The sequence below is a fragment of the Epinephelus lanceolatus genome, chromosome 7 (assembly GCF_041903045.1).
Source record: "Epinephelus lanceolatus isolate andai-2023 chromosome 7, ASM4190304v1, whole genome shotgun sequence".
Lineage (NCBI taxonomy): Eukaryota > Metazoa > Chordata > Actinopteri > Perciformes > Serranidae > Epinephelus > Epinephelus lanceolatus.
The window spans coordinates 41,891,763-42,180,120 of NC_135740.1; the positions used below are offsets into that span (position 1 = coordinate 41,891,763).

At 41.9% G+C, this 288,358-nt stretch overlaps 1 protein-coding gene across 4 annotated transcripts; it reads right to left on the bottom strand.

The window, feature by feature from the left end:
- Positions 1–24,842: 24,842 nt before the first annotated feature.
- On the bottom strand, positions 24,843–125,717 carry cplx2b (complexin 2b). 4 transcript variants are annotated; one of them, XM_033633200.2, is made up of 4 exons: positions 124,150–125,717; positions 123,021–123,139; positions 44,122–44,297; positions 24,843–29,150 (listed from the first exon to the last, which is right to left on the bottom strand). In XM_033633200.2, the coding sequence occupies exons 2-4, from the start codon at positions 123,049–123,051 to the stop codon at positions 28,956–28,958; spliced, it is 402 nt and encodes a 133-aa protein (XP_033489091.1). In that variant the 5' UTR covers positions 123,052–123,139; positions 124,150–125,717; the 3' UTR covers positions 24,843–28,955. The 4 variants fall into 4 exon arrangements, with proteins under 4 accessions (XP_033489091.1, XP_033489092.1, XP_078025694.1 ...); XM_033633201.2 differs by lacking the exon at positions 124,150–125,717 and adding an exon at positions 123,568–123,724; XM_078169568.1 differs by lacking the exon at positions 124,150–125,717 and adding an exon at positions 123,690–123,710.
- Between the last annotated feature and the right edge of the window lie 162,641 nt (positions 125,718–288,358).

The window sequence follows — 288,358 nt, forward strand, 5'->3', positions numbered from 1 at the left end:
TACATACAGTGTCTTTCAAAATAAAAGCACTATGTCAGTACAACAAATTGAAGTTTTTTTCCCTCCAACAACAAGCGCGCATGTTTGGGTTTAGGCACCGAGAACAAAGCGAACAGGGTTTGGCTTTAGAACCTTATGGGATGCAAACACTAGCCTCCCGGGTGAAAGTTGGTTTGTTGGACCCATCCGCCAGCCCGCCTGCCCACCCTACTTGGACTTTCGCCACCTTAACCTTTGTTCTTGTCCCGCTAATGGCAAGCGGCTGCGTATCATGCTGACATTAGAGGACAGCTTTTTCATCACCAAGTCACCAAGCGCTGGATTTCAACAACTACAAAATGAAACCGGGTTATCACAGCAGGCTGAAGGCCTGGTGGCAGTGCCAGGTCTAACCAGCAGGTTGCTGTGGCTGTTGACTCAGGGTCAGAGGTGGCAGCAGGGTTGTGAGGCAGAGGACACAATGTGATTCGAGGCTCTAGCTATTATTTTATATATATAATTATAACAACTTTTTTTTCTCTATTTCCGAAACACTTGGCCCATACTTGAAGTGTTTTATTTTGTTTATTGTCAGACTCTCTTTGATAAGTCTGTCTTCCTTTTTTGGGTTGTGTCTTAGTGTAGGCAGTAGTTGCCAGTGCTGGAATAACAACTTTTCTGCAGGATTCTCCCCCACTGAATCAGGCTTTCACCATCTGAAGGGACATGCATGCACATATGCAGTTCCAATAGGAACACCCTCTCTCTGAAATGACCTGTGATTGGCCAAAGTCTCCGTCACGGGCTAGATTTTCTTAAGACTGGAAACAAAGTGAAGAGGAGGTGCAGAAGTTTAATTTTCTCTCGGATTACTTGCATTACAATATGCTGAAAGGTTATTATGCTTTTTTACCCAATGACAACAAAATAAACCTGCCTACCCAAACTTTAATTTGTCTTTTCATGGGATTTGTTCATAATGCAAAAAGAGCTTAATTCTTCAAATATCTTTGTGTCTTATTGTATTTGGGTAATAAAGATTCTGCAAACTGCTTTTTTAATTTCCAAACTCAAAGGCCACAAAAAGAAAAGAAAAACAGCTCTCCCTCAGTCCTGAAATATAATGTATAGACTACTTTTTTTAAGCATGTGGGTTTCATTCAATATGTGTAATATGGGGATTATCCTAATGGTGTCGACACCCACTAATGCCATTATGGTTGCTATACGCTTGTGATTTTAGTCAAGAATGACCCAACATGGTGTGAAGCACATTTCTGAAGCAACTAATGAACATATTGTTGGGAATAGAATGTTATGTGTTTTACTATAAGTTGTGTTTCACTATATAAGTTTTAGATGTGTGAACAATGAGAATACTGAGATGATTTCAGCTGATCTGAATGTGTTTGCTTTGCAGAAGTGGAGAAGTACAGGAGAGGAAGAGACATGAAGTCTGAGGAGCACATACCGCAATGCTTAGATAATTAGTTTCATATATGGTAAAAAGAATAGAAAGTGATATACAGATAGTAAGGTACAGCACGTGTAGGGAGTTGTGTTGTTCTCTTGTCTTTCAAAACAGGAACCACGCCCCCACCGCCAGCGGGAAGGAGTCAGATTAACACGAGGCAGGGGCGTGGTGTGGTGAAGGAGGAAGTGGAACTGCCAATGAGAAGAGGACAACGCCTTGTGTGCACAATGACACTCTGTTACGCTCAAATATACTGGGTCAGGGAAAGGACAGGAGGTCAGACTTCGTGAACTGACACACCTTTGTTGTTCGTCAGGGACGTGAAGTTGAGACCCAGAGCTCTGTAATTTTATTCCTTTACTGCTTAATAAACTACATTAACTGAGACCGAATATCTTCTCCTATTGCTTCATTAAAGAACACGCAGGACTGAGCTCACACATAGCACATTAGAGAGTAGGATGAGACTCTTAGTCCAACAATATGATCTTTCAAATGTGGTGTTTAAAATGTACAAGCTTTATCTGCTGAACTCTGGATATCTACAGGCTGCTAACATTATGATTTATGAGTCAGAGGATTCACAGTATTTGGGTCGTTAGAGAATCAAACAATCGATACCTAAAACTGTCAAATGAACAGAGGGCGACCTTTGTGTTACCCCAGAGACCATTTTCAATACCTACACTAATTTTTACCACCTACCACAACATTGTGACGGTAACTATTGTTTTCACTCTTTGAGTCTGTGTGTGTGTGTCATCATGACAAATGTTCTTGGTCACACACATCGTAATGGGAACTACCACAGAAGCCATTTTGAATATTTTGCCAGGTGTTTATGTATCTGTCTGTCTGTTGACAGATTTTGTCAACGCAATTGCATCACAACCATGCAGGATACTGTCATGAAACTTTTCAGACCTGTAGTTGACATCACAATGATGGCTGAGTATAAAGAGGGGTGTAGTCCGAGCAAGGGGGCCAGAAGTAGGAAAGGGGTCATTGGCCCTCACACTTTATGCCCCTGACCCGCAGTCATTTTAAGTCACAGGATGTTGTATCACAGGTGGATGATCCCATCAGAAGATGGTCTCTAGTATCAATGTATTATTTCTGTGTATAATCAAATCAAATAACTTAATATAATTTGAAATTTCTATATTACTACCATTAATACCGGTACTTAGTAAACAACACACAAACCCACGGAACGGTTTGTATGATATGCTACGAAAAATGCATGTATAACAGTTCTTATCATATCCTACGAATTTGTGCCCCATGAATGACAGCACAGTTATGAAATTAACATAGAGTTATGGACGTTAGGTTTAGGAAAAGATACATAGTGAGGATATACCTTTAAATGACTCAAAATACACTCAGTTTACACGGATCTGAATATGCGACTCCAGGGGATACTCAGAGCCGAAAGGCGACTTGCCCTGCATGGGACTGCTTTCTTGTTGACTGCTGTTAGATCATTGGCCACTTGATCACAGCCTTTCAAAATACATTAGATATGTACAAATTTGGGTGCACTGCTTTTTGTAGGAAAACATACAAAAAATTGTGAGGACAGCCTGAGCGAAAAACAGGTTTACATATTTTCACCCAACAGTTATTCTTGATTTAGTAAAATTTAATCCTACGGATTAATTTACAGACAAAAACGATTAACAAAAAGAGATTGACTTTTTTCAGTGTCGACATCTCACGCTGCATTAAGTTTGAGAAATCAGACGAATATTTATCCTAATATGAGACACTGAAACACTGAAACCTGACCAGTGAAATCCGCTCACACACACACACACTGAGTAAACCCTGATCACTGAAATCAGAGCAGGAATTTGTTTCAGCTGAGAATAAAGAATTAATTTCTGGCCTTCCACACTGTATTTGAACAGTAGTTAAAGGAGACATTTAATAAAAGACCAACCTAATTCTTCTGGATATATTTTAGAAAATTGGATTATAAAATATCTCAGCGCTGTTGCAGGTTGAGCCAAAATGATGCCCTGCTGGACATCTTGCCAAGTTCCCTTTTTGGAACCAAACAGTCACTTTTCCATTTGGATCAAAGTGTCAGCTCCCTCCGTCTCTTGCACAGTAATTATTCTTCAATCAGTGTGTGACAAGATAAAGAAAAAAATAAAAAACATCCTGGCAGCTGTCACACATCATGAGGGAGGGGGAACCAGACATGGAAAGAGACCATGATGGAAAATTAATGAGATCTTCCCGGAATGCCGTCACAGTTTTGTCACAGCTGGACTCTGAGTGGTTCAGTGCCCTCGTTGGGGATGTTTCACTATAAATCTTGTTATTGTGCATTTATGGCTAACTATGGCACACCACATGACGACAGTTAACCACATGCTTCGGTTGGCTGAAGGGAACTGCAGGAAAAACACAGTGAAACAGTAACAGAAGCTGCTACTGTAATCTTATTCCAGAACATCCACCTCCTCTTTCCATTATAACAGGATAAACAGTAAATATATACGATGCTATGACTTATTCAGCATGACTGTGTCCCACTCCAACAGATTCTACTGTAGTAGGATTTGCTGGAGGTGACTGAGAAATCTTGTAGCACCAGGGGACAAGTACATGTGTGCCTTCCACATCAATGTTTCAGGATCTGTTCACTCCACTGGTCCCCTCAGAGACCAGGGCACTGCTCTCTGCTGCCTCTTTGCTCCAGGCAGTCAGGACACGCACTGTGCTGTGTAAAGATCCAAAGCTGGTGTGAAGCAGAGGCTGCGTACTCTGCTGCATGTTCTGCACACAGACAAGGAAATCAATGATATTATGGAGAATTTAAAAAAGAGCTACCACAACAATAAGAAAATAATCTGACGTACCAAACGATTAAAAGAAAAGACGATTTATTTGCATGAAGTGCCAAAGCTGGCGTAAATGATTTGATCAGTAGATCTACATCAGCGCCTCCTTCTGCCGAAAAATCTGCCGAATCTTCTAAATAACAACCAAGGAGCTGTACGGCAAAACAGGATGCAGAGATGTGGTCCTTGAAATAAAACACCAGCGATTCAGAAGGCTAGGCCGCATCCTAAGAATGGACAAGGAGAGGATACCGAAGGCAGCATTATGATGGACACCACCTGGAAAACGTAAGCCTGGGCAGCCAAAGAACACCTGGCGGAAAACAGCTGAAGGGGAGCTGAAAGAAATGAAGCTTACATGGGGAGAGGCACAGAAAGTAGCACAACACCGAGATGAATGGTGTCGAGTCGTCTAAGCCTTATCTCCTTCGTCGTTTTTGTTGTGTTGTAATTTTTGAAATGAGACAAACCTTCTTCCATCCCAACCAGTCACCGGAAAAAATGCCAGCATTGTACTTTCTGTAATCCATGGATACCTCACATTTGCACGTTATTTTTTAGTGGATTTCTTGAAACTTTACATGTCAACAACACTGTGGTTAATGTGTGCTTAGGTTTGGGCATGAAAACCACATTGTTATAGTTGGGAAAAGATCATGTTTTGGCCTAAAATACCCTGTTTTCGGGGCACAGTCCTCACCGTACATGCAGTGATGTCTCTGTAAACAACTGCTCTCTGTGGCATTATCCCTGCTCAGCAAAGGCTCCCTAAAGAAAACACCGCTGGAAAAAGGTACAGGTCGTTAAACAACATTTACCTTTGTGAGTAAAAAAGCCACCAGAAAAAAAAAGGCATGGGTTGCCAAAAAATAACTGTGTTTGGGCTGTAAAGCTGCTGAACAAACATAACAGCTTGCTCAAAATTAGGGTGCTAAAAAGGCTGCTGGAAAGGAGACATGGGTTGCCAAAAAACATCTACATTTCTGGGCTAAAATCCTACTAGAAAAACATGACAACTTGCTAAAAAAACACCCACATCAGGGCGCAAAAAAAAGCTACTAGAAATGGAGACATGGGTCACTAAGACACATGCATTTTGGAGCTTGAAAGCAGCTGGAAAAGAGGCATGGGTCAGTTAAAAAGCACCCACGATTGGGCAGCTAGAAAAACATGACAACTTGCTAAAAAAACCCACCCACATCAGGGCACAAAAACAGCTACTAAGAAACATGCATTTTGGGGCTAAAAAGCAGCTGGAAAAAGAAGCATGGGTCGCCAAAAAACACCTACATTTGGGGGCTAAAAAGCCACTAGAGAGACAGTGACAGCTTGCTAAAAACACCCGTTTCGGCGCTAAAAGCTGCTAGCAAAGAAGACACGGGTCACTAAAAAAAACACCCATGTTTGGGGCCTCAAAGAAGTCACCGGAAAAAAAAAGTGACAAGTCGCTGGAAACCACCCATGCATTTGGAAAAAGAACCACAAATAGCTAAAAAAAAAAAAACACGTTTTGGGGCTTGAAATGCAGCAATGACTCGCTAAAAAACAACCAGTCTCTGCGTTTGTTGGTCTTAAACAGTGGTCTGCAGCTCGGAAGGCATCTTAGTGTCACGTCATCCACCGTTCCCTCCACCTCCTGATGACAGAGTCAGCTTATATACTTCTTCATTTTAGAGATGTTGAAAATGTACATATGAAACATTTAAATGTAACATATTTGTGGTCTGCAGAAACATACACATTTTCTTCTGGTGACTGTGCTGCCCATTTATTGGACCTTTAACAGGTTAGGTTGTTTTCTCAGTTTGCAAAAATCGGGCTAAGTGAAAACAGAGAGTCAACTTACATATTACATTTGAACCATATGACCAATATAAAAAATACAGCAGAGAAAGAATCTGTGATTTGATCAAAAGCTCTACAGCAGCCACTAAATGGACCCTGTGGTTAGATTTTTTTATTAGTTATTATTATTATTAGCTTGTTATTAGGACAAAATGGACAAGAGGTCCTAAAAATGCTTGAAAGTTTTTAAACATGAACATTTAAATTCCATGACAGCTGGACAAACTGCTGAGGAAGCTCATGTGATACAACTGAAAGCTGTAGAAGAGCTGCTTAATAGATGTTGTGGGTTTGTTTTGTCACCTAAAACATTTCATATCTTATGTCAATAAATTCATTGATTTATTCTTTAACTTTCTAAAAGTCTGGTAGGGAACTGTAAATACATTATAAGGAGGGATGGATTCCATGACCCCTGCAGCATTTAATTACACATGATTGTTAAACACTTGATTATAATCAAGATAATTATGGATGAACTGAATATTTATAAGGCCTAAGAATAGGCCACCACGGAAAGATACTGGTGTTAAGCAAGTAGCAAATGAGATTTAAATGAGCAGGCTAATTAAATATCTAAGAGGACTGTCTTCATGAGGGCGCAGAGCGCTTAAAAACTGCCACACTTGTCTTATTTAATTTTAATTAAAATGCATATATGTGCCTGGTGCTGTAAGGTCTGCTGCACCAAAATTAAACACAACAAAATGAGTGAGGGGATTTTCTAAGAAAGTTCTTTGAAATTTAGAAACTATGTGTCTCCAGATTTGGATCTGTGGGGGATAAAAAAGAAAGCCGGTGTGTTTAGAACACAGCAGCAGCTCTTCATTCATGCTGGAAAACAATGTTTTTGGATCATGAATTTGCAGCTTTGCATAACGATATTTTTAGTGCATGATGAAATGCACGTGTGTGCAGATCCCCTGTGACATGCAACGCTCCACTTTGGGAAACAAAAATCAATCACAAGCAAGTCTAGACGTAATGAATAGCAGCCCCGAGAAACACGTAGCGATTTAATCAGCCTCACAGAGAGGCAGGTTGAAACTTGGTGTCAGGCCACAACCAGAGACAGAGGCCCCCTCGAGGTTAATCTGAACTTTCAAAGAAATCCAATTAAAACAGCTGCACTAAAGAGACAAACACTTGCGGGGCATCTTTTGTGTAACACGGTTTCTGTACAAGGAAAAAATAAGGTCTTTTCTCACCGTGACACTTGAGAAATACGGCCCGGCTTCAGCGCCTATTATAAAAGTCAGCGTTTGGAAACATGGAGCCTGCACTGACACCAAGCCTCATTGTTTATCTGCTCAGTTTGTTTTTTAAGGGGTCACATTGCCATTTTTCTCTTGAGGAAAAGAAACAGCCACAGTGGTAGTATCCACCAATGAACTATAACACAATAGAAGCTGTGTTGTACTAATTTTAACTCAGATACCAAACCTCTCGTCACTGCCTCCCATTGTGAAAAGAGGAAATTGTAAACCTTCCAATATGTTTTCTTTCATGAACTCAAACACTTTCCATGCAGAGCAGACATCCTGTGCGTATTCAACAGCACGTGTGAAGAGCTTAGTTACAAAATGACACATCCGTGTTCTGACAAAAATAGTACACTGGTTGTTGAAATGTGCTCCTGAGGTGTATGAAGTTGTTATCACCTGTTCTGTCTTTCAGATGCATTACAGAGAAGTGAAATACAAATGTGTTGATGAGCGTAGTTTCTGTTCTTTCTTTTGAAACTTTATGAAGGTACATTAAGAAAGAACATATAAGGTAAAGAAAGTCAGCTTTTGGCTTTTTTAACACATCTATTTGTAGAGGCTGTGGCTGTAGAGGTGCATGACAAAACATTTAATTACTCACCTGCTGTCAACAGGTGTTCTTAAAGGCTCTGCCTGCCCACACAGGTGTTTTCAGTTATCAGGACTGATTAACCCTCCGCTAATGCCTACCACACACCAGAACACTTTGAGTAGTCTTTTAAAAGACTAAAATCTGACAACTTATAACATCGAAAGACAAAAGAGTTTTGTAGTCACACTCTAAGATTTGCAAAGACTGGGGATCTTGCAGGGTCAGTATTTGCAAGACTGTAACTAGATTCCTTTTGGGATTATTTCCCATCCTGTTCCTGGTGGAAAAAATGACACCAAACCTCCTGTAAGAAATATGACATATTAAGAATGCCCTCTGTTTCTGCAACAACACATCATTTCTACAAAGACAAGATAAAAGGCATTATATGTAAACAGTATACTCGTCAGTTTGGCATCAATATAATCCATACAGATAAACTGTAGTGCGTGCAAACTTCACATTTTGGATTTTGTTGCCTCAACTCACCACCAGCTTCCATTGATTAGCTATGCTTTTTTAGTGGGAAGAGACTGTAGCGATGAGGTGAACTGTTTCAAAAACTGAGATTTCATGCTAACATTTGGTGGATCTGTTACACACCGACTTAAACGCAAGCTCTTGTTCTACACACAACTCCACCAGTTTCTCCTCCTTTGCCACAGCACAGGAGAACTGAGACATGTTCTTATGCACAGTGCAGCTATGGGTTGGAACAATTGTTTAACTTCACTATTTGCATGAGCCAAGACAAAAATCTGACAGTAATATCAAACATGTTTGATTGTGTCAGAACGTCAAGATGAGAAAAAGACTGAATTTAGCTCACACTTGAGTTTAATGACCAACTTATACCACACGATTGAGATCACAGGAGCCACACATCAGCTGAGGTAAAATTCTCATGATTTTATGCTGGAAATTTGTCTGCAACAGTCAAACTGCTTGAAAAGTCGTTTGTGTCGGGTGAGGCCGGCATTAAATTGGGCTTCTCAGCTGACACTGGGTGAGAGGCGGAATATCCTGGACATATATGGTACAGCCATTCACACTCACATTGACATAGGCAGTTTAGAGTCAACATTTAACCTAGACACAAAAAGACACAAAACGACTACAAGGAGACACAAACAGAACACAGAGACACAGAACTACGACAAAGAGACGCAAACAGACTACATGCAAGAAACAAAGCGACTACAAGAGATGCAAAAAGACCACAAATATACACAAAACTACAAAAAAAACCCAAATAGGCCACAGGGACACAAAGAGACCACAAAGAAACACAGAACAACTACAAAGAGACATAAAAAGACTACAAAGAGACACAAACAAAACACAGAGACACAAAACAAATACAAAGTCACAAAAAGACGACAAAGAAACAGAACGACTACAAAGAGACATGAAATGACTACGGAGAAACAAAAATCCCCCACAAAGAAACACAAAAGGTCAACAAAGAGAAACAAAATGACCTCAAAGAGATACAGAACAACTACAGAGAGACACAAAAAGATTACAAAGATACACAAAATAACTATAAGAAGACACAAACAGACTACATGCGAGACACAAAGCCACTACAAAGAGATGCAAAATGACCACAAAGATACACAGAACTCCAAAAAAACACAAACAGGCAACAGAGGCACAAGAGGACCCCAAAGAGACACAGAACGACTACAGAGAGACAGAAAAAAGACCACAAAGGGACACAGAATGACTACAAAAAGACACAAAAAGATTACAAAGATACACAAAGCTAAAAAAAAAAACACAAAAAGGCAACAGAAGCACAAAATGACCACAAAGAGACACAAAAGGACCACAAAGAGACACAAAAGGTCAACAGAGGCACAAAAGGTCAACAGAGGCACAAAATGACCACAGAGACACAAAAAGACACAAAAGGACCACAAAGAGACACAAAAGGACCACAAAGAGACACAAAAGGTCAACAGAGACACAAAAGGACCACAAAAAGACACAAAAGGACCACAGACACAGAACGACTACAGAGAGACAAAAAAAGATTACAAAGATACACAAAACTAAAAAAAAAAAAACACAAACAGGCCACAGAGGCATAAAACGACTCCAAAGAGACACAAAAAACAGAGAGACACAAAACGACTACAAAGAGGTACAAAAGAGCTGCAAAGAGACACAAAATAACTTCAGAGAGGGGCAAAAAACAGACACATAACAACCAACAGAGACACAACATTATATCAAAATGACAAAATGATGGCGAAGAGACAGATAATGACTATAAAGAACACAAGAAGACACAAAAATGACCTCAGAGAGAAACAAAACATCTATAAAGGGACACACAAACAGACCACAGAGACACAAAATGACTACAAGGAGAAACAAAATGTCCACAAAATGCAAAGAGGCGAGAGGCGGGGTGCACCCTGGATACACCCTGGACAGGTCAACACCTCCACATACAGACATTCACGCCTGTAATTTAGAGCAAACAATTAATCTAAGCTGCATGTGTTTATACTGTGGGAGGAAGTCAGAGAACTCGGAGAGAAGAACATACAAACTCAAATCACTCTTGCTGTGAGACGACAGTGCCAGCCACTGGTCCACCCGCCCCTCAGCAATGATATTACCTTTATTATCTAAGTGAGAGCTCAATCCCAGCTGTTTGTACAGCCTTGTGATTTCGCAGGTCAAAGTTTTATCTGCTTGAACTCTGCATGAAATAACGGAGGTGGGTTTAACTCCTGGTGTGAATGTGTCTTCCACTCTGTCTTAATGACATGAGTGAGGAGCAAATTAGAAAACAGTGGAACAATAGGAGAGTGAGGGACGTGTCAGTCAAACACAGTCTGTGCTTCCCACACAGTCCTGACATGAGGGCTAATCAGGAAAAATAAGTGACAACACCTGTGTGGGTGGATCATGGCTGTGTGGGGCCGCTTAACGATGAAGGAACTGAATATGAAAAGCTCATCTTCAAACACATAAAACACATTTAATTAATAAACCATGTCCTCTCACTACTGTCGTTACGGACCGATTCAACATGCAGAAATGTGCTGTTGTGCAGCAGCTGTGAAACCCTCAACAAAGCTGCTGCAATGGTGGCAACACCAGGGGGTGAGTAATTGATACATAAATGGTGTTTGGATGAAGTCTTCCTTTAAGCTATTAAAAAATATTGAGGGCTGAATTTGCTGAATTTGTGTGACCCATTTCCTGGAATGTAAGTGTGACACAAATTACATTTTCTGTATGCTAATTGATCCTCCCCAAGGTTTTATGGGGACTGTAAGTGTTAAAGTGCCATGTCTTTCCCTTTTCCATATTCCAATTATAACCCCTCTCACCACTCCCACCCAGTACTCGGTGGACAGTTTAGCAAGTGGACCATAGGTGTTTTTACCTCCCCCTGCCCCACGCGTACTCCGCTCACACGTTGCAGTGCTCACTCGGTCTACCTCAACCTCTCTCTTTCTATTTTTAGGTCCAATTTGAACTGTTTCCATTGTTGCACTATCTGGTGAGAATATTGCATGTGTTTCAGGTGCAGTAACCATAACTGAATGCATTCAAGCGACCCCATGCAGTTACTGATTCACTGGTTTAATGAGGAGTCTTATTGGCACCTCATAATAACACTTGCATATTTGAATGTGTTTAATGAAAGGGCATAACGCCAGCACTACCTAAAGCAAAGTCTGTTTTATTGGGTCCTAATAAAGCGCCTACTTAAGAAGTGGCGCTACCAGCATGCTGTAGCTCTGTGAACAGTGACTGCTGAGACTTAACACGCATAGTATCTCCATTTCATCTGCTCTATCATTTCTGGGTCAGGAAATCCATCCCAATCCCCGGAAAATCCTCCTGAATATCAGCACAGCCATTTTCCCACCTTTGTCAGTTGAGTCTTGCCAGAGAGCTAAACATCCATATGGTGCCACAGATAAGGAGGGAGGCAAAATAAAAAAAAATCCTGCTGTCCTATTTTCATCTCCAACTGGAAAAGTTAAGAGTTTTTGTTAATTGTTGGTGGACTGTCCGCTGTCCTAGTTTATAATGAGATATCTGTCTGCGTTCAGTCTGTAGAAAGTAGCACATTGGTAAAATCAGGTTTTTTTTAGATTTGAGTTATTAGAAAAAAACCTTTCCTGTGTTTAAACCTTTTTTAATGATTTGATTAATGATTTTCTTTCAATAGATGTCGACCCAATATGGATTACTGGACAGGCCCACTGGGCACAGACCCAGGGGAACAAAGTGTCAGGGCCTGGCCTTCACCAGCAAAATGTCACTCACATTAATACATATTGAATAACTACAAAGAGACACAAAACGACTACAAAGAGACACAGAATGACAACAAAGAGACACAAAATGGCTACAAAAACACTCAAACAGACCACAAAGACACACAAAAAGTCAACAGACAGACATAAAATGACTACCGAGACACAAAAAGACCTCAGAGAGACACAAGACGACCACAAAAGGGACAGGGAATGGCCACAAAGAGACACAAAAGACCACAAAGACACACAAAACGACTTCCGAGAGACACAGAACGACCACAAAGAGACTCAAACAGACCACAAAGAGACACAAAATGGCTACAAAGAGACACAGAAAGGCTACAAAGAGACACAAAATGACTACAGAGAGACACAGAACGACCACAAAGAGACACAAAATGGCCACAAAGAGACACAAAATGACTACAAAGAGACACAAGATGACTACAAAGAGACACATAATGGCTACAAAAACACTCAAACAGACCACAAAGACACACAAAAAGTCAACAGACAGACATAAAATGACTACCGAGACACAAAAAGACCTCAGAGAGACACAAGACGACCACAAAAGGGACAGGGAATGGCCACAAAGAGACACAAAAGACCACAAAGACACACAAAACGACTTCCGAGAGACACAGAACGACCACAAAGAGACTCAAACAGACCACAAAGAGACACAAAATGGCTACAAAGAGACACAGAAAGGCTACAAAGAGACACAAAATGACTACAGAGAGACACAGAACGACTACAAAGAGACTCAGACCACAAAGAGACACAAAATGGCCACAAAGAGACACAAAACGGCCACAAAGAGGCACAAAACGGCTACAGAGAGACACGGAACGACCACAAAGAGACTCAGACCACAAGGAGACACAAAATGGCCACAAAGAGACACAAAATGGCTACAAAAACACTCAAACAGACCACAAAGACACACAAAAAGTCAACAGACAGACATAAAATGACTACCGAGACACAAAAAGACCTCAGAGAGACACAAAATGACCACAGAGACACAAAATAAAACAAAGACACACAAAACGACTTCCGAGAGACACAGAACGACCACAAAGAGACTCAAACAGACCACACAGAGACACAAAATGGCTACAAAGAGACACAGAAAGGCTACAAAGAGACACAAAATGACTACAGAGAGACACAGAACAGCTACAGAGAAACACAAAAAGAACAGCCAACAACCAACAGAGACACATAATTACATCACAAGAAGCAGAGGACACAAAATTACTAAAAAAAAGATAAAGTTACCCCAAAAATCATAAAAAAAAGACTCATAACAGCTACAAAGAGACACAGACAGACCACAGAGAGACACTAAATGACTACAAATAGAAACAAAAAAATCACAAAGAGCTGCAAAGAGACACAAAACAGCAAAAGAAACAAAAAACCCAGCAAAATTATTAAACAAAATCATGTCAAAGACACACTATGGCGACTAAGAACACAAAACAACCACAAGAAGACACAAAATTACCTCAAAGAATCACAAAATAACCAATAAGACAAAATTACCTTGAAGAGATGTGAAATAATTGTCTACAAAATCGAAATTACTATAAAGAGACACAAAACCAGCACAAAGTCTGTGTGTCTCACTCCTGTGTAGGAGAGCTGGTGAGGCCTACTTCATGTCTGCGCCCAGGGATCCATTATCTCATAATACGACCATGAGACAGAGCTTTCTGGAGCTGCATATCGAAAAGGAGACCATGGACTTTGAAAATGTTCATTAACACTGAGCTGCCCCACAGCATACAAATGAAGTATTTGAATGTTAGAATTTGGTATTGTTAACTGTTTCAGGCAGAGCGATGTCACATTATGCTGAAAGTAATGTGGAATCTGCATTTTAAGCACACAGATCTCTGAGAATATCATCGACAAGGATCTCAAATTAAATGACCTTCTCTTGAAGCCACTGACTTCTGATTAAACATCAGGAGTTGTCTCACGCTTCTCACACAAAAGCCAGCATTTCAGTTTCAAAGCTGCCCATTTGCTTGAAGCAGCAGAGGGCCTCTCTGCATAAATCTTGGCCCATCTCTTGACTGTGGAACAAATGAGTGTCTTAAATTAAATTTGAGACAATTAGGCTGCCTGCTATATGTAATTGGTTTTCTGGATGGATCAAACGGTCACAACTCAGACCCGGATGAGAGGAAATGTGGGCGGATTAAGGGGGGACTTGGGCTGAAGAGTCACATATGTTTCATCAAACAGTTTGGTAATAAGATATTACAGTGTTTCCACTGGGACCCAGAACAATCTGTATCTCACACTTGCATTTCCTCCTTTTCTCTTCGCCCCTGCTCACCACGGGCCTTGATCGCCATAGAGAGCGTGATTTACTTTACACAACTCTCTGCCACAGCTGCTTCAGAGTCAAAATTCAGATGTCAGGCTCAGAGCATTACCCTCTGTTATCAAATTTCCATAGACGACTGGCAGTTCAATTTTGCAGCTCAGCAGAGCTTAATCCAAAGGAGCACTTTCTGGGAAGTAAGGCTGCAGATTTAGCCCCGCGAAATGTGCTGTAATATTTAGTGTGTCGTGTTTGAAAGTAATAACACCATGCTGAGGAAAAGACCCAAAACCAAGCCTGTGACGCCATGCTACAAATAGGCCTGTTTATGAACATATCATGTAAAGTACAGTTGAAGGAGGGGCAGTAACCCAGAGCTGAGAGAGAGACGAGGAGTGAACAAGATAGGAAAATGTAGGAGGCGAACATTTTCTGTTCCCTGTGGAGGGCGGCAGCTCGGCCCATTTCTGCTTACAAACTGCAGGGTTGGGTCAAGACTCAAGTATTTTTAATAAACAGACGGGACTTTGCATAAAACCTTAAAATCTCTGACAGTGGGACGCAGCTAAGGATGTCTACAACCAATGAATGGCTGTTCACTCTTCTTCTATCCTAATGCTAAGCCTCCTCACCATTTTCACTTCCACCAATCAGGTTTTGCCACGTCTGTGAGCAAACTGTGTCACTGCTTTGTCTTCTTTGCTCTACAGTTGTCATTTCAGCGTCCAATCAATGTCTCCACTTCAAAAAGAAAAGCACACCTCAATAACTGTCCCTGGATACATGAAGACAGAAACCACCAAAAAACCAATAAAGCAAATCAGGCTCCAACAATATTGCATTTAATGGTCCGTGCTCTGGATCGAATCACCCTAAACAACACAATCTGAGGCACATTGGTGAATCTGCACCACTCCTGGTTTGATGGAGTGTAAGATGATGTCTTGTTTTGCAGACAGGAAAAGCAGCACATCAGAACAGTATGGCAGTGACAGCTCCTCTGAATAAAAAGTTATTGAAGCACAGGGGTATTTATAGACAGAGCAAAACATCCTGTTTACTGCCTGCAAATCCTTGAGGAGGAACCAATACGTCCTCGTACCTAAATGACAAACCGTCAGAGCTTTGTTAGGTTTACCCACCAGAACGACTTAATTAGGTGTAGGAAGAGCTCGTGTTGTGGATTAAAATAAGTATTTTTGTTAAGTAACTTAAAAGAAGCTATGTGCAACATTCAGAGCATTAGAGCAGAATATATAGTGGAGTGATGCCGTCCTGTTTAGAGAGTAAAGTCATGCTCCCGCTATGTGTGTTGTAATCTGAGCTTCTCTGTTCTTTGTTGGGGTCGATGGTCCGACCCAAGTGACAGCCTTAAGGACTGAAAATGAGGCCAACGTGGAGTGCCAAAACTGCAGTTCTTTGAATGCCACTTGAGGCTGGCTCAAAAAGTGAGTCAGTCCTAGGCTCCCAGTAAAGCAGCTCAGCCTTGTAGCAAATTTCTTTAAGTAGCCACTCATAGTATTGCGGCCCAAAAAGCATCTTCCCCAAAGGCAACCACTGTAAAAGAAACATCTCTAAAACTGTTGACAAGACACCTCAAAGTCAATGACACAAGTCAAGGCAAGGCAAGGCAATTTTATTTATATAGCACCATTTATACACAAGGCAATTCAATGTGCTTTACAAGAGAAATACATTAAAATAAAACATTAAAGGAACAATAGATCATTAAAAACAAAATCTAAAAGAAAGACAATAAATAGTTAAAAACAGTGCAGAAAATGCATTTAAAAAGCAAACCAACCAAAAGCAACAGCAGACAAATATAAAAACAATAGCTACAGATTATCCTAACAATAAGTTACATATCTAGTTCACTGGTAAGCTGCGGTAAATAGTAATGTTTTAAGCCCTGATTTAAATGAGTTGACAGTTTCAGCCGACCTCAAATATTCTGGAAGTTTGTTCCACAGGCGGGGAGCATAGAAACTAAAGGCTGCTTCACCTTGTTTGGTTTTGATCCTGGGAACACTGAGTAAACCTGTTCCAGATGATCTGAGGGGTCTGGATGCTTCATAACGTACAAGTATATCAGAGATGTATTTAGGCCCGAGACCATTTAGTGCTTTATAGACAAGTAACAAGATTTTAAAGTCTATCCTTTGACACACAGAAAGCCAGTGCAGTGACTTAAGCACTGGTGTGATGTGCTCCACTCTCTTGGTGTTGGTGAGGACTCTGGCAGCAGCGTTCTGGATGAGCTGCAGTTGTCTGATTGATTTTTTTACTCAGGCCTGTGAAGACACCGTTACAATAGTCCAGCCTGCTGAAAATGAAAGCATGAACAAGTTTTTCTGTATCTTGTTTAGAAAGAAATTCTTTTATTCTTGCTATGTTTTTAAGGTGTTAGTAGGCTGATTTAGTAATTGTCTTAATGTGACTATTGAAATTTAGGTCTGAGTCCAGAACTACACCAAGATTTCTGGCTTGATTTGTAGGTTTTAGTGTCATGGCGTCAAGGTGAGCACTGACTATTGATCTTTGTTCTTTGGGGCCAAAAACAACTATCTCAGTTTTGTCTGTGTTTAGTTGTAGAAAATTCTGGCACATCCACGTATTGATTTCGTCAATGCACTTATTTAGCAGATGTAGGGGACTGTAGTCATCTGGTGACACTGTTATGTAAAGTTGTGTGTCATCTGCACAAGTATGGTAGGAGATGTTATGATATTCCATAATCTGAGCAAGAGGGAGCATATAGATGTTGAACAGAAGAGGCCCAAGAATGGACCCTTGAGGAACTCCAAGTCATTTTTGTTCGCACAGATTCATAATTGCCAAGTGACACAAAGAAGTCCCTGTCTTGTAAATAAGATTTAAACCAATTTAGCACAGTGCCAGAAAGTCCCACAAACTTTTCTAGTCTGTCGAGCAGTATGTTATGGTCAACTGTGTCGAATGCAGCACTGAGGTCCAGTAATACCAGAACCGAAATCTTTGATGCATCACAGCTCAGATGAATGTCATTTAAAACTTTTACAAGTGCAGTCTCAGTGCTGTGATGTGCTCAAAATCCAGACTGAAAGGCGTCAAAGGAATTGTTTTGCTCCAAGAAGGTTTTCAATGGTCTTTCCTAAAAATGGAAGGTTTGATATGGACACAAGCCAAACCTGTGACCCCATCATCACTTTTGTCGCCAACATGGTGGACTCCAGCCATGAAACTTTGTAGCCTGAGGATGATAGCCAAGGAGGATCCTTTTAAGGTTTCATGGTGGTGGAGCCAGCGTCTTAAAATGCTTTCTAACCTGGCAGTGATTACGTCTAATGTTTTTGCCATCCCGGCATCGAGCACAGTAAAAGGAGTCTCTTCCTCTGCTGGATTTGTAATTCAAGAACGGAAACTCCAGCTTAATGTGAGTGACTGTAGCCTGTGTGTGTTTAATCATGGGTACAGGTTGGGTCGCGGGACTTTTATTAACAGGTGCGGGCAGGTGCAGCTTTGACTTAGGCATAATGATGGGTAATGGGTCTGTTCTGGTGCTGAACTTTACGGGTATGGGTGGGTGTGGGTTTTTTCTTTAAAAAGGGACCTGTGAAGGACTGACACACATGATGTAAGTTAAGTATGTCAAGTAATTTAACTTGTGTATGTAGTTAACGCAGAAAACGAACAGCAGTATCCTGGGTGAAAGTCCTGTGGTTGTTTGACCCATTCAACATCTTCTCTATGTGTAATTACTTTGTTGCTTTTTATACTACTTATAATTAATACTGCGACCTCTAGTTGGTGCCAAACAAAACCAACTGATTGTACTGAACTGCTTGTACAAACAACCTCTGGGGTTGAATTTGGGGAAGGACCGTCTTGGTGAAACACAGTATTTATGATCACAGTCTCCATCCTCTATTTGTGGAGTAAATGGTATATATTTAGCAGGCCTCTACACAGGATTAGACGGTTTAGAGGTTGTGTGGCAAAGACTTAATATCATCATATGCCAGCTAGCACTTCAGACTCAGAGGAGAAAAGCTCACTAATTGAGGTCAGGAGTGCTCTTTAACCGAACTTTTTTTAATCCTTTCCAGCCCATTTGTCCGCCCCTCTTAACACAGTGAAATGGAGGAATGTCCCCTTGGAGTCCTGTGCTGAAATTAAATGCCTTATAATACGTCAGACCTCTTGTCAGTGAGGTGGATGGAGGAGCAGCTCCCACGAACGTGGCTGATACGGGTGGGGAAGGTCCCTGGGTTACTTTATTCATTAAACGGCCCTATTATAGCTTCATCTGAGCTGCTGTGGCTGCTGCGATCTCACGTCAATGGACTTGTCAATCAGAGGCTTCCCAGGATGCTGTGATACTTATCGAGGTCCCCTGGACTTAAAGCTAAAAGGTGGAGAAGAGACTTTGAAATGGCAGTCTGATGGATTCGAAATGAATCACATTTCTCAATAGTAATTTGCATATTCAAATTATACAAAACAGAATCTGTGCGCATATCTGCTCGGAGCATATGGTGTGTCCATTGGACGTAGTTTGATGAGAAAATAAACAAAGCTCTCTCAGGCTGGTTGCCTGTCTCTGAGTATTAGTCTTGCAAAATGGAAATTCAGCTCTGCTGGTCATGCACTGTTGGTCACACTGTACATTTCCATCTACAGAGAGACCCAGTTGTGTTTCACACTGCTCTCACACACAAAGCTTTATGTCGTATGTAAACACTCTGCATGTGTGGTGCTGATTTTGTTGCATTTATGTGCAGTCTGTTGTCTCGATGTAGACTGGCTATAAACCACTGGCTGTATATATGAACAGTTTCTCTACCTCCTCCCATTTAACTCAAATGTTGCCTAAATATTCCAGCTCCATCTTGAAGCCAGAGTCTGTGCACTCGTGATGTCGGGGGTATCATGAGCAGCAACATGAACTGGCCGGTCTGAGTACGACTCAAGCCAGCTGATGGTGTCACCTGCATTCAGCTCGTCAAATCGCTGGCGGCTGGTTTTGGAACGTAAAGTACATCACCTGTTTCTACAGCCAGTCTGCTTGTAGTGAAGTCTGCTGGTCAAGTCGAAATGGTCGAAGACAGCGTGCTCGCTTGCTGAGTCAGGTGCTCCGTCCCCCTGAGCCCCTGTTTCCGTCCTCACGGTGTGCTTGTGTCAGATGTTAGGTCACTGCTGCTGCTTGCTGTATGTGCTTATGCCCCCCAGCCCCTGAATGCATCGATGATCAAATTATGATGTTCTTTTTTATCAGTAAAAGTTGAATCATCTGTGGCATTTTGGTTTGTGAAAAATTAGCCATTTTAATGATGGTGCTCGGCTCCCCACATGAAAATTTTCCACCAAATGAGTCCTCTCCTCCAACGCTATCTTGCTGCATCCTGGGTTTAGCGCCACCAAAGACGGGTGTGATTGGTTTAAAGAAATACAAACAACCCTGAGTATTTTTATCCCCTTTAGCAGAAAGACAACATGTGCTTTCAGACCCTTCTCTAACACTGACACTTACTGGCTACGTGGGACTAGTTATCGAGTCTGAAATGATCTGATCAATATTTGGTGTGTTCAGAAATGTGTCTTAATGTTGCTTGTTGTGCTTTGTGATGGTGATTTCAAAATGCCTGATGAAGGTCTCTGTTAGATCGAAATGTTTTTACTACAGTGTGTGGATCTCCTGTCTGGTTCTTGTGTTCACAAATGCAACATGATGTCTGATATAGTTACTCATGTAACTGTGTGGGTATGCCCACTGACTTTTAGTTCAACCAATGGGGTCATTTCTGCCTCCAGAGCAGTTATAAAAAAATACTTTAACCAGAATTCAGATCAGAACTGCAGTCTACATGACACAGTAGGCATGAAGCAAATTAATATAGCAGTCAAAACAGCCAGATGGTCACTGATAAGAGTAATTCTGTCCATATTCTCATGACGGACAAATCTTCATCCGCCCACAAGAAATAAAACAAACAAACCTTTTCCGTATTACAGTTCCACACTGCTGGTGTATGGGTCTGGAGCCAAGTGGAGAGCAGTTAATTGACATTGACTGTTGCATGTCTACAGGACACCAATAGAGCTAAGGCTTCCCTGCAGCCTGAGTGCTGCTCAGAGAGCACAAAGGCAGCTCGTTCTGAAAAGGCTACCTCAGAGCATGAATACTAATGGAATTGATTTATACCTCCATTTCCTGCAGGGAGAATTGTGGACTTTTATTGCAAAGGAGGAGCCAAGACCCTTGTGTGTGCTCAACAGCCTGAAGTGGTGGAAAAGCAGCTGCACAGTGCAACCCAAGCCATTAACAAGGCTACTACCCACCAGTATATAAGCTAGTGTGCACATTAAACTGAGGATAGAGATGGTTAGCCAACACAGTCAAAGAGCTCACATTATATGAATCTAGTGTCTCTTGGGATGACTCTGGACGGTTCTGCAGGACAGAGTTTACATGAAATGGCAAAAGACACTATTGAGTTGCATAATGGGAAGTGCAGGACGTTTGACTTTTAGTGACCAGATATTTTCCAGATACCCTCGCTCTCCTGTTTTCTTCCTTTTTCAAAACTGTCTTTTATAAGTTGACCAACACAATTAAAAGAATACTGTGCAGGAATTGTGTGTTAACAGTAGTTTTCATGATAACATGTCCACAGTTGTAGCTTCCTCTTGGATGCTTGCTGCTTATGGTCTGGGCACAGGTTGCTACCTTTTATTGAGTCCTGGCCTCACCTGTGCACTGTGCCCTGGACACGTCCAGAAAAAAAATAACAGGAGAATAAGTAAATACAGGCAGAGAGGTGGGTCTCTGCAGATGATACACCGCCACACTCTGTAGTGGGTCATGAGTGATGACTGAGAAGGAATATTCAAGTGTGAGTGTTTGAGGAAAATCCTGCACAGTATACCTTCAAGAATGAACAGCTCAGGGTTGCGGATGAGCTTTAAACATTTTTGACTCTATCAGACCAACAACTGGCTACAATGTTTAATGTTTCCTTTATTAACCGAGTGTTAAGTTTCCTACCATATCCTAATTATACTCAGAAGGCGATTTGAGGGGGGACGCCACCCCCGTTGTTGGGAAAATGACCAAATGCATCCCCCTCCTTCAACTGCCATTCATCTCCAAACCCAGACCCATAACCAATATCTGACAAACGCTGTCATTTCAGTTACATTAACCCTGAAACACATGATTTTAGGTGTTCCAAATATTAAGCAAATACATCACATGACATAATGACTGTCTCCGAAAAGACAGGGATCGCTTTTGTTTTGTAGCGAGAAAACAAACCTACCCAACAACACTGTGCAGGAAGATGAGAAAATGTTGTTTATGTTGGAACAACTTTGGTCCGTTTGTTGCATTAAGTAAAATACATATTTAGCAATGGACTTAACAACAATATTTACATCTTGGATTAATTCTTTCAATCAATGGACCCTTACGAACTAAAGGAATATAAATAATCAAGGAATGGACACATACTCAGACTTCAGGACTGGGTTGAATGAAATGAACCAGGTTGTCTCCCCTGTTAAAATTTAACAAATCGCCTACTGATTATATTGGAGAAGCTATATGCACATATATATCATATAACTAATTCAAAAAGTGTTGGTGCTCAAGGTTAAAAAACTGACAAGCGTATTTATTTGGATAACAGTGGAACTATAAAAAAGCTCTAAAGCATGTTTCTTAGCATCCAAAATGATAGACTCACAAGTCAGTTAGACGCTTTGCTTAACTAAAGACTGATGACTTTCTCCCTGATTTTGTGTTTAGATGGGCGGATACAATTTCAGAGTTTAAAAAAACTCCCTACGTTGCAGAACCAATAGTAAATCTGCAGGGCGGTCCTTCGGTGGCTCGCTGAACTCTTGTGCTCGTAAACGTAGTCTGACTGCGTTAAAAGTTTTAAACAAAGTCGCTGTAGGTCCTTCATTTCCACAATCTTGTGGACTGAGCACGTTTGATAAAACGGAGTTCTATCTCTCAGCATTCATTTTCAAGCTCTCTGTGTGTTTGTTTCCTTGCGGACGAGAAAAGGAGGAGCGCACATTTCCGGGAGGGCGTGTCCTTTTAAAAAATGCAAGAGGCGTTGCTTTGTTGCCGGCCGTTTTCTCCGGTGTGTTAAACACACTTTAGAGAGGAGTGTCCCCAGACTATCAGAAGGCGGAGATCTCTGATTGTCTGGTGGCGAGACTACCAAAATGAGTGTGACTCCTCTGTAATTGACTTGGATCTGAGAAAACTGTCATGAAATCTTGGTGATAGCTTTATTTGGCGTTGTGGACTATTAAAATGAGGAGACTGTATTCAGTGTTGGGAGTAACTTGTTATATAAATTAATATCCAAATAAATTTGATTATAATCTCTTAGTTACTATGAAAATATTAAATTTAGTTACAGTTACTAAACAAAATGTTGGTGATTACAACAGGGTTACATCAAAAAATATTCTTTTCGGTAAAAAGCTTATATTGTATGTAGAATACAACATTCATCCTGTTGCTTTCGTCATGCAGGAATGACTTTCTTTTGGAACAACACAGGTAAGCGAAGCCACTTGGGACAAATTTGAGTGCAACACCATCAAAGGTCAAATGGCTTTCCAACAGTTTTCCCTTTGAGCGCTGTTTTTGATTGGTTCTCTTGTTTGATTTTGCACCGTCTCTCCTCTGCTAATGAAATCAATATGCATCACTTTGAGCAACCTGAGACTGCCATGGCTACGACCAGCCGGCCACTCCAAAGCAAGTGGTCATGTTGTCACATAAGAACTGGAAATCATCGAACAATTTTCTCTCTGAAATCAGAAAAGGGTTCGAACATCACTGCACAGTGTGAAGTTTACCACCATATGCTGTCAACATCGAAGTGCATGACGTCAAACCTTTGGCTTTTTTGCCGAGTTTAAAACATTTGTAAGAGAAGTAAACAATAAGTAACTAAATGTAATAAGTTAGATCACTTTGATGAAGTAACTTAAAAAAGTTACATTGTTTATTATATTTTGAGCAGTGTAACTAGTAATCTGTAACCTAACCCACTACTGCTTTTTGCCTCCACTGCTGGTACCATGCCAACACTAACATGGGTTGGGCGTATCTCTGTTGAGAAACTAGCGGTGCATAAATCACTCAACATCTGTTCCAACAGACAGTAAGAAAGAGTTTGTTCCCCCCTGCTCTGCAAACCACATGTGCTTATCGAAGCACGACAGCCAACCACCAAGTTGTCTGATGTATCAGGCAAATGAAAATACTCATTCATATACTGACTGAACCTCGAAATAAATGAATGTGTTTAAATATATAAGGTGTGCCTTTTTGTAAAAACACAGCCGCACTGCCAGTAAGGTTGACGTGGCAGCTAACCTTTCAAAGTGAAACATACTGATGTATGAGCGGAGGCTAAATAAATGACAGGCTCTGCACTGCTGAGAAGTGACGCCAGCAACCTTGTGCAAGAACCTCATTTAAAAAAACAAATCTCTGACAAGCAATAAACCTGAAAATGTCAAAGCATCATAATCAATTAATTTGGTTTAATGTCGGCCTCCTTTTTTGTGCTGGAATTAAACCCAACTCTGAAGTCGATGCCTTCCCTAATCTTCTCTTGGCGTTCCTCCATTATCTTTTTAGTGGATTTGTTTGATTTAAAAGGTCTGCAGACATCACAGTTCCACTTATGACAAACAAACTGCTGTGAGAGAGATGCTATTTGCATCGCTTTGAAGTCCCTGCGGTGTACTCACTGTGACACGATCACAAGTCTGTGTTTTTTAAAACCCTCCAATCACGATTTGAACAAGACAGTGCATTCGGTTTACAGCCCTTTTCGCTTTTATTGAATAGATGTTAAAATTCCCTCTGAGAAAAAAGAAAACGTAAAAAAAAACAGCCATGTTGAGATGAAAACAGGGTTGACTGACAGAAACAGTAACATGTGATATACATTGAAGGTCTTTGCACATATACTTCCTTAACGAATGCCATGCAATGGGATATGATCCATGACTCACGTCTCAGTCTCACAAGTCAGGGACGATGTTGCCTCCCGAACCAGAAATACACCGTATTTCACCACCACTGCTCCCATATATTTTTATTTTACACAGACGGAGCAGCGCTCAAAGGCCTGCTGCAGTACTGTTTGAATGTAGAAACACAAGACGATGAAAAATTATATGAAATCACTTTATTCTCAGAGTGTGCGGTGATTCCATTTTTGCAGGAAAGTTACAGACTGAAATATCTGTCTAAAATGGCATGCAGTGAGGCTAACAGGTGGAGCTTTGAAACACAGAGAAGACACGAAACGATTATCAACAACCTTGCCTACATCGCACACCATAAGCATGCATACATTTCGTCAACAAATAGGGAGATAGAGAGAGAGAGGAGGGAGAAGGGTGAGAAGATTTCGCAGTACAAAAGAATGCAATTTTTTTTTTTCAAAATACCAACCACCAGAGGACAGAAACAGGACCAGCTACAAACAAGAAAGAAAAATACTGCACGAGAGTAAGCATCTTCTCAACACGTACAGAACAGAGAAAGACAGATGCAAGGAGAGAGAAACATCAGACAGTTACATTCAAGTCACATCAAAGGAGTATTTTTTTTTTTTAAGTGTTAAATTTTTCAGGCAGTTTTTTAATCATATTAATGGCTGTATGAGCGGCACAAATGAGCGACTGAACACTGGAATGGATTTCAGACACGGAGTCTACTGGACGACTAAATATTGATTACGCATGACTTGGGCAGTTGGTTTGGGCAGTGGTCAATAAGCCATTTAGAGCGCAATCAATCAGCATATACAAGATATTGATAAATGGTTTATGATGGTGCTGGTGGATGAGATGCATGAGGTGATGTGATTTCAGAACACCAGTTTGGAGACTGGTGCTCTGAAGAACTTCACACATTGACAATGTTTACTAAGGTTTTGTCGCTGGGAAAGTCCTCTACTTGGGTTGACTGGGCAGTAATCATAGCTTTCTGGAATATTCTTAGGCCAAACAAGAGATATGTCATTCATAAATAAAAGTTGGAGTAGGCTGGCTAGGCCCTTAGCAATGGAATTGTTCAATTTTTAGCAGAGAAGGCTAATTACGCTAAGAGAAGGCTAGTTATGGTTCAAACCTCTAGTAAAACTCAAAGTTAAAATACCTGAGAATTTCAAAATAAGTACGATGCACTAAATAAATAGAATGAAAACTCTTGACTAAACCTACTACTACCAGCACTATTCTTTGGTTTGATTGGATAACTGCTCTGTTAATGGATGGGAGTGTTGTGGATACTAACTGTAAACAACAATCAGTTGCTAACAATTTGCTAACACATGAACGGCTAGCAAAGGCAGTTTACAAGTACAATAAAATCACAGAAAGCTCAATAAATGTGCTCTACAGGAGGCCACACTGTGCCGTTGTATGTTTTTTTAATATATATATGTTCAACATGATTACAGAGCTCACAAAGCCAAAAAAGCTAAATTTCCCTCATCTATGCCACAGGAATGCACGAGTTCGGAATTAGCCTTATTTCATGTTCAGCTAGCTCAATAAAAACAGTGGCAACGTGGCGAAAAAGCTGGTTTTAGAAACCTTAATCACGCCTACAGCTACTGTGCTCATGTGAATCACAAAAATGTTTTCTAACAAAATTGTATCACAAGATTCAACTGATTTCTGCTAAAAGCACATTTATGCTTTCCCGTAAACTTCATGTGGGATTTTTTTTTTCTGTACATGGCAGCTAATGTAACTTTTAGCCTACTTGTTCAAGTCACTAATCTTCATATGTATATTCAATTCATTCTAGTCTCTATTTTCAGGTTATAACAACATCAAATTGAAGTTTCACCATGGTGTAATTGTAGGCTAACGAAGGCATCGGCTGAGGCCGGCTGTAAATATCTAAGTTTGTGTGTTACCAGCACAAGTCTGGTGGAATGTCTGAAATATCTGGAATGTTTTAACAAGACACTGTGGAATGACGGAGAAATAAAAAAACAAGGCATATGGAGAAAAATGTGATTTTATCCTCATATGACCCCCTTTATGTTTGTGCCATTACATTTACCAGCAGGACAGACTGGACTCTAGAGCAGGTAAACATTTTCTGTTGTATTGGTCATGGAGATTTCACTCTGGGCTTTGTAGGTCCTCTTTACACATATATGGATATTTTTGAAAATGGAAATTTTCTTTGAGTTTTAGGTCACTAAGGTTTTGGAAAATGCCTTCTAAGGTGCAGATTTTCAAAACTCCATCACTTTGGATTCGTGTGGGTGTGTAAAATGGATGTCATTTTATTTTGTTGATTTTGTGGTCTGCAGCATGTAGAGCCAGCATAATTTCACATCTAAGTCCATGAATAATTAGAATTTTCCATCAAAACCAAATTGGTGATTGTTGGAACAACAGAAACACAGAGTTTTACAATGAGTCAACAAGGTAATTAACATTAATTCAGTAAAAAAGAGAAACTTGAATTTAGAAGGTGTATAGTTGTATTTTTCTGTTTAATAAAGGTATAATAAAATTTCCTTTTATATTTTGCCAGTTTATTAGATTAAAAAGGTAGGAGAGCTTGTGGAATGGACTTGGCGAGCGACTGAGGTTGTTTCAGTGTGGACAGAGAAATTTTGTAAACACAGAAAGGTGCAAGAAAATCATCTGTTTTCAAAAATATCCAAACACGTGTGGACCTTTTTCTTCATGTATTGTTAAAGTCTGCCTTTTAAAACCTGCAGTTTGATTTGCCTTTTAGTTTTGTCATTTCAAACACAAATCCTGCAAGTGCTCATGATTATGTATCATGTGACTGAACATTTTTTACGACACAAAACAAATCGTCCCACCGTCCCCCCTTTTCTCTTTTTTTGATGAAACATGTCTGACCTACAAAGGCTTTACTGTCACTATGCAGACACATCCGTGCCTTTAATGTCGACTAACACATTAAGGAGTAAATTTAAACACACAACAATGAAGATTGTCTGTTATTGCTGATTTGGGACTTCACTCCCATCAGTTTAACCAACGGACACAGGACAACTTCATTTCGAACAATATATTGCACTATTGTCACTGTCTGTTCACATATAGTGTGTTCACAACATAGTTGCGTTTGTGAAGTTTCTTTTTTTCTACAAAAAATTTGATGGAGATGTCAACATAAAAATAACTAGCCTGGTCTAAGATTTACACGTCCTACTGCAGAAGCAGAGCGAGCGACACCTGCCACAGGACATTAAAACTGAATGTTCAAACCACAAACATGTAGAGCAAGTAAATTTAGAGTAAGAATTTCACCTAACTGCTTTGAGACAAACTTCATGTATGGAGAACGTTTATAGTTTTCCCCATGGAAGAACATTTCAGACACAAAGTCAATTGTCGCCTAATGCACATGGTGGACGAGATGTCAATCAAATAAAAATGGAAAACCAGTTATTGCCTCAAATATCAATGTATTTCGCTTCATCGTAACAAATGAAATGGTTTCCATGTGTGTACTTTACTTCACAAAAGTTTACTGCATGCTTTAAAAAAGGAAACCAGACAAAACAAAACAAAGAAAATTCTCATTTCAAATGAATTTCCTTCACTTTCTGGTCTTACAGGAGTTGTTTCCACTGTACCAGTGCTCATATTACACATTCACGATAAACCAATGAGAACATGAAAGACAGGGTGAACAGGGGTGAATCCTCACAGCGGAGAACTAATAAAAATGTAAGTATTTATATACACTGTATGTATCAAATATTAGCAAGAACAGAACAGGAAAATTTAATCAAATTTTGATATGATTTGGATAATTTCTTAAAAGTTAAAAATATGGCTTATACTCTTAGTCATCTTGTTATATGTCATATTTCACTCATATATAGTTCTCTTTTTTATAACCCGAGGCTATTTACAAACAAAAAGGGTGGATGATGGGTGATATCTGATCTTATTCTAAGTGCCTGACATTTTGAAAACATGGCATAAGACTTGCCTTGAAGTAAAGATCTGTGTAGGTGTTACATACTTTGAAAATAGAGATAGATATCAAGGAAGATGCTCTGTATGAGAGATTAAGAAGTACGTATCACCATCAGATATTTTAAACCAAGGGCAAAGTCATGGCACATTGCTCAACTCCAGGACACTTAGAAGTTGTGTTGAAGGAGTGGGAGGGTGGAGAAAAGTGTGACTGCAGGTTTGGGCAGGGCAGGGCGGTACGGCAGTAGTCTTGGTTAGATGAAGTTAATCATATTTCACCCAAAACACTGTTACTTTTTATTGAACATATCCATGAGCGGGGTCGGGATGAATTTCATGACCGTATCCACGATGCTCTCCTCTTCTTCCTCGTCGCCGCAGCCGGTGGGAACCGCCTTCTTTGGACGGGTGAGGCTGCCCTCGGAGGCCTGCTCCATAGCAGCCGCTGCCTCGGCCTCTTTCTCCTCCTTCTTCTTGATGCCATACTACACAGGAAAGAGAAAAACAGGAGACAGTGTTAAGCCCCATGTGGATGTGATTTATTTCTGTAGTGGTGACTGGTTTAGACTTAATTTTTTGGGCATTCTTTTGAAGATCAGCGCTGATAATGTTCTCAACTAGTACATTTCTGAGCTTGTGAGTTAGGGTTAGCATTTTACGCCTAGATCAATCTAAAGATAAACAATGAGACGAGTTGAAACAGGGGACTACTTGCAATGCGCCATTCTGCAACGTTCTACTGTTTCACAGCAATGCAACTACATGAGACAGTGTATCATCTCTATGCAACAACTCTCTGCTTTTCAGATTTATTTAGTGGCTGAATACCGTAAGGCACCGTGAAGACGGAAACAGGGGGCTTGGCGGGAACGGAGCACCGACCATTTTGACTCGACCAGCAGACTTCACTACAAGACGATTGGCTGTTGAAACAGGTGATGCACCTTACGTTGTAATGGTGCGTTCGCTTTGTACTCAGAGGTCGGAAATTACCAGTTCCCAGTTGGAAGTTTAAACTCGAACGCACCCTGAGATCAGATTTCCAACTCGGAAACTCGGAGCAACGGCATCAACCCCGACTTACGAATTCAATTCACATTAGGTCAGCCTCATCTGCGGCGTTCATCAGTTGGAGTGCATGATGGTTTTGAAGCTGTCTATACTCTGAAAGTGCAAGGGCAACAAAGGCTTTCTTGCGGGAGTCCATGTTTTTTTCCGGCTTGTCCACTGCTGTCAACTAGAATGCAAAAACTGTTGTCAACTCGCAGGTGACGTCATTCCCACTTCCAACTTCCGACTTCCAACCTCCGAGTACAAAACGAATGCACCATAAAACCAGTTGCCGGTGATTTCACCAGCTGGGTTGCAGGTGACACCATCAGCTGGCTTGAGTCAACCTCAGTTACACCACTGTAACTTATCCCTGCAATGTTCTAAAACGGTTTCATCATGTTGCAAATTATTGGTCTGTACTGGGCTTTAAACAAACCCTTAAAGGAGTGATTTGAAATTTTAGGGAAGGCGCTTAGCTGCTTTCTTGCTAAGATTTATATCACATGATTAAGGCCTATCCTATCTCTTTTCACTTCTGTTACAGCAATGCTTTCCAGCTCCTCCTGGAGGACCCCAAGGTGTTCCCAGGCCAGAAGAGATACGTATTCCCTCCAGTGTGTTCTGGGTCTGCCCCGGGGCCTCCTACCAGTGGGACAGGCCTGGAACACCTCTAACAAGAGGCGCCCAGGAGGATCCTGATCAGATGCCCGAACCACCTCAATTGACCCCTTTCGACGTGAAGGAACAGCTGCTCTACTCTGAGCTCCCTCCGGATGTCTGTGCTCCTCACCCTATCTCTAAGGCTGAGCCCAGACACCCCATGGAGGAAACTCATCTCGTCCGCTTGTATCCACAATCTCATTCTTTCGGTCACTACCCAAAGTTCATGACCATAGGTGAGGGTTGGGATGTAGATGGACCAGTAAATCGAAAGCCTCACCTTCTGGCTCAGCTCCCTCCTCTATCCTCAAACCTGCAAACTGTACTGTAGAAACAACTTTGCTCAGTTCAGTCAGAGACTTTGGAAACTCAAGAGGGAAGGGGAAAAAAGAAGTGATATCCTTGTACTCTGAGCACGATATGATGTCTATGTTTAGAATAAAGTTTGGAACAACTTTTCCCTTCATTTCAGCAGTAGGCAGGAAGCCTAGCGCTCACTCACTGCTGTGCGTACAGCCACTAACTTCAAAATGTGGCACTTTTTACTCTAAAAATAGAGACGCATGAGGCGTGACATGATCATTTCATGCATTTGAGGTAAATTGGCTGAAAATCATTGGTACTCTCGCAAAGTAATTCATATTTCTTCATTTGCATGAATTAGCTTCAGGCTGCTTCCTCATTAAGTTTAAGCGCAGTGCACTGTAGCTTTTTGAGTCCTGCATGAACAGCAGCTACAATCGATTTCTGCAATTAGATGCAGAGTAGGAGCTGATGAGAAGTCTGAGTTTTGTGTTTGTGCTGGTGTGTGTTTGGGAGTGCACGTGGGGCTTTTAACTACTGCTTGGTCTAATTTAACCTTCCAGTATATTTTATGTACCAATTACAGGCAGAGGCACACAGTCAGTGTAATGGACAATGCTAACGATTACCTTACAAAACCCGGAGCCCCAACAGGCTTCAATTAAATCAAGAGTGTGTTTAGGGGAGAAAGAGCACAAAATTGCAATTTAAGACATTAGAAAGAACAACGGCAGCTGGGAAATCTGTTTCACCAGCGCCTTAGAACTTTCTTGTGCAATCTGAGTCATCGTTCTGTAATTCTCAGTAAATGTTTAACATATAAACAAAAACAAAATTATCTTTGTTTGTTGACGACTAGTTCTAACTTCGAGAATCAGCGTTGCCAGACGTATGATAATTATTGTATTTGTGTGACGATTTTGCCCTCTGTATGATGTATGATCAGTAATGCCAAAAGTGCCGTAAAGCGTGATAATTCTACCATTTTGTGACCCTTACAATAAGTACTTTGTTTTATCCTTAAGCTTGAGACAACCAAAGTTATTACTACACTTTCGGAAAGATCTGTACCTCTTCTACCTCTGCAGCTTTAAATCATGTGTGCACAGCCCCTAATTACACTTCATTTCTCACCTGAAGTGCCGATCTCCAGACCTATGACTCACCAGGTAATATTTTTTTGGCCATTGTCTTTACAATGATGGGATTGTGGGCTTTTAGCTCGAGATATTTCTCAACCTCAACAACAAGTCTCTTGTCATCCATTCTTTCGCACACATGAGACAGCAACAACTACAGAGTTGTCTTCATGCATCCATGGTGAGGAGAGGAGTCGAGCTGCCAGAGGAGCAGAGAAAAGGAGCTGGTACGGGAGCTGGTATGTACAAGCAGAGAGCAAGTGGGGGGAAAATGCATCTAATACCTGGGGCGGCGAGGCTGGATATAGTACATCCAGGAGCGCCAATGCATGTCTTGACACCACAGGTGTCGGGTTGTATACTGAAAATACTAGGGGCGTATTTTTTGATGCATGGTGTTCATTGCCGGTGTGTTTTTGCCTTTACTGTCTAATTTCCTGACATGATCAGGATAGCAAGTTACGGGTCCATGTCTGTTTTTACACATCTCCTCTTACGTGACCTCTTTTCAGCCAGTCGTGCTTGAGATATGCCATAGTCAACTTGACGGGATTTATGGACTCATATCCCCTTTCATACAACATAGCTTTGCACATTAGCCAGGTAAGACCATCCTGATGACGTGAGCTCAACATTCTGTTTCTATCTCTGATCAGAATTACATAACTGTCCATTAAAGATTTACCATCATTAGTGCGGCATTGCGCATCAGGGCTTGACGCTAACTTTTTTCCCAAGGAGCACATGTGCTCCTAAGTTGAAAAAGTAAGAAGCACACAAAGAACTTTAGGGGCACAATGTAAATTGATCAAATAATGTGTTTTCCGTAATAAACGTGATGCAAATAGACATTTACATGCAAAATTATTTAATGAATTTGTATACAAAATGTACGGAAAGGTAAAATCATCAAGTTTTGAAAAAGTATTGCAATTTAATTTTGTCTTTAATGTTATTATCTTATATATATATTATCTTTGCAATATGATTATCGTATATAATGTTATTACTATCCTAAAACATTCTCCAGGTCCTCTGAAACTCTGCAGGACTTATTTCCACGCTGCCCAGCAGCAGTAGCTTGGAGAACAGTCCCTCACTGCGGGGAGAGGGGAGAGGGCTTCCCCGGAGGTCTGCCGCTTAACCCAGTCCGTCTCCTCCGCCACACTTTGACTTATTTCCACCCAGCCGACAGTGGGACTTATATTCATTGTGCCGACAGTGGCTTGGAAAACCGCCCATAACCGTGTCACACAGGGAAGAGGGAAGAGGGAAGGCAGCTGGAGTTCCTCCAACATTTGCGGTTAGATTATCATATTTTTTTATTGACAAAAAATATAGGCTGCTTCGGCTGATTTTTTTTGCGCTCGTGCCCCTAAATATTTTTTACAGTTCGCACACACCTATTTTTAGTCGCAAATGCGAGTGAAACGCTCACACTGTCGAGCGCTGCACATGCATTTTTAGTAGGATATCATATGAACCGTTCTGTAGGAATATGTTGAATAGCAACAATTGAACAAGAAGAGAGTTTGCACTCACGGAGTTTCTCAAAGGAAAGACATTTTGTCCATTCTTTCAACTGGATTTGGCAAAAGCTTGATTTATCACCTGGCTCCGTTGGTGATAAAGATGATATCGTCTAGTGTTTTGTGGCAAAGATTGGCTGAAGATGTTTGTCTGTCAAGGCGAGTACCCCCGCCCACTGAAAGGGTTAGGGGAAGCATTGACCTCCGACTCATACAGAGACCAAAACTGAATGTTAAGCTCATGTCATCAGGATGGTCTTACCAGGCTAATGTCACCTTGCTCTTAAAAAAAATTGATGTGGGTAGATTTGTAGACGTGTCAAAATCATTTCAATACATGTTTTTTTAAATTGACGCCTATTTGTTCACATGCTTATGATTCGTGTACGATAATTGTACGACAGTTTTAAGCCTCTGCTACAATAATTTAACATTTCCCGCCTTCAATGCTGTCAAGGTTATTTGAAACAAGTACCTTGTTAGCTTCTGATTTAATTAATACTTCTGGATCTGTGTAAACCACTACCTTTACCTTTTCACTGCCTTTCATGCACGTGTGGTCTTGCTTTGAGTAAAACCAATACAGCCGGACTGCAAGGACAAAGGTTGCAGAGCACCAGAAGGTTAACAAGCTGAGTGATGGCTGATCTTGAGGCAGAGATGCAGAAAATGAGCTGGAAGACTTCATGACCTTTTTTCTCTGCTCCCTGGTGCACGTTAATGTGATTCTGGAGCAATAAATATCTTTAAGGAAGACTACTAGTGTCCATTTCCGCTGTGAGGATGTGCACGGGGGGCAGCATGAGCATCTGTGTGTTTTAAAAGTGGAGGGGAAACAAAAAGGTATGCAAACACTAAGGCTTTTCAATCTTCTGCACGCCATTATTCAAATTTTGTCTGCCATTTATTGAAGTCTGCATCCACATCAATAAAATCTGCTGTCAAGACAGGAGCATCTTTTTGTTGAGATATTTCTAAGAGATGCCTCCAAGGGAAAATGGGAGTCATTCTTTAATGTGTGAGTGATGGGCTAAAGCCTTGAGAATCATTTGTAAAAGAAAACACAATAAATAGATGGATATTTGTAATGGAAGACTCTCAAGGCCAAAGCACACTGACAAATAAAAGCAGCTGGCTGGTGGTTTGACAGCTGCTTTAATTCTGCTCTAATATTTTGCTCAGCACTGAATTTGATGGATTCATTCTCCTCAGCTAGCGAGACCCTTTGGGCTCTTTCTACTCTAAGCTCTTCTTCTCCTGTCAGCTAATAAGACGCTGCTTTGTGATCCTTGGTCTTATAGCCTGAATCTTTTTCCTCAAGAAAAATTCAGGTCCTGCTATGATGCTTGAGTCTCATCTTCACCTCTTCATCCTTTGCATGTTTTTGGCTACAATAACTGTATACCAGTTAAAAGCGTTTGTGATGAGAGCTCAGTCATCTTTTTTTGTAGGGAATATTTACAGTATGACTGTACGTGCCTCTCAGGTTCATATTTTAATATATACAGCAGTTAAAGAAGACTTATTTTGCTTATTTTGCGGGTCATACTTGTATTTTGCCTTTCCACTACAAAATGTTTACCTGCTTTAATGACCAAAAAACACTTTATTTTCCACATAGTCTGTGCATGAATATCTGTATTCACTCTCTGTCTGAAATGCTCTGTTTAAGTGCCCGTTTCTTCATTTCAGACCAAAGATTCACAATAAGATGAGTTGAAACATGCAACCACTTGCAATGTGCTGTTCTGCAACATTTTAAAAACCTGCTGATTCTCACCAATGCAACTAGATGAGACGGCGTATCATCTCTATTTAACAACTCTCTGTACTTCTGTTCTGATTTGCAGCTTTTCAGGTTTATTTTGTGGCTGAATCTAATTTGTAGCTCCTTAAAAGCACACACAGCAAGCACTATCACACTATGAGGACAGAAACATGGTGCTCGACAGGGGCAGGTCACCTGCTGCAGAATGCAAACATGCCATTTGCTGTCATTCTGACTTAACCACTGGACTTCACTACAGGCTGATTGGCCCCTAAAATTTCATAGAAGAAATGGTCAAATATGCACTATTGAATTTACAGTTCAGGGGCCTCATGTACAAAGGGTGCGTACGCACAAAAACGTGGCGTACGTCCTTTTCCACGGCAAAGTTCAGATGTATCAAGAGTGAAATGACCGTGGAAATGTGCGGTGCCTCACGCCAACTTCATGGCTGGTGTACGCATGTTTCTACAGCTGTTGATCCTTTGGTGACACTTAGAGGTGATGCTGGGAAACTGTTATAATAAATAACTATGAAAACAATTAGTCCTCAAGAGTGATGTGCACATCAGAGACACATGAACAATTAACACTGATGAACAATTTACACACCCATGTGTTTGCAGTTAGATGAGTGGATATAAAAGCATGCGCAAAGTGGTGCCAAAAATACCGTTAACAACGTTTTAGCAGTATTTGCCGCATTGGTTCCCGAGGGCAATCCTCCTGGAACTGTGCGCAGAGCTGCGGCCGACCTTGGAGCGTGATACAGCGAGGAGCCATGCGCTGCCTGTATCCATACAGGTGCTGACCACACCGGGACTCCTAGCAACACAGGCATTCCGGAGGGAGCTGGCCGACCGATCGGGACTGTGCCAGTCGACCCTGAGCCGAGTCATGCCAGCTGTGCCGATCAATGTACAGACCATATGTGATGCGCAAATGCAATTAACCAACATTGTGGCGAGGTGGCCTGGTTCAACGCACGATTCATACATTCTGAGTAACAGCATGGTTGGGAACAGACTACAAGCTGGCACTGTGCGCGATGGGTGGCTTCTTGGTGAGTAAATAATTTATTCGTTTAATTGTCCTAATATCAATCCCCATGATGCGCACTGAATATGTGCGCCCCCAAATATTATCCTGCCTTCATAGCATCAGTACTAGTCAGTGATTAAAGTTAGTGACTTGTTGTTTTTTAAACTACAGCTTCAGAGCTTTCGAACAAGCCCCTGATTGTCTCTGTGTGTAAAGTACTCATGTCAATAAACCCATGCGTAAAGTGCGACATTTCCTAATCAGCCTCACCTTTTCCCCGGCGCACTTCTGCATTCATTTACAACAATAGTGTGTGATCCGTGTAAGTGGTGAATAAAATTAACAAATATAAACTGTAAATCCAGTTCACATAATTATTGTCTGCTTTCAACTGACCCCAGGCAACTCTCTGTTCAAACGGGTGAGCTCCTCCTCTCCTGTCCCCCCGCCTGTTTTGGCCACACTTTGGCGGTGGGCAGCCCTCCTCTGCTCCACGTCCACCTTAATGTCGGACCACGTCATTTTTAATTCTGCGTGTGTACGCTTTTTTGACCCCACTGCATTGACAGCCTCACACACACTCTCCCACTCACTCCTCTTGCATTTTGTATTGATGCCGGAGGACTGTGTGCCAAAAAGTACATCTTTGCGCGCCTCCACTTAAATGAGTAGCGTTTCCAATTCGCATTCTGTGAAGATTTTCTTTTTTGCCGTCTTATTCATTCTTTTGTTTTAGTTTTCTGATCGTGCAGAGAGGGGAATCTCAGGTGCATGGCTCATTTAAATATGATTTGCATATTTAAATCGGGGCGTGGACAGGGAGGGGCCGGGTTCTCCAACGTGCGCTCAATTCCACGTTGATTGGGATGTACAAAGGAAATGTGCTTGGATTCATGTGTACGCACAGATTCATACATATGGATATTTTTGTGCGTACGACATTTTCTGGATTCAAGCGTACGCCATGTTTCAGTGGGAAATCCACGCAAGTCTTTGTACATGAGGCCCCAGGTGTTTAAACCCATCTGAAAATCTTTGAGGTGTGTGTTGCTGTGGTTCTATGACATGAGTGTGGTTGAAAAACTGCTTCAATTAAAGGAAAATTTCGGTTTATTTCAACCCGTCTCCTATCGTCCTAAATTTGTTTCAAGTGACATAGAAATAATAGTTAGCATGTTAGCCGTTAGCCTAGATACAGCCGGGGCGCATAGTAGCGTCAGACCTGTTAAAACGTAAGTGAACGGGCAACCTTCAAGTGCAAAGTTAGTCCACTAAACAAGCTTTTTTTCCACAAAGACCGCCTCATATCATTAGGATAAATGTCAGAGAACATATAGAAAACGACATGTAAACGTGTTGTCTTACCTTACCGGTGTGCTGCCATGTTTGTTTACCATCTAGCTCTGCTTTCCAAAGCGCGGCCAAAATATATCTCCCCAGCTCTAGATAAAGCCCAGCTGGATACTACTCCAGGTGGAGGTGTCTTGTCCTCGGTCACATCCAGACCTTGAAAATAAGGCTGCAACCGGTCCCATTCCTTGCAACAGAGGCATTCCTCTTCTGTGGGCACTGGGGCACAGCATTCACAGGTACACCACCAATCTCCAGAGCTACGCAGCCTTGCAGCAGCCATTCCTCCTCTCTCGTCCTCTACCTGTTGCGCCTCTCTCTCTCTCTCTCCTCCTCCGTTCATCAATTTCACGAAGCTCTTCGTCAGTGTATTCTGGCTCAAATAAATAAGGGCGGCCATCAAACTCTGCAAAATCAAATTTCTCCTCCACAAAGTCGAAGTCTGGCAAAAAGTCAGCCATTATTCTATAAATCTTTCATAAAATAAATGAATGAACTTTTCAGGCTACTGTCCGGTTCTGCCTTCCAGCTGTTGCTGCTTGTTCAGGCACGCTATGAGATCGCTGCTTGTTCTCGTGATATTTTGGCCGTGCTTTGGAAAGCAGAGCTAAATGGTAAACAAACATGGCAGCACACCGGTAAGGTAAGACGGCTAACATGCTAACTATTATTTTTATGTCACTAGTCACTTGAAACAAATTTAGGACGATAGGAGACAGGTTGAAATAAACCGAAATTTCCCTTTAAATGTTCCTTTTATAAGTTACTGCCTCGCTACAATATGACAAATTTTATGATGTAAACTTAAAGTGAGCTTCCCCTGTTTGAAAGACCAGCAGCCACCACTGCTACGCATAGTGAATGCACCACAAACTGAATTTAACATCATACTTAACATGAAGAGTATTAAACATTAAACACAGTTAACATGAATAATCCCAGACAGTTTCTATAATGTGAGGAACATCACGTATGAGCTATCCAAATCTAAATAGCCAATGTAAAAGCACTTTCATATAAACTTAATGGGTAGGGGTTAGGGTTGCTTCACTGTATGTTTAATTCAGAAAAAAGATGTTTGATTAGATCATTCTTCTGTCTCATATATTTAGTTTGCTTTCAGCCGTTGCAGTCTGGTCAGGGTCGTGAACACAGGTGTGTTGTTTGCAGTTCACTGAACACATACAGGATTCCTTGGTGATGACTTGAGGTTTCAAAGCTTCAAAGAGAATTTCCATGTCTTACTGACCCCTTTTTGTCAAGTCTATCTTGTCTTTGATAAATTCATGCTTACTATTTAATTCATCTGTAATAAAATGTTAATCGATGGTATCAAAGACTCCGCAGCTTCGCGGTCAAACATCCATCTTGACATTACTCATATTTCATTGAATAGTTCACTTGAACAACCTTTGAGAGCATTGAGTTCAAGTTTAAAACTTTTCCCTGCGTCTCCGTGTAAAGCTATCTTTGGAACGTAGAGCTGATGCCCAGTGATTCTTTAGTTTAGTTTTGGAGGGAGGCCGAGCGATATGACAGCATATCTCGGGAAAGTGTTTGATTACAGTGAGTGGAGAGGGGCTGACTAAGCGTGACTGTCTTCCCTTCAACTGTCGCAGGCCTTTGTTACTGTGGAACAAGTCTGAGAGGGAGAGAGAGACCGACTCAGACAGATTGCAAGAGAACAAAACAGAGCGGCGTCAAAGGAGAGCAGAGAACAAACAAGGCAGCAGGAGGAGATACAGAGGAGATATCCATCAACCAATCACGCCTGTGCTTTTTTATGTCGTAAAGTCAGACAGAAACATTTCTGAGACTTATGATTCACTCAGGTCTTACGTAAAGGTGGATAAATGAAAACTTTATCCATGTTGAATATCAAATAATAAAGTCAACAGTTTACAGACAGGAGCAGTGCATGTTTACAGGGGACCTATTATGCTTTGCCTTATTTTCTCTCATATATATATATATATATATATATTTCAGTCAGGAACACTTTAGTCAAAGGAAACTTTGCTGTATTATATTTGGCGGTATGGCTCTGTTCTGGGGCCTCTGCATTACTACATGTAGCTTCATTCTAATGCCTGGGAAACATAATTTTGGTTGCTGATGTTGTTAATTTCTCCCTAATTTCGGATCATATTCCTGCTGGAATATGCTTGTTGGTTAGAAAGTGTTTATTGGTGATTTTTCCTGGTATAAAGTGCCACAATACTCCGTTACATTAGACTTAGAAACACTGACCAATCAGAGGAGACTTGGCTTTTTAGGGAGGAGGTCCAAAGCCCAGCTCAGATCAATGATTCACAATGAGATGAAACCATCTTAGAATGTTGCAGAGACAAGTTGCAGCGGTGTAAAGTGGCAGTCTGAGCTCGACTCAAGATGGCTGATGGTGTCACCTGCAAGTCAGCTGGTCAAATTGGCAGAGACTGATTTAAGACCGTAAAGCACGTCACCTGTTTCAATAGCCAATCGACGTTCGAAGTTCAGCCTCCCTTGTTGTCTCAGAGCAATCGCCCCTGATGCGTAGTATGTAGATTTAATGTACGTGACAAATGCCTGGATGTATATTACATTAGCAAGAATTTCTGAGTATGAGACTTGAGCTCATTACACATACTTAACTCCCCAACAATTCACTGTCTCTTCAGACTGTCCATATGCACAAGGGTGAAGGTTCTGGGCCAGGCTGAAAGCTGTTAATGTCACATTTTTACATTTTTATTTTGTTTTCAAAGGCAAGAAAGTAACTATTTGGATTACCATGTGTGCCAAGTTTATCTCAATAAAGTGTTTGTAAATTTGCAGCTACATTTTCTGAGATGTGTAAGTCACTGGCCAGATCAGATCGGCCATCAGTCACGTTATACCAACCCATTCTCGTTCCAAAGTCGTCTCACACCGTCGCTTTCTTTGTGATTTTGGTGGCAGAAACCAATGCCAAAAGCCACCTTTCCCAGACATGCCACTGGACAGCATCAGTTTGTAATGTGGCCAGACAGAACCTTTTGCAATGTTATAATACGCTGCTAGTCGCCTTGATGGCACCTGTGGTGGCAGTACGATATGTGGACAGGTGGCGTCAGTTCATAACACAGCCAGACAGCATCTGTTGCCGCGGTACTAAGGGTGGCGTCAGTTTCAAACACTGCCAGTAACAATGTAATATAAGCAGCTGGAAAGTCCCTGTAGGGTGGGACGAGTTGTGGTGGATGGGTCCAACAAACCGTGGACTTACACCTGTGAGCCAGCTGTTCACTTCCTGTATGAATGTAGAGCCAAACCATGATATTTTTTGTCTAAATCTAACCATGTGCTTGTGTTGCCAAAAAACCTAACTATGGTCTTTTGTTGCCGTCCTGAAGTTAGTTGCCATGTGCTTTAGTTGCCTACACCTAACCACGTGCTTTTGTCGATGTTCTGTTGTCGATAGCAGCATCCCAGAACATCGACAACACACGCAGGAAAGTATGTAGCATGTAATATGTTGACGTCAAAGCCCACTGACAAAGTGGCCACCGATTTGGGATGAAAACGTGTTGGCTATATGTGAGTAGACTTCGGTGTGACCACTCTGCTGGTAATGGCATACTTAATCATTCATTAAGCAGGCAGTGTGCAGTACGTATAGTTCAGTATGTGGTAGGCAGGGTTGTAATCACGTTAAATTTCTCAGTTATGCTGTGATGTAATGCGTAACTGTTCTAAATTCAGTAATGACATTACAGTTTTCTTATCACATGCCATCAACCAATTACGTCATTAATTTGCATTAAATGCGTTCTTTAATGATCTGTTTAATGGGTGGATAGAAAAAAATAAATCAAACATGCTGACAACGGCAACATCCACCGTGACTGTGGAGATGCTCCTCAGCCTGTGCAGTCTGTGCCGACTCTGATGAAGAGGAACAGGTGGTCTGACGGAAACACAGAATAAGCTGGACTAGTCTTCAATAAAGCCGTAGTTTGGTGAGTGAGTATCTCGGGTAAGTTCGTAAAAGGTTTTATTTAGGCCTTAATATACTTTATATATTATTCTGAGGCAATTAACATTTGTACTTAGTGGTGTTAGGAAGGCCAACCTCTTTTCTATATTGATTTAGATTTATGTTGAGGTGGTTACACTGCAGCGTGCTGCATCTTGATTCTCCTGCTCTTGTTTTCTTCTTTACTTTTTTTTTTTTTTAGTAACGACCCCAAACCTTGTAGGCAATTCCGATTCCCTCTCTGGATAGACATGTTGCTGTCTTTGAAATGAAATTGAAATGTAATCCCTTGCCATTGCACTGCGGTGCTGGCAAAAATCTCAGAGGTAAAAACTCAACCTTTGTGCAAAAACATGTCTTGTAATTTGGACGGACTGATCCTTCAATCAGTTACAGTTGGATATTGTAGAGAGAAATATCAAAAATGGATGTTTTGCAGAAAAGTTTAATATAAACGTATCTGCAAAATGTTGATAAGGTAATCCAGGCAACATTAATGGTTCAGCATGCTTCAAACTAATATAGCAGTTTGTACAAAATGTCAAACTGTGATGTTTGGATGCAAAAATTGTGTCTTGAAAAGTCAAACTCAACAGTGGAGCAAAAAGCCTACCATTAAAGAGAGGGAGGCCAGGCACAATCAATCATACAAATGGAGATAATGGTGCCTACTTTCAGAATGCTTCTCCTTAAATGCATTTGTGGTGTTACACTCTGTTTTAACATGGAGAGTGATGGACGTATGTGTGTGAAGAATGAAAGAAGAGCTTGAGAGACAAGTTCTAATTCTGCCAATCACTGCGTGAAGTGGGTATACTGGTTGGATTGACAGTTTCGTCGGAGAGAGTTTTTCAGCAAGCCTGTCTCCTAGAAATTAGGTTTATAGTTGAAACAACAAATAGAGAGAACTGAAGAAGCTTCTTGGATGAGAGGCGAAACGTCTTCAAGAAACTCAAGCAAGTCCAGTTGCCTACGATACTCACTTACGATTACCATGACCTGGATGACTGAGAATCTTCACTGACAACAACAAATACTATTTCTAGCATCCTAAATTTAACATGATCATGTGGCAATCTGAACATCGAGAAGAGAAACAAGCTGCAGAGAGGGATGAACTTGGCCTCCAGAATTAGAGGGAAGCCACAAAGACATGCATGTATGAAGAAATCTCAATGAGTAAAGCAAACAGGACTATTAAATACCCTTCTCACACAGTGAATTTATATTTTTACCCTCAGGGAGGTGTTATAGATTGCTGATGGCTAATAGAAATATCTACAAGAAATAATTTGTTCCAAGTGCTGTTAATGTAATAAAGGAAAAAAGGATCAGTATGTAGGACTATGACGCAGCGTGATGCTCCCGATACTTTGCTGCAGCTCTTTGCAGAGTTGGTCCATCTGATTTCATGAATGCTTGTATATTGTGTAACTTACTAACTTGTATGTTGTGAGTTTTATTTTGTTATGGGTTGAGTTTTTTTATACATGTTTTGTGGCTGCTCCTGTGTTGTGTTTCCTTTTTTTTTGTTCTCCTGTCCTTCCATGACCTGCAGGGCTGGTGTGTGGCGGAGGTGGGGCTGACCTGCTTTTCTACCACGGGCGGTGAGGCACACCTGGTTTCCATTTCACTTCATCTACCTCACTATAAAGCTGGCTCTGACTTCACTTCGGTGCCAGATAATTCCGTCTCGTTCGGTAGCGCTTCGCTTACTTGAGTTTTGTCGCCTCGTGAGTGTTTTGCCTGCTTCTCTTTTTGACCAGCTCCACTGACTCGTGTTTTTTGTCTCTGTCATTCACAGTTTGGTGCCTCGCCGCCTTTGTTCTGCAGAGCTCTCGCCTCCTGCCACCACCAGGCAGCTCACTTCTCCGTGCAGCCGTTTTTGTGTTTTTTGCTGCTGTTTTTGTAATAAATTATTGTGATATTTACTCCGCCTGTCTCCTGCTACTTGGGTTCCTTCGGGTTCTCACCAGTCCTTAACATATTTTTCATGAATGAATATTGCCAAGATTTCTTGTAGCGTTGTTGTATGGCATGTATGTCAGGAATCAGTTCAGGATGGACCCAAATGCAGAGCAGGAGGTTGAATGTTAAACAAAATGAGCTTTAATGCTGATTTAAAAAAACAAAAGCCCTGAAAAAGGCAGGCAACAAAACACAAACTCCAAAAGAAAGGAGGCCTAAAACTAAACTGAAACTAACTGGGGAAGCACGATAAACACAGGGATGAACTCAGGGAAGAAATCCAAAACTGAACATAACAGACCAGCAGGAAATGACACCATGAGGACTGGGATTAACAAAGATGAACTGACAGGAACAAAAGGAAACACACAGGTGTATATTTACACAGAAAGCTAATCAAAAGAACGGGACACAGCTGGAGTAGGAGGACACAGACAAAAGGAGGGAAATTTGGATTGGCTAACAGCAAGGGTGTGGTGGGGAACACAAGACTAATACAGAACAGGTGTGTAGGGAAGACTTTGGGAACAGGGAAGGACTAACGAGACACGAGACGACACATGAAGAGAGAATCTAAAAAATGAAACAGGAAACAAATTAAACATGCCTCAATAACATGAAACAAAGAATGCAATGCAGTATTTTTACCTTATCTCTGATGCCCTGTCGGATGTTTTCTCTCTCTGCTTCCATTTTTGCATATTTGGCCTTCCTCTCCTCCTCCTGTTGCCTCAGCGCCTCTTGTCTTTCTTCCTCTTTTTTCGCAGCATCGGGATCCTTCTCCTCCTCCCCACCAAGCATCTTGCCCATGTCTTTGGTGGCCCCTGTTGTCAGCGGAGACAGAAAGAGAGAGGAGAGTGAGAAATAAAACAAATGTCAAGCAGAAATCTTTTAACCAGTGACACTGGCAATTGACAGTAATTGCACATAATAGATCCCAGCAATCTGCTGTTGCTAAGCATTTGCTGTGCACAGTGGCACATCTAAGATTTGGATAATTCAATAGACATTGCCTTGTGTTTCAATCCTCTTTCAGGCCAGTGCAAGAGCAGCACAATCTGCCCTCTACTGAACCAAAGACAAGAGTGTCTTTGTGTCAAGTGTGACAATAGCTGGAACAAGAGGTGAGCGCCACGAACAAGAGCCTGAGATAAAAGACACTGCGATAAATTATTAGCAATTCTCTTGATTGCCTCTGTGCCGCTCGCTTTGGCCTTTGCTATCTCCAACAGGAATTTACATCCGCATGCAAAGCGTCCACTCAGACTGTGGGTCAAGACCTGAGAACAAAGGCTTCAAGTGCTGTTCAAAGGACCATGATAAACAGACACTGGGGCTCAGTCTGCCACTGATCACATCTCCTCTTTGTACTTGTTAGATATGCTGAACAAGAGATCAAGCAAAAATATACATGATATTATGTCCTGACTTCTGTGCTGCTTACTCGATTACTTCTAATGCTAGTGACTTTGATATTTCCTACCAATGCACTGACTCTTACTTGCTCTGGGTCAGAATTCATGTAAATAGGATTTTGTCGAGGATGGTCAAAGAGTCTAGAAAGATGCAAAAAAGTAATTTTTGCTACTAGATGAAGACTGGTTTATGAAAACGCCCGCAGGCACTGGCAAAGCTGTCTCAGACGCTGACATCATACTGTATCTTGACTTCTTCTTCTGTCTGTGTAGAGCATCTGGTGTGTGCTCTGGGCATGAAATAACACGCTTCATTAGCCTCATTTTCCACAAAGCAGCCTGGTTCAGTTCGGTTCAGTTCTTTACACAAGAGAACTGTTGCTTTTGATGGTACCAATAGAACCATTCTATCCCTCTGTTGAGGTACCTCGCACACTGATCTGATATTAAACACTGGAGACACTGCAGTCAGGTGATTGCTTGAGAGACAATCGTCACTCGTGCTCTACAAAGACTCAATGCAGAAACCTGCTATTTTTGAATGTCCCTTGGATTGTGACAGACTCTAAGCAATCTAGCCTGTTTGTTCTTCCATCTGAAATCGTGGGTTCACTGATCATCTGCGGATGATCAGTGAAATGCAAATCTTCCTTTACATCGCCAGTGAAGAGGAGATACAGTGAGATGACGCAGCTGTTACAATCCACACACACGTCTACATTAAAAGTATTGTCCATGTTAGAAATCCTAAACAGATCTGTGGTTTAGGTACAAGCCTGTAGGGGTTATGTACCAGTTCAAAGGGTGCTTTACAGAAAGTGTTTGGTGGAAATATTTATTATAATACAATATTTTTTTCTTATTCTCCTAATATTGAGCAACACATCTCCAGAGTTAATGTGCCTATTATGTGCCTGATTAAACGGCTCTCATATTCCAGGTGGCACAGAAATACTGACCCATTGTCGTTCCCATGTCATCAAATTCAGATGCTTTGTCATGCCCCTTGACAATGGGCTGGACACAAAGAAGCTGACACAAAAAGTCAGCAGTCAAAGGAACAGAACGTTAACACCAGGGATCCGACCTTTGCTGTGGGTCGCAAGTGATTCATGACTCTGCCTTATCCGCACATACTCTGCCACAGTCAATCCATAACATGAACCATCAACCATGTGCAGATGAGGTAGACAAGAGAGAATTTCAAAATGAGTAAGCGTTAAAAACTAAATGAAAACCTCTGCTGGTGCATGCACAGCGTTGATACTGTTGGAGCTGTCAGCGCCCAGATGAAGCCATTTGCTGCCATTCATTCTTGTACAACGTGAAAACAACAACATCTACAGAGAGAGATGGATCGTCCTTCACAGTAAACATTTTGTTTTGTCAGTTCCTGTCACACACTCAAGAAAAGATTCACGTCTTCGGAAAACAGTCCTTCGAAACACAGACTCTCTTATTACCTCTATTGTGACCTTGATGCTTTATTTAAATGGTTGAACAATATTATAAGGCATTCTTTTGTAAATGATAATGGGAAAAGTCAATCAGACATGGACAAACAGAAACACCCAGGTGTGCTCATATCTTTGTTAAACAATAGATCTTAACTGCATTGCTCCATTTTGCTTTTACTGTTACATGGCAGAGCTGTTACCAGAACACGTTCTCGTTACACCCTGAGCAGCGAGAACATCGTCAGTTTAACACCAGTAAAGCCTTTAAACAAGTCCTGTTATTATCCTGTAAATCTTCATAACTGGAAAGGCCGTAGTTCAAATCAGGAAGTTGCACAGATTAATCTTCAGCGTCATCCTGCGTGTTGAGCTGCCCCCACTGTGCTTTTGAACATTACCTTTACATGACGTTCTGGCTGTGTGTTCTCACTCCAGAGGAATTAACTCTTCTTTCCAGCTCAGTGGCTGGAAACAAGCCAGCGCTCTAACAGTGGCCTGACAAAACCTGAACCCACCACTCTCTGCTCATTTCCACCTCGCAGGAAAGGAAATTGATTTTAATGAGAACTGGACCTTCTGGATTACTCCGGGCAGATCTGAAATACGCCTGGCTCTCTATCTCTCTCTCGCTCTCTCCCAAAGTCCAGCACACTTCCTGCCACTATTAGCGCCCCGGTCTGCTATGCTAAGCCTCGCAGGCTCTCCGCAGGAACCACTCAAAGACACAGCCATCTGCTTCAGCCGTGAAATTGATGAGACAGCAATGACCTTGAGGTTCTTGGCTGCAGTTGGAACTTGCTGTGTTGACAGACCAGGACAAGCCCCGGTCCTTAGTCATACAGAGCTGGGTGACTGTTAATTAATGAACAGAAATGTTGATGTTTCCTATTTTTTCATTAAATCCTGTGAGCGCTGAGCACACGACATGTTGGCATGTTAAGCACGCATAATGCTCATTATCTCAAGGCTTTTTCATGTCAGTGTAACGTGTAGAATATAAGAAACATACAGATACATGAAGGGGTCATTAGTCTGGAGTTACAAGTTCATCCGGTCTAAATGAAATGCAGCCAGTGAATTTACTGTCTAACCAATCAGTAGAATATGTGTAATACTTTTTCTCACAAATCTCAATCTCAACCACTGAATGTATAAAGTCATCAAATATCTTGAACATCAAATTTCATTCTTGACATTGGAAAAAAAACAAACAAAAAACTTTCCATATAGTATCATGACCAAACACCATCCCGGCCTGGTCTAATAGACAGACGGCACATTTACACAGCCTGTTTAAGGCGAGAATATCGCACCATTATGCCACCTTACAGCTCTGTATAAAAGGTGCAATTCCTGAATGTGGGGAAAGAGTTGTCTCACATCCGGGCCAGGAACAGAGGTATTACAGCACTTCAACAATGTCTGTATAAACGGGACACCTGGCAAGATGGGATCATGGGTGGCACCAGGTGTGATGTTTTGATGACGTGTTATGCGTGCAACCCACCGAGATTTAAAAAAGTAGCTGGTAGCAGCTAGCAGCTAACTCAAAGAAGAAGAAGAACAGCTGAAGATGTCCTTAAACTGGGAAAACAATGAGATTTGGGAGCTCCTTACCCTCCAAGCAGAGGATGGCATCAGCCGCAACGTCATAGGGTGATGGCATATGCTATTACGTACCAGCACTGTGGAAACAGTACGAATGCAAAGTCAATTGTCATTGTGGGCACACAAAGTCTCAGGTTCAACAACGTCACGTAATGGACAGTGGTTAAGACCCCACAGGTAGGATGAAGAGCGAGAAAGTCTGCACAGGAAAAAGGTGGGAGTGGTGGACGAATCAAACAAACACTGGACTTTCACCTGGGAGACCACAGTTCATATCACAAGTGAAACTAAAAGTCAGTTATTTCAACTTAACATAGGCTACTTAAGATCTTTACATATTTACCTCTTGTTACTTGACACATTTCGTCACTTAACGCTTATGTCCTGTATGTAAGAAAGGTAGTTATTGTAACCGAAAACATGACCTTTTTCTATACCTTATCTAGTAGTTTTTGGTGACTAAACCAAACTGTGCTGCCACCACAAAATGGAGTATTCGAGGTCGTGGTCATTTTGAGTATTTCTGTGAGATCGCATTGCTCCATCCAGAGATAAAGACTGTGAGGTGACTTTAAAAGGCGTGATTGATTCCTTGTGAGTTTCTTCATTTTTCTTTCATAGTGAAAGAAAAACAGAAGCCATTGCCAAGGCCAAGGATTCAGATGTTCTGAGGGCAAGTTAAGAGCTTCCTTTCAGGGACCATAAACACTGGGGTTTCACTGTTAATTAGTTTGTTCACATTCATTAAGCAGAACCTTGTGGAGTTGCCTTCTTGCAGTAACACCCATAAGAATATTTCCTGCTGTCTTTCTGTGCTGTAATTGCCCGGAGGCCAAACCAAACTGAATCGGTCCATAAACTTTCCCTCAGCTTTCTTTCTTTCTTCTTAGCTTGAGGAGGTTTTCCAGCTCTTAACAGAGGCTGAGTAGACTCTGATGGAGAATATCCCTCATCACTTCAGGGTTAATAAATTCTCCTTTGGCCGAGCTGAACAGAGAAACTTTCGAAATTAAAACTTGTTAAACTTTAGAGTCTGCAGATTGAATATAAAAATAGCACCACACGAGAAGAAGAGACAAGAGAGTAGGAAGATGTACCTCATAAAGCCTAAGCTCACACAAGGTTTAAGCATCATCTATTCTTACCTCCTAATTAAAACTGACGCTGATACTGGGATATTAATTTGTCCTGTGACTGCTTTAGAATAAAGATATACTGTACTACTTTTAACATTAGGAGCAACTTAATCTGTTAATCTTGCTTTGTTACAATTATATAACATATCGGATACACCTTTTATCTCGAGTCCACTGCCAATGACTTTAACTTCTTTGCAACTGATGCCACTTTATCTCTTGTATTTCACATGTTGCTGCGCCTCTCCCAAGCCTCCTCCACATGACTAATCTCGATGCTCAAGGCTAATTAGCTCGTCTGATTGTGACAAAGTTGCTGTGTAGGAGCCTGAGACAGTTGTCGTTCCCATAAGCCTTAGTGTCATCAAACGCTGCCAGCTGTGGAGTCTGGGAACGGTGAGCAAAGCGAGAAAGCTCCAGAGGAAGAGCTGAGAGCCTCAGCTACTTTAGAAAAACACAGAAACATGGCCCAAAGTACTTAATTAGAAAGCACAATGAATAACTCATCCTTCACCACTGTGAGAACAGAACAGGGCAACTTGTTGATTGCTTACGGTAGCAAAAGGCAACCGCAAATTGAAGATTATACTAGGTTTTTAAAATTTCTCCGATGAGACATGATGAATCTGAACCCAGCAAGCCGAAATACAGTTTACTTTCTGATATGATCTGTGATGTTTGAGGGCAAAGAGACTTTCCTGAGCTATTAACAAGTCTTCAAAGTACAAAAACCTACCAAACTGACAATAAAACCATTCAGCACCTTAAGATCTGTGCTGGTACACCTCAAATTTACGACCCTATGGGAAGACAGCTGTGCTCAATAAGCCTTAAACAAGACCTTCAACAAGAGACTGAATGAACATCACCTGTCTGTGAAGACCAGATCAAAACTGTCTTTGGCATGAGCTGGAAGAGGGTGAAAAATCAACCAGGCGACAAGAGATCGTCAGAGACAGATCAGGGAAGGTAATTATCTTTAATGGAAAAGACCAGCTTTGATTTGAGATTTGATCTACGATCTTCCCTGCTTAAGACCACTTGTTATCATGTGACTGAAGTGTCATAGCTGTTTATCGCAACTGAAATCCCCCAGAACCTAACATGTGGACCTTTGACCTCGGATCATTTTTACTAGAAAGAAACCTCTCTGTTGGTATACATTAGGAGTGGCACAATTTAGTCAAAATGTAATCAGTAATCTCGGGTTTAAATCTTCTTGTCAGCTGGTTAATATGTTCTTGACCCAATTCTCATTGTTTGGACAGTTACGTGTGCTATTGTCATAAGGCCATGTGTCCACCAAAGTGCTCCCCCTCAGCTGAAAACACCAGGCACTCTTCTGAAAACAAACAGGGATTGCTAGAGCACTTTTTTCAGCTGAGATGCTTTGGTTGTGTCTGGTTACTATGACACAGAATATCTGCAAGATTGAAATGTCAGCACAAAGTAGAGTACTTGCTCTGGATAAAGGGAAGGCTAAAGCATATAAGGATCAAGCGACAACCTCCAGGGCTTAAAAATGATGCTAACATGAAGTGCCAACAATTGCATTGGCTCCTCACAGACCCAAGACCAAAGCATATTTCCAATGCTGTCATGTCACGTGTCATGTCTCTGTAGCCTAATACAGATGAGTAGTAGCCAAGCAGCAGCCTCTGGGGCTGAAAAATGAAGCCAGTGTGAAGCTGCGAGGCTGGCTCAGTCAGATCCACCTCTTGCTCCTCCACAGCGCCAGCCTGTCGCCCAAATATGGGTTACTTTTGGCTTCAAAAAACGAAGATGACCACAGTCACATTGCTCAATCACCAAAGTCATGGTGGCTACATCCATTATTTTTACAGTCTAAGGTAAGGATAGAGGATGTACCTGGCGATCTATGTGGCTGCCAGTATTAATTTCTCCTTCAGCATTTGTACACGTAACACATGACAGATGATCGTTGTGGTATTTGTCTTGCCCCTCCTCCACTGTGATTGGATAGCTGGATAAAAAGTGACAATGACGAGCACAATGTTTTACCTAAAGTTCAATATTTTTCAATTCTTGGTGACAAAAATAAAAAAAAACAACCACCACCTGTATAAAATCTCATGGCAATTATCCAGTAGATCTTGATATATTTCAGTCTGGATAAAAGTGGCAACTGACTGACCGACAACCTGACAGAGAGTTTCCCAGAAGCACACTAGTAGCCATGTTTTAAGTCACTCCATTACTACACAGTTCAAACCTAACATCAGTGACATCACAGCTACAAGCGTGGAGAGCTAGTTAACTGTAGTAACTCATTACAGCTTTAAAGGGACTTTTTAGGTCAGCTGAGGCCTGAGGGCTAATTTTGGAAGTGGGAGACGGCTCTCTTCGCTTAGTTTGAAGAAGAGTGGAAATTGAAAAGGGATCAGGGAGAAGTGTGGAAGTTATGGATGGTCGGGTCACGCTGTGGATTAGACTAGGCAGAGTTACATAAAATGCTGGCTTTATATTTGGAGAGCGTGAGAAAACATGAGGAGAGAGTGTCTGGAAGTATGTGTGGTGCCATGTGTGCGTGTGGCCGAGGCTCTGCTGGGTGTTAAAAAATGAGGACAAAATGTACAGCTCTTTATTCCCACTATGCATCTGTGCATGTGTGATGTGTGTGTCACACTCGGTGTGCATGGTCGCTGTGCGCCGTCAGAGCTGAGAGTATAAATCGAGTGTGTCCTCCAGGTGCATTTGGGCTCTGAGTCGGCTTTTTATTCATGCTGGCAGACGAGTGAGACCACATGAGAAGTGTCCCCTGTGGAGCCCAAAGGCACACGATGAAGGACGGAGAGAGAAAAAAAGAGGGAGAGGGCTGAAATTGAAGACGGAGAGAAACAAGGACAGAAGAATAAGGTCAACTGGAATGAAAGTGAGTGAGATTATTTCCACTCCACAACAGCAAATTAGAGCAATCGATGGGGTGCTGGTGGGAGTGAGTGTGCATAAATAAGGAAAGAGAGAGTGATGAACTTAAAGTAGAGAATCTGTGACAAGGACAGATGAAAGAGCATCAAATTTAGAAGAAGAAGTGGTATTTAAGAAAGAGACAAGAGGAATAATGGACAGAGAGAAAGAACAGTGAAGGGGAACAAAGTAAAGAAGGTGAGAATGGTGATCTGTATCAAGGAAAAGTTAAGAGGAAGAGAGAAGACACAAAGATACTGACAGATTATGAGAGGGTGAGAAAAAGAGAAACAGATTGAGAGAAATAAGCAAGAAAGATGAAATATAAGGGTGTTGTGGGGACCACAGGGAAGAACTGATAGCTGCAGAAAAAAAACGATAGAGCAAGAGAGAGGAAACAGCGGGACCTGCTCAAGGACTCTGTGTTCCTGCTCTCCCATCTGTCACCGGCCCTCAGCAGTCCCACAGCTACCGACTGGCGGGTCCCTGCTTCAGTCCCCAGGGCCCACACCAGCCGTCCAGACCATCATCATCAGCGTCCTGCCCCGGGCTGGGAGGAAGGTGGTCTCAAAACACAGTGGAAAGACCACCAAGGGAGCCTCACCGTAAGGTAGAAAACAATGTGAGTGGGTACAGAGAGAGCTATTAGCTGTGTTCCTCTGGCTCTCAGCGTCCTTTGTAAGTGTCAAAAAAGCTCTGCAAAGCTTTTTAACCACTTTTGGTGCTTTGTTTTAGTTATACAGCATTTTTACTGTTTATTCTAATCAGTCTCAATAGTGATTGGCGGACAGATTCTTCTCACAGTATCGGTTTCTTTGAGCTGATAGGTGTAGATGTATTAAACCTTTCAAACCTTTAAGTTCTGATACTTTTCACAAAATATGGTGTAAGCCTCTCAAGGGACTGCCCATTGTTCCGATGGCCCAAATCTACGAAGCCACATCAGTCCAAAAAAGTCCCAATGGACTGAAAGCTTTTTATCTCCCCCAAAAACACGCCCATTGCTCTGAATTCTTGTTTCTCCGAAAATACACGCCCCTTGTGGTTAGACTAACCAATCGCCAGAAAATAATGTTTGCATTGTATGTTTCTAAAAACAACGGATATGTTACATGTGTCAGAATATGTAGTTAAGTTTAGGCACAAAAAACACTTTGTTAGGTTAGGAAAAGATCATGTTTTGGCTTAAACCGGCACGTTTGGTTGCACAAAAGTTGCTTGAAAAGCAGCGACCAGTTGGTGAAAAACACGTGGGTTGAGTGGGTCAAATGCCACAAAGGGTGACTGAAAACATCCCAGATCAGTGGCTCAAATACTGCTGGAAAATGGGTCTAGTGTCTGATTCGCCGCCAACAAACACCTCAAAGGATCAATAAAACTTGGGATCTGTGGCTAAAACACAACTGTGAAACAGAAACTAATTGCAGGGAGTGTGGACATCGGAGAAATGAGTGCTTGTTTTTAGGGATAACAGGCTGTCAGAGAAATGCGCTTTTGCATGACTCAATTCAAGATTGATTCAAACAGCGAGTGCAAAAAGTCGTGGGTTTATGAGCACCGGGATGTTTGACTGGCTGATCCGATGCAACACTGACATCTATGACCCATCAGATTCTGTGACCCTGTACCAAACTCCCCTAAAAGATTTTTGAAAGAGTTTTGTGAGCTGTTCAGTGGGTAGCGTCAGTGTTTAGGGGCTGGGTCACAGATTCTGATGGGTCAGACACTAAAAAGACAATAGGAAGAGTCCACTGCCAAGCACCAAAACACAAGCTGGTGAGGAAGCGGGAACAAATAGCAAACAGATATTTTTTGGTCTCCACGAGCTGGTGGAGACCAAAACAGAGCTAAACAGGATTTATGTTTAGGTTAAAGATGCAGATAGAAACGCAACTCTGACATTTCAGCAGTTAGTTTAGCCTCCATCAGAGTTGTTGTAGGGTGTCTTCAATGCTCATGGTTTTACATCTCTCTTTTGTGCATACGAGAAAGTGTTTTTGGGCCAGTGTGCCTCAGTGGCTTCATTTTGGGTCAATGAATGTCCTGATAAACACCAGATGAGGCTCTACAGTATGTGGCCTGACACATGCTCACGTGAGTTTGTTTTTGATGTAACACTTAAATAAAGATGCCTGAAGTTTCTTGCCAACTGGGGAATGCTGGTGACTTGGCCAAAGACGACTCGGAAGTTATTACATTCACCGTCAGATGTAACAAGGATGCTATGAATAGTTTCTTACTCTTAATCATCACACACAATCACATCTGATCACCTCGTGTGCAGCTTATTGCTTTTGAATTTGCCTTGACTGCATGGAAAGATGTTGCTAAGGTAGAGGAAGCTGTTCAGGTATCAGCGTGGGTGTTTATAAAGCGACAAAAACACGTTCACATCCACATCTCGCCAACTTCTTAAAGGTCACGCAGATGTCATGGTTGCATCGTGATGCTGTAAAGATCTGTGGCTGTGTTTCAACTCCTACACAAAGTTTTCTCTATGTCAGACCTTGAAAAGATGAGAAAAAAAAACTCTTCTGAAAAGTAACACTGAGTCACTTTTCACACTGAGCTGTCTGTGCCGCTCCTTGACAAGTATTGACTCAATCAGGGAGACTGGTTTGGTTTTTGGAACACAGTTGTCCTTTGAGAGCTGGAACAACACTTTAGGTAAGAGATGAGGAGAAAGCCCTGTTCAGTACTGAAAATTGCTTTTATATCGCCAAGAGTGACAGGCTGACCAGGGAAAGATTATTTAATAGCCAAATGGTGCCAAGTTCAATCTGCTCTAAAGTGTCCTTGAGCCCTTCCCTTTCATTCGTTGTACGCTTGTGTTGTTAAGAGGGTGTCTTCAGTGGCTCAAGTGTCGCTGTGTTTGTTTTAAAAATGTCCTGATTGGTGAACTGAGCTGCTGCCAGTGTCGTGACCTAAGCTGTCCATGTGGCTAACATGACAAAATAACAATAGAACACTACAAAAGGCAGCATACATTTACTCTTAGTAAATGTCTCTCCTTGCATGTTGCCTCAGCAGCAATAGCTCATAGGGACTTGGCCTGGGAACCGCAGGAGCCTCAGTTCAAGTCTCCGTACGGAACAAGTACGGCGCATGGACTGGTAGCTGGAGAGGTGCCAGTTCACCTCCTGGGCACTGCTGAAGTGCACTTGAGCAGAGCACTGAACCCCTAACTGCTGTGGGCACCTGTCCAAGGCAGCCCCCTCGCTCTGACGTCTCTTCATCTGATGCATGTATAGGTCCCGTTTGTGCATGTGTGTGTATTTCAGACCTGTGTGTAAGTATATCTTCTTCTTGTCAAAACAATTGTTTATCTTTGAAATGATGTTACATTATTTTGAAAAATATGAGCCGCAGTCAACCCAATCGCCAGAAAAAAAATGATGTCATTGTGCGTTTCTGCAAAGCACGGATACTTTTTCATGTAGCAGATAATTTGAAACTTTACATTTCAACAACGCTGTGTTGAACATGGGGTTAAGTTGAGGCACAAAAACTACTTGGTTATGGTTAGGCAACCCAGTCTCACTCCGAAGCCGTCGAAATCCAGCACTTGGACAGTGACTTCCAGCGTCAAACACCGACAAAAAAACATGTCGTTATAGTTTAACGGCAGCCAGCGGCATCAGGGGGAACGTGGTGGGACAAGAACAAAACTTAGGGTGACAAAATTTTAAACATATTTTAAATTCCTTTTATCAGGCTTTTAACCGATTTATCTATTTATTTATTTTTAAATGCTCTTACCCTTTCTCTTTTTATGTTCTTATCTCATTTAATCTTTATCTTTTGTTATTTTAGTTATAGGTTTTAGTTTTGATGCATTTTATGTCTCTGTTTTAGATCATTCTTACCTAGCTATTAACTTAATTTTATGAGCTAAATAGCTTTTTGTTTATTTGGTTCATGTCATACCTTTTATCCTATCTTACTATTTTAGTCTGTTTTTAGCTCCAGTGTTTCCTCATGGGGGCCTACCACACTGAGTTGTTCCTGGTCTACTGATGGGGGTGCTGTCCCGTGGACAGCTCTGACCTGGGTGGCTGAAGGGCACTGCACCTCGGTGCGGAGCCTCCTGTCTGCCCGGGTCGGGGTGGTCTCTGCAGCGGCGCTCCCTGTGGCCGTGGGCCCTCTCAGTGTGGACGGCCCCCAGAGGTGGCTTTTTCCACCTTTTTTTGTGTATGCTTATGTATCTCTACGTGGGGTGGGATCTTTTTTGTTTCTGTTTTGGTTCTTTGTTGTTTTTAACCTCTGTGAGGCACTTCGTATTACTGTCGTATGAAAAGTGCCATATAAATAAAGTTGATTTGATTTGACAAAAGTCCGAATAGGGTGGACGAGAGGGGTGGTGCATGGGCCCAACAAACACTGACTTTCACCCAGGAGAGATTAGTAAGATTAGTTTCTCTATTAGTTTTTTTTTTCTTTCTCTCTTTTCTCATTATTTTATTATTATTATTATTTCTATATTTTATTTATTTAATATTAGTATTATTATTATAATTATATATATTTTTCTTTCTTTTTTTTTTTCCTCTCATCTTCATCATTCTTAGGGGGAGTGTTTTCTGTTTATGGATTGCTGATTCTTTACACCCTGTTTTTGATGAGTGCCTCAACAGGATTGGTTAATTTCTCCCTCATCCTCATTTACCAATGAGATACTGTTTGAGTTTCAGGATGTGGGTATTTAACTGCCACTTTTCTACCAATACCTGTTTGACTCTGAAGAAGACGCAGTAGCGTCGAAACGTCAGTCTCTTTGCACCTTATTAAAAGCTCTGCAATTTTATCGAGTGCTCCAGCCTCCTTTCATTTGGGTTCAGTCATTTTTTGAAGTGTCCCACTTGATGTACTGTCTCCTGTTCTTTCTTCCTAAACCCAATCACGTGCTTTTGTCGTTGACGGAAAAAAAAGTCAATGGATGGCGTTGTATCTACATAGTGCGCTTATTCTGAAAGAGACTGTATGTAAACGGTAAATTTCCTGTGAAAACAGAAGTGTATTTTGAGAGAAGAAAATACATATAACAGGCAGGACTTGACACAGTGTCCCAGAACGTCAACAACGAACACACCCAGGGTACCTTGCATGTCATATCTGGACGTCGAAAGTCCATGACCAAATGTCGATATTTGTCGAGGTCGGAGTGAGAATGTGTTGGGTTAGGTAAAGATCATATTTTTGCTTGAAATACCTGATTGCTGGGGCACAATCCAACAGGAAATGTAGTGATGTCTCCATAAACAACAATCACTTTCCGTGGCACTGTCCTGGCAGATAAAAAACAGCTATGGTTTGGGGCCAAAAAGCTGTACGAAACACAGCACCAGGTCACTTTACACCCATGTTCGGTGGTTAGAAAACCACTGGAAATGCAACAATGACTCACTAGAAAATAACTGGTTTTGCTATTTGTCTAAAACAGTGGTCTTTTTTGACACAATTCCAGACTCAGTCTCAAATATAATTTCCTAGTTCCTTCATGTAAATGGAAATGGAAATATACTGCCTGTATCATCTTCTTTGGATCAAGACAAATATTGGAAACAGTATTAAAGGCACCAATTGTCCACTGGATGTGTAGGTGCAAAACTGAGTGAGAACATCAGCAGCAGGGAAAATTGAAATACAGGAAGCATGTCAGTAGTTGAAGTATTTGGCGAGGCGGACAGGGATGCAGAATGATTTTTCATGTGCTGGAAGTAAAATTTAAAGAGGACACTGAAGAGATGTGCCAGCCTCCGTATCATACCCCAGTAAATCTCTGGGGTACATGGGAAATGGAGGCTTGAGGTACATCATTCTTGTGCTTTATCACCCGTTTGCAACCATTATCATTGGGAGACAGCCCCACAGAGTCTGGCCTTGGCGATGAGCGAGCAGGGACAGGACACATTTATCACCTCTGAAGTATGCATCAAGGCCGAGGCAAACCATCCATCCACACACAGTGCAGTGTGGGTGCAGGTCACCACAACACACTTTTACTTGTGTGCAGACGAAGCACATTTGACGAGATGAATGACACTATCAATCATTAAAATGAGTAAATAAATCACAATGTACATTACATTGTAAAATAAAAGACAATATATGATCAGATCACTCAAAATAAGACAACCAATGTATCAAAGAATGACGTCTGATGAAGTTAAAATCCCAGAATAATCCTTCTTCATAAATCATGCCCTGACAGACTTCATTAAATACTACAATACTTCACGGCAAAAATACAACAAAATGCAATCATTTCCTGTCCGCTGGAATACGATTTCGACAGGATAATATCACTTAAGCAGTCACTTTCATCATGATGATCATTAGCTCATTATATGATAACTGGCTTTGCATGGAAAGGAGGTCTGATGGCTTCTTCTGGCCCTTCAGATAAGCACCACTGTATCTGGAGCATGCTCTAACAACCCACGACAGCTCGGGGTGGCACGTTTGGTCGCGTGCCAGAGATCAAAGACAGCAATCGCAGAACTTCATAAGCAATTACTCTGGAGTCACTGCAGTAATGAGTCATGGAGGTGACACTGCGGCAGGATAACCCTCCACCGGCGACACAAAGGACTCAACCCACCACAGAGTCAGGGGGAGGGAACACAGCAAATATGATATTTAAAGTACAGTTTTCAGGAAAGGTGCAAAACTGGGACTGCTTTTGCTTTTTATTCAATCAGTCTTGGTGAAATAAACATCAAGTAACATGTTAATCACATCCTTTTTTTGGCATTAGGCCATGATGTTCCATTGTCACTTTACAGTCACTGATCTAAAATCACTAGAAGTGTTGTTTTGCTGGTTTAAAGGAGCAATTAAACAACACAAAGGTCAAGGGGTGTTTCTTGTATTCAAACTGTACTTTGAAAATCAACGTATGGGCTCATACAGAAGTAATCCCTCTCAATCATCACTTTTGACCACTTTGATGTCACCAAGTGGTTTGTACCAATGGAGAGTTCGGCAAAGGCTGTTGGCATCTTGGCTTTATGGAGCCAGAAGCGACCATAATTTAGGCCAGAGGCTGGAGCCATGGCAGTCCAAGGGGTGGATCTGACTGACCCCCAAATTCTACCAGATGTGTGTGGGTTGCATCTGTGCTCCGATACGTTTCAATTCTAGTCAATGTGCGTGCGTCCAGCTGCGGCTGTGCTGCGTTCCGGCTCCGCCACAGCTGCGGCACTCTGGAGCCCTCCGCAACAGATACGCAGGACTTCTTTTTTTGCCGGACGCCGAAGCACAACGCAGCAATTCAGCACAGAGCAGATCGTGCGGGGCAGGAAGACGTGCACAGAAACAAAATAAAACATCTGATTAATTTTCAAAATAAAATACACAGTGTTGACAGTGGATAATATTTCCCTGCACTACACCTTGAAAACGTCATAATGGGTGGAGGCAGGCCTGAAGTCAACAGGTTTTCAGATGTCATTTCACCCCGTTGACACCATGGACGAGGAGATGTTAATCATGGAGGTGCACCCAGATGTCTTCCTACACTCCTCTGGTTTTGTGGTTCTGTTTATAGAAACTACATCTTGTTATATCGCGCGATTATGTGTGAATTCGCAAGATATCGTGGGTCCTCGTGACTCCCGCTGTCCGGCGGAGCTGCACCGCTCCGCACAGCAAACGCAGCCGGTGGATGTTGACGGACGGTGGAGCACGCAGCGGATAACCAGCGCAGCCGTTCCGCAACAGACACGCATCCAGTGGAATTCTGGCATGAGAAGTCAAGGACACTCTCCACAGTTTGTCACTCAAAGTGGCCCACCCTCAATTATGCGTAACTATGAGCCTTAATAAAATTTAAATGGGTGAGTTATCAAACATTTGATAACATGACAGTTGTCATGAATGTTGAAATCAGCTATAAAAAATAATACTGTTTTAATACCAGATTGTAAACATGTTTATTTCTGCTGTAAAGTTTGGCGTTTTAAGATGGGAGTCTTTTGGGGATTGACTCGCTTCTGCAGCCAGCCTCAAGTGGCCATGAGAGGAACTGCAGTTTTTGGCACTTCTGCATTGATTTCATTTTTCAGCCCTGTAGGTTGTCGCTTACTTATGATCCGCTAGAAGTTTCGGACACTGTATTTATCTGCAGAGACCCATCCTCTGCCTGTATTTTCCTATTGTCTTCTTGTTTTGCTTTGTTCATTTGTTTCTGGGCACAGTGCGCAGCTTAGGATGGGACTCATATAAAAAGGTAGCGTCCAGATGCCAGCATCCAAGTTGAAGCTATGAACTTTGTGGACACAAAAAATAATGTGGATTTGGCTTTCACTTTTATTTTTGCTGGCGATACAGTTTACAAACAGAAACATAAGATTCCTGCATACTTTACTTTTGAATTTTGCAATTTGATGGTGGTGCATTACGTGTACTGTCACCCATTTCAGGTAGAAAGAGCTAAATGCAGAAACTGCCAGATCAAAAACTGCGAATAAGATAAAGATGTCATGCATGCTTTGTTGACTTCTACATATACATTATACTGTAGGTCTACTGCATTGATGTTTAATGAACATAAAATGATCCGCGCTTGGGCATACTAAATTAAGAATCTTGGACTTGTGTTGGTGCATACATGCTTATACAACACATGGAACTGAATGGCTGTGCTGAGGTTATTGATTCAGAGGTTTCACCTCAGTCATGGCACTGCTGCATTGTCCTTGAGAAGATTACTGAACACCTGACTGCTTCAAGGTCTCTGCTCTATAAAACACAGGCCTGTTATGGCTGACCCTGACCACCATGTCTGGGAAAGAAGATTGTATTTTTTCCCCTACAGGGATCAATAAGATATCAGACGATACTTTGAAGGCATATTCCTCCACCAAGGATTTTTCTTTACAGCAATGTCTGGTTTTCTGATCCCTGTGTGTGCTTACATTAAAGGAAATATCTAAAAATAACCTGCGAGACGGCTCATTAAACACCTCTGTGAGAGACCGAGGTATTAATGCAGACTTTCTCAACATAATGAAGAGTTGTGCAAAGTCTCTGTACATTCAAGGGCAGACGTTTGGGTTTAATATGCACTAATGAAAGGGATTGTGCTGTTTTATAGGTTATTATTTAAATTACAACCCTCAATGATCCCATTCTGATGTAACAGTCATTTTCCTGGTCAGAGTTTGTATTTATTTTAGTTTGTATGCGGGGATAAAATACCTTCTTTCACCTGTCATTTTCCCTCAGTGTTTAAACCAGCTGCATCTGTCTTGACAGTTTAATGAGCTCCATCAGGCTAGTGATCCCTGACTGTGTATAACCTTGGAAGTAATTCATATGACATCAGTCTGAAAAAAAGCCAAAAGAAACTGACCATAAATGGCGTTTCCACGGTGTCCATTCCTGGTGTATTACAACCTTTTTTTCCCTGAACATTAAAAATAATATACCAGTTTACTTTAGGAAACATTTAGCTATCTTCACATTTTTATATGATAATGTTCACTGTCCTTTTCTTAACCTTGATGTAACTTCATGCTGTTCCTTTAACACTTTGTGTGTTTGGTCATTTACTGTGCACTGTGCCCAAAAATAGCTGTTTTATCTGCTCCATGTGTAAAAGAAATAGCAGCTGTAGACAACCAAGCAATACAATGCATGCCCCTGAAAAACTTGGTCTCACTTCCAGAGGGTCAAAAACCCCAAAACAAAACCACCACTTGTGGCCCTGGATGTCAGATATGGATACCTGTATCTGACTCTCTAACCCTTACCCAAAGCAGGCTTTAGCATCTGTATTGGATGCACCGGGCTTTTGACCAGCTCCAATGTAAACCAATCCATGTCATTATTAGAAGGTTAAGGCAATAGTTGGACCTGCACCTGCACTTGTTTAGCGCCTTCTTGTCTTACGAACACTCAAAGTGCTTCCACACTACATGTCACACACTGGTACCATACAAGGTGCCACCTGCTTTTCATTTAAATGCACTCACACATCGAGGGAACGGCCATTGGGAGCAATTTGGGGGTCAGTATCTTGCCCAATGATACTTCGAAATGTGGGAATATGAATCTGGGGATGAATCTGCTCCACCTGCGGAGCCACAGCTGTAGTATAAAGAGTGCAAAAGTCCAATTTGGGGGATCCTACTTTGACTCAGGGGACTGGTGTTTGTGTCAGCATTGGGTTATTTTGTCACGTCACTCACTGGTCACGTCAGTCGACTGACAATGATCTTTTGGCCTGCTGGTCTTCTGTGTCAAGATACAACGCAAAAAGCTGCCCCCAGCCTCATTACTATGACGCCAGGGACTTCTCCCTAATGGCTAGTTTGTGATCAACGTTAGATACAAGGACAGACGGACCCTTTTTGTCCGTACTCTGCGTTAAATTCATATTTGTGCACGTTTCCTGACAGCTTGCAGATATGGACAAAATGGAGCATAACCAGCGGAGATTGTGGAGGCAGTGTAGCGTAGTTTAAGCAAGATACGACCTTTGGAGACAACGAACAATGAAGACAACTGCCGTCTGAAACACTGCCACACTTGTGAACAGGTACGACATTACAATCTCCTCCACTGTTGCCTCGTTTGTTGTGTGAAACCTTTAACTCTGCCCTCTAGTGCCATCTATTGTTTGTATCAATGCCATCAAAAAGGACACATGATAGTATAAGGCCAGTGACATTTAGAAATGAATGTATTTTCATGCATAAAGTGAGTATAAATGAGCCTTAAGCGTCAAAATCTGACTAGCAGATGATGTTGCCATGTTCCTGCAGTTTATTATCAGTGTTAGCAATTAGAATCCAAATCCGTTGTAATAGTAATGTGAAACAATAGTCCCTTTTACACGGCCAGATTTTCCGTTTTGCCGGCAAGCTTTGAGCATTTTGAACACAGAGCCGGATTGGTGAGTTGATCCGAGGTGCCCAATTTTCCGCCTCGTAGGGTAGTCATATTGGGCGAACCCTTTTGGTTTAAACAGACCAAGGCGCCCTTCCGCCACGGGAGGGGCTGTTGATGACTTGTGGGAGGAGCTGTTGATGACGCTGCACGTGCGAACCCACTGGCGGTGGACTAACAGGAAACAGCTGATAGCAGGAATGAGCAGCTAGTAGCAAGAGGGAAACACAAACTTGACAGACACTGTAAAGATGAGCAACTGGGGAGACAAGGAATTGCGTACCCTCCTTGTCCTCGCAAACGAAGAGGCCGACTTACGAGAGAATCACCGAAGGACTGACCAGCCGCGGCTTCCCTCCCACGTCACTGTTTACGTCACGCGCTGAGCTACACGTTTTGTTACTTGCTCACGCCCCCCATTGCCCCGAAAAAGGCGCATTCTGTATAAACAAAAGTAGGCAGGCGGCATTTTGCTGCAGTCCCCGATTTTGTTTTTATACTGCCAACGCTGAAAAAAGACTGATTGGGCTTTCCTGCAAATTTGCACAATTCCTATTTAAAAAGGGCTAATGCGTTATCATACAAAGCACTACAGCTCCATCCGACTTTTTAGCCGTAGTCTTTCCATGGCATCTGGAAGTTACGGTTTCACTTCAGCTCTCCATTACAGGTAAGATACTCACGCTATCTAACGAGCCAATTAGCTTTATGTTATGTGACAAAGGAAAAGAAAGTGGGTAATCAGCTCTGGCAGCAAAGAGGTAGAATCCCATTTAAGTTCACTGTTCATTGATTAAAACTATTATTACTCCTGTCAGTGTTCTGCTATGAGTGAATCCTGGACCTGTGTAATAGTTAACTGTTTTATTCTGGTAGATTATAAAAACTTTTTAAACTTATTTCTTTGAAGCTTTGTTATAACCATGTCAATCACTCCAGTCTGAGATCATGTTAGTCCATTCTCAGACTAATTATCCCAGGTCTAATTATACCTGGTTTGTTGTGTGCTGCTGCGGTTTGCTTTGTTCTGCCAGGTAGAAGACATGAAAGCTATTATGTCCATGTCAGATGTGACAAAGATTTGTTAAACTTTGCGGAGCTGAATAATGGCTTCTGATAATTACCTTTGAGAGGACCAGTGCACAAGTGATAAATTAGAAATGAGTCATTGGGTTTGTCTATTAATCACAATTACACAGAAAGCTGATTGATTTTGTATTAAAATGTTGTGGCTGAAAAGTTAAGGAATTTTAAGTCATTAAAATATGAAATTGACTCCCCTTTGTCTCTCATCATCGCTACAATGAGACACTGAGTGTAAATAATGACATGGTGAGTCAGTTTCAATGCACAGCCTCATAAAACTAATCTCCAAGATTTGCCAAAAGCTCAACTTTACTTTATTCATCTTCTTTCATGGTGCTTTAATTTACTTTCCACATCTACCTGAAAATCTTCACTCCTGTTTTCATCTGTCCTATTTATAGACTTCCTATCTGACATGTTACTTCAAACACCTTTGAATCATATCAGAGCCAATTAACAGGTTAGCTAATTAACAGATTCCTTCATCTCCTCTCTTCCTGCTCCGCATGCAAATGAGCACAAAAAAGCATAAAAAATATGTGAGACTGAATTTATCCTAAAGAGATGCACAGTATCTCTGAAGCAATAGCAGCACTGAATATACTGGTATCTGTATGTGTGTAAGAAAGTGATCTTATCTTTTATTCTACAGAGCATATAGAGCAGGTTGTTGCAAATTCTCAGATGAGAGCATTAAAGTTAAAACCGAATGCATGAATGGAAAGGGGGGATTTGTCAAACAGGAGCTATGTTTAGGAGAATCTATCAATCCTAGATTTGCATTTTCAGCAGTAGTATTTCCCACATGACTACAGATGCTAATGCGGCTCCCTCTTCAGCGCCGCAATAAAATTCCCCATCATCCACGCAGCTAAAAGACTCTTTCACATTAACACAATAGCAGCTTCTGACATAGCTCTCATTTTACCCAGTTTGCGGATCTCTCATCTGAAAATCAATGATCCGATCTTTGCCACAGTGACATCCCTATCTGTCTGATGGGGATGTCATCTAAAGGCTAAAACAGAGGCAAGAGATGTCTCCGTGTTCATTTAAAATATGTACTAAACACTAGTGGAAGACATTAAGCAAGCAGTGAGAGGCTAAAGGAATACTTCACCCTCGAAATGACCATTAGTATGTCAGTTACTCCCCCTCGTTACATAAAGTTTAATGAAGAAAACTTGTTTTTTCTTGCATGTCTCTAGTGAACAAAGAATCCAAAAATGGAGAAAATTCTTGTGTTTAACAACAGCAGTACTTTACCAAAACATCCAGTTGAAGACTCTCACACCACTCCTGCACTATGATCCAAGTCTCATTTATCCAGTCTTATGCTCAGTACTTCAGCGAAAGACTAAAGTTCTCACTGTTCGTACATTTTCTCCCAAAAAGTAATGCACCAAAATTTGTACATATCCCACATATTTTTCAAAGGCTGCCATCACGTGACCAATGGGCTGACAGGAGTAAAGACGGAAGCAGTCCTGAGCGGTCCTGTCAGGAGGCATGTTGGGGTGCTGAATTGATCACAAAACACAGGACTTTCCCCAGGGACACTGGTGTTTACAACCATGTAAACTTTCAGTTAACGCTGACTCATTTTCAGATACGTCTGCACCATGTTTGTTTCCCTAAACCTAACCTCCTTAACTTAACATTAATTCAGTCTGACAACTCACGTTTTAAATGTTTATTTCAACAGTGGAACATAGAGTTTGGCGTCTAGACTCTAGACTGGGGAGTAATGATTAAATATTTCCCTCCCTAGCCGAAGCCTGGCTGCTGGGGCGTAGGTAGGTAGGGCTGAAAGAGTGAGCAGCAGAACTGACAGTCAGCAGCGGCACTGATAAGGCAAAGGGAGAGCTGTGGAGATTTTGCAGCTTAAATAGACCGCCAGATTGGGAGGGTGTGTTTGTAGATGACGTGGAGAGTGAGGTATGATGCGTGTATGAATCAGTGCAGCTCGAGCTGACTGCCTGAGCTCACAGACGCCGCTCCATTTACATAACTACTTTAAGGACACCATTTGTGGGGTGCTGATTCATTGAATATCATAAGAACTGTTCTATGGGGATACCTTGAACAGCTCTAGTGGTGTGTGAGGTAAAATTACTGTTTGTGTCAATGGAGTCTGGCTTTGAAGAGAGTTTAGATAAGTCTCACTTTCAGTTCAGGTCCTTGTTAAATAGGGCTGTCTGTTTGGGAGGTACTGAGCATACGACTGGATAAATGAGACTTGGATTATACTGCAAGAGTTGTGTGAAAGTTTGTGAATTGATGTTTTGATATAGTTTTGCTGTTGTTAAACGTGGAACCCTACGACTTCAAGCATCAAGAATTTTCTCCGCTTTTGGATTCTTCCTTCGCCACAGGCATGTGAGAAAACATTTTCTGTACTCTCTAACTCTAGTCTGAGTGGGCGGAAGTTTGCTGCATAGATCAGCCTCTCATTGGGCGGAACGAGCCACCCGCTGAAGTCCCGCCCTACCACCTCCGGTTGTCATAGTCGAGAAACGTCCTTTACAAACTTTTGCGGTGTTTGATCTTGCGGGGATGTAGCCATTTTTCTGCCATGGTTCGCGTCCTGTAGGCAACATTTTTGTGGGCGTGTTACACCAAAACCCGGCAATATTTTTGCAAGCGCACCGTTGCTGTGGCACCGCCCAGAACGATTGTGATTGGTTGAAAGAAATAAAAAAAGCCGGGGCATTTTTTTCTCCAATCTTAAAGTGAGAGTCAGCGCAGTCAGACCTTTCTTTTCTTGAGAAAGGTCTGGTGAGCGAGACTACTCTAACTCTAACACTGCGTAACTAATATATGAATGGTCATTAGGGGGGTTAAGTATTCCTTTAAGAATCCAAGCCTCCTGCATTGCAGTCTCGCTGAGCTGTTGAAAGAGGAGAGAAAATCATAAGCTACAGAGCTTTAGAGGCCTAAGAATTACAGTGTTGCTTACTTGGAAGTTTTTCAAGTAGGTCAACAACTTTTTTATATTAGTTGTTTGTTTTGTTGTGAAGAACCTTGAACGTTACAAAAAAAAGCTTCTTCAGTCTTTTCAAAAAAATATGACAAAGAAGTGACTACAGACGGATAATATAAAATTCAATCTGAAACTTGTTAGCCAAGGTAAACAGGAAGTCTAAATAGAATCCCAAATCACAACTGGCCTTTGAGGAAAGTCATCTTTTTTTAAGCTGCGAGCTCCTCTGAGAGCTTTGTTATGCTGTAGTCACCTTCAGAAATAGGCATTACCATGAAAACCCCCATGGTGCTAAGCTGGCTGAGATCCTGCTCCGGTTTGTACTCTCAGCATTATGCATACACATTGATCCCTAAGACCCGAGGCTCCGCTTCCCCCTCAGCCCCCAGTTGTGCTTTTAGCTCCAGTGTCACCTCCTGCCTCTACGCTAATATCAGGAACTATGATTCAATCCTCTGTGTCTCCTGATGGCTCTGGAAAGCCTCAGTCTGTGAATTTACTCAACGGATCCAAGGCTTCCCGCTACGCATAATCAGTGTCGCCTCATCCTCTCCTGCCACTCTCAGAGTATACTCATCGATCACGTGTGGGGAAATCTGATTTCAATGATAACTAACACCATTACTCATACATGAGATCACGCCGACCTCCACGCCGTCACCCGCGGCTTGGATTTGTGCGGCTTTGGTGCTTTTTGAGCTTGTGAAATATGAAAATGCTATTCATGCCAATCCCTCTCACAGCATGGGTGGTCATGCAGGAGCAAAGACAGCACGTACATATAGAGCAGGACTGTGGAGCTCTGAACGGCTCAGATAAGGATGCGGTTTTGAAAAGTACTTTGCGAGTGTGAAAAACACCTGCCACCCTGTTTTGTACAGTCCACATCTGTTAAATTATGTTTATCTCCAATTTGATTTTCAAATGGCTCCTCACACACCTCTTCTTAACACACTATACGACAAGTGACGCCACCAATGCTTGGAGCATCACTCAGGACAAAACTAGTAAATACAGCTGTCAGATACAGCAGATGTTGAGGAGTAAAAAAAGCAATACTTTCCTTTGAAGTGTTTGTCGAATAAAAGTATGAATCACCTTAAAATCTGCGTTAGGAAATAATCCAGTGAGTACATTTTACCAAGCATTTTGAGGAACTTAATCTTAAGTACTTATTTACTTCCTAATACATCAATCTCACTTCATTTCAGGAAGTAAATATTGTACACTTTGCTCTGCCACATATATTTACATTAAAAGTAAATAGTGGAACAAAGATAAAGATTTAATTCACAAAACACACGGTGTTCTCATAAAATGTAACCACATTAACCACCCAGCAGTATATGAAGCAGTTAAAATTAGCTCCACAGGGGCCATTAGCCTGCCTAATGAGTGCTTGACTTACGAACTTCTGATACTTAAAATCCTTAACAAGCGCAAATCTTTTTTTCTGCACGAGCTAAAAAAAACAACACCCAAAATGAAATGGTTATTGCTATTAAACCTTGTTAATTACAGCATGATCCTGGTCTCGTTTGAGTGGTATCTTTTCGGAGGTTACAACCAGAAAATGATAATTAGCCCAAGTGATGCTAAACTCAATTTGCAGAGGCACAAACAAGGATAAAAAAAGAAGAAGAAAATAATTCCCCACTTTTTATTTTTTATTTTTATTTGTTAAAGATATTTTTGGGGCATTTTTTAGCCTTTATTTGACAGGACAGACAAGTGTGAAAGGGGGAGAGAGAGAGGGAGTGACATGCAGCAAAGGGCCACAGGCTGGAGTCGAACCCGGGCCGCTGCGGCAACAGCCTTGTACGTGGGGCGCCTGCTCTACCACTAAGCCTCCGACGCCCCTAATTCCCCACTTTTTAAAACAGATTTTACAGTTCCTTTTTGAGATGCAGTATTACAAAATAAGCAACTGTTGTCATACAGTACAGGCCAAAAGTTTGGACACACCTTCTCATTCAATGCGTTTTCTTTATTTTCATGACTATTTACATTGTAGATTCTCACTGAAGGCATCAAAACTATGAATGAACACATGTGGAGTTATGTACTTAACAAAAAAAGGTGAAATAACTGAAAACATGTTTTATATTCTAGTTTCTTCAAAATAGCCACCCTTTGCTCTGATTACTGCTTTGCACACTCTTGGCATTCTCTCCATGAGCTTCAAGAGGTAGTCACCTGAAATGGTTTCCACTTCACAGGTGTGCCTTATCAGGGTTAATTAGTGGAATTTCTTGCTTTATCAATGGGGTTGGGACCATCAGTTGTGTTGTGCAGAAGTCAGGTTAATACACAGCCGACAGCCCTATTGGACAACTGTTAAAATTCATATTATGGCAAGAACCAATCAGCTAACTAAAGAAAAACGAGTGGCCATCATTACTTTAAGAAATGAAGGTCAGTCAGTCCAGAAAATTGCAAAAACTTTAAATGTGTCCCCAAGTGGAGTCGCAAAAACCATCAAGCACTACAACGAAACTGGCACACATGAGGACCGACCCAGGAAAGGAAGACCAAGAGTCACCTCTGCTTCTGAGGATAAGTTCATCCGAGTCACCAGCCTCAGAAATCGCAAGTTAACAGCAGCTCAGATCAGAGACCAGATGAATGCCACACAGAGTTCTAGCAGCAGACCCATCTCTAGAACAACTGTTAAGAGGAGACTGCGTGAATCAGACCTTCATGGTCAAATAGCTGCTAGGAAACCACTGCTAAGGAGAGGCAACAAGCAGAAGAGATTTGTTTGGGCCAAGAAACACAAGGAATGGACATTAATCCAGTGAAAATCTGTGCTTTGGTCTGATGAGTCCAAATTTGAGATCTTTGGTTCCAACCGCTGTGTCTTTGTGAGACGCAGAAAAGGTGAAGGGATGGATTCCACATGCCTGGTTCCCACTGTGAAGCATGGAGGAGGAGGTGTGATGGTGTGGGGGTGTTTTGCTGGTGACACTGTTGGGGATTTATTCAAAATTGAAGGCACACTGAACCAGCATGGCTACCACAGCATCCTGCAGCGACATGCCATCCCATCCGGTTTGCGTTTAGTTGGACGATCATTTATTTTTCAACAGGACAATGACCCCAAACACACCTCCAGGCTGTGTAAGGGCTATTTGACCAAGAAGGAGAGTGATGGAGTGCTGCGGCAGATGACCTGGCCTCCACAGTCACCGGACCTGAACCCAATCAAGATGGTTTGGGGTGAGCTGGACCGCAGAGTGAAGGCAAAGGGCCCAACAAGTGCTAAACACCTCTGGGAACTCCTTCAAGACTGTTGGAAAACCATTTCAGGTGACTACCTCTTGAAGCTCATGGAGAGAATGCCAAGAGTGTGCAAAGCAGTAATCAGAGTAAAGGGTGGCTATTTTGAAGAAACTAGAATATAAAACATGTTTTCAGTTATTTCACCTTTTTTTGTTAAGTACATAACTCCACATGTGTTCATTCATAGTTTTGATGCCTTCAGTGAGAATCTACAATGTAAATAGTCATGAAAATAAAGAAAACGCATTGAATGAGAAGGTGTGTCCAAACTTTTGGCCTGTACTGTATGTATATTGTATATATAGGTAGGAGAGCCCAATTGCCAGAGGAAATGTTGCCATTGTATGTTACGATTGCATGTTTCATGTCATATAAATGTTTGAAAAGTGACGTGGTATATGAGCTGACTTTGTTATCAAGAGCTGGTGAGGCATGATGGATGACGTATCACCTAGGTGAGATGCCTACCAAGCTAAAGACCACTGTAACAGACCAACAAAACCAGTTGTGATTTAGCACGTTATTGCTGGGAGTTTCGTAGCGACTGGTCGCTGTGTTTCCACTGGGGAAAGTGCCATGAAAAAGCAGTGGATTTTTTATTGAGACATCACTTTTCCAGCAGGAATTGTGTCACCAAAATTGTGTATTTTAAACCAAAACATGATCTTTTCCTAACCATAACCAAGTGGTTTTTTACGTCTAAACCTAAAAAGGCTGTTTTCACAAACTGTTCATATGCTTTCCTGTGCAAAGTAATGGACCCAAAGTCGTACATATCCCACATATTCTGAAAGGCTACGATCATGTGACGAACGCACTGATGGGAGTAAACAAGGAAGTTATCCAGAGTGGTCTTGTACGGAGGCAAGTTGGGGTGGTGGACGGGTCACTAATGCCCTCTATACACTGTTCGATTTTAGCAATCTTATAAGACCATTGCATGACACACTGAGACGTGGATCTAATAAACTTTAGTACGACGTTAAGTTTGATGTGTGCAGATTGTACAACGGCCATTTACTACTGAATGGCAGGTTATGACGTACGTCAATATGCAACGTCATCAGCGTACGTCATCCATCTGCGCCACCATAGGTAGCTTGCTCACCTGGAAGTTGCAGTTCCTCCGCAATTTCCTTCCATACAGCATCTTTTTTCTCGCGGTCATGATAGCAGCTGGAGGAAACATCAAATAAACAAGGCTTCTGCTGCCACAGCTCCACCAAACTTTCCTCTTTCTGGGAGTTCCACAGACTTCTTTTTGTTCGTTTTACCTCCATGGCAAGCGATCATTTGTTTGGCTTTTGCGCCGGTGTCGCAGTGACCATTAAGTCATTTCGTGCTGCATTTCTATTGGTTGATTAGTAGACGTAGGTCATAGCAGCTGTCACACTGTGAGATAGTCATCCTAAATTTCTGTCAGAATTTTATCTCAGGTTATCTTTGGTCGCAAGACGTTGACAACGGCCGTCCTTGAACCTGTCTCACAGTGCGACGTAAGACCACCATTTTAGAGCCACGACCAAAGATATCGGCACGATTCTCCCACGATGGTCATCTTTTGTCTTGGAAAGCCCAAAATCGCACAGTGTATACCGGCTATAAAACCCAGACATTCTTCTGGAGTCAGGAGTTCAGAACTGTGTGAAATTTGGGTGAACATTGAGTAATTTTTAGGTATGTCCTAAAGCTAACCTCTTTAATCACATAACTGTACATTAAAGATGTAACTTCATTCGTGGGGTGCTAATTTGTCAGATATCCTAAGAACTGTTCTTTGAGAATACACATTAACCAAAGTGTTGTTCATAGAGCATTGTACCTAATAACGTGCATATGTATCATATCTGTGGTTTGCAGTAATGTACAATACCAACATTTTTCTACTGATTGGACTGAAAAGGATTCGAAGGCTTTCTCTATTTGAACAGTATACTGACAACAAAAACAATCTAAACAGGTTCAGATGCAATTTCTGTTGCAATGTTTGTTAATGCAGTAGCTGACAGGAAGTTAACAGGAACCAAAGTTGTTGCCGTACCAAAAGAATAGCACTGAAATGTTCCATAGTTTCAATAAAATGCAATCTGGAAAACAATAACAAGCCCCCCTCCAAGCCTGTATCCAGGACGCTGCTTGTTAGGATTAAAAAAAATGAAATAAAAATGGAGGAGTTTTACTTGGCATTGAGTATATTGCCGTTGAGGTTTTGCAACTTTTATAAAAGTAAATTATCTTAACACTGTGTCCACCACTGCCTTAAATAAAAATACTGAAGTACAAGTATCTCAAAATATCGTTAAGATGGAGTATTCACGTGGATGCTCGTGTCAGCATCTGAGCCGTCCGTGTCTTCTTAAACCACAGTAACTACCTGCTTTTTTAAGGGTTCAAAGCCCTCCTGTCTAGTTAGCAGAGATAGACAGAGAGGATTTCAAATTTGAAAATCAGTATGGGATCATATCTCTCCCTTGAATTCACTTGTTATATCTCCTGTATTTTGTAAAGAGACCAGGTGTTCCTCATATTTTATACATTCAGCGAGACTTGGCAAACACAAAAGAAAGTTAAGATCACTGCACTTCAAAGCCAAACCAGCCCTAATACACAACTGTGACTGGCAGAGGAGATGAATAAAGATGCGGCGAGCGTGTGAGCATCAAAACATTTTTCAAAATCTCGTCACGGAGCCAGCCACAAACTCTAATGTGAAGTTCCACTTCTGATTTATTCGCCATCATCCCGTCTGGAAGCACAATGACATTTGGTAATAAAATACAGAACTGATTCATACAGTGAATCAGAGCCTGATGAGCAATTGCAGACTCACTCTCTTTCTTCAGCTCAATAAAACCCTCCACTGAGATGATGTGGTAGTATATAATTTAACATTTCGTCTCCTTTCATAGAGGGTGTCCACATTCATTCTGGGGCTCGTGAATTTGCAGCATGCTGTTAATGATACAGCTTTTTGTGTTATTACTTTTGTTAGTTCAATCAAAAGCATGTATGACTGCATTGTCAACCTCAGCTCTCACTGTGCTCTGTGGCCTCTCTTTTGACTTGTTTCTTGCTATTATAGAAGAGAAAATTAGGACTCTCTCTGTTCACTGTGATTTTGTGTTTACGTGCTGTGCAACATGCAAATGAAAAGTACGCTTTAAAGAAAGCCTGAAGTGCCCAAATATAATCTGATTTTTTTACAAGGTGAGATTTTACTCCGCCAACTCCATCTCTGTGTTCCAGATCTACAGTGCGTAGAAATTCAAAGCAGATTTTCAGTCTGAGGATACTTAACCTTGTCACTTTCAAATGTGACCACACTACAGAGTTGTCAGTATGCAGATTAACTGGGCATCCAGACCCAAAATAGCTCTGATTAAATAAACGGAGGGGGATGTTTTGGTGTGTTTCAGGTGGCAGAGAGACGATGAAATATGATTCTGGAAAGAAGTGTGAGTAATAAAGCTATGAGTGTGAAGGCTCACCAGATGCTTAAATACTGCACAGCAGCAGTTAATAATACAATGAGACAGGATTATCACAGCGACAATCATCTTATCCTCCATCTGAATGGTAAACAGTTGAGTTTGAATGTTCATGTTATGCAATCTAATGTGCTAGGAATGTGAACAATCCTGGATATATCTAGCCATATTTATATGTGCAAATACAATGTAAATGGTGATAGGACAACACTCTTTTTCCAGCAAATTTTAAAGCAACCTTTTGAAATGTCGTAAAAAAGAAATGCAAATTTTCCATCAACTGGTTTGGAGCAATTAAATAAGGCTCTGCAATGTATAGTTTCATCAGAAGTTGGTGGTATAGGCTGCATTAATCTGTCTGTATACAGCGTAGAAGTTGCAAAGCAGAAACAAAACAAGTCACTTTGGCCATCTAACCTATCGGCAAAGGTTGTGGCTAGATGGAAGCCCTAGATTTGCAAAACTGTGAACCACTTTAAAATATTCTTCACTGTGGTTAAGATCTGGATAGGTTAAGGCACAAAATCACTTAGGTTAGAGTTGGGGAAAAATAATCAGTGAAAATGATAACTTGAATTACTGAACATTGAACCTACGGTACATTAGAGATAAAACGGAGAGACGTCTTCAGGAAGTTGTTTAAATTGGCCAAATTTTAATTGTTCTTTCATGTCAGCAAATATTGGCCGTGTCCCAGCTGACATAGGGCAAGAGGCGGGGTACACCCTGGACAGGTCACCAGACTATCACAGGGCCGACACATAAGCCCTTTTTATATAGGAATTGTGCAAATTTGCAGGAAAGCCCAATCAGTCTCGGGGAGTGCAGCGAAATGCCAGCTGCCTACTTTTGTTCATAGACAATGTGCCTTTTTCGGGGCAATGGGGGGCGTGAGCAAGTAATAAAACGTGTAGCTCAGCGTGTGACGTAAACAGTGATGTGGGAGGGAAGCCGCAGCTGGTCAGTCCTTCGGCGAGGGTGCACAATTCTTTGTCTCCCCAGTTGCTCATCTTTACAGTGTCTGTCAGGTTTGCGTTTCCGTCTTGCTACTAGTGGCTCATTCCTGCTATCAGCTGTTTCCTGTTTATCCACCGCCAGTGGCTCGCACGTGCGGCGTCATCAACAGCTCCTCCCACAAGTCATCAACAGCCCCTCCCGTTGCGGAAGGCCACCTCGTTCTTTTTAAACCATAAAGGTTTAGCCAATATGTCTACCCTACGAGGTGGAAAATTGGGCACCTCGGATCAACTCACCAATCCGGCTCTGTGTGTCTAAACGCTTGCAGCTTGCCGGCAAAACGGCCCAACATTTGCCGAAAATCTGACAGTGTAAAAGGGGCTATAGAGACAGACAACCATTCACACTCACATTCACACCTACAGACAATTTAGAGTCACCAATTAACCTGCATGTCTTTGGACTGTGGGAGGAAGCTGGAGTACCCAGAGAAAACCCACACTCCTCCACCTTGGGTTCAAATCAGGAACCCTCTTGCTGTGAGGCAACAATGCTAACCACTGCACCTTGACAAGATATCTAATTATTGATTGACTATTGGTGATTTCACGAAATATTTACATGATAGTAGGTAAAGGCTGATAATAGAAGAGTTAGAACAGTATGTTAAGTTCAGGAAATGACATCACTTTATTGTGAGGCAGCTTTTATAACTAGGAAAAAACAACACTTGTGATATCCAAAATTAAAGATGATATCTAGTCTCATATTATGATAGATATCTTATAAATATACTGCCCAGCCCTGGTGGACGAGCAGTGCAACTACTTTTTGTTTATTGCATCCTAACATTCTCCTTTTTAAATGTCAAACAATTGATTCTCTTGATTTTTTTTCCAGTTATATTTTGTGTCTATTTCTGGAATGAATTGAGCATTTTGAATTTCACACCAAAACAAACGCCCAACCTTTCGGCTCACACTTTCTTCCATAAAGACACAACTCCTACTTGTCACCCCGTGTGAGTGGCAAGTAGGCGTAGTTGAGAGGAGTCCAACTGCAAACAAGCAGAAAGGTGAGCTTTCCACACAGGGCACTGTTTTTGATTACACTTATCAGACTGTGCTGCATGACTAACTCCTGGAGGACGGCTGGAAGCTGCAAATATCATGTCAGAAGCTGGAGGGAAATCAGATACATGTGGTGGTTTTTGTACTAAATGTTCTGTTTTCACCCTAAAACATGTCTTGACCTCCAAATCGAGAACCATAACCATGGCACATCCAGCCAGTTAGGTGTGGAAAAAGTGTGACTGACTGCAGCAGAAATATCCCATCATGCCTTTCCTGTGACTGATTTTCAGTCATACCACATGCTCTGGCACACTTTCATGCTAGGGAGATACTGGAGTATTTCTAGATGTCCTCTGATGTTCACGGGGCGACCAGACCCCTGCCTGCCCTGCAGCTCTTTGAAGTTCTTCGCGGTCAGAAAGAGCAAAAGAAAAGTGTAAGAAATGAGCTGAGAATTGAGGTCAGCGTTGGATTCTCTCTGAGTTCTCCGTGGCGGCGAGGCACTCCCTGATCTCTCCCTTTTCTTCCTGAATTTCAAGAAATATAATCCCCATGTGATGGAAGAGAGGGTGAGACAGGAGGGAGAGTGTGAATCAGGAAGACACAGGGAGAGACTGAAGTGCGGAGAAAGAAAGACAAGGGGGAAAGAAATTGGAAAATAGTGGAGACAGGGAGAGGCTGAGAGTTGATTGTCGCAGAGGAGGAAAAGGAAGTAGAGTGTGACGGCGGGGTTTGTGATGCTGACTCATCCAGGCCACTGACCTTGGCTGGCAGAGGAAGAGGAGCCGTACAGAATATCAATGTTTCCCTCTACAGTGGAGATGGGAGAGATCGGCCAGGCTTTACATCTTCTCAAACATGTTTGGCAAAGTCTGACACGTCTGGCTACACTAAGCTTTGTTAAGAATCTCAGGGTTTTTTGATTACATGAATTAAATACACATTTACAGCTGGCTCTGTTATGGAGGCCTGTTGGTGAATTAGCAACAACTATTGTGCTGTTACTCACTTTGGTAAGTGACAATGAGGTTGACTTCCAAAGACAAAAAAAAGTCGATGGAATCAACTTTCTACTCCCCCCTCAAGAAAAAGCACTGGCAGATGCAAACTATTAGCTGGCTATAAGACACAGAAACAGATTTTAAGGTTAAAGTCAAGATGAAACAGCATTTTGAGAGTCTCTAGCTTCAGTATCGTGACATAGGATAGGCATACAGGATATAACTTTGGTAGAAATCTACACTGACTGTTGAAAAGTGGGAATGTCATAACAAACATGGGATGGAAATAGACCTATCGGAAAGAGAGGGACGAAGCCCATCATATACTTCATATAATTGCTGAAGCAGTCTACTGTAAAATGCCTTGCGTTTGACCTGGAGCTGTCACAGACACCACTTTCCTTAGACTAATTAAAATCTAGCCATCGGGCATGTAACCAGTAGGCAACGGGGGACGAGGTGGGACGTTTCCCCCTTGTTAGCAAAATGACCAAAATGTGTCCCCTTAATTAGCCTGCCACCATTCCCCATCCACCCGGTCTGGACACAGAAGTCGTCCTTTCCAGACCCAGACCAATGCCACCCCCAAGGCCCCCCCCCCATCGTTGAAAAGTAAGAAATCGCCTATGACCTATGAGATGGCGAAAACCTGAAGACACACCGACATACTATCAGGCACCCAGGAAGTGCACTGGGCATTGAAGCCAATTTTCGTAGTGGCCAAATAGTCATCTTACAACTCCCAAGACCATCATGAGATGCCATTGGGCCCAAAATGACTTTTTACACATAGACTTTTTTGGCTGGGAGACATCTGTATATTAGTTTCTTTTCAAATAAACACAAGAAGTTTGTGCTCTAGAGAAAGGATCAGCACTCAGTGAATAATCTCCTAAGCCCTATGATAAGCTATTATGGCAAGGCTGAACTATACAGACCAGTGAGCAATGATAACTAACATGTCTTTGGGGTCATCAGGTGGGAACCTCCTTTCACCAGTGTTTCGTCTCGTTGGTCCCACGACACCTCCAGGAGGCTAGACAGTGATCTCTGGCGTCCCAGAGACACTCCCCTAATGCCAGGTCTCACTGCTCCCCACACCAATCCAGTAACCTCCTTTACCTTACTTACGCATGGCTTTCTCAGCCCAAACAGCACTGCCACCTTCAACAAACCCAGGCTCCGTACATGCGAGCTCCAGGTAGAAACAGTGCTGATACTACCTTTCCTAGCACATTCACCATACTCTATTTCACACGCTACATAGTATAACTACAATATAAGCTAAAGTTAAAGGAGATAGATAAACTTACAGGATCAGCAAACACACTCACCTTGCAGCATGGTCTCAAACAAAAGGGATTCAAATAGGCCACTCCCACACTTAAATAACCTTCCTCTTCCTGGATTTCCTCCTGAGAGGAAGTGGATCTCTCCACCTGATCTCAAGGAGTTATGTACCCTGCTTAGTAGTTCCCCCTGCTGGCCCCCAACTGACATTACTTTTTCTCATCCAAGTCCACTGACTAGCTCTGGCTGCTTCATCTGACATTTCCTTCACTGTCTTCTTCAAACTCTGTCCCCGCATTTCGAGTTCCCCCAGGAGCGAGACAGCTGATCTTGCTATGAATCCCCTACACCCCACTTCCACTGGACAAATCCTAGTTTTCCATCCTCGCTGCTCAGCTTCTGCTCCTAAGTCTGCATGTAAATAAATTTTTGAGCATTAAAGCCCCTGAGAAATGACTTGGTTTACAATCAGGATTTAATCCACTCAGTCCGTTAACATTCCGATTTGGAAAGTCTAGAAGAGCAATTAAACCTTTTCATCACCATTCAAGTTAGCAGAGCGCTTTTTATGCCTCTGCACTGGTGATAGCGGAGGCATTTTTTCAGGTTGTCCTTCCCTCCATCCGTCCAATACTTGTAAACGTGATTTCTCAAGAACGCCTGATAGAATTTCTTCAAATTTTGCACAAATGTCCACTTGAACTCAGCGATTAAGTGATGAGAAATTGGTGGTCGAAGGTCAAAAGTCAAGATCACTGTGACTGCACAAAACAAGTTTGAAGATGTGCTACTCATGTCAAAATTTCACACAAATGTCTATCAGGATAAAATGATGATGTGATGACATTTGGTCAGATGACTCTAATCTTAGGTGTCCATCTTGAAACTGTGCTGATTGTATGGATCTTTTGTGCTGACGGGAGAAGATAGGTGGAAAGCCTCTACGTTTTCACAGACATGGATGTAAACTGTAAGAGCAACTTGACTGGTTTGTGCAGGCATACAACTACAAAGCGATGATTCTAGTTTGGCTTCATGCTCCACTGAGTAACTTTCATAAGTATGAACAAAGTCCCACCTTCAACACTGTATCCAGGTCACTTTACACACCTGTGCATACCATGCTGTTGCCAGCTAGCTTACTAATGAATCTTAGTCCTGTGCAGCTAAATGTTGCACACTTCATAACATAATTTGTAACATGATTGGATTTAAATATAAGAACACAGAGACATTGAGGTTTGTATTTTTTGGCATATATTGTAAATAGGTGCACAATCTGATGACCAGGGGTGTGATATACCTTCTAGCTACTTACTGTGCACCTTAAACTGTGTTCACACAGTGCCCGTGATCGGACATAAATATGCCAGAGGGTAGGTGGGTGGAAAAGAACTCAACTGAGAGGCATGACTGAAAAATGTGAGCTAATCCTGGGATTTTATGAATCTGCTCCATACACCTATGGAGACGAGAGGACAAAAATAAAAGAAAGAACTGGAGTTCCTGGTGAGTTCTGAGATGAGTCAAAGGCTGAGCGCAACAGAAAAACACTCACATCATTCACTGCTTGGTCTGAATAAACAGACTGCAGTCAAATTTGTGCGTCTGGTGCAAGACGAAAACCCTTCACTTTCTTTTTGAAAACATATTCATAGTTTTGTGGTTACATTACAGCACTTATGTGGACTTTGCATGGGCTCTACATTTAAAATGGCCTCGGCAGGGAAACAGATTTCTCTCCTCTACAACATTAACTTAGTTGGTTCTATAATTTGAAGGCAACCAAGTTTAGAAACATAATCGCAGCTGTTATCTTCAAGAGCTGAGAACCTCCAATATAGCCTTTACTTAGGGAAGGTCATTACATAAACTCTGTTTGGTGGAAAACAGGAAGATGGTGCTAATGTTCGTGTCCCTCCAGCTTGAATTATACCTGACAAATATATTTGGTTCAGCTATTTGGACTGTGGGTGGATGTCGCTTTTAAAGAGATTACACTTCAGGTACATCATATGTGTGAAAGCAGTTGTTTTGGTGAGCGTTCGTCCTGCTAAAAGCATCCTTCAGCGAGACACTGAATCTCTTCCTGCTGCTGCTGTTTTTCTGACATCAGGATGGAGGAAGGGCTGAAAACCAAAATAAAGCCAGAAAGGCATATATCATCGCTCCTGTTCTCTCAGCATCATCATGCAGAACAAATTCAAATCAAATCTAATGAAGTAAGTGAATGTATTTCCAATGCTCTGACCCCTGAATCACAACTGTATCAAAACACATTTCAAAGCTCCTTGTCTATACATGGATTGCTGATGTATCATGGGAGGCTGTCAAGGTGAGGTCAGCGAGGATGTGTTGAGGTATTATTAGACAGAGAAGAAAGATGGATGTTGCCGTTCTATTCCTCGAAGGGAGAGTCATTAATGCAGTTGATTATGTCTTCATTATGAACCTTGATAAAATTAGCACTTAAAAGGGGGAGATTTTCTGCATAAAGCGATAGATTATATGTTGATGTGTTTTACCTACCCGCGTCAGTCCGGTGGGAGTGTGTATATAGAGGTTTTCACTGCCAGTGTACAGCTTCCCACATACAATAAAAGGTATTTCCTTTTCTTCCATGCACTCGACCAGAGACGAAACATAGAAAAAAGATGTGGCTGCAGAAGAAGTTACAAACTAAGGGAGCTTTTATTTTGAAATAAAGACAGAGGAATGGAAATACAAAGAGCAGGAGTCATAGAGTGAGTAATACGGAGATGAATAATTCTTTTACAGTTACTGTTTTCATTTGTGCTGACAGTTGATCCTTTAACTAGCACAGTTTGTTTACAATGGAACAACGGATATGGCCCGTTCTGAATCAGTGACTTTATGTCTTTGTCTGCTATCCAAACATCTTTGTCTTGCAAAGTGCTCAGGAAGACAAAGACAAAATGTTAATTCTCTGTGCAAGGAAAAAAGCAAGCAGGAAGACGAAAGAATTACTCCAAACTCTTTGTCTCCATGCAGTCTGTCTGGATGGCCTCGTTAGCACCAGCTGTCCCTGATTAACTTACTAAATACATCTGTCCCTAACCTTCTAATGTTCAGTCTCAGTACGTGATCTTCAACTTCACATCACAGTGTGTAAACATTCAGATAGACAACTGCTGTAGCCTTTATAGTGTGCTTAAGTACAACTTTTCATAGACAATGTAAAGTACAAAAATACATAAAACCTTTGAGCACTGGCAGTTTGCCTTTAGCCCCTTTTTATACTGGGTGCTCAAGGATTAACGTTGCGCTGTGTACATATATAAAATGTACGGACACAGATTTGGGGGGGGTGGAGTTGTTCTGCTGTTAACCCAGCCGCAGAGGTAGTTACAGAGCAGAAAAATCGTTCATGTAAAATAGGGAGGCCAGCCAGACAGGACAAGGGTGTTGGAGATGCCGTTGTGTGCCAGCATTCTGTCTAAAGGCAGATTTATACTTGTGTGTCAGCTCTATGCAGAGCCTTCGCTGTAGCCTACACACGTGGCCTACTTGTGTGGTGGTGTGTTGTGTCTCTGCAGTTACACCTCCTTCTGTGAAGTGCTGTAAAGTTCAGTTGATTCAAAACACACATTAAACACACATTAAACATGGTTTAATAGCGACAATTTCAAACACAAGTACACAAATCAGCTTCACTATAACTCGCAGCATTCACAGACAAACACTTGTCTTTATCTGGACACATCTTCCCCACAAATACAACATGTTAACGTTATTAGCACAAGCCTATGGCATTTTACATTGTATAAATTAGCCTTGCGGCTAGCGGAGATTTCCTCTACTCACATGAAGCCAGGATAAATCACACACAGGACTTAAAATGCTATTTTGTGGAGGCTTTATTGTCTTCACAATTTATTGTTTCTTATCTGTGAAATCAAAGTAAATAAAAGTGCAGTCAGGTCAAGCTAAAAAAATACAGCTTGGTCTATATATGTTCTGTGATTTCATCATTATTATGTGGGTACTCATTTCCCCTCACCATGGCGTTCTGACAACAGGTAATGATCCTGGCCAGTGGCGCTCTGATATGTAGCTGAATTTGCTTTGCTCCAAAAAAGTAACATAAACATTATGCTCATGTTTCTTTCAGTAACAGTTTCACCTCGTCATCAATCCAAGAAATCTCAGGTTGTACTTTTCACGATTTCCATAGTATTCCATAGTATATATCTATTAGTATAGATGTGGCCTAAAATCAGACACTTGGGCCACTGTGGTTTGGTTCAGTGTTAAAAAGCAAAGCCAGTGTGATGGCAGAACTTCTTTAAGGCAGTGTTGCAGAATCTCTGTTTAGGAAGGGCTTTTGTCTGCTGGCTCAGAGTCTGAGATATCTAAATTCAAGTGCCCTGAGGTAACCTCACCTTGATTTCAACTCTTTTGCGCTGCACATATTAATATTTTAACATCCAGAGAACTCTGCAGTTCCCCTCAGCACTGCGTGGCTTTTTAGCCTCTACCAGTTCATCATTTAGATTTTATGAAGTTGTAAAACTCAAAACTCTGCTTCAAAGCTTGTTTTTTTGCCCAGAAGCACATTATCTGGATAAGGTTACTCATTGAAACTTGTAATTTTTCTCTATAGACTGTCCATGCTCGATGTATCATGGGTTGCACTCAATAAGTTTTTGAGATAACTCTCTAAACCTGCTTTGTGGAGCTGATCCAAGGTCTCACAGGGGCCGCAAAACACACACACACGCAGATGTAGAAAAACAGCATACACAGAGAGGCTGTCACATACAAACACTTGCCGCCTGGTTAGCGGCAGTCGATCTCTTTGCTCCCTGGGTCTGAGCCGGTCAGCAGCACCAGTGAAGCCGGCGCTCGCTCAGACGTCCTGACAGGCTCCATGTCTGAGAGCCAGCGGCTGTGTATGACTCACAGTCAGCAAGATGCTGTGTACATACCAACACACAACCAACTACACTGTGTACGATCACTACGTTAATGCATGTGACAGGAGCAGTTCACTCGGAAAATTAACCTTTATTCCTCGAGGTTGAACGGGGAATGCTGGTCGATGGCAGACTGCGTTAATGCTGGGAGGAGAGGCTCGTGTGTGTCAGGTTTTGGGAGGCTAACTGGACCTGCAGGGTGTCAGATGGGGAGTGAACTGATGTCAGAGCAGCTTAGATTGTTCAGCTGGCTGATGATAAAAGCCTGGCGACGAACTCTAGCTTGGACACCACACTGTAAAAATGAGACCGTGACTGTTTATAGAATACAGTGGAGAGGCTGGAGAGTCACTATTTATATCCAGTATAGTTTCTGTAGTTTGGAAGATTTTTAGAGGAGCACTTTTTAGCCTTTTTTTAAGTATGAAATGCATTTACATAAATGCTTATTTTGGTGCTCCCAAGACTCCCAACACTGTGTAGAGTCTGGATATCCAATCTGAGACTGACGGCACCCAATGGGCAAGACCGGGTTGGGACAAATATTCCCGAATGATGTTTGGGTCAAGTTTGGCTGACTTGACACGGCCCTTCATGCTTCGCTTCTGAATTAACGTCTGCTTTCCTTCTGTTGCCTTTCTGCTTGTTGTTAAAGTGACACAAAGAAATGGATGGGACAGTGTAAAGAGGCTCGCCTGCGTGTTTCAAAAGCAGTCCCGGAGCGGTGAGTTTTCCTTTCATCAGCTGCATCAGAATCGGGTTGGTTCGGATAAAAATGCGGTCCAGTACTTTGGTCCTAAAAAAAAAGCCCCTTTGTGGACGCTGAAATTTTACATTCTTGTTTGTTTGCAAGTGTAGTAACTGCAACCATGGCTGATTCAATTAGGAAAATACCATTACCTAAAAAGAACTATTTCCCATTTAGAGATAATCAGTTTAAAAAGTTTCAGTTTACTCAAAAAAACACGACGATGATCTAACAACAACAACATGGGTAGTATGTGTAAGTGAAATATTCTAAACTTCCCTCCGTCTTGCCAGTGCCCAGAACTCCCTGCTCACCTGCCCGCAAAAAATCCACTGCATGACAGATTTTTGCGGATTCTAGGGCTTCAGAATGCCGCCACTGAAATGGCTGCAAAGAGTATAGATGTGGATAGAAATAGAAAGTCCCCCCCACCCAAAACCAAACTCTGATCACACTGTCAGTTCTGATCAAATAAATACCAAGGTCATGTCACTGTATTGCCCATTACTCACCTACAGTGTCTCCAGAAATATATTTTAAGGCACTCTTTGTCTGCTGATCCTGTGAGTTTATCTATCTCCTTTAACTTTAGCTTATATTGGAGTTATGATATGTAGCATGTGAAATAGAGTATGGTGAATGTGCTACGAAAGGTAGTATCAGCACTGTCTCTACCTGGAGCTCGCATGAACGGAGCCTGGGTTTGTTGAAGGTGGCAGTGCTGTTTGGGCTGAGAAAGCCATGTGTAAGTAAGGTAAAGGAGGTTGTTGAGTTGGTGCGGGGAGCAGTGAGACCTGGCATTAGGGGAGTGTCTCTGGGACGCCAGAGATCACTGTCTAGCCTCCTGGAGGTGTCGTGGGACCAACTAGACGAAACACTGGTGAATCACCTGATGACCCCAAAGACATGTGGCCAGGGGACAAAAAGGTTAATTTCCAACCCTGGTCTGGCGCAGAGCATTCTGTCATGTAGAACCAGTTTCAAAAATATTTGTGTCTGTCTACGGCATAGACAGCCCAGTTTTATGAAAGGAGCATCTTTCCAGCGGTGAAATACCTTAAGTAAAAACACTCCAAAGATATTCCTTATTAAAACTTTTTTTCTGTCTCGGAGTGCTTGAAGTTTTATTTTATTCACAAGGAAAAAATCTGCCAGTTCAGTAAGAATATTTTAACAAGCTTCTTTAAAGTGTTTCTTAAATTCAAGTTTGATTTTGCGTATTCTCGTGCAGCATCATGATGCTTTATTCTTTCATGTTTGAAGATACTGAGAAAAAGGTTTGTTTGGGGAACAGTCAGAAATATTCCGACTGCACTGACAGATTTTGTTACACTGATTTTTTTACTGTTACTGAGCTGAAACCAAAAGCCCATCTGTTTAGCAAACCGTGCTTTGACATTACAGCATTCATGAGGGCCTGTGTTGTTGCCCTTTTGCTGGGAAGGTAACAGCCCACAGCAGTTTAAGTCAACCATACACTGACACTCGATGTCACTTTAGTTGTCCAGAACCTGTTGACTCAAAGTTCAGCTGCTTTGATGTGAAGCCCCTCCGCAGCTGCAGCTCAAGTGTCTCCCCTCGAGGGCGAGAAAAAGGAGAAACTAATTAATCAACGCTCCTCGTGTCACATGACTCGATATCGTCTCTTTTATCACTCCAGCTGGAATCATCGGTAATTAGCAGTTTTACCATTAGCATACCATCACCACTGCATTGGAAATGAGCCTCTTTCTCATTTGCAATCTCCTCATCATGTCTTCTTTCTTTCAGTGGGGTTTTTCAGCCCAGGGTTTAGACTGACAGGCACAAAAACCGAGAAAACATGACAGCTGCCATCAACAAACTTCTGTAAATATTTCTTTCATTATTGTTTTTTAAAATGTAGATGCCACTGTGAATGTTAGAATTAGTGAAAGCTGTTTTGCAACATTTAACACATTAGACTCTTCATGATTTTGTAGTCTTCCAAATAATATATCTACAGTTCTTATCTGTTCTTAATCATGAATGTTGCACAGCAGCATCCTGCTTTTTCTTTGTAATTGAATAATTTATGGACCTGTTTCTGAATGTCTCTGAACAGATGTTGTCTGTTCACAAGAATCAAACCTACCCTCTGGGCAGTAATATTTAAATAAGGTAAAACTCTGACAAGGATAAAGAGACATTAGATTTCTTGATGCACTTCTTGAGGCATGATTTAGCCAAATCCAGAGTCACTGTCATCATTAGCTGGTTAATGAATGGTCCTCATTAAAACCTTGTGGGTCCTGCAGGTGCTCTGTGTTCAGTCACGACTTGACTCTGAAGACAAACACCTCCAAGCAACAATTACTCTTATTAAATATAAGATGAAAAAGGTTTCATGGTGTGAAAATCAATGTTTCACGTGTTTCCATCTGTATCTTTGTGCACTGAAGGGCAGGTTGAACACTGGTTGTTGACTCAGCTGTCAAATATAGAAACAGACTGAAAATCATATTAGGATATTATTATCCACTGTGCAAACAAACTGTAGCTATGTAAATGCAGATCATATTGGAATATATAGTCATACTGAATATATAAATCAGAGGTTTAAATGTTGTAACAAAAAATTGTAAAAGTGAAAATATAATTTAACGCAGTAAAGGTATTCATTAAAGTATTTTCATTAATTGGCTTAATTTCAGAACTGAATTTAAAATTTTTAAATATTCTTTAAACGTAATAATTTGAAAAAAGAGAAGAGAAAATTTTGCAAAATTATCAGTGTTAATTTAAAAAAGAAATGATCAAATCAGCTTATGACAATAAATTGATAATTGAGCCAAAATAAAGTTTTAAAAATATAATTTGCAAAATAATCTGTAGATTAACTGTTATAAAACAGCTTTGTATTTTCTACCCTTTTGTTCTTCATCATTTTATATTATAGGAAACATTTTATGAGACATCTGGGTAAAACTTGGTTGAAACAAAGCTGGTCTTTGTAAAATTTGGTAAGAAACATTTTTTATGCCAACATATGATTTCCATTCGGCGTTTCTCAATCTGTGTCAATCTGTACTTGTGTTCTTGCAGACTTGTGAAATGTCATCAGTCGCTGCCCAAGTACTGTTCCAATTCAAAGTCCGCATCCAGCCAAGTACAGTCCAAATCTCTGGATGTGAACATGCTCTGCCCGTTCCATCAGGGATGCATCGGGAGGTGACTTGTGTGGACTTTTGACAGCCGGGTATCCCAGAATGCATTTTTCACAGACCAGCGGCAATGGCAGCCGTCCTTGGGAGTTTGTATTCCCGAGCCTAACTTGCCAAGTCCAAACTCCCAAGTGCGCAAGTCTGAATTTGGCGTTCTTGGTATTGAGAAATGCCTATTGTCTTTGTTAAAAAAAAAAGAAATACACTTCCTTTTTTACAGGAAACGTACAGTTTGCACACAGTCTCCTATAATATTAATGCACTACATCGGTACAACACCGTGAATTGACGTTTTTTTCTTCAACAACAAACACACATGGTCACATTTTGCCAACACACACACGGCTGGGTTTAGGACAAAAGAACAGGGTTTGGTTTTACAGTCTTACATGAAGCAAACACCAGCCTTCTGGGTAAAAGTCAGTTGTTGTTGTTGGACCCATCCACCATCCCTCCCACCTGCCTTACTCTGACTTCCGCCTCCTTAACTTTCATTGTTGTTCTGCTACGTTTCCCCCTGACGCTGTCGGGCATTGTTAAACACCAACTGCGACTGGCAGTGTATTATGGTGATGTGAAAGGACAGCTTTTTTGTCAGTGTCTGACGCTGAAAGTCACTGACCAAGTGCCAGATTTTGACAACTTAAGAGTGAGACTGGGTTGACATATGTCACGTGACGCTACGTTATGTTAGTGATGTTTTCTAAATCTAACGTCATACTGTTGCCTAAACTCCAGCAAACAAACTTAGTAACAAACAAACATAGTATTTTACCTACATTGTAAGTTTACTTTGGTAAACACTGTATGTATTTAACAAGCAGAAACTGTGAGTTTATTTGGAGAAGACTGAATACATGTAACACACTTATATTGACACTGTCCCAGAATGTCAACAAGATCTTTATTTGACAAGCTGGGACGAGAACATGTAACTGTATAAAGGCTTCGGTACACTATAAAAAACAGAGATCCTTTGTGCTCAAAATGTTTATGACTGAGGGTATGTAATGTGTATAATGCTTATTTTTGACCTGAGGTGATGAGGCTTTCGCTAGTAAAACCATATCGTGTGTAAAGTGGTTGCACTTGCAGATTTGCATAGAGGACTGGACTATCAGCACTAGTGGAGGTCTGTGTTCTCCAGAGCGCCTTTCTGCTTTTTCGTGAATTTACTGGAGCATACACGTACATTCTTTCTTTCACATTCTTTCAGTGTGAGGCTGAGGCTTTCTCTGAACACTGCTACTGTCATTTCCATCAATAGTTTTCTATCTGCTCAGTCAACTGCGGGCTTTTATTCTGCTCCTCCGCCTGTGGGACATGTGTCTTTGTAGCACTATATGGATTGAGAAGATATCTCCTCTCTGTTGTCTTGGAGGACAAAAACTGGCACATGTGTCAGAGCCGTGCACCGCCCTGATAACAAAGCTGCCAATTCACTCTCATAATCACTCTGGCAATAGAAAGAGCAATTCTCCTCTTCAGCATGACCCCCAGGCTGCTATTGATTCTATCATTTCAACCTCCAGGGAGTCAGCAGACTGACTTCAGCAATGTCACACTAACTGTACGTGTTATTGTATGTGAAGTGTTCGCACTGAGTCACTGATAGTCTGAACGCCTATGGAGGCACTGACCTTTACAGCAAAGGCTTGTCTCCACTTCTCTTTCGCACAATCTATTCCTGTCTGTGTGTTCTCTGGCAGCTGGTCAAACTTTAGGGCACTGAGGTTGTATTAAATGTCTGACAGGAGGTCATTTGACTTGGCCCTCAGCTCTGACCCTCTCACCATGAGGGAATAAATTACCAAACTGCACCCTTGAATTGGTGAAAGGCAGCTCCGCCCTACACCATCTGCATTCAGATACCTCCTGCTGTGCAGCACAACAAACCAAGGATTGAAATGTTGCACAGACAGCATGCAAGTAGAGATAAAGCATTTGATTCCACACCTCATACTGATAATATAAATATGTATTTACTGTCATAAGTTAATGTTTTTAAGCTAGCACACAAGAAATCAATGCATTTTCCCATTTGCAACCATCACTTTTATTTTTGCTACTGTGAATTGGTCCTCCATTTCCTTTGTGCATTATATCGTGGGATAGAAAAAGATTTTAGTATACCAACTTTTGAGCCTATACTTTCATTTTTCCAGTTGCCAGGCAACAGACTCCAGAAAGTTACTTCGCCAAGCAAAGGAAATAGAAAGCCAAGCTAAGTGGCTGCTGGCAGTACCTTCATATACAGACATGATAGTGGGTAACAATCTCATCATCTAACTCTCAGCAGAAAGCAAACAAGACATTTTCCCAAACTGTTGAAGTTTTCTTTTGACTGAAAGACCCAGACACACCAAGCTAACACTCAGCCAATGGTCAGATTGGACTGCCAGTAAGCAGTTGCCCCTTGTCAGCCCCCGTCGGCTTTTTATTTTTCGCCAATTCAGCATGTGGAATCTGTCTGAGATTGCAGAGCCCAACGGTGAATGAAATCACTCTGATTTGCAGTTCAAGAAAAGAAACAGAAGTGAGGAACGTAAACAAAGAGCTGAAGTCAAGACGGAGTGAGACCAAAACAAACTTGTTACAAAACATGAGATTATTTTTCTTATTTTTCCACTGAACTTTTTAGCAGAAATGTTTCCTGATGGTTGGTGTTATTCTTCAGTGGCGCATGAGTAAATACGTTCTGTTCTTTCAACATTATATTGTGCTAATTAGCATCAAGACAGTTTTCCAGTTTCCCTTTTTGAATGACGATTACAGACTACCGCCATCTGCTGGTGTGGAGAGTTATTTCCTCTAACATAGGCACAGAAATTTCAAGTTGACACTAAGCTGTAGTCTTTGCAGTGTGTTTCTGTGCAACATTTTGACTGCGACGCAACAGTTGGCTTTCGTTGCCGCTAGTTCTCCAGAGTCTGTTTGATATGTCTGGGTCTCTGCTGCCTCAGTGAGTGAAAAACTTAACAGGCTACTTCAGATTTGGTTTTGGCAATGTTACTGAATAGCAGCTAGCTTTTTTCATTGTAAAGGCCAACACACTTCGACCTCGTCACATATCACTGCTTGTTCTTGGACTTTCAACATTGACATATGACGTGCAAGGAAGCCTTGGTGCGTCTGTTGTTGACATTGTGGAATGTCCTGTCAACTTCAACCTGTTACATAAATTTTGTTTTCAAAGTGGACTTTCGCACTGATTATCAATTATTAGTGCGATAATTATCTACGCCACAAAGTTTCCTGTTTTGCACTAATGAAGAGAACAAGTGGTTTTATGGATATCCCTCTCTGGAGCACAAGGCATGGCCTGTAGTTATTTAAATTTCAAATTAAAACAATCCTAGCAAGGAGTGTAAAATTGTGACAACACTGCTTGAGATTCATCACCTTCTCCATCAACTTCCCAACCACCTTTTGTGTTCTTCCCTTTAATTCATCACAACTTCTTTTCATTCTAACAGCTCCTTGCATCTCAGTTACAGGATGTTCCCCGCACATGTCAACACAGTTTCCAGTTCCTAAGTCTGTTTGATCTAATGGTTTAATTTCCTCGTCTTGTTGAGGTGTTTGGAAATGTGGGGGTTATGTTAAATCTGCACCTTAATGTTATTTGGGCTGGTCGTCAATGATTCATTAAACCGGCTATGTGAGCAGACTAATTTCACGCCTCTCTCCTTCGCTGCCAGTGACACATTTAACCGTCCCCAAAACCGAGGCACTTGCCATCCAATTCACATCTGCAAACTAATTAGAGCTCCATTGTGTCAGCTGGCTTCTTTTCCATGTCTGCTTTTTTTCTACTGTTTCTCTCTTTTCAGTGGCTCGGTGTCTTACACAGGATGTATTTGCTCAGTTCCATAAACTGGCCTTCAGTGATTGAGCCTCCCCTTTTGTTTGTAGCTGTTCACACAGCATGCGCACACTGTTTAACTGAGAAAACGCCATTACCAAAGACCCGATTCCTCAGACTGTGTGCGTGCGAGCTGGCTCACATATCAAAATATAAGTAGGGCCCCTTTCCTTTGCAATATGCAATAAAACAATTTGTTGAATATGTTTCATGTGGATAAGAATAGCACAGGAGAAAGCCCCCCTGCAGCACTTTGGAGAGATATGGAGTCCGAGTCAGTTAAAGGGCCTATCTAACCTGTGACCCCCTGTACCAGTAATAATGGTCTGACCTTGTTTTTCAGAGGCCCGCTGCTGCTCTTTAGGTGGAACGCTCCAGGAGGCTCCATAAAGCTTTTTAGCAGTCAGCAGAAGTTCACACTCCCACCCACGGCAGCCTTTTCTCAACACCCACATCTCCTGAGCCTGTGTAGCTTCACAAAGGTTCACAGTGAGCAGAGTAACCGATGCAGCGCGTAGACCTTCAGCTTTAGTCCTGAGCTCCTCTATTCATGTTTGTGGGAGAAAAACAATCTGCAAAGACCTGCAGAAAAAGGGGCAAAAAGCTATGATCTATCACAAAGTCACACCTTTCTAAATTGCTTGCTGCGCATAAACCCTTTCTCCCGTCACACATCCAACCTTTAGGTATTGATCTGCTGCACCTCGGAGATAAATTAGAATGCTTTTACAGCGCAAATGTCTGCAGCTTTACCTGTCAAATATACTTGTTTTACTTGGTTTTTATGGCTACCTAAAAGAAAACGGTGATCTTTACTGGCTTCACTTGAAGAGTGACTCAGATTTGTCTTGTTATTGTTGAAGCTGGGTCAGGCAGTTTTATTTTAGCCTCACTGGACAGAAATCCCATGAAAAAGTTGGAGCATATTGTAGTTCCGTTCAAGGGGTAATTTAGTTCTACAAATGTAGGTGCACGTCCTTTTGGTGAAAGCTTGATTCAATGGCAAATAACCCTGCAGAGAAATGTGCTATTCCAGCACTGGCAACAGCTGCCTGCACTGCAAAACAACCAAGAAAAGGAAGACTGACTCATTAAAAGAGAATCTAAAAGAAACAATATACAAATTAAAGCTTGTCAATACTGGCAACGCGTTTCAGATGGAGAGAAAATGTTTAGTTTAGCCAAACAACTGTATTGTTTATTTTGGCTAACTAAAACGCTCTACTTATTTTCACAGTAATTAGTAGCTTGTTCCTAAAATGCTGAGGCAGAGGGTACTTGCTGTAGCTCTGGCTGAGGGTGAGAGGCTGTCAGGAAGAAGTTTGTGGTGCACAAAAGAAGGTGGATCTCACCAGTTTCTCTTTTTCTGTAAACTTGTTGACGTGACCACCATAGAAGGCCCGCCTCACAAATCATCCGATTGGATAAAGGGAAAAAAGTGGCAATACATGGGGAGCTTGTCCACTCCTAGAACAGATGCCTAGAGCACAGAAACATGAGGTGCGTAACAACGCAAAAACAGCAAACAAAAATCTTCACTCACATTAAAAACAATTACAAAAATCTGCCTCAAGCTGCTAAAAAGCTCTCTGTGTGATCAAGACCTAATCCAGCACAAACCCCAGCTCTCGGGGTAGCGGGATCAGCAAACTTTCTGTTGCTGCCGTTACACAGGTTAGACCCAGTGCTGCCACTGGTCACCAGCATGCTGTGACAATCGGCACTGGGGGGGTGATTGCCCTGACAGAATTCTAGCTGCTAAAGCTGCTGGAGCTGCTGCCTGCTCTCCTCCCAGCAAAGGAGTCCACAGCAGCAGGGAGCAAGGAGGAGAGACCTTGAGGTGGCTCGATGCTAATTCTTGACTCATTTGTAGTATAGTGGTGCAGCACAAGTGACAGGGTTTGTGGTGCCAAAACAAGACTGAAATAACATACATGCAGTTTCAATTAAAAGTAATTTCTTGCAATTTTAAACTTCTTGTGGAAAATCCCAATTGCTCCAAACAACTAACTTTACAAAGGTAAATGCTGCAGGCAAACTTTGAGTATGTATGTGGGTGTCTACAAAGTGTATGATGTGCCTCAGCATACACCAGGGATGTATAAAAGCCCAGACTGGAGCCTGCTGTGGACAGCATATTCAGCCTTTGAAAGCTTAGAATCAGGGATCGGTGAGTTGATTCCCCAGAGTCATCACCTGAGCTCAGGAGTTTGCGGGGAGACGGATGAATCGTGCCTTGACTCAGCGCCGAAGAGATATGCACGAAAAAGTCTCCAGCTTCAGTAATCTCAGAACAACAACAAAAAATGTCCTGGGGGACTCCGACCTAAACTGCACGAAGACTCCCACTGAAAGCATTCAAATCTCTGAAATAAATAAATAAAAATGAAACAGCTCTGAGAAAAGCAGCCTGGCTTTGTTTCAGGATGAAGTCACAAAACGTTCACATGCACATGGACCATTGGTGTCATTTAGCAACACAGTGACCTCAATCAATGGTGCTCCTTCATCTTTACAGTGCATGGAAAGGGGAATATTAGTGGAATATTCATTTCCATTGCCCCTGTAAACAGCTCAGAAAGAAAATTGTCTTGTTTTGTAATAAGAGCAAAACCTGGAGTATTTTATGCATGTAAACTCAGTCAGTGTTCAGTTTGGTCTGTTAGTTACTGCAGTTAAGACAGTTAAGCCATCAGAGTTTGGTTTTATTGACAATCAAACTTCCATGTTGGACAGACAAAAAGCTGAAACTACCTGGATCACTCTGCTCTCTACTCCGATTAAAAACACATCAATAGTGCACCATAGGAAACTGAATTTGAATTCTTTCAGCCAGAGTTTAAATGTGTCCTCCTCTGTACGTGTTCACCTGTTGAGTGTTTACATCGCTGGAACATCTCCTGCCATCATTTCCGCCTCCTCTGTGGTCATTTTATATCTTGTTCCTGTTGCTCTGTCCGGAGCGGTGAAGGGGGAATTTCCCTGAGACAGATGGTGGATGACGTAGTCCTGATCTTATCAGCAGAGTCAGGGCAGTTCTGTGTGCTCTCTACCCCCAACCTCAACCACCCTCCCTTTGTCCACATGTCCCTCTTTCCTGGCAGTTCACCACTATCAGGCCACAAACTATTAATCCACGGAACCATAGAATAAAGGGAGTGCATACATTTTCAGCATGGCTTGGCCCAGTAGGACTCAAACCACAGAAACCTTGGCAGTGTTTATGACGAAGGGCTGTTGAGGACACTTGGCATATGACAATCAGCAGGACATGAAGCTCGGCCTGTACAGGCTGCAGGAAGGGAATGCTTATAGTGAAGCATATGGAGAAACGTATAGAAACTAACTGTCTGTAATATATAATAGTTATGACTTGGAAGAGCAGCAAAGGCAGAAATACAGCAGTGTTTCAGTGTGTTAATGTCTTGATTGATTTTTGAATTCTATATAAAACATGGTTTCTTTCCATGCAGACTAAGGACAGAGTGCACAAGTCATCAGCTCAGTGACTCCTGCTGGCTTTTTTCTCTTGCCAACTAATCAGGGAGTAATTTACACCTGGGAGGCCAGGTGACTGCTGTTAACGCCAATTAACTGGGAAGGTGGAAAACCAGCAGTAGTCTTATCTGTGGAATGCAGAGGAGGAGAGTGATCATCATTATCATGTCTATTTTTTTCCAGTGAAAACCAAATATTTCCAGGTTTTATGAGTTTGACATCCTCAGATAAGTTGAGGGATTTTGCGTTTTCTCACAGTTTGAGAAAAGTCTCCAAACTCTACAGGTGCTGTTGCATGAGCAGCAAATATTTGGTTAGTTGCTCATTGTCTTCAACTGATGCATTTTCTGTTTTGGTGTGTCTCAAGCTGCCTCCTGCAGACTGCAGAGGAATAAATCCAAAAATGCGCACATTCAGCCACTAAAAGCAGTCACACACACACTGCATAGTGCATTGGAAATGATGGGTATTATGCTATCGTTGCTATGCTATCATTATGCTAGCGTTGTTTTAAACAACATACAAAAGCAGACTACAAAGTGCAGCATTGCTCTCATGCAGCAAATGCTTGTTTGACTTGAGGTTAATGTGACCTCACCTCGTAAGACTTTTCCAAAGACCTGTGGAGTTATATAAATATGCATTGTCACTACTCTTACAGACACAATGAAACAAATGCATTGTGTCCCTGTAATTTTTCAGATATCTTGGTGAGGGCCAAATAGTTGCGAAAAAAAATCTGTTTTGACATCAGAATGTAAAGCCTTTTTTCTTTTGAAATGTTTTGAACAATATATTTCATGAAACATCTTCAGAGCATGGGCCAGCTGGTCTCATAGAAATACATGAAATGGAGACTAAACTCTTAACAACGCCTTATGAGGTGGCGGGCACAAAATGTGTTAAAAAATTACATGCAGGCAACATGAAAATAATGCCAATGCAATGTCTATGAGGATCTTTTGTTGTGGTGGGCACACAGATTAAGTAAAAAATGCAAGAAAGTCAGTATAGAATGGACGGATGGGTCAAACAAACAACCAAAAGTCAACATAGTTACATAACTATGCACTATAAACTGCACTTTATGTAACTATGCACAGTAAGTTTACTTCACTTACTACTACTATTATCAATTTCAGTTGACAATTATTTTACTGAAGTCTGGTACGATAAATAGTGGTGGTGATGCAGTGGTTAGCACTGTCACTGCTGAGTTCTGGGTTCTGTGTGAAGTTCGCATGTTCTCACAGTCCAAAGACATGCAGGTTGGGTTAAAATTGCCCATAGGTGTGAATATGACCCCTGTGATAGACTTGCAACTTGTTTAGGTCGTACCCCACCAATGTCAGCTGGGAAAAGGTTCCAGCCCTCCCACAGCAGTTACAAATAATAAAAAAAACCAACATTGTTTACTTGTATATAGTGTTTATATTTCCAAATAATGTGGCTCATGTATTTGCAAATATTGCCCACATTTGAATGACACGATCAAATCTGCAGGACAATTCCATCAATAGAGTTAAAGGGAAATTTTGGATTATTTCAACCCGTCTCCTATCGTCCTAAATTTGTTTCAAGTGACTAGTGACATAAAAATAATAGTTAGCATTTTAGCCGTTAGCCTAGATACAGCCGGGGCGTCAGACCTGTTAAAACGTAAGTGAACGGGCAACCTTCAAGTGCAAAGTTAGTCCACTAAACAAGCTTTTTTTCCACAAAGACCGCCTCATATCATTAGGATAAATGTCAGAGAACATATAGAAAACGACATGTAAATGTGTTGTCTTACCTTACCGGTGTGCTGCCATGTTTGTTTACCACCTAGCTCTGCTTTCCAAAGCGCGGCCGAAATATATCTCGCCAGCTCTAGATAAAGCCCAGCTGAATACTAACGTTACTCCAGGTGGAGGTGTCTCGTCCTCGGTCACATCAAGACCTTGAAAATAAGGCTGCAACCGGTCCCATTCCTTGCAATAGAGGCATTCCTCTTCTGTGGGCACTGGGGCACAGCATTCACAGGTACACCACCAATCTCCAGAGCTACGCAGCCTTGCAGCAGCCATTCCTCCTCTCTCGTCCTCTACCTGTTGCGCCTCTCTCTCTCTCCTCCTCCGTTCTTCAATTTCACGAAGCTCTTCATCAGTGTATTCTGGCTCAAATAAATAAGGGTGGCCATCAAACTCTGCAAAATCAAATTCCTCCTCCACAAAGTCGAAGTCTGGCAAAAAGTCAGCCATTATTCTATAAATCTTTCATAAAATAAATGAATGAACTTTTCAGGCGACTGTCCGGTTCTGCCTTCCAGCTGTTGCTGCTTGTTCAGGCACGCTATGAGATCGCTGCTTGTTCTCGTGATATTTCGGCCGCGCTTTGGAAAGCAGAGCTAGATGGTAAACAAACATGGCAACACACCGGTAAGGTAAGACAACACGTTTACATGTCGTTTTCTATATGTTCTCTGACATTTATCCTAACGATATGAGGCGGTCTTTGTGGAAAAAAAGCTTGTTTAGTGGACTAACTTTGCACTTGAAGGTTGCCCGTTCACTTACGTTTTAACAGGTCTGACGCTACGGCTGTATCTAGGCTAACAGCTAACATGCTAACTATTATTTCTATGTCACTAGTCACTTGAAACAAATTTAGGACGATAGGAGACAGGTTGAAATAAACTGAAATTTCCCTTTAATAATGTTGGAGTAAGCTGACATTTTGTCTCTCAGACCTTCTTGCAAATCAACAACCACAATCAGACACAGACAGGCACACTGATCTGTTTTATTGGCCACACCCTCGTCACACAGCTGATAGTGATTACATCATCATGCTACACCACTGGGGTGAGCAAAAAACAAGAAGCCTTCAGCAAAGCAAAACACAGGAGCTGCATCAAATTACTTGAAAAAAAGATGACTACCACTATAAATCACAATTTAACATGCATGTTTTGAGTTTATATATATTTATATATTAATTTATTAATTAATATATAAGTATTGAGTAGATTTCTAATAGATAAACAGCAAAAGTTAAGACATCACCTCCAAATGGCTGCATAAGGAGCCAGAGAATGTGACTCCCTCCTACTTTCAGGTCTCCTGTGAGTGATCAGCACCTCACTACCACCCTTGGTGTGTGGTGCTTTTCTATATAAAATGTTGGAGTATGAAACATCATAACAGCTCAGGTTTAAGAATCCTCCAGAGCTTTCATAACAGTGAGGATCGAAGCACCAGCCTCCGTGTGACCTTGAGTGAAATCTCAGTGGGCGTTCTGCTGCTGCACGTCTTTGATCCACCAGGCTTTCAGCTCGACCTTGTGCCGTATTTCATACGAAGTCACTGCTCCAGAGCCTCCCTTCTAACCCACCAGCACCTCTGGATGAATACAAGTGTGCAGGGTGAGGCTACACACACACCTGCAGTTGCAGTTTGCAGCAGACGGTAGAAGTGTTCTGATTAATGACCCAGCAGACCAAATGGAGCCACACAGTGTAATGGCCTGCAGTAGACATAATGGATGAGTCTTTTTGTTTGGTTTTCATGGAGAGGGTGTCACTGTGTGTTTGTGACTGCATATGTTGTGTACATGTGTGTGTGAGTGCACAGTGCAACTTAAAGGGAATCACTGCTAATCCTCCCAAGTGTTTGTTAATGAGGGCATAACTCAAAGCGTGGACCGGACGGTCATTTTATTGCCAAGGTGACATATTGAAGAGGGCGGCCATTTTGGATACTGGTCAAGAAGGTGCAGCGAAGGTCAGCTGTTGCTTTTAAGCCTCGCCAGATAATTACATATTGTTCTCACTGGGCAGAACAGCCCAGCGTGTTGCATCAGAGAGCCAAGTGGAAAATTAGTGGTTATCTAAGGAGGGAAGACGTCACAAGGCTTATTTTAGGCAACAGTGGTTCCTTTATATAATCAGATGCAACTAAAACTTTTTGCATTAAATGGGCACAAGGAAAGTCTGTCAATGCTTCATGGCAAAAAAATAAAAAATTAAAATGTATATACGCTGTAGTGAGGAGTTAGATAAAATAATATGTAGTGCAAACAATGTGGGCAGCAGGAAATGATTGTTGTGCTTTTGACCATATTTTTAGTAATCTTTATCAGGCCGGCTATTTAACCAGGCTGATGTTTCAAGATCAAGCTCGCCAAGATCAAACTAGCCTATAGATACCTGTGATGCTTGTGCTTTGAAAATAATGAATGCTATTATACTAAATGAAAACATTAACTTTAGTAAACTGTAATTGGACTTGCATTTGTATTAATTAAACATTCATACGTGCTCTCAGCAATTTGGAGCCTTCAGTGTCTTGCCTAAGGAGACTTCGACACACAGACTAGAGGAGTCAAGGACTGAACTGCCAATCTGTGGACGACCCACTCCCGAGCCACAGTCACCTTTATAAAGAGTTCTGTTTTTATCATAGAGTAGGAGTTATTTCAGGTGTCTATGGTGTTGAAAGTAGAAGCACTTCCAAGTCTTGTATGTGCACGAAACTCTACTGGTTGAATCATCAATACGAAAGGTGTTTTACAATGTGTTTAAAGTCATACATATATATATATATATATATATCCATAAGCTTGTCTAACTTAAGGAGAGAAGTCAACTATGACTCCCAGGGCGCACAAGAAAACATCCAATAACCCATCAAAAGTTAGTGTTTGCACTGCTAACAGCAAGCTAAAGCTGAGCATTATATTTAACAGAAACCCAATAAAACATTGAAATCGGTTAATTTCTGATTCTGGTCAGCATTTATGGTGCAGCATTTTGTTCCATATTGCAACAACAAAGTGAAACCAAAGCAGAAGTGACAAAATGTGCAGTTCCTCTAATGGCCACTTGAGGCTGGCTACCAAAGTGAGTTAATCCCCATAGACCCCAGTGTTGAAATGCCCGAACTCTACAACAGAAATAAACATGTTTACAGCATGGAAAGAAAAAAAAGGGCAAAAACAAACACACAAAAATTTGGGCTCTATAGCTTATAGCTTATGCTTAATTAAAGGCGTGGTTGTTTTGAGTGACAGGCTGTCTGCGAAGCATCACCTCAACCAGTTCAAGTTACTCAACCAGCCTAACTCCGCCCCCCTTCACCCTCTTGTTCAGATATGGTCACTTCTGACTCCAGAAATCCAAGATGGCTACAATCAAAATGCCAAACTTGAGGCTTTAAAAAGGAAGTCCACAAACTAATGGGTGATGTAATGGTGGCTGTGTCCATTACTTTTACACAGTCTATGTTGTACACCTCCGACTACATTCTTCTCAATAGCAATAGCGGCTAAAACTTATAGGTATTTTAGTATTTAAAATGACGTAAATTGTGTTCCATTTTTCTTTCTCAAGGACAGATGAAGTTGTTGTTAAAAGAGAAAAAGCAGTTTGTCCCGCTTTACAGCTCTATTACAGATTACTAATGAGCTAACCTGCCCTCTGGCTCTACCCACTAATGTTCAACTCAACAAATCTGATAATTTCTGCCATGAAAGCAGCTTTGCCTTTTAAAAAATTATTTGAAGCTCAAAACCCAGCCTTCTAATTCCCTGTAGCTCTACAAGAAGAAGCCTGCTGAAAACAGGAGACTTTTAGTAACTTTTACACTCAACTGAGCTGATTAACTAAGCTGAATTCATATTTTTATATTCAGAATTTCATGTGGCCCTTAAGTTATACTACACTACTGTATTTTATCTGTTTAACCCACCTGACCCGAACTAAATGCTTGCTGTTTGATGTTAAATCACCATAAACGAACAGTGGAGGTCGGCGCATGTTGCATAATGTAGGTGCGAATATTCAGGCCAAACAGATGAGTCAATTCCTCACAGCACAGTCACTGCAGAGGTAGAGACGGAGCCCATCTGTGCTGTGCATGTGTGCTGCTGCTGCTGCTGCTGCTGCCTGTCTCTGACCACGGTTGTGTTTTTAAATGAATGAGCATGTTTATGTATGTTAAAGCATACATGTGAATTTGTTCTGTTGATTGCACTTGTCACCATGTGTTATGTGTTGACATATTTGCCTGGGTGTGTTTGTGTGTGGTGGATTATGTCTCTGAGGCCTGCATATACACATCTTTATCTATGTTTATGTTTACGTCATTTTTGGTGGACAGGCATATGCTGTATATGAGTGTATGTTTCATCATCATGAACAGAGCAATAAGTTGATTTTTGCAGCCTGATCGCACAAACTGCCGACAGTACATCTGCAGAGGTTGTTAAGGTTATTGAGCAATAACAGTGACTCAGTGATTTCTTGGCAAATTGCTTAAAAACTTACTTCACGACCCAACTTGTGTAGGAGAAAACAAACTGCAGGTTCAACCGCCCCTGCAGGGGTCATTGATAACATCACGCCCCTTTGTGTGTGTGTGTGTCACAGCAGCAGGCGGCGTCTCTTTGCATCAGGATCCTCCAGGCGGCTCAGCAGGCCACAACACATCACCGATTCCTCACTTTGTCAAGTGTACAGCTGCTGACCCCTGCAGAAAGTTCTGGATGCTGCCGGCTTGAGTGACCTGCTTTCCTGGCCAATTCTTCTTTTGCCTGCCCTCCGTCTGTGCATTTGTGCAAAGTCAACCCTGTGCCTACAGTGAATACCAGCTAATTCAAACTATCTCTGTAGAAAAATGACAAAATTAAACATCCTTAAAAGCTGCCAGACTACATATTAAATTTGCCAATTTTTTGTGTTACATTATTGCACACTATTGTCCTGTGAATGAAGGTGCTGCTTGAAAAACAGTGACAATTTTAAGGGCTGTGGGGCAATGTCACTCAAATTTAATCGCATTTAAAGATATCACTTCATTTAAAAAAAAAGTTTTCTTGCTTTTTATAAAGCTTTTTAAATTTGAAAATTGGGGTTCCAAAGTTGGAGACTGATTGATGTCCATCATGTCTTGTCTTGAATCATTTTGTCTGACTAAATAAGAGTTAGGTACATTATTTTGGACACTAGCAGCCATAGTAGAAAACTAATAGCATTAGATTGGATTATAAGATTAGATTATATCTCACAAATAGACAAGTGTTCATCAACATCAACAACCACACCTCCTCCCTGCTCTTTTGTCCCAAGGCATCCCCCAGGGTTTGATGCTTGGTCCTCTCCCATTCATCCTCTACATGCTCCCCCTTGGTAAGATCAAACACCATCATATTTTCTACCTCCACTGCTACGCCGATGACATCCCACTCTACATTTCCTTTAAATCCATCATCTCCGAAACTCACTCCAAGCCACCTTTCTCAGACTAAACTGTGACTCTGCTGTCAGAACGTGGATCCATGCCTTCATTACATCCAGAATTCACTACTGCAACAGCTTTATCCAAAATCCTAAATAAACTCCACTATATCCAGGACTCTTCTGCTCATCTGCTCACCTATTCCCCCTCCTGGGATCACATCACCCCTGTCCTCCAAAAACCTCCACTGGCTCCCTGTCCAACACCAGATCAAATTCAAAGTCCTTCTTTTTACCAACAAAGCCCTTCATAGTTAGGCCCCCCCGCTCACCAACCTGCTCCACCACCACACTCCATCCCGCAGCCTCCACTCCTTTGATGCCAAGCCACTGTCTCCACCACTCAGGACCAAGCACTAAACCTGGGGCGACAGAGCCTTCTCTATAGACGACCCCTCCTTTGGAACTCTCTCTACAAACACATCTGACACTGCATCAGTCTGTCCTTATTCAGATCAAATGGACTGACATTATACAGTAAAATAAAAATAAACATGCTTCCTGCAGATCCATGTGACTTTTTTATTACAGAAAACAAATTATCTGCACTTCCACAGACGTACTGTACAGTAAAAGGAGCTGATATTGGTCTGCTAAGTGCCGTGATCTACAGTAGCAGCATGACAAAGGAGGATGAAGCATCATCCATTATTTGTCTGAGATAGTGACTCATATCATACCTTGGCAGCACTGCCATTAGCTTCTCCTGTACATTAGCTGCTATTGTACAGAGCTGTATAAGTCACACCACTAATGGTGGGCCATTCTGCTTGTTTTTACTTCAGAGAAACCTTTAATGGTTAGTGCAGATTGCTGAATAAGGGAACCTTGAAGAGCGACTTGGGAATACACCACATCCCTCTGACAAGAGCTGAAGACTACTTTGTTATTTGACACATTTTTCAGTGCCAGAAGCTATGATTATAACCAACTGTTATTATAACCTGAGCATAGCGTTAGTTCAGGCAGGACACAATGTCAAGCTCAGCTCACATCCCAGCTACATCAGCTGATCTCAAGCAGCCCAATCAACTGATGAGCATCTGATTGATGGAAGGGAGTCAGCTGATATTGGTGAATCTCATTCAGGGCGCCCTATTAAAACTGCTCTTGATTGCCTACTGTTGCTGCTTCCTCTGCAAGCAGCTTTGCAACCTGCCTCCACCCCAGCTCCTCCTTTTCATGTTGTGTGTGACTTGTCAATGTCATTTCTGCTGCTCTGTTCTGTTCCTGTGGGTCTTAACTGCTGCTCTCTCTGCCTTAGGCTTTCCATGTAGGCGCATGGAAGGGCAGAGAGGTGTGCTCTTTCTGCCTTAGGCTTTCCACAAAGGTGTGTGGGAGAAGCTCTCTGTGTAGGCTTGAAAAGGGCAGAGACACCCCAGAACAGAGCCATACCGCCAAATATAATACTGAAAATGAAAAGTTTAAAACTTAAATGTTCCTGACTGAACTGACATTTTAGGTACGCCACTCGTGTTCCTTGTCCTGTTGGACTCAAATCTCAGCAATTAAATTGTTGAATAATAGTTTTCACGGCTGATAGAAATGATGTACAAAACAAAATTAGGTCAAAGTTGATTAAAAAAAGAAAAAAGAAACATTTCTTGTCTTAGAATAACCCTACTGAACCCTCTCCTTTTTGAATACATTGCTACTTTGCCTCTTGATCTCACCCATCTGGCTGGATGTGGCTGGAAGGATGCCAGCTGGTGTTGTTATAGATTCTTGGCATTGATCTCACAAATGTATGCGCTGTCAGTGTTCTGCCAACAAACCTGTAACACAACACTGTTTACTGTCCAAGACATTTCAGTTTTAAAAGATTCCTGCATCACTTTAACAGCAGAAGTCATTATATATAAAACTAAGGACAATGTTCAAGGTAACAAGTCAACTATACTCACAGACGTATGCGCAGATGGTGTAACAAATACAGTAGCTGTAACAATTTATATATTTGAAAGTGCCATCAAAACTTGGATCATAAAATAATAACACTGGGGAGAGTCAACTACAAATTTCAGTGCAAAAGAACAAATGAGTGCAACAACATTCCTGCAGAATAATGATGAGACACTGAGCACTGTATGCATGTACAGCCACACACACATATACAATAAAGAGGGTGCTCTATAACTGGATGACTATCCAGTCATCCCTTTCACCGCGGCATATAGTTAAGTGTCATGCAGCCTCAGCGTACGCTATTAACCGCTTTCTAGGTCAAAGCGTGAATCAGTACTAAGCATCAGCAGCTCTCACGCAGCACAGCGTCTCGCAGGTGAAGTGTTTTGATTCCCTGAACTCCCCACCAAGAGCAGAGAAAAGAAAAATCCATTCTGAGATGTAATTAGCACCGAGAAGCAAAAGAACTGATGTGTTTGTGTGTTTAGGTTCAGAGAGGCTCATTTGTCTGCACGGATGACTGAGCGAGGTTGCCGTGTGGTTTTAGTGTGTGACTGTAACTGTGCATACAGTGTGCTTATCGTTAGTGCCGATGGCAGTCTTGTAGCAACATGACATCTGAAATGTCTCACCAGTTCACACAAGGTGAGGGTATACACAAAGTGTTGGGAGATGACTAAATATAATAAAAGCTCTTTATTATGGAGGCATTAGTTCTAACCATCATTAACACAAAAAGTCATTAGCATCATTACATCAGTTGATATAATTGTGATTATGATGAATGCATTTTTTTATCAGTGGTTCTCTCTAAGTAGCTTGTTCGTCAAAGTCTGTGATGTTGCTAAATCTAAAAAATACACAATTTAGGAGAAAAAGTACAATTGATGTTTTTATTAGCATGAATGGCTATTTAAAAATATGGCATCAGTATGGTCAGCTTGCTACAAACAGGAGTGCACCATCAGGAGAGATAAACTAGGCAAATCTTTGGGGCCCCCCCAAAAAATATTTGGAAAAAGGGGCCCCCGATGGCCACTCATATTGATACATTTTGCAGTGTGAGTTGTAAACACAAGCTTGAGACTTTCACGTTTTGTTATACAACATAAAATGCATCACGAAATACCCCACTTGTGAATTTTGAAGCTTTTACATGTCTAGAAAAAGGTGGCTGCTAAGAAGTGACTAAATGGGACAACAGAGCATCATCACGCCACACGGCTTTGCGACGTTGTTGTGGTAGTAACGCTGAAGCCAATGGGACATTCCCATTGGATTTTTGATGAGGGAAGCGATATTAACTTCCATGTTGGCGTACGAATAAACTACATCCCTGCAGCAGCCAGGGTCCCCCAGAGTGCAGGATCGCCACTGGCTATGAAAGGAAAAGGTTTGTACGACATGACAAACCCACACAGTTCGTCACTTTTATTATATTTATATTAGCATTTTTACCAATTGCTACCTGCCAAGCACCAAACAGACAGTAAGCAACTGTCTAGCTAATCTCAAGTGCTATATCGTAGCCAACCGGACTTGCTTGAGTTTCTTGAAGACGTTTCACCTCTCATCCAAGAGGCCTCTTCAGTGGAACTCTGCACCAGTCTGTTAGAACTGAGAAGCCTCTTGGATGAAGGGTTCAACGTCTTCAAGAAACTCAAGCAAATCCAGTAGCACTTAAGATTACCATGACCTGGATAACAGAGAATCTTCACCAACAGCTATCATAGTGGCACATTTAGCTTAAGTTTAAAGAGTGAGATATGTTCCTCAGGAGTTGGTCGCGACTAAAATAGAGCTAAAAGCAGAGTTAATATAAGACCTGCTTTGTTCAAGATGGCCAGAACCATGACTCCGAATGAAGCTTAATGTTGCTTCCTATCAGGTTGATGTGTATGAAGGCAACTGTTTCCTAACATGCTAACTTAGAGGTGATAATGGGCCCGTATCAGTGTTGTGTTTACAGCTTGTTAATGTTGCACCCATGTGGTCAGAAAAAACAGGATATCAGCCTAAACATGGCTCTATCAGACAGACATGGGGCATTGGAGATAGGTGCCCTGCATGCACCATGGTTGTTGGCATTCGTGACACAAAACATCAGTGTCTAGTTTCCCCTGCCTAATCACAATTTTATGACTGCATGATTGCTCAGGGATCCTCATGCAGTCATGTCATGGTAGTCACGAGTGAGTGGGTTGGAAAAACTACCACCCTGGGTTGGTGTTTTGGCTTTTTGTATGTCCGGTGCATTCAGCTTTTTAAACTGGGTATTCTGCTCATGCCTACCCCTGTTCATGCAACTCTTTCCACATGGAGAATACTTGAGGGATTTTTTATGTTAGAATGAAAAGATTTGATTGACAGCTGCGTCGGCACCATGGGGATTCCCTCTCCAGTTGTTGGACTGCCCGCCCCCGGCAGGCTGTTGCAGGGTAGAAAACCCCCACAGATTGGAAAATGTCAATCAATTGCAATTATTATATAAGAGGAAATTATTTTCAGCACTGCACACAGACCGTCTGGGTGTGGGAGTCTGCTGCTAAGAGGAACTGACAAACTTAAAGGGGACCTATTATGTCATTTTCAGGCTCATAATTCTGCGCTCTCTGCGTCTCTGCAGCATGATGCAGCCGGGGAATGACGGTACAGGAGTATAACATCGATTTCTACTGTAATAAATCACAAATAAAAGCCTATGAACAAAAAATCTTCACAACTGTACATATTCCAGCAGAAATTTCGCAACAGATCTTACATTTCCCTGACGCTAGCTGAAGCTACACATAGCTGTGCAGTACAATAAGACCATCCTTTAGCTGTTTAAGCATTATTTTTATATTTGGACAAAAACTACACTTTTTATTACATACTTTTGAATATGACTTGATTGGGACAGGCCTAAGACCCCGATCACACAGAAAATATTTTAGCCTCTGGAGGTGGTCTTTTGTAATTTCAATTTCAATGAGAATGAAGCTTTTGATTTTTCATTGTGACATGCCTCGTGTTTCTACTCTAGACGCCTGGCGTTTTTGCCGGGGCGCTCTGAAGTCCTTCAGTTGAAGAAATTTCAACTCAGAGTGGAAAAACGCCCAGTATCATATCCTTTTACATCACCTTTTTTCCCATTGTCCAATCAGATGATTTGAGAGGCGGGCCTTCTGTGGTGGTCACAACAACAAGTTTACAGTTGGTAAACAATGGAGGAGAAACTGGTGGTAGTGGTTGCTGGATACCCAGAGCTATACGGCCGGATGACAGACAGCTGGTTGTCAAACTGACCCTGAGTCAAAATATGCCTGAAAGGTGCCATCATGGAGGAGAAGCTCCTGGACCAACTGGTGGTGCTCCCCATGATCCAGCCTCTTTTTTAGGGTCTCATGTACCCACACAGATCTCTGTTTATCTACTGACAGTCTCTCACCCTCAACCAGAGCTACAGACAGTACCCTCTGCCTCAACATGTCAGGAGCTAGATACTAATAACTGTGGAAAAAAATACTGTAGATTGATTACATGAGAAAAATAGTTTAAGGAGGTGATGGGGTGGTTGCCTGGCGACAGTAAAAAGGCGTGACATTCAATTTTTAAAAAAGGCAGTGCTGTGCGCCTCGTGTTTTGCTACCTGCAAACTGCTTTCTTCGTGATCCGATCCTTAGTCTTGACTTGGTTTCAACTCTACTTGGAGCTAAGAGGACGCTGCCATCAGAAGACTGACTGAACTGTTTAGATGGTATACATTCATAGTATCAAACTGTGAGCGTGAATCACAGGGCTGCTGCAAAAGAGCATGTGCGCCCCAAACACTCCCAAAACCAACCCAGGTCAAAAGGAGAACTCTTTCCCATTTTAATTGCTGACCTGACTCTCGGAGCCTCAGGGGGCCTCATATGATACCAAACTAGATCTTTTGGATGCGGCTGTCTCTGAAGACAGTGGTCTGTAACTTCAGCCTCAAAAAATCCCCGCAGGTCAGTCGCTGTCACTTCACCATGATTACAAATCAAACGACACACACAGTGTGACACGAAGACCTCTGGGTGAGCTGCTGGACCATGATGACAAATAAAATATTAATACATCAATCATCTTCAGACTGACACTTTTTTTATATTGGCCCCTTCAGTAGAGCTGAGTGGAGGACTTGTGTTTGTGGAGTATGGGCTCTTTTGTTTCCCAGTTTTTATGATATTTTTAACAGCTCAGATGTGCAGTCCCTTTCCCTGTTGGATGATAATGAGCCTTGTGTCCTGCCAATAAAATTCAGCATAACCATATTACCATAATCTGAACCATGTTCCCATGGACTGGCCTATTCTAAAATGAGATATGTGAACTTTTACATATTTGGCCGACTCTTAGCTGATTAAAAACCTGCTAGGTGTAGTGGGAGTCTGGTGCTGTCTCACTGGACTTAAGATGCTAATTATATAAAAATCAGACATTTCAGTCACGAAAATCCGAAGTCATCAAGTCACAGTCAAACATTTAAATGCAGCTGGAGCCAAGTTTTGTTTTATTATGTTTTCAAGGCTCTGCACCATAAATGATAAAAGCACTGTGCTGAGCAGCGGAGGTTTCTAAAGAGGGCAGATATCATTACTGCACATCAATTTATCAGGATTACATTGCCCCCCTTCTTGGCTCATTTCTCTGAATTGGGTTCAAATAGGTTGATATCCGCCATAAAACATTATTCTTACACGCCAAGTCAACTGAAAGCCAGTTAAGTGTGAAGGAACTCATTTGAATTGCTCCCGGAGACTGCCCACCCATGCGCAAAGCTTTTACATGAAATCCAGCAGGAAGCATGTGCCATATAGAAATCACATGTCATGTTATCTAAGCTTGTGGTTACATGGTCAGTTCTTTGTAAGGTTAGCCAAGTATGTCGGTGGCCTGATGGAAATGAAGGAAGCATTTTGCAGAAATTGAGGAAAGAATGAAGCGGTAGGTAAAACACAAAGGACTCTGTTCTCTACCTACAGAGCTAAAGGGCATTAATGACATGTAGCATCACAGTCACGCTGATGAGACTGCTACTTCATCAAAATCCCACTCCAGATTCCCGTGGCTGTGTTTCCATTGTTTAAATCAAAGCAAAAGAAAATCTATTATGTTTTTACAGTCAACTCTCTGTACAAGGTCCGTGTGTATTTCTGTCCCACAGCTCTTTTAAAAACAGCATGAAGATGAGGCCGTGCCCATAGCTCATCCAGACACAGTCCATATCAGCCTCATTAGCAGAGAGTGGACAGAGCAAGACGGATAGAGGGCAGAGAGGAGGAGAGGACAAAATGGAAGATGAAAAGGAAAAACAGATAAGGATGAGCAAAGAGGAAGGACATGCGGAAGAGGGCATATAAAAGCCACTGATTTATAAATGCAGGTTTGTTTCAGTACATTGAGGGAGATGAAGTAAATTATGATTTGATTTCTTACTGCTGCTATTTGAATGCACAAAAGAGACAAAATACAAATGGGTCTCTGTATCTTTCTTTGAAATAATATGAACAAATAACAGCCCATATACCTGCCGGGGTTTGTAAGGTCACACAGTTGTAAAAATCTCCATATAGCCATATATCCTCAGGGATCTTCAGCTAATCCTAATTAATCCATAGGATAATTATGTGTTATCTCCGATGTGACGACACAGCCAGAGCACAGGGAATTGCCTCATACAGTGTATTGCATATTACAATTTTACAGTTGGACTATGATGACACAGTGAACGCAGGTTTCCATATCTGGACCTAAAACACCCACGTTAGTCCACCACATGCAGCAATGTGCAACCCAGTCGTCAGAAAAAATGTTGGTGTTGTACATTTCTTCAAAGCATGATTACATTCTCATGGCTTCAGTGTTTTACAGGTCCAATAACCCCAGAAGGGAGACGGAGCAGCGACCCTGTCCTACATATAGATATAAAAGTGGCAATTGAGAAGTCTCTACATATTTTTTGGTGTCCTTTCATGGGTGCTTGCCTGTAGCTGCTAAGTTAGCAGCAGTTGTAGCAGGGCTAGGTGCGTTAGCCTGTTTCTATGCACTTTTGCCGCTGGGTTCTGAGGCGCACAGTGCAAAATCTGTTTTCTGAAAAGTTACAAAACAATCCATTGTGGCTCACAAGTATGTCCGTACACTTGGAATATTAAGGTAAACGTTAGCTAACTGGTTCATCTCATCGATAGGGTCAGTTGCCGCAAATTGATTTAGCGTTAGCTAGCTCACGATTGCACAAGGATAATAAGGTAACAGTTAGACCATTATCAATGTTGTGGACGTTGTAGGTCTTTTTATCTTTGCTATTAATATGTTGGATTCATGATAATGTGTATTTTCAGATTTTTTAATCAAAAAAACCCCCTGAAACTCAATTTAAATTATATTCATATACCGCAAAACTGTATGGGACAAGTCTTCCTTTCACACAAAACTGTCGCTCAGCAAAGATGGGAAATATAATATAATTGTTTATTTAAACCAGTATGAATATTAGTTGTATAAAAATAAGGCTTCAGATAATATATCAATTATGAATCATTCATTTGATCTAGCTATGACAGACAGGCATCAGAGTGAGTGAGTTACAGCCCCCAACATACCAACATACCAACACAACACCAGTTTAAAACTGTTAAAACAATACTCACAGCTTGGATTGATTTCTAAGAAAAACCCTTTTGAGTCTTTTGATCTGAGGACCCTTCCAGACAAACAGAATATGAACAATTTACAGGGTAACTGAGGAATGAACACATAATTTAAGGTAACCAACAACTCTTTTACACATCCGAAGAACTTCTAAAAAAATGAACTGCTTTCCAACCAGACCAGGCCTCTACTGACCTATGGCTAAGCCCCGCCCTCAAACGCAATGAGCCAATCACAGTGCGTATAGCCATTCCCATACACTCGGACATTCTCTGCCTGGACGTCCATTGAAATGCATTACAGAAAGTCAGTTTTGTTCAGTTTTATGAGCCTTTTCTGAGATTTGAAGTTTAAAAATGGTCAAACGGTGTGCATGGGGTACATGCAACTCTGACACAAGGTATCCTGAGAGGCTGGGCGACCACGTGTATTTTTTACACTTTAAACCACATCTCAACCGAGAAAAGTGTCTCCTTTGGCTAAAGTTGTGTGGTAACGTTAGACCACAACATCAACTCAACGTGAATAAGATTAACAATGATGTCTACATCTGTTGTAAGGTAAGTCAACATTGTGTTTGAGGCAACATATTGTCACTTTGCTGGAAAGAAATATAAAGTTATCTTTAACATCTCTAGCTAACGTTAGCTAAAGTTAGCCTAACGTTAGCTCCTAGCTGCGTTGTTCATCATGTCACCTTGTTTGCTGGGAGTTCATTAGCCTATTTTGTTCTAGTTTTGTTCTTTGGTGATCGTACATCATTGTTAGCTGTTGTCCAAAGGGCTCTAGTTAAACTGAGTGCATGAATGCTGATCCTCTATCTTGTTGTCTTTGATGGCGACGGCAACAATATGTGGTTCACAAGCGTACACTGTGACCTGTAAATTCTTGTAATTTAAGCATTTCATCGACCTTCTCAACAATAAAATGATGAATATATCCCTCCAATGCGTAGTTTAGGCCCTTTTAGTTACTTCTCAATGACATCTGATCGTTATGTCTCCAAAAAACATCAATTGCCTCCTGCGAAATGCCGTGTAATGTGACACCTGCCATAGCGCCGGTCACTGAATGTTGATATTTTGTACGAGTGAGTGGAGGAAGGCGTGGCTTAGCCATAGGTCAATTAGAGGTAACCAACAACCCTTTTACACATCCGAACAACTTCTATAACAAAATGAACTGCTTGGCAACCAGACCAGGCCTCTGATTGAGACAGGCCTTTATTTGTCAAAATGTGCAGCCACAGCTAGTAAAGGGACTAGGCGTTTAACTGGGACTACTTTTAATTGATGTTAACTTAAGTTACATTTCAACAATGTTGTGGTTAACATGTGGCTAGGTTTGCCTGCATTTACGAAAAGATTATGTTTTGGCTCAAAATACCTGGTTTTGGAGGCAGTGGAAAAGCAGCATTGTCTTGGTGAAAAACAGCAGCTTTTTGTGCCACTATCTCGGCAGGACAAACAGTGACAGGTCACTAAAACATACCCATGTTTGAGGGCTAAAAATCCACAGCAAACACAGCAACGGGCCCCTAAACACATGGATATTTGGGGGCTGAAATGCAGCTGAAAAAACAGCAACAGGTCACTAAAACACATCAACGTTTGTTACCTGAAAGCTGCTGGAAAAACAGAGATAACAAAAACAACCAGTTTTGTTTGCTGGTTTAGAACAACGGGTCAGTAGTGGTCTGTAGATCGGTGACACACCATTCACCACCCCCTCCACCTCCCGATGACAAAGTCGGCTCATACACTTTTAAAACACTGATATGATACACATGAAACATGCAAATGTGATATATTCATGACTTCCACAAACATACAATGTCAACATTTTCTTCTGGCAGCAGGTCTGGTTTGTGTGTATTCCATTTATTGGTATTTATTCCATGACACTACAAACACCCAAGGCATTTTGTATTCAATCTCTGCCTATTGTTATTCAGTAGTGGTGGTTAATATGATCCCAAATCCAGATCAATTCCCATAGTCCATTCTGTCTGTTTTCAAAACATTATGAAAATCCATTCAAAGGGCAGCTGTGGCCTCAAGGTGAGAGAAATGGCTTGTAACTGATATAATAAGAGGCCCTCAGTCCAGTCCTCTGACCTTCATCAGCACAGTTGAGGTGCCCTTGAGCCAAACACTCATCCTCTAGCCAGTGACACCAGATCACTGAGAGAGGCATTAAACCTGCTTTGAATAAATACAGCCACACGTCCTTGTCAGACGGAGTTACTGTGCAGCAATAGCTTTAAGAAAGGCAAATATTAGATCAATTAATGCCTTCATTCCTCAAAGATTCTTGAACGCATATTTTTCCTATTGAAAAGACGCCGCAGCTTTAACACTGCTGGTTTGCACAGAAAATGGAGCAACAACAAATAAGTCACGAAGAAGAATCCAGACGAAACTGACTGACAGCAGTGTGACTTTCCATTTGTTTTCGCTCCTCAAATCCCTGACTCAGTGTGTGTATCTGTGTATGCATCCTGCCCAAACACTCCGCGGTACATCCACTGTTATTGTCCAGTGTTACTTTCTGTTGACACATAGACGTTTGTCTTCTCAGAGACTGTTTACATGTGTCCAGTGGATGTGTGTAAAAGGCTCAACTGCAGGCTGCACAGTCTGTGCTGTTGTGGTGCGGTTCTCCCGGCATTCCCTCGGCGTTCCCCTGCTGTGGTTTTCAACCGAGTGGGAGGTCTGTCGCATTTCACTGATTACGACTCCCTGTGTGTGTGTGTGTGTGTGTGTGTGTGTGTGTGTGTGTGTCCTTGGCTTTGTTTATCAGTATGTCAGTGGGCTTGAATTGGATGTTTTTGTCCTGGTGGTGTGTGTCGGTGTTCACGCGTGTGTGTGTTGCTCTCCAATTTTGTGTTTTTCCGTGTGTTTGTGTCAGCATCATCTCTCTCTCGCTCTGCGTCTTACTTGGGCACACGCACACGCACACACACACACACACACACACACACACATACACTTATTTTATCATCTAATGCCAGCTACAGCCGACTACTAAGGTCCACCCCAGTCTCTCTGTCTGTCACACACTTTCTCTTTCTCTTTCTCTTTCTCTTGCCACACACACACACACACACACACACACACACACACACATCCCAGTTTCCCCTGTGGCTGCCTGATTGAGGTTTCCTTGCCTCGCCCTTCAGATTTACTGTAATAGTCGAAGGAGGGAGGGAGCAAAGAAAGGGAAGGACATTTAACCGAAGGATGGAGAGACAAAGAGGGAATAGAGAGAGTGATGGAGTAAAAGTAGAGAGGGTTGGGGAGCTGGGAGGGTGGGAGGGGATTAATGAGGGGGCAAAAGGAAGGTGAAATAAAGGTAGGAGGAAACCTGATTTAAGATAAGGAAGATTAGAAGTGGGAGGAAAGTGTTAGAGGGGAAGAGGGAATTGAAAACAGATTGATGAATGAAAGACTGATAGAAGTTGGGGAGGAAAGAGGAGACAGAGAGAAACTCCGAGGCTCCACAAGACAGAAAGCATCGCCCATTAAACGCAGATTACAGCTTCTGCCGGTCCAGAGTGCGGCGCGACTTTACAACCTCTGCCGTCAGCCACTGATGATATAACACCCAGTTTTAAAGATCAATTTGTCACTTTTCATCTCCTCCTACACCTCATTCTCCTCCTCTTCCTCCGCCGAGGCTGCGGGCAGAGATGCCGGGGGAAGGAGGGGGGAGGAGCTGCAGCTCCATCGAAAGGAGGTGAGTAAGCTGAGCAGTGTTTACGAGAACCTCTGGTGATGTCATACACGATGAATCGTCCCCTCTCCCCTTGCATGGTTTCCTGTTCTAGCAACAAGCACACGCTGACAAACACACACACATTTCTCTAACTGCTTGGTAGACTGAATCAATTCCTCATTTGTCCTTTTCTCTCCACATGTCACTGATAAGCTACGGCTAATAGTTCAGGCCAGGGACGCCAGCAGTCCTTGAAGTGGCTCTATGGTTTGAGTGTATTTACTACAATTTAAAGGAGCAGTTAGGTGTTTTTACAGGCTTTACCTTCATCTACCAATCGTACATTTTATATTATGTATTTTCCATCTCATAAACTTAACTCAGTGACTGTTAATAATTGATGAGGAGATGAGGAGGAGATTGTAATAATGCATCAATGATATTTTTTGTACAAGTAAAGGCTCTGCACACAGGTGCTTTCACTTTAATTCTGACTGATCAGACCTCTGCTCAGGTTAAAGTTTGGCATGGCTACGCTAAGGGTTGACTGATCCTAAGTCCTGCACTCTTTAATTACTGTTGCTAGGTCGGACGAGCTTGACAAAAAGTAACATGGTGAAGCTACATCCGATTAGGTGGATGCCACCATGTTTAATAAATATTTTCTGGGCGTGAGGCAATATAGCTTTGAAAATCCGACAGCCAGGACTACAGAATGTGATGAAAGGATATATTCACAATGTTAATTTTTATGTACAACATAAAACCACACAGGGCGGCACGGTGGTGTGGTGGTTAGCACTCTCGCCTCACAGCAAGAGGGTTGCCGGTTCAATCCGGGGCGTGGGAGCCCTTCTGTGCAGAGTTTGCATGTTCTCCCTGTGTCAGCGTGGGTTCTCTCCGGGCACTCCGGCTTCCTCCCACAGTCCAAAGACATGCAGGTTAATTGATAACTCTAAATTGTCCGTAGGTGTGAATGTGAGTGTGAATGGTTGTCTGTCTCTATGTGTCAGCCCTGTGATAGTCTGGCGACCTGTCCAGGGTGTACCCTGCCTCTCGCCCGATGTCAGCTGGGATAGGCTCCAGCTCCCCTGCGACCCTCAAGAGGATGAAGCGGTTAGAAGATGAATGAATGAATGAATAAAACCACACGAATTCTGATCTTAACGAAAAAGTAATAGCACAGACAGAGAATGAAAAGACGATTAGTCAAGGAGTCACGCTCCTGCATTCCTGGGTATATTTTTAGGGGGTACACAGTGAACACATTCTTCTCAGTATTTAGAACATGTACATTTGCAATGTATTCTCATAGAATCATCGTATGACATCCCACGAATGATGTTACGTCCTTAAAATACAGTTAAGTAACATAAGTTTAGGTTTAGGCTATAAAAGGTACTGCGGTTAGGTTTAGGAAAAGAAACATGGTGAGGATGTACCTTAAAATGTCTCCAGGGGTAAGTCCTGGGCAGAAGTCTGTTTTTTTTGTGACCCATCCACCACCCCAACATCCATCCATCCATTTTCTAACTGCTTATCCTGTTGGGGGTCGCAGGGGGCTGGAGCCTATCCCAGCTGACATTGGGTGAGAGGCAGGGTTCACCCTGGACAGGTCACCAGACTATCACAGGGCTGACACATAGAGACAGACAACCATTCACACTCACATTCACACCTACGGACAATTTAGAGTCACCAATTAACCTGCATGTCTTTGGACTGTGGGAGGAAGCTGGAGCACCTGGAGAGAACCCACGCTGACACAGGGAGAACATGCAAACTCCGCACAAAAGGGCTCCCCCACGAATCGAACTGGGAACCCTCTTGCTGTGAGGCGACGGTGCTAACCACCACACAACCGTGCTGCCCCCACCCTAACATACCCTATCTAAATATATAAGCACATACAGCGAGCAGCAGCAGCGAACATGTGCACGGAAACACAGGGCTCAGCGGGAACGAAGCAAGCGAACACGCCGTCTGTGGTCATTTTGACTCGACCAGCAGATTTCATCACAAGTCGATTGGCTGTTGAAACAGGAGAGCAGAACCAGCCACTGGTGATCTGACTAGTGGAGTTGCAGGTGACACCATCAGCCGGCTTAAATCGAGCTCAGACAGGCCAGTTCACCTGCTGCAACTTTTTCTCGGCAACGTTCTAAAACGGTCTCGTCTCGTTGCGAATCCTTGGTCTAAACTGGGCTTTAGACTGATAGAGTCAGTCTTGTTTGTCAGGTATAATGTCATGGTCAAAATATTGCCAAATAGGTGTTGCAGGAAGCTTGATGATGGAGTCACAACTCGTAATACTAGTTGATGAACTACCTTAGCGAGATTATTGCAAACACGCCAGCCTGCTGGGTATATGGTAGAACTAGTCAGTCACAATAGTTCTCCAGGCTCACTGGTTAGCCAAATTCAACCCAAGTTGAATTCAACATATAAGACTAGAACAGATGTACTTACACCCTGCTAGCATATCTGTTGAAATACACTGATTATGCTTAAATTATTTCTTTTTTAATGGTTGTTTAACCACTCCCATGATCACAGGTGGGTGTGCTGCACAGAGTATAGTAAAGGAATACCATTAGCCTGGGTGCAGTTACTTAAATCCATATGATTAGTAGTGAACCAACTACAACAACCAGCATGGTCTGTTCTTATATCCCTGTACAGACTGTTAATGCTCTCCTCAGATAAGCCATTCAAACTCTTGGGGTCCCTGACATGAAAAACTTTGGGAACTTTTTATGTATGACTTGCATTTCAAAGACAGAGAGGGTCATGTATGGCAGAGAGGAGCCCTTCCTGAGTGCCATGCGAGATGAACTTGCGCATCACTGTACAAAACAGACAGAATACAAATCACGGCCTAGATGGGAGCAGATGGAGTGTGAGTTTCTCCTCAGAGCGCACAGAGAGAGAGGTGAGATAATAGCCCACAGCTAATCCACTGCACTCTGAAAACTCATTACTCCTTAAGAAGGAAACAAAGAAAATCTTGCTCCCCAAGACGGTAAGAAATACTCTGCTTAAGGTGAAGACCTTGGCACAAACTGCCTGGTTTTCCTCATGTGTGAAATTTCTTTTATGCACAGTTCGGCGGATTTGACTCGTTCTTTATTGACGAGGAGCTTTGTATGAGGCTGGTGGCGCCACCTGCACAAACACACCCGCCAGCAGTGAACCACACATACACACATTTCTAACTACATAATGAACACACAGATACTGTAAGTGACACACACACACACACACACACACACACACACACACACACATACAGACCGGCAGCAACACACCAGGGTGCATGTGTGCAAGTTTAAGCTCCTGAACTGCAAACCATGTAGACATTTTTGCTGATCATTTTTGAATACAGGCTGTACAATTTATTATTCCTGTATGCATTTTACACATAGAAAAAAAAATGTATTGGCAGACTCTTGAAACTTGCTGTGTAAGCCGTCACGATGAATAAAATGTCTGCATAAATTGACTGCTGGAACCACAGGAAAACAAACAAAAAACATAGTTGCATGGTTTGCAGTTTGGTTGGTTGTCATGTAAAGTATGAATATTTTGTAGTAAATAGCTGAACACACACAAAACCACTTGTTGTTTGTGCTTTGAATTCTTATATGATATCAGTAAATCTGCTGACTACATTGTGTCTCTGCTTGGAGGTCAATTACTTTCAATATAAGACAAAATCATGCTCCTGAGTGTATGAGTATAATCTATGGAGAAAGTTCCTGCTTAAAACTTGTCATTATCATGTCATATATTGTTTTTATTTTAAATTTACTTAACCAGGAAAAGCCTCAACAAGATTATAAACCATGTTTACAAGAGTACCCAGCCTGTTCTAAACTCCACCCCAATCCTGACTCATCAAATACTGATGCTTTGTTGGTGGGCCTCGGCCGCAGACACCAATACGTAGAGGCACCCTCAGTACCAGTATGATACACACTGGTTGGCGGCTGTTTCTGACATCACTGGCAACTATTGTAGTATAAAAAGTGAGGAAGTCTGCATAGGATGGGTGAAATGGGAGGTGGATGGGTCAAACAAACCCAGTCTGGACTTTCACCCAGGAGCCTGCTGTTTGTGTCATGTGTGAAACCAAGAGTCTAACTCGCCAAATATTGCTGCTTGACCAGTGGGCTCATGCCTGCATATGACACACTAGGCATCCTCTTGCATCTGTTTGACATTTCGGGACCCTGTGTCAATTTACCCTTGTTACATGCATCATGTCTTTTCAAAATACACTTCCGTTTTCACAGGAAATGTACAGTTTCGCCTCATCAGATGCATACTCTTTTTCAAAATCAACTTACAACATTGATAAAAACTTATTCCTTATGGAACAAAAGTATAAGCTCAACATTCACACAGGAAACAAACGGCGACCGCCTCGGTGAAAGTCTGGGATTTGTTGGAACACCCACCCTAAAAGGGACCTTCCAACTTTTATTAAGTTGTTGCTGGTGGCGTTTCAAATCAAACACTGGTATACGTTTTGTGGTAAGACGATATGCCACCAGGAGGCCTTAGAAACTCGTGCCGTGACAGGTGCCATTTTGTGTCTGGTGCCTAAATCACTGACGGAGTGGTGGTATATGACGACTACAGAATGAGAACAGGCTAAAAGTCAGTCGACTTATTTTATTAACAATGTGGTGTGCCATTATGTGTAGCATGCTATGCTAATGATGTATCTCAATGGTCATGATGTTACATTACATTAGTAACTGTTGTGGTTTTAACCTAAAAACGAAGTGTTTTACCTGTGTTGTATAAGTTTATTTTTAAAAAGACTGTGTGCATTTTGTGAGCAGAAACTGTAAGAAATGGAATTGTGTTTCGAAAAGTCACAATGCATGTAATGAGTGCCAATTGACACGCCATCCTTGAATGACCAAAACAGACGTAGGAGGATACCTAGCACGTCATATTTGGACATGTAGGGCAACTGACCAAGCGTTGGTACTTGAAGAGTTGGGATAAGAACGTGCTGGAGTGTCCTGGCTAAGACAGGCAGCAGCACATCGTATAAAGTTTCAGACATACAACATAAAACAGTTACAGACAATAAAATGTGTTAACATGTATTATATTAATCTAAATCTGTCCTAAAGAAGTGATTATTTGCTGGATTAAATTTTAAAATATGAATTTAATGTACAAAAAAATGGTTCCAGAAAGTTTTACAGTGTCGCAGACAACATCTGTCTTCAGGTGAAATAATCTCATATATTTATTCTTCAAACTAGAGCAATCTGACAGACTGATGCATATTGATTCTTCATCTGGGTCGCACGGTGTCCTTTATACATTTTTAATGTGTCTGAAGCAATCAGGACGCCCTCACTGGACAAACTGAAGAGGAGTTATCAGGCTGAGCTCGTCTGGTGAAAATGTAAACAGTGGAAAAAGGAAGTAGGCAGCACACTGCAGCGATATTGTGTTATCATGGAAATAATGAGAAACACCTGCCGAGCTGACAGCACGACAAACTCAGTCAGGCTCATCCGAAAAGTCCCATAGTACACAGAACTCTTTTAAAAATAACATCAATGTAACACCAATCACATTTTACATCAAGCGGAGATGTGAGGAGAGTCCCTGTGTCAGAGTGTCAATAAATGTTTGTATCTTCTTTTGACCACAAAAAGTAGATGGAGCTTCACATTCAGCAGCTGTTGAAGGAAGTGAATCCAGGTCTGCCTCGTGCTTTAACGTCTCTACCTGCTACACTGTACAGATTCACTCTGACATGACCTCAGATCCACCATCACCTCCAGAGAAACAGTCACGACCGCATGTACACGCCGCATTAAGTCATGCAATGGAAAACAGCTGGTCAAGCAGTGTGTGTGTGTAGCTTGGTACCATGTGATGAGATTAAAGGCTTGTTATGGTTACAGTCTGTTGAATTAGTGTGTGCACCATGTTAGGGGAAGACTGTTGGTAGGAAACATGATGTGAACCTCTGTCTCTAGTGTCAAAGTTACATCATCTCATGTCTCCTGCAATAATTGCTGCATCTTGTTTTTAGTTATTTTAAGCTTTGTAAATTTGAGTCTGGTAAAAAAGCAACAGAACAAGGGCCTGAAAACAAATTTTCTCAATCAGTGTCTCAATATAAGAGACGGGGTCCTATGTGAACACAATTTCCTACAAAAGTCTGAACAGCTGTGATACATTTTCCCCAGAGAGATAACTTTCTGAGCAGGTGTTGGTTAGTGCTCTTCTCACTTGCTTGAGGTGGGTGGGGCTCATTTTTAAAAAAAAGCAGGTCGTATGCTTCCATCAAGAAGCAGCCTCTGGGTATAAAACTTGAGCCAAACACTGAAGTGCCAGAAACTGCAGTTCCTCTAATGGCCACTTGAGGCTGAGCCAACTTCCATAGACCCCCATGCTAAAATGCCGAACTGTTTTTTACAGCCTGGTACAAAAAACGGTTTCGGTCTTTGTGGCTAATTTCCACCTTCAAGACAACTGTACAAGGGATCCATTTTTATAGCTTGGCTGTCTGCTACTAAAGCGTAACTCCAGATTCACAGAGTATAGGTACCTACCCTATTTTGTTGTGTTTTCAGTTAACCTTTCAGTCATCTAAAGAAATCTTGTTCAGCATTTGGTTGTACTTAAAATCCTTATTTTGGATATTGACTTTTTCTGGTTCATTTTGTTTAAATGGTTTTAGGCTGGTTTTTGCTTGTGAAAATATGCATTAGCACACAGTTTTCACATTTAACCAAAGCTGTGAATGCACAGTGCTAACAAAGCTAGCAGCTAGCATTAAGCTTAGCTCCACCCTCTCATCCAAATATGGTCACCTCTGGCTCCACAAATCCAAGATGGAGACAACTGAAGTCGCAAGAAGTGGTGGTGCGAAAAGCCAAAATGGTTCAAACAATAAAATCAAAATAAAATTATGTGCATAATCAGCACTGCATCTAACTGTGCAGCCCATACTACTACCAGTTTAGCACACTATTAACTTGAATGGGGATAAGATAATTAAACCGTGCAGCTCTTCAAGACTTTCCAATTGTTATTGTAAGAAATCAATTGTATCTGGGTACTTTGTGATGGCTGTGGGGCTCAAAAAAATTATCTGATGATTTACAGACAGCTGTTCAGCCATGAAGGTCAATGGGAAGAATTTTTTTTTGGGCCACAGGGTGTCACATAATGGTGTAATTCCACTGTTTGGCCGTTACATAATTGGCTTCAAAGCCCAGTGCACTTTCTGGGTGCCTGGAGAATAGTTATTGTCATAGGAAAATACATACAATTTGAAATCAAATTTTCAGAGGTTTCAATACTTGGGCAACAAATACTCTGAATGCTCAAGAGATGCAAATGAATTTCAGTGCAGATACGTCAGTCCTTTCATCTACTGATGACATCAACCACAGCAGACCAGAGCTGGATTTCAATGCTCTATGGGCCTACCACAGATAAATCACCAACAGCAGGGGCATAAATAAAGAGAGCGCAGGCAGTGTGGATGCACAGGGGCCTGTGGGGTGTGGGGCGGAGAATGGTCCCCTGATAGTGATTAGATTGCCAGCATAGAAATATGCCTGTGTTCAAAGAGCTGGAGTTGAATTCAAAATAGTGCCATTAGTCATATATGACCTCTGTCATGTTTTTTTTTGTAAAATAATAGCAATCTATATCAAAATCATATGCTTATTCTACATTAACTAAATATAAACTATAAATAAACATTAAAACAGTTTGTCCTATGTCAAGTTTCTATTTGATCATGCGACAACACCATGACATGTAGCAGTAATTCCCAACTGGTCCAACCACGGGGTCCAGATTTCTTGTATTCAATGTCATACTTGCATTTGGCCGTGTCGTTGACCTAGTTTGCTGTCTCTGCTTAGTAGCCATCCATTAATCACTCACTCTACAGCAGGAAATGGCTCTTCAAAATAAAATCAAACTGAATGATTTTAAAAATTAATTTGTGCCAGCTTCAATTAAGATTTTAAATAATGTAGCTTGATGCATCAGGGGGTGTGCTGTGCTTTGCTGATGATGCTCTGTTGTGTGCTGGTGTTATGTGCAATACAGGAGAGGCAGATGTGCAATACTGTAATATGTAGTATGTTTTTATGGTGTATGCTTTTCATTTCCTCTGGACTATTATTGTAAAGCAGCTCCTGAGTCCAAGACAAATTTCCCTACAAGGACAATAAAGTAGGCCTATATCGTATCATATCATAAAATAAAAGTTATGTGCCGGAAATTCACTGTACTTAAAAATAAAGTGTGTTTTTTAGAAACCTTACACATTCAAGAATCACTTTCTGTCCATTCAGAATAAACCTGCGACCCACTTTTGGACTGCGACCCACCAGTTGGGAACCACTACCATATCCAGTATGTGCACGCCCTTGCCAAGCAGCCTCTCTCCTATGTGAAACCCACTGAGGACCCTTCACCTTCCACTGCACCATCTGCATCTTCATCCATAATAACAAGTTCATATTCCTTCAAAATTCATTACTCTGTTGTGATTATCTCATGTCCGGGGAGTTGTTGCAGCACAGGCAATTAGAAAATCACTCACGTCTGCGTGCTGGAATGAAATTATTGAAGATTAGATTCTGCCTTGATTATCTTTTTTCCCCCCTTCAGGTGGAAAATGTGTACTCAGCACGTGGAGATAAGAGTCGCTGCGGCGTCCAGTCAAGAGGCGCCACCGCAGTGTGGTTAATGGTGAGACTGAGCCATGGTTAAGACCTGTTTCAACACCTCTTGGTAAGCAGGTTGCACTCACTGGAACATGAAATAACCTTTCGGCCACAGCGGTTCAGTCTACGTTACAAATCACCAGCCTGTTACAGTAAGCTGAGGGCTACTCAGTGTGCCCCAGGGGCCAACCACACCATGTGTGCAGCAAGGCAGCAGCAGATGTGGAGGAAGAACGCGCGCAGGGAAGGGAAGCAGAAAAAGAAATAAAACTTCCTCCGCTGCAGCTGGAGAGAATAATGATGTGTGTGTGCAGCAAGACGCAGAATTGGGAAGGCAGTGAGTATCAAGAAGTCAGACAGGAGTTAGGAATCATCGGACTTAAACACGCATATGCATTCACTCTCAGGGATGGAAAAAGGTGGATCTTACCTCCCAACGCTTGTTTCATAACGAAATTCATGATGATGGCTTTTAATTCCTTGCCTTCCTTGTCTGAGCGATGTTACATTCAATAGTAACAGAAAAGTAGAAGTCCTTTGTAGCCAGATCTGGAAGAGAAAACAATACAAAAACTATATTTCTTGCAAAAAAAACAATAATCCCAAGCTTAAAAGTCTTAAAACTGATTACAAGACAGCAAAAGCAAAGAGCAATACATCACATAGCATGCAGGATCATGACTTTAAATGCAACTGAGTGCGATAAAATCCCTAAAAACTCACTTTACCACCACTACACCCACGCTCCCATTCAAATATTCAAAGACTACTGTGGAAAAATTCAACAATAATTTCTGAAACTTCTCTTTTTGGCTCCAATTTGAGCCTGCACGGAGCCAAACAGTCACATCTAGGCTTATAAAGTCTGTATCTGTGTGTCAGGCACGTTCCCTCAATGCGCCAACTGAAGGACACCAAGGTCAATGGTTCAAACACAACCTGAACACACCGGGAAAAAACACCTCAAATCTACAGACCAAATCAGCAGCTACGGCTCTTCAGTTCCTTGCAAATGTGGCGCTTTTTTCCCCCAAGAATCCCGCACAGCTGATTGTGAGGTGTCAGGCTCCAGTAACGTGTCACGACAATCAGTAATAACCTCTATGTGCCCGCAGCCGAGCGAGTTTGGAGTAAGTGCACGGCGCGAGTCCTCAGCTTGGCAGGACAGACTGTCATGCATGTGGACGCAAGTCTAAACCACTGCTGTGTATTTTTCCTGATCATGTGGTAAAACTTTCCATCCTCCATTGGAGGGGCATTGGACACAGCCATCCCACTCCGGCATCACAGAAAGCTGCTCGTGTAGTGAGCGTTAATTAAGCAGCAACGCAGACTGATGCGTGCATATTTACAGCCACATATGCAGTGAACGTGCAGTTAATGTGCTCACAAATCGACCTGATTGTGCATTTGCGTGCAGAGACACAGAGATGGTGTAAAAGCATGGATGCACATGCACTTCCTTGTTTGATCGGAGCCTGGTTTCAGCACCACCGCGAGTGGATAGCTCCCCGCGCCTTTGCATTGCATTGAAGCAGCAGCATCAAGCATCGATTTACCTCCGTCCGGCGACTGGCTGAAATCCTCCTCACACACCAAGCCAAGGATGAGGAGAGCAGAGCTTGCGGCTGCAGCACCCTCTGGAACCAAAGTTATCCTGCAGCAGGCAACAGCAGCACAGGCTAATCTAACTGCTCGTCCCTCGCATCTCCGGCTCCCGGGGCTGGAAAAAGGACGTCCTTGGTGCCTCCTCCTGCCTGCCGCTTCGTCTTCCTGCACACACACACACAAACACACACGCTCACTTACACACACACACGCGCGCACGTAGAGAGAAAGAGGAGGAGTAGATGGGGGGGTTGGTGGTTTGCGGAGGGTGAAGCAGCTGCCGTTCACACCATGATGGGAAGGAGCGACTGAATCACATGGAGGGGATGGAGGGAGAAACGTCCCACTAACGTCCTCCTGACCGATAGAGAGAGATCAATTATTCAGCCCTGATGCTGGCTGGCTGCTCTGTCCTACAGCCCGCCCTACCGTGAGTCTCGGTAACGGGGAGAGGGACTCGGCTTTCACTTAAAACGGTAGCGCATGATATAACGGGAATATGAAGGGGTAAATATGTTGTAGCTGGATGTGTCTTTGTTTGCCTGCACTGTGAAATGTGTAATGACACACATTCGGTTTGTAGCAGTCGGATATGATGTGGAGAAATCACCAAATGTTCCTGTGGGGTTCCTTCCGTGCTGCTACAGCTGATTCCAGTGTGAGCTCTTCCCTACACCATATTGTTCTTTATTATATTTGACTTGTTTCATCATGATACTCTGCTACACATCAGCACGTATCAGTGGTGTGCACAGACTGTGGAAGAGGCAGGGGTAAATTGAAGAGAGGCACCTTCTCCTGATACCTGGGATGTGACATGTCAACCCAGTTGCCAGATAAAAATGTTGGCATTGTACATTTCTGCAAACCATGGATACTTTACATGTGTGCCTTATTATATAGGACACTTCAGTCACACAACAAATGTTTATTCTATCAGCAGAACATAATTTGGCGTCTACACTCCGGCCTAATCGTTCCCCACAATATGTTTACATGAGATATTGGGGATATTGGATGCTGGGGTGGAGGTGGGGCTGAAAGAGCAATCGGCAGTACTGATGCAGGGCGGCAGTGGGACTGAGAAGGCAAAGGGAGAGCCGGCAAGATTTTGCATCTTAAATAGACCGCCAAATTGGGAAGGTGTGTTTTGGAGATGACATACGGGTAGTGACGTATGAATCAGTGCAGCTCGAGTTGACTGCCCTAGCTAGCTCGCAGGCAGCTATGGCTAACATGTAGTTAGATTCAGGGACAAAAAACACCTGGGTATGGTTAAGAAAAGATTATGTTTTGGTTTAAAATATCCAGGTTTCGGGGGCACAATCCTGCCTGGGAATGCAGCGATATCAAGATAAGAAACAACCCTGTTTTTGTGGCACTATCCTGACTGAAACACAACCGAGGCCTAGTAATAAACAACCTCTTTTCGTTGCACTACCCCTGCAGGAAACGCAGCGATGTCTTGGTAAAAAACAACTGCTTTTCACGGCACTATCCCCGAAGGAAGAACAGAAACAGGTTTCTAAAAAAAAATCAATCAAGAAGAATCAAGAAGATCTGCATGTAAAACAGCAACTGGTCGCTAAAAACCACTCACGTTTAGGGACTAAAAAGGCCTGCAGTACAAACTGCTGCCATGGAAATGCTGCGATGACTCGCTAAAAAACAATGGTTTTTATTGTTCATTGTTCTCAAACAGCAGTCTGCAGTGGTCTACAGCCTCACAGACATCTCAGCAAGGTAACACACTATCCATCCTCCCCACCCCCTGATGACAGCCAGCTCATATACTACACCATTTTAAAAATGTGGAAAAGATACATACGAAACATATTAATGTAGCGTATTTATAGCGACTAAGCTAGTGGTGACTTGTGGTCTTAGTTGTACATGGGCAGAACTGAGGTATGGAAGTGTCCTGTTATGGCCAAGGCAGCTCCTGTGCATGCCACTGGGGCTAACGCTGTATGCAGACATTTCCGGCTGAAAGATGCATCAAATCAAAGCTTAAACCTGACTTACTATCACCTGGATTTCATAAGCACTGTACTGTTTTGTTTCAGGGTGGGCTGTGTTTGGCGACTGCATCTGCTACACAAGTCAGAGTGGATAAGCTTCACGTGGCAAACCTGCAAACTTTTGTAAATGGGATCCAAATACAGCTGATGCTTTGACTTTGCTCGCAGTGCTCTTCAGGCCCAACAGTCTTCACATAGCCTTAGACCAAATTACATCCTTTAGTAAGGTACTGTACTGCATATCTGTTACTGGATTCTTTACATTACTACAATACTGTGGTGAACATGTGATTTATGTTTAGGTACTAAACCATTCAACTATGGTCAGGAAAAGATCATGTTTTGGTGTAAAATACCTGCTTTAAGTGCTTCAACCACAGCTGGATATGCCGATATCTCAATAAAAATAACTCGTTTTGTCGTTGGTCTCGAACAGTGGTCTGCAGCTTGGTAGCCATCTCAACAAGATGTCCTGCCATCCACCATCCCACCCACCTCCTGATGACAAAGTCAACTCATATAATCAGAAGTACGTCACTTGAAACATGTTGATATGATACATATGAAACGAACAAATTCAATGTGTCCATGGTTTGCGGAAATGGTACACTGCTAGCAACCTAAGTGCTGTATCGTAGACAACAGGACTCTATCTATCTATCTATCTATCTATCTATCTATCTATCTATCTATCTATCTATCTAACACAGGCTTCAAACCCTGTGTGGGTGTGCACCCTTCCAGAGTCTTTAAGGTCACATTATCATGACCTTAACGACTCGCCCACACAGGGTTCAAAGCCTGCGACTCCCCACCAGTCCGTTAGAACTAAAGAATCCTCTTGGATGAGAGGTGAAACGTCTTCAAGAAACTCAAGCAAGTCCTGTTGCCTACGATACAGCACAAAGGATTACCAAAACCTGGATGACTTCATCATTAGAGAATCTTCATCAGTATAATACCAACATTTCCCTCAGGTGATTGGGCCATTATATTCCTTTAATGTGTCCTGTTCTTACACTGCTAAACATAGAGTCTTATACTCATGCTAATATATCATATAATATACAGTCTATGAGGCCCTTTAAGGACTTAGCAAATGGGATGGATTTCATGTGAAAGGCACACTTACAAACTTGCGGTAAACAAAAACAGGGTTGTTCGCTCATTACATGAAGTCAAACTCTGATTGAAGCCATAATCAAACTACAGTCTGCAGCCTGAGTTTTAAGGAGCTCTCCTCTCGACTAATTCTACACACAAGGATCTGTTTATTTGTCACAGGGAGCACTACACAGCCCTGAAACAGTTGTATAATCACCCCTGTGGGTCCTCAGGGTGTCTGAGAAGCTGACTCATGTTGAGTTTGGAGGTTACAACTTTTTAAGAGGGAGCCTGCAGTACAAACTGCTGCCATGAGTTTGAAAGATGTGGGCATTTACCAGACAGGGGGAGTCTAACAAACCATGCTGTTGGGTTACAATATATGAAATATAGGATTCAGTGTTTTTTGGAGTCTGACTCATACTGGAGGCTGAAAGCCAGGATATCTCTGCCTCAGCTGCAACAATTTTGGACATTCTTTTTTAATTGCCCCTAAACACAAAGTAACACCTCTAGTGGTGATTTTAATTAGGGCTGCCCCCTAACCATCAACCAAACATTAGTCGACCAGAGAGGTCATTAGCCGGCAAGATTTCATTGGTCGCCTAGTCGCAGAAGAAAATAAAAATATAACAAATGTGAAACTCTATTAGGAGCTGCGCCCTCTCAAAATACCAATCACAGCCGACAGATATCTTTCCCTTCTTCTGTAAATATTCAGTCTGATAAATACGGAAAGGTTGATCACGTTAGTGCAGGGCTACCCAGAGCTTTACATCTGTCCCACAGACGATAGGCCTACACACTTATAAACAGCTCCTGGAAGAAGATCAGCTCTGCACTTTCTTAGCAACCTCAGACACAACCTGCAGCTGTGCTCTTGAAAGCTGTCACAAAAAAGGCACAAAAGTAGCGTCCAGTGCTCGACCTTTCGTCATAACATGTCGGGCAGGAAATCCAAAGTGTGGGATCATTTTGAGAAGGTGAAGGACGAACCCAAGGTGATATGTAAACTCATCTTCATTGGTCGACTACAAACATGACGTATCATCTGAAACGTGGAAGTAGCTACATGCCCATTAGCCCACAGCGTCATTAACAGGCGGCTCACTCAGTGTGTGACGTGCACTCATAAAATATAGGCCTATATTAATGAAGGTTCATTAGTACGGTTTGTATTTCTCTATAATGTAGCACAGTGTTAACAATGTTACTGATACTATTCTTTCTCACACCTTCAACTCATTGTGTTGCCCCGCCTGAAATCATAACTGATAATTAAATAAATATCGTAAACATGCAGGAGACTAGTCGACTAATGGCCCTAAATGACGACTATTGGTTCGACGTGGGAAATTCTTAGTCGGGGGCAGCCCTGGGTTTGATACTTGAGGGGGAAAAAAAGGACAACTGTAGTATTGTCACAAAACAGAGGACACAATGTAAAGGAGCCGGAGTTATCAGACGAGAGGAGATGTTGAGCCATGATACAAAGGGTTTTCTTATTCTACCGGCCCAGGCCAGACTCTCCCGGACAGGAAATCATAGCAGTAACCTGACAGTCAATAAGATTCCTCTGTAGTCTAAGGACAACAGTTGCCTCACTTTCACTCTCTCTCTCTCAACACATTTAAAAAGGCTGTGATCATATCCTGTTACACAAGGGCTAATTAAGGTGCTGCCAGGTCTCCACTGGTTTTATGATGGCTACTGTAGGTGATAATGTGAGGAAGTGTGAAGCAGGATGGATCATGGATGAAAGGATTAGATTGATAGAAGGGAACTGAATTGTATTTTCTTACAAAAACCTTTGACAGCTCTTGAATAAAACCTGATGGTGGTTTAAATGTCAGGCCATAAGGAGAACACAGCAAGGATCCATTCCCAGTGCTTCATTTGAACAGAGTTCTGAATTGTCATTTTGGTTGCTCTGAATGTGTAACCTTGACTGACATGACTGACAGGTGGTCCGCATGATTCACAGCTCTATACAGTAGATTTCCGTTTTTCTGGTAACCCAGCTTGATAGAGAAATATTGAGCCTCCGCTGAATTGTTGAGCATTTTGTTCATAGTTTGAATGTCTGAATCACTGACGACACCAAGATCACATGCATATTTATTTTTCTCCCCAAAAGTCCTTTTTAAATACATCTTTTTTTGTGCTGTTTTTCCACTCAAATACTGGAGGTTGCACGTAAGATCACTGCAAGCTTGACTCAGAGGCAGAAAAATTTGCTTGAATTCCACATGGTGGCTGGGTGGATGACCTTAAGCTCTCTTTCACTCACTCACTACGCTGTGGCTCAGGAGGTAGAGCAGGTCGTCCACAAATCAGAAGATCAGCACTTCGATCCCAGGCTCCTCTTGTCCACATGTCAAAGTATTGGTGGCATGAAGTGTGTGGCACCTTGTATGGTAGACTCAGCCACCAGTGTGTGAATGTGAATGTGACTCTGTAGTATAAAAGCACTTTGACTGGTTGGAAAAACTAGCGGGCACGATACAAGTCCATTTACCATTTATTTACTGTTTAAATCCAAGTCCAGACATGAGACAGACTCATTGATTGAGATTATTTCTGTTGTCATTTTCAGGGTGTCAGCACAGGGCAACCTTTAGCATCTGTATGAGATACACCTTCAGCTGACTCCAATGTAAGCCTATCCACATCAGTGAAGTCAGTATAGGGTCGAGGGGACGAAGGGAGGGGTGGTGGAAGGGTCAAACAGACACAGGCCTCCCAGTCAGGAGACTGTATTTTTCTCCAAAACCAAAATGCAATATTAGTTTCTTTTTCATATTGTAACATAGTTAATGTCCAGTGACTATGCAAGAAACGTCTCCTGGATGCACTGGGACGCATCCTCAGTGATGTATCCTGGGGTCATTGGGTGTTTGGGGTCTCGTAACATCAGACACCCTCACCCAGGCGACCCAGCCGGGGGTGATCAGGCCCCGACTTGCATCCCAGCAGCAACCCACAGGTCAGCCCTTTTAATCCAAAGCCACCTTGTGGCTTTCTCTGCAGCTTCACTTGCAGATTGGATGGCCCTCTTCTTAGCCGCCCGTGTGACGCCCAATCGGCCGAGGACTTTGCAGAGTGAGCCTGCAAAGCCTCTACAGCCAACTTCTATGGGCTCGTAGAATGTCCTCCAGCCCCTGCCCCTGCACTCCTCCACCAGTTCCTGGTACTTTGTTTGTTTCCTCTCATTGGCTTCCTCAATCCGCTCTTCCCAGGGCACCGTGAGTTCCAGCATGATCAAATGTTTTGAAGCCTCAGAGGTGATGATCATGTCTGGCCAGAGGGATGTTGTTGCGATGTGCTGGGGGGATTTCAGCTGCTTTCCCAGATCGACCTACAGCTGCCAATCAGGGGCTGTGTGGAGGAGGCCGGTGGTTGTCTGTGGATGCACTTGGGGTTTCTCTCCAGCTTTGATGAAGGGGATTGCCTTCTTCTTTGCTGGTGCTGATGGCATACATGTCATGTGCCATACATCACATACACAGTGTACTCTTATGCAACACTTTGTATGATATCTTATGAAAATGCACATACAACGGTTCATAAAATAATCAATCAAACTAGTGCAACAAAAATGGGGTCATCATGTCACATACTTAATGTAAAGTTAGGTGCTTAACGTAAGATAAAATAGGTTAGGTTTATCAAAAGAAACAAAGGTTGGGCATCGTCACACTATGTACTTAATGTGACGTACTTAATGTTACATAGGTTAGCTTTAGGAAAAGACAACATGTCTTAAAAAAAAGGTTACTTGGTTTCACTCAGGATATGACAGCATATCCACATAGAATAGTTTGTATGATATCCTACAAATTAGCACCCCTCAAATGATGTTACATCCTTAACAAACAATTGCCTAATTAACATGAAATTACAAAGCCCTGGGGGACAGTCTACATTTTTTTGACCCATCCACCACCCAAATCTGCCTCCTTATAAGACCACACAGGACTACTTCCTCATTTACCCCCATCAGTATGTATGTATGAGCTTGGGTGCGTTACTTTTCAACGGAAAATGTACAAACAGATTGAGAGAACAGTCTGGATATGAACACTGGTCTACTGGGGAAAAGTCCTATATTGTTTGACCCACCCACTGCCACAACTCATTGGTTGAGTAACTGCAACCTGCACAATTAGGTGGATTGTATAGGAATTACTGGCTCATGATTAGGTGGTTGCATATTGTTGCATTATTTTTCACAGGTATACATATGTGTATATCTGTATACAGTGTACGAGAACAGCCTGCACATCCATCACATGACATAACTATAACATAAACTTGTTTCAATCAGGAGAGACAGGAGAGTGAAGTAAAGATAATATTTAACACAGAATATGAGGCGGACAGGGCAGGTGTGTCACTTTGCTATTGGTTGATTGTGAATCAGCTGATCACTCAATTGACCTACCCAGACAATGACACCTAGAGACAATGGGTCTCATTCATGAAGCGTGAGCAGAAGAAATTTGTGTGTAAACTTCGCAGACGAAAATTTACGTGCATGTCCGCATTCATCAATATTTTAGTAGCTCTGATCTTTTCGTAGCTACTAACAAAATCTACTCCTGCTCCTGACCACTCGTAGTGCTTGTGTAAATTTAGTAAAGCACATAAATATTGCTTGTCACTATTGGAAATTACAATTTTAATTCGTATTGCGCTCTGTTATGTACACAATACACAGATGCCTTTGAAACACGTAATCTAAACATGACAAAATATTAAAAATATAACACATTTAGTTAAATTAGTTGGCAATTAGCAGGTTTAAGATAGGTTTATGATTGTGAATTATCTATGTAAATCGACTCAACAGATTACACGTTCTTTCTACATGTTGAATGATGATAATAAAAATATCCGTAAGGACAGCCGGATCACAGCCTCTTCGGCCTCGGTGCCTGGGTTCAGCAGGAGCAGCAGGAGCAGCAGGTGGTGGAGCCACGAAGGAGCACGCGCCAGCTGAAAGAATTATTTGAGACAACATGTTGTTGTTTTTTTTGTGGCTTTTTGATCATTTGAATGAATAAATCTGATTTGAAAAATGTTTAATTTACGTTGTATTAAACAGAGCTTTAGGCTATTAAGATTCAAATAATTTGAAGACGATGCATACAAACTGCTGTAGGCTATATGTTATCCGTATCATTTGTTAAAATAAATGTTAAATAGCTCTACATTCCGACAGCCATCACTGATTTAGAGTTTATTCATTACGCACAAAACATCTCTGCTTTCCCGTTCCCACTTCATTCAAAACCCCACAAATGAATCTTCTGTTTGTTTGGTGACCGCTGTATTTTTTGTGTGTGCTTATGCATTTCTTTGCCTCCAGTTTCATATCAAACCATTTACGCTTCACCTCTGACATGGTTCTTTGTACTACGGAGACACCATTAACAGCATCTGTTACCTCCCTCCAGGCCTTCACTTTGTCTGTCCCTGTCACACCACTACTAACTGAAGAAAATAAAATGTTTTTTCTTAAGTCCACTTCACCCAAAATTATTTCGATCTCCGCTTCAGAAAAACTCTTTTTTCTTTCTTTCTCTCTCTTTCTTTCTTTGCGCCATGACTGACAGGTCAACAGGATGCACCTACACCTCCTTATATGGTGGTCATTGGCTATTCATGGGTGTGATTTATGCTAATTGCTGATTACCGGGAGCACGCTGTCACTTTACGATGGATTGACATTCATGATCATACACACGTGTTTACGATCAAATCTGAGTTTCCCGCGGCATTCCTGAATCCGGAGTAGGTTTTTAGTAGCGTAGGCTTTTATGTGCAAATCTACACACAGATTTACTCACTTTTCATGAATGAGACCCAGTGTGTGAGCATGCGTGCAAGGAGTAAATGGCAGGGGGAGAAGGAACCTAGAGCCTGAGCAATAAAAGTATTGTCTTCCTGACTGAACTTTCGCTCGAGCTTCATTAATTAAAGATCCGTAACAAACGTTTTTTTTACTCAAACTGGGATCTTTTTTTAAACTTAGTTTAAAGTATTTTAGTAGTAGTTTAAAGTATTTAGTAGTAGTTTTGTTGCCTAAACCTAAAGTAACCTTTCCTGTGAACACAAAGTTTATTTTGAAAGGACACAGCATGTAACAAGCAGAATTTGACATGTCGTCCCTGAGTGTCGAAAACTGACGCTAAAGAGGTGCCAAGGGTGTTACAGTTTCAAGTGTAGGGCCACTGACCAACATGTTGTCAAGTTTGGAGTGAGAACGTGATGCACTTTGATACTGTCGCATATCGTAGGCAACATATGTATTGTGTCTACTTGTTTTGCCTGGCAGTTAGCAGTTATATCACACTTTAAACCCAGTGCACCATTTTTATGACTGCTGCATTACAACAAATGGAAAAAATGGTCATAGAGAGGGGTACATGGCCTGAGGGATGCTGTTGCTCTACCCAGTGAGCTTGAACCTTGGCAGACATAATGTGATTTTCAGCTTCTTTTAGTCCATAATACCATTTGAGCCCTTTTTGTTCCCAGTTCATAACATTTTTCTTATCTAGATCTTGCTTGCAGGGAGATTTAACCTGTTGGCTGATTTTTGTCAGTGACACCAGGCATAATACAGTGTTAAACTTTATCCTGACAGATGATGTGTTCTGCAAATTTATGCAAAGCTGTGACACTAAAATTTCACATCCTACACCCTTTCAGCTGTATCTCATTTAGCATCCCATTCAACATCCACTGATGTTCTTTGGTTTGCATGATTTGTATGTAAAATGGTGCCAACTCGAGGCCCTTCACTGTGCAGCTGTATAACAGGGACTTGACATGTTTCCTGGAAATAGGCGGCATGTAGAGAATTTTAATCCCCGCTCTCATTTTATCTCACCCGTTCACTTCATTTGAGGAATATCTGTAACAAAAGGTTGAACAGCGTGCCAAACTCAGGTAATTAGGCTTCCTCTCTTTCCCCTCTGAGGTATTTTCCCCAAATGCCTCGGCTCAGACGGAGATAAGGTTAAGTCGATTCAAACACTTTTTTGCACAGTGTTATGTGGGCAACTGCACATACATGAAGCTGGAGTTTAGAAGCTAAGCCGAGTTCACAGATACGCCTGCCAGTATCAAATGATGTAATAAAAGCAGAGGGTGTTACTTGCATGGAGCTATTGTGTACCATGTTTTGAGTTTGAAGCAGCAAAGGGCAAGATTCTTATACAAAATTCAACCATCTTATTCTTATAAAAAGGGAGGACTGCAGCAGGGGATGAGGACACGCCTGTCTGACAATTTGACTTGTCATAGTAGGAAAAGCACAGGTGTTACTAATGACACTAACAATGGCCCTGTTGTATTCACCTGTTCTGGTGAGAGTAACTGAGGTAGTTTAACTCTGGCATCTGGTTTGCACATTGCACATGCAGACAGATTTATCAGATAAATTCAAGTCCTACATTTATTTAATTCTCTACTTCGGTTGCAAGAACGTGAAACACAAGAGCAAACTAAAAAATGTCTTAATATTGCCGGCCCAGAGAGGAGCTGGATTCACCAATACTAAATCTTTTCCTTGCTCCTTCTTGGCCTCTTTGGTTTCTTTTCACATAAAGCATCAAAGACCAGCCGCGCGGATTAGCACGAGCACATTGTGCATGTCTTGCCAATGTCACCTTCCAGGATTTCTGTAAGCCCTTACTTCAAAGTGACCTCCCCTTTTCAATTCTATTTTTGCACAAACTTGCTGAGTGCAGCTCTCAGACACAGACCTTGCACTTTTTGTCCTTTTTGTGTGTTTTTTCTTTCTTAAACTTGCAACTTTGTTTATTTCTGCAAGGAAGAAGTTAGACATTAGAACTGACCCCAGAGGAAAATGTTGGCATTGTACGTTTTTCAAACCACAGATATGTTAGAAGTCATTTCATATGTGTCATATCAACATTTCTAAAGTGATGTAGCATACAAGGTTGAGGGGATGGTGGATGGTGTGTCACTTTGGCAAGACACCTGCCAAACTGCAGGCCACTGAAGACCACTGTTTGAGACCAACAAATAATAAAACCGGAGTCATTGCTGTGTTTCCAGCAGTTTTTTAGGAACCAAACATTGGTGTTTTATAGCGGGGATTGTGGCAACAAAAGCAACTGTTGTTCACTGAGACATCACTGTGTTTCCAATCGCTATAGTGTCACGAAAAGAAGTTGATTTTTTACCAAGACATCGATGCGTTGTTCGCTCAAAACTGGCTATTTTTTGCAAAAAAATCTTTTCTTAACCATAATCAAATGAAGCTCTAGCAAAGGTTCAGTCAGGGAGACAGCACTTTTTCATGCTTAGGCTGTAACTTTCTTCCTCACCCTGCCATTCACTCCTTGCTCGCCTGCTCACTCTCTGTCTTTGGCTGTCGTGTTCAGGGCTGTCAGTGGAGTCATCAGCTGTTCTACAGCTAAACCACAATCAACTAATAGCATAGCCACACACCTTCTCTGTCCGCCTATCATCTCACTGCTCCTCATTTTAGATATGGTTCTTTTTCTGTCGTAGTTCTGTCTTCCAGCAACTCACTCCGAAGTCGTTGAAATCCAATGCTTGGGCTGTGACTCACGCTGTCAGACACCGTCAATAAATGTCATCCTTTAACGTCAGCATGATACACAGCTGGTCATTGCTATAGTTTAACTGCACCAGGCGGCGTCAGGGGAAATGCTGCGGGACAAGAACGAAAGTGCCAGGGCCACACCGCCTGCGGAAGCGCCGCGAATAGCCTTGAAGCGCCGATAAGTGAAGCCAGTTTCCTTTTGGCGCCCATGTTAACCAATTGTGTCATCCACACTGGCCACGCCGCACAGCTCCACCGCCGGCCCTGCAGCAATCATTTCGGCATCTGGTCTATTTTCTGCGCGAGCGTTTGCATCCCAAAAGATAATAAAGCCAAACCCAATCATGTGCATTTGTTGTTGGAGGAAAAAAAAACATAAACTCATGGTGCTGTACCGACAAAGACTGTATGTAAACAGTACATTTCCTGTGAAAACAGAAGTGTATTTTGAAAGAACTTTTTATGCAGCATCCCAGAATGTCAACAACCAATGCACCCAGGGTACCTTGCACATCGCATCTGGACTTGGAAAGTCCATGACTAAACGCCGATATGTGACGTGGTCTGAGTGAGAATATGTCTTCCAGTCTTCTCAGTTTCAGCCTCATTTGCCTCATCAGCCATCAACCACAAAGTCATCAGCCACCAGCACCTCCAGTGTCTGAACTCCATGGGGGGATTTATCTAGCTGCCGCTCAGATGTCCCACGATCCCTCTGGTGTCCAAGCACCAAAGAATTCTATTAAATCTTTTCAGCACAAATCATCTGTTAATCTGTACACTTATATTCTGTTTTAGACTCTTAGACTCTTTTGTCTCTCGTGATTAAGATGGTTTTTGAGCCTAAACATAACCACAGCATTGTTGAAATATATTTGCCTCATAATAATTTGCAAATGTTACACATCAGTGGTTTGCAGCAACATACAATACCAACATACAATACCAACATTTATTCTGGCAATTGTGTTGAGGCATTTAAACGAATAAGCAAAAGCACACACACACAAGAGTAGAGAGTTCATCAGAAATGTACGCATGATTCTGTAGCTGCTCTTTACTCATTTCTATTAGCGTCAACAGTCAAATTACAGTAGCGCTGTTGCCACAAGCTGCCCCCGCCCCACCTACCCCCTCTGGTGTGGCTATTGGCCAGAGCAGAGGTCATCTACGTCCACCCACCAGCCTCCACGTGTCCTCTCCATCAGCTTCTGAGATGACTATTGATCAGGAGCTGAGATCAATAGTAACTCACATTAAGTGATTTTTTTAAAGCAGCTTCTGTCATGGCAGTGTTGCATTGCCAATGGGACTTTGTTTGATTTGCATTATGTCTTCTGATCAATCTTATTGATCAATCACGGTGTTGGAAATGTGCACGGAGCATGTGGCAGCGTGGCACTGTGTGTGTGACCCTGCAGACTGAACAGCCTCTCTGGTTCTGGTTGTCACCCATGAAGTCGGTGCATTTAGCCACATGATGGTGAAGCTGGTCTCTGCTGTGAAAATTCATGATCAGAATGAACTGATTCAGGAAGAACATTTCCCTTAGGCCACTCTGCTGAAACCATTACAGTTAAAAATAGCTAGTGTTTCTCATTTATTTCACTTACTACATTAACAAACTGCCAGTCACACACTAAGCATGTTGTTATTTATATTCTCTACGACTGTCACTCAAAATTCTTCTCAAAGAGTTATTAATACAGCGGAGGAAGTGGAGGATGTCCTGAAAAACTCAAATGTACAAAAATTAGATCAGAAGTGATTAAACTGTCTTTAGTGGAAATTAATAAAATGTTAATTTCAGTCATCATCTGGTTTATATTTCGAATGCAAAATGGACTTTATATGCTTACCCATGCACATGATATAAAAACCACTGGTGACTGTTGGCTTTTTAAAGATTTAAAACATGTTTTGGATGAAAAGAAATCATCAGAATCATGGATAAATAGAATTTAAATATGTTAGTTGAAGTTTGAAGGAGTAGGTTTGGGCTCAATTTTCTTGTGACTGTAGATAGTCTTTGTGAGACTACCTTTAACGGGATATTTTAAGGGGCTCTTTGCAAAATTCAGACAATGAGTTGTCTGAACACAGTTCTCAACATCGAGGTGGCTGAGCTAGCAGCTGTTTATTATATACTTGATTAAGTATAGCAAGTATAATGAATATAATGTAGGAATCGGTAAGGAATTGGAATCATTAAAATCCTAACGAGTCCCAACCCTAGCTGGAACATTCTCCAAGACAGTCGGGGGGGTCAAAAAACAGGTGCTCTTTCAATCCAAGGACATTTCAATCAGAAGAGACAGAAGAATAAAGTAAAGATAATATTTAATAAAAAATAGGTGCAGCAAGATAAATTTCCCCCTGGAGTTCAGACACTGGAGGTGGCTGATGACTGCTGAGGCAGATGAGGCTGATGAATCCTTAAAAAGACCCTGTAGTGATGGGGAGGTGGAGGGCGCGCACAACTGCAGCAACAGAACTACGACTGAGAAAAAAAACATATTTAAAATGAAGAGCAGTAAGATGATAGGCTGACAGATGGTGTCATCAGTGAGATTTTTTTCTTATATCCATCACTACTGAATAAATCAAAATTACATTGTGCATGCCCCCTTTTTAATACACCATTCACCATTCCCTGCCTTAAAGCATTACTTGTTTGCACATGAAAGGGCAGATAATTTTACTCTCTCTGCCTTAAGGCTTTCCACGTAGGCATGTGGAAGGGCAGAGAGGTACACTCTCTCCGCCTCAGGTTTACCTTGTTTGTTCCTGGAGGGGCAGGAAGGTTTGCTCTCTCCATCTCAAAGCTTTCCACGTAGGCATGTGGAAGGGCAGAGAGGTACGCTCTCTCCGCCTCAGGCTTTCCTTGTTTGTGCCTGGAGGGGCAGGAAGGTTTGCTCTATCCGTCTCAAAGCTTTCCACGTAGGTGCATGGAGGGCCGGAGAGGTGGGTTCTCTCTGCTTTAGGCTTTCTGCGTAGGCCGAGGAAAGGCAGGGAGGCCCAAGAACAGAGCCACTAAATATATTACTGCAAACAGAAATAAAGTTTTCTTTGACAAAAGTGGTCCCGACTGAACAAAATTTTATCCCTAACTTTAAATCCAACCTTTGCCCTAACCCTAACCTGATGCAATATCCCTGAGAACTCACTTAGTTAAAGGGAGCAACAAAATGACAACCTGACTTTCTCTTGGGCACACTTTTGTTGCGTGGATGGAGCACAAGAGCACACACCATCACACACTCCCCTCTCCCTCTCACACAAACTCCCCTGACATCTTGTTAATTCAACTCAGGCCCACTCTAATGTACTCTCTTCTCCTTTCTCTCTCTCACTGTGTCTTGTATCTCTCTCTACACACACACACACACACACACAGAAACACACACACACTAAGAAGGCTAGTTGGTAGTACGTCTGTGGTTATCAGTGCAGGAGGAACAGTAATGCCTGCACTGAGTCATCAACATCAGGGGATCCTGACTGACCCGCCAAAGCTGATCTGTGCGTTTAAGTGGCGAAGTGGCCTCTATATCAACCTGGGAAGCCTGCAAGACGCCATTGACATATTGCATTTATTCCCCTGTGTGGCTGCCGACCTGTGCTCCACAAATTTCCCCAGAGTATAATATAGATGCTGGGACCGAATGTTAATCCCCAAATGGGTGGTGAGTAACTAAAATGTGACTGTGAGAAGAGGTTTCCACCCCTCAATATCTGAACCAGCACACACACATAAACAGTGCTAAGCAGATTGGAAACCAGTAAGTAATCAAACCCATCAATTACATGGAGATGCAATTTACACAATCTGCGTCTAAGGCCAATAGTCAATATTAAGAATCTGAAATTTGAGCAAAGACGATCATTACTGTAATCGTTACTATGTGAGTCCCTTTACTGTTATTGCCTTTTACCATAGACCTGAAACAATTGAAGCTTTATTAATATGCATTCACAGTGACTGAGCTTGCATTATGAAATTGCCCACCATGAAGTGCTGCCTTGGAGTTTTAGGTGTTTGTTTTTTTTCATAATAAAACAAAATTGTTCAACTGGGCCATCACATGCAGCCCCAAGGTCTCATTGAGATACAGACATCCTAGTTTTAAGAAAACAATCAAATGCATTGTGAGGTGCTATCCTCCGCCTCAGCAGAATCCAAAGTCTCTCTGAGCTCCTAAAGTTATTGTAGAGGATGAAGTACAAAGCCCAGAAGATCAAAAGATGTAGTAGTCACAAATTCTTGTTACTGGTAGTGTCTTTATAGTTTAGGCACAGATGGTGAGGTCGCCATGTGGGTATACAGCCCTGCACAGTGAGGATGGATTTAATGGTATAGAGGAGAAAACATCTCATTTAAAGTTGCTCTTAGAACATACATAGCTTTTCCCTCTCTGTCCTAAACCTCTCCCACGAGATGACCATGTGTATATGTGCCGATACACTGATTTAATTTCATTGTAGAGTTAAACGCAGGGCATTTGCTCAGCCCCTTCTCGTCCCACTCTCTCAGGCCACAAATGAGACAGGGATTAGCTAGCTAGCCACCTCATGGTCCTCTGTCTCGCTCCCTCCACTGTGGGCTGCTTTCCCGGGGAGGAGAATGGGCAGCAGCTCTGAAGACAAACCTTTAGTCGGGCGGCTGTGGTGGCTCTTATTGGGCTCGCACAACCTCCCCAGTGTCCAGGTGTCACAGCTGCCTGGTGGCCAGCACAGGGTTTAACCTGTGTAAAGGCGGCAACAGGAAGTTTGTAGATCCGGTGGGAAGACAGGGCTGTTAGCTTTTTGCGTTGGCTGAATTTGAGTTGCTGTGGCTTCTGACTGGGGACCGTCTCCAGAGCTTTGCAGTGTAGGGAGTTTTTGAAAATGCTGGAATAGTAACCTTTTCTGCAGGATTCTCTGCTATGAGTCAGGCTTTTGTCACAGCTCAAGTTTCTAAGGTTATGTTTTTATTTCATTCATTCCTATTGTTTCCTGTTTTACTTACATCTCCTCTCATTTCAGATCACTTCATGTCCTGCCCCTGTGTGTTTTCCCTCCCTTTTAATGACTTCACCTGTGTCTGATTGTCTGTCTCGCCCTGATTAGCCTCAACCATGTCTCGTTATCCTTCCCCTCACCAGAGTATTTAATCTTAGTTAGTTTTATCTTGGTGCCAGTTTGTCTTAGCTCCTTGTGTGTCTAGCATTCCAGTCTTTTGTTTCCCTGTGTCCTTTTCTTGGTTTTTGGATTTAGCCTGTTGATTGACTCTGCCTCTGCCTACTCCCTATTGGATTTGGTTCCCTCCACTGATTGTCCTTCTGTGTATCAGACCTACCCTTTGACCAGTAAAGACTGTGTTGTTTTACCCAAACTGTCTCCAGAGTCGTGCGTTTGAGTCCACTCTCACCTGGTTCGCCAGTTGTTACAGCATTCAGCCATTTGTAGAACATCCAATACGATCGCCCTCTCTCTGAAATGACCTGTGATTCACCAAGTCTTGTCACGTGCTCGATTTTTTTTAGCCTTAAAATAGAGCCAAGAGGAGGTGCAGAGATCTAGTGTTCTCTTAGTCCATTTTAGTTTCAATATACTCAAAGTCCATTATGGTATTTTTGCCAAATGGCACAGAAATTAAACTGCCTACCCCAGCTTTAACAGATTTCTTAAACTTACACAAATTCATTTTTGGTTACTCTCTCTAGAGAGCAGCAGCAGTTTAACCTTTTGGGTGCTGCGTACACAGGAGTCAAGTCAATCTGAGTGACTCCAGCAGCTGGGATCAGACTTGGAATCAAATCTAGAAATGCAGCAGTTGTACTCCATCATCTCTTAAGTCTGACAGCTCAGTATGGCTGAAGGAAAAGCTACAGGAAGAAAGTGAAAAATGCTCGCAGCTCCGTTGCAGTGAGTCAGAACGTGCCCATTTATTTCAATAACATTGTGTGTTGTCCACTGCAGGGTCATTTGATTATGGCAGTGGGGCTAAAACTACATGTTGACGTCTCCCAGCATATTTGATATCTCACCTTAAAGGGATAGTTCAGATTTGTTAAAGTGGGGCTGTATGAGGGGCTTATCCAAAGTCAGTGTATTACCTCCAGTAGATGGCGGTAAGCATGCTCCCAGTTTAGAGAAGCAGACAGGAGCACCACCACAGAAGCTAAGCAATGTACTGCTGTGAATGGGGGTCAGCAGTAAAGTCTGACAGCGCAGTAGCACTGTCTGACCTGAACAGCTGCTCTGCGGCATAATACAGTGTGCATTACAGTCAAGCCTGTGCACAGAAAAACTGAAGTTCTCGAAAAAATGTAGTGCCAAAGAAACGGTTTGTCTAATGGCAAAAGTAAAACAGTGAAAATATTCTCAATACAGCGACCACAAAGACTGATATTGCTTGTTCTAAAGCCTTTTTTTAAAGTGGCTAAAATATGTTTTACTGCTAACCCCCAACCACAGCAGAACACTGCTCAGCCTCTGTGGTGGTTCTCCTGTCTGCTTCTCCAAACAGGAGGCGTGCCTACTGTTTGAAATACACTAACCATGGAAAATTACCTGACACAGTCCAATTTTAAAAAATCCAAACTATCCCGTTAAGGTGTGACTCTCTTATTCAAAATGTCTTACTATTGGAGGCACCAGTATCTCATGTTGCCATGCAACATGCCAGGTGGTATTGTTTCTGATTGGAGCAACTGCAATCTACATCAAACTGTGATCATTTGTAACGGACCATTTCATTACACCCTTTCCATGTCGGATTTATTTATACCTACTGTATGATGAAGAAAGCTCTCGTGAGTCTCTTGTGAGTCAGAACTCTACAACAACCGCCAATATGATGGAAGGGTAGGACAGACTGTCAACATCTTCACAGTGCAATTTAATCTGCTACTGCTGTTTTTGTTTTGCTGCTGAGTACTGGTCAATGTAAAAACAGTTTAACACCAGGGGAAAAAAAATCCTCCAGACTTGTTTTAGTGAAGTTAAAAATATTTTTAGCATTCATCATTGCCAAAGCCCCGCACACCCACACAGGTGTTTTCAGTTATTCCGGCTGATTAGCCCTCATTAGGTGAAGCTTTGTTTGGAATTACAGCAGTGAACCAAAGTCCGAACCAACAAGAGAAGAGAATGTGATTTGATTTGAAGCTGGGAGCTGAAATGCACTGCTTGAAAAGCCCTGAGTGACGGAGCAGCTGACACGGTAAGAAAAGCAGAAGATTTTGACACAATAACAGGCAACAAAGAGGAACTGCCAGAGAGTGCTGATGTGAAATCAGCCAGTCACGCAGCTGTGTTTCAGACAGCGTCCAGGAGCTGACAAACGCCACAGTCACACTCACACAATTTAAGGTTTTGCTTAAGATATTGATAAACCTTTATGCATAGTATCAAAACTGTATGAAATATCACAAGTTTTAAAGTGCTTTAATTTGCGTTTTGTGAAGTTATCTCAGTCACACATAAACCATCTCGCTGCACTAATCTGCATCTATCACGTTCAGTGTTCATGAATCCATTTTCCCTCCCTCGTCTATCATTATTTTCACAATCATATCATACCAAATACAGGATGACCTCTGTTGTAATACATGTTTGTTCATTTTATCCACCATCATCTAATTTCATTTTATTGCTTTATTTTATTTTTTTCCCAGCCGGGCAGCCGCAGCTCTTAATGACGAGGAAATGAATCATGTGTATAATGTTCTGTGGAAGGAAATGGGCTGCTGAAATGATTCGTGGTTATGATGGTGAATGGGTTCAGCATTGGGAGGGCGTCATTTTAATTCACATGTGAATGGGCGACAGATGTGGTGATGCGTCATGACAGAGAGGGAAAGTGCCGGCTGAAATCAGAGGATCCAACATCAACCAGGGATCAAAGTATATTTAGATTTCTACAAATGATGGGTGACATGCAGCGTTCTTCGAATACTGCCAGTATTTCATAAACAGATGGATGTATCTCTCCATGCAAGATTATTTCACTGGAAAAGTAATTAATTGAATATCATGGTGGCACCTTCATTCTTGTTAACCTGCAGTGACCATTGAGGTATCATTTTCCTTCAAAGTCAAGAGTTCAGGACGAATATTTGTCGTCAGTTCCACTACAAAAGCAAACTGTGCAGGTTAGTGTTGATATTAGCGTAGAAATTGAGTCTTATTGGCTATGTTTTGCAGTGGCAGCTCAAAATCGGGCCCTCAGTTGGGGCTCTGTTAACTCAGATGTATATATCACTACTGGACACCAAATAGAGAAGTATGTGTTCGGCTTACATTAACAGAATGACTTTTCTGGTGGAAAATAATTCCCTGTCATGAGGAATTGGAAAAACTCACGTCAGTCAAGCATGGATTTTATTTATTTTCTTTGGTTAAATACTTGTGGAGACATCTCTATATAATATAATGTAATGTAATGTAGAAGCTGTTATCAGCTTGCTAGCTAACACTGTTTGTTCATTAACTCCTTGATCATAACAGAATATAGTAACTTTCATTGCTGCTCATTTTAGAAAGGCCACTGCAAGAAAACACATTTTTTATGTTATATAATCTGCGTTTAGATCGGTTTCCCTCTGCACCCATAACCTGGAAATCCAGACCCAAATCTAGAAAGATTTAGGGTCTGGCTATGAGTAATGCAAATGGCCCAACTCGAGGGGCAGCACTAAGCATGCATTTGTAAATATCACTTCACGCAATTGGATAACACTACGACCAATCAGAACAATACACGGGGAGAGCTTAGCTACCAGCGGAGCTAACTGGTAGATTAGACTCTTGCTGTATCCGGTCGGCAAAACAACATCCTTCTTGCAAAGGAAAGACTCGAGCGCCGTCTTCTGTTCCTCTATCAGAGAAAAAGCCAAGTCTAACTCGTTCATTGTATTCATCGTTGCAGCGCTGTCGTCATCTGTTTAGCTCGCCTCTGGCCCGCCTATATCAGATACACCGATGTGATTGGTGCAGCTTGGCTCCAACGGCATGGGTAATGAGCATCATTACTGACTGCCAGAGTGACTCACTGAGCAAATTCAAATTGTGCTCTCGTGAGAACTCTGGATTTCCAGGGTACTGCACCCAGGCAAGGGAAAATTAAAGGCTCGCTAACAATAGGGTGCTCGCTAAGTTCACTATGGCCAATCACTGACAGCCAGGAACAAACATCTATGATCCATTGGCCATTTGGTAACCCAAACAAAGAACACGTTGGGGTGGCCTTTCTAAAACGAGCAGTGGTGAACGTTACAATATTCTGTTATGACCAAGGAGTTAATGACAAGCAGACAGCATTATTTTAGCTAGTTCAAAAAATTGTTACTTACTTCCACATTCATTTAGGAGTGCCTGGTGGAGCCATTTTCACAGCTCACCTGAGTGGCGCTGTTGGGGGTAGTGGAAGGACATTTAAGGTGCCCACTAATTGATTCAGGTGTGGCGCACAGGAAGTTTTTTTGTTTTCGACCTCAGGCTGGTGGCAGCTTTTTGAGTTCTTGGTTCGACCTTTTATGCTTTCGTTTGTAAATTATTAAATGGATTGGCATATCCAAACATATCTTTTGCCTATTACTGTGTGTAACTTAATAGACCAAATTACGGGAGCCAAGCTGAAACATCACGCCGAGGCCGCGAGTGCACAACAAAGCAAAGGTGCGTCATCAGTGCCATTATTCTAAATATAAATAGCTACACAGTATGAGCTTGTAATGGCTGAACCCCACTGGCAGGTCTATGGGGTTTAAAAGGTTAAAAACGTCTTGGACCCAGGAAAAATTACACAGTAGTTCATTCCCACCCCTGTGCACACCACTGTGATCACATCTCTACCATTAAAAAGAAATGTGTTTTCCTCTGTGCTGTTAAGAGGGTTCTTTTAAACTACTTTCTAGCTCTTGCTCTCCACCGACTTTATTAGTGCTACAGTGCTTCTCACTTCTGCTACAAAGAGCTTGTTATTTTAATCCATCTTGCTCCATTTCACAAACTTTCTTGAGACCAGCTCTGAAACAAGAACCAAGAACATGATTATATTGATATCTCTACGGGCCACTGGCAGAAACCCCCTGACTCTCCTCCCCTCCTCCACCCGCTAACAGCCACAGACTTGAGAAGCATTTGATAAACTACCCATTTTTGCCCTTGAGTGTTGAGCGTGGGGTGTGGCGCGGGGGTGATGTTTATTAGAAGTGTATGAGGGGTGTTGTAATTGGCTTCTTGTCTTGAAGTGAAAGAGAGGGTTTGGTAAAATCTAATGCTCTTGTGGGAGTTTGTGAATAGGTCCTTTTGTTGGCATGATGACGAGTCATCAGTTATTGTGGGCTGCATGAGAATAATCATTTCTGCAGGGAGCTTGTACAGCATGTGGCTGGTGAGACGGAAGGAACTGAAGCTTGTTAATATCACCTCTCTGTGCAGTTAATTATCAACCCGTCCATCCGTGCAGGTCCGTGCAGGTCTGTGTCATGGTGACAGCTGGTTAAGTTAGTCCAAAGTACTCCGACTAGTCCAGGTCATCTTCTAATCACAGGATCGGGGGTTTGATTCTTGGATATGTCTGTTGTCGGGGGCATGACATGATGTAATGAAGAAAAACTTTGCAGCAGTGACAGACTGCCCCAAGTTCAAGTTAATTACAGCACAAATAGTCTATAGCTATGGATGGATTACTGAATGGACCAACTGGGCCCCCTGGTCATTATCTGTAGAATGTGACTAAAATTAACACATACCAACCAGGAAGAGACTCAAATTGATCACAAAGAGACAAAACAAGACCACAAAGGTACTGCAAACAGACACAAAGTAACGGGGCAGAACAACCACAAAGAAACAAAACCACAACAAAGGGACATAAAACAACCACAAAAAACAGGGCTACAACAAAAGAACAAGCCAACCAGACAACAAAGGCATCCAGCAGCTCTGTCAAAGCATTTGCCACCTTATGAACTGCATTGCATACTGTGTTTTTTGCTGAGGCTCTCCGCATCACCCACAGCATACAAGAAAGTGCTCACTGCAAAAAAAGGTAAGGCTAAACGTACAGTCTGAGGGACTGTGAGCACAGTACTCCGGCATGTCACGCTGCAGAAATAGGGCTCAAGAAGCTGACACAGGTAAATCAGTCCCTCCGACAAGACTCTGTATCGTTCATTTATGTAGTCGTCAGAGAAGAGATCCTTTCACGATCCGCGCACATAACTCCACAGGATCTTCAATGAATGGTGATGCCATTTTCCAAGAGAACTGATTGGTCAGTAGGTGGTGCTTTAATATGCACTGATCTCTTATCTCAAACAGTTCAACGCAAGTTACCATGGTGATTTATCCCGGTAAAAAGAGATCCAGCTTCGTAGTACTGAAAACCTCGAATTAACCCTGAAGTTACCTCGCTAACTCCAAATCCTGCTTCGTAGCGCAGGCCTCTGGAGTGGTATGCAATGATGGTAATTTCCAAACATGTTTTCATTAGATGCTGGGGCCTAGTTTCTGATGAAATTCACTAAAAGAGGAAAATAAGAATAAGAGGCAAAGAAAAAGCAGAATACTTCATATGGGATGATGAACCAAAACAAAGAGCTTAAAGAGGCTAAAAAAACTCTGTAGAATTAAAACTATCCACATTGTCCTGTAAATTCTTATCTGTGTATTACAGTAAATAGATATGGATATAAACAAATATTTTTGCAGATATGTGATTTCTCTCTGATGATATTGGCCCAGTATGACCCTGATAGAGTTCATTTTTATCACTTAATTATGCTTTGGGTTGTTGAGACCTGCCGGTGTCTTTGAGTGGCAGCTGATGATGAAAAACTGTCCCTTGTCCCTCATTGTTTGTGTCTCCTATGATTCATTAATTCAAATATTTATGCAGCGACGACGCACATTAATCAACATTTCTGCAAATGTGACTGTTTGCCATCTGAAAAATATTCTGCCTGATTATCACGTTTGAGTAAAAGTTCAATCTGTCCCCTCTGTGCCATTTGGCATTGTTTTCACATCCACGTCATTAGAAAGAAACAGAACAAATAAGCAGCTGCGGGTGGTATGGTATGTGGAAGAAAAGCTATAAACATGATCACACATTACATGAATATTTAATTTCCAAAAACAAACACACAAGAAGGCAAGGCTAGGAGACTGTTTACATTATACATATTTTATAGGGTTTATCCAGATACATAAAGCATAGTAAAGATGGAGGCTGTGACTACCCATGCAGAGCAGACTAGAATAGTGTTGATGCAGGGCACAAATCCAGCAATGGTTACAGTACATTTGGTGCATCACAGAGCAGAAGAGGAAGTTATATTATTTTGACTCCCTTCAGTTAAACTCTTGACCGTCTCCTCTAATCCACTCGCCAGTTAACTTTGTTTTTGCACTTACTGTCAAAAAGAAAATGAACAATGTTAATCTTTCTTGCATACGGCTAAAATATCCCATTCTGTTAAAGTACTATCATATTAATATAGCAGTGCTCAGAGAGTCTCTTCTCATATCTCAGATGCTGTTGAAGATTTCTGGGTTCACTCCAAGTTCAATAAGACACTGTCGCTGTGTCATGGTGGATCAGACGTCTCATCTTCTGAAGGGAAACACTTCAGGGACTCAGTCAAACTCAACCAAAATGAACAAAAATAAACAGCCGCAGCCTCAGACTTATCTGATGTCCTTTGGAGAAATGACATGAAAGTCTTGTCAAGTTTTGACGAAAGTTCTGCAGAAGCTTCTTATATTCTAGCAATGTTAGGAGGCTTTAGTTATAGTGATTGACATTACGTGCTGTCTCATTATTGTAACTAAATTTAATCTGTTAATCTGGTTTCTCCATGGTGGTTTTCATTGTCTTTGGCCTTGGATTTTGGCTTCACAAGCTAATGTGACTCATGCTGCCTTCAAATGTGGTCATGTAAACTACTGCGTTCACGAGAAGAGTCGTATGGATGCCCCTCTCGTGTGCTTTTCACAGTCTTGTAAGTGGAAATTTTTTGGAAGCTCTGAGTTCACAAGTTGTGGCCTGTGTGCTGACGTTTTCAAGGCCATGGAAGTTCATTTTTCAGTGGATGTTAGGACCATGTATTGTAGCTTTAGTTGTAAAGGGTTCTTCTAAAAAGAAGTGTGATATTTATGAGGAAAATGTTAATATTTCCAACGGTCTTATCTTTTTCATCTTTCACTCTGCCTCTGCATTTCCTGCATTAAGTGACCCACTCACTAGCTTGCTAAATTGTTAGTTTCAGTGGCTTCTAGACGTCAACATTAGCGTCCATTTTGCTACAACGTCCAACGTCTTGACCACATGACTTTCCATGTCGTAAACCACAAGCTCACGAGGTCCATGTGAAGGCAACAGCAGCCCAGCTGGATAGCAAGTTAAAGGTTAGCCCGCCAGCTACAGCAGTTCACCAATTAGCCTTGTGCTCTGATTTTGCTGTACCGTTGATTTGGGTGTCAAAATGTCTGAAGTTCAGTTTCATTATGGACATTCATGCTTTGAGTTCCTCAGTAAGGAGACATTCACCCTAAAAGCATTAGCAAAACACAATTCGCTGAAGGGATCAGGTTGCCATCCTAAACTTTAGCTCTTTAGCTTTGGCTGGTAGCTCATCAGATAAAGTTCATATTAGTAAGGCTGAGTCTTTACCACGGCAGCCCAGGTTCCAGTCTGGCCCTGGCCCTGTGCTGCATGTTGTCAACGCCATCTCCTCTGCCTTTCCTGTCTGTCTCTATCACTATCATGATAAAGCAGAAATTCCTTAAAAATAATCTGAAATAAAAAGTATTCATTTTACCTTTGATTTACATCATATCTGAAACTGTTTCATGCTCAGTGATTCTCACCCCTTTTGAATGTGTTCACTTGACTGAATAGACATGGTTATCAGCCACATAGATATGGCTTAGAGGGGGCCTGCTGCACCTACTTATATGTTCAGCCCATTGAATGACTGTTATCATTTGTCACCTGGAGCAGTTTTGTTCAGTTTCACTACATGGTTAGGTTTAGACGCCAAAACTACACGGTTAGGTTTAGAAAAAAGGTCATGGTTCGGCCCAACCGTCACCAGGAACTGCCCATTGGTCCGACATCCCATTGTTCCGACCATATTAAACCCATTGTTCCGAAGTCCATTCCGAAATCATCATGATGCCCTGTGGTCAAGGTCTGGTTAGGTTTAGGCACAAAAACCACTTGGTTAGGGTCAGGAAAAGATCATGGTGTGGGTTAAAATGAAAAGGAAAGTGACAAACACATAAGCCGTGAGCCTGCTCCACCTCAAGCCTTTCCCAGCTGACCCAGAGCCGGTCGCGGCGCACCATCAAGGTAGAAATACGCCCGCCGGGAGCCGTTCAGCACCGCGGACAGTCGGACTAATGGGCTGTCGGACCAATGGGCTGTTGGACCAATGACATGAACCCCCCTCACCTATGGAAATGAGCTCTAGGTAGTGACCAAGATGAGATCACGGATACAAGTGGCCAACAGTAGTTTCCTCGGTGTGTTTGTTTGACCCATCTCTCACCCTGACCCCCTACCTACACAGTCAGTGTCGCTCTTTATACTACGTCATCTAACTTCCTCCTTTGCTCCCATCATAATGACTTCCGCCATTATAGGTTGCTGTCTAACAATATAGCCTAACAAAAATAGCCACATAATTGGCTCATAGCAACCTTCTGAACCTAATAGTGTGTGAAGCAGGCCCTTTCCAACCCACATTTATGAGGCTGATTACCACTGATAGCGCCCATTCAATCTATAAGAAGGTGAGTTTTCATTGTATCCCAAATGCTTCAGCGTCATTTATTCTTAGAGGCTGAGTTCTCACCTGGTGGCTTTTCCAAAAGCAGGTTGCAGATTTTAGCAGCTGAATCAAAATGATAGGAGGCAATCAGACCTGGGATCCGAGCTCTGAGGAGGTTTTTAACTTCTTGATTGCAAGAAACCTTCCTCCGCTCCTCATGCATGCCAGTGTGAAACCAAAGACGCTGCACTGCAGTCTATCTCAGTGGGATACGGGACCACTGATGGTAAAAGTAAAATGTTTGATCAGGGCTGACTTGTTTTGGCTGATTCCCAGAAGAAGACAAAAATAGTTCTGGCATGGATGATAAAAAAAGGCCAAACTAACAAACTTTTTAGGTATTTAAAAATGTGCTTTTAGAGAAGTAGAAATGTAAACACAGAAAACATCAAACACATACCAGACATGTAAAACCTTCCAGAGTTCCAGAGCTTCATGTGGTAGAAATTTATAAAAGGGCTGCTTGTGAAAAAGCCTGGTATCAGTTTGAGCACTTTAAAAGAGATTTCAATGCACTCCACAGCCCTCGAGAAAGCTTTCACCTCAGTTAACAAATAACCAGTTACCCCATGATGCATTGAGGCGCCTTTGTCCCCAAGCCAGTTTAATTAATATAATCAATCTGGAACACAGTAGAGGTTTGCTTTTGTTTGCACACTATGCCCTCATATTGCATTAATATAGACGATTAAAATTTAACGGCAGCCTGGGTGGCCTTTCAGCGAACTTGTGTGGGCCACAGGTGTGCCAGTGAAAGTCTTGTGTTCAATTTCTAAACTCAATATATCAAGTTTGGCAGAAATTCCAAAAGTCAATACATTAAGTTCGAGAAAGTTCTTAAAGGTCATCACCAACTTTCTAAGTTTCCAAGTTGTAGTCATAGTTTCCACGCTATGGGCTTCAGTTGCTGCTTGTGGACATGTATGCAGCCGAATAATTGAAAAACATGTCGATATAATTATTTGCAACCCTCAGTTTATTACCATGAAAAACTGAAGGCAGTAACCATGATTTTTTCCAAGACTGGAATAGCCGTCTTGGTCTGGTCTGGCTCTAAAGTGTGAAGAACATTAAAGAAGTGGACAGTGCATTATGTTCCAAAGGTGTGTGAATACATTAACACCTGCCAGCCTGACATTTGGAGTGCAGACATCTGATGAAGAGTGCAGCACTCACAGCATCACCTCGCAGATGATGATAATTTCATACACCCCGGCTCTGCTTTCTTCCCCATTGCATTTGTCACATCCATCTCACGGTGCAAAACATCCAGGCAGGAACATCTGCTCGACAAAATGGAGGACCAGAAACACAATGTGCAGACAGTAAATGGGCATGTCATTTTAGCCAAAGTATGTCAAGCCTGAAAAGTATTCAGGGCTGTGATGAGAGTCACTGAGCAATGATAAAGAACAATAGTTTTCTATGAACAGCTTTTACACTTAGGGGGTGATCACACAGAGATGAGACGCTAGAGACGCGGACGCTTCAAAAACTCTTGAAACACTGGAAGCACTTATTCAATGTGCGCTAGCTACTGGCGTCTGACGCTCAAAAAAGTTGAAAATATTTTAACTTTTCAGCATCTATGCGTGTCTATAAACGCGCGTCTAAAAAGAAGCGTATAGAAAAACGCACGTCTAAAAAGACGCTTGAACGCCAGTCAGACGCGCCGTATCATAGGAAAACAATGGTTTTACTGGTGTTGCATTTTTAGCGTTTCATCTCTGTGTGATCGTTCCCTTACAAGACATTTACATTCTGAAATGGATCCTGAGATTTAGCTGGACAACATGAGCTGGTTATGGTTATGTCCTACTTTTTGCTTGCTCTTACTCGTACTATAAGAGGGTAATCAGTGAAGAAATACACAAGACAGAAAGAAAACATTTGTGCTCACAGTTAATAACTGAGTAAAATCAGAATTTACATTTTAAAAAGGTAGAACTATATCATTTTACATAATAAAAAGAACAGTTATATGTATAAACATATATAAAAACTATATATCTATGTGCACACATGCACCCATACATTTATACTCCTACACACCATGCATCATACACTTACACACAGCCATTCATACATTTAAAATGTCATAAAAAACAACAGTATTCAACAGAGGAACCCCCAAAACCACAGCTATATTTAGTCCTGTATTGTACAGTCTGATTGCTGCAGGCAGAGTTGCTGCTTTCAACCTGTAAACAAAGAAGAAGAAGTAAGAAAAGTAATTCACTAAACGGACAGTTCGCCCACAAATCATAAATACATATATTAGGATTGTTTAGGTGTGAGTTACAGAGTAATGGAGTTACGGGCCATAAGGACGTCTGTCTTCTTTTCAATATAATAGAACTAGACGGCACTCAAGACAATCCACAGACCTTGTTGTGAGCAATTTCATGTAGGAACTATTTTCTTTTACCCCATGACACCTGCCACCTAGCTAACGTTACAGCTCAGCCATAGTGTTTGCTCTTAAGCTACACCTTTATTTAAATTTTTGACACTACAGTACTTTATCCCTGCCAATGTAATAAAAGACAGGTCATTTTCGATGATCAGTTCTTATTGTAATATGTCCATTGTGGCATTTATGAAAATACAAATTCACGCTGGTCAAGCACTTATAAGCATGCTAGCAAATTAGCTTGATAGCTTGATATCAGAGTAGAGATGCACCCATCCAGCTTTTTCAGTTTCAATACCGATGCTGTGGCTTTGAGTATCAGCCGATACCCAATACCGATCCGATACCATGGTTGACCTAAAATGCTATGTACCTTTACAACAGAAAAGACTAGAGGCATCAGGCATTGATGACTACACAGTTCTTTCCTAAGATAAAATGAAACAAGATGAAACAATTGATGAAACAATGAAACTACTTAGTTTCAACAAAAATAAACAATCAGCAACATCAGTTGAAATAGTGTGAAATACCTCCACACAGCAGATTGTCTCCTTCACTCCATGACGTATGATGTAGCTTACGTCGCAATAGATTTAAAGGGAAAGGATCGTCTCAGGTGTAGGATGCATTTTCCGATACCCAATCCATCTATTTTGATGATATCAGGGCCAATATTGGATCCAGATATTGGATCGGTGCATCCCTATATCAGAGTCAGCCACATGACCACTGCCTTATGAGTCCTTCAAAAGTCTTCCAAGGCATGTTTGTCTATCATGTTGATTCAAACCAGTCTCATTCCAAAGTCATGGAATACCAGTGCTTGGTCAGTGACTTCTGGCATCAGACACCGAAGAAAGAAGCCGTCCTTTTACGTCAGCATGAGATGCGGCTGGCCGACATTATTGTTTAACGGTGGCCAGTGGTGTCAGTGAGAAAGTGGGGGAACAACAAAGAAAGTTAAGGAAGAGAAAGTCCAAATAGGATGGGTTGGAGGGGTCCAACAACCACCGACTTTCAACCAGGAGGCCAGTGTTCAGTTTTCATAAGACTGTATTGCCAAACACTATTTTTTTCCTAAACCCAACCATGTGCATGTGTTGAAGAAAAAAAACCCATCAATTTGGTGTTGTACTGACGTAGTGCATTTATTTTGAAAGAGAGGAGGGAGGAAGGACAATAAGAACTTTCCACAACAACCACAATAACAACAAAATATTCTATATTCTATTGCAGGGTGCCCAGCCATAATAAAGTGCTGATTCATATTGCAGAAATGCCCGTAATAAAGTGCTAATAAGTGTGATAATCTATTGCCGAATGCCCATAGTAAAGTGCATCATGCATACAACAGACAACATCATGCATACAACAAACAACATTTTAAGATACAACAGCATACAGCAAATAGACAAAAGTATACAAATTTAAGTATGACCATGTTCACAGATCTGGTTTTCTAGTAACCATGCTTTAAGATGATTGGAAAATGATGCAATGGTTGGTAGTTCGCATATCGTGCTCGGTATATTGTTCCGGTATTGTTGTTGTTTTATTTTGAAAGAAGACAATGCATGTAACAGGCAGAACTTGACACTGCGTCCCAGAACATCAACAACCAGCACACCCAGGGTACCTTGCACGTCGTATCTGGACGTAGAAAGTCAATGACCAAACGTCATTATGTGACGAGGTCGGAGTGAGAATGTGTTTGTTGATTTGGATTTCTTATGCCCATCCAGTGGCCAGGTCAGCAATGGTTGCAGCTTTAAAAAAATTCAGTTGTTATCCTTTGAACTACATTAAGTTAAGTGGTTTAATGAGAGCTTTTGAAGGTTATCAAAAATGTTTTTCTTCAGCTCTACCTCTCTATGCATATTTCCCTCACTACAGGCCACTCACATATATTCCAGGAAGCACTGGCAGAATGACCTGACAAATACTGTCGGACACACACACACACACAGAGGGGAGGCAGGAATGCTGTCTTGTCAGATTCATTAGAAGCCTTAAGGTCACTGAGGCTATCATCACAGACTTTATTTGATTTGGGCAGAAGGGTGAAACCTTGTTATACCTCCTAATGAGCAGAAAATAGTACCCAGAATCTGCAGATTTGGTGAAGGCCTGTCTAGCACCTTGTGTTGTTGACATTTTTGTCCTTGCTCAGGCTTCAGTGAAGGGGACAAGGATGAAGTTGGGGACAGAGAAAGCGTCCAGGGACACTCCTGCCCAAGACGCCTTGCAGGATGTTGCTTCCTTTGCTTTTTTTTTAATTTATTTATTTTTGCGGTGAGACAACGGGCAGACAGGAAGTGCAGGCTGCTAATGAGGGCGAAGCTTGCTCACCGTGACTCTCAGCTCATAGCGAAGGTCGCTGTCGTTAGCAGAGCATACACTGAAATAAGTGAGAGGAATGTGGTGTTAGGGCGAATGAAAAGGTTTGTGGTCACACTGAAAAAAAAACAAAAGAGCGAAGCGAGAATTTAATAACTTACTTTTAACTTTTCCTCATTAGGACTAATACAGTATCTGTAGAGAGGAACACACTGTGTCGCTCCAGCTTCTGGAACTCATCCAGACCCCCCCCTCTCTTTTCTAATTATTTACATGGTAATGGTTGCTTGAAACCTTGAAGTGTTTTTCGTATCTTTTTTTTTTTTAACACACAAGAGGTAATATTACCCAGAGTACGCTGAGCGATGGATGAGCATCCTGAGTGGCATTTTAATGTTCTTCTCAATATGAAAGAAGTGAATATCTTGTTTTGTCAGGGTGGTTAATGTATGCCATTAGTGCCGAAACGAAGAGCGAGGGGCCAGATGAGATAAAACATTAAACTGAAAACAGGAAAAAAGGAGAGAAGGCGACAAATACTGCAGCTTTTATGAGTGGATGTGTCATGTAATACATGTAATTAATTAGTTTACTCAGCAATCTAAAAGACGACTAAAGAGTTGGTCACTTTGCAAATTTGGCTAAAATGAGGTGCAAATTGTATATCAGAAAGTAGTAAAAGTGCAGTGAATGGCAGGAATAAATGTCTTCATTATAGGACAGCTTGAAAATGACAGGACGGGGGAAGAGAGAAGGGGATGACACGCAGCAAAGGGCCACAGGTTGGAATCGAATACCGGCCGCTGCAAGGACTCAGCCTACATGAAGCGCGCATTGTGCCATGTGAGCTTGAGGTCGCCCCAGTGAAATGAAATGAATAATATCATAATGAAACAAAAAAGATGCAGATTCTGAGGGGTTCGTAGGGGGACACCATCCATCCATTTTCATCAGCTTATCCGGACCCAAGCAAAGCACCCCAGACGTCCCACTCCCAAGTGACCCTTTCCAGCTCCTCCTTGGGGACCCCGAGGCATTCCCAGGCCAGATGAAATGTGTATTCTCTCCAGCATGTTCTGGGTCTGCCCTGGGGCCTCCTACCAGTTGGACGTGCCCGGAACACCTCAAACAGGAGGCGCCCAGTAGGATCCTGATCAGATGCCCGAACCACCTCAACTGACCCCTTTTGACGCAATGGAGCAGCGGCTCTACTCTGAGCTCCTTCCAAAGTCCGAGCTCCTCACCCTATCTCTAAGGCTGAGCCCAGCCACCCTACAGAGGAAACTCATTTTGGCTGCTTGTATCTGGGATCTCATTCTTTCGGTCACTACCCAGAGCTCATGACCATTGGTGAGGGTTGGGTTGTAGATGGACCAGTAAATCGACAGCTTTGGCTTTCGGCTAAGCTCCTTCTTCACCACAAAGGTCTGGTGCAGCCACACCAAACAGCAGTATCAATCTTATCATATAATTCTCAGCAAGACAGCAAAAATGTCTATTTCCCAAAATTTTGAACATTTCTTTAAGGACCTTTGCACAGTCCCTACAGTAAATTCTATCCAGTAATGTGCTCAGGTTTTGCTCCATCTGTTAAAGTGCCCCTTCTATTTGTTTATCACTTATTTTCTTGTATGTATCTAACCAGTGTATGCATGTAATCTCTGTAATCTCAGAGGAACCTTGTTGAATCTATGACTCCAAGAATTAAGGTAGCTCTGAAGGCAAAAGGGGTCCAATACTAGCAAGGTGTACCTAAGTGGCCAGTGAGAGTACGTTACCTTTCATTAGCAATACCAAACATCTGTAACCAGCAGTCTCACCTTTTACACTTTTGACCCTGAGGTATCTTCTGTATGATACAGGTAATAACGAGCTGCATCAATCTGTTGTTCCTGCCAGGTGCAGCCTCTGTGATCGTAATGAAACCTTGTTTTTCTAAGTCAGCTACGAGGTCTTTGGATTATGATCCTGTAAACGTGGGACCTATAAATGGACTTTTTTTTAAAGATAAAAGAGATGGTGCATGCATGGTCCTGCAGACTCCATCAGTGTAATCAAGTGATCACAGAGAACGTTTCATTGCTTCCTTCCTCTCCAGACAAACGGGGGGAATCTTTCTTCATCTGAAACAATAAGTTTAAAATCATCTGTGCCGATACAGATGCCATCTTTCACTAAGGTCTTCTTTGAAAAGCTTTTCCATGCACTCATAGAAACACTGAAAGGAGAGTGTCTTTCAGCGAGCCGAGGCAAACATCCAATTTCATCACGAGGGAAGTGACACACATTTGTAAAAAGGATTTTTACTATTTTCCTCGTTGCCTCCACCAGAAAGTGGTACTATACAAGGATGTTCCCATGGTGATGAATACCATTATATCTTCTAAATATAATGAGGTATTTATAGCCTGTTTGTTACTTCCTTTAGAGGCATCGCAGTTGTTTATACGTCTCTTTGCTAAACATGCAGGGCTGGAGGTTCATTTTAAAACTGGTTGTGTGCAAAGGATGTATAAGCAATATTTAGAGTGTAAATATAGAACATCAAAGGAAAGAAAGAGACTACCTAAAGAGGTTGCTTTGGTTACTGTTCAGTTCAGTAACATTCCCAGTAAATGTAAACAGCCTATATCTTATTTTTCAGTCCCCCTCTTGGAACTTTATTTTTGAACAGCATTCAAATTGATTTCAACACATTTTTTGTTAACTTGAATTCATTCTTTTTAAAGAAGTGCAGAAGAACCCTGCAGTATACAGAAGGCTGTATAGGCTACCTTCCTGGATACTCCAGTCACTTGCCAGGTCATCTTCATATGCCGAGCAGTCCAGCCTTTTTTTCTGCATGTTTATTAGCTCGAAAGATTGTTTTTGTTTGTTTGTTTGTTGCTTGGCTTGCTTTTAAAGGAGCAGTGTGTAGGATTCAGTGGCATCTAGGGGTGCAACACATTCTCACTCCGACCTCATCACATATTGACGTTTGGTCATAGACTTTCCACATACAGACACAACATCCAAGGTACCCTGGGTGTGTTGGTTGTTGACGTTTTGGGACACTATGTCAAGTTCTGCCTGTTACATGCATTGTCTTCTTTCAAAATAAAACAACAACAATACCGGAACAATATACCGAGCACGATATGCGAACTACCAACCATTGCATCATTTTCCAATCATCTTAAAGCATGGTTACTAGAAAACCAGATCTGTGAACATGGTCATACTTAAATTTGTATACTTTTTGTCTATTTGCTGTATGCTGTTGTATCTTAAAATGTTGTTTGTTGTATGCATGATGTTGTCTGTTGTATGCATGATGCACTTTACTATGGGCATTCGGCAATAGATTATCGCACTTATTAGCACTTTATTACGGGCATTTCTGCAATATGAATCAGCACTTTATTATGGCTGGGCACCCTGCAATAGAATATAGAATATTTTGTTGTTATTGTGGTTGTTGTGGAAAGTTCTTATTGTCCTTCCTCCCTCCTCTTCTCTTCTTACACCTACCTGCCTATGGGACAGGAGATGGCAATTAGCCGTACAGCTACAATCTCTTCTCATATTTACATTTTTTTTTCTTTTAAAATGTTCATTAATATGCATTGTCCCATTTCTAAATAAATAAACTTGAAACTTGAAACACTTCTGTTTTCACAGGAAATTACTGTTTACATACAGTCTCTTTCAAAATAAATGCACTATGTTAGTACAACACCATTAACTGATGTTTTTTTCCTTAAGCAACAAAAGCACTTTGTAGGGTTTAGGAAAAAAAGAACAGGGATTGGCTTTATAATCTCACAGGAAGTGAACACCACTCTCCCAGTTGAAAGTCCCAGTTGAAAGAGTAAACTTCTGGTTAGAATTCCTTCAGTGTTCATTGTTCAGGAGGTTTTTACCAGAAGCTAAATTATTTGCAGAGGTCTCTTTCTCTTCAAAACAAACGGACCAGGTGATTTAAACTGGTGAAATCACTGAATAAAGCAGTTTCATTTTACAAATCAGTTTTTTGGTTGTTTTTTTTTTTTTGTTCCTCTGGCTCGTCATGGGGGAGCAGCTCACCATGGTGGCTGATGCAAAAACACAAATGGCCCTATCTAGAGTCAGTGTTTGGCTTGTGTGTTCTAGGCTACTGTAGAAACAGGGCAGAGTCTGTGGACAAGTCCCAACTCTATGGAGATATAAACAGCTCACTCTAAGGTAACAAAAATGCAAAAGGTCTTATTTTCCGGTGATCATACACTAAAGAATACATACTTTTTAAATTATATTCCATCTCTGTCAATATATCCCTCTTTAAGACCGTTCCCTCTGTCTGGCCCTCTTGGAATTTGCATGCATGTTTTGGACTGACCTCCGGCTGGAAATCTGCTAACTGGCCTTATGTCTGCTTTAAGTTCACCTCCTCAGTGAACGCAGAACTGCTTATTCCTCTTTTCCACTTTGTAAAGTTCAATCAGGAGAGACTCGTTCTGAGAGAAAAGAATTTTCATTTACGTGTGCACTTAAGTACGAGAAATGTGAAAAATCTTTGGTGATTAGACCCCATCATGATGTCATGGGGTGGTAAAGGCGTAGTAGATTAGGGAACCCCCCCTTATAGATGCTGGTGGTGATGATGAGATGAGATGAGATGAGGAGGGAGCTGAGGATCTGGATGTGAAGAGGAGTGGGCTTTTGATGAGCTCGTTCTGGGCTCTGGATAAGGTGACTGGAGGTGAATAAGGTGGAGGAGGGCGTGATGATTCCACCTAAAACGACAGCTGACAGGAGCAGAGAGGAAAACAGATTTAAAGTTTGGCAGTAGCAACATGAATGGCTGAAGGAGATCGTGGCAGAGTTTGATTGGCTAACCAGGAGAGGGAGCGCCTATAATCAGCTGATTGGAGGAAGCAGTGGGAGTGGGATAGAAAGAATTGGGAATGGATATAGCATAAAGAAAGTCTTTCTGATTGAGCTTCATTTAGCAAAAAAAAAGAAGATTTAGGATCATGATATATTTAAATGATAGCTCCACCCTTTGGGGTTTACGACAACCAATTAAGATGGTGCAATTATTTATGTATTCAGAGCATCTCTGCCACAACTACAATTTGCATAATTACTAAAAATAGGAATATTTGTACCATGTGTGTGCATGCAGATATAGATTGTTTCTTATGCTATTGTTTGCTTTCTGGTGTGTTAATGATTGTCTTGATGATGGGTCTGTGGGATGATATTAAAGACACATATCCAGCTTGGTGGGTTAAAATATTCTGTATTCTGTTCTTCCAAATAACCACAGGAATCACTTAGGAAGACAATTAACAATTTGCACAATACAAGTTGTGCTGATGTGCTAAAGCCCACACGTTTAGTTGTCGGCGCAGGTCAACAAAAGCTAAGCATTATTATTATTATGCAAATACTAATTTACCCTGCCTGTCTGAGGCACGAGCAGCAGTGGCTGCTCTCCCAGCACTCTCAGGCTAATGTAATATTACACAGACGTCTGCAGGCATCGCGGTTCTATCTGAGCCCCCTAAAAGCCTTGAATGGACTCAATTATGCCTTCATCAGAATGAGTGAATCAGAATGTATTTCCCTTATCTCCCCATTGGCCCTAAGGTTCTTTCTCCCCCCAAGAAACAGACATTAAAGTCTCCAAATGCAGCTCCCAGAGAGATTAGATCCATACAGGCCAGCTGCAGTAACATAGGCTGAGATGGGAAATTATACCAGCCAGCAGCCAAATTATGGAACAAGTAAAGTTAATAATGGCTGGTTCTTGCTTCATAAAAAATGTAATGATTTAATGATGTGTTTAGCTCTATTATATTTTGTATATTAGCCAGCTAGTGTATGCTCATTTGTTGAGGCTCTCCATTCTCAGCACAGAGAGAAAAAAATATGCAGAGATAAAGAAAGATTACACGCCTGCTGTGAGCACATATATACTCCACAATGTACAGCAGATAACACATTCCCTGGACTACACTAAATATACGCCCTTCAGTCATGCCTCTTAATCAGTTATTGCATCAAAGATGAAAATGACGAAACCAGATAATAAAGGAGAATGTTTTAATTATCACTCTCTTTCATCCGGCTGACATGGCCTTCTGTGTTTCAGACATGAGAGCTGGCACTCTAATCAGGCTTGTCACATTCCCTTTAAGAGAGGAACTTTACTTTAATATGAAGAAACAGAAACTGTCGCAGTTTCCTCTGAAGTCTTCCGAGCTTTCATTTTCAACTTTCATGAAGTCTTTTGAACTTGCATTTCAAGATCTTTTTTGTAACTTAACATTATAGACAGTGTAAAATAATGGACGCAGCCACCATGATGCCTCGAGTTTGGCATATTGGCCATCGACATCTGGGATTTTCGGACACAGAAGTGACCATGGACGAGATTGGCCGACAAGTTGATAAGCGAGGTGCATTTATAGCTATGGTCAACTGTGATAATTCTAATTTATGCTCGCAAAAAAACAGGTCTATAACCAATGAAACATAATGCTACATATTGGAAAACATTAACACCCAACTCCTTAAAGGGTCTATGAGTACAACCAAACACTGAACAAGACCTTTTAGGAGACCAAAAAAAGAAGAAATTACTCAACACAGTGGTTCTTTGGTTATGTCAGCACCTTGAAGAAATCGAGCAAGCAGCTGAATCCATGTGAAGCGTTATACAGGTGACTAAAGCATTTTACGAGTGGACTGCTTGTTATTCAATGTCATTCATCCCCAGATATTATCTGACGAATAGCTCCTGTGCGGTTGCGCTACATTAAACAGTGGCCATCCATCATAATGAACGGTGTAACCCTCTCATAGGCAGTGTGTCCCTGGCTGTGGGAGTGTGCTTGAATTCAGCGAAGGTGGGCCTACATTACTACACATCAATTTTATTTTCATTTTGGAAACACTTCAAATCATAACTAATGACCTTTTTAAATGTGGAGAAGTTTCTTTTTTGTAGCCAAAGTTATAGTGGGATACATATTCTTCAGGCTGTGTTTTTGGTCTGCCATAAAATGAATCCCCTCTCTGTGGTGCACAGTCTCTGCCCTACCATCAGGTATTTTATTGTATATACCTCTGATCATAACTCATAATCTTGGTGAATATCAAGAGGTTACTCCTTTTCTGGCAAAAGTTGTAAGGGGTACAAACTCTGTCAGAGTGCATTTATGTTCTGCCACAAAGCATATCGCCTCTGTAATGCACAGTCTCTAACCTACCACCAAGTATTTTATTTTATGTTTACTTCAGATCATAACTGATACCCTAGGAGAATATAGAGAGGTTAGTACTTTCCTAGAAAAAGTTATAGGGCTGCATCCAACATTTTTTCCAACTTTCTGAAACAGATTTGGACATTTGGTCATGGACTTTCCATGTCGAGATATGACATGCATGGTACCCTGGGTGTTGGTTGTTGATGTTCTGGGACGCCGTGTCAACTTCAGCCTGTTACATGCATTGTCTGTTTGCAAGTTGCACTATCCATTTTCACAGGAAATGCACAGTTGGCTTTACAAAAGCAAACACCGGCCTCCCGGGGGAAAGTCAGTGGTTGGTTGGACCCATCCACCACCTCCTGCCCGCCCTACTTGAACTTTCACCCTTAACTTGTGTTGTTGTCCAGCCACATTACCCCCTGATGCTACTGGATGCCGTTACACAATAATAATGACTGGGCATTTAATTTACTGAGGAAAAAGGATGCCTTTTTTCATCTGTGTCTGAGGGCAGAGGTCACTGCCCAAGCGTTGGTATTCAGCGACTTTGGAGTGAGACTGGGTTGGACAATTATCCACAATACACACAGTGATTGGCCCAGCATACAGAGCTAAGACACTACTACTCCTTTTTCCACCAAAATTAGTGCCTATGTATGTTTTTTTTTTTAACACGGGAAAACTGCTAAAAATAGGTGATAGGTGGTTCTTTCCCACTGCTGGTAGATCTGAGTCGTGTACACCGCTCTGCAGAAGTATGGCTCTTGTTTTTGTCTGTTCTGATGTGTCACATTAGTATCACGGAAGTGCCAGAAAACAGGATTAGTAAATACTAGAAAGCAGCATGGAGACCAGTGAAAATGTTACGACGGTTTCTTCTTTTTTCTATCTGTTACTTATTCCCTCTCTTCTTCTAACTTGCCAACTCCTTCGGAACGATGTTCGAGCATTGCTTGGATGAAGACGGGTGGTATTTTGTGGTGGCGCGTCTTTGTATTGCAATAAATATCCATGACTACTACAGAGTCATTTATCTTGGGAATGACTGCTGACTGTAACCTTTCACACTAAGAGTTCAACATGATGAATGCTTTACAGAAGACACAGTCCCAATCTGTGCACTATTACACTCATTCGTAAAAATTAATGACCTCATCAAAAGAACAAAGACATGCAAAAGACGCAGAGTTCTTAGCGGGTGATCATGGATGCAGTGAAAACCTATGATGGCAGGCTTTTTTCTCTGTCTTTGAGTAAGTTAAGTAAATGTATCTGTATATGTTTAATTCACCTTATATGTCATTTTTATGACCAGTTTCAGCAGCACCTTCTACAGACATGAAGAAAGAACAAAACAGAAAATAAAAGTTAAAAGAGAAGTTAAAGGATCAGATTAAGAGGAATATTGTTTGGAGAGAATGGTGTTACAAAAGTAGATCTCTGTGGTAATTTATCTTTGATGAAGAGTCTGTTTGAGTAGATGAACTGAAGAGAAGAAAACTTTTAGCAGCTTAGGTCTTATTTTTTGTTGTTTTGGGCTCTGTTAGAGATCCAGTAAGTTCTACCTGCGTCCCCACGTCCTCAGATCTCAGTCATTATCTTGTTGAGTTAAACTGTCAAAACTACGGATATAAATCTAGTGTGTAACCAGAGGAACTTGATTTCTTCAATGTCATACCTTCTTTCCAGTTGTCTGTCACATGCTTAAGTGAAACATCAAAATTTGTCAGCTATTTAACATTCTTCGGCCATTTGTAGGCGATGTTGGATTAAGAGGTTTATGATCATGTGTAAATCCCCGACTTCATAAATCATTTATTCTTTTCATTTCATCTTTTTTAGGTGGCAATAAGCATGCCATTCTGGAATAACGCCTGTCATGTTTTAATCAAAACTTGTAGAGCAAAATATAAATTAACACATAAGACTTACTGGAGCAAAGCAAAACCACAACAGCAGGATATACTGCCGCTGCACTGGAGATGCTACCTCAGGTCTGACACTGTGTCATGAATGAAACAAGGAACTAGGAGGATTGGAGTACTGTGATTGTTGCAGGCAAAATCATGTTATGTTTGCACATGAGCAACTCCTCCATCAGTCCACTGCCCCATGTGAGGCCCGACACAGTCACATGAATACACATCATATAACCTTGCACACAAAGATGCGAAAATCCATTAAAAAAGCACATGTCATGGGAAATGACAGAGGCTGGGAGGAGAGAGAAAACTAGTAATCTTCCCTCTTTCTGTTTCTCTCTCTAATGCAGTTATTTTCCTCGCAGGCTGCATGGTTGCATAGAGTATGAGATGAAAAGCCAGTAGCTGTGTGTATATTAATGGGCATTTCTTTGTCCAGTAGCCCCTCATTTTGTGCTGAGCAGAGCTAGTTCATTTCAGAACAAATCATTTGGAGGAATATTACACCAGTACAATAAATCTCTACAACAAAAAGTGTCATTACCCTACTGTCTTGCAGCAGTTTGCTTTGGCTGTGCTGCAATCTGTTGTGCATTTCTGAGACTTGGTTCTTTTTGGTGGAATATCTAATAAGATTCACTCCAAAATGTTGAAATAATGGCTGTAATCATCTGGGATTAGCTGTGTTGCTTCTGGCATGTAGAAAGTTGGCTATTCCAAATGGCAAAGAGACTCCTCAAATGTTTTTTTATCTCAATGCCCATTCGTTCTTTCGGGCCAATCTGGACATTTTGTGATGCTTTATTAAAAAGGGAAAGAAAAGGGGTTCACTTTTTCCTGTTTGCTGCAAGGAACAATGTGGACTGATTCCTGGCAGGCAGTCACACGTCATGCAGCTGTGCATTTCTATCGCCAGGCAAGAGCGCTGATATCCAATGCTTCTGCATAACCTCTGATTATGTTCAGTGGCATTTACATCCAATGCCACCACTGTGCATGGCAACTGCAGTACACTGCACAATGATTGTTGATAAAATGTCACGCACAGTTCTCCTCATGGTCTCTTGGATGATAGTCAGGCGCACTGCGGTCACATCCACCACCCCAACCCCTTCACTTTACACGTCACTACATATAAAGCCTCCCGTAGACTGTGAGATTTTAGCAGTCTTATACGTTTAGTGCAGCTATACTGTGCAACATGGATCTAATAAAGTTGGATACGACATCAAGTTTGATGTATGCAGACTGTACGATGACAGCGCCTACAACGTACGACAGCTTCCCATACTGAGTGCTCAAGGATGCCAACTGTGAAGCACAACACAGAGGGTCACATTATTAAAACCTTAAGTTCTGTGGGCATTATACACTGCGGTGTGTTTGTGTGTGTGTGTTTGCTAGCTGCTCGGCTGCTCACCTGGCAGCTGCAACTATATTTCCTGCTGTGCTTCTTTACACGATCATAGTCATCATACAGGCAAGACTTCTGCTGCCACAACTCCACAAGGTTTTCCTCTTTGCTGGATCCCACACATTTCTTTTAGCATGTTTTGCCTCCGTGGCGAGCTGCTATCTGTCTGTCTGTTTGGGTTTAGCACCAGTGCATTTCTATTGGTTGGTTAGTAGACGTAGGTGGCAACAGCAGTCACACAGTAAAATGGTCATCCCAAATTTCTGGCTTTGTAGGAATTTTATCCCATGCTGCCTTTGATCACAAGACCGTGACAATGGCCATCCTTGAACCTCTCTCACTGTGCGATACAGGACCACCGCTTCGAGCCACAACCAAAGATATCGCCACGTTTCTTTCACGATGGTCATCCCAAAATCGCACAGTGCATGCCATGCTTAAGCCACACTATTTCCTGTGCGAACACTGAAGTTGATATTGGATACCAGTCCAAAAATGTGAATTGTCCAGTATCAATGTAATTCCAAGGATACTGGGTGGAGCTCTGACACCAGACATGTCAGGGATCTTTATCTCTTCCATCAGGTAAGGCCTTTGAGAAGTAGATCCCTCCACTCGCAAATGTGTTTTTCTTGTGTTTACGTCCCCAAAGATGTCTGACCTTGATTACACTGATTTGCATCTGTGAAATGTTTGCCACTAGAGAGGTGTTTTTACATTTCACTGAGGGGGAGATGTCTGTGCACTTCCCTAGAATCAAAGATTAAAACATATCCTGGGCAAGCTAGATTCTGAATGTCAGAAATCTGAAAGGCAGTGACTGTCTGATATACATGTGCCAGCAAAGAAACCTGACACCTCCAGGGCAGAGCTTATCTGCCCAAACAGATATCTGCATATGTATGGAGAATCTGCAGGCAAGGGGACAAGATTTTGGTATCGGAAGCATTCTGGTTTCCGTTTGTTGTCTGTGTAGTATTAACCAATTACACTTGAGTGGCAGGCAAACAGTCCGTGTGGAGAGGCAGAACAAATTGGCCAAATTGCCCTTATGTCCCTTAATCTCTTCCCTCCTCATATCACATCTCTATCATATTTGCCCTGTGCGTTTCATGCTTTACCTGGCCCCATTTCCCAGCCTCATCTCTGGTCCAGGGAGTGTATACAGAGCCCTTTTGGTGTCTTGGCACCAGCCCCCAAATGTAGGCAGCAGAGCCAACACCACCACCTATTTAGGCTGCCTCCTATTGCAGTACTTTATGCATATTAAATAAATGCATGCTACTTCCCACATGCTGTCTCAAGTGTTCCTGGACTAAATTTTTGAGCAACCCTGGAATGAAAACATGCATATGAAGCTATTTTAAGCTGTCATTTCATTTTAATGGCAGTATCCATGGCCGTGTAGGAGGCAGTGTGGTCATATGATGCAGGGAATAAGTAATAAATTTACCTTCAAAACTGTCATCCTGGGTTACAGTCCAGTCTCATATTGGATTAATCATCAACTTTCTTGCTTTTTTAAATTATATCATCAATTATATCATACATGCTGTCACTAACTTGAACCATGGGGTTTTAACTGCCTAACCTTAAGCATGCATTAACTTGCATCAGTAAATTGAGCCTCGATCAAGCCATGTGTTTTTCTTTGTTCTTGAACAGCATATAGCTAACTATATAAAGGTTTATTGTTGTAACTAATCTGCTGTAGTGCACAGGTTATTCATCTTCTGGTGTTTCTGGCAGTTACCAAATAGTTCCAGGTGCTGACTGGGCCTGATTTGCATGTAGATTCCTGACCTGAGTAACAGGGACACAACAAAAGCATGTGAAATAGCAATTGGATAATCACTCATTTCGAATGTTATCACTCGATTGAATGGGCATTATCAGTGGTTATCAGCCTCAAAGACAGTGGTTAGAAGAATAACTACCAATAGGTTCAGAAAGCTATTATCATCCCATTAAATGGCCATTGTCAGCTTTCATCTGAAGTAGTTTTGTTTGATTTAGGCGTCAATACTACTGGTTAGGTGTTGAAAATAAGATATGGATTTGGTCAACAATTAGTACATTTGTTACGTAACATTATGTGACTCAATGTGACATAACATGATGAACTTACATATGCCAGTTAAAATAAGTTAATGTTGACTTTTAGTTTCACACAGGATGCTAACCTGATCTCCAGGCTGAAAGTCCTCTGTTTGTTTGACCTATCCACCATTTTAACCTCCTCCCTATGCAGGCTTTCTCGTTCTTTATACTAACATTACGTTGCCTCTGCTGCCATTATAATTATCACAGTCACTAGAAGTCACCGCCTAACAATAAACACGACCATTAAATGGGCTGATACGATCTTCTGAACTTGCTGATAGCTGTAACAGGCCCCTTCTAACCCCTATCTATGAGTCTATTAACCACTCATAATATTCAGAGCAGGTGATTTTTTCAGGACATTTGACATGACAAGTGTAAACATGGCCATAGTTTCCCACAAAATGAATGTTGCTTATTTAAAATAGTTAAAAGGGACACTGCTGATTTTCAACTAGCTTTGTATCAAAATGATACCCCAGATAGGACATATACATCTGGCTGGCGTTGGCCTGAGGATGACACATCGGCCCTGAATTTATAACGTCTGACAAGCGTCGGCTGCATGGGCGGATATCTTTAAATTTAATACTCTTTTGTCCCAGCTCATCAAACGTCTCTGTTAGCTCAGCTTTGGGTCGGCCCAGTGCCGTAGAATGTCTGCCCACATACAGAAGTCGCCACAGAGGCGGAATTTCATCTCCGCGGTCTTTAGGCCTGTTTCCACTTAAGAAGTTCCTGGTACTATTTGGGGGCAGGAACTTTACAGGAACATCCTCTCGCTCGGCCCTCTCAACCGCCGTGTCTCCACTGAGAGGGCGGAGTAGGAGGAAGGTTCCTGTGAAGTTAACGGGCTCTGTATGTGATGTAATAGTTGCGCGACCATTTGGACCGGGCTGACGTAGGGGCGTAGGGGCGTAGGGACGCCGTTAGCCATTAGCGGTGTCTGTAATAACTCCGGTCATGGTCCGTGAAAAAAAAGTTTTTTTCCAGCGGATGTCTTAGTTACAACATGATTGAGCTAACTGGAGTAGTTTCATGTCATATCTGACAACGGGAGGCTTTTAACAGATGACGTCCTGATATTAGCTTTGCTGCTGCTGTTAGCTGTCCCTGTCAGCTGCAGCCACTGATGCTTTCTAGACATCGTGATTTCCCATAACTGAATAAATACCACACATAGCAACACAAAACTGCTTTGCTAGCTCAATCATGTTGTAACTAAGATATCTGCTGGAAAAAAATATTTTTTTTCACAGACCGTTTATTGAGCTATTACAGACACCGCTAACAGCTAATGGTTAGCCTAGCTAAACTACGATAACCATGTTGTTATTTACACAATGTCACATTCCGCCTTGCGTATATCCAATCAGCACCAAGTAATCCCCAAGCCCCAGCCAGGAGTTTCTCGGGGCCGTTCTGAGTACCTACTCTGAGGCAGGGACTTGTTTAGCCCCTGTAAAAGTTCCGGAACTCTGTCCTTCAGGGTGGTTCCTGCAGGGAGACACGCACCAACGGCCCCAGCCCCGTAAAATTACCCCGAAGTTCCTGCAGTGGAAACAGGCCTTTTGTTCGGAACTGAGCTCGCAGGACACAGCATCTCATTGCAGTTAGTTTCAGGTAAGCTAACTGGAATACATTGGTAGAAAATAGCTATATTGTTTCTTCTGTGACCGTTAAAAGAGGTTCCTGGTGAGTGGCAAGGCACAACTGGGTGTAGCTTAGCACAGGTCCCCACCAGCTAATGTTAGCTTTCATTAGCTGTTAGCTAGTTTAGCGGTTTAGCTCATGTTAGCTAACAGGCTACAACTGTGGTGTTTTTATTTTATTTTCCCTAGTTGACGTTATCTGCTTATCTGGTTATCGTGAGCACTCGTTTTGGGTAAAAGTGGAAGTGCCCGGAGCTGCCCTGCGTGGTCCCGCGGCCCTCCGGCCTGACCTCTGGGGCCCTGGACAGATGCTCAAGTGTGGGTGACAGGAGCGGAGAGGAGCGGAGAGGTCAAATAGTGAAGTTTAAGGATGCCTTCGGTATGTTGGTAATGTAATTTTATGGGCAATTTATCAGTCGAGGTCTCCTCCTCTGCAGAGCAAACTGACCCGGTGGCTACAGGTAATAGCACAGTTTTGAAACCACTGTTTTTCCGAGATGAAGGACTGATTGTTGAGCTGCTGTTAACAGTTAACAGAGTTAATGCCAGATCCCGTTATTTAACAGTTTCAACACTAAATTAAGCAGAGTGACGGACCCAAAGCCTTCAGTCTGGCTAAAAGACAGCTGAAATGCTAAAAAAAAATACAGTGGTGAAGTTGGGATTTGTTTCCTAAAGTTATGTGCACATCATCTTTTCTGTCTCTTGCAGGCTCTTTGAAAATAAAGTTTGTCAGATTGACTTTTGTCTCTTCATTGTGCACACTTACACACGAAATAGGGTAACAGTTAGCTATTTTTGAATGTTAGCATTAATTTCTCACATTGGATGGTGAAATATTTGTAGTTTGAAAGGTCCGACCTAAATGAATAAAGGTCATAGTTAACGAAGCATATGAATATTAATGAATATTAATGAAGGAGCGCCTACTGAGCGCAACTTCTTGTATTGATCGTTTGAACGTCGCGTGGTGGTCATTTTCGATTAAAGGCCGACGTCTCGGCGACGTCTTAGCAATGAACAAACGCTCTCCCTGCTACGTCTTACCGATCTAAACTTGATATATCGGGCCGGCGTCGGCCAGATGTATGTGTGCTATCTGGGATGAGTAGGATGTGTAAATGAATGGTGGTAAATCTCCTTCTATCTAAGCAGTGCTTAGATATCCCTCCTTGGAAAAACCTCCCTGGAAAAACTCTGCCTGATGACATAATTAACATCTTCCAGCAGAGTTTCGCTGGCTCTCAGGCTGTTGCTCGGACTACAGGCTGTTACATTTTTGTATCATCCACCTCCTATGCTGCCACCATGGACACAGAGTGTATAGAAGCAGATCAAGAGACAAACTAAAACAAGATTCTGCCTGTTTGTCGCCTCAAATGTTTTCAGAAATGTCTTTAAATGCAGCGTTTAACTGTAATACAAGTTTGTTTCTTGCCGGCTGCTATTGTTTCAAATGGATGTATTCGCATTATGTGTTTGTTGCTCTGGTGCAGCGCTGTGCATTCAGGTAGTTTCCCTCTCGAGCAAAAGTGACCTTCTCTGTTTTGTCGGGTTCTGTTGCACCAAATTTAAAAGTATTTGTGTCTTTCTACTGCATGGACATCCTAGTTTTATTACAGGGACATCTTTCCAGCAGTGAAATACTTCTTTACTAAATGAAAGGTCAGATCAGGTTTTTAAAATACATCTTTTTTTATAACCTGCTTTTCTCTAACACTCAGTCTGTTGCATGCAAAAAAAGGCATTCCTGTAATGTCAGCAGACAGCAAACTAAAGTCACTTGCTGTGTGCTGTCAGTTTGAGGTATTGGAGCATCTTGAGTTGAGTGTTGGAGGCACCCTAAACTCTCAGTGCCACGGGCAAGTCCAACACTCCTCAAACACCCAGATCTCTCACTCGGCTTTGAGAGTCGATGATGACATTCCATCATTGTGAGTGAAAGCGATGTCAAAAGCAGTATATGAAGACATGCAGACTTGTTTCTCTTTCACTTCACTAAATTTCACCTTAACCTGTTGATTTATTATTCAAAGCATGTTGCTCATTCATTTTCAAACCCTACCTCCAGAATTACATCATCTGACAGACAATTCACACTGCATTTCCTAAATCTTTGGTACCTTTTATACAAAATGACAACTGCAGAATTCACAGCTGTATTGATCAATAGCCCCTTTCATTGTCATGTACGTTTTAGTCCTTCGGGTGCTCAGTTAAAAGCAGTCTCACTGAGTGGTTTAACATTGATTAAATAAATGTATTTACTATTAAAACCATGTAGTGAAAAGCCCAAATGACAGTAGGCTCTGTGGGAGCTAAAGCATAGATACGTTATTAAAATCACCTGCAGTGCTCTGTGAGGAGCATGGAATGAGTCAGCAGGTTATTATGTGCTTTACTAATGGACAACTCTCACTTACTGATAATAGACACATTGGCTGTGTTGCATAATATAATAAATAAAAAATATAATACATTTGCAAAATCATGGACCACTGACAGGCTTTCACAATAGAAAACATCATTCTTGGTACTTTCCAAGCTATTGAGTCCTATTTTTGGGCATCCCAAGTTGCAAAAGCCCTCTTAAGACCAACCTGTGAGTGTGTCCTAGGCTGCCATATATGAAAACAAGGAGCCTGCCCCTGTAATCTAGGTCTGAGATGGTATTTAGGAGTGGTTGGTATTTAATGACCTTGGTCAAAATGGCCTCCTCTAGGCTAGAATCAAAGGTGTAGGCTACCTCTCTGTGTTTATTTTGTTGACGGAAACTGTGATGAAAAATTTTCATCAACTACCTTTTTTCCATGACTCAAATGAGATGATGATGAGCTACAAATAGATCTTGATAATAAAAACTAAGACAAAATTTATGTATAATTTTTGTTGACAAAACGAGATGTGATGAAAAGGTTAGTGGCGGACTATCGGCGAGAATGGCCGTGCTTGTAACTGTCCTCAAATGCAGCATGAGCAACAGGCTGGCAAACTCCAGTAAACAGTCTGTGCCAAGATGTTTCGCTAGCCAGCAAAAACACTCACACTGGAGAAGAGTCAGCCGTTGGTGCGAGTTGTGAGCTGTAATTCAGCAGTAAACAATCAGCAGTTTATCTGACTGTGGATGGTGGAGCTGCCAAATGGACTTGTGGAGTTTGTTAGTTGCAGCGGTGGCTGTTAGCAGTTAGCTCCGCTTGCTGCTGAATGGCAGCGGTGCAAGCAGCCACCGGACTTCACATCTGTTGATCCCCACAGGACTGCACCTGGATCTGGACTGTCTATAGAAGGTTTCTGGGTTGATGGTGTTTGACAGGCAGGTAGGAGGCTCAGTCATCTCAGATCAGTTTTCTCTGACAGAGATGAAAGTTTAGTTTGAATCACCAACTCTGTGAAAGGACATGAGTTTTAACCTCTTGATGACTTCACCTGTGTCTGATTGTCTGTCCCGCCCTGATTAGCTTCACCTGTGTCTCGATATCCTTTTGGAGGATATCCTTTTTGATATCCTCCAGAGTTTTCAGTGTGTGTCTTGTTTTCTCTCAGTGCCAGTTCGTCTTAGCTCCTTGTGTCTCCAGTGTTCCAGCCTTTTGTTTCCCTGTGTCCTGTTCTTGTTTTGTTTTGTTTTTTGGATTTAGCCTTTTGATTGACTCTGCCTCTGCCTCTGCCTACTCCCTATTGGCTTTGTTTCCCTCCACTGATTGTCCGTCTGTGTACCAAACCTACCTTTTACCAGTAAAGACAGTTATTTTACCAGAACTGTCTCCAGAGTCGTGAGTTTGAGTCCACTCTCACCTGGCTCGCCTGTTGTTACAGCGACCTCTTAACCTGACTCTTCATACAGCAGCTGGTGTATTGGCAGACAGATGTGAAAAAGTACGTTGTTTACTATTACAGAGATGAGACATGGAAGGTTTGACACAGGAATGTTTGTCAATCACTGGATGCATCAAATTTTCTCCAACCCCACAGAGATAAGACCGACTAAATTGTCTTGAGCCACAAAAAGAGAGACAGTGTCAGCTCTCATCTTGAAGCAAAAGACCTTGCTGTTGTCCTGGACTCAGATTTAAATTTCCACAGCCACATCAAATCAGAAACTTCATCTGCTTACTACCATTTAAAAAACATCACTAGAGTCAGAGGAAAAATGTCAAAGCGAGACCTTGACAGGCTCACCCACGCTTTAATTTCCAGTAGATTAGATTCCTGCAATGGTCTGTTCGTAGGCCTTTCAAAACAAGCCCTTCGGCAACCTCAGCTTATTCAGATTGCTGCTGCGAGGGTCCCGACAAAAACGGGGAAATATGACCACATTACTTCAGTTTTAAAATCCTTACACTAGCTACCTGTCACATAGAGAATTGATTTCAAAATCTTGCTGCTTGTGTATAAATCACTCTGTGACTCAGCACCCAGATATATCTCTGACATGCTTGTGACATATGAATCCTCTAGGACCCATAAGACATCTGGGGCAGGCCTACTGACCATCCCAGGAGTTAAAACAAAACATGGTGAAGCAGTGTAACACTTGTAAGTCAAAGCTGTTTTATGTTTTACATTTTATTGCTCTGTAATGCACTTTGAATTGCCCTGCTGTATGAAATCTGCTATACAAATTAAGTGGCATTGCCTTGAGATTCTCACTGAAGGTGAAAAAGAGGTTTGATATTTCCTTTGCAATGAGGTCCACTATTCTGTTAGGATGGGCTGAATACATTCCTTTGTAAGCAAAACTACCATTTAAGATGTGACACTGAGTCAGAGATCTGCTCTGTGGTGTGACATTAGGAACCTTGGCAGTGGGTGGAAAGGTTGAGTCTAGTGGGAAGGACTTGTATTTTAACTCTTACTGTGAATGTGACAATGTCCTCAATGAGCACAGTGAAACAAAATGATCAGACCACGCTCACTCCATTTCATGCTTGAAAACATGCCACTTCATGCAATCTGATCATATTTGGCCTATTATAAGAAATTTTCATGACATTTCCAAATACAACAAACATACAGTACAATTCACTTTACTTTTTAAGTTGAGCATAGTGTTAGTTCAGTCAGGACAGTATGTCAAGCTCAGCTCACATCCCAGCTACATCAGCTGATCTCAAACACACCAATCAACTGATGGAGCAGCTGATTGATGGAAGGGAGTCAGCTGATAGATCACATGATTCCTTTCTATGCAACCAATTGGCAAATCTCATTCAGGGCGCCCTATTTAAACTGCTCTGGCCTGCCTACTGTTGCTGCTTCCCCTGCAAGCTGCTTTGCAACCTGCCTCCACCCCAGCTCCTCCTTTTCATGCTGTGTCTGACTTATCAGTGTCATTTCTGTTTGTCACTGATGCTGCTCTGTTCTGTCCCCAGGGGGTCTTTGCTGCTGCTCTCCCTGCCTTAGGCTTTCCATGTAAGCGCATGGAAGGGCAGAGAGGTGTGCTCTCTGCCTTAAGGCTTTCCTCATTTGCACGTGGAAGGGCAGACAGGTGTGTTCTCTCCGCCTTATGCTTTCCAGGAAAGGCAGAGAGGCCCCAGAACAGAGCCATATTGCCAAATATAATACTGCAAATGGAAATAAAGCTTTATTTGAATAAAATGTTCCTGAATGAAATGTATTAAATATTTTTGTATATTTGCTGCACATTGCAGGATTTAGCAGTTATGTATCTTTCCTGAACATATAAACAGTAAGTTCAATATCTACCATACTGCACTCTGACTATAAAGAAAACAGCGAATATTTAATTTAACTTAAAAAAACACAACTTTTGTCATATATAACAAAATATAATTTTAAGGATAATTTTCAATATAATAATAGTACACATTTGATGCATACTGGAGATGTGTGCATCCATAAACTGAAAACATATTTATAATGCATTTTTTATATTTAGTTAACAGAGTTTAAGGCACACCTGTATAATAATGTAATCCAATGCAACAGCCATGTAATGAATGAACTACTGTGTGCAGCTTTTAATGTGTCTATTTCTTAATGCAGTGTCACAGAGAAGATGATTCAACTCTGTGGTGCTTTTTGACATCACATTACATCATATTTTAAAGCGATTTTTATATTTTGTCCACTCATGGTAATTTTATTGTATAAAGTTTATAGGAAATTGAATAAAACTCTCTGACACACCGTTAAAAACCAAACATAGTAATATGAGATTTGTTATGATGGTGTTGGACTGAACAAGCATATCAGATGTGCTATTTTTTTTTAGCAAATAAGTCATTTAGTTCTGATGCAAAACATCAGTTCTCTCACTTTATTTATTTATTTTTTCACCATCTGTGCAACCTCAGACTTGCACAATGTTATTTTGAAGTCAACAAACTCCCAGCCAGAGAAAAGTCTCTGCTGTTACTGTTGGATCATCACTTTATTCCCCTGTATGGAAAGTAATCTCAGTCAAAGGGTGGGTGGCTGGAAACTAAATCTTTTGAAGCATTGAACATTCTGTTTAATGGTTTATTCATGGCAGTAAGAAGAGTCAGCTGCAAGGTATCAAAGGTTTGACTGTGACCAGAGCTCAGAGCCTATTCATGCGTTTAAACACAGATACAGGCTTTTGTGGGGAATAAATCTGGGACCTTTAAGTTAAAGAGCAAACTGTTAAAGTGAAACTTTGCGGGTAAATTCAGTTTTTCTGAAGGTAGATGAGAAGCCGTTGCAGAGGCTCATCCATCTCAGTTTCTGACATCTAGACTGTTTGGACAGAGTGAATAAGAAAAGCAATAGCTGCTTCGTTCCACTTCAGTTAGGGAGATCATGGGTGGGTAACTAAAGACACAACTTCCATCCATCCATTCATTCTGTATCCACTTATGCTCTTCAGGGTCACAAGGGGGCTGGAGCTCATCCCTGGTAAGTTTGGGCCCAGTTGTCAGAAAATGTTGGCATTGTACAAACCATGTACATTACATTTGAGTGTTTTATACGTATGATATTAATGTCTCTAATAGTGACATAGTTAAGATAATGTGTATATGAACTGACTTTGTTACTGGGGGGAGAGGGGGTTGTGGATGGTGTAACACCTAGGCGAGACGGCTGCCAAGCTGCAGACCACTGTTTGAGACCAACAAACAACAAAGCTGGTTGTTTTTTCTAGCAAGATATCACAGCATTTCCAGTGGCGATTGTGTCACAAAAAGTGCATTTTCTATCGAGACATTGGTGGCATTTTTAACAGTGGTTGTGTCACCAAAGTGAATATTTTTTTGCAAGACATTGCCGGCATTTGTACCACCAAAAGTGGGTGTTTTTCAGTGAGACATCAGGGAATATCCACTGGGAAGTGTGCCACTCAAAAGGGGGTGGTTTTTAGAGAGACATTGGCTGCATTTCCAGCGATGATTATGCCATCAAAAGCAGGTGTTTTCTAGCGAGATATTTATGACATTTCCAATGGTGGTTGTGCCACCTAAGTCAATACTTTTTAGCAAACATTGGCAGCATTTCCAGTGGCATTTGTACCACCAAAAGTGGGCACTTTTAGGGAGATTTTGGCTGCATTTCCAGCGCTGATTATGCCACCAAAAGCAGGTGTTTTCTAGCGAGATATTGAAGGCATTTCCAGTGGTGGTTGTGCCACCAAAGGGGATACTTTTTAGCAAGATATCGGCTGCATTTCCAGCTGCAATTATGCCACAAAAGCAGGTGTTTTTAGCAAGACATCTGTGGCATTTCCATCCATGGTTGTGCAACCAGAACCAGATATTTTAAGCCAAAACATAATCATAACCAAGAGGTTTTTGTACCTAAACATAACCACACATTAACGACAGTGTTGTCCAAATGTAAAGTTTCAACATATCCTCCACGTAATAATGAACAAATGCTACATATCTGTGGTTTGAAGAAACGTACAATGCCAACATTTACTCTGGCGACTGGGTTTTCCCACTACAGCTTCCTTTAGCACTTTTATTTTACATGGCGTCATTCTGTTCTACATTTTCTGTTAAGTGACATTATACAAACAGGTGGAATGTTCCATCAAATAATTCTACCAGATTGTGAAAAGAAGTTTATTCTTACTGTTACACTCCACCCTTGGGCGGCCCATGGGGTGAACAAAACTCTACCACTGACCCAAAATAACCACACAAGACACCTTTAAAACAATCAAATCTATAATTTTATTAAACAAAAAATAAGAAAACAAGGCAATAAAATCCCAGGCTGAGAGGCAGCACCACCAGCAGTCCCCACTCCACAGGCCTCTCTCCTTTGCTGCTGCCATGGGAGCTCTTTAGCACCTCCTCCCCACACTCGGTGCAATGCACCTCGTTAAGTAATGCAGCACACCTGGGCAGGTTCAAAAAATTCAAAAAAGATTCAAAAAATCTGAAAGACAGTTAATGCTTTTAGAGAAATGTAACTTTTAACTCAGAACCACAGACAGTGAGACAGAGTGATGTGATTATACATTTGAGATGGACGCTTGTTAACTGTGACTCTCCTTTGGAATGGACCCCTGCAAACCCATCTTTAAACATTTGCTTCACTTTCACAATTTTACTTTATTCTTTTTGCTGCATTCATAAATGTTTTAAGAACTCTGAAAATATGTTTAAATATCAAAGTCAGTTATAGTTTCGGACCTAAATGTTTAACCCTCACATTCCAGGTACAGCGTCCAGCTGGAGGACAGCTCCATCACTGCAACAATGGTACAAAGACTGACGTCACGCCATCCCATTATAAGACAAAATGAGATGAGATTAAATGCTTCACAGTGATTACAGGCCTGTCGTTATGCTAATAACAGGAAGACTCATGTAATCCAAATGAACAATTAGATTACATTTCATTACATTTGATTACACTACAGTAGAGCAGCTGTATTCTGTTTTAATTAGTTCAAGTTGTATTTGACTAATGCAAATTCCTACAAGATCAGGCAGTAAACATTTAAATGAAACATATAATAATGCAGCAGAGGAGCACGAGCATTAATTTGAAGAGAGTGCATCTGTGTAATGACATTTATTTTTCTGCTTAATCATTAATCAGCATTAGAATTAACCTTGTTCTCATCTTATGCCTTCACTCCTGAGCGACATTTCAATCCTAAAACTTTTACACTTGCTACTTTAAGATTTTTATCTCAAACATTTCCAAGTCCTGAATGTCCAACATCAATATCAGTCTGACCTTTAGTCGTTAGTAAATGGCACAAAAACTCCAGAGACACGGTGATTGAAAGCAGAGCGTCCCTTCGGCCTCAGCCTCGGCTTGTTTAGCTTTTAAGGAAGATTGACTGAGAATAAATTTTTACTTACAGCAGAGGCCTGTGGAGAGGCCACGTTGGCACAAAGGGATACAGACGGGAGGTCGGCCAAGCGCTATTGTATATTTCCAGCCTTGGAAAAACACTTTAAAATGACTACTTTTAGAGCATATAGATAAGATTCTTTATCAAACCTAAAGCTGCTTTTATGCATGCAGTAACCTCCCTGACAGCCGCCTACCTGCAAGTGTTCTCTCTCAAAGCAAAGCATTTTCAAAAGCAGCAGCTGCTGATACAGTGCCCGGCTGCCATGCCAGGCAGGTGCTTTGCTGGACACTGGAAAAGTGCAAACTAGCTTGTTTGGTGGAAGTTTGGTGGAAATGTTATTGCAGGCCCAGGGTTCCCAACCCTGTCTCACTCCAAATGCCAAATGCTCCGATGCTTGGTCAGTGACTTTAGGTGTCAGAGAGCAACAAAAAAAGGTTGTCCTTTCATGTCGGCATGAAATGTGGACGGTTGGTGGCGTCAGGGTGAAATGCGGCAGGACAACATTGAAAGTTAAGGTGGCGAAAGTCCAAACAGGGTGGGCAGGAGGGGTGGAGGATGGGTTCAACAACCACTGACCTTCACCCGGAAGGCTGGTGTTCGCTGCCCGTAAGATTGTATAGCCAAACCCTGTTCTTTTTTCCTAAACCCAACCACATGCTTTTGTTGTTAAAGGAAAAAAAATCAACATCAATTCATGGTGTTGTACCAATGTTGTGCATTTATTTTGAAAGAGACTGTATGCAAACTGTACAAGTGTGTATTTTGAAAACTGACAATGCATGTGACAAGCTGAACTTGACACAGTGTCCCACAACATCAACAACCAACAAACCCAGGGTACCTTGCACGTCATGTCCTGACCCTGTGTCGTCATATGCAGACATCACATTTTGGGTTTACTGGACCTTCTACTTCACTCTGCTTAACTTAGACCTGTTGTCCTCATTCGTGGACCCTTTTCCCTGCCATCTAGTGGTAGTAAGACCACAATACACTAATCCACGTAAAAACAAGATGGCAGCCATTTCTGCCAAGTCAGTCAGCAGCCGACCCCGACACAAAAATGGACAAGGTCCAAAACCTGAACAAATTTAATGGATGAAACATATATATATATATATGTGTGTGTGTGTGTGTATACATACATACATACATACATACAGTACAGGCCAAAAGTTTGGACACACCTTCTCATTCAATGCGTTTTCTTTATTTTCATGACTATTTACATTGTAGATTCTCACTGAAGGCATCAAAACTATGAATGAACACATGTGGAGTTATGTACTTAACAAAAAAAGGTGAAATAACTGAAAACATGTTTTATATTCTAGTTTCTTCAAAATAGCCACCCTTTACTCTGATTACTGCTTTGCACACTCTTGGCATTCTCTCCATGAGCTTCAAGAGGTAGTCACCTGAAATGGTTTTCCAACAGTCTTGAAGGAGTTCCCAGAGGTGTTTAGCACTTGTTGGCCCCTTTGCCTTCACTCTGCGGTCCAGCTCACCCCAAACCATCTCGATTGGGTTCAGGTCCGGTGACTGTGGAGGCCAGGTCATCTGTCGCAGCACTCCATCACTCTCCTTCTTGGTCAAATAGCCCTTACACAGCCTGGAGGTGTGTTTGGGGTCATTGTCCTGTTGAAAAATAAATGATCGTCCAACTAAACGCAAACCGGATGGGATGGCATGTCGCTGCAGGATGCTGTGGTAGCCATGCTGGTTCAGTGTGCCTTCAATTTTGAATAAATCCCCAACAGTGTCACCAGCAAAACACCCCCACACCATCACACCTCCTCCTCCATGCTTCACAGTGGGAACCAGGCATGTGGAATCCATCCGTTCACCTTTTCTGCGTCTCACAAAGACACGGCGGTTGGAACCAAAGATCTCAAATTTGGACTCATCAGACCAAAGCACAGATTTCCACTGGTCTAATGTCCATTCCTTGTGTTTCTTGGCCCAAACAAATCTCTTCTGCTTGTTGCCTCTCCTTAGCAGTGGTTTCCTAGCAGCTATTTGACCATGAAGGCCTGATTCGCGCAGTCTCCTCTTAACAGTTGTTCTAGAGATGGGTCTGCTGCTAGAACTCTGTGTGGCATTCATCTGGTCTCTGATCTGAGCTGCTGTTAACTTGCGATTTCTGAGGCTGGTGACTCGGATGAACTTATCCTCAGAAGCAGAGGTGACTCTTGGTCTTCCTTTCCTGGGTCGGTCCTCATGTGTGCCAGTTTCGTTGTAGCGCTTGATGGTTTTTGCGACTCCACTTGGGGACACATTTAAAGTTTTTGCAATTTTCCGGACTGACTGACCTTCATTTCTTAAAGTAATGATGGCCACTCGTTTTTCTTTAGTTAGCTGATTGGTTCTTGCCATAATATGAATTTTAACAGTTGTCCAATAGGGCTGTCGGCTGTGTATTAACCTGACTTCTGCACAACACAACTGATGGTCCCAACCCCATTGATAAAGCAAGAAATTCCACTAATTAACCCTGATAAGGCACACCTGTGAAGTGGAAACCATTTCAGGTGACTACCTCTTGAAGCTCATGGAGAGAACGCCAAGAGTGTGCAAAGCAGTAATCAGAGCAAAGGGTGGCTATTTTGAAGAAACTAGAATATAAAACATGTTTTCAGTTATTTCACCTTTTTTTGTTAAGTACATAACTCCACATGTGTTCATTCATAGTTTTGATGCCTTCAGTGAGAATCTACAATGTAAATAGTCATGAAAATAAAGAAAATGCATTGAATGAGAAGGTGTGTCCAAACTTTTGGCCTGTACTGTACATATATATATATATATATATATATATAAACATATATATATATATATATATAGTATATATATATATGATTAATAATGTTTGTAGTTTGGCAGACTTACAAATTTGACCAATTTTTGCAACAAGCGAAGATGCTGTTAATTAGAAAGTACTCGTGTGAAGATATTGGGAATCCATAATCAGCTTGTTGACGGACATTTGGACTTTATTATCATAGACAATGTTTATTTCTTTCATACTTATCAGATCCTACTGATCTCAAATAGCTAGGAGAAATTAAGGATGCATACCAAACAAAAGTTTGGGTCTCAGGAGGATATGTTGACGTGGAAAGTCTATGACCAAACATCGATATGTGCAACACATTCTCACATTGACCTCGTCACATATTGACGTTTGGTTTCCACTTTCACATACAATGTGCAACATACCCTGGGTGTGTTGGTTGTTGACATTCTGGGACGTGGTGTCAAGTTCTGCTTGTTACATGCATTGTCTTCTTTCAAAATACACTTCTGTTTTCTACTGAAAATTTAACATTTAGAGACAGTCTCTTTCAAGATAAATGCACTATGCCAGTACAACACTAAATATTGAAGTTTTTTTCCTTCAACAACAAAACACGTGATTGGGTTTAGCAAAAAAAAGAAGAGGATTTAGCTGCAGAATCTTACGGAACGTGAACACCGCTCTCTCGGGTGAAAGTTGTGGTTTGTTGGACCCATCCACCACCCCTCCCGCTCGCCCCACTCGGACTTTCCCCACCTTAACTTTTGTCCTTGTCCCGCCATGTCTGACGCCACCAGGCGTCATTAAACTATAACGGCAACGGGTAGCATATCATGCCGTTAAAGGACAGCTGTTTTTTTGGTGGTTTCTGATGCTGTAAGTCACTGCCCAAGTGCTGGATTTTGACAACTTCAGAGTGAGACCGGGCTCATATATGACGAGGTCAGAGTAAGAATGTGTTGTTTTTTCCTCTAGTTGTCCTTATAAGTTGCTAGCGCTATATTCAAACACTAATATAATCACCTCCTCCATCTGGTCTTTGTTCTGCTATCATGATGCCTGCTATTTGATCAGCCAAAGCTAGGCAGCAATCCCTACAACTTCGAGAAAAATCTGTGCAAGTGGGCGGTAACCACCTTCCACCCTCTGCTGCCTTCCCCTCATTAAAATGACTGGAGGCAGTGAGTTACCGCGCGGTGGTGTGAAAGCTCTTCACTAAACTGGTTTATGAATTTCTTTTAGTTAAAAACTTCTCAATTGGTGGTTAGTGACAAATGGTGAAATTATACTGATGCTTGCAATAATGCAAACCAAACTTGTTAAAATTTATTAATAAATCAGAAAAATAGCAAATAAACAAAAAGCGATATCAGTATTTGGCAGAATAACTGTATTTTTTTGTATCACAGCAGTGATATTTTCTTGTCATGTTGAGTCTAATCAGTGCCTTATTAGGCTGATTTCAGTGTGGTGCTGCTGGAGGAGCTGCGGAGCCTCAAAAGTATCAGATACTGCTGCATGGATATTAAAAAACTTTCTTTTTTAAATTATTTTAGGACTTTATAGCTCCGACTTTATATGTCTACACAATACACCCCAAAGTACTCATTATACAGGGAATAAACTAAACACATTTAAGAGGCACCAAAATACTTTAAATGTACAATAATGTAAAACATGTACAACAACTATATTATTTAATGATACTGATATTTAGATTTTAAACAATAAACGCAGCAGAAGTGCATTCGAACACACTCGTACCTTGAAGCAGAAGCCTGTCTCTTCCCGTCAGACTCCGTTTCATCATTCAGCCCACATTATGTGATAAAGAAACACTTTCTTCCATTTGCATTCTAATCGTGTTTTATTCCTCGTCAGTGACTGATTGGAGCCGTAATGACTGAAAAAAGTGTGTTCTTTGTCTGCAGGATGGGGTGACAGAACATTTTGCTGGCAGTACATCCTCTGATTTGCATTCTAATTAGTACTCTAACAAAACGGCAATAGTCTCAAAACTGTTATTGCCAGTTCTGCCTGCACTTAATGGCAAAACACATTTTGGAAAGCAAACTTTCAGATTCTGGCATCCAAGACAGCCTCTACCCCTCCACCCCCATATAATGTAAACGGCATCTTCTCCACACTAAGTGGGCATATCTGCACATATTAGCCAATTTCACAACAAGCAAATAATAATGGATTTTCTTTTTATTGAGTACAGCTCACATTTAATATGCATTTTATTAGTTAGTGGGTAGATAGAGGTTTTAAATTATTGTAATGGCCCAGAGAAGATTTCAGGACTATTCTGCATGGAAAAAAGCAGGTTTTTTATTTTTAGTCAGGTGTAGTGAACGCATCGCCTCAGGCATCAGACAGTCAGAAATAAATTTAAGCAAAGCAGAGAAGCCATTGCAATCTGTTGGGAAAAAAGTCAAAAGTTAAAATATGCCGTAACTGTTTAGAAACTATTATATTACTATAATTACACACAGTTTGTCTCAGTTGTTATTTCCCAACACTTTCAGGCCTACATAGTCATCAGTGGTGGCTGCTGGTCTTTCAAACAGGGGAAGCTCACTCTAAGTTTACATCATAAAATTTGTTGTATTGTAGCGAGGCAGTAACTTATAAAAGGAACATTTAATTGAAGCCGTTTTTTAACCACACTCATGCCACAGAACCACAGCAACACACACCTCTAAGATTTTCAGATAACAGTGAAAATGAGCTCTATGGCTTATGGAAATAATGAACTTCAGACGGCACTCTGTCAGAAGACTCCACTCACAAATATCTGCATGAGACTGAGCTCGAAATGCGACGATGCCGGTGTGTATTTCCAAAGCGCCGTCAGTCACAAAGGGGTTCAGCCTTTCAGACAATCCCTCCAATCATCATGCAGACACTGAGCGTCCTCTCCCGCCTACTGTTCCATTAGGTCTCAGGGAAGCTGAGCCTCCCTGGAAGTGACGGATGTGTCACATTTATCCAATGACGTGCTGACACGAGAATGTATGACAGGGAGGTCGCGTTTGAAAACTGGTGATAAACAGCTGACGTTTGAACAACATAGTCATGATGTGAAACGCATCCTAGCGCACGTTTAATGCAACGTAAATTCTTATTTTAATGTAAATTCAATAGTGCATATTTGACCATTTCTGCTATGAAATTTTAGGGGAAGTTCAGCCTCCCTTGTTGTCTCAGAGCAATCGCCCCTGATAGTCAATGTGGAACGTTTGACACTCAGTTTCTGTGCCCCTACATTCACCTTTGGGGACACCCCACCTATAAAGGGGTGTCTCCTGCCTTATCTCTCCCCTTTTGTTGTTGTACTCCATTGCTCTTGTAGTAATGTCCATGTTTTGGTGCTGTTAAGCTGTTTATAAGTTCATTTTCAGGCCTAAACTTATTGTATATTATGCTAACTCCAGCCCGTGTCACTTAATTTGTGTACGGGCTGGAGTTATATGATCTCATTTGACGGAGGATTTGCTGTACGAGTTGTAAGGAATAGACGGAGATCGCCTCCAAAGATGGTGCATGGTCTGGGCCTCTTCATATCAACACAACGCAGACAATGTAAACTGGTTACATATGGGATAATCAAGTTCATTGCTGATTCCTCTTCTGTGTCATATACACTTGGCACAACTATACCAAGTAAAGAATGATTAGTCAGTTTTTAATTTGGGGTCTGTACTGGTCGTGATATTCAATGGTTTCATCTCAATATCCCTCCTCGACTCCTCGACTCCTCTATCCTTGATCACTTGACCCAGAAATCAATCGCGCCATCTTGAAGGATGTCCCAATTCCTCAACCGCGCTCGCAAGAGTCAAGAAGAGAGGAGTGCAACGACCCCTCCGCTCCACTAGCTGTGCCTGTTTTCCTGGTTGTTCTCTCTGTTACAGGATGCGAGTCAAGACAGAGGGTTGTCATTAACCTCATGAGCCACACCTGGGCCCAGTGTGTGTAAAGCTCACCACCTCCCAGCAGAATAGTCCTCTTCCCTCACGCCACAGCTGTTGTTCTTTTGGTTTTTCTACAGATATTTCCACACACCCAAACACGCAGACGTGACTCATTACTGACTTTCACATTTATTTGGTTATTCATTGTTATTTTGGGAGTGAGCTTTTTTTCCAGGGTTTTTTTTTAATGACTTTTTAACCATTTGCACACTTATCTCGTCCCCCATCATTGTTGCAGCCTGAGAGCCAGGTTTTCTGATTCACTGTCCAGTCAAAAATCTGAACAAGAAAAGGACCACAAACTACTTTCTTCATTTCCCCCATTAACTTTTATTATGGATCAATTAAAGTCAGAGTCTGTCTGTCAGCAAGAAACACTTTTTACATCACTGATCGTCATTTCCATTCAGTCACACGAGGCTGATAACTTTTACAGAAGTTACAGAATTTCAATTTTCCCTGAAACATTTGGCCTCATAAGTAATTTTGAGTGTTCAGAAGACGCCATAATCATATCCTGGGTTATTAAATACTGAATTCACAATCAGAATATCAATAAAGACAGATGCAAATAATGAACTGATAACTTAAACACATTCTGTGTCTCTGAGCAGGAGACAGTGCTGTGTATATATACAGAATGCAGGTTGTTATTCATGTGCAGGTGTTTGTCTCTGTATCTTTATCACACATTATATACGTGTACATATAACATTATGCATGTGCAGACACAAACTCCAATAAAAGTCTCTACAGCTGTAAATAAAGCCGACTGACAGCTGATCCAGCTGTGATCATCATCGCAAACCAATGTCTCTTAATGTGACGCTTCAGAAGAAGTCTCATTTCTCTAAGGAGATATTTCCTTGTTTTCTCTCTCCTCGCATGTCATCCTCATCCTTCCCCCACGTCTTACGATGGTGGAGCTAAGATGCAAGTGAGAGAAACATGGATGCGAGATCAGGTATTGGGATGAACCCACAGAGCGTATAAAATAATGGATGTAGCCACCTTAACATCAACCATTGGTGATTTGGACCCGTTGTGAAGCCTTGAGTTTGGCATTTTGGCTGTCACCATCTTGGATTTTTGGACGAGAGGGTGGAGCTAACCCTAATGCTAGCTGCTAGCTTAGTTAGCATTGTATATTTCCAGCTATGATTAACTGTGATAATGCTGATGCTGACAGTGCCAGAGCGACGCCATTGCGACGTGTACGCATTCCCGAGCGCCTACTTTTCAGGGCACGGCGGCTGCACCCTGAGATAAACAGAGTTTAACTTTTGGAACACAGCAGTGCGTACCTTATGTCATGTGACAAGGACCAACCAATCACAGCCAGCAGATATCTTTCCCTTCTTCTGTAAATATTCAGTCTGTGATAAATATGGAGACGTTAATCATTTTAGTGCAGGACTGCCAGAGCTTTACAGCTGTCCCATGGACAATAGTTTTGGCAGAATACACACTTACAAAACAGCGCCTGGAAGAAGATCATCTCTGCACTCAGGCTTTCAGGTAAGTAGGCTATAATACGGTGCTGCTTAGCAACCTCAGAGGCAACCTGCCTCCGCACCCTTGAAAGGCATGACAGTAGTGCCCAGCGCCCGACCTTGCGTTTTCCAGGCAGTTATACATATATATACAGTACAGGCCAAAAGTTTGGACACGCCTTCTCATTCAATGCGTTTTCTTTATTTTCATGACTATTTAAATTGTAGATTCTCACTGAAGGCATCAAAACTATGAATGAACACGTGGAGTTATGTACTTAACAAAAAAAGGTGAAATAACTGAAAACATGTTTTATATTCTAGTTTCTTCAAAATAGCCACCCTTTGCTCTGATTACTGCTTTGCACACTCTTGGCATTCTCTCCATGAGCTTCAAGAGGTAGTCACCTGAAATGGTTTTCCAACAGTCTTGAAGGAGTTCCCAGAGGTGTTTAGCACTTGTTGGCCCCTTTGCCTTCACTCTGCGGTCCAGCTCACCCCAAACCATCTCGATTGGGTTCAGGTCCGGTGACTGTGGAGGCCAGGTCATCTGCCGCAGCACTCCATCACTCTCCTTCTTGGTCAAATAGCCCTTACACAGCCTGGAGGTGTGTTTGGGGTCATTGTCCTGTTGAAAAATAAATGATCGTCCAACTAAACGCAAACTGGATGGGATGGCATGTCGCTGCAGGATGCTTTGGTAGCCATGCTGGTTCAGTGTGCCTTCAATTTTGAATAAATCCCCAACAGTGTCACCAGCAAAACACCCCCACACCATCACACCTCCTCCTCCATGCTTCACAGTGGGAACCAGGCATGTGGAATCCATCCGTTCACCTTTTCTGCGTCTCACAAAGACACGGCGGTTGGAACCGAAGATCTCAAATTTGGACTCATCAGACCAAAGCACAGATTTCCACTGGTCTAATGTCCATTCCTTGTGTTTCTTGGCCCAAACAAATCTCTTCTGCTTGTTGCCTCTCCTTAGCAGTGGTTTCCTAGCAGCTATTTGACCATGAAGGCCTGATTGGCGCAGTCTCCTCTTAACAGTTGTTCTAGAGATGGGTCTGCTGCTAGAACTCTGTGTGGCATTCATCTGGTCTCTGATCTGAGCTGCTGTTAACTTGCGATTTCTGAGGCTGGTGACTCGGATGAACTTATCCTCAGAAGCAGAGGTGACTCTTGGTCTTCCTTTCCTGGGTCGGTCCTCATGTGTGCCAGTTTCGTTGTAGCGCTTGATGGTTTTTGCGACTCCACTTGGGGACACATTTAAAGTTTTTGCAATTTTCCGGACTGACTGACCTTCATTTCTTAAAGTAATGATGGCCACTCGTTTTTCTTTAGTTAGCTGATTGGTTCTTGCCATAATATGAATTTTAACAGTTGTCCAATAGGGCTGTCGGCTGTGTATTAACCTGACTTCTGCACAACACAACTGATGGTCCCCACCCCATTGATAAAGCAAGAAATTCCACTAATTAACCCTGATAAGGCACACCTGTGAAGTGGAAACCATTTCAGGTGACTACCTCTTGAAGCTCATGGAGAGAATGCCAAGAGTGTGCAAAGCAGTAATCAGAGCAAAGGGTGGCTATTTTGAAGAAACTAGAATTTAAAACATGTTTTCAGTTATTTCACCTTTTTTTGTTAAGTACATAACTCCACATGTGTTCATTCATAGTTTTGATGCCTTCAGTGAGAATCTACAATGTAAATAGTCATGAAAATAAAGAAAATGCATTGAATGAGAAGGTGTGTCCAAACTTTTGGCCTGTACTGTATATATGTATATATATATATATATATATATATAGCATTTGTACAGACCCTTGCAGCACGTAAAAAGAGAGGTCAACAGTTCCCACGCTAATCTGTGTGCAAGGTGTATTAAACTGCAAGTAACCATGGCAACAATACTTTTGCTTAATGCTGCTTTACCAGACAACGACTTAGACAGAGAAAAGGTTTATAATTACATTGGCCTCAGACCTGAAGGTGCTGACTTTTATCACCAGCGCTTCATACTCAGTTGAAACCATCCATCAGTAAGATTCAAAGACACACATATCCTGTCAATGTGTCCTTGGGAGATAACTCCTTATTCTGCATTGTGTGTGAAAGGGAACTGCTTTCACTTTTACTAATGCAGTCTCACCTTTCTGAAGAAAATACTGGCATTGTACGTTTCTGCAAACTACGAATATATTTCATTTGCACGTTTCATATGTGTGATATCAACATCTCTATGTCTCTGACGCAGTGAATGAGCAGGTAGAGGCTGTGGTGGATGATGTGTCACCTTGGTGAGATGCCTACCAAGCTGCAGAACACTGCTGGAGACCGACATATAAAAGCAACACAGCTTGCTTTTTTAAGCGAGCTATTGCTGCTTTGTCAGTGACTTTTCGCCCCCCGAATGTGGCTGTTTTTCAGCGTCCCATGGCTCCGTTTTCCAGCATGCACAGTGCCACAAAAGCAGGCTTTTTTACCGAGACATCGCTGCTGTTCCAGAGGGGATGGTGCCTCCAAAACTGGTATGCTAAGCCAAAGATGATCTTTTTCTCACCATAACCAAGCGGTGTTTGTGCCTAAACTGAACCACACATTAAGCACAGCATTATTTAAATGTAAAGTAATGTAATGTTTCAACATATAGGGAGCGACATCTGTGAGCTAGTTCAGGCAGTCAACTCGAGCTGCACTGATTCATACACACACGTCAAACATCACTCTCCTCAGTTCATCTACAAACACACCCTCCCAATTTGGCCGTCTATAAAGCTGCAAAATCTTCCCAGCTCTCTCTTTGTCTTGTCAGAGCCGCTGCTGCCCTGCGTCAGTACTGCTGCTCGCTCTTTCAGCAACACCTCCACCCCGGCATCCACCTGCAGGCTTCGGCACGAGGGGGGGAATATTTAATCATCACGATGAGGCTGGGGTCTGGACACCAAACTGTTCTGCTGTAGAAATAAACATTTAAAATGTGCAATCTGACTGAACTGCTATAATGTACAAATGTGATGTATCTTTGGGTTACAAAAACATACAGTGCCAACATTTTATGGTGAGTGGGTTGAGCTTTACTACGTCACCGAGAAATGTGTCATCAAGACTTCTATCTTTATGTTTCAAAGGCCTTTTCTACCTGGCAGATATTCAGAAGAAAAACTGGATTCTTGCGCTTTTTTACATGAAAATAATCATATTTTTAAGCAGAATTTAGGCTCTTGGCAGTTTCAAAAATACCATTGTCAGTGGTTTATTCTGTAATGCTTGTCCTCCTCTGCAGACTGAGAGTTCCAAGGTTTATTTTATACCTATACATCTCCAAAGTTGTTTGGTTTCTCCTCCAGTAACAGTCCATAAGCTATAAATCTCAGCAGCTGATGAGGCCGCCTGGAAACACAAAGATGCTTAAGTCAATATCTCTCGATGCAAACTCACTTTAGCTTCTCTAGGCAGTCTTTATCCTCACAGAGACACCACTTAGGCCAAAACTGCACTTCAGCTTTCACATTTCAATGCAGAATAAATCATCCAATCAGCCCCAGGACAGGTTGGTGTCGGTTAAGGACACAGAGAGCCGCCTATATTCTTATCACAATCTGAAACAATATGAAAGTGGTCTGTGTTTTACAGCCTGGTCTCTGGAACTTTGAGAAAAGAATGAAAAAAAAATCCTCCAGTTCCTCTCAGTCAGTGAAGTTGCTGGAAAGTTAACTCCAGGGACTAATGATCTGCTTCCTGTAGCTTCTACTGGACTTTCTTAACAATAGCAAATAAATCTTTTCATTCAGGCTCGGAGAATTAACGGAAAAACTATTGGCAGAATAACAATAATGTCAGCGCAGCATTGGACACAAGCTACAATATGTGATTAGGGACAACTCAACATAATCTCTATTGAATGGTCCTGCTTGTTTCCCTGCACCATCATTGTCACATTTCTTCTCTCTTATAGACCCACAAATCCCCCGGTGTTCAGAGCTGCCGTTTTCGTCCCATTAGGTCCACAGACACGAGTCGATGCATTGACTAATCATTCATCATATTCCCTAATGTGTTTCAAAGACTCAGAAAAAAGCTTAGACTTTTGCCTTGGCAAAATCTCACAGTGAACACCCTTCCTTAGCTATGATTTGCATAATATCTTGTCCTCATTTGTAGATCTTTGAGCTCTCTGCTAACATGTATCTAACTCCATTTAGATACATGTGCCATTAGTGATTTGGGGTTTGATCTGAAACAAAGAGATGCCAGGACAGGTATTGCCAACATTAACAAGATCTTTAAACGTACTTGCAGACAGACAAAAGCAGTAATGCAACTTACAATGGAAGCCGACAGGCGCTTGCAACTTGTAGGAATTTTGCATTGCCACTTTTGTCTGCACCAAGTCAAACCACAGCAAATTGATTTGCACTTCAATTACCAGTTTAAATACTTTGAGTTGTGCCTGGTTGTGCTTAAAATATACCATCTCCACAGTCGAGTCACAGTGCAAATGAGCACCTCCAAGTGAGTTACGATGATGGCAGATGGGCTTCGTCATCATTCTGAGAGGAGATGTTTAAATAGCCTTCACTGTGTCATCCCGTCTCTGTTTCTCAAGCAATAATCATGCCAACTAAAACCATAACTACCGCCTGAGAATCCCAGATGATCATTAGCTGGCTACCAACAACCACTGGACAGTGTAATAGTCAACAGCGCTATAGAGGACACTGCTTTTAAACATTGCTAGACAAATGTGCCATTAGTCAAAGACATGTCCTCAAGCAGGTTGACCTGTTGTATGGAGACACCTATGAGAGACAGCTGCCAAGCTGCAGACAACTCCTCGAGACTAACAAACAACAAAAGCAGGTGTTGTTTTAGCGAGACACTGTTTAAGCGGCATTTCCAGCAGTGGTCATGGTGACAAAACTGAGTATTTGAAGCTAAAACGTGATCTTTGTTTAACCATAACCAAGTGTTTTTTTGTACCTTTACCTAACTACACATAAATGACAGTGTTGTTGAAACCTAAATAGATGTTTCAACAGATCTGAAATGTACAATTGTTACATGTCTGTGGTTTGCAGAAACGTTCACTATGGCGACTAGGTTGCCAGTATTGTAGGAATGACATCCATGTGGGACGATTTCGTATCTCATGATTTAAATCCAGTGCCCTGTTGATGCGGAAAACATTGAGTTTTTAATGTAGCAAGGTGGAAAATAAGGGTGTGGAGCAGTGGTGGCTGCTGGTCTTTCAAACAGGGGAAGCTCACTTTAAGTTTACATCATAAAATTTGTCATATTGTAGCGAGGCAGTAACTTATAAAAGGAACATTTAATTGAAGCCATTTTTCAACCACACTCATGCCATAGAACCTCAGCAACACACACCTCAAAGATTTTCAGATAACGGTGAAAATGAGCTCTATGGCTTATGGAAATAAGGAACTCCAGACGGCACTCTGTCAGAAGACTCCACTCACAAATATCCGCATGGCACTGAGCTCGAAATGCGAAACGCTGTCAGTCACAAAGGGGTTCAGCCTTTTAGACAATCCCTCCAATCATCATGCAGACACCGAGCGTCCTCTCCCGCCTACTGTTCCATCAGGTCCCAGGGAAGCTGAGCCTCCCTGGAAGTGACGGATGTGTCGCATTTATCCAATGAGCGTCTCGCTTTGCTGCATAAAAAAACCTGCTCAGCGCTGTCTCATAGGAATGCTTGGAGGCTCCGCGTCCACTGTGCTGACACGAGAATGTATGACAGGGAGGTCGCGTTTGAAAACTGGTGATAAACATCTGACGTTTGAACATCATAGTCATGATGTTAAACGCATCCTAGCGCACGTTTAATGCAATGTAAATTCTTATTTTAATGTAAATTCAATAGTGCATATTTGACCATTTCTGCTATGAAATTTTAGGGGAAGTTCAGCCTCCCTTGTTGTCTCAGAGCAATCGCCCCTGGTGTAGAGGTGGAGGTGGTGGATCAGTAGTCTCATTCCAAAGTTGCTGAATACTGGCGCTTAGGCCGTGACTTCTGCATCAGACACCAGGGAAAAAGCCATCCTTTTCACATTAGCATGACACGTGGCCAGGCGCCACATAAGGCATGTCAACAATGTAAGTTAAGGGGGCAAAAAGTCCAAGTAAGGGTGGTGGATGGGTCCAAGAATCATTGACTTTCACCCAGGAGGTTGGTGTTTGCTTCCAGTATGAATGTAACCATTTGTGTTTGTTATTGAAGAAATTCGTGGTGTTGTACTGATGTAGTGCTTTTATTTTGAAAGAGATTGAATGCAAACTGTACATTTCCTGTGAGAATAGAAGTGTATGTTGGAAACAGAATGCATGTAACAGGCAGAAGTTGACACGGATTCCCGAAATATGAACACCCGACACACCCAAGCTACCTTGCACGTCACATGTAGACGTGGAAAGTCCATGATCAAGTGGTGATTTGTGATGAGATCAGAGTGAGAATGTGTTCGGCGGATGTGCATGCAGCATGCCAGACCTTTTTATTAACCATATATCTTTCTGGAACCTTAACCAAGTGTGTAAGTTGCCTTACCCTGTCTCATGTCCTGTGGAACAACAGAAGCGCCGACTCAATCTGTCTGCTATTTGGTGCTGGGTAGATAGAGTGGAGTGAGTTTAAAACAGCCGACTGCTTTACGGTAAATTTACTGTAAAACCAAAACTACGAGCGAAAAAAGGCTAAAAAGTTCCGTAAAACTGCAGAGTTGGGTGATAATTCTGTGTAGGTTTGTCACTGAGCACTTTCACTTCACACAGAGTCATTAGATTAACTGTTAATATAAAAATACAGCTTAGTAAAACTTTCTTTATTTGGCTGAGAACCCTCTGAAGCCGCCTTGTGGACCTTTGGGCGTCCCAGGGTCCCTGCCAGTGAACCACCAACCCATGTGCTGTGGAAAAAGATCGTCCGCACTGCGTCATTTGGTTTTAACTTTCCTCCACACAAAAAAAAACAGAAACACTATCCCCAGCCACAGCAGGGGAGTAGTGCTACACCAGTCAGAGGGAATACTTAAAAGCTCTGCTCAGAAACAAAAGCATTCAGGGGGTTTTGAAGCCCCAGTGCTGCAGTACGGAGCAGAGACTTGATGGCAGCAATGGCATCTGCTGCTCGCCTTCACACAACTGCAATGCGTCGACATCAGTGGAACATGGTTGTTTGTGTGTGTTCTCCCTCTCGCCATCTTTGTTTCCTTTTCTTAGTTTGGCTCAGTGTGATTTACAGACTCAAACACAACACAGTCCGTTTCAACAACACACCCATTATAACTGGAATCCATCAAAACAATGAAAATCTTTCTCATTTCTCAATCTGACGAGCTTAGACTGAACATGCTGCGTTGTTTTTACTGTACGTGTGCATGTGTGATCTGCACTGTTTCTCGTGTTCACTACAAGCAGAGATGAGGATTTAAAAGAGTTCTGTGTGGGAGTTTGAAGCTCCCTGCAGTGTTTGGGTTGTGTGGAGAACAAAGGCGGTGCATGGTTCTCATGTCTCCCATGATCCCCGGCTTCAGATCTCAATATTTTTGGAAATTGGGGCAATGAAGCAGGTCTCTGGTGAAAAGTAGAGATGGTATATAGTCTTAAGTTGCCTGAGGGTGAGGGGTGGGGGAGGAGACAGAAGACAGGGAGGAGGTTGGTGTTTTACTCAAAGTATAATAAGCAGGATTTGAGGACTTTTTCATGCGACGTGATGATATTTGAGCAAATTGTGAATTGTCAATATTAACATGATGAAACATAATTGTATATTTACTTTGGTAATCTGTGGCTCAGAGATGTCCATAAGCCCTGCCCTGAATATGTCTGTGCTATTACCAACCATGTGTCCAGTCAAACATTCACTGAATAAGATACAGAACCTTCAACTGCTTCATTCTTTCTCCCCTGTGTCAAAAGTTCAAACCCCCAAACAAATGAAGCTCTAGTGAAAGTTCAGTCAGGGAAAAATTCTTTTAATATTTAGGCTGTAATTGTTTCCTTGCATGCATGCTTATTCTCTATCTCTAGCTGTTTTTGTCTGGAGCTGTCAAGTGAGTCATCAACCATTCTGCAGCTGACTCACACCCAACCAATAACACAGAGACACACCTTCTCCTTTAAGGGCTGTACACATGCTGCATTTTTTTGCACCCTCAAATTCATTGTTTTCAATGTTGATGTGCAGCAGGCACCCTGAAACGCCAGAGCAGCACCCATGCATTTCAGCAAGATGGCCACTTTTCAGATCACGACAGCTGCACCCTGAGATTAACAGAGTTTGTGACGCAGCAACATGCATCACGTGTGATTAAGACCAACCAATCACAGCTGACAGACATCTTCCCCTGCTTCAGTAAATGTGGTAATATGGTGAAGAAGCTGATTGTTTTCATGCAGAGCTACCCAGAGCTTTACATCTGTCCCACAGACGACAGGCCAACACACAAACAGTGCTTGGAAGAAGATCAGCTCTGCACTCAGGATTTCAAGTAAATAGTCTATGATAAGGTGCTTGTTACGGTTGCTTAGCGACCTCAGATGCAACCTACCACCGTGCTCTTGGCACTCGCACAAAACACAAGACAAGAGTAGCACCCAGCACTCGATCTTGCATTTTCAGGGTGCTTAAGATGCAGCATGTGTACGGCCCCTCAGCTTAACATCTCACTGCTTCTGGTTTTAACTACGGTTCTTTTTCTGCCTGTAGTTCTTTCATGCTGCAGCCATGCGCACCCTCCACCTCCCCATCACCAGACTTATTGGATTCGTCAGCCTCATGCGCCTCATCAGTCATTAGCCTCAGTCATCCTCCACCAGTGTCTGGACTCCATGGGGGGATTTATCAGTCCCTCCAGGATCTTGTGGCAAAAAACCCTTGAATTTGCAGCCAATTTTGTCAAAATTTGCAAAAAAAAAAAAAAAAAAGTGCCATTTTCATGTGATTTTTTTGCAGGAAATTGTGGCAAATGACAAAAATTGTGGCTGATGACAAAAGAAGAAAAAGAATGTGCTGCAAATGTTTTTAATAGTTCTCTTCTTTATTTAATTAGTTTCAAAACATGGACTCCAATAGAAAATCCTGAGTGAATATTGTAGCTCTCAAACCAGACAATGTGACTGTAAAACAACATGTGAGCTACATCTTCTGTAAGCATAATATTTTAATACATTCAACACATACTGTATGCATTTAAACAATACAAATTTGTATGTCAATACAGAGCGTTTCTCCATACTGCAATGCCATTAGCATTTGATGACGCGTCTGATGGCGTTTCACATGACTGCTGGTCAGCCAGAAAATGCGGAAAAACGCGGAAATATCATGGGACTTTTGAAAAATTGCAAGTCCCCGTAAATATTGCAGACTTTCGTTGGATTTGCATTAATTATTGCGATCGCAAGAGTCTGGAGAGACTGATTTATCCTGCTGCCTCTCAGATGTCCCTCAGTCACAAAATATCTCCCTCTGGTGTCCAAGTGCCAAAGACTTCTGTTGAATCTTAATCAGCACAAATCATCTGAGTATGTCTGCTCTTCCTTGACTGCAAGCAATCCAGAATGCTGCTGCAAGACTACTAACTAGATCAAACACTCTCATATTACCCCTATAGTAAAATCCTTTCACTGGCTCCCTGTTGAGTTTAGGATCCAGTTCAAAATTCCCATTCTTACTTACAGAGCATTAAATGGTCAGGCTCCCTTTTATTCAGCTAAACTACTTCACTCGTATTCTTCAGCTCACGCTCATTGAATCAAAGACGCAAAATTTTTTCTCTGTCCCTCGCACTCGCCTTAAAGGCGCTGTATGTAAGAATGTGGCCAAAACGGTTACTGCACTCAAATTCAAAATACTGCCGCGAGTCGTGTCCGCCCCCCCTCCCCTACAGATTCGAGGTTGCTGGACAGCGGCACGCTGGAGACTGATTTGTTTGCCCACAGGCGGCTGCTGTGGCAGGGCCGCGTAGCCGCGTCCTTGATCTTCGGTTTTCCAGCTGACCGTTCGAGCAAGTCCGGCTTCTCTGCTGCTAACGCTGCTGCCGGGATACAGCTGAGGAGGAGCCGACTGCTAATGCTATGTACCGGGACACTTAAACTGCCTGCTTCCTTTCAGTCTGCTGACTCTGTGGTTTCTCTTAAAAGCCACCTAAAGATGCACCTGTATTTTATTCGTACTTTGTATATTGTTGTTGTGTATTGTGATTTTTTTTTTTTTTGTGCAAATACTTTTGCTAGTTGTGCACCTTTAACTATGTGGCTCATGTAGTCACTTTATCTTGCTACTATCTTACTTTTACTTACAGTTTCAGCAAAATATTCTTTTTCATAAAAGTTACAATCCACTGCTTAAATGTGGTTTACTTTTCTCCAAACTGAGGTCACTGACACAGACAATCATCTTCAGTTAGACCAAAATATCTTACAGCAAGATCCACGTTTTAGATTTTTCTGGAGCATTCAGCAGCATCTCACCATCCTCCATAGTCCACAAACCCACTGATCAGTATTCACTGCAGAATTGTGAAACTCATATGTTCAGTCCTGTCTGCAGAGAGTTAATAAGGCATACAGGTTTATAAAAATGGATGTGGTTGAAAGTTTGCACGCTCCCTGCTCCGTGCAGACACGGCCCAAACAGCCCTGATGAAGTATTGATTTTTGGCCTGGTCTGGGTAATGAAGATAACTTTAAGTATTGACAGAACACCTAAACGATCCTTTGGAAACTGCTCGGCTGCCTCTGAGCGTGTCTCCTGCAAAATTTGAATGGTCCCCAGTAAATATAAATGTAAATGTAAGCAAGCCAAATTGCCCACAGTGACATTAGGAAGCAGTGAGCAGAAACAAATCAATTTGGACCATAGTGCGCTTAAAAAAACACAAATATCACGAATAACAAGTTTGAGTCATTTATTTTGGAAAAATTACTTCCAAATGTTACCCATGTATATTTCTCACTGCTGTGTCAAATTAATCTAGTGTCTTAATCACTGGGATGGTCCTGTTTCATCTTTAACACCATGTGAAAGTCATCACAAGGGATTATTTCTTCAGTAAATTTTCTTTCTGATCGCGTTGCTAAAGTCGAATTCATGTCTTGTTGGCAGACCTGTTGTTATAACTTGGGAGTTTTCAGGGACAGTTCCAAGATGATTATTGGCATTGCAATCTGTAGTCACACCAAAAAAATGGAAAACACAGTTTAGCTTTTTTCGGCAAAGCTATATACCAGCTACCAGCCCAGTTGCCGGACGAAAACTTTGGCATATGTTTTGGAGGGTTTTTTTGTGACCTTTTGCTTCCTTTCCATCCATGTTTGTGGCACCAATTTAGGTGTCTTTTGCAGCATATTATGGCATTTCCCAGCTGCGCCTGAGCTACGAAACTTGGGTGTTCTTCACTGACATCATGGCGTTTCCCAATGGAATTCGAGCAACGGAACCTAGGGGTTCTTCACTGACACATGACGACACGTCATGTGTTTCCCAGCGACATTTACACCACAGAACCAACTCGTCCCCACTTTTCCAGTGGTTTTTGTGCCACCAAATGTGGGTATTTACACTAAAACATGATCTTTTCCAAACTATAACCAAGTGATTTTTGTGCCTTAACTTGACCACATGTTAGCCAAAGTGAACTGTGACTTGGTTTAGCTTAGCTCATTTCTGATTAGCAGAATCTGTTGGGTTTGATTGCATTATTTGTTATATTGAATTTTATTGACACTGAAGTTTAGGCAGTGTTGGTTTTACAGCCATTTTGGCACTAGTTTGTTGACACTTCTGAAAATCTTTTTGGTATGAGGGAGTTATCATAACCATCAGAAATTCCCTTTTCCTTGTAAATCTTTCTGTCCTATTCAGCTGCACATCTTGTACATTATGATGCGAAAATGATCTTGTTGTGCCAATGCATCACACCTCCTGAAGTTAACTGACAGTCACATAGTGGGTGGTGCTGTGATGTTTTTTTTCAGGTGAAGTTTAGTGACATTTGATGGAATCTGAGTTTCTGTAGGTGTCACTCTTGGTGGCTATCACTGCTCATACAGGTTAACGTGTGTCATGTCGATCAATGAAACATTGATCTAAGAGTCCATACGTCGACTTACAACAACCTGTTCGGCTGTGATCATCTCGTTCCGATTTGTCTGCATTTTTGTGACAGTTTGTCTGTCGGTGTTTTTCTGGCTGTGAAACGGGATGACAACACTCTCTTTCTTTACTGTGCCCACCGTGCTCTGATTGGTTCGGCTGTTTGTTCAACCAGGGAAACAGTCGTTCATAAGCTAACACATTATTGTTGCCCGCTTTCCATAGCATGCCATAGTATTTAAGATTATTTAAAAGCTTCTTTCTTCATGGATGGAGTACTGAACAGGCCCAGGGTCCTAAAACGATAGGGCCCCGCCTGCCCTTTACCTGCAAAATGTCATGTACCTAACAGGAAAATAGTCAAAATGACCACAAAGAAAAAAAAAAAGACACAAAGGGACTCACAACAACTACAAAAGGGGCCAAAGAACCACAAATGGTTACAAAGTAATGCAAAGCAACAGCAAAGACATTCAAAGTGACTCCAAAGAGACGTGAAAGGACTACAAAATACTTTAAAATGACCACAAAAAGACACAAAACAGCAACACAAAAAGGTTTTCAACTATAAAGTCTGTGTGTCTTGCTCCTATATAGGAGAGGGAGTTGAGCCCTTCACACGTCAGTGCCCAGGGGCCCATTGTCTAATACTGCGCCCATGCTTTTTCCTACCTTCTGATTCTGCTGCAGTGATGCGTGAGATAAAATGAAACTGCAGAATTAAGCATTTCCTCTGTTTGTGATTTGAGTACACGAGTAGCACTATAGATCCATTTTCGATTGCTATCAAGTGTTTTTCTAATGAGCACGGACTGAGGCCTCTGGCTATGAATATAGACATGGTAATTTTGTATTTGGCTCTCATCTAATCACAAAACCAAAGAAGCAGTATCCTCCATGACACAGAATCAGTGTCTGAACAAAAAATAATTTAAATCCCCTCTTAAACAAGACACAAGCTGCTCCTGCACAGTCGCTTTTATCGTACAACCGAAAGCACTTGTGTTGGGAAGTTATGTGAATCTAAAGCAGGATGTTAAATTATTTTTTTCAATAAAAGATATATATATATATATATATATATATATATATATATATATATATATATATATATATATATATATATATATATAGTTTTAGTGTATTTTCCTCCCCTGTTTTTTACATGTTCCACCTCCTAGGGGAGCACGCCACAATAACACAACTGCCACTGTATACCCTTTGAGATACTGTACACACTGACAGTGTCATACAAGTGCCTCTTCACCGCCCTCCTGTTGAAAAACACATCTTTTCATAGTAGCGAGCAACTCTTTATGTGCACCCATTCAACCTGCTTTCACAAGGCTTAGTGTTCGGCACGCTACAGGACGCGATGCAAGGACAACAAACAGCTTGTATATTTCAGCTTCATCCAGAGCATCACAGGAGATTATAGAGAGCAACATACATCGGAGAAGTCTCCGTATTGCTGTGTTTGAGTCTAATCTGGTGTGAAAGGAAGAGACAGAGGGGGCTTCACAAGTGTTTGCCTATTTGTCTATTTATACATGAGTGCAGGCATCCATGTATCTTTGTATGGAAGGATGCCAGAGCCTATGCAGTATCCAGTGCATGTATGTATTTGTATGTAAAGACAGAGAAACTACAGATAACATACAAAACAGCCCCAAAACATATGTTTCAACATTCAAATGAATGAACCATCTCAGATCAGATCTAGTTCTCTTCATGCTACCCAACAGGAGACTGACTCTGTGGCTTCAATGTTTAATAGTAATAATAACAATAAACTTTATTTATATAGCACCTTTAATACAAGAAATGGAGCATAAAGTGCTTTACAAGTGCTCTGATGTTTGGTCATGGACTTTCCGCGTCCACATACAACGTCCAAGGTACCCTGGGTGTGTTTGTTGTTGATGCTCTGAGGCGCCATGTCAAGTTCTGCTTGTTACATGCATTGTCTTCTTTCAAAATACCCTTCTGTTTTCACAGGAAATTTAATGTTTGCATACAGTGTCTTTCAAAATAAAAGCCCTACGTCGGTACAACAATGCAGATTGCCTTTTCTTTTTCCTTCAGCAACAACCCACGTGGTTAGGTTCAGGAAGAAGGAACAGGGTTTGGCTTTAGAATCTGTGTTGAATGTTGTTGAGTCGGACTTTTGCTGCCTTAACCTTTTCAAAGCTAAGCCTATTTTATAGGCCTCTGCTCAAAAATTGCATACCCATAATGAAATGAATATATCTCTGCAACCACAGGTCTATTTGAATACTTTTGGTGTCATGGTAAAGGGAACACTTGTGAGATTTGTTAAGATGTGTAAATATCAGTATATGTGTTATATGTGAGGAGTAAATGAAGATGGCACACAGCACAAATGAAACATTTTGAGGTTCGTCTGAAAAAAAAAAAAAAGCATTTTCAGGATGAGTATCCTTTTGGAATGATGCAGCTGCAGCTCTAAACCTCTATCACATCATAAGTGAACATTAACTCTGCAAAGGCTGATTCTGATAAAGTGAAGCACAACAATATTAGAGAGGTTTTAGTACAGAAAATTCAGGCGAGCTCTCCAAAATTGCACCATGTTTGCATGTGACTTTTGTTATGTACAATCCTATATCTTTCATTTTTTGTTTCTGTAAATCCCTACTCATATTTAGGATATACACATACAACTGTCTGTTTTGTTTTTTTCCCTCCATTTCCCACTCCAAACTGACCAATACACACTTCCTACATTTGAAACTGGCCCGTATCTCCCTGAGGGCTTGGCTGATTTCAGTGACTGACACCTCGTTTGATTCGTTAAAGCCAATAGAATGACGCTATACCCACCAAAACGAGATTGACAGCACTGTAAGCCAATCAGAGTCAGCAGAACGTGTTGTGGGGAGATGTCGGCTGCTGTGAGTGGTCATTGTTATGCAGTTTTCCACCCGGATTCATTTGAATGACGGACAACAAGTAAACAAGGTAAACGGGAATGAACCGTGATTTAACGGCAGAATGCGCTTTTCACGGCAAACACAACAAGGTAAGAGAAATATTACAAATATATTTTGGCGAAAAGATTTCTGTTGTTGTTGTTCTTTGGCCTGTAGCTCTCTGAAGCTTTGGGGTAGAGTGCTTTAGCGCATATGTGTGGAAACAGCGGAGTCTCAGCTTTCATTAGAGATGAACGGCGTGTGTTTTGAATAATGTGTGGTCGAGTTAGACCCCAAAATATACCGAGTAGGTCGGGATATTGGTGCTGTATGGAGTTGGATTTGTTGTTGTTTATTTAGTTGTTGTTTGAGCTGTGTTTGGGGCATGTAAAAAGGGTTTTTACAGCCTTGTAGCCCAGGTTCTGCTGTTTAATTTGATGTGCAGCATCACTATATTCTTCGTGATCAGTGTATTGTTTCACACTGTGCTTGCAAAGTCACTCTCAAAGTGCCCCAACTTTCGGGCTCCCCCTGACACAGCAGGGTGTTGTTAAACTATAACGGCAACCGGCCGCGTGTCATACTGACATTAAAGGACGCCTTTTCCTTGGTTTCTGACGCCGCAAGTCACTGCCCAAACGCTCGATGACTTCGGTGTGAGACCGGGCTCGATGCATGATCTCCAAGACTGATGTGAAACTTCCTCCCTTTAATGTTTGTTTTGAACCAGTTTCACACACAATCAGAAAGACCATCCAGCTTTTAAAGATGATTGATTAAGATGTCACGATCAATCGTATCAAATGCTGCGTTTGGATCTAGGAGGACAAGAACTAAGATTTCATTTTCATCAGAATTTAGTCAGAAATCAAAGTAAAAGTTCAAATTGGAGCTAAAATGTCACTCTACTTAAAAGAAGCTCCAACGTGTGTGAACATCTACTGATCGGTCTAATGAGAGGGTGTCGTGTATGTACGTGTGAATGCCTGTACGTGGACATGCTGTGTTTATGTGTGTGTGAGACTTAAAGTTCATACAGTGTATCTGTGTAGTCTGGCAGTGTGTAATTAAAGTGCACATTTAGCCGCGGTGCTTCCTATGTCCGCCTTAAAGGTGTCAGCTGCAGGGAGCAGTCTTCTTTATGTGTGATGGATGCTGTAATTACCGCAGACGGGAGAGCTGGCGACTAAAGTTGGCTGGAAATAAAGTGTAGTTTGGCCTCCTCATGTGACCCTTTTATCAGGATCCACATCTCTGTCTGCCAACAGTTGCAAGCCATTTATAAACTTTTCGTTTTTTCAGATCAGCAGGTTTTGTTTGTGACTCAAATCCCGAGGAGCTTGAGATAACTTTGCAACTCCATCACCGTGAGTCCCGGGACAAATCGCCCTCTGGGCACAGCTTTGCAGGTGTCTCAGGCGTATGGCCTGCCCCAGAATCTGTCACTTTAATTTAACTACATCAAAGGATAAATCCGAGCTGTGTGAATAATGCATCGCACCGTGGGAGGCAGGATACGACTCCTGACAGCTGTGTTTTGGGGAACCTGCAGAGAGAGAGAGAGAGAAACCCAGAGACAGAGAGACTGACAGAACGAGCAAGTTGGGAATTCCTCGACTTAACTGCATTGTGTTTGAAATCCCCAAGTTCCTCAATTTGTGAACTCTCTCTGAAATTATAAATGAAAAACTTTTTTTGTGCTTATGTGGCTGAAATTGGATCGTTTTCTGCTGACAGAAGACGTTTCTCCTGCAGGTAAGTGGAGGATTGTTGTTGTCACATCTCAACTAATGGTGACAAACTGTTCCAAGGATCTGGATTGTGGGTGGGTAATGCCGCACATAAACACACATGCTGCACAACAGCAGCAGATGTGACTGGGTTTTTTGCCTTCAGCTGACCTGGTGTGAGGGAAAAGATGGGTGACAGGAGGTACGTATATGGAATTAAGTTTTGTCGTCCTACACTCAACATTTTGCTGACAACAATGAACAGAGGTGCACTGGTGTTGAGTACCCTGTAGCTACATATAGGTTTACACTTAGCAGTAGTAGTAATTAAATGAGACCGAAGGGTTGACTGACCCTGCTGGATCAAAACAGCCCAATAGCCAGAGGAAAATGTTGGCATTGTCCATTTCTGCAAACCATGAATATGTTACATTATTACGTTTGATGCATATCACGTCAACGTTTCTAAGGCGACATAGTGTGTGAGCTGACTGTCACTGGGAGGTGGAGGGGATGGTGGGTGGTGCCACACCTGAGTGACACGCCTGTTTTTCAGCTCCCAAACTTGGGTGTTTTTAGCGACTTGTCACTCTTTTTCCAGCTGCTCTATAGGTACTAAATGCGGGTGTTTTTTTTTTTTTTTTTTTTTTTTTTCTTAACCAACCCTTGACTTTTTTTCCAGTGGTTTTATAGGCGGCAAAAGTGAGTGTTTTTTAGGGACCTATGGCTTTTGTCAACTTTTTAGGCACCAAATGTTGTGCTTTTTAGGGACATGTCATTGTTTTTCCAGCAGCTTTTTAGCTGAGACAAGTGGGTGTTTTTTAACAACTTACAGCTCTTATTCCAGCGGCTCTTTAGGCACTAAACGTTTGTGCTTTTTAGGGATGTGTTGCTGTTTTTCCAGGAGCTTCTCAGCCCCTAAATTTGGGTATTTTTAGCAACTTGTAGCTATTTTTCCAGTGGCTTTTTTGGCACCAAATGTGGGTATTTTTCAGCAATACTGGACTTTTTTTTTCAGTGGTTTCATAGGCACCAAATGTGGGTGTTTTTAGGGACCTATAGCTTTTTTTCCAGCAACTTTTTAGGCACCAAAGGTCTGTGCTTTTTTAGCAACCTATGGCTCTTTTCCAGCGGCTTTAATAGGCAACAAATATGTTTTTAGGGACCTGTCACTATTTTTTAAGCAGCTTTTTAGCCTCCAAAAGTGGGTGTTGTTCAGCAACATATGGCTTTGTCTTCCAGTGGCTATTTAGGCACTAAATGTGGTTGTTTCTTTAGGGACCCACCGCTGTGTTTCATGTAGCTTCTTAGCCCTCAAATGTGGGTGTTTCTGAGCAAACAGTCTCTGGTTTTCCATTTTGTACCAGGGCATTGCTGCAGGGCATTTAAGCTAAAACCTGATCTTTTCCTGATCATAACCAAATGTTTTTTGTGCCGAAACCCAACCACACATTGTATCCACCACATAATAACTTGCAAATTTGCAGAAACATACAATGTTGACATTTTTAGGCGATTTGGTTGATTCAAAAGACCACTCAGTAACTGACTGAGTTCTCTGACATTGCATCTTTATTAAAACACTAACAGTAACAGGAAACATGGGAGCAATAAAAGACCCAGAAATGTTGTTATGACATTCCATAAATTTCACACTTAGTGTATACTGACTCTCAATGCTCCTGCCTTATTGCTGTATGTCTTTTTTTTTCAGCAGATACTGAAGCCTAAAGAAAGCAGAGGCTCCTGAAAAGCCAAAAAGTTTGTTCAGCGTGTATTTACTGCGACTTTGTTCCTGACAGAAAATAATAATAAAACAGTGTTTGGGTTGAACTCTCCCTGTTGACCATCTCTGTGTCCGGACACCTGCAGAAGCATTGCAGTTTGTTTTTTCCCAAAATAAGCAGAGCAAATGTAAATCTTTCTCTCTCTGTATACAGCTCAGGGTTTGAATTACAGAGAGAACAACAAGTCGTTAGGGTTTCCTCACAGTGAATACAAACCCTGCTGTATTGATGCAGGAATTTACCACAATGCTTTAATGCTTTTCACCTTTATTAATCAGGTGATGGGTTGTATTGAGAACATATGATAAGTTGGTCCAAGGCTTCAAACTTTTAATCTGACCAGATATACTGCAGGCCCCATGTTAGTTGTGTAGGATAAAAAAATATATAAGAGCTCTTTCAACTTAGCAGTCTAATTGGAAAAAATAAAAATAAAAATAGCACATTTTAAATATTTTATAAATATTTTAATAAATGCTGACTTTATTTTTGACAGTTGGCAGAATATCTGACAATATTGTCTGTAACACTTTCCGACCACTCAGCTTTCAGAGTCTTTCAGCGCGCTCGTCTCTCTGTGTCTGAGGTTGATTCCTGGCTTACTGAGCGGCTCTACTGGAAGTACATGACTAATGTGCAGCTTAATCAAGGTAATCGTTTGAAAGGTCATCTAATGAGTAGGAGTGAAGATCATATGTTAGCCTTTATCCCTCACAGTGGGATGTCATGGTGAGCAGGGAACACCTACCGCCTCCTGTCAAAACATTAGCTCATGTTAATTACCTCAAGAGATCTCCTTGTTTCACCAGTTCAGCCGCGGGCCACGAGAAGAAGTGGAGATCAGATACAGATGACTTTTTAAATATCCTGTAGGATGCATACTGTGTATATGATGTTATTTAAAGCAGAATTCAGAAGCTTCTGAATGGACTCATTTCAGCTGTATGACTAGTCAAACATCTCAGCTCAGAATAGATAATACAACTATTAACACATGTTGCCACCCTGCTTCCTAGAAGCTACGTTTAAATACTGAGAATCTGAAACACATTGAGTGGGAAGTGTAATGCAGCATGATGTTTACACCATAATCAGGTAATGTCTTTAAAGTGTTAAATGTCTAGTGCGTAGGATTTAGTGGCATCTAGCAGAGAGGTTGCAGATTACAACTAACTGAAACTTCCACGTGCCAGACATAGAGAAGAACTATGGTGGCCAACACAAAAATGCAAATGACCCTATCTAGAGTCAGTAGCCCCTTTTACACTACCAGATTTTCGCCAAATGTTGGGCCGTTTTGCCGGCCAGCTGCGAGCGTTTAGACACACAGAGCCGGATTGGCGAGTTGATCCAAGGTGCCCAGTTTTCCGCCTTGTAGGGTAGACATATTGGCAGAACCTTTTTAGTTTAAACAGACAGAGGCGCCCTTCCGCCACGGGAGGGGCTGTTGAAGACTTGTGGGAGGAGCTGTTGATGACGCCGCACGTGTGAGCCACTGGCGGTGGATAAACAGGAAACAGCTGATAGCAAGAATGAGCAGCTAGTAGCAAGAGGGAAACCTGAAAGACACTGTAAAGATGAGCAACTGGGGAGACAAGGAATTGCGCGCCCTCCTTGCCCTCGCAAACGAAGAAGCAATTTACGAGAGAATCGCTGAAGGACTGACCAGCCGCGGCTTCCCTCCCACGTCACTGTTTACGTCACACACTGAGCTACACGTTTTATTACTTGCTCACGCCCCCCATTGCCCCGAAAAAGGCACATTCTGTATAAACAAAAGTAGGCAGGCGGCATTTTGCTGCACTCCCCGATTTTGTTTTTATACTGCCAACGCTGAAAAAAGACTGATTGGGCTTTCCTGCAAATTTGCACAACTCCTGTTTAAAAAGGGCTATTGTTTGGTGTGACAGCCCTCAAGTACGTACTGTTGCATGTAGTATGCACACAATCAGGACATACTAACTTCTCCTAATATTTCACCCTGAATTTGACCCTCTTGCTTATATGTGTGTTACCTTGGAGATAAACAAATGCCACTCACTGAGTTCACCTGAGACGTAGATCAACCCAGAGAGTTCTGCTGTTGGTACTTTGCAATGTGTGTCGCTTAACTTAAAAATGATAGCTGCACAGATTGTAGATTCAGACATATTTGTGACAGTGAAATTACATCTGCAGTTCTATGTCATTGTTATTTTCACAGTTATGTCCTGCTCTTGTTGTTTGTAACATTTATGATCATTTTGTTCACTTAATCAATCAATATTCCTATTATTACTATCAACTGGTCATCAGTTATTTGAATGCGCTGCCATCCATTATTGTGACTTCTGACAGCTGTCAATCAGCTGTCAAGCCGTCATCTGTTTGCGGCTCAGTAGATGTGATGTATCGCCTGCTGTGCAGAGGATTGTGGGTTAGAAAAGCCAGATGCAGGCTCACATACTGCAACATCAGACCGGATGTAGTAAAACATCCTGGTATTTATGGCACTGCATTTGACATACTGTGTATTGGGACATGCTAAATCTTTTTCTGACATACTATATAGTATGGTAGTATGGGTACTGGAACCCACAGTCTGTCACACCTGTCTCCCTTCAGTCTCGTTAGTCCTTACCTGTTCCCAGAGTCTTCCCTTCACACCTGTGTTGTGAGCCCCATTTCACCAGTGTCCACCTACTCCAGCTGTGTCTCGTTCTTATGATTAGTCCTCTGTGTATATACCTGTGTGTCCCCTTCTTGCTTGTCACTTCATCCCTGTGTTCATGGTGTCATTTCTTCCTAGTCGCTTGTGTTCCATTTTGATTTCTTCCCTGGTTTGTCTCAGTTTAGTTTTGGTTCTCCTTTGTGTTGGACTTCATGTTTTGTTACCTGCCTGTTTTGATGATTTTTTATCAGCATCAAAGTTCGCTTTTTGTTTAACCTTCAACCTGCCTGCTGCTCTGCATTTGGGTCCTTCCTGAACTGATTCTGACAGTTAGCTATCATACCAAACATTGTCTGAGAATACATTGATCAAGGATGTAGTGGTGTGTGGTGTTGCATTAAATCTAACGTAATGCTACTAAATACGTCTACTACTTCTTCTACTACTTGCTTCCTCCCTTCCTTGTTGAGATGCATTACATTGTCCCTGCCTTAACATCACTTTGATTTCAGTGGGTGCTCACAAAAAGCCCAATACATTTACTTTAAATACTTATGACTGTGCTTTCCCTCACTGTAACATATGTATAGTGAGCTGAAAACTCCACATTATTGGCACCAGCAGCAGTAACAGGAGTACTATGAAACTCTTCCTGATTTCTGACTCCTGAGTGAACCGTTGTTGCAGCAGATTGCGTTTTTATGTTCCCATGAATCATGATCTCAGTTGGCTGCAGTCACTTTCATCAGCCACAGCTCACTCCTTACAACTGCAACACACTGCCAGTATTTAAGGCCAAGGCTTCTTTAAATGAGATATTCTCCATTGAAACAAGAAACAAACACTGTGTCTGTATCTATAGGACGATCACTGGACTGGAAAAGTCAAAGATCACCTTCAGGCCGAAGCATGAATAGATTAAATTAGCCACCAGCATAATTAGTTGACTGGGTCAGGCTGTGTTTATGTTTCCCATAAGTCATTTGGAATTGCATTTCCATTAATTAATTTTCACTTACTATTTTCCCAAGATATATATACTGGATGATTACTCCTGCCAGCTCAGCCCGAGGACAGACATCTGCTCCTCCAATGACTCATGTCCACTTTTAGCAGTTTTATTACTTTTAAATATTTTGCCAAATTAACTGATTTCCAGAGTTCTCCTTCCTCTCCTCTTGTCTCACTTCGTGTCCTCTTCTCCCATTTTTTCCAGCCCGTTGCCGTTTGTCATCAAAGTTGACTTTGTCACACCCCTCAGTGTGTGATATCGACACCAACGGCAGCCTTTGGTGTCTTTATGAGACGCACCAGGCTTTTAATTAACTCCAGTGTAAACCCATCCACGGCAATACTTGTGTCGGACCCAAAAGCAGCACCGTAGACAAGTGTATAATGAGTTTTAATGCACTGCTTAGATAAGTACAGAGAGAACAAACTGGTGAAGCAACTGAGAGAGTGTCTACGTTCAGAGCTTTCAGGAAAACCAGTTCAGTCCAAAGCTCTTGGGTTGGAATGCTGAAGCTGAAAACCGGTGAGTAGTCGGTGTCCGCCAGTTGCACACACAGTAAACAGTTTAATCATGTGCAATGGTACCGTGCTGGAGTAGGCAGAGGGCGATGTCAGATGAGCAGGAAATCCAGAACCAGGAGTACTCACAGGAGGAACGGCCACAACAGTGCGAAGCCGACCGTAGACAGAGAAGGGCTCGTCAGCAACAATAATGTGTGGAATCCATGGTGCACACACAAAGGCAGAATGTGCAGCCACATGACAAAGCAATCCACAACACAAAAGTGCATAAACTCACTATGGAGAGCTGACAATCTCTACAAACAGCCAAGGGAAACAGGCAAACAGGAACCAGGAGAGCCAAGGCAGAGCTCTTGGTTAGGAACAGAAGGCTGAGTGGTTTACCGGAAGCAGACGAAACAGGAGAATCAGGGGCAGGCAGGGTCGGCAATGAGGAAGCAGTCCGGGAACAAACACTGGAAAGTCTTGCATCAAAATGGTGAAGAACAATCTGGCAAGGAGAGTCTGTGAAGCTGGAGTCTATAAAGTGCCCACTGTGACAGTCAACCTGGTTCCCTACAGGATTTTTGTATTGGATTATGGATTATTGCAGAAAATAAGCTCTGTGGTAAACAAACTTTTATGGTACTTACACATTAATCTTCACAGATGAACACCACTTCTATCATTGTTGAAGCCTAACTGCAAACGCAAGAAGTAAAAAGCTAATTTTAGGCTATGAACAAATTATACTATGGTTGCATGACTTCACCATCGCCATCAAAACTATAGTCTCATTTAGCCACTTGTTAGCAACTGTCTTTTTTTAAGACACATAAAAGCTTTGACATTTACATGTGGGGTGTTAACTGATGTATTTTATATCGTAGAAAAGAACACAAAAGTCTCTTCAGCTTGTGTTAATTGAAAACCTTATTTTAGGCATCAAACAAAAAGCCCATTGACTTTGAGACGAGGAAACTGGAAGTGCCAAAATGCTAATTTTTTTCCCAGTATTAGGACTCATTCCTGGGGTACTCTAGTCTTGTTGCTGAACCTAACCCAACTGTTTCACAACAATAACCACGTTACAATGTGCTTCAGCTGTGTGTCACGTAGAGACACTAAAGGGTGCCCTGTGCATCGCTATGAGACACAGAGGGGCATGACAATTCATTAATTTATGACAAGCTGGGAATAAAAACAAGTTGTTTTTCTTCTGCTTCCTCTCCTCTCCTTCACCCTTTTTAATCTCCTCCTGCCTCCTCTCTTTTACTTGTCCCCTTCCTCTCCTGCACTCCTTTGTCTTCTTGTTTCCGCTCTTTTTTTGGCAGTTTTATCTCCTCATCTTGTCTCCTCTCCTCCTTTTCACTCCGTCCCCTCCTCTCCGACACTATTTTTCCTCTCCACCTCGCTGCAGACTCGGAGGACTCCTGTGGATATTGAAAGGTCAGTGAATGTGGGACCATTAAATGCAGACACACGCATCAGTCCCAAAACACCATAACATTATGGCAAGGACACACATAGCTACACTTACACACACACACACACACACACACACACACACACACACACACACACACACACACACACACACACACACACACACATTTTCAAGTAGGCTACACACACACACACACACACATTTTCAAGTAGGCTACACACAGATACACAAACTCATCGCCAGCGCAGCAGTTCAGTGTGTGACACTAACTCTAAACCAGCATGTGAAGGCTGACATGTTTTTGAAAGAAGAAAGCCACAACAGGTGTCATTTAACACACGACAGGCCCACGCCTTCACATATAATGTGATCCACAGGCTGTGACATTTAATTCACACTTTATACAGTTTGTGGCGCAACGCAGAGAGAAGCTGAGAGTAAGTGGTGCATCTTTGGAATAAAATGCACATCATTTGGTTGAGATGGTGTCACCTTAACTCACATACAGATAACAAGTATCCCACTGTGAGATTCAAGATGGTTTCTATATTTAAAAGATATACAAATGCCCCAATTTATTACCTTGTTTTGTCACAGAGAGGGGAAGAATAAACTTGTACAAACTTATGTTAACAGGAGCTCACATTTAATTGTTCTTTTGATTGGTGTCATGTTAATTTTAGTAACGCTCAACACTTCCTGCAAAAAAACTCAAATTAGAAGACTTTATAACTAAGTAAGTACACAATGTGAGGTGCAGCTAGGCACCAGCCTTCAAAGCTGAAAAACAGAGACAATGCAGAAGTGCTAAAAACTGCAGTTCCTCTAATGGCCACTTGAGGCTGGCTCCAGAAGTGAGTAAATCCCCATAGACCCCCATGTTAAAATGTCCAACTTTACAGCCTTGTACCAACAAAAATGTTTTGGTCTCTAGAGCTTGTGACAACTGTATGGAGGTGGAATTTCATATATTTCATCCGATTTGTATTTAAACAAGGCTTAAATTTATGCATATTTAAGGGTGGAGCTGCTTGAGTGACAGGCTGTCCGCAAGGCGTCACTACAGTCTACTTCCCTTTTTACACAGGGATCACACTCTATGGCCACAACAAAGCCCCTTCTTTATACCTTCTTCATATTTTTACACAGAACCAAACACATAACACTATAACACATTGTCAGCCTCTAGTGTGACGAAACATATGTGCTAACATAGCGCTTTATAGACATTAAAAATGGCATAATATGGCAATAACAATCATATACCATCCTTGTTATATGGCAGCTGATCTCGTCCTCTGCTCCTAGAGCCCAGGTTTTTCCAGTTTTCTGACATTTTCGGCCACTGTTCTTCTTCTTTGAGTTAACTGCCAACTGCTACAAGCTACTTTTTAAATGTCTCGTGGTGGGTTTGCACACATAACACACTGTCAAAAAGTCACACCTGTGCTGCCCCTGATCCCATCCTGTTGGCTGTCCTGTTCATACAGAGGTTGTTTCGGTGCTGTCACTACCTCCTTTCCTGGCTCAGAGGCGAGACAACTCTGTACCCCCACTCCAGAATTGTACCTTTTTATATAGAGCTGCAAGGCAGACTAACGGTGCCTTGGACAGGCAGGAAACAGATCCACCCCTCGCTCCTCCACAGCTACAACCTCTCACCCAAATATGGTCACTTCTGGCTCCAAAAATTAAGATGGTGAAGGCTGAAATGCCGAACTCAAGGCTTTAAAACGGGAGTCCACAAACCAATGGGTGACATCATGGTAGCTACTTGCATTATTTTATATAGTCGATGAGTGCTTATTCAATATCAGACCATCAAAATTAGAATGTGTCACTGAAGTTGTTTCCAGCACACTATGCTTTTTTTTAACTAAATTTTTGTCACTGTCTCGTCTTCATCATGTAGGTTTCCTTTTTTTTAGGGATCCAAAAAGCAGCCTCAGACATCAATCTGAATCAGAGTTGTGTTTCAGTGTTAATGGATTCACTTTTAAAGACCTCCATGAAAGAGAAGGATTGTGCCCTTTGAGCTGCTGGAAGGCCTTTAATGTGAAATATCTAAGCAGGAAGTGTAGCTCAAAGAGTGACACCATCTAAATTAAGAATTCCAACATGTGATTTTCATGGCCTTGGAGCCTACAATCAATATTTACAAAGATGAGCTGCTCTCTCTGAAAGCCTGAAACCAGAGAAGGAAGTCTCAAACCTGTGATGTCATATAGGGTATAAATTCTGGAGCTCCAAAGACAAGAATGGGAGCCTGATTTCATGGACCCACAGAATGTTTGGTCTCTTTTTTAACACCCAAATCAGCTTTATTGGTGGTGTTCTCAGCTGTGAAACAGAAAATGTACCCAGACTCAGATTACTCCCCCGGGTGCTGTCAGTGTCGTCTGGAACATCTTTCCCATTGATTGACTTTTTTTTTGTTGTGTCCTCCAAGGAGTATTTAAAGTCTAATTTCCTGGATATGTATATATAGCAGTGTTGGGATCTTTCTTACATGGAAATTGAAAGCTTGGCAGAACAGGTAGTGATGTGTGAGGTGGCACTGACTTGCAGGATTTTCTTTCATCAGGGATTACAAAATGTTATCCGCTTCTTCAAATACCCTTGGAAAGAGAAGTGGGACATTGTGGCTGAATTTAGATCCAGATTTAAGGTCATATAACTCCCACATCTGTTAAAAGCATTTATCAAATATTAGTTGCTATTTGATAACAGATTACATGACTGTATGTAACGTTCTCTTTTTGATCGAAATAACATTATGCTCTGAGTCAGCCTGTGTGGTTAAATAAGGGTTCAATGTGTGCAGTGTGTGAGGTGTGAATTCCTGTTGTCTCATCTTCCCATTAAACATGCCTCTGCAAAGAGTCTGTTCTCCCTCCTGCACTCTGGCGTAAATCGCTGATCCTCCTGAGAGTCAAACATCTGTGCTCCAGTCTGCCATGAAGTCCCATCACATCCTGGACCCCAGACTCATTTTGCATTGCTCTAATGAGCAAGTGAACAGGCACTAGCCTCAGTAAGATCTAATTATGTAGGTAAAAGTATATTATTTTTGTTTGAATTTTTAATATGTGGTTATAATGATTCTGACACTGTTCAGTTTACCTGCATCAGTGTCTTTTACAGCAGCAGCAGCAGCAGCAGCAGGCACCTGTTTTCAGTGTAAAAGCTCTTGTAAATCCACTGTATGCTACCTGCCCACATCTATCATTTTCCAACCCAAATTAGATGAAACCACACCAGACATTAAGGCCCAGTGATTGGCTGCCAGCCTACTACTGCAACTAGTACTCACTGTGGCACAGCATGAGTTCATCAGTGGCTTTCAACACCACCCTTGCCAAATACAATGAGGAATTCTACCCCCTCTCACCCGTCTCCTTAGAGGCAGGATGTTGGACTTCCGTTCTACCTCCGTCATGTATCTTGTTGACATGTGCATGCCTCCCCTGTGTTCATTTGTTTTTACTAAGAGAGAGTTTGAGTTACTACAGCCGTTAAAGGGAAAAATGAAACTTGGCCAGTTTTCAACCGGCTCTGTCATTACAGTGTGTGCAGATGAATGGTTTGGATTGCCCTCATTCCTTGAGCTCCCGGAGCTCCCTGCTAATCTGCCAGCAGAGGTCTGCCAGACTTTGACTTCCCCTCACATACTGCAAGCACCTTGAGCTCCCCACTCATTGCTTACACCCCCCAAAACACACTGCAGTGACAAAGAGCTGGTTGAAATCAGAAAAAGTTTTCCTTTAACTAGCCATATCCCTTTTTTTAATCTACTGTAGTTGTCATATTTCACTAAGGTGGACCTTCAGTACTGTACTCATTGTGTGTGCCTCCTGTGAGTACTTACCTGCTGGCGTCTTGATCCTCCTCTTGGCCTCGACCTACCCTCTGCCAGTCCCCCACTGGTTCGTCTACTTGGACTGTGTGCTCACCTGATTCCGGATCTTCAGCCTCCATGACTATGTCTACTGCCTGCTCCTACGTGGTACCATTCCCTATTGTTGAACTGAACTGTTTGTTTCTCCAGGACTACGCCACCGCACACTCATTTGTGGGGAGACTTTGCTGTAGTGTTAAACTGTACTGTGTGCTGATTACCTGTCCTGCCCTGTGCCTGCTGAGTCATGACATTAAACGTCATTACCGACTGTTCCTGGTTTTCTGGTGCTGCAGCTGTATCTCAACACAACCTGTTACAGTCTCTTTCAATGGCGCTTGCTCGCAGTAGGCCGGCGGATGATCATTAGGCCTTGATGTCTGGCAGCCTGCTTTCGTCATGTGAAAGTGGACGAGGCCCCATTCATTTCTAACAGAGTTAATCACTGGGCATATACACAGAGAAACTCTTCCTGGACTTCCTCATGCTTCTGCTTTTTTGGGTGTACAGAGCATGCTCAGTGTAGCCCTTCTCCAGCTCAACTCTCCAAATGTTACTGGACCAACTAGTTTTTTGTTGTTGTTGTTGTTGTTGTTGTTGTTGTTGTTGTTGTTGTTGTTTTTTCATTTCAGTCATTTTGTGGGGTTTGTGATGCTCAAAAAAATGTATTTTCACTAATTGTGTATGGGGAAAAAAAGCTTTTTCAGGCCAGTGTTCATCATGTGATGATCCTGGAAGATGAAACACTGAGTGTGCCACTGTGCCAAAAACACCTCACAGCCCAGTGCTGCTCCTGTTGGCTCGGTCCAGCACAGAACAGCTGACAGACACAGTCAGTGACTCTGGTGAACATAATGGAGCATTTAGAGCCAGATTTTTCTCATAGAGTGATAATACATCAGTGTTGTGTTTACAGCTTGATCTGTTGCCCCAAGTGGCCAAAAATAAATAAATAAAATTAATTGATGATGGTGGAAAATGCAAAGTTTCAATCTTTTGAAAAACAGTGTGATAGAGACTTTGTGCCAGTTTGTATGCTCCGCAGTTTCATAAACATTTTTCTCTGGCTGGAGAAAATATTTTTCACAGTCGCAGCAGCCCAGCAGCCTTGAGGCATTGTACCTCAGTGGACGCTGTGGCTTCAAACAAACTGCAGCCACACAGCGTGTTCTTCTACTTCACTTTTGGAGCGACACACCATTGCAAGGGCCTGTTGGAGAAACGGTCTTTGAAGGAAGCCTTGTCACAAAGCCACAACAGCCCGCAGGCCTCCATGCCTCAGTGGATGCCACATTTTGTTGTAGTCTGTTGCTCCCTGTGTGTGACGGACACCGTGCCATTGTCGGTAGCGAATAGTGATGATAGGAAGACCCAAGTTTTGGCAGCTGCTGACAGGGATCCGCACTCAAGGCAAACACCCAGTCTTGTTTAATTCAAAGCCCTTCCACAGAAAGTTGGCTCAAAGTCGCAGGGCTCTAACAAGCTTTAAAACTTCTCCTGAAAGCTTTCATGTCAGCGCTAATCATCTCAGCCACATATACTTGCCGCCCACTAATGAGACTTTAGCCTCCACAACACCTTCCTGGCCTTTCCCTTTGCTCATCAGGTGACGCTTCAGACTGTTAGAAGCAGAAGATGTGGCATGGACAAAGTGCTTTTAAAAGCCTCATTTGCTGTTGTCATCACTGATGCAATCGTCCACCCCCCTCCTCAGTCACACACAAACACATACACACACAAGCTCTCTGCAGTGAACTGCATATTCTCTTCCCATGTGTATGTTATTGTGTTTCTGTGTCAGAGATAGAATAAAAGGCAAAAATAGACAGAGGATGGGAGGAAAAGACTGTGTGTATGTGTGTGTGTGTGTGTGTGTGTGTGTGTGCTGTTATATTTCTATGTGACAATTGATTCGAGTCTGTAGCTCTGTGCCTGTGAGGCTGTATTTACAGGAGGGCAGTGTGGTGGTGTACATATGTAATCAAATACCATAAACATAATAGAAACAATATCTTATGGGGCATCGGTAGTGTAGTGGATAGTGCCAGCACCCCATGTACAGAGGCATTGCCTCGCTGCAGCGGCCACGGGTTCGAATCTGGCTCGCGGCCCTTTGCTGCATGTCAGTCCCCACTCTCTCTCTCTGTCTCCCCATTTCACTCTCTGTCCTGTCAATAAAGGCAACAAGCCCATAAAAATAATCTTTAAAAAAAAAAACAGAAACAATATATTATATTTATATGGATAAATAGTGTAGATTTTTGACATATGATCTGAGATTATGTGCAGGTCAACAGGGGCATACAAATTCACAGATGTATGTTGGTGCTAGACCATGCAGGGCTTTAAAAGTAATGAGTAAAATTTTAGACTTAATTCTGAAGTTAACAGGAAGCCAATGCAGGGTCACTAAACTGGGCATTATGTGGTCTCTTTTATTTGATCCAGTTAAATGTCTCACTGCGGTGTTTTGTACAATCTGAAGACATGGGCGCACTTTTTTGTTTAGACAGGTAAAGAGTGAATTATAATCGTAAATTCTAAAAAAGAATAAAAGCATGAATAACTTTCTCCAACATAGTGAATGACAGACATGATGTGATTTTTGAAATCTTTTGAAGTTGATGAAAACATGACTGAACTACATTATTGACATGATTGTTAAAAGTTGAATTAGAATCAAAGATACCTCCTTGATTTCTAGCATTGGACTTAACAGAAGGCACTATGTTAGGACATGTATCACTGAATACTGAAGTGGCCCAAATGATAATATTTCAGATTTTTCTTTACTGAGTTGGAGAAAGTTATTTGACATCCAGCACTTGATGTCTCTTACACATTTTGTTAAAAAGTCAGTCTGTTGGGGGATCCTGGTTTTATAGACACATAGGGTTGACTGTCATTGGCATAACAATGGAAAGAGATGGTATGACTGGGAATAAATCTGCCTAGAAGAGGCATAATACAGAACAGAAGAGGACCTAGGACAGAGCCTTGAGGTACTCTTTTCTTTTCTTTGGGTAAATAAGTCAGTAGCAATCTTAATCTTTAATCTTAATCAAAATTAAATGCATATTCTACCAAAACTATAAAACCTCTGAATAAACTATATAAACATATAAAACAAATATTTAATGAAAGAATCATTTCTTATTCTTATTATGGTAATGTTGTCTATAATCATGTCTTTATTTGATCATGTGACAAGACGATAGGATCCAGCAGCTAGTTTAGGCGCAGAATCTGTCTGACTGACAAGCTGAGCATGTCTGCAAGCCCACCAAGCAGTCGTGCCTTTTGAACATAAAAGCAGCAGTAAGAAAGGACAAGAGAGGAACGAGCAGGAGGGAAGAGTAGCAAAGCTCCCAAAATTAGATCGCTTGGATTTTGTACAAACAGTCGCCAGTGGTGTATGTGCACCTTATAGCCAGTAACTAGTGTGCATTAAGGTCTGTCACAATAGCATGGGCTACGGCCTGCATGCTGCTGTCTACTGTTTACAAACCCTGTTTTCCAGCATGTTTGTGACCTTGAATGTGACACAACGGTAAAAAAAACCCCAAAGAGGCATACTCATTGACTCCAAAGCCATGCTCACTGCACTGGTCTGGCAATATCCCAGGGTTTTAAAAACCTGCATATTCCCCTTTTGTTGGGAAATGGGTATTAGTTTTACCTAGGTGTGCCGACTAACTGGCAACCGACTGTATTTGTGTCTGCATTTTAATTCCGTCTTCCACAAATTACACTCTCATACAACTCATTTGCATTTGACAGCTCATTTTTTGTGAAAGCGTAATGCTGCCAGATTTCATATTTCATAAAAGAGTAATACTGAAAAAGTCAACACAGATGAACATCAAAATAATGTGTTTTGTTTGCCCGACCTTCCCCCCATTTTATTCCCATGACTTGTGCTTTAAAACCATCACACATTTGCACTGGAACAAATTGTTTCCGGTGAACACAATCTGGCGAGCATTGTATTTTCTCTCATAACGTATTAGCTAATGCAAATTAGTTTTATATGGATGGATGTCATTTGTAAGTGACAGAGCTATACATATTCATGGCTTGCCTGCATGTATGTGTTTCTGTAATGGGTTAGTGTTGGTGTGTATGTGTACGTATGTTGACTTTAATGACAGTATGGGGACCACAGTTGGTTCCATCATTGTGGGGACTCACCATATATCTGCTGACAAATGATGGTCCCCACAAGGTTAATTATTTATTGTAGGGCTAAGACCTCTTGGCAGCATGGTGGAACACTGGGGTGGGGGAGCCCTTCTGTGCTGAGCTTGCATGTTCTCTCCATATCCATGCCAGCTTTCTCTAAATACTCCAGCTTCCTCCCACAGTCCAAAGACATGCAGGTTAATTGGTGACTCTAAATTGTCCGTAGGTGTGAATGTGAGTGTGAATGGTTGTCTGTTTCTATGTGTCAGCCCTGTGATAGTCTGGTGACCTGTCCAGGGTGCACACCGCCTCTTACCCAATGTCAGCTGGGATACGCTCCAGCCTGGCTTTTCACTCGAGGTTTCAGGCCTTTAAAGCTCATTCACTGTTACATTTCATTAATGCAGGACAGACCTTTCTGTGAGTGACAGGACACGTCTCATTTAAGAAACCGACACAAATGAAAGCACTTTAAATATTCCAGTCGCCACCATGGTGACATTTCAGCTCCTTACCACATATTTCTAAATGTTCCCTGCTCTTATTAGCTGGCTTACACGTTGATATTGTGTTGATGTGTTTGCAGGCCCAGTCAGTACTTTGTCTTTTTAGGTTCTATGTAAAAGCAACTAAAACTCCAAAAGCTCTACTTCACTGCTGCAACAAGGGCAATGCCATATAATATCTTCTCTAATACCACTGACTTTATGCTATCTTAATGGGTTCACACACAGGGTCTTAATGCAAAACTAAATGAATTACTGACCAGCCCAAAGTGGATATTGGGCTCCACCTCAGAGGTTTTATTTCTTCATTATAGTCCAGTGTTATTTCATTGCACTGGCTAATAAATTGTGCTGAGACAGCAGATGTGGTTTCTTTTCTTCAGTGCCTGGCGAAATCTTAAGTCAAAAGGAAGCAATTCAATCTACTGAATCTCAAATCAGCTTTTTTGGCAGGAATATGGTTGATTATTTGTACAGTACAGGCCAAAAGTTTGGACACACCTTCTCATTCAATGCATTTTCTTTATTTTCATGACTATTTACATTGTAGATTCTCACTGAAGGCATCAAAACTATGAATGAACACATGTGGAGTTATGTACTTAACAAAAAAAGGTGAAATAACTGAAAACATGTTTTATATTCTAGTTTCTTCAAAATAGCCACCCTTTACTCTGATTACTGCTTTGCACACTCTTGGCATTCTCTCCATGAGCTTCAAGAGGTGGTCACCTGAAATGGTTTTCCAGCAGTCTTGAAGGAGTTCCCAGAGGTGTTTAGCACTTGTTGGCCCCTTTGCCTTCACTCTGCGGTCCAGCTCACCCCAAACCATCTCGATTGGGTTCAGGTCCGGTGACTGTGGAGGCCAGGTCATCTGCCGCAGCACTCCATCACTCTCCTTCTTGGTCAAATAGCCCTTACACAGCCTGGAGGTGTGTTTGGGGTCATTGTCCTGTTGAAAAATAAATGATCGTCCAACTCAACGCAAACCGGATGGGATGGCATGTCGCTGCAGGATGCTGTGGTAGCCATGCTGGTTCAGTGTGCCTTCAATTTTGAATAAATCCCCAACAGTGTCACCAGCAAAACACCCCCACACCATCACACCTCCTCCTCCATGCTTCACAGTGGGAACCAGGCATGTGGAATCCATCCGTTCACCTTTTCTGCGTCTCACAAAGACACGGCGGTTGGAACCAAAGATCTCAAATTTGGACTCATCAGACCGCTGGTCTAATGTCCATTCCTTGTGTTTCTTGGCCCAAACAAATCTCTTCTGCTTGTTGCCTCTCCTTAGCAGTGGTTTCCTAGCAGCTATTTGACCATGAAGGCCTGATTGGTGCAGTCTCCTCTTAACAGTTGTTCTAGAGATGGGTCTGCTGCTAGAACTCTGTGTGGCATTCATCTGGTCTCTGATCTGAGCTGCTGTTAACTTGCGATTTCTGAGGCTGGTGACTCGGATGAACTTATCCTCAGAAGCAGAGGTGACTCTTGGTCTTCCTTTCCTGGGTTGGTCCTCATGTGTGCCAGTTTCGTTGTAGTGCTTGATGGTTTTTGCGACTCCACTTGGGGACACATTTAAAGTTTTTGCAATTTCCCGGACTGACTGACCTTCATTTCTTAAAGTAATGATGGCCACTCGTTTTTCTTTAGTTAGCTGATTGGTTCTTGCCATAATATGAATTTTAACAGTTGTCCAATAGGACTGTCGGCTGTGTATTAACCTGACTTCTGCACAACACAACTGATGGTCCCAACCCCATTGATAAAGCAAGAAATTCCACTAATTAACCCTGATAAGGCACACCTGTGAAGTGGAAACCATTTCAGGTGACTACCTCTTGAAGCTCATGGAGAGAATGCCAAGAGTGTGCAAAGCAGTAATCAGAGCAAAGGGTGGCTATTTTGAAGAAACTAGAATATAAAACATGTTTTCAGTTATTTCACCTTTTTTTGTTAAGTACATAACTCCACATGTGTTCATTCATAGTTTTGATGCCTTCAGTGAGAATCTACAATGTAAATAGTCATGAAAATAAAGAAAATGCATTGAATGAGAAGGTGTGTCCAAACTTTTGGCCTGTACTGTATGTGTAATTCATTCATTCACACACCAGTCACTTGCCAATCCATTTCATGCATGCATCATTAAGACATGTTACCAACCGCTGCTTATTTGGAGGTTGCTGAAGCCAGCTCAAACTTGTGGGAAAAATGTTTTGAATTTGTAGTTGGTGGTTCTCCCAGTAACTCCAGTTCAGTCTGAGTTGTGTAGCAAGCAGCAGTGTTTAGACACTGACTCTTGTACTTGTGTACTGGCTTCAGCATTTAGTCGAAGTGGTTTCTTCTTAGTTTACAGTGAGAGGAAATACATCTTTGTGCAGATTTGTTCAGTAGTAAGTTTACAGATCTGACACATTCAGGTCTGGGTGACGTATGATATGGGGAAAATATTAAAATATTGTATATACATAAAAAAAAAAAAGTTAATGCAAGAATTTTGAAAAGTGAGATTCAGTTTAATATGGGGTTAAGGACAGGGAAACAATTTGGGAAGCAATTTTCTAAAACTGCACTAATACCATCAGCCCCACAAACATTCTTATCCATTTTCCTCTTCTCCTGACAAAATAAGATCCTCGCAGCAAGTGTTGCAATTAAAGGAATACTTCACCCCTGTGTTACACTGAATTCATAAAGACAACACCGTTTTTCTTGCACACCTCTGGTGAACGAAGAATCCAACTGTAGAGAACATATTTGGTGAATGTCATAAAAGGCGTGCCTGTTTAACAACAGCAAAACTGTATTAAAACACCTGTTTACGAACTCTCACACAATCCATGCAGTATAATCCAAGTCTCACTTATGCAGCTGTACATGCTCAGTGCTTCCCAAACTGACAGCCCATTCTGACAGGGAACTGAACTGAAAGTAAAACTTATCCTTGCTCTCTTCAAAGCCAGACTTCACTGACGAAAACAGTAATTTCACCTCACTGAACACAGGAGCTGCTGGTCTTAAAGAATGACACAGTTGCAGAGAATGTCAGATCATCAGGCAGTTTGTTCCAGAGAGTGGGGCCATAATGACTGGATGCACCTGCAACAGATTTATTTTGGATCATAGGCACACTGTGGAGACCAGTGTCTGATGATCTGAGGGTTCTGGGGGGTATGTGGGCTGTGAGCAGGTCAGAGACGTATTGAGGAGCCAGACCATTAAGTACTTTGTAAACAGTGAGGAGTATTTGAAATCAATTCTGTATTTAATCAGAAGCCAGTGAAGTATTTTGAGCATGTGAGTAATATGTTGTGTTTTTCTAGACCCAGTGAGTACTCTAGCTGCAGCATTCTGAATTAGTTGGAGCCATCCCACAGTCTTTTTGAGGGGTCCAGCAAGAAGGGCATTACAGTAATCTAGTCTGGAGGAGGTGAGAGACAGGTTGGATCTAACTTTGATAAAATGCTGTTCTTGTTATATTTGTAATATGGCTTGTAAAGTTGAGCTCTGGATCAATGATAACACCTAGGTTCTTGACCTGCTCACTGGGTTTTGGAGACAGTGAAATTAGTTTAGAACTGATGCCCTCCATCCGATGTTTGGCGCTCACCACAAGAACAAGCGTTCCTCACAAATTCAACATAACTCAGTGTGAATTATATACAAATACATACACATGCATACATATATACAGATGGTTGTGGCAGCAGACGTGAACAAATAAGTAGTGAAACGATCAAGTTGTCTTTTGTGTTATTTAATAGTTATAATAGAGTCAATTTTATTTCAGCTGAAAGGTCAGAGCTCTGACACCTGGAGTGTCCTCCATAGGTCTGACAAAGAATCACAGATGCAGTCGCATCATATAATTAAAACTCAGAAGAGCACAGCAAAAGGAAGGTCTCCAGTTTACTGATAACTGTTATGAGAACAGCTACAAAGCAAGTTTCTCACACACAAATGAAAACTCTCCAAAGACACAGTTCACTTCAGATACAATGAAGCCTTATACACAGAAAGAAGCAGAATATTACATATCTATATATCTATATTACATGTCTACAATGGTGATTAGGGGTTTGAAGTATTAACCCATTACTTACTGCCATGTAGCAATCTTGTCCCAACCTGACTGAACAAATATTGTTGCCAGTGTTGCATTTTTTCTGCATTTAATTCACTCTCTCAACTTTCATATCGAAATGCTTCATATGAGGCACACATAAGCAAACATAAAGGAGGGAAAGAAACCCTGACAATGCTTTGATTCAGCACCAGACAGAGGCTGTGTCTGCTTCTGCTGCCCGTGTTGGACAGAATGCCATCTTGGATTGGCTGCAAGCTTTGATGAAGCAGGTCACAGCAGTAACAGCTGACTGCATCACTCTCCTCTCTCCAAGACATCTAATTAGAAATGAGATGTGCGACCGCTCACCAAGATGAATGACGTGTTTCTGCTTAAGCCTGAAAGCCAATTTCGCCAATGGAAGTGCCTATAACATGAGGAGAGAACATAAAGGAGGTTTGTTGTCAGCCATAGTGTGCGTGCAGTGCATTCTGATGGCGTGACTGCAAACACACTCTGTCTATAGTAGTCGCACTAAATAATTCACAGCCTTTACCACAGTGTTGACATTTCCACTAATGGCGGCAGAGAGTGATCCCGCCCAGATGAAATGACTCTGGCTGCTGACTGTCATTACAAACACATACAGACGCACGCACATTCTCACTATAAATAGGCCAATCGCAGGTCCTGCGTGTTCTCCAGACCCCAGCTCGCTATGAGGGAGAAATTAGAGGCCGTTAGTAAAATCACAGGCTGTTGTATCAATAACAGGAATGAGCCATTTGTGACATGCTGTGTCATCCATTTCATGTCATTTCGCATCATTAGTTAAATATACAGCAGACAGTCGCTGAGTCATTGTGTGAACAGGAAAGTACTCAGTGTCTGTTAGATGGTGAAAGTCATGAGGAAGACACGTCAAGTCTGGAATCGCCTTGCACATAGAGATCTGATTGGATAGTGGTTTCCCAAGATATGTTGAGTCTAAAGCCAGAGTTTTCATTGTCACAAAGGCGGCTCCCTTTTAACTTAGATCGTCATGGCAACATATGCTGCAGACCTAAAGATCCAGTGTGTAGGATGTATGGGGATATACTGGCAGAAACAGATCACCTGAAAATAAGAACTGTTGTGTTTTCGTTACCTCAGAATGAGCTGTCTATATCTACATAGGAAGCAGATCCTAGATTATGGAGATCGCCATGTTTCTACTGTAGCCCAGAATACACAAGTCAAACACTGGCTCCAAATAGGTTAAATTGTGTTTTTTTTAATTTCATGAAACCACCGTAGTAAGAAGCCCAACTGCAATAAGCAGCACCTGAGTTGTGCTAATTTGTAACGTGAAACTGTTTTATTTCTTCTCAGCTGTTGCCATGATTTACCGTAAAGAACCATTTATCGTGGTCTCCTGTCATGTGCAGAAATGAAGTTCTTTGCATAGACCATGTATGGTTCAATGTGTGCGTGTAGACGGCGGGGTATGAAGCTGCTCCACGTGCAGACAATTCCAAGTTGATCTGGAATTCATAAAAGGAAATTGTATACTGGCAGGCATACGCATGGTTTTATAAATCAGAATATTTTTTCGTGTACGCACATGTCCTCCTTTGTACGCAGCAAACATTTAGTGTGGATTCTCTGCAGAGATTTATAAATGAGGCCCCAGGCCTGTTTGTTTTGGAGCAAGAGACCTCTGCAGATAACTCAGCTCCCGCTAAAAAACCTCCTGAATGTCGGGGTCTTTTGTAATTTGAGAAAAAAGGTAACCACACATTAGTGTGTTGGACACATCACCAGCAGTGACATGCCAAACTGCATCAGGAATAGAGTTTAGATTGGGGCTAAAAAATCCAGCCCAACCCCACCCGAGCCCGTGCATGTTCTGTCCGAGCCCGGCCCGTCCCTTTAACTGTAATTATGAGCCCGAGCCCGGTTTAAACCCGACATTTTCTTAAGGATATGAACGTGGACATTGAAGGCTGACTCTCGACTTTCTTTCTATGCCAAGCCCTCATTGTGTGTCGAGGTCCCCGTCTTTTTGCTGTCATATAGGCCTACCAGCATCATGCTGCACTTGGTACACTCAATGAAGCCATCGACAACATCGACAACTCACATGTGTGCCGTCACTAGCCTAGGTCTATTATGAGGAGCCCAACCTGTCCGACTCCTAGGATAGTGGCAGGTTCGGGTAGAGAATCTAAGCTCTAATCAGGAATACATGGATTTATACACGAAACTGTATTATTTGGTGTTTTTAGCAGTTGAAGTCACCAGGAGTCTCATTTATAGAGCAACGTGTAGGATCCATAGTAAAAATATACGTACAGACAAAAGCCAAAAATGGCGTTCACCAAAAACTATTTGACACTTTCTACATTCAGGCTTCCACCTCTGCGCCATCTGTGTTGCAGGAGGTGGCGTCCGCCTCTTTCAGGCCTCGTTTTGTGCAAGCAAGAGACCTCCACAGATAATTTGGCTTACAGTAAAAAAGGTGAGCACACAATAGCATGTTGTGGGCAAGCTGCCCATCTCTGAGATGCTGAACACCAACAGAAATGCACTGATTTATAACGTGAAACTGCTTTACTCAGTGTTTTCAGCGGTTTTAATCACCTGATCCATTTGTTTTTGAGAAGTAGAGACCTCTGCGGATAACTCGGCTCCCAGCAAGAGCCTCCGAATAATTAACACTTAAGGAATTCTAGCCAGGGGAAGTTGTAACTGGTTGCAGTCTGCGACCTGGCTCAGAGCACGTTATGTTCAGACTTTATGATTAAAACTGACTAAAAGGCTCCTTTTACTCACCACGTCTGGAAGTATCATCACTCTATAGTCCATAGCAAATGTAGGAGCAATACAGATTCGATACAGATTCTTCGCTGAGGGAATGCATTATACAATGGCCACCTGATGAGTATGAGACGCAGAGGGGGCCAGACAAAGTGTCAGTATTTGATGACTTGGGAATGAGAACATCATGAATGTAACACACAGCTCCTTAAAGGGTCCTGAACTGGCTGTGAAAATCTGAACGTGGAGATTGAATAAGAAACACTTCCCAATTATTTTCGGCGTGTTTGTATTCTTTTTTCAAATGAACTGCCAATGAGGGAAAACAAAAATGAAAATGCAAATAATAATAATTATAGTAATAAGGGTAACAATTTTACTTAAAAAAGAGAAAAGGCAAAGAAAGAGGAAGGGTCGAAAAGCCGGCCAGCTTGACAACATATAAATAAACAAACAGGCCACAGAAATGCACCCATGAGTATACAGGGACAAATGCATGTAACAGACAAACAACAACAACAAACAAACCTGACCTGACATACATACTGTAGGACAGAAACACATAAAGAAAAATAGACTGCATTAAAACTCGACAACTCCCTGGTGTGAATGTGAAGCAACATATTATTGGAGATGAATCACCGTCTCCTGACTAAATAAAGGTTAGAAAAACCTGACATTTGTTCCAAACACTTGACGCCGTGGTCGCTGGCATGTGGTGACACTGAGAAATGCCACGGTGGACGGCAGAATTGTGTGTGTGTGCTCTTTGACACGAGATGGGAGCTCACACTGCTGTTGTGCGTCACTGTTTTTTCTTTTTGTTTTTCTAGCGGCTCAAGATGTGGCAGTGCCGCAACATGACAGCCCATACCTTGACTGTTCTCAAGTCTCTATAGGCAAATAAAAAAATCATTATTCTTATTATTTAAAATATATTTTAGGGGGTGAAACAAATTCTCAGAGAGAGAGAGAGATGACGTCAGTGTCTTTGTGACGTGGAGTCTCTGATTACTGAGTGCACTCAGGCTGGCAAAGAGAAACTGGGTTTGTGTTGAGGTTGTCTATCTAAACGGGGAGATGAGACAGAGCTGTGGTGACAGACTGACAGGGTGTGTGTGTGTGTGTGTGTGTGTGTGTGTGTGTGTGTGTGTGTGTGTGTGTTAGGGCTCACGACTTATCTGACAGTATAATGTAACCACACAACTGCAGTACACTGATATCCAGGCCTGATCTGCCTCTTCTGCCCTTTTGTTCTAATATGAAATATGTGAAAATATATGTACATTTATTCTCTTTGTGTCTCTTTTTCCATTCAGAGTTGGAGCAGGATGAAATATTTTACCATGCAATTCATAAAAGCAAAGCCGGCAAAGAAAGTTTTGAATGTTTCAAGTTTATTTGCACATGAAAGGATTAAAAACTAAATTTAAAAGAGAAGGATGAGGCAGAGAAATGAAAGCCACAGATGGTGGGTGAAACAAAAGAAAACTCCAATGGGGTTACAAAAATATGTCACACAAAAGAAGAAGGAAATTATTTTATCTGGATTTAGGTTTTAAATTTGTGGTATTAACAAGCAGAGTGACCAGCTGTCATTTGTTTGAGTAACAATCCTAAAAACATACGAAAAATACTGCTCAGTTTTTGTTGTTTTGTGGAAAATTAGACTCAACACCAGACGACATGAAATGGAGACTCAGCTAAATTGGACAGAGAGAACAAATAGCATCACTCCTCACCACAATATAAAAATGATAACAGTCTTTAGTTCATATAGCAGAGAACAAATCCCAATCCTCTTAAGTGGCCTTGGTGCTAAATAATTGTTCAGCAGTCCCACGGCCTGCAGCGGAGAGTACACACTAATGGTAGCTGACTGCATCCCCAGATCACTGATGGAGTGAGATTGGACTGACAACACTGATTACGTTGATCCCTCAATCTTCCTCACGCTCTCATTCATCATCCTGCGCCACCTTGATATAAAGGTTGCACATCTATCTGTCTCAATGGAGCTGCGGCTGTCGTTCCGCGCGATGAGCTGAGGTCTTTGTCAAGGGGCAGAGAAGCTAACCTTTTCATCCACCGAGCCAACGGCTGATGAGTTCAGCAATTTGGAAGGTCTCACTGGCTGAGCAGGTTATGAGTGAGGTTATAGTGGCACCTCAAATTAAAAACACACACACTGCTTCCTGGCTTTAAGGCTTAGAGGAATGCTCCAATAGTATATCAGTTACTCACCCTGTGTTACATTAGATTCATGATGAAAACTTTGCTTTCTTGCCTTCAGTGAACAAAGAATCCAATAAATGAGAAAATTCTTGATGAATTAAAGTCATAAGGATCCATGTTTAATCCATGTGGGACTCCTTACTCTTAAAATGTAATATATTAATCATTACTCTTCAAAAGTAATATTATTTAACATATTATCCTTATATTACTTTTCTGTTACACCCCGAAAAGTTGGTAATTGCATATCTCCCCAAATTCAGATGTGTGCCTGAGTGTGAATGTCAGGGTAATCACCTGTAAGTGTAGCTAAGGCTAGATAGCTTCTATTGTACCTGGAGGTCTTCTGTTGCCTGTGACCAGTATTTTCCCAAAGATCTGCCTGAAAGACGGAGAGTCACTCATGGACAGAGTTGGGTATAACGCGTTACAAAGTAACACGTTAGAGTACTTTGATTACTTTTTGCAGTAACGAGTAACCTAATGTGTTAGTTTGATGTTTGAGTAATCAAATACTTAAGTACATTTTCAAACAAGACATCAGTTACTTCCGTTACTTTTAGAACGCTGGTCCTTCAGCTCCGAAACAGCAACGGCTGTCGTTTGGTTCTAATAACGAAGATAACGTTAAACCTATCAGTCTGAAAGAAGCCACGGAGTTGTGGCTCGCTACGTGGTCGGAGAAATGCTGCCGTTGTCTATGGTGGAGTCTAAATAGGTGGAGTAGGACTCGCTGACAGACATATTTCAGACTCAGGACTTGCATTATGCCTGGTACACGTTACGCGCTGGTACTCACCAATTATCCCTGGTCGTCTTTCATGGCGTGTGTGATGTCATCGGGTTATTCTTGTCCTGTTTTTATTACTTTGACTATTATTTGAGTCACTGTGTCTGTTCATGTGCCAGCCGACATGTTGTTGTAGTCACCTAAAAGCGTCAGCAGATGGCAGGAGCTACATTTGAAGTGCCACACGTAAACTGTCAAGCTACTGTATCTTCCACAGGAAGTTCTGACAAATATTTCAGAATAAAAGCCTATTTAGAAAATGGAGGGATTCTCTAGCCGAGTTTATAAGGGGCTTTTAATTTGAAACAAGTGTTGAGTTTGAAATGACGGTGCAATATGTTAACTTTACAAAGACAATGGAGCGGATAAAAAGTAAATATATAAACACACAGAGGGATTAATAAATAATGGACCGTCTATAATGTAGTCTGTTTCAAATGAAGCTGGGAGCCTCTGCAGTTGTGGTGAGTAAAAGCCCCGCCGCTATTTGTTAATGTTATTACTTTATGTCCAACCGTGAGGATGTACCATTGTTTGCTAGCTTGATGCTAATGACAGTAACGTTAACTCAGCGGGTTGACAAAGTGCCTCTGCTGTTTCACACCATCATTTCCCCCTTTTACTCTGTGTGGTAACATCCCTAGAGGAAATATTAAAAACGCTGGGGTGTTGTTGTCATACAGTTGTCTACGGCAACAGATCGTTCTGTGTTTCTACTGGTCAAAGTGACGGCTGTAATGGGAGAATTGGATCTCAGTGAAGGGTAAGTGGTCCATAACTTTAATTTTGGAGACAAAAAAATGTAGGCTTAGCGCCCTGTGGTCCATTGCCCAATAGGAAAATGTTGGAAGTACTTTTAAAGTAATTGAGTTACTTTACTCAGGGAGTAACGCAGGAAAGTAACTGGTTACTTTTTTAAAAAGTAACGCAGTAACGTACTTTGATTACTTTTAAAGTAACCCTTACCCAACACTGCTCGTGGAGCAACATTTCATCCACCATATATCCAGCAACAAGCTTCATTACTTCTTTGTAGCTGCAGCTGTCCGCCATCAAAATCCAGTTTTGGTTGTTTAGCCAGTGTAGAGCTACAACGGACCTCCACGGCTAAGGAGGGCTTACCTTTAGTGGGGTGTATTTCCTGGAGCTTCAGGTTTGAGGATGTGTTTTTCGCAGTGGAAAGAGTTTTAGTCCGACTACATGTAGCAGTAGTGTTCTTGTCATCTTTCCCCTGGGCAAAATCATAGTATTAGGAACATCTCCAGCCGCTAACATTAGTGTTTCCAACTCGGTTGCTGCTTTGTGACATGCCTGTGCAGCGCGACGATTACTAAAATGAGTCCACTGATGTGAAGTTGTATTTCAAGTCAGTAGTGATGTGGTAACAAAAGTAGCATTATAACAAGTTGTTTGGTTTTGAGGTAACTGTAATATTATTACTGATATTTTATTAATAATTAGGTACACTACTTGTTACTGGAAAATAGTACTGGAAACGCACTACTGCCCAACACTCTGTTTAATAACAGTAAAGCTATATAAAAACATCTGTGTTTCTCACACAACTGACACACCTCAGCAGTATAAACCCTCTCCTTTGACCAACATATCAAACACATCCCCAGAACAGCCTTTCTCCATCTCAGAAATGTCACCCTCTTCCTTTTCAGCTGCAAAGACTCTAATTCACTCATTCATCACTTCCACACTGGACCACTGCGATACTCTCCTCTACAGTTCATCATCCAAAACACTCAAGAAACTACAATATATCCAGAATTCTGCTCCCTCCGTTCTCACACACATCTTTCATAACCCCCAATGGCTCCCTAAACCCCAGCGTATCCACTTCAAACTCCTTTTCATCACCTATAAAGCCCTCCACAGCCTGGCTCCCTCCTACCTGTCTGAGCTCCTCCACCAACACACTCCCTCCTGCACTCTCTCTGCTGAGGCCTTCTCCATTGCTGCTCCCACCCTCTGGAACTCACTCCCCGAAGACATCAGAGACTCCCTCTCACTCTCCACCTTAAAGAAATCTCTCAGAACACACCTCTTTAACGCTGCCTACAGCCCCTAAAAAACTGTTCTTCTCCCTCACTATGTTATTTCTCTTCTTATGTTGTTGTTGTTCTATGTAAAGGGCCTTTGAGTATCCAGAAAAGTGCTATTTAAATCTGATTTAGTATTATTATTTTTATAATCCAAGTCTCATTTATTCAGTTTTATGATTTGATTTGACTTTGATTTCTGTGTCATGGACACAAGCATTTGCCCAAACCTCATTGGTTTATTGCAATAACAATAGTGAAGTCGTCAAATACCATCACATTGTCAGTGATTTTGGGGTCAGATGCCAAAAGTCTCCTTTCATGACGGTATGATGCACCGCCTGTTGGCTGGATGACACCTGTTGAGGCAGTATGATAGGCGAATGGGCAGCATCAGTTCATAACGCAGCCGGACAGTACCTGTCGCAGCAGTATGATACACTGCTAGATGGCGTCAAGTTAAAATGCTGCCAGCAACAACGTAATATAAAGAGCTGGAGAGTTCGTAAAGGGCGGGTGGAAGTGGTGGTGGATGGGTCCAACAAACCCTGGACTTTCACCCAAGACATTCATGCCTCCCGTATGAATGTAGAGCCAAACCATAATGTTTTTATCTAAACCTAACTACTTGCTTTCGTTTCCTAAACCTTACCACATGCCAGGGGCATATTAAGTCATTTGGGGGCTCAAGGCAAACCCAGTCATGGGGCCCTCCACATCCTGGGGAGGGCCAGGAGCGGAGAACATTGGTTAACGTGACGGCTAAACTGCTGAATGAGTGATGGTGTCGCAACTCTTCATCATCCTCAGAGCTAGACTGGTTTTTCCCTGGGTCCATCACTGTCTCACTCTGAGAATCAACACATAACACAGTGTTAATCTTGTACCCGGTAACATAACGTAACTAAATGCATCTCCTCAAGTACTGTACTTTAGTTCAATTTTGACAAAAGGTGAGTATGTAATTTAGGCCACTTTGTCCTCCTTTTGAAATCTGTTACAATTATCTGGCAGCTTAAGTTACTAGTTACATAACCGTTTTTATATGTCCCCCCTGTGAATAATATTTATCACCAAACAAAGATTTTTGTTTATCATCAACTAAAAAGTGTGAATTTGAGAAAATTCTCCTATTTCCTGAGCTAGATAAAGTCCTTAAAATCCTTCTTGAGGATTATTATCTAACACGTGAATCATCTCAATGCTGAAAACTGGCTGTTAGGGTAATTTCAACTGACACATGGGAGTATTGTACTTTTACTGTAATTGATAAGAACATTAATCAACATTTAATATAGTTGACCACTTTAATGCTCACATCTTCGTGATGAAAAGCGTCACTCATGTCACTCTCTACTCCATCTCTACTGCATCCTCCTCTGAGGACTGTCAGCTGACACTGACAGCAGTGCTACTACTAGCAAGAGCATCTGGCTCTTGCTGTTGTCAGTTATTCACGTTCAGTGTCACCGTGAAAAAGCTTGAAACCTTTGGTAGTTTAGATAAAAACTGTATGTTTTCCTCTCGCCTTCTCCTCTTCTCTGCTCCACTGGGGTAACTCTGCTTCATTTTCCTCACAACCGCGCCAACAAGTTTGTTTTACTACTGTCTTCCTGGATCTGTCTGCACATGTGCAGTAAGATGGAATAGTCCATTGTATGAGAAGGGAGGGGGGAGCTGTCGAAACGATCATGATAGATTAAAGGGAAATTTCGGTTTATTTCAACCCGTCTCCTATCATCCCAAATTTGTTTCAAGTGACTAGTGACATAAAAATAATAGTTAGCATGTTAGCATAGTAGCGTCAGACCTGTTAAAACGTAAGTGAACGGGCAACCTTCAAGTGCAAAGTTAGTCCACTAAACAAGCTTTTTTTCCACAAAGACCGCCTCATATCGTTAGGATAAATGTCAGAGAACATATAGAAAACAACATGTAAACGTGTTGTCTTACCTTACCGGTGTGCTGCCATGTTTGTTTACCATCTAGCTCTGCTTTCCAAAGCGCAGCCGAAATATCGCGAGAACAAGCAGCAACAGCTGGAAGGTCGAACCGGACAGTAGCCTGAAAAGTTCATTCATTTATTTTATGAAAGATTTATAGAGTAATGGCTGACTTTTTGCCAGACTTCGACTTTGTGGAGGAGAAATTTGATTTTGCAGAGTTTGATGGCTGCCCTTATTTATTTGAGCCAGAATACACTGACGAAGAGCTTCGTGAAATTGAAGAACGGAGGAGGAGAGAGAGAGGCGCAACAGGTAGAGGATGAGAGAGGAGGAATGGCTGCTGCAAGGCTGCGTAGCTCTGGAGATTGGTGGTGTACCTGTGAATGCTGTGCCCCAGTGCCCACAGAAGAGGAATGCCTCTGTTGCAAGGAATGGGACCGGTTGCAGCCTTATTTTCAAGGTCTGGATGTGACCGAGGACGAGACACCTCCACCTGGAGTAACGTTAGTATCCAGCTGGGCTTTATCTAGAGCTCGCGAGATTTCAGGCACGCTATGAGATCGCTGCTTGTTCTCGCAATATTTCAGCCGCACTTTGGAAAGCAGAGCTAGATGGTAAACAAACATGGCACCACACCGGTAAGGTAAGACGGGTCCATGTCATTGGTCCGACATCCCATTAGTCCGACGGTCCGCGGTGCTGAACGGCTCCCGGCGGGCGTATTTCTGCCTTGATGGTGCGCCGCGACTGGCTCTGGGTCAGCTGGGAAAGGCTTGAGGCGAAGCAGGCTCACAGCTTATGTGTTTGTCACTTTCTTTTTCATTTTAACCCACACCATGATCTTTTCCTAATCCTAAACCTAAACCTAACCAGACCTTAACCGCATCATGGTGATTTCGGAACAACGGGACTTCCGAACAATGGATTTAATATGGTCGGAACAATGGGATGTCGGACCAATGGGCAGTTCCCAGGTAAGACAACACGTTTACATGTCGTTTTCTATATGTTCTCTGACATTTATCCTAACGATATGAGGCGGTCTTTGTGGAAAAAAAAGCTTGTTTAGTGGACTAACTTTGCACTTGAAGGTTGCCCTTTCACTTACATTTTAACAGGTCTGACGCTACTATGCGCCCTGGCTGTATCTAGGCTAACGGCTAACATGCTAAATATTATTTCTATGTCACTAGTCACTTGAAACAAATTTAGGACGATAGGAGACAGGTTGAAATAAACCGAAATTTCCCTTTAAGTATTTTGATGTGTTTTTAAGGGCGTGAATTAAGAGAAAAACATTAATAATTGCTTTCAATCGAAGAACACTTTATTAATCAGTTTTCATGAGATGTTTGCCCAATTGCCTGTGTTTGCCTAATGGTAAGTCCGCCCTTGCCACATGCTATGCTGATATCCCAGCTTTGGTTGCTGAATTTTCTGAATGTTTTTGGATTCTTCGCTCATCTTCCTGAATGCAACATAACACAGGGTGAGTAATTTATTTAAAAACAGTCATTTGGGGAGTGAAGTTTTCCTTTCACACCACGGATCATGTTTTTCCATTCAAGCAAAGTCAGCAGGATTGCAAAGCTACTGGAAGTGTGTATAAATGGCTCAAAAGCAGTGACAGAGGAAGCCCTCAGGCACTTGCTGGTTTCAGAGTAGGACAGCCCTGAGCCCTCGCAGACTCCTCAGCAACACATGTCAGAGTGTGTGAGTGTGAACACCGGGAGAAGACCCTGATGTCTGATGGGTCTTTCCGGAAAATCCTCTAGTTTTCAGGAAGTGATGTGTGAGGTGTTTCCAGTTAATTCCGACAAAACAGAAGGAAAAAGGAGTGGCTAATGACTTTCTGGCTTCCTTTTCAGGTGCATATAACACACACACACACCAGCCAACTGTCCACACACACGACTGGCAGGAGAGTAGTGTCCTGAAACAGCTCCTGGTGGCTTTAAAATATACACAGACAAATTGCAACACAAAGAAGAATCATGTAGATAATGAGATTGATTTCCTCTCTGATTACATACTGAAGCTAATGTGTGTGATATCTTTACAACAGTAGTAATGTGAGTCTGATAACTGGCTCGCTGAGAGTGTGCCTCTCTGTGGGCCGCCAACTAAAGAGAGATATTCATGTTTAATTCATGTGTAGCCTCATTAATTTGGGACAAGTGACTTGATTTCTTACTACTGCACATGGTCAGCTCCCCTCAGTTGGGAACTTGACAGTTGCTTGGAGACACAGACCTCCCTGGCAACACTTGAGCAGCTCTGTAGTTTGAACATGAAAGTGCACTCACAAGCTTTTGTGCAAAGGACAGAGGCATCTTGACCCCTCGTCTCTCGCTGGACGCACAATAAGTCAGTGGAGTTCACTGAGAGAGCTGCTGTCTAATAGTGAGCAGATTTATCAAAGCGGCGAAACCCACGATCTGAACTCCTGCTATTTATAACAGGAGGACATGAATATTTCAGCACAATTATAGGTTTAATGCTGGCATACAGAGCAGGAACCAGACAGTAACCTACAGATACCCTCTGATTTTTTCCCCTTGTAAACAAACAAAGTTGAGTTTAATTCATGTTTACTTGTTAGCAGTTTTCTTCTTCTCTGCTTTTTCTGGTGCATTGCGACATTTCTTTGTGTCTTACCTGTCAGTCAATTTAATAGTGTGAAACCACTGGCAGTTGTGCATGTGCATGTGCATACATAACTACATAGGGATCAACTCATGTAACCACAGGGGTGGAAGTAACAAATTATATTTACTCTGGCTACTGTTACAAACTTGTTTTTTTGTCTACTTTTTTGAATATTGTTTTAAAATCTGTAATTTTACCTTTACTTAAAGGGACATTTTCAGTTGTTTATTGGCAAAAATCTATGTCTGCATTCATAAATATGTCATCATTGGTGTACTATCACCTCCACCAATATTCTGACTTATTCTCGTAAAAGGAGAATTTCAGATTTGTTTGTACATTGTGCAGGAAAGTCGTCTGGGGGGTTCCATAAAGTTTCGCCATCTTGAGAATACATCCGCCAGCAAGGGACATACAGCCCCGACTTTGGCGTTTTCGTTGACAGCCAGGCCAGCACTGCGTGACTGAAAAGCTGAAGGAGAGGAGCAAGAGGCGCTTCGCTACTACCCCGGCACTACTGCAGCACAACAAAGTCCCACTCTTTGAGCATAATGCAGGATCATGCATATGCAGCATCACGGGAGACGGAATCCTCGTCGCCAAGAAAGCGCAGAAGGGAATCAAAAAGGCAACGTGACCAGAGAATTCAAAAAATGAGGGTCAACATCGGGGTAGCCTTTCCCAGGTAGAGAGAGCTGCTGAAGGAGAAAGGTAATGCAATCACAGCTAACAGCAGCGCAGTGTTGCGAGGAGAGGGATGAGGTGTGTGAGGTTGAGCCAATTGTCAGTTGTCATAAGACGAGATGTGATTGGTATGTTGCGATTTACACCCGCCCCAACACTCCTACGTTGTGAACACAGCCAGCATGGTGAAGAGGAGGTTTGTCAACTCACATTGCGTGTGTCTGTGTAGGAGCCTGAATGAATATTCCATGAAGTATCGGATGACATGAGTAGGGTTTCCATCCACCTATTTTTATTTGCATTTTCAAAAATTGAGAAAAAAAACTTGAAAATTCGAAATTTCGCAAAAAAGTTTTTACGCTTGGAGGGGGTGGATTGGTCAGCGTATCGATAAAAGGAAAATGCGACTTTTTTCTATGGAAACAGGTTTTGCGAATAAACGATGACGTACCGGATATCACGTCTCTTATATACAGCAATGGTGATCCTTTTCTCTGTTGGCACAGGTGGTCGATGGCTTGGAACAAGTGGTCCTACAAATGGTCTGATTGTGGCACACAGATCCTCAAATGTGGCCCTTGACATACGGAAATGTTTCAGCCAGAGTTCGTGAGTGAAATGCTGCTGGACAACTACTTCCCAAAAGTCATTCACATGCCTACGTTCCCATACACACGGAGAACGACGCGGTGGTCTCCTTCCAGCTATTTCTGACAGTACTCTCAACATTAAACTTCTTCTTTGTCGTCTCTTCTTCAAGATGGTTAGGTACGCTGTGAACGCTGACAAGATGCTAACCAGAGTTCTCCCAAGAGCCGACAGGTTTATCAGGAATCTATCTATGGTCAGTTGTTGAGTGTCAGTTGAGTGTGTTGTTGTTTACAGTGGGCGTAATGTGGTGAGCATGGATTTTTGGCTTTTATTTTATGAACATTTCCGGAGTCTGCTTCCTGTGTGGGTTGTGTGCTGCTGTGTTTACCTGTCTCCAGAGGCTTCTCCCCTCCCCCGCCCTGCACTGAGGCTGAGTGTGCACACCTGAGAGTCATCTGCAGTCAACAGGCTTTAAGACTGCCACCGACTCTAGCCTCAGTGCCAGAGTATTTGCGACTGCACGCAGTGGTATCTGGGCTCCTCTATTCCTCCAGTGATTTGAGTAATCTTGCAAGTTTGATTGTGTTTTTTGCTCGTCGAGTGTTTAACCCTCGTTCTCCTACCTTTTTTCCAGTGTCTCCCTCCGTGCCTCACAGCTGCCCACAGCCCAGCACTCTCACCTGGTTATCCCACTCTGCACCTGGACTCCGGATCTCCTTTGTTATCTGCATCATTCTGGCTCAATAAAACTGTTAAACCCTTTTCCCTCGGTCTGTCTGCATTTTGGGTCCATAACCTCACTGTCACCACACGTAAGACGCTCTCTTATGACGTCATCTCATGGCGCACTCTTCTTCTACAGGGGTGTTTTTATTTTGTTCATTTTTCACGAGAAGCACCACCTGCTCTTCCTGTTCCCAATAATCGCAAAACAATAACGAATGGAAACGGACATAAATTTGCATTTTCTTTTGCACATTTTCACAGAATTCGCTCAAAAATTTCGATACATTTGGATGGAAACTCTACTATGGTTTCATCAATATTATCATAGCTTTTTGGTACACAACAGCTACCGTTGTTGCAATACGCGTTTGAGACAGTGAGGCGCTAGAGTGCGCTATCCGTTTGAATGCAATATATGATTTCAACGTTAGATGGGAGAAATTCCTACACACTGTGGCTTTAAATTATGACTCAGTTTTTTCACATCCCTTTTCCCAAAACTGCTTTTTCTTTTTTCTCCCCATTCCCTCTCTCTTTCCTCACAATACAGGAACAACCAGTAGGTTCTGTCTGCGTTAGGGGCCGTACACATGTGGCGTCTTTAATCACCTGGAAAACATGACGTTTTCAACTTTCATGGGCGTGGAGGCAGGTTGCATCTGAGGTTGCTAAGTGACCATATTGGGCCAAACATATTGTCCGTGGGACAGGTGTAAATCTCAGGGTAACCCTTAAGTTAAATTCTCAACTTCTTCATATTTACCATAGACTGATATTTACAGAAGAAAGGAAAGATGTCTGTCGGCTGTGACTGGTTGTTCCTCGTCAAATGGCACGCGGTGCGTTCCAAAAGTTGTCTATCTCAGGGAGCAGCAGTCATGCCCTGGAAAATAGGTGCTTGAGAACGCATTTGCTCTGGCTCTCATCGCTCTGGCATTACAGCATGCCTTTATTCATCCACACATGATTTCAAGCTAACACAGAGGTGGAAGAGGTACAGATCTTTCAGGAGAAGCAATAATAACATTGTGTGGTTGTCTGTTAACGAGCTGCTGGGGGCTGTGGTTTTACCTTGAGGGGTCTCCGACTGATTCCAATTTCCTACTTTCAAGGTGCAGCTCTGATAATTTATTTAAAGTAAGTAAAGTAGTCTCTCTACCTTCATATGGTACCTTTAACACCAAGGTGACCTGAAGCTGTGTCAGCAACCACACCTGTCAGTGATGTCATAATGTTCTGACTGCTCTCACTTTATTTCTGCATCACTTCAAGTCGAGGTAGGTCAGCTTAAACATTTTCAAATGAGTGAATATCTTTTAAAACCATAAAAGCAAAAGGAATGAAAAGAGATGCTGCTGGTCACACTGAGCACCTGACAATGGAGCACTGACCCCCAAACAAGACTGAGCTGCACCAAACATTTGCAGCATTTTTTGGTCTTGAGGCTAATGGAGTCTGAATGGAACCAGCCCACACTGTGAAATTCTCTATGCCTTGTATCTCTGAAAGCAGATATTGAGACGACACTTTTAATCCTCTGTGGGAAAATCAATACATAAAAGTTTCCCCGCATGACAGCTGTGAACTTGTGACTCCCTTCAAACTCATTTTTCACTGTGAAATCGCACGATTGCAGCGTGAGATCAGTGTTTTATATTGCCATGAAAACTACATTCATCAAATCTCAGTGAAAGCCAAGTGAATTTCATGGCATGACTCTTCACCCCGCCACAAGATAAAGTGGCACTTCAGCGGCGAGCACAATCTGCATCCCGGCGACTGTTTCAAGAAGAACACATTCACTTATCTGCCGCTGTAACGTGGCCACCAGAGACCAGCCGTATGTGCAACATCCTGAGGCAACATGTGATTACGCTATCAACTAGCTATTCAACAGCCATTATTTAATTGTCATACAGGATGAGAGGACGCGGGGCACGGGGAAGCCAGAGGAAGCTGAGGTTGACTAGCAATCCTCGGGGAAGGACCTGCCTCAGGAAGGAAGCATCACAACATTCAGTCTCTAAAAAGGGCTGTTTACCTGCAGCAGGAAGTGAGAAGACTTATGCACAGTCACACACACACACACACACACACACACACACACTGGTAAAGGATCCTCTAATGGCCTAATGGATACACAAGAGCACTGGAAAAACACTCCCATTATATGTCTGAAGATGGATTGATGCTCTCTGAAATCCTTTTTTCCTGCCAGTGTGTCATGGAGGTCATCCCAAAGGCCAAAATTACGAATAAGATTTAAAACTGAAGTACTTCATGTTTTTCAACCATCAATTTTTAAGCCTTGGTCTGAGGAAATATTTGTAAAAAGGTCCTGATAGTATTCAATATCTGCACTTACAGAACAAACATGTCGGTATGAAATGAAAGAAAATGTGATGTACTGGTTACTAGACATACTTGCAGCCCAGTCGCCAGGAAAAAATGCTGGCAATATATGTCTCTGACAACCACAGATGCATTACATCTGTATCACACCTGTATCAAATCAGCGTTTCTAAAATGACGTAGTATATGAGCTGATTTTGTCAGGAAGTAAAGGGGATGGCCGATGGCATGACACACAGGTAAGATGGCTGCCAAGCTGCAGACCACTGTTAAAGAACAGAAAACAAGAACGGGGGTCCGTCCCAAGTCTCTTATTTTTATAGTGCTGCTAGCTCCTCGCTTGAACCGGAAGTCATTCGAGGTCCGCCATCTTCTAGGCCGTCCCAAGTCTCTTATTTGTGCGGCGAGGAGCTAGCGCTAGGAGCTAGCGCTAGGAGCTAGCAGCAAGCTTTAAGCAGCTACGAGCTAGGATGGTCGAGAGCTTCCTATCCGGAAGAGTTTTTCAGCTGAACGCCATGACGTATAAATACCCGCCCTCTACATCTGGCACATTTGAACGAGATGGCGGAGAAACAGTACAAGAGTAAGTACCCGTTACATGCATTCTTTGCAATGAATCGCTGTAATTCACGTACCTACTTCAAAGAGTAATGATATTTCATGCAAGATTGTTGTGTTGCAGTTAGGTTTTTTTCAGTCACAACCCGTTGCGTTGTTCATCGGACTGTCGGTGATGTGTGGCTGCTACATGCAAAAGTGTGTGACCAGAGTCATGACGACCGGGGGTGGGGGCTACTGTTTTGGTCCGCGAATATAATGAGACTTGGGATGTAGCCATAGTAACGCCAGACGCTGGCTGCTTTACGGAGCAGATCCAGCGGTGCCGCCGTCATCAGGAATGGACGTCGCTTCACGTGACGCTTCGGTGGAAAGGACGTCTCATGTGTCTTAAACCGACAATGCTCACTCATTGCTCCTAGCGCTAGCTCCTCGCATTTTTTCCTAGGTGGGAGGGGCTAGCAAATTAGGCTAGGTAAGTTAACTAGCAGTAATTTAACAGACTTGGGACAGACCCCCGCAGTTGTTTTTAGTGACCTGTTGCCACATTTCCAGCAACATTTGTTCCACAGAAAATGGGCAACTTTTAGTGACTGTGAGCAACTGTGCCACAGAATGTGGGTGTTTTTTAGTGACCTAACACCACAGTTCCTGTGGCTTCTGTGCCAGTGAACATTGGTGTTTTTTAGTGACCAATGGCCACATATCCAGCAGGATTTGCGCCACCAAATGTGGGTATTTTTTTGTGGCCGGTGGCTGCATTTCCAGCAGTATTTTGCCACCAAACCTGGGTGTTTTTAGCAACCCCTCACTGCAAAGGCTTTTGTGCCATCAAACATGGGAGTTTTTACCAACTGGTACTTCACTTATGATGTGCAAAGTACAATTAGTGTGTTGGTTATTGACATTTTGGGACCCCACGTCAACGCCTGAGTATTAGGAGTTGACATATATATTGAGCCAACATGCATGTGGTTGGGTTTTGGCAACAAAAGCACGTGTTTGGGTCCAGTAAAAAACAACAGGGTTTTTGAGACTTAAGTTCCTTGGGGTAGTGATAGATGATAAATTAACATGGAGACAACATATTGATTATATAAAAAGTAAAATATCAAAATCAGTAGCAATCCTATATAAATCTAAGGATATATTAAATGACAAATGCTTGTATATTATTTATAATTCACTTAAACTTCCATATATGTTGTACTGTGTAGAATTGTGGGGATCAACTTTTAAAACAGCTGTCAGTTCAATAATTGTGTTACAAAAATGAGCTATTCGTCTTATCAACAGGGCTGGTTATTATAATCACACAAATCCATTGTTCATGAAGTCACATGTTTTGAAATTCAATGATTTGGTTTATTTAAAATAATGCAAATAATGTACAGAGCAAAAACAAAGTCACTGCCAGATACAGTACAAAGATTCTTTTTTGTGCAGGAGGGAAAATATGATTTAAGAGATGTTTCTAAGTTTACTGTCCCAGAAAGCAAAAAAGGGGATTAAAAGGAGATGTATTTCTGTTGTTGGGGTTGGATTTTGGAATGATGCTGACTTAAATTTACGAATGTGTAATAAATTGTTGATTTTCAAACAAATGGTTGTGAAGGCTTTATTTGAGAGTTATAAATTGGAATAGTTTTTATTTTCTTTTTTCTTATAAATGACGTTTTGTGGGTAGCTTAATTTAGGATTTTATGTAGGATAGGCAGACATAAGCATTATGCTTCAGCCTATACCTTTTCAGTCATTACATCATATAATTAATTAGCAATTTTTTGTATATAATCATTAGTATTGTTGTTGTGAAATTGGTGTATGTTTCTATGTTGTACGTGATGACGATGACTGAATAAAAGTAATGCGGGAAACGAACACCAGCCTCCCAGGTTGAAATTTGTGATTGTTCCCCTAATTTATGTTGTTGTCCAGCCATGTTTCACCCTGATGCCACCGTACACAATAACGGCGGCCGGCCGTGTATCATGCCTACGTGAAAGGACAGCTTTTTTTTTTGGGTCAGTATAGTTTTGGGTTGCATAACCAAGTGGATTTTGTGTCTAAACCTAACCACATTTTAACAACATTGCTGCTGACACATAAAAGTTCAATGTATCCAATAATGTACAAATGTAACAGAAACATACAATTGCGACATTTTGTCAGGCAGTTGGGTAAATAATGTTATTGCCACCAACAAGTTATTTATCACTACTTAAATCCAAAAAAAAGAAATTTTCTATCACACTGGGAACAAGAGCCAACCACTGTGCACACAAATAATTTACAATCATGCAAAATGTGAAACAGTAGTGACCATGATAACACCAGTAACATACAGACACATAAATATAATTGGACTTTTGTTCATGCATTCTGTCTCCCAGAAAATATGTTGATACACTACTTATTAGTTTCTGTTTTTCAGGATTATCTTTTTGTTTTTTATTTACCTGTATTGGAGAGCAGACTTTAAAGAGGCAGACAGGTAATTAGGGGAAGATGAACCAGGGACATTACAGTAATATGCAACACACCTTTAGCTTTCAGAACGCCCCCTTATACCACTAATTTGTTTGCCAATTATGTTCCCAATTACAGCAGCAAATATATTCACTGACATCATTTACACAGTCAAGGAAGCGCTTGTATCATACTGAAGTCAGAGGGAGCATGTTGGGCATATAAAGCAGTGTATAGTGCAGTGCATAAATTTGTAGATTGCATCGACTAATTTTCTTTCCCAGCTCTGAAGATAAACACTATCAAATGTGCCATAATTTACCACAAACTAAAGCACAGCCTTCAAACTGCTATTGATTTCTATCCAAGAGACTACTTTGAGTCTCATTAACTCCGCCGTATAAATTACATGCTTTCATCGTGAGGGGCCTTTCAATGAGATATTAGGAGTCTGTGTAGAAGTCATCAAGCATAATGGAGTGGAGGTACAGTGAACCCACAGCCAGGACTGATTGCACTGGAGCTGTGAGAGGGGTTTCCTCCACACAAATGCTCTGTACTTGGACCTAAACTAATTTTGTTTCACTCTGGGAAACGAGAGGAGTGATATCCTATCACCTTAACATTTTCCAAAGAGGGGGAAGCAATTCAAACACGTCCAGCCATTATATTCACAAGGTGGAAGATTGATTAGAACTGTATGTAAGTGTATCAGAAAGAGCTCGCAGGAAAGCAAGACGAAAAGATTTATTGCCTTTCGAGACCATAAAAGACAAGGGAGTTAGTTAATCAGAGCAAAATGAGATGACCTTTAATATCATGCCGAATCTGCCCTCAAATTCCCCCGAGACGCTCTGATTGTGTTTGTCATGTTTTTGCAGCCCAGCGGCAGAGAGGCCGACTCCAGGAGAATGAGTTTGATAGTCGATAAAAGAAGCGGGAAGATGAGATCTCATCCTTTCAGATAAGATCTGCTGAAGCTAAAGGAGGCTATTTGTCACCCGTGTCTGCAGCTTTTGTTTCTGCCTTTTCTGGCTCAAAGTGTCATCTAATGGACTGGTTTATATTTCTCATGAATACTATATTTCACCCGCAGCAGTTTCAGAGTGACATGGTGTAGTTTGGAGAGGTGTCGACCAGGAATGTGTGCAAATCTGGATCCTTTTGAATCTTTACTGAAGATCTTTAGGTTCAAGGGAATACATTTTTGTTGTTTTTGATGCATTTTAGTTACAATAATAGAAAAAATATAAAATTAAACTGGGTATTTGACAGGTATTTGGAACTTAAACATAGAATACAGCAAGGGTTGATTCTAGTTTGAGAGGTTTCACTAAGATTTTATGGAGCTTTATCCCTATCTTTATTCAAGAGAGTGGTCTATCAGTTTGAGAGCATTATTTATTGATTTCACGTTCAAAAATCCTGCCTTCACGCTCAAATAGCCTCTGCTTGTGCTTGGATCTACTTTGTTTCTGCTCAAACTGTGTGCTCACACTCAGATACCATGTTGCTTTAATTTGATTGGATGAGAGGCATTCCGTGAGTGCTGATATAGAGTATAACATCACTGGGACTTGTAACAGTAAAATCACTCGCTACATTGACACAAACTGACACTAGCGTTACACCAAGAAGGATATTTTCCCCAAAATTACATTTGAATTAAATTATGAGTGGTCGTCAGGAGAGGACGAGGGAAAGGAAAGCCAGGACTCTTCTGTGCAGACCTCCAGGTGTGTTTGAATCCGGCCGTGCCAACATCCAGGTTTGCCAGCGTTTCATCAGCCGAACTGGACGAAGTTACACAGCTGCAGATCAATGTAAATACAAAGTAGCTTGTGAGTTCCTGGCGTGTGTGCTGCGTTGCCTGGCAACAGACTGGGGGAACTGGGGTTTTTTCGCGGAGCTACATAACATACTTAAATAATTTATTTCATCACTTTTTGTTAATATTTCCTTACTCAGCATTGCTGTTTAAGATGTTGTTGACCTGGTGTATAAAAGCAATATCACCTGAGGTCGTGACGTTGTACTGTATATTGTCACGGCTGTAATTGTCTTCGACCGAATCACAGCCGTGACGATTTACAGTACAACGTCACTCCCTCACGTGAGATAGGCCTATTGCTTATATATATACAGTACAGGCCAAAAGTTTGGACACACCTTCTCATTCAATGCGTTTTCTTTATTTTCATGACTATTTACATTGTAGATTCTCACTGAAGGCATCAAAACTATGAATGAACACATGTGGAGTTATGTACTTAACAAAAAAAGGTGAAATAACTGAAAACATGTTTTATATTCTAGTTTCTTCAAAATAGCCACCCTTTGCTCTGATTACTGCTTTGCACACTCTTGGCATTCTCTCCATGAGCTTCAAGAGGTAGTCACCTGAAATGGTTTTCCAACAGTCTTGAAGGAGTTCCCAGAGGTGTTTAGCACTTGTTGGCCCCTTTGCCTTCACTCTGCGGTCCAGCTCACCCCAAACCATCTCGATTGGGTTCAGGTCCGGTGACTGTGGAGGCCAGGTCATCTGCCGCAGCACTCCATCACTCTCCTTCTTGGTCAAATAGCCCTTACACAGCCTGGAGGTGTGTTTGGGGTCATTGTCCTGTTGAAAAATAAATGATCGTCCAACTCAACGCAAACCGGATGGGATGGCATGTCGCTGCAGGATGCTGTGGTAGCCATGCTGGTTCAGTGTGCCTTCAATTTTGAATAAATCCCCAACAGTGTCACCAGCAAAACACCCCCACACCATCACACCTCCTCCTCCATGCTTCACAGTGGGAACCAGGCATGTGGAATCCATCCGTTCACCTTTTCTGCGTCTCACAAAGACACGGCGGTTGGAACCAAAGATCTCAAATTTGGACTCATCAGACCAAAGCACAGATTTCCACTGGTCTAATGTCCATTCCTTGTGTTTCTTGGCCCAAACAAATCTCTTCTGCTTGTTGCCTCTCCTTAGCAGTGGTTTCCTAGCAGCTATTTGACCATGAAGGCCTGATTGGCGCAGTCTCCTCTTAACAGTTGTTCTAGAGATGGGTCTGCTGCTAGAACTCTGTGTGGCATTCATCTGGTCTCTGATCTGAGCTGCTGTTAACTTGGGATTTCTGAGGCTGGTGACTCGGATGAACTTATCCTCAGAAGCAGAGGTGACTCTTGGTCTTCCTTTCCTGGGTCGGTCCTCATGTGTGCCAGTTTGGTTGTAGCGCTTGATGGTTTTTGCGACTCCACTTGGGGACACATTTAAAGTTTTTGCAATTTTCCGGACTGACTGACCTTCATTTCTTAAAGTAATGATGGCCACTCGTTTTTCTTTAGTTAGCTGATTGGTTCTTGCCATAATATGAATTTTAACAGTTGTCCAATAGGGCTGTCGGCTGTGTATTAACCTGACTTCTGCACAACACAACTGATGGTCCCAACCCCATTGATAAAGCAAGAAATTCCACTAATTAACCCTGATAAGGCACACCTGTGAAGTGGAAACCATTTCAGGTGACTACCTCTTGAAGCTCATGGAGAGAATGCCAAGAGTGTGCAAAGCAGTAATCAGAGCAAAGGGTGGGTATTTTGAAGAAACTAGAATATAAAACATGTTTTCAGTTATTTCACCTTTTTTTGTTAAGTACATAACTCCACATGTGTTCATTCATAGTTTTGATGCCTTCAGTGAGAATCTACAATGTAAATAGTCATGAAAATAAAGAAAACGCATTGAATGAGAAGGTGTGTCCAAACTTTTGGCCTGTACTGTATATATATACACACACATATAAGGGATAATATATAGTGAGCCGGTGACTGTTGAAAAATAACTCCCGACAGGGGAAGAGGATGGGAGTGGATGAACCCGGTTAAAGAGTACCCGCCTGGACAGGACGCTCTAATACTAAAGCGAGCGCGCCCACTAGGAGGCAGGGATCATTTCATTGGTCAACAGTAAATCTGGCATTCTATTGGTTGGGGGATTTTGACAGGGTTGTTACACAAAAAAATCCAAGCGCAGGGCAGAAATCTGAGAGCAGAAATTCCGCAAGCGCACAGAAACAGTTTGAGCGCGAGGAGAAAAGCGAAGCTTGAGCAGGAAATCTGTGCGAGCAACATGGTATCTGAGTGTGTGCAACATGGTATCTGAGTGTGTGCAACATGGTATCTGAGTGTGTGCAACATGGTATCTGAGTGCAAGCACACAGTTTGAGCAGAAACAGATTAGATCCAAGCGCAAGCAGAGGCTATTTGAGTGTGAGGGCAGGGTTTTTGAACGTGAAATCAATAAATAATGCTCTCAAACTGATAGAACACTCTTTTGAATAAAGACAGGAATAAAGCTCCATAAGATTTCCCACATAGTTTTGAAAGATTTGAAACCGTTTATGCTGGTGACTGCTGGTCATGCCGCCTCTCAGTCAGAGATTTTATTTTGTCTTGTTTGGATGCCTTTGTGTTATGAGATCCCATGGATTGGATTGTTTTAAAGGTGTTTTCTGTGGTTGATTTGGGCCAACTGCCCAATGGTGAGGTGTAACACCAGTCTTTATGCTAAGCTATGCTAATCAGCTCCTCACCAGACATACATGAATGAAAGTTGAAACTATTGGTCTTTCATCTGAGGACCAATTTATAGTTTCTACGTCCTTGTATCTGCTAGGGTCCGCTTTGGTCAGCGTGACACAGATGTCGTCATCCACCCATGTCCATGAGGGTCCAGACGGGCCCTTTGCAGACATCTGTGTGCAGCTCATTTTTTGTGACTGTGTAGACTGGATGCATAATGAGCGAGCTGACTGCACGTGCTTCAGTCGCTTGTTCCAAACTCATGTCCAGTCCAAAACACTGCTGTCAAGTCAGCTGCGGCCACCTCACCATGGTGAAGTATGTTTTAAGTTGGATATTAGAAAGACATTCAGTCCAGACCCAGTAGTGTCCTCTTAAGCCCATTTTACATGGCCAGATTTTCTGTGAATGTTGGGCCAGCCAGCTGCGAGCATTTAGACACACAGAGCCGGATTGGCGAGTTGATCCGAGGTGCCCAATTTTCCGCCTCGTAGGGTAGACATATTGGCGGAACCCTTTTAGTTTAAACAGACCAAGGTGGCCTTCTGCAACGGGAGGGCCTGTTGATGACTTGTGGGAGGAGCTGTTGATGACGCCGCACGTGCGAGCCACTGGCAGTGGATAAACAGGAAATAGCTGATAGCAAGAATGAGCAGCTAGTATCAAGAGGGAAACACAAACCTGACAGACACTGTAAAGATGAGCAACTGGGGAGACAAGGAATTGTGCTCCCTCCTTGTCCTCGCAAACGAAGAGGCCATTAACCATCAGATGACGGGGAAGGTGAAGAACGGGCCAACTTACGAGAGAATCGCCGAAGGACTGACCAGCCACGGCTTCCCTCCCACGTCACTGTTTACGTCACACGCTGAGCTTGTTACTTGCTCACGCCCCCCATTGCCCCGAAAAAAGGCGCATTCTGTATAAACAAAAGTAGGCAGGCGGCATTTTGCTGCACTCCCCACTTTTGTTTTTATACTGCCAATGCTGAAAAAAGACTGATTGGGCTTTCCTGCAAATTTGCACAACTCCTATTTAAAAAGGGCTTTAGTCTCACACTTGATTTTGACAGTAGGAGGACAGTTAGCTCATCTCCCAGCCCCCCATTTACTACTGCCGGCTGACGCATACCCTCAGCTGTATTATGAATAGAACTGCGTGTGATTGTGTAACCACAGCTGTCCATGGATGTTTAATGTGGAGGGTATGTCCGAGCCTTAACTCCCCAAATTTCCCCAAATGCTGAACCATTCTTTGTTTTGTTTTGCCAGAAAGACACAATGACTGAAAAAGAAGGCTTAAATAGGATTCAATAAGGAAGTCATTCAGATTCTGAGCTTAATTTCCAATTTGGAAACAGATGCAAAGTAGCAGCCGTGGGAATCCTTTGCACTTAAAGTGTCACTTTGATATTTTTCTACCTGGACCCTATTTTCCCATGTTTTTGTGCCAAAGTGAGTAATGGGAACAACAGATTTGGGAATTTGCCACTGACAGGCTCAGATCATTGTTAATAAAGTGTCTGACAACATTATGGAAAAGATCCCTGCAGAAGTAGACTGTTTTTAAAGAGTAGGATTCTTGTTGTTTGACCAGAAACAGCCCTGAAATCACTATCAACAAAGCCACCAGACTCCATTTAAATAAACTGTAATTTTAGCAAAAATAGAGTCAGCATATTTTCACATCTATCTGGGTGAATTAAGGGTTTATTTTCACCAAACTAGAGTTGGCAATCGTTGGAACAGAACAAAGATGAAGCAAGACAGCTTTTGTGAGTTTTGTTTCGTTTGTTTAGACTTTGAAAAAAGTGTGTTTTACAATTATAAAATGATAGTTATTTTAAATGGAGTTTGGTGGGATAGATGAAAGCTATTTTGGGGCAGACTGTGGGGATTGTACTCTCACACAATAAGGCCGACCTCTTTAGGGATCCTTTCCATAATGTTGTCAGACACTTAGGGCTCATTTATGCTCAACATTAAATACGGATCCGGATACGGATGGAGCCTTCTGTCCGTGCTCCGCGTTCATTTCGTCCGTATTTCTGCACGTTTCCATAAAGCTTATGGATATGAGCCAAACGGTGCAGTGCCACGGGGAACCGTGGGGGCAGTGTTGCTGTCACTACCCAATACGTAGCTCTAGTGAGACACGAAGAAGAAATAACAATTCAATTTCTCTCATCGGCAGTACTAGAGAAAAGAATTCTCCGTCCTCCAGTCGCGATATATTTAACGGCCTCACCGACCACTGCCTCCTACAACGCTGCCTCTGTTTTTGTCTTTTATGCAAGAGGTACATTATCAATATCTCCTCCACAGTTGCCATGTTTGTTTTTGAGTTTGTTGTTGTTATAAACTTTTGACGCTGGGCTGCCTCCTGGTGGATATATTGGTTAACATCCATGCCAACGTAAAGGGCGCATGGAAGCATGTGGGCAGTGACGGTAACATCGTTTGAAACGGACGTATACATTTTCTTACGTAAAGGGAGCATAAATGAGCCCTTAGACTAACATCTGAGCCTGTCAGTGGCAAAAACAAGGACTTTTAGTGGACGTACATTGATGGTGCACAGTTGCCCATTAACTTTACATTGCCGCTAGCTGTAGTTGTTTCACGAAATACTGGACCACTTTCAACAATGACTGTTTCTAGAAGTCATTTGGAAACACAATCATGTGAAAATAGCATCCAAGTCAAAAAATACCAAAGTTACCCTTTAACAAATGAAAGCGGCAGTGAACAGTTTAACAATTTAACAAAGAATTGCTGTGGCGACCCCTCCGCTCCACTAGGTGTGCCTGTTTTTCTGGCTGTTTTCTTTGTTACAGGATGCGAGTCAAAGCAGAGGGTCGTCATTAACCTCATGAGCCACACCTGGGCCAGTGTGCCTCATGATATAAAGCTCACCACCTTCCAACATTTCCCTCTTCCCTCACGGCACAGCTGCTGTTCTTATTTTTTTGTTGACTCATGACTCATTACTGACTTTAACGTTTATTCAGTTATTTATCGTTATTTTGTGACTAAATAGACTTTTAACTCTTTGTAAACTCGTCTCGTCTCCCATCATTGTTGCAGCCTTTGAGCCAGGTTGTAATTACTTATTACTGTAATTATTCACAAAATGTAAAGTTTACATTATTAAAGAGGTTCATCTGACTCCAGGTTCACAAGCAGCTGAGGACCAAGTTCATTTATCTGAAACTGGCCCCAGATGCAAATCTCATCTGCACTTATAAATTATTGATACAGTCTGTGCTATGAAAGAGCCGCCATCCCCAAAAAGTCTAAATGTCATTGGTGTTAATGGGAAATACACTTTTGAGTGTCTGGAGAAATGTCATCCTGTGGAGGTCAGACTGAAGCCAAGTGGAGGGCGTCAGGGCGTGATCTCATTTACAGAGAGAAAAACAGAAAGTTTAGGTGTGTGTGTGTGTGTGTGTGTGTGTGTGTGTGTGTGTGTGTGTGTGTGTGTGTGTGTGTGTGCCATTTCAGTGTGTTTTCTTAAACAATTCTACTGTGGAAGCCAAAATACAGAAAGGATTGCTGAACTGCTGTTTATCCAATGCTGTGCTTTATTCTTTTGGTTTAGGGTCGACCATAAAATGTAATAAATCCCTTATGATCTGTGGGGTTGTGAGGCTGGCTCAGCATTTTCAGCAAGGAAAAAAAGTCTTGAATAAATGCACCTTTAAATGCAAGACAAAATGTGCATTTCTGCTTTGTGATAAATGGATATTAAAGGTTTGGATAGTTGAGAACTTCGACAAAAAATGGCTCTCTCATAATGACTTATGCTGTAATACTGTATGACTGGAATCTCTTATATATAAGTGCATGTTACCAGTGGACAGACCAAGCTGTGATATTCTGGATGTGTCTTTTACAGAGTATCTCGCAGAGTTTCAGGGCTCAGACAGTGATTATCACAGCAAGCCTGAACTGCACTGGGAGGACCCCGACCAAGTTTAAAATCCACATCTGTTCACAAATCATTAACACTGAGGTTCTGAACTCTGAAATACTGTGAGGTTAGGTTGGTGAATGGAAAAGGAGCAGTGAGTTATGTCCACCATTCAGTTTCTCTGAATGCAACTCGAAGGGAAAATCCACCCCAAACATTTTACAGAGAAACTCAGCAGCAGCTGGGATCTTGTTTGTCTGACCTCTGTGGTTTAACTTCTCACCTTTCTGCAGTGGTGCAACAGAAACTCTGTTTTTCAGCCTCATGTTGAGCTGATCTTTGCTCTTACAAATAGTTGTGTGCTCACGGTTCCATCAGTGCCTTTATTCTCAGCTCAGTCACCAGCATAAATGTTGGCATTGTTCGTTTCTAGATATGTTACATTTGTATTTGTCATACGTAGCAGATATGTTGAAACTTAACATTTCAATTTAATGTTATGACAATACTGTGGTTAACATGGTCAGGTTTGGACACACATATCACTTGGTTTGAGTTATGAAAACATTATGTTTGGGCTTAAAATACCTAGTTTGGTCACTACAAACACCGCTGGACATGTCCAAAAATGTTGTTAAAAAACACACACTTTTGTCGTCACCAACACCGCTGGACATGTCCCAGACTGTCTTTAAAAAACACCCGCTTTTGTCCCCATCAACACCACTGGACATGTCCCAGACTGTCTTTAAAAAACACACACTTTTGTCGTCACCAACACCACTGGACATGTCCCAGACTGTCTTTAAAAAACACCCGCTTTTGTCCCCACCAACACCGCTAGACATGTCCCAAACTGCTGTTAAAAAACACCCACTTTTGTCGTCACCAACACCACTAGACATGTCCCAAACTCTTGTTAAAAAACACCTGCTATTGTCCCCACCAACACTGTTAGACATGTCCCAAACTGCTGTTAAAAAACACCCACTTTTGTCGTCACCAACACCGCTAGACATGTCCCAAACTCTTGTTAAAAAACACACACTTTTGTCTCCACCAACACCGCTAGACATGTCCCAAGCTCTTGTTAAAAAACACACGCTTCTGTCTTCACCAACACTGTTGGACATGTCCCAAACTCTTGTTAAAAAACATCCGCTTTTGTCCCCACCAACACCGCTAGACATGTCCCAAACTCTTGTTAAAAAACACACGCTTTTGTCGTCACCAACACCGCTAGACATGTCCCAAACTCTTGTTAAAAAACATCCGCTTTTGTCCCCACCAACACCGCTAGACATGTCCCAAACTCTTGTTAAAAAACACACGCTTTTGTCGTCACCAACACCGCTAGACATGTCCCAAACTGTTTTTAAAAAACACCTGCTTTTGTCATCACCAACACTGCTGGACATGTCCCAAACTGTGGTTAAAAAACACCTGCTTTTGTCCCCACCAACACCGCTGGACATGTCCCAAACTGTTTTTAAAAAACACACGCTTTTGTCGTCACCAACACCGCTGGACATGTCCCAAACTGCTGTTAAAAAACACCCACTTTTGTCATCACCAACACCACTAGACATGTCCCAAACTGCTGTTAAAAAACACACGCTTTTGTCTCCACCAACACCGCTGGACATGTCCCAAACTGCTGTTAAAAAACACACGCTTTTGTTGTCACCAGCACCGCTGGACATGTCCCAAACTGTGGTTAAAAAACACCTGCTTTTGTCCCCACCAACACTGCTGGACATGTCCCAAACTGTCTTCAAAAAACACCCACTTTTGCCATCACCAACACCGCTGGACATGTCCCAAACTGTTTTTAAAAAACACCTGCTTTTGTCGTCACCAACACCGCTGGACATGTCCCAAACTGTGGTTAAAAAACACCTGCTTTTGTCCCCACCAACACCGCTGGACATGTCCCAAACTGCTGTTAAAAAACACACGCTTTTGTTGTCACCAGCACCGCTGGACATGTCCCAAACTGTGGTTAAAAAACACCTGCTTTTGTCATCACCAACACTGCTGGACATGTCCCAAACTGTTTTTAAAAAACACCTGCTTTTGTCATCACCAACACTGCTGGACATGTCCCAAACTGTGGTTAAAAAACACCTGCTTTTGTCCCCACCAACACCGCTGGACATGTCCCAAACTGTTTTTAAAAAACACACGCTTTTGTCGTCACCAACACCGCTAGACATGTCCCAAACTGTTTTTAAAAAACACCTGCTTTTGTCATCACCAACACTGCTGGACATGTCCCAAACTGCTGTTAAAAAACACCCACTTTTGTCATCACCAACACCACTAGACATGTCCCAAACTGCTGTTAAAAAACACACGCTTTTGTCTCCACCAACACCGCTGGACATGTCCCAAACTGCTGTTAAAAAACACACGCTTTTGTTGTCACCAGCACCGCTGGACATGTCCCAAACTGCTGTTAAAAAACACCTGCTTTTGTCCCCACCAACACCGCTGGACATGTCCCAAACTGCTGTTAAAAAACACACGCTTTTGTTGTCACCAGCACCGCTGGACATGTCCCAAACTGTGGTTAAAAAACACCTGCTTTTGTCCCCACCAACACTGCTGGACATGTCCCAAACTGTCTTCAAAAAACACCCACTTTTGCCATCACCAACACCGCTGGACATGTCCCAAACTGTTTTTAAAAAACACCTGCTTTTGTCGTCACCAACACCGCTGGACATGTCCCAAACTGTGGTTAAAAAACACACGCTTTTGTTGTCACCAGCACCGCTGGACATGTCCCAAACTGTGGTTAAAAAACACCTGCTTTTGTCCCCACCAACACTGCTGGACATGTCCCAAACTGTCTTCAAAAAACACCCATTTTTGTCCCCACCAACACCGCTGGACATGTCCCAAACTCTTGTTGAAAAAACACCTCCATTTTCACGACAAACATCATAGGACATGTCGCTAACTCTTGTCAAAAATCATCACTTTTTATCATTACAATCACCACTGGGCATGTCCCAAACTGTTGTTAAAAAACACCTGCTTTTGTCACGACAAATCTCGCTGGATATTTCGTTAACTTTCATCAACAAACATTTGTATTCATTGCTACAAACACAGCTTGAAATGTCACAAACTCTTGTTTAAAAACGTTTTTTTTTTTTGTTGCTGCAAATACTGCTGAATATGTCCCAATCTTTTATTAAAACAGACCCACTTTGTCGCTACAAACACCGCTGGACAAGCTGTCATTGAAAAACAACTGCTTTTGTCATGACAAACATCGCTGAACAACTAACTTTGTTAAAACACACCCACTTTTGTCTCTACAAACTCTACAAGCTCTACAAACCCTGCTGGACATGTCCCAGTCTTTTGTTAGCAACAATGATTTTTGTGGCTACAAACACTGGAGATGTCCTGCACTATAGTAAAGTAAAAAACAAAAAAAACTTTTGTGACAACAAACACTGCGAGACATGTCCTGAACTGTTGTTAAAAACACCCACCTTTTTTGGTCTTGAACAGTAGTGTGCTGCTTCGATGTTAAAACCAGAGTAACAAAGATCTTGACAGTTAAACTAACAAGCAGTAAAAATGCTAAAAGTAAACACAGAATAAAAATAAAACCAGAACAGGATGACTTGAGAAAAGGCTTTAAAGATAAAAGTGATTCACAGAGGCTGAGCCACAGAGCAGGCTGGGCAGAGACACTCAGGCAGACAGTTCCAAAGAGCACAGACTGGAGAGGTCACCTCGGGTAGAAAAAGGGTGTTTGGAAGAGGTAGGAGACCCTCGCCTGAGAGTCTCAGGCTGCACTATAGCTCATGAGGGATTCATTTATCTTTCAACATGAGAGCCTGACCCTGCAGAGCCTGAAAAGGTAGAAGTGGGTCATATGGGGAAGTTTCATCATCTAAGCTGAAAGCAAGTAAAGCCTAGAGAGCATCTTGCTATGAGATCACACAGTGGTTCACAACTTCAAACTAATGTGGACCAGGGGCATAAAGTGGGGTGGCCAATGGCCCCTTCTCTACTTCCTACCAATAAGCACTGTGAAGCAGCTCTGACTGTCAAACTGCTGCGGAGTTTGCATGTTCTCCCTGTGTCAGCGTGGGTTTCCTCCAGGTGCTCCGGCTTCCTCACACAGTCCAAAGACATGCAGGTGAATTGGTGACTCTGAATTGTCTTTAGGTGTGAATGGTTGTCTGTCTCTATGTGTCAGCCCTGTGATAGTCTGGCAACCTGTCCAGGGTGCACACTGCCTCTTGCTCAGTGTCAGCAGGGATAGGCTCCAGCACCCCCATGACCCTCATCTCACTGATACTATCACTAAAGTTAATTTTAATCTCCAAAAAAAAAGAAGAAAATATAGAAATAATTCATAAAAACTTGAGGAACTCTGGCATCAGAGTGCCCTCGAGAAAGTCAAAGAAACACAAAACCTCTGCGGTGGAGCTGTTGAGTCAGTGTTCAACAGACTATGGTTTTATTAGGCTGCATCCTGGTGTGAATTCATTTAACTGTGACTGAGTCTGATCACATTAGTGATAAAGAGGATTCATGCTCAGTCAAGTTTCCCTGGAGAAACAAGATAAGATAAAATAAACTTTATTGATCCCCGAGGGCGAAGAAGCTGACTGCAGCGGCGAAGAATAGAGACGTCACTTCACAAAGAGAAGATCAAAAGATACCAAGAAATAAGAATGAAAAGGCAAGAATGCAATAAAATACAAACTATATTAAAGATCCTCCTGATGTTTAATAACTGCTGGGGAATTACTGAATGTGATGGTGTGATGTCATGTGAATACAAACAGAGAGGGTTCATATGAGGAGACGCAAAGAGACTTTAACTCAACAGTTTTCTTTCCCCTGCAGGAGACTGAGTCAGGATTTTCTGACACGAGTCAACAGGACACATCATTTAGCCCTGAGGCTCTGGCTTCTGCCTGTATTCCCTCTGCCAGCACTGCCCCAGGAACAGGATATTTGTTATTGGCGAAAAGTATATAGAAGGAACTTACTTAAAATGAAATGTAGTTCAAAGAGAATAAAAGATCTTTTCACCTCTGTATAAATGTCTCCTTAAAGTCACCGGTGAGCCTTTCTTCTGTAGTTTGACAGAGCATGTTCAGTTAAAATGAGGATGTAAGGGATCAGCGCAACATGAAAAGGGATCTTAAACATTGCTCAGTGCCAAACCTAGCGCATTCAGCATCCTAGATTTCCCTGGCACCTCACACCCACCCCTCTTTTTGCTTTCTTTTGGACTCCACCAGATGGCTTTTGCCTTTTCATTTTCTGTTACTTTAAAGAAGCAACAGACAGCATTTTTGCCTATATATATCATTATGAAAATAATGTGGGTTGCACAGGGTAGTATACACAGTAAAATCAGACTATCAGCGTTTACATAGGTTACTTAATGGCTTTGCAATCTTTGCAATAAGCTTCTGCCACCGGGGACGAATTTTCGCGGAAAAAAATCTGCTTTATGGCAGGAAATGCGTCATGTATTGCCAAACTGGTTGGTCAGCCAATCAGGGACTGGAGTTGGTCCTTATGAGGAACTGGCCGGGGCATGAGATAGTTGAGTCAGGAGCACAATGGCAGACGGACAAAGTTTGGAGATAAGTGAAAAACAGCCTCCCAAAAGAAAACGAGCTAATCTGTCTGAGGAGGCGAGGATGCACAAAAAGGAGAGTGAGCATCGCAAATCGCCGCAACCAGGGACCGGGTAGTGAGTGTTGGTCGGCTGACATCCTCGTTGCCATTCTACGGCAGCCCTCGGACAGTGATTACAAAATGTGTTTTTTTATCAGACATTAGATTTTAATTAACATTATAAATACAGTTATGATATTCTGTCAAGTTCATGAAATGTCTTCTCATTGTGTTTAGTGTCTCTTTCACTTCCTGAGTTTTCCCGCCTTTGTTAATTACCTCATGTGTTTCACCTGTGTCTTGTTCCACTCATCTGTGTGTAGTTAGTAATCAACCCTTGCGTATGTAAAGCTGCCTTCAGGCCAAAGATTCCCCTTGCGATGACTTGCAACTACAGTATGTGCACCCATTTTTCACCCATGAGCACTAAATGGCCTTGCAACGTCTTGCAACAGTACAGTTTACACTGAGACACCGAGCTGAGACTGGCTCTTGCGACATCATGTAAACCGCTGTCGTTTCTACAGCAATGGGTACGTTACGATGCAACGTAAAGCTGAACAGCTCAACAAACCCCAGAGAACACAAGCAAACAACTTAAACAACTTAGGGCATCCCAGTTTCTCCGCGATATAACTTGTGTTTGTCAGTTGTGGTGGAGTAGCTCTTTAAACTGGTGTTATATAAACAGGGTAGTGCTTCCAAAAGATTATTGAGCTCGTCTTCTCTCGCCCCTCTGTCCAAAAGTCTGCCATTTTTTCTACTGTTGTGTGCAACAGCCACAGCATGGGCCCATGCATACGGCCCACTTGTGTACCCCGTTGTACAAAAAAAGCACAAGCTTGCCGCTGATTGGTTACAAGGTTGGAGAAGGTCTGCAACGCATTGCCCACGACTGAACAGGTTGAATCCCTTGCAACTGCATGAGCCAGCCTGAGCCAATATACAGTCATTCAGACCACTGCAACTTTTCAACTTTTCTCTGCAATGTCCTAAAACTGTTTCGTTGCATCTGGAATCTTTGGTCTGAGCTGGCCTTAAGGCCCAGTGTTTCCTCCATTCAGTTGCCAGATTGTCATTGTCGGACTAGTGTGTTCATACTCTCCAGCCTTTTCCTTGTGTTTGATTGCTTGGTTTTTGACTCTGCTTGGATTTATAGACGTTGCTTTTTGTGTGATTTCCCTAAATGGACTTTTCTGCCTTTGCTGACTGCCTTCACGTATTTGACCCCTGACCTCCTGAGTAAAGATGTGGATTTGATAAATGGTTCTTGGTGTTTTGTATTTTCTTCTGTAATCTCTCAAGACAGATTCTGCAGGGCGGGGCTTTGAGTTTGAACGATGCTGCACTTTCGCCAATCACAATGGAGGGGGTGTGGCCGAGACGTGCAGGTGTCCCCAGGAAATGTGTACCAGTGTTGCCAACTTAGAGACCTTGTCGCTATATTTAGCAACTTTTCAGACCCCTCTAGCAACTCTTTTTCAAAAAAGCGACTAGCGACAAATCTAGCGACTTTTTCTGATGTTATTGAAGACTTCTGGAGACTCTGTTGTGAGAGCACGTATCATTCTTATTCTTCTCAACGAGCAGTGGATGCTGCCCCAGAGTGCTCACAGACGGCCCAGTCCTCCCTCCCAGCAGCAGTCAGAGCAGGAGATGTTAACCCCTCCATGTCCAGACTGCAAGTGAATCGCACATGCGCGGAACCGCCGCTGGCTGATACCAACCTGGTTTACAGTCAGGGCGGGATGTAAATGTAAAATTTTCTTTGTCTAATATAAATCACTGAAAGAAGGTTCATTTGTAGTTCTAAACATATTCAGGGTGTTTTTTTACTCAGTTTTTGTCTCTCCCACGACGTTATTCCTCTCTCCTACAGCAGCCATTACATTTCCATGCATATGGACAATTATGCAATTTAGGCGATGATGTCATTTAGCGAGTTCTAGCGACTTTTAGGACAGCCAATAGCTTTCTTACTGAGGAGTTGGCAACAGTGATGTATACCTACAGAAACAGCAAGCTCCGCGCCCAAAGCAACCGCTCCACCCAAAACGCCGTCTCGTCAACGTGAAAAAAATTTTTTTTCCAGTGGATGTCTTAGTTACAGCATGATTGAGCTAACTGGAATAGTTTCATGTCATATCCGACAACGGGAGGCTTTTAACAGATGACGTCCTGATGTTAGCTTTGCTAACTGTCCCTGTCAGCTGCAGCCACTGATGCTTTCTAGACATCGTGATTTCCCATAACTGAATAAATACCACACATAGCAACACAAAACTGCTTTGCTACCTCAATCATGTTGTAACTAAGATATCCGCTGGAAAAAATATTTGATTCACGGACCGTTTGAGTTATTACCTTATTTTTATACAGTCTGTGGTTATTAAAGACACCGCTAACGGCTAACTTAACAGCTAACGGTTAGCCCAGCTAATCTACGATAACCATGTTATTAATTACAAAATGTGCACACAGAAATAGTAACGTTTGTTCAGTCATTGTGTTTATAGACTTAACAAACATCAGATTAGTCTACATGGTGATATAGTGACGTGAAAAATGTGATATATAGCGAAACTCTGCTGGTTTTCTACCCAAAGTATTTGTAAACAACACGGCGATTTCCCTGGGGGCACCGCCGGAAGTGAAGGGCGTGAGCGATCGCCGAGGCCCCTGCACTTCCGTTAGTCAAAAAACTCCGGGCTGTGCCTCCGGAGGTAAAGGAAGAATTTTTTTTTTTTTTTTTACCAATGGATTTCCAGATTGTTTCTTCTGCAACTGAGTCCCAGTTTTGTACTAGATCATTACAATAGTAAAGAAAAGCGTAAAATTCAAGGTGGATCACTAGAATTTTATTATGTTGTGTTCACACTGGGCACGAACAAGTGAATTACATGTTAAGTCAATCTAAAGACACAATTAGACGTGAATTCCCACCAGGCAGGGCGATGGATGATGGATACGATGTGAATTATGCGAAATACGCAAATTAAGTGGTGCAAATTAAGCTTCGCCGACCAATTCGCGCCACCATCGCCAATCGGCATTGAGATCCGCTGGGGAGGTATGATGCCAAGGATGTATCAGTGGAAGTCATTTATTGATTCAGCAATTTCAAGCTCATATGACACAGTTACAGTTATTCATGCGTATGAAGTGAGTCAACACGAAATGTTCTAGCGTTCAGTCTCACTTCACATCACGTTTGGTGTGAACACATTATACTTCACATTTATGTGACATTAATGAATTTCATGGAAGAACTTGATATTCAAATGTGTATTAAACAGACATTTTCATTGCATTTATGTAAAGTAGCTTAAAGTTAATAACGGTGTTCTTCATGTAACATGTAGTGCACATTAAATTAAAAACACCAGTGATGAAGACCATGTGATATGTTGAAAGCTCAGGAAGAAGAAGGTGGAACCTGACTTGAAACTGTTTCTCGTACTACAATCTCTATGAGCAAGAATGAGCCTTCTTGCTTAATTCTTAAAAGTTCTGTGTATGAGATTTTGGACATTAATAAAGCAACAAACATATGAAACATGAAAAAAGTCATTCAACTCTCATTAACAGGCTGTGCAAACAGGATAGTCCCTGCCAGGTTTGTTTCTTTGCAGAGAAAATGTCATTTTTATTTTGAAGGAGGAGCTTAAAGAGAAAGCCACAGGACAGAGAACAGAAGCAGTGACATTTCTGATTTCTTCTTTCAGTCTCTGCGGTCGACCTCTCGAGAGTCTACAAGTGCTTCTTTTCTCAACATGATATTTGAAAGCATACTACCATGCTGTAATTCTGACTCTCATGTAATAAAAGTGTGGGTTTACCAACAGCCAGATGTGGTGCCTCCACCAATAAAACCTTTTCAGATGCAGAGATTTGAAACAACAACCTGAAAGTCCAACTGCAATTAGATTGTTTTTTATGTCTGCTGCAGCATAAACACTGCATCTGCTCTGTGGTCTCCTCAGAATCAGAAATCAAAAGGGAGAAATGTATGTTTGATATTCTTGTTTTCATGATGCTACCCTTTAAGTTTGCATTAATTGACTAAATTTAGTTCTGGTCTCCATCTATGTAGATGGACACCTTATTTCAATACAGCAAATCAGATCTCAGAGCAGTACTGTCTGCCAGCCACACAGCAATCCTGCTAAAGACTCCTTCTTATCTAATTTATAACCATGACCCCATCGTGTCCTACAACCAAGCTTATTGAACAAACACACATTCACCAGAGAAAAGTACACTGCTAACGTCAGTTTCCGGGCAAGGGGCTAAATTAAACAGCAGTTAGTAGCATGTAAATGTCACGCAGAGCTGGTTAAATGCTTGTGAGGTCCTTAAGGCTGATTTATATTTGTATGTAGGCTCCATGCAGAGCGTACACTATAGCCTTTGCAAGTAGCCTACTCCAGTGGTTCTTAACCTTTTCATGTCAAGTACCAGTAAATTAATACACGTTACGTTACGGATCACCATTTGATGAGATTTTGCTTCAGAGACTTCCATCTGAGAAGAATTTGGTTCTTAGACATGTTAAGACCAGAATTCTATAGTTGTCAACTTCAGCTGAGAGGCTGTTCTCAAGAGGTCCATGTCATTGGTCCGACTTCCCATTAGTCCGACGTCCCGTTGTTCCAATATGTGATTATACTAGGTTATACTGTATTTGTGTACCATAGAGGATCAGCAAATGCAACAAAAGTAGGCTACTGGTCGAGATACAAGTGTCATAGAGAGGAGAGAATGAAACACCATAACCTCCTGTTATTAACTCTGGGGTCCGGGTTGTGTGGGGAGCTCTCTGGGGTGCTGAACGGCTCCCGGCGGGCGTATTTCTGCCTTAATGGTGCGCCGCGACCGGCTCTGGGTCAGCTGGGAAAGGCTTGAGGCGGAGCAGGCTCACAGCTTATGTGTTTGTCACTTTCTTTTTTATTTTAACCCACACCATGATCTTTTCCTGACCCTAACCAAGTGGTTTTTGTGCCTAAACCTAACCAGACCTTAACCACAGGGCATCATGATGATTTCGGAACAACGGGACTTCAGAACAATGGGTTTAATATGGTCGGAACAATGGGCTGTCGAACCAATGGGCTGTCAGACCAATGGGCAGTTCCTGTTCGCAGGTACGTTTTCCTATGAAAAGTAATGCACAAAAGATCGCACATAACCCACGTAATTATAAGCCTATAATTTGTGCATAACCCACATATTTTGGAGGGCTGCGATCTTGTCACCAATGTGCTGATGGGTGTAAAGAAGGGAGCGGTCCATTTAGCAGCTAGTAGAGGGCTGTGGATGGGTCAAAAAACACGGGACTTTACCCTGGTAGACTGATATGGAATTTAGCCCTTTTTAAATAGGAGTTGTGCAAATTTGCAGGAAAGCCCAATCAGTCTTTTTTCAGCATTGGCAGTATAAAAACAAAATCGGGGAGTGCAGCAAAATGCCGCCTACCTACTTTTGTTTATACAGAATGCGCCTTTTTCGGGGCAATGGGGGGTGTGAGCAAGTAACAAAACATGTAGTTCAGCGTGTGACGTAAACAGTGACGTGGGAGGGAAGCCGCGGCTGGTCAGTCCAATTCTCTCATAAGTCGGCCTGTTCTTCACTGTTCCCGTCATCTGATGGTTAATGGCCTCTTCGTTTGCGAGGACAAGGAGGACGCGCAATTCCTTGTCTCCTCAGTTGCTCATCTTTTACAGTGTCTGTCAGGTTTGCATTTCCCTCTTGCTACTAGCTGCTCGCTAATTCCTGCTATCAGCTGTTTCCTGTTTATCCACCGTCAGTGGGTCGCACGTGTGGCGTCATCAACAGCTCCTCCCACAAGTCATCAACAGCACCTCCCGTTGTGGAAGGCCGCCTCGGTCTGTTTAAACTAAAAGGGTTCCGCCAATATGTCTACCCTACGAGGCGGAAAATTGGGCACCTCAGGTCTGGCAGTGTAAAAGGGGCTTTTGAGTGAACTTTGAGTCAGTCCATCCTCACCATGTTTCTTTTCCTAAACCTAACCTCCGTAACTTTACGTTAAGTACCTAGCATCATTCATGGGGCTCTAATTCATAGGATATCATATGAACTGTTTCTCTACTCAAATTAAGCTCGAAACAACCGCAACATTTAACAAAGGTAACGTTTCAAAATTCAGCTTCATTATTACTCACAGGTTCACTGACAAAAAAAAAATGGTCTTATGCTAGACATATTTTCCCCAAATACAACTTGCTAACATATTTAGCATAAGCCTATGACATTTTACATTGCATAAATTAGCCTAGCAGCTAGCGGACTTTTACTCTACTCATGTGAAGTCAGGAACAACATTCAACAAAAGCAATGTTTCAAAATTTGGTTTCACTGTAACTCACAGGTATTATTGACAAAACAACTGTCTTATACCAGACAGGTTTTCCCCACATAAACAACATGCCAATGTTATTAGCATAAGCCTATGATATCTTATATTGTATAAATTAGCTTTGGGGCTAGCTGACTTGCCCTCTGTTGAAATAAAGTCAGGGGCAACAGCAACATTTAACAAAGGTAACATTTCAAAATTCAGCTTCAATATAACTCACAGAGTTCACTGACAAAACAGCTGTCTTATAGGCCTACTTGACATGTTTTCCCCCATATACAATATGCTAACATTATTAGCATAAGCCTATGGCATTGTATTGCATAAATTAGCCTAGTAGCTAGCAGACTTTCCCCTGCTCATATGAAGACAGGATGAATCTGTGGAGAATTTGTGGAGGCTTTATTGTCTTCACAATTTTCACATTCACTGATCTATGAAATTAAAGTTAATAAAACAAACAGGTGGTTTGTGTTGCCATAATTTGTGGTAGCATTTCTCATTATGGGACAGAGCCTTCAGTGTGGCTGCCTCCAGCCTTGATAGTCTCTCCTGGCAGAGATCTGTAATGCCAAAACTATGGACACCTTCAAGAATTTGTGAAAATGTACCTACAGTATTCAAGGCTTATGGATTTGGATCTGTATTATTGTTTTCTGTTGTTGTGCGATTTTATTTTGTCTGCCTCCATATGTGTAAAGGGTCCTTGGGTCCCTAGATAGGTGCTATTAAAATGCAAGCTGTTATTATTATTACAATTATCAGGATATTATTAATTGTGGATACACTGGGGTTTTCTCTCTGCAGGGGGAAACCAGTGCTGGCACCCCACTGTACTAGATTTGCTTTTGAGTCTTATCAGCTCTCCAGTGTTGGGTTGCGTGGGCTTTAGTGTTGTATAAGCTTTTTACTCCACTGAATGGAGGTTTGGAAACACCTCTGCTCTCTGACATCATTCATTCCTTCCATTCTCCTCGGCCACAAAAGACATTTAGTGTTACATAATCTCTCTCTTCAGCAGAAGACGCCTGAGGATATTTTTTTTTCTTACGCCTCTTCTCAGAAGTAAATCAGTAAAATGGGATTGATAATGATTTTCTGAATAAATATTGACTAAAAGGAACATAGAGAGTTGCCCAGAGCAACAGCTTGTGCATGCAGCGCTCCTTATTTTCAGTGCCAGGCTAAAGGGATTCTGTACAGCTCAGTGCAAAGGGCAAATTCTGCCACAGATAAGGGTTTGATTCACTGTGTGACATGAATGTACATCCATATGTGAACATGTTATATTATTAGGTATTTTTGCTCTGCTAAACATTCAGGGGCAACCACTGTCTGCTCCATCTCGAGGTCTGATGCTAATGACATTACAGTGCAGCATGGCCATTAAATGTAGCTGAGTACAGTTGGATGCGGATTACCAGACAGTGGGCCCCTCGGCACAATATGCAAAAGGCCCCATCTCTCCTACATAGGAGCAAGACACACACACTTTATAGTTGACACTTCGCTAAGTCCCACCCCTCGAATGTAGACTGGCCAATCATAGCTTAGCACTGTCCAGCTTTGACAAAGGTCGGACATTTACTCGGCTGTGGTTCATAGATTCTCATGCAATTGTTTCAGATTTACTTCATTTTCAGGCTGGTTTTGTGGATTTGGAGCTAAATGTTGTGTCTGGGACGCGTCGTGTATTAATGATACTCGTTACCTGGAGAGGTTGTAAGGAGACATACGTTTCTTCCCCGCTCCAAAACAAAATTAAACCCTGAAAATCAGGGTTAGCAAGCTAGCTAGCTACCTACTGAAGCAGCTAGTGAATACTGAATGTATACACATGCTGCTTTTTCTTTTAATGTAAAGGCCGACCCTGCTCTACACGAACCAATGAACAGAACCAGGGAAAATGCCGATATTTAAACAGCTGTATGTCATCACAGTGTGTGCAGATGAACAGTGTTTGGCTTCTCCCCGAGCTCGTCTGGCGGTGGAGAAGCCAACATAAGCACACAGCTGGTTCAATATCGATGTTCATTGTCTTCTGTGGCGATCAGCAGTGATGTGGTGGTTCACTTTTACACTGGAATCAATATTTAATTTTTCCAGAAGTATGATAATATTTCTTCAGGGAGGGCAGTTAGTTACAGTCTGTGTGCTGCTCTAGCTCCAACAGCTTGACAGAGCATCGCAAAGGGAAGGGGCTTTGCGAAGGGTCAATTGTTTAGCCTTGTTTTGTGTTGTTATTTTGCATCTCTTTATAGTCGTATTCATTTTGTGTCTTTGACACAATTTGGTGTCCTTTTTGGTCAATTTGTGTGTGTTTTTGGCTGTTTTGGGCCTTTTTGCAGTTATTTAGTGTATTTTTGCATCTCTTTCTGCTCATTTTCAATCTCTTCCCAGTCAGATGACATTCCTTACAAATGTGCTTCAGTTACCATCAACTTTCAGAAGAGACTAACAATTTTACTATCACTAAGTGTGGCTGTTAGTGCTGATCTTTGTGAACTGCACTGGTTTTGCATCATGTGTCAAGTATCATTTGCGTAGAAAGGGGCCAATTTTACTAGCCTGGAAATCCAGACTTTAAATTTAAATTTAAATTGTGCTCTCGCGAGAACTCTGGATTTCTAGGGTACAAATTTACAGTTGTCGTTGTAGTCTGATGAAGAGCCTGATGCTCGAAACGTTACTTCTATTCGAATAAATTTGACTGTGCATTGGAGCCCTGCAGTGTGCAAACTGTTTTAATATTCTTTTGTATGCACTGTTTTAAGCTCAGCACCTGCCCGTTTTTGGTTTGGATGTGCGTGTGGAATTCTTTGTACACAATTTTACACCAAACGTGTGCATATTACCTAATTTAAGCACATGCAAATAGCACAGGAGCACCAAGACGCTATTTGCTTTGCAGCGCAGTTGGGGGTGCAGTTCACACTTTGTTCTCAAAGTCTTGTGTTCCCCAGTTCTACGTAGTCATATGTTTAACACATGATGGAAAGGTTAGGGGTCTATTATCACGAGGCATAAAACTGCACTTGCACAGGTCTACGTCTAGATAAGTTACTCTTTTATATAAAGAACAAATCCCAAACATATTTCAGCCTTAAATTAAAAATAGTAGGAACTAGTCAACCAATTAATTAAACAATTAAAGAGAGGATAAAGAAAAACAAAAGATGAAAAAAAGAGAAAAAGGACTTATTGCCAAGTAAGTTTTCACATATAAGGAATTTGCTTTGTTTCTTTTGAGGCATACATTAAACATACATTAAACATATCAAGGGGAATAAAAATAATTACTGCAACACTTAAAAACATAAACATAGAATAGAAAAAGTATATTAATAATAAGTAATAAATATGACTATGTTACTTTTAAAAAGTACTTTAACCTAACAAATATGTACAATATAGCTGTGTCAGAATAAGCTGTACCTGTTTGTGCAGGAGATGCAAAACTGTTGAGCAGGCATTAGTGTAATGCATATAGACAGTGTCTGCTGGGAGGATGGAGGGAGGGGTGCAAGAGTCCATGTCAGTGGGGGTCCCCGAACTTGTTGATGAGGCCAACTACAGGAAGAAACTATTTTTGTGGCGTTACATTTTGGTCCTGATGGAACGCAGCCTCCTGCCAGAGGGGAGCAAAACAAAGAGTTTGTGTCAGGTCTCTGGAGGTGTACAGGCCCTGGAGGGGTGGCAGATTGCAGCCAATCACCTTCTCAGCAGAGCAAATGATACTCTGCAGTCTGCCCTTGTCTTTTGCGGTGGCAGCAGTGTACCAGATGGCGATGGAGGAGGTGAGGATGGACTCAATGATTGTAGTCGAGAAGTGCACCATCGTTGTCTTTGCCAGGTTGAACTTCTTCAGCTGCCACAGGAAGCACATCCTCTGTTGTGCCTTTTTGATGAGGGACCTTATGTTGAGCTCCCACTTGAGATCCTGAGTGATGATGGAACCCAGGATGCCAAAAGACTCCACAGCGTGGTGTCTGGGGAGTGACACAGGGTGATGGAGGCGGGTGGGGTGGCGTTCTTACGGATTCACAGTCACTGTCTTGAGAGAATTGATATCAGAGTTGTTTTCGCTGCCCCAGGTCACCAGATGGTCAGTCTCACACCTGAACGCAGACTCATCACCACCAGAGATGAGTATCATTTCACATTTACAAACTTCAGGAGCTTGACAGACTGGTGAGGGTTAGGGTTAGAAAATCAATAACAGTTTATTGCTATTTCCAAACAGGCTAAGATCAGGAGAGAGGTTTAGGGTCAGGTTAATGTGTGTTGCAGTGTATTGAACCAGAGAACATATATGACCTTGTGAACATAGATATGCTCCCCTTTGAGTTTTACAAGCTTTCTTCTTTTCTTATTTGTGCAGTTTTAGCAGCCACAAAAACCGTGCAATCCTTTCATAAATTTGCTTGTCAGTGTCTTACAGCTCTGGCCTGTTGATGTATTTCTTGTTTCCATTTTGTTGTAAAATAAATAGAAGACGAACTGGGAAGGTGGGATGAGCATAAAATAGCCATCACTGAGCAGCAGCAACAAAAAGAAGAAAAATAGCAGGCACAGTATTTGGCTGACTGCAGAATTCTGAGCGGTGCAGTGCAGAACAACATCACAGATATTAGTCCCTAACACCACATCAATGGATAGAGTAAAAATCATATATTTCTAAAGATGCATCATTATGAGGTGGCATGATTGCTTTTACAGAAACCAAGACCTGAGGTGGAGACGTGTCCACTCAAGTCTGAAATGTTTCAGTTCGGGAAGATTTCTGTTTATCTAAAAGCTGCATGACTCCACGAATGTACAGAAACAGCAGGAGCAAAACGAGTGTGTCTGGAGTAAAATGAGGGAAATAACTTCCCTCTTTGTGAGAAACCTGTCTGAGTCAGAGCTGCTTCTCTCACACACATTCACTCAGACAGCAAAAACATTTCAGGGGCTGAATACACACAAATAGACTAAGATGAGAGTGAGCTTTGCCTGGTCCAGATAAGGCAGAATAAAATTCCTTTATGTGTCTCTGAGGTTGCACTATAGGGCTGCTACCAAGTCCCTTCTTTTTGCTTCCTTTGCATTTTTACACAGAGCTAAATGACAGCGGCATCATCCTGCTCCAGTGTGTGATTTTAGATAAAATGACGGTATTGCGGAACCAAAAGAGGCATGACAAATCTGACGTTTTTTACAACAAGTTCAGCCTCTTGTGTGACATAACATGCATCGGCAGCAGTGTTGGGTGTCGCTACTGGAAAAAAGTAATCCCTTACTTTACTTGATTACTCCCTGGAGAAAGTAATTAGTTACGATACTCGTTACATTACTAGTTACTCTGTAAAATTGCCTGAAATGCATTGTCACTTACTTTGCCAGTTAACGATATAGCATTAAACCATACATATGTGTAACAATTCTAAGATAGGTATAGTTTACCTGTTTACCTCAGATTTTGATGTTACTTGTTGAAAAGAAAGCCTTTGCTGCTTGTATGGGGTTGACTCAGCTTGGCTCTGTGGGTCTCTCGCAGCTAGCTTTGTGTTAGCATGTTGTCTCTGCAGATGCTTCGTGAGATTGGATGTCATGTTTGCAGCGGTAGATTGCAGCTTGTGACCTGGGCAAAGTTTGCACCTCACTGTCACATTCTTGTCCTTCCGTGCAAATAAATAAATAATGTGAATATCTCCACCTATCAAAAGTTGTGGTTGACGCTGACGGCGAGAGGGGAACTGCTGTTGGCGCCTCCATTTTTAAAGCCTGCTCACACTGACTAGAGTCAATCGGCCAGAGTGACGACTCTTGCCTGAACCTAACCAGTCGGCAATCGTTATCATTCCTTGTGCCCAACCCGAACCAATCACTGCTCCCCGTTCCTCCGGCCCATCTATTCTAGCACTCCTTCTTCTTCTTCTTCTGCTGTTTATTGGCGGTTGGCAAACAATGAATTGGTGCATTACCGCCACCAACTGGAATGGACTGTGGATCAAAATGACTCATATTACACCCTCTCACTCCAAACAATGTGGAGGCATTTACAGTCAGCAGCTGTGTGCATTATATTGTCCCAATAATCTTGCAATCCTGTTGAAAATTGACGAATTTATGTAACGCAAGTAACGACTTAAGTGTTTGCTTATTAACTGTAATGTGATTGCATTACTGCATTTAGGGACAGTAGTGCTTAACACTACTCATTACTGAAAAAAGCCATTTTTGGCAGTAACGCATTACTTTGTAAACCAGCACGTTACTTTGTAACGCGTTACCCCCAGCACTGATCGGCAGTGCTTTATAAACTATAACAATGGCATTAACATGTTAATAACAATCATTTACCTTCTCTGTTATATGTCTGCTAATCTCTCAAGACAGATTCTGCAATTTACATTGTAGAATCTGTCGGCAGCCCTGTGTGAAAGACAACTGGGGGGGGGGAGGGCGGGGCTTTGAGTTTGAACGATGCTGCGCTTTAGCCAATCACAATGAAGGGGGCGTGGCCGAGACGTGCAGGTGTCCCCAGGAAATGTGTACCTACAGAAACAGCAAGCTCCGCGTCCATAGCGACCGCTCCACCCAAAACGCTGTATCCTCAATGTGGAAAAAAATTATTTTTTCCAGCGGATGTCTTAGTTACATGATTGAGCTAACTGGAGTAGTTTCATGTCGTAATCCGACAACGGGAGGCTTTTAACAGATGACGTCCTGATGTTAGCTTTGCTAACTGTCCCTGTCAGCTGCAGCCACTGATGCTTTCTAGACATCATGATTTCCCATAACTGAATAAATACCACACATAGCAACACAAAACTGCTTTGCTAGCTCAATCATGTTGTAACTAAGATATTTATTCACGGACCGTTTATTGAGTTATTACCTTATTTTTATACAGTCTATGGTTATTACAGACACCGCTAGCGGCTAACATTAACAGCTAACGGTTAGCCCAGCTAATCTACGATAACCATGTTAACATGCACACGGAAATAGTAACGTTTGTTCAGTCATTGTGTTTATAGACTTAACAAACATCAGATTAGTCTACACGGTGATATAGTGACATGACAAATGTGATATATAACTAAATTCTGTGGTTTTCTACCCTAAGTATTTGTAAACAACACGGCGATTCCCTGGGGGCACCGCCGGAAGTGAAGGGCGTGAGGCCCCTGCATTTCCATTAGTCGAAAAACTCCGGGCTGTGCCTCCAGAGGAAGAAAGGAAGAAATTTTTTTTTTTTTTTTTTTTTTTACCAGATTTCCAGATTGTATGTCTGCTGATATTGTCCTCTGCTTGAAGGGTAAGGAGCTCCCGAATTTCTTTGTTTTCCCAATTTGCAGACATTGTCAGCCACTGTTCTTCTTTGAGCTAGCCGCTAACTACTAGCAGCTGCTCTTTAAATCTCCCGCAGTGCTTTACTCACATATGACATTGTCAAAAAATCACATCCATTCTGCTTATGGTCCTGTCCTACCGGCTGTCCTGTTCATACAGACAACATTTTGGCACTGTTACTACCTCCTGTGGCGGCTTAAAGGCGAGACAACTCTGCCCCCCAGTTTCGCAATCGCACCTTAATGCGATCGCACCTTAACAGCTTGATAATGTTACTCACATAAATAACTTTTCTTTGACAGTTTTTATTTTCTAGATATAGGCCAAAGCAGCACTTCCAAAACCTTGATTTCCCTGTGTCCTGCCTGTTTCAGATCTCTCCCTGCTCTGACACAACAGCTGATTTAAATGATCATCTTGTTTTAAAGCAGCTTTAGGAGTTCATAATCATCAATGATCACTTAAATTAGCTGTGTCAGAGCAGGGAGAGACTGCGGTGCATTCCAATACTCAGATTACCATACTGTTTGGCATGCCAGAAACAGATTCAGTATGTCCCAATAGTATGCTAAATGCAGCAGTAAATGTACTGAGTGGAAACACAGTGTGCTGTTGGCATGAAATTACTTCAAAGGTCTCCAAGGCTGAACTCAATTTACTTTACTGATGTGAACAAATCCTCTGATGGTAATGATTTCTAAAATTTGGTGTAAAAATTCACTGTAATAAATTGTGTTGTGACTGTGACCGAAGCCTAAGTGACAGTCGACTTATATTAGAAGCTGCTACAGATTATGAAATACATAGAAAAGCATCCTGTGCTAAATGTATAAATTAGGACTCATTGTATGATCCAATCCCCCGCATGTCCTTGAGGTTGATTTGTTTATAGACCAGCATGTATTGAACTGAAAGGCACATCAGATAAAAAGCATCCACTTAATGACTTTGTGCAACAAAACATATTCAACCTTTCTAGATATTTTCTGAAGCCTCGGGCCAATTCGGTCTCTCAATCAGTGATTAACATTCATGCTGCAAAAGCTCGAAACAACAGAGCACAGTCTGTTCCACCCTTTCAATTAGCCCGGGAGCCACATGTTTATGCATCAGAAACTTTTTTGAAATGATGCTCATGCTTCTCAAGACTTGGCCTCTGTTTCACCCCAAACAGATTACACAGTACAAAGTGAGCACACCTGTGAGTTTCATTTGATAAGCAGCAAACACTCTATGTTTTAGCACTTGCTCTGAGGGCGGATTAAATATAAATTGGTTCAATAAATTAACAGACAGAGAACCACCAGGCACACTTCAGTTCATTCTACAAAATCACTTAAAACCAAGGGTTAAGAATTATTGTTTCCAGTCAGCTATATGGAGACAGCTATTAGATTTACTGTAATGCGATGCTATGTGTGAGATGCTACGTGTGTCTGCATCAGACAGCTGTAGGAGTTAAAATCGCATGAGCCGGCGTGTTCTCTTTCTCCCCACGTCCTGCTGATCGGGCTCCCCTTTGAAGCTCAGGCACGGTGTAGGGAGAGATTGACAGATGCTCACACTCCGCCTCTTCTGCTTCACACTCCAGTCCACCCGAGTATGTGTATGTGTACCTGAGTGCATGTGAGTGTGCTCGCTGGAGAAAAAATTGCATCTGTGTGCATGTGTCCGTGTTTTTGTTGGCAGGTGTTTTCTCTGCATCAGTGAGCATTCATCCTCGAAGATACAACAAAGAAAAGTGTCTCCTTCAGTTAGCAGCTGATTTTTGCATATGTGCTTTTGCCTTTTTCTTGTGGAATACTGGATCACATCAGAGCACCAGAACTGCCTTGCTCAAGGTTACCAATGACCTTTTAATGGCTGCTGATGAAGGCATGTGCTCAGTCCTTGTACTCAGGGACCTCAGTGCAGCTTTTGACATGGTCGATCATAACATCCTGTTAGACAGACTGAGGCACTGGGTGGGGATATCTGGTACAGCTTTGGATTGGTTTTACCCGATGAACAGGAGGTTTGCATCTGTCAACAGTTAATTAATTAATCTTCTTCTCTTAAGCATGGTGTGCCTCAGGGTCAGTTCATGCTTCCATTTGAGCAGATTTTTCATTTTTATGCTGATGATACACAAATGTACCTGACTGTTAGATCCACAGACCCTGGAACGATGTCTTCACTTAATGACTGCCTTACTGATGTTAAAAGCTTGATGTCAAAAAGCTTTCTTCAACTGAACTCAGACAAAACAGAGATTGCTGTCACTGGGCCCCGGCATGTTACACAACAAATTCTGCCTTTGGCTGGTCCCCTGTTGGATAACATCAAACCTGTTGCAAATAAATCTTGGTCTGACAGTTATTTAAGTTTTGAGCAGCACGTCACAAAGCTCGTGCAATCATGAAACACAGAGACAATTGTACACGCCTTCATCTCTTCACGCTTGGATCACTGCAACAGCCTTTTTTATTACCTGAATTGAAAATCTATAAATCGACTCCAGACTGCTCAGAATTCAGCTGCCATAGACGTGATCGCATCACTACAGTTTCAGCCTCTTTACACTGGCTAGTATGTTTCAGAGTAGATTTTAAGATTTTACTGATGACTTTTAAGGCTCTCGCTGATCTCTCCCAGCTATATCTCTGACCTCTTAGTGCTGTACACGCCAGGACGTACTTTGAGGTCCTCAGGCAGAGGTCTTTTGTCTATTCCAGAGGCCTGGCTGAAAACTAAAGGGGACAGAGCATTTGCTGTCAGGTCCCTGAGGCTCTGGAACAATCTGCCAGAGGAAATCAGGTCGGCCGAGTCAGTCATCTCTTTTAAGTCCCTTCTTAAAACAAACTTTTATTGGAGAGACTTTCCGGATTTTACTCAGTTTTTATGTACCAAATTGTTTATCAGTTCTTTTAAATGTTGTTGTTTTCATGTCTTGCTATTGCTATTGCTTGCTATTGATTAAGACAATTTGAGGGGTAAAATCACTCTTTGGCAGAACTGTTCCTGACCCACTGACAAAGATAACAATATGTGACAAGGAGTCCTAAGTACCACTACACCTTTAGGAGACACAAACCAAACAGTAAGCCATTGATTTCATGTGTGAGTGTAGTTCTCTTCTCAAAGGGACTTACAATAAGGAAAAAAAGGTAACATTATGAAGACCCATTAGCAGCCCCTAGAGACTGTAACTTCCAATACCCTCTGCAAGAGCGAAGTGTTTTAAGCTATTCCTAAATGTACAGTTGTGGGTTAAAAATTCATGCAAAGGATGGCATTAAGGGAAAGACCATATCTTCATTAAAATCAAAGGGCCTGGGAGCATGAATGTGCTGAGTAAATATCATGGAAATCACCCTCAGCAGCAGCAGAAGCTTAATCCATGGGGATCTGGCTCGGGAACTGGAGGGTCGATGGTTCATGTCCTCGTATGGACCAAACACAGAGTGTGGACTTGTAGCTGGAGAGGTTCCACATGCTCCTAGGCACTGCCGAGGTGTCTTTGAGGAAGGCACCAAACCCTCAGCTGCTCAGGGCGTCTGTTCATGGGTAGCTCCCTCGCTCTGACATTTCTTCATAAATACATGTGCATAGCTCCTGTTTGTGCGTGTGTGTATTTCAGCCTTTGTGTGTGTGTAATCTGTGAAGTAACAACAGGGTGAGCTGAATTTTGCTCTGTGGGACTGATAAAGGAATGCTTTCTTTTCCTTCTTTCTAAATTTTCAAGAAAATTAAAACAATATTCATCTATTAGATTTTGATAAGATTTGATATTGATTCATCATGTAGTAACTGACTGACTTCCATCGCTCTCAAATGCACATTGAGACGTTGGAAAGGTTCAGCTGCCTGCAATCCAGCAAAAGATATGTACCTGTAATACCTTGAACAGGGGTTAGATAAAAGGACAAACTTAAATGTTTATTATGGGCTTTAAGGAATTGCATACAGAACACATCAATCACAATATCCCTAATAAAAATGACGTGCTACAAATAGATGGCAGAAACTTCATTAATCCAGCAGGTTTTTTTCTGACCTTTCCCTCAACCGAATTGCAGTACAAATGCTGACACTTTACATTCTGCAAACCACAGATATGTAACATTTGTGTGTTATTGTGTCGCAGATTTGTTGAAACTCAGTGTTTCAATAGCACTGTGGTTATCATATGGCTATGTTTAGGCACAAAAGCCACTTGGTTATGGTTAGGGGACACAATCGCAGCTGGAAATACCATGATGCACAAATGCGGCTTGAAATGCCACATTTTGTTGCTTGAGAAAACCCATGTTTGGTGGTGCAAATGCTACTGGGAGGGCTGAAATGTGTTGCAAAGAAGCACTTGGGTTGATGGTACAAATGCTGCTGGAAACGCAGGAATATGTCCATAAAAAAACACCCAGGTTTGGTGGTACAAATGCAGTTGGAAATGCCACCATGTGTTGGTAAGAAACACCCAGGTTTGGAGGAATAAACGGCGAACAGTGGTCTGCAGCTTGGCAGCCATCTCGCTTGGGTGTTATGTCATCCACCTCCTGATGACAAAATCAGCTCATTTACATGGAATCAGAACTACATCACTTCAGACACATTAATATATGTAAGAAAAAATGTACAAATGTAAAATGGTTTGCAGAAATGTACTATATCAGCATTTTCTTCTGGGGACTGTATTTATTTGCACACTGAAATCTAAATGAGCTAGCACAGAGGACAAGAACTTGATGACTTCAACTTTGTAGGCATGTGTTAGGGACAAGATCCATGTTTTTTGAATATTATATGGTCACAGGGTGTGTACACTCTTGTAAATTTTACATGGTTTGATTGTCTGCCTTTAAAGAGTATGCAGTGTAGCACCTGAGCAATACAAAAAGAAATGTCTTTTAATAGCTCTCTAGTGCCAAAAATAGAACTTCAAATAATTTCCCCTTGATGGACAGTAATTATATTTAATCACATCATGCATCAGAAATCAGAAATTCAAAATTCAGATATGAAAAAAGACCATGCAGCTTTCATTATACAGCTGTGACCTTTGTAAATGGGTTATTCTCTTACTTTCATTCAACTGTGGCAGCCAGGCCTTTTCCTATAGAGACAAAATGCCATTGAAAAAGTAATATAACACAGAGTGGTGCTATAGGACAGATGCGGAGAGGCAGTGACATTTCGGATTTCTTGTTCCATTTCTACAGTCGTCGTCCCCCAAAGAACCCACGAGTGATTTTCAGCCCGATTCAATATGTGAAAAGGAGCCATGCACGTCAGTCCTGTCTCTATAGATGACAATTGCCATGGGGCACGGTGACAGTCCACAGCCCATTATTTCAGCTTGAAACCTGCTCCATGCTGGGACATGCTATTGTGGAACAGTGAAAATGGCCTCAATCAGCAAAGAATGAACTGTCGAGGACTTCCTTTCAAGATCAGTGTGGTCTCAAAGGCCAAGTGAACAGTTGACATGTATGCTAACATGCTGCAAAAAAAAGTCCAGTATGTACTTTTGGAAGGGTTTTGAAGAATAAGGAAAAACTTCTACTGAAATAGAACCTATGCCGATTCTCAGGTTATCTGAGGTTTCGCCTAGAACGTGTTTACATGCTTTAATGTAGGTATGTCCAAAGTCCGGCCCAATCATGGCCCACGGATAGATTTAAAACGGCCCACAGCTTGTCTTTCAAAATACACTATATGTGGACCACCACACAATATTGGTTAAATGAAAGGGCTATCATACAGTCTGTAGACATGCACCAAGTAGGAACTACGTGGGTAGAACTAATGGGTTGCCATAAACAGACATTAAACAAGGACATGAACGGTTACTTAACAGCAGACATTTCCTGCTAGTTAGTAGACATGGCCACAGCAAAGAAGCATAAAGTCTACAGAGTGGGCTGCCACTTTCAGGAGTGATGGAAAGTTGAAAACGTTTTCACTGAAAGATGAAGCAGTTTTGTCTTATTTGTATGTATTTTTTTTAATAACCCATATGATGTGAGAAGCAACTGACACCCCAGGTATTGTCACATTTTCTAATCTGGCCCCATTCAAAAAGTTTGGACACCCTTGCTTTAATGGTCAAAAAAATGTATTTTTCTCATAATGTCCGTGGTTGAACAACTTTCTTCACCTTCTGTCCAAAACCTTCAATTTTAGGCCCTGTCTCTTTAAGCCCCCCTCCCAAAAAGCCTGCTCAGATTCATCAGTATTTCTGGGTCTTGCGCATCTCTGCACTGTCTCTACACTGCAGCTGGGGAATGACTGTAATGGAGAATAGCAGCACTTTCTACAGTGAAAAATTATCAACAAAAGCTTCTAAACACAACCAGACATGTTACAGCAGCAATATGATCCGAAATGAGGGAGAAGTTTACAACTTCAACAACCAGGATTACATTTCCATTACGAATGACTATGTAAAGACTATGTAAAGCAACATTTCTTCACATTAAAAATCAGCATTAGAAACTTCTAAACACATCCAGACATGTTCCAGCAGTAATGTAATTTAAAATCAGGGAGAAATTTACCAGATTATTAACTAAGATTACATGTTTCTCTGATGTAAGCGTGTAGCTACATGTAGCAATTTACTTGCAGCTGGGGAGTGACTGTGTATTGCAGCACTTTCTACCATTCAAAATCACCGACAAGCTTTAAAACAGAACCGAACATGTTCCAAAATGAATATAATTTAAAACTGGGGAGAAATGTACAAGATTATCAACTAAGATTACATGTTTCCCTGATGTTAGCATGTAGCTACATGTAGCAGTGTACTTGCAGCTGGGGGTGACAATGTATTGCTGCACTTTCACCAATTAAAAATCACCAAGAGAATCTTCCAAACACAACCCAACATGGTCCAGCAGGAATATGATCTGAAATCTGAGGGAACAACATCAGCAATCAAGATTACAGGATTCCCTGGCATTAGCATGTAGCTACATGTAGTACTGTACTTGCAGCCAGGGAATAGAAAAACTGTGTATAGCGGCACTTTCTCTTGTTAAAAATCACCAGTAGAAACTTCTACACACATCCTAAAATGTTCCAACAGGAATATGATTCAAAATGGCGGACAAATTTACAAGATCAGCAACCAAGTTTACACGTATCTCTGATGTTAGCATGTACTTGCAGCTGGGTAATGACTGTGAACAGCAGCACTTTCTACGTTAAAAATCACCAAGTGAAGCTGTGGTCCATGTTCCAGCAGGAATATAATTAGGAATCAGGGAGAAATTTACAACATTAGCAGCCATTTCCTTACTCTGGCATAAGCATGTAGCTACATGTAGCAGTGTACTTGCAGCTGGGGAATGACTGTGTATTGCAGCACTTTCTCCCATTAAAAAATCCCCAAGAGAATCTTCTAAACACAACCCAACACGTTCAGCAGGAATATGATTTGAAATCAGGGAAAAATTTACAACATTAGCAGCCAAGATTACCTTTCTGGCATGGTAGGTAGATGTAGCAGTGTACTTGCAGTCAGAGAATGACGTATATAGCCGCACTTTCTACTGTTAAAAATCACCAATAAGTTTCAAAACACAACTGAACATGTTCTAGCAGGAATATGATCCAAAAAAATTGGAGGAAAATTAACAACATCGGCAACCAAGATGACAGGTCTCCCTGACATTAGCATGTAGCTACATGTAGCACTGTACTTACAGCCAGGGAATGACTGTGTATGGCGACACTTTCTCACGTTGAAAATCAGCAATAGACTCTTCTAAACACAGCCGGATGTGTTCTAGCAGGAATATGATCCAAAACTGGAGGGAAATTAACAGCATCAGCAACCAAATTACAGGTTTCCCTGACATTAGCATGTAGCTACATGTAGCAGTGTAGGTAATGTAAGATTTTTGCTCGCATGGATTCATTTTAGATACGTTTACCTCATTATTTAAAGCTTTGGCTACATTTAATGTGAATATCTGACACTGTCACATTATAGGAAAGGCATAATAGTTCCCCTTTAAATCTACTTCAACCTGTCTGTATTTCTGTCTTTTTCATGGCTTGTGTATATTTAAGAGGAAAAGAATACAAAATAATCTTCCTTGAACATTAGTTTGGATGTATCGTTCTCATGAAGTGCACTCATGTCTTTGTTTGAGTGTTTATATCCCACCAACTAGCTTTGTTCCACTCCAACAGCACACGTTAATTAAACCACCACGGATGAATTTATTCTATTATTGGATTCTCTCTGCCGCTGAGTGTCCCAAATGCGTCCGAGTCCCCTTGCACTTCATGCATTGGCGCATCTCAGTGCAGCGTGCTGGGACTGTACAGGAGAAAACAATGTGATGGTAATCCTTAGCAAGAGACAGGAAAATTGGCCCTGAATATGTTGCCCTGTTCCCCATAGGACTGCTTTCGCTTTAGCAGGGGCTGACAGAAGATGGATTTACTTATTATCGTGCCTGTGCATGCCAATGAGCGAGACACGGGGAATCAATAACTCCCAGAGAAGATTGTGAGGGCCATACAAATGCACGGTCAAGCCAGGTTACAAATGAGGCAGTCACTCCAGTAAAAGTAAGCAGAGAGGCCTGCATTCCTTCTGCTGTATAAATTATTAGACAGTTACAAAGGAAATTACCACGTTAATTAACTGCAAATAGCCTCCCTTTGTCTTCTATGTTTTGCATAATAACCTCATTTCAACCTGCCGGATCTCCCTACTGTGAGCTCTGTTGAACGGATTTCTGAACACAATTAGGTTTTAATTGTGAGCTTCAATAGAATGATCAGAGTCTTTTGTGTCTCTGCACCTTGGAGGATTTTGCAGTATCATATAAGTAGTGTGCTTCTCGAAAGGTGAGAGAAGGTTGTCAGTTTGTTTCTAGAGACTGGTTCAGGAGATTAGAGCAAGAAAAGCAAACATGTCAGTCTGTGCTTCGGTGGTGGAGCTGCGAAGTGGGTGCTGTTTTTGAATGAGCTGTGAGGAACCCTCAACTGTCTTCAGAGCAAACATGCAAGTGTATATAGTTTGCATTAGGGTAGAGCATAAAATGAAGAGCATTATGTCTTAATTTTTCTAGAATGCTGAGGCCAACATCATCGTCAGATTGTGGCTGGCATCCCCATCATTTCTGATTTCTTTTTTCTTCTCCTGCTTCAGATTTTCTCTGGTACGATCAGAGGACTTGCACATTTGGTGTGAAAGCCAGGCAGATCCAAACTGGAAAAGTAAAAAATTTAGATGCAAATGTTTTATATAAAATATAAAGGCCTCATCAAAGGAAACACAGTTCTGTGAGAGGGATTGAGGAGGCAGGGATTCAGCCAGAAGAGGCTGTGATGGGAGGTTTTTCTCTTCTCTGGTGAGTGTGGCCATTCAGAATCATAGACCGCATTCATTCATTTAAGCCTTTATTTAAGACAGAAGAAGAGAAGAGATCAATTGTGGGAGACTCTCATTTTCAGTGATGCTGAGCATGAACAATGCCATTAAAATCTATCAATAAGCAAACAAAGAAGCATCATGCATATCAGTTATGAGCTATCAGAGCTTCAAAAATGAACAAATACCAATGCTGCTCTAGCCTCACAGCCGCAAGTAGACGTGCATGCGCAGTCACGTACTGCTGAGAGTGAAATCCCTGATCGTTAGCTCACACGCAGCTTGTTCAAGCTGTTCTCTGTGTTGTTGAAATTAAACAAAATAACGTGGAACATATCTGCTTATTATGCTACTGATTTTAATTGGGGTATTTTTTGATGAACTGAATGACATTTAACGGAGTGTTGCACATCTCAAAGGCTGGGCTCATAGGAGACCACCAGACTCTCTCCCAGGAGAGGGGCTTGGGGAGAGACCGTCCAGCATGGACCAAAACACAGCACGGACGGTTCAGAAGCAATTCAGAGCGAGTTCAAAGCAATTAATAAACAGACAAAGTGGTGTTTAAAACTGCATATATTGCTAGCAGATCTATTTTCTTGCCTAAAGTGCGGCTGTGACTGGTTCTGAATGTGGGCTTTAGCAAGCAGCCGCGCTCTTCTCCTCCTTGTACTGTGTGCCGCCACTGAATCTTTAAGTGGTACACAGTACCGGACCGTACCAGCTTACTTTCACCCCTGGTCTGGACTGAACCTTTCACGGTGTTGTGATACACCGCCGGTCTACCTGACAGTTCCTGTTGTGGCAGTATTGATACACGGACTGGTAGCAGCCAGGGTTTGAATAAATGTTGAGCCAAGCCATGATGTATTTTCACAAACCCTAACCGCATGCTTTTGTTGACATCCTGGCATTGGATGGCAATACCTAGTGCGTAATATGTTGACGTAAAGTCCTCTGACAAAGCAGCGATATGTGACAACTTGGGATGAGAACGTGTTGGTGAGTGATATGACGATTCATCCCTGTACAGTTGTCATGAGCAGAATAATAAGCTATAGAGGCTAAAACCATTTGTTTTTTTTACCAGGCTGTAAACATAATTTTTCCTGCTGTTATGTTGGGCATTTTAACATGGAGGTTTATGGGGACTGACTCACTTTTAGAGCCAGCCTCAAGTGGCCATTCAAGGAACTGCAGTTTTTGGCACTCTGGTATTGTCTTCATTTTTCAGCCCCTTAAGTTGCCACTTGTTCAGAACAGGTGTAAAGACTTTGCCTTTAGATACAGTCCAACAACAATTGTACAGCCACAGTTATTTGAAGCATACTGAGGCCTTAAATGTCTTAAAAGTAATAGAATATATTAAAGATCTTTTTTATTATATTTAACACACATTTTACTTGTGCTTTCAAGGAGCAATTTAATGTTTTTTACAAGTATCCATGTCGAGCTGAAGTCATTCGGAAATCAAATGAAGTAATAGGTATAGAGGTGAAACAGGCAGAATGAAGACATCTAAATACAGAAAAAAGTACTTTTTTGAAAATAGATAAAAAAATAACAAGTTGACCTGGAGCCATCCTCCTCACAATACCCCCATCCTTATCTTCCCTTTTTACTCTCAGGCTCACTCATCTCACCCCTCCCACCTCCCTTCACCGGCAACGATCTTTCACTCTTCAATTATCTCAGATACACGGTGTGGACTGCTGGACTGGATTTATAGTTGCAAGGTATAATATGAAGGGTTTTCCAGGTCTTATTAAATTGTAGAGGCCTATCTTCCTGGGCATATTTTATCCTCTCCAAGTGGAGCTTGTTAATAAGCCACATCTTAGAAGTCAGGGGTGTTATCCTTCATACCACAAGCTTCTTTGCAGTTGTAAGGCAACAAAGAGAAAGATCTGCTGTGCTTTGTTTCATCTCTGATTGACTTAGATATCACAAGAATTATGAGCAGAGGTACAATTGGAATATTTATAACCTTGGACACGATGTTAGAGATACCAGACCAGAAAGACTGGACCCTGGGGCATACATTTAAACGCTGAAGAGGGGCAGTAACAACCTCGCACAAAGGCAACACCTCTGGATATATGTCAGATTATTTGAACAGGTATACATATTCTCAAGGGGCTTTTCCCATAGGTCATCTGGAATTGGTTCTCCCAGTTCCTCTTCCCACTTGGATTTGTCAGTTTCAGAGGAAGGGGAACTTAATGATCTAATAGTGATATTTTTTGACAGCTTCCACTAAAACAGCCTCAAACGGAGTCAGAAACCTTTTGAAGCTATTGCTGCTTTTCTAGCTTTAAGTCCAGACACTACTTTTTCCAAGGAATGCATAATGCCTGCAATGACAGACTGTCATGGAAGCTTTTATTGCGCCTTTGACAACGAAGCATTGGCTTGACATTTCACACTTCAAAGCTCATCACAGCCATTGTAACCCTCCAAAACGCCTTCAAAAAGGTCTCCAAAAGCATGCCTTTCACCCCCGCTCCCACTGAAAAGATTGTGGTTTGTTGCGTGGCTGTCCATAAAGCTCTTCAGTGAATTCCCAAACAACCTGACAAAAAGGATGCCTCAACTTGTACATGTCAGACTTATATGAATACAGGCGCTGGAACAAGCGGAGATAGTCCAGTAATTGAAAAGAGAGAGCTTACCCCTCTCAAAAGCATCCACTTGTGTCAGCACTTTTTTCCCCCTCCTGTAAATACAACACGGCCCCCGGAGCTTTTCAGCTGAGGAGAGGCGGCGGCATTCACCCGGTAAGTGGATAGCCTCTATTTACATTGTCACGGGTAAAAGCATGCCCTGCTGCATATCTCTCTTATCCAGACTGCTCAGGGACTAACATATATCAGTTCACATGTGTGTTGTCTAGCACACTGCCTTACAGGCACAATCCCATTTCCAGCTCAGTGCTTTATCACTTTGATGACCCGTAATTTATCGCACTCTGATGCAAGCTGCCGCAGCATGAACGACCCCAATTCTTCGTCTTTGTATGGTCTGTGCACCTCCTCTCCAGCAAACTGAATACGCTTCCACAGCTAGTGTTGCTCCTTATTCCCATTTTGTGTCATGAAGATTGAGAATTTCAATAAGGGTTTCTCAATGAGTCCCCCTTGGCTTTCTAATGCGTCCATTGAGAATAATGGACATGCCAATAGGACTGACGCTCAGACCCAAGCTGCAAACAACCCACAGGGACAGATCCATCAACATATACCACCACTGCCACCAACCCCATCACCAATACCTCTCACAAACACACACACACTCACAAACACACGCACCTCCCACTCACTACCACTAGTGACTCGAGGGCTGACTGACTGGTGGAGAAATCAGCAATTAGTAAGGAGTTGCGAGCAGCTTCTCGGCGCCAAATTAATGGACCTGTGTTCGCTGTGTTTGGCCGCCGGGTACACTCAAGGGGCAAAGCTCTTAAAGAGACGTAAACAAAACCAAACAAAGCATTGTCATCTGATTTAGCTGTTTTTATTCTGTCTTAGTGCATGTGTAGTAATGGTCTGATACTTATCCTCCTCCAGCAACTTCCTTGCTGTCTTTTGTGCAAGTAAAGACAGTCAGTGTTGGGAAAGTTACTCTCATAATGTAATATATTAAATATTACAAGTTTCCTTCATCTGAAAGGAATAAGTTGCATAACAGTATTACTCTCTGTGTAGAGTAATAAGTTACTCATTACATTACTTTGCGTTGCTTTCACCAAACTGACCTCAGATGAAATAATGTTGATTTTAAATGGATGAGTGTCATGTTGTTTCACAGAAGCTCCAGTTTGTTACAGTTCATTTCAAATGATGTGATGCAGGTCTGATTCATTCATGTGTTCACAAACAGTGGTTACCACTTTGGATTAAAAGTGGGAGGGTCAGGCAGAGGATTGTTTCCCATGTGCTGGTCAGCTACAGCAGCACCAAAGAGAGAGTTATGCATAAGAGCGAGACTGTGTGCCGGCTTTACTCTGCATTTGAACAGTTGAAAACACATCCAACATATATTAACATCACCCAGATGCGCTGATCACCAGGACGAGGAAAAAACAAACCAGAGGCCAGCTCCTTATCCCCGCTGCTTTCAGGCAGCCTTAGGACGCAAAAGCAGAACGGGATACAATGAAGGCATATATATGGAAACACACTGGACATGATAACACACACACAATCCCCAGCACCCTTCTATGATGTAGCATATGAAGAACGACAAAACAACTCACCTTCGGGTGGTGGCGCACTGGCAGAAGTGGAGCAGTGAGGATCAGTGTGGATAAATGATAAATGAAAACAATAAACAGTTTATTTCAGGTGGTAACATGTTAAGTGACATTGTAAATGTAATAATATCACCTGTCTTGCTGTTGTTAATATGGAGTTAGATTTGTGTCTTTATTACATGCGAGAAAATAAATGATATGAGAGAAAAACAAATGTTTGAGAGAAAAAGTTTTCACACTGCTAGCAAAAAATAATAATATTTGAGACTAAAAAAAGTTTTGAGAGAAAGGATTTTGTCATAAAATATAAAAAAAGTCTAAGTCTTTGCTCTTGTGTCAGGATTTTGCTTTCGCTTTGAAAATAATGTCATGGGCGGTGCCACGTTCCTATTGGCCAGTCTCAATCGAATTGACAGCTGGGTGAGGATCGTCTTGGGAGTCGAATTCAATTGAATCATTCATCCACCATGGTGGATTCACCAGCATAGATGCACTGTGTTATTTGGGAGCGGAGACTCCAATGTTTGGGTAAGATGATGACACAGATGATGAATGATTCAGTTGAAGCGAAAGCAAAATCCTGACACGAGAGCAAAGACTTAGGTTTTGAGAGAGAGAAGAAAAATGTTTTGAGATAAACAATTTTTTTTTTGAGAGAAAATGTTTTCACACTGATAGAAAAAAAATAATATTTGAGAGTAAAAAAAGTTTTTTGAGAGAGATTTTTTTTTCTCAGAAATCATTTTTTAAATCTCAAATTATTTTTTTATATTCTATGACAAAATACTTCCTCTCAAAACTTTTTTTAGTCTCAGATATTATTATTTTTTGCTATCAGTGTGAAAACTTTTTCTCTCAAATATTTTTTTTTTATCTCAAACATTTTTTTCTCTCATATCATTTATTTTCTCGCATGTAATAAAGACACAAATCTAACTCCATATTGTCATTGCTGAAGCTGTTGTGTCATTAATATGTCCTATTTTGTAATTGTGTTTTTTCTACAATAGTGTCTTTAAGCAGAGAAATTATTATAGCTAACTCTGGTGCAGCTAAGTAGTAGCTAAGTGCACTGTCCCTGTTAAATAAATAAATAAATAAATAATCCTGTTAGTAATGTGTTATATCACTTTGTTACCGTTAAAACACAATATTTTACTGTTAATATTACTCTTGTAATGTGTTACCCCCAATACTGACGATGGTCCCCGCTCAGTAGCAAAGCCAGCGTGACGTTAAGCCATCACAAAACATCTTAAAGGGGGAGAAAGAGGGAAATGAATACAGTCAACAATCCTCACTTGTGATCCAGAGGGCGATCTCAACCTTAAACCAGCAGTTTACTTGCTTTTACTCAACCAAAACTTCATCTCAGAGGTCGCAAAACAGAGGTTGTATGAGTAATTTGTGGATGTGGAGTTGCTTTTTAAGGCACTGTTTAGGTATAATGACTTGTTGTTAGGTCTTTAAAGGTACAATATGCAGGAATTCTTGGTTACTGTTTGTAAAGACATTCACCAGGGAAAGTGGAAGCCAACTACAGATTCAGTCTTGATTTGGAACAAGCTCTGTCTACTTGGTGTTTCACCTCACTATGGCTGCATTCACATCAAATCCAGCATTGTGGAGATTAGCCGCAGGGTTGTTTGCTGGTGTGGGAGTGTTACTTTTTAAAAATGGCTCCTTTTGTGGGGGATGGAGGATGGAGAGAAAGCCAGTCTTCCCATCTCAGCAACTGAGTATTTGTCTTCTGTGAGTTTGGTTATGTTGGCTCAAAAGATATGTAGAATTTTTTTCGATTATCATGACTGTGGTATCTTTACTGCCACAAAAGTACTTTGAACCTGTGGTCTTTGTGCTTTCACTGCTTGGTCCATGACACATCACATTGTCAAATTTAGTGTGGATGCACCCTAAACTTGTTTTTGTTTTTTTAGCGCTGTGCCCATGATTTTTATAGCCTCCTCTCAGATGCATGCTGCTTATGTTCTAGCACCTGGTCACTCCCTTTTTATGAAGTCCTGACCTCAACTTCCTGCTATTCCCAGGGACATCTAGACCACAGCAGCAACACAAGAAGGAAATAAGAACATACAGGCAGAGAGCAGGACCTCTGCAGATATATACACCAACACACACTTCTAGTGGGTCATAAGTACTGATGGGGATTTTTAATGAGGTTATAGCTGGATTGGTTTTTGGGGAAATCCTGCATAGAATGCCTTTATTGCATGAAGAAGGCCCAGCCAATAGAGAGAGAACTAATTACATGATGTAACAGGGCTGCCGTAATCCAAGCTGATCTATAAATCCACTTCCCTTGATTGTGCCATATTGTAGAAAATTCAGATTGGTTTTCCACTCATGTTTCATGCCAAACCCTTAGCTAATAGTGGTGTTTTTCATGTGTGAGACAGTTTAAAATGAAACTGTTTATGTTGTATTCACGTAATTACTCCATGGTGAATGGATATAAACATCATCTCAGTGTTTGGTGCTTAGCTGAAAAGCAGCATGCATACAAAGCATTATCTTTACTGTTTAAATGTGAGAAAAGCCAGTGCATCCAACTCCCACAGCACACCTGTAATCCCCTCTGCAGCTGACAAGACATCGCATAGATTTACTATTATGTGTAAGTTATTCTATCTGGTTTTATCCCTATTAAAAAGTGATGTAACTGAATCTTAGATATGACATAAAGCAGGTATTTCCCACGTGAGTTTGTTTGCATTTGTGTCGTAGTAATTGGCATGCTCAGTGTCTGAGTGAAGCCT

Coding starts and splice junctions, on each gene's coding strand:
- cplx2b (XM_033633200.2), bottom strand. CDS start 123,051: ATGAATTTCGTTATGAAACAAGCGTTGGGAG. Junction 44,298..123,020: donor TATGAAACAAGCGTTGGGAG/GTAAGATCCACC, acceptor CGCTGACAACAG/GGGCCACCAAAGACATGGGC. Junction 29,151..44,121: donor GACAGGGCATCAGAGATAAG/GTAAAAATACTG, acceptor TTTCCTGTGTAG/TATGGCATCAAGAAGAAGGA.